We start from the raw sequence: 286532 nt of genomic DNA on the forward strand, positions 1-286532 counted from the left end.
CACAAGCAGATTTGTCAGATATCCTGGACCCCTATCCTATGACTTCACTTGCAGCACCACACACACCGAGAGGCTCAGCCAACAGTCAAAGGTTTTAAATGACAAGGAGGTAACCAAAATTCTTCCACACTTTTAACAATCTCAGATGGATAATAATGTAGGGTATTCTAAAGATGTCTAATATTTCCCATGTAGTCTTAAGACACTTCTTTGTTGCTAACGGGTATAAGTCATAAGATGAACATTGATAGAGCATTCCCCACCTTAAGACAATGGGATAAATGCTAGGGACACAAAGAAGGGTAAAAGTTGGTTCCTGCCCAATTGATGTCTCCTGAGAATGACACAGAATAAGAGAAGGTGGAGCTGGAGCTAAGTCTTCGGAGACAAGTAAGAATGAACTGGAGAAGAGGGTAAGGCCCCCAGAGGGAAGGAAACATGCATGGTGGCATGGAGGTATCAGAGTATGAGGGACACTCAGGAGCTGTGTGTAAGTCAGAACAGCTAGAGAGAAGAGAGTGTGTGGGATGTCACACATGGCAAGTCTGAAGAGTTACAGGGAGATCAGAACTGAAGGTTCGAGTTAGTCACACAAAGGGTCTTTAAATATATCTCCACAGCAGAGGGACGAGCCACTGAAGGACTTTAATTGGGGGAAATGAAACAATTATATCTAAATAAAATAATTTCACTGGTATACGGAGAATGTATTTGCTATGGTTGTATAGGGCAGGAGAAAGTGGATTGTGAGACCGTGACAGCATTTCTGAGAAATCCAGGCAAGAGATTATGACGGTCACGTCTTTCTCGAATCAGCCAAGAGTCCTGTTCTCTATGACCTTTGGTTTGGAGGTGTAAACAGGAGGCATTTATTTCCTCTATCTTTCTTTTTTAATGATGATTATTTAATGTAGGCTGTAACCTTTCCTGGAATGGTTCGCTAAGACCCCCGGAAAGAGGTAGCCATTAAAATTAAGCTGAGTGAGATGGAAAGTGGGGCTGTAAAAACCCTACCGCAGCCACCTGGAAGCAGAAAATGTTAGGTTTGTGAGTCCTGGCAGGCTTCATGGGAAGGAACCCTGCACTCCCAGGGAAAGAAAAGGGACCATGAGCTGCGTTCTTTTTATTTGGCATTTTCAATTTTAACCTTAAAGTGAGAGGAGTTAGGAGGGTATGGAAAGGGTCAACATCTGTCTTTCCTAATGTTAGGAATATAAACTTTGAAACTCCTTTCTGTTCAGTAAAGGCAATGAGTAGTAATGGAGCTGGGAAGAAATTTTCAAAGCTAATAGTATTAAAATATAATTTTTGACAAGTTAAAGTCATGACTCTCAGGCAAATATAAAATGAACATTTGTCAAAGATTTTATTTAACTTATTAGTTAATGGGGAAACCAGTAAGATCTTAAAATTGGTCATAAGCTTATTTGAGAAGCTGAGTACATAAAGGCAATTTAATAAAGTGATGGGTTAGGTGCAAAAGGGGTTAATGTCCAAAAGGTCTATAAATGTTTTGGTTACATGTTCTACCAGACTGTAATTATTTGCACCTCTACTTGGACAAAAATTTTCATGGTCACCTTTGCTCCTAATCTGTGTAAAATATACAATCAACAGAAAGTCACACCCAGCACTGCCCTGAAAGAACATCCTGTAATTGGAGACCTGTTTCCAATTTTTGGATATTTTTTCTGACCATAGATAGAGCTTTTGGTGAGAAAGGAACTTTACATCTAGCATGCAGGAAACTATGAAGGATAATATAGTCAAATCTCGATATCAAAAACAGCATGACACACCAGTAGAAAAATGGTTTAAGCATTTGAACTGACAAGTCAAAATAGAAGAAATAAAAATGATAAATAGACATACTGAAAATGTTTACTCTCACAAGGAGTTTAAGAAATGCTAGTTAAAATAATGTGTCAAATTCCACAAACAAGTTAATAAGACAGGTTTAAATGACAATATACAATGTTAGCAAAACTTAGGGAAATAAACATTTTCATAATCAGCAATAAACTGAGAGTAGCTCTCTGGCTCATATTCCATCCTTAGGGTTCTTGTTCATTGTAATTGTACTGCAAATCCCTGCTCAAGAGTAGAAAAATGGCAAGGATAGAACACAGGCAGTTTCCCCCCTTCTCCAAGAACATGCAACGTATACTAGGGCTACCATTGTATTATTACTCCCAAGAGGCCAAACACATAAGTGCTATATTTTCAGAAATATGAGGTACAGTTGAGGAATACAAAATTGAATTATTTTGTCCTTAGGGTGCTTTTCTTTTTGGTTTTCATGACCTGGCTGCCAGGTGTCTCAGGATAAAGGGGTTGCATTACTTTTATAGTATTTAAACAAATGCAAGTTTAATTTCTGTGATGATTTTATTCTTTTGTCTGCCTTATCCACCAAGCTCTAAAGGAGATTAGAGATGTTAGGATGCCAGAGATTCTTGTGGAGCAGGAGAAAAGGAATTTTGACTGGGATGCCGGAGTGGGCCAGAGAAAGAGAGCTTAGTTTCTGTATAAATCATCAAGGGGGAAAGAGAGGATCATCCATCCTGAATGATTTAGACATTCACTCGAATCTGATTTTCTCTCCAGATATACCCCAAGGTTTTCCCTCTGCAGTTCCAAGCCTCCTGTTGCCTGTTTGCTTTTCTCTCTCACTGTGGCAAAGCTTCATACCTTCTAGTTTTTTGCTCTTATTTCCACATCAAATGTGTTCCTCTACAAAGCTGAATAACCTCATACTTCACATTCACCAAAGTATTCCTCCCCCTTTTCATAATGCATAGTATCTCCCTGAAATTTCTCTTTCTTTGAATCTTCTGGGAGCTTGCCAGAAAATAAAAGCAAGGAGCATTGGCTTTTGCTCAGCTTAGTATCGTATGAATTCACCTCAATATAAAACAAAGTCACCGTGATAACTTATATTCTTCATTCTTTGCTTTCACACCTCCCTATGAAGAAGAGACCTTGTGTTCACATGTAGTAGAAAACCTTAGGCAACTCTGTATACTCAAGAAATGCAACTGATGAAGGTGACGATTATGAAATAGCTGATCAAAATCAATAAAATCGAAGCCCAACATCTCTTATCTACTACCATAGCATTTAGTATCACTTCCAAAAATCAAAAGTTTTACACTCAATGCCCTGTTTTCTGGAGTTAGAGAGGAAAATGCTCTCATTAACCAGATGCTCTGGTTAAAATAAACTGCATTGTACACTCTATGGATCTCACCAACTTTCAGGAAATTTGTGTATCGGGATGATGCTCTAACCAACTGAGCTACTCAGCTAGGGCCCACATCAAGATTTGAACAGGATTAAAAAAAATACACACCTAGACAGGTTGTAGTGAAACTTTAGAACGTTAAAACCCTCAAAAGCTATCCATGAGAAACAGTTTACTTACAAAGGAATGCAGCAGAATGACAGAAGGGTGCTCGTCAACACTAGCAGATGCCAGTTTAAAGTGGAATGAAAATCTTCAAAGGGCTTCAGGAAAGTCAGTCCACCAAGAATTCTATAAGCAGCTCAGACATCCTTGAAGAATGACAAAAATAACATTTGCAGATAAAAAAGACTGTATTTACTCCTCCAAGACCCATGTTAAGAGAATCATAAAAGGATATACTTTAGCAGAATGAAAATTCAATGTGGAAGGAAACAAAGAATAGAAAACAAGACGAATGAGTAGGTAAAGGAATTGGTACACATGCTGTTCAATCTAAATATTTGGTATCTATTTAAAAAATGGTAATGACCAGTGGGGATTGGGTTTAAGTCACTTTGGAACTAAAATTCTAGGCAATAATAACATGAAAGAGCAAAACTGTTCTAAAATCCTTCTGTTGTTTAGAAACAGATGAAGATATTGGTTAAATTTAACATGCAGGTAAAAATTGTAACGCCATGAATGTGCCAAAATATATGTATCCAATCTACCATTGTTAGACATTTAGGTGGTTTCCAGTTTGGAGCTATTACGAATAATATTGCTATGAACATTCTTGTACATTTCTTTGGGTACACATATTACACTATATGGCAGTGGAAATAAATAAAGCATATCAATTCACAACAGATTAATCTCATAAGTAAGGATATATGTCCTACGATCCCATTTTTTAAAAAGTGCTAAAACTAACAAAATTAGTGTACTGGTTTGTTGGAAGTTACAACATGCTTATGTTTGAGGAGGAAGGAAGAGGTAGTGACTCAGAGGGATTTCAAGAGGTAGTAAAGATAGTTACTAAAAGACAAAAGTTTTGCAGTCGATTTTAATAAGCTAGCTAAATGCTGTTTACAAGAGACACAGTTAAGATGCACAGATGGTTCAAAATGAAGGACGTGATAAGATACATATTTGCTTTCTATGGTTGCTGTAACAAGTTACTACACACTTAGTGGCTTACAGGAAACCAAATGTCTTTATCTAAAGGTTTTGTAGGTTAGAAGTCCAACATGGGTCTTCCTGAGCTAAAATCGAGGTGTGAGCAGGGCTCCCTTCCTTTTCTGAGGCTCCTTGCCTTTGCCAGCATCTAGACGCTGCCCAGCTTCCTTGGGCTGTGACCTCCTTTCCCACCTTCAAAGACGGCAGCATGGATTTAGCACTTCTCGGGTCACATCATTCCGACCTTACATACTTCTGTCATTACAGCTCTTTCAACTGCCTTCCTCGGCCGCCCCCTTGTACTTGTAAGGATCACTGTAATTATATTACCCAGGATAATCTCCCTATTTTAAGGTTATCTAGTTAGCAGCCTCAGTTGCATCTGCTACCCAATTTCCCTTTGCGGTGTAATATAACATATTCACAGGTCCTAGGGATTAGGACGTGGACATCTGTGGGAGATCACTGTTCTGCCTACCACGGATATATCTGGCAAATAATCACCACAGAAGGCTGGTGCAGAGATAGTACTATTTGGCATAATAGTATTTAGTCTAAATATATTAGTAGAGGAAAGGAGAAACTACATGATGATAAAATCTGCCAAGAAGACACAAATATGATCGGTCCAATAAGAACTAAAGCCAGGACTTGGGCCCAAGCTTCGTGTCTGCTGGTCCAGTGCTCCTGCTAACAAAACCCTCTAAAGAACAAACCAATAGAAGATTCTACTTGAAGCCTACTGTGCGAGTGCTGGGAAATTTCTTGCCCCAAATGAAAATAGTAATTACGACCTAGACCACAGGGCTGTTGTAAGAAATACCTTAGGTTTGAGGCACACTGCAGCCATCATATAAATGTAAAATAAAAATAATGTTTCCTGTGTCCTTACTAGGGTTGGGCAGATCCAGATGTATATTGTACTTTTCACATATTTCAAAATATTTTCAAATGTTTTGGTTTGGGTTCAATAAAAACCTCAAGTACATTTTGCCAAGTGCTTTTTCCATTAATTATTCAATCCATTTGTATTTCAAGGGAAATTCAGTCCACATGTTTCTAATTCATTTAGCACTAACTCATCAAAATATTGTTTCTCCCAGTGCTATTTTCTGTCCAAAAGGCTTTTCAAGCTCTCTCCTCCTTTTTTTATTTCTTAGAAACAGAAAGATAGAGCCTGCCAAAGGCAAACCCTAGTAAACCACCAGGAGGGTCACTAACACTGCATCTAGGATTCTTTGAGAGTCTGCTGTCAGTCTGACCCAGTCCATGTTGCCAATCTCAGCTATTCTCCACCTTCCTTGCCTTTTTTTCCCCCCTCTGACAGGTTTGCTTTGCTGACAGATTCAGGTTTTCTGTCACTAAGGTCCATAGGCCTGCAGACACCTTAATCCTCTTATCAAACCCCTCCCCATTAATAAAAGCCTTGCAAGGTCGGGGCCAGTAAAATAATGGATAGGTAATGTCTTCCAAAATACTCTCATGGGATCTGCGGCCAGCCTTAAAGATAAATACATTAAAAAATTCTGATCTTCCTAAGTGTGCTTGTGTGTGTGTGTGTGTGTGTGTGTGTGTGTGTGTGTGTGTGTGTGTGTGTGTGTGATGTCTTATGTGTGGTTAAAGTTGCCTTAACTCAAGAGTGCCTGGAGGTTGAGGAACTCAATAGTGTGTTCATTGTGAGTGCTCCAGAAACAGCACAAGCTGCGCTTAAGAGTGAATTCCCACATTGCTTAGGGAGCATTCTTGCCCAAAAGGTTTTAACCTGAATCTAATCATGAGGAGATTCTACAAGACAGCTTCTCTGGACCCTTCAAAAATGTCATTTTTTAAAAATTGATTTGAGAGAGAAAGAGAGAGATTTCTTGTATCACTTACTTATGCATCATTGGTTGCTTGTGGTAATGTGCCCTGGCTGGAGATTGAACCTGCAACCTTGGTGTATCGGGTGATACTTTAACCAACTGAACTACCCTGCCAGGGCCCCCAAAATGTCATTGTTATAAAAGACAAATAAAAGCCCTAGGGGAATTCTTCTAGAGTAAAGAAAATTAAAGAGACCTCTAAGAACTAAATGTAATGTTTTGCTTGATTGGATTCTGGAGTTTAGAAAAATATAAGAACATTATGAAACAATCGGAGAAATTTGAATATGTTACATTTATTGGGTATGATAATAATGTAGTTATATTGAAGTGTTCATATTTATATATACATAGATATGTGTATACACATGTGCACATTTTTGTATGTATATATATATATATGCAGAGGAAATACAGCAAATATTAATACTTGGTAAATCTACCTACACCTATCCACACACACATACACCCACACCCATGACTCTCTCTCTCTCTTTATATATATATGTACACAGACACACCCTCACACATATAACCATACACACCATATACCCACACTCACACTCACAAGTGATATGTAGGAGACTGCTCTCTGTAAATTTGTACAAATCCATTGCAAACCAGAAGTCAGTTTGCCTTTTAAAAAATATAATCACTTAGATCTTTGAGAGTAACTTTCACCACATGATGCCAAGTTTAATATGCAGAGATATTAGTTATTGATAATAATGTTGCAAATGAGTATCACTGCTGTGTGTATAAGTAGACATTGTAAAACAGGAATCCTCAATGGTTAATGGGTGGATGGGCTTTTGAAAATCTAAGGACCACCTGAAAATTGTGCATACATTTTGCCCAGTAGACACTACATAGTTTTCATCAGATGCACAAAAGAAGCTTTAAGAGATCTTCAAACCACCTTAAAAAGTATCTAATTGAGTATTTTGTTTATTAAGACAAACCTCTGATTTGTCATTGCTAATAATGCCTGTGGCACTTTATATGGAGAAAGTCACAGTAGCTAGTAAAAGTGAAGTCTTTTCATCAGTTACACACATTAGGAATCAACATGTGTAGAGACTGCTCCTTGAGAAACTCAACACACTGGTAAGATATTTAAATAATCACTGCATGAGCCAGAGAAAGGGAAGAAAGACAGGGGAAAGCTAGCTAGCCAGGCAGTGGCTGGGCTTATGCATTTTAAAGGTTGCAGCATGCAGCCCCCCAGAGTATGAAAGAAGAACTGACTGTGCCTCTAATTAGAGCAGAATTAACCTCAGCAGTGCGACTTTTGTTTTGGAAGGGGATTTGGGACATCACTGGTTTATGGGACACAATTGTACACCAGGTGGTCCTAGTTAGGTGAGAGATTTTGTGTAAAAATAATCCTTCTTTGGCTTTATTCAGCACAATAAAACCACTAAGACGTTTTCCCAGATGAAGTATTTCTACAGATACTTTCAAAATGTTAATCCCCATTTTTATATGCATTTTTCATGACTCCTAAGCAGTTTACCAGGTTGGGAAATTTGCAAAAATTGGTCCCTTGACAAAGTCATGGGATGCATTTCACCAAAACAGATTTGTTTTCATGTGAGCCCAAGGTACTTCCATAACATCCCTGACTTTGGATGTTGCAAATAGGATCAGATATTGCTATCTAACCTCACAAATGAAGGCGAGGGTCTCACAGTGACTTTTAAAGGCTATCAGATTCTGAGTTGGTATTGTGCCTTCATCCAGAATGTTATCTGTGCTGAAAAATCTTTGTAATGCAAATTTCTATTAATGAAACCAGTAGCAGGCAGTTTTATTTTACAAATACAAAATAAAACAATATATATTATACAGATAGATGTATATGTGAATACATCTGCAATACAATACTTGATATTTGGAGCAAGCATCCGAGGCCCCCAGCATTTCCGAAGTGTCCATAGAATCTTCACTGAAAGATGAAAGCGTGAGTTCAGGAGAGCTTTGCTCTTAAACAGCGTGGTCCAATAGAAAGAATTCAGACTTGGATTTGAATTCTGAAGTCCCCATTATTGTTTATGTGACCTTGAGAAAAGTTACTTTACCCGTTTCCTCGCCTGTGAGATGTTCTGCACTGTGACCTCATCGTGTTTTTAAGACATCTTTTGGTTGATCTCATTTAATTAAATTACTCAATTAATCCTTTTCCTAATATGCTTCGTAGTAGAGTTCACCTTCGTATCCTGGCCATTTAGAATAGAAATATATATTCTCTTCTCTAGTTCAAGTGCCAGTCATCCATATGAGTATATGCGGGTATTTTAGGTGTAGCCAAAAGAATGAAACTACAGCTTTTGTCCATGTCCTATACCACATTAGTAAAAGTGTCAGGAAACAGTACATATGATTAATGCTGCTGAAATAGGCAGGAAATTATTCAGGTGGATTCAATCAACCCAGCCAAACATATAGGTAGCTTATTAAAATTTAGACAAAAGTCTACAGGCACTTAATACATAACCATGACTCTAGACTGAAATTAAGAGCACTCCCCTCCCCCGAGCACCCCAGCCCCTACCACTTACTGCCTGGAAGCAACCACTCTTCTTACAGCTAGAATTATTGACCTGAATTTCAGCTTTTTTTTCCCCCTCTCTGAAAGTAAGACACGTGACCTTTCTAAGCCCCTAACCCAAGCCCTTGCTGAAACACTGTGCCATTGAGTTTGCCCTTGAGGCTGTCTCCGAGCAAAGCAAAGGCAATGCGAAACTGACGTGCTGCTTATTTTCAACGACACCGTCAGACCTCTGAGCTCCCGCATTGATGGAGGTTTCAAAGAAAAAGGGGCACAATGTGGATGTAATGGGGCTGGGAAAGGCAGTTTCCTAGACAAAGGATTGTGCACCTGGCTCACTGGGGGGTGAAACTACACCTTAGGTATTTAAAGCAGCCATTGGACATAACACAAGCTAAAGTGCTTTTCAAAGATAAACATATCTGGGTTGCTATTTTTACAGCAGGAGGTATGGCTTCTTTCCTTCCTGCTCCTTAGGATCGGGTCACCTAAATTTAGGAGAGACAGGTCTTCTTTAGAGGCCTGAAATTCCTTCTACCACGAATTTCATGCCTTAAAATCAGCCCAGAAAGACAGTGTAATGTGTCAGTAAAAGCTGTTTCAAGACCCAGATCTATGATTTCCCAGCCACAGGACCCTACTACTAATAAAAGAACCTGTCTGCATAAAGCATCTCCCATTCAAAGAGTAACAAGTATGTTTGCGGCACGTGTGTATGAGTGTGCACTCGTGTGATGACTAATGATCTTAGCTGGAAAATTAAACACAAGGCTAACAGTAGCAGTATTAACTGACACATCTGTGTAGACTCTGAGTAAGTGTGAGGGATAGACACAAGCTGGTGCCACAGGAAAATGCAAACAAGTTCTAGCCCCAGTTCTGCATTCACTAACCAGGTGCTCTTGGGCAAGTTATTAGACCTGCCTAGGTCTCCACTTTTCTCATCAGTAAAATGAGGATATCGAACTAGATCAGCGTTTCCCAGAGTGTGTTCCCGGGAGCAGTTCCTATGCTTTGCATCCCTACCCTTCTTACTACCTCCACAAAAATGATCAATCTGTGGTGAAATTCATTTGAAAAGTCTACTGTACCAACTTGTGAACATCCAAAAAGAGTATTTACTTAGCATTTCCCAAAATTACTGTCCCATAAAATTATCTTCTGAACCAGAAGGAAGAGAGCCTTTAAGCAGCTGCGCACTATATCTGCCTGGAGTGAGACTGTTTAAACTGAGTTTACTGTAGCATGCTGGTTGCCAGATTTACTGAGAGCAGAAAATGGGCAGTTTCAACCTACTGCATTAGTTATTTTCTCCTCAGTTAATAACAAGTTCTACCCTCCAAGCTGCCATTTGGCTTCAGAGGCCTTCCTGAGTCATTCACCAATTGTCTCAGTTAAAAATAGGGCCGTGTCATGTGGCCAGATCACCAACAACAGCAAGCATGACCTTACTTAACACTACACACTTGCCCCATAAGCTGCTTTCTCCTAGATGTCTTTGAAAAGCCCAGCCAGATCGAGAACTTAATCTGAGTAGTACAGAGATAACTCATCTTCAGGTATGGGAGGAAAAGACTTTCAAAAGGGAAAGAAAAGAAAACCACCTCTCCTGATACAAGGCTCATAGGAAACGGTGGGGAGGGGAATGCAGGTTGTCTGGGGAATTTTTTCTTGTTGATGTGTTTTGTTGTTGTTTTTAAACTCTGAAGGGGTTTATGTAGCAGAACCCAAATGCCAGTCTTTCATAAACTAGTGTGGTGGTCCCCGAGCGATGGAGGAAGGGGGATTGTAACCTGTTGGCATCTCTAGATTCTTGCCTCAGTTTCACTGATTCATTGAGTGACTATGATCACTCACCTACATTAGTGTGTGCTTGTGAGTATGTGTATATTTTACTTATTTATTTATTTATTTATTTATTTATTTATAAATATATCTTTATTGATTTCAGAGAGAGGAAGGGAAAGAGAGAGAGAAACATCAGTGATGACAGACCCATTGATCAGCTGCCTCCTGCACACCCCCTACTGGGAATCGAGCCCGCAACCTGGGCATGTGCCCTGACTGGGAATCGAACCTTGATCTCCTGGATCATAGGTCAATACTCAACCACTGAGCAACACCGGCTGGGCAGTATATTTTAATTTTAAAGTATAAAAGTATCACAAACTCACCCTATAAACTTTAGGAAAAAATAACATAATGCCACCATCTAAGCACTGGAATTATTTTTGTGCATGTTTCTTCAGTCAGCTATAAATATGTTTATTTATGTAGTTGTAATTCTAATGCATATGCATCAAAACTTTTCAATTAACGTATTTTATTTATATTATTTTATAAGCTTTTTCCAGGATGGTACCAAACCTCACTCATTTTTTAATGGCTAGCTAAAATTTCATCATTTTAATTACTTAACTATTCCTTTATTGCAGGAATAAACATCTTGGTGGAGTTGTCTTTTTTTTTTTTTTTGGATAATTTTAAGATATACTCATGGACAGGAAATCACTGAACTATTTAGGAATCTTGATATAAAACACAAAATTGTTCTCCGAAATGGTTGGGTCATTGTGTTCTCATCACAGTGTTAATAGCATTTAGTTGTTAACATTTAAAAAAAAGTGCTTTTACTAACTCAGAGGTATCTGTTTTTATTTGCACTTCTTTGATTATCAACTTTAGAAATCAGTCTCTAACCCTCTCACTGTAAAAATGGAGTTCTCTGATAATTTCTGCTTTCTCCCTAACAACATTTTAATAATTTGCAAGTTGGTAGACCCAATGCCTTGACCCTCAGGTCAAAGTCAGGCCTCAAGTTACAGGGCAATCAATCAAGGAAAGCTCGGCTCCAGGCTCTCAGCCCTGCCCCCTGCCTGAATAGAAACAGAAATTGTTCTGGGTTCCCAGCTACGCTTTACGCAGTTGCTATTTTCCTAAAGTTTGGTATCTTCCTCTGCACGTGTTATAACACTTTAGTTCTATGCGCTCAATATTCATGCAAACCTGTTTGAGACCAGATAAGGGGATAGGCCTTGTAGATTCAAAAATGAGTGAGACCTGGGCTTGCTGAGCAAGTTTAAATCTAGTACAGTGGTTCTCAAACCTGGCTCCTCATAGGATCACCTGGGGAGGTTTCCTGGACTCTCCTCAGACCCACCAGACCTAAAGTTTCAGGCTCCTGTATTTCTAACAAGCTACCCAAGGAGAGCCAGGTTCGGGAACCAGTGGCCTAGGGCCGGCTTCTTGGCAGTGTCCTCAGGACGACAAGTTATGAAGCAGGAATGGAAACAAGCAATTGTCTGCGGAAGGCTAAGTGCAGGGCAGGAGGGGGAAGCGAGCTTACCCTGCGAGGTGACTGGTCCCATCACAATAAAGAGCAAATTTCGTGAAGCCTGTTAACTGTTACCTTTGAAAAGTCCCTTTCAAGCCTGAGTATTCATCCAAAGGTGCACTTCTTCTTCTGTATTGGAAAGAGTCCTGTGCTTACCTTTTGCCTGGGTTACTGAAACCGACTGCCCTTAATGCCTTCCCTCCACCTACGATCTAGCCTCCTGAAGCCAGGTGGGCTCCCCATTGCCAACCATATAAACCCCACCTTCTTTACATGCCAGTCTAGGGCTCCATCAGCTCTCACCAGACTACCTTTCTATCTTACAATGACAAAATCAGTCAGAGTGTTATGGGATAAGTTTTTCTTTCCAAACTGCGTCCCCTACATTCCAGCCCCTCAGTCTAAGTCTCAGTTTCTAAAGGTGCCCAGCATGCTCTTACTCCTATCTACACCATTGCTAATGCCACCCTTGACACCTGGAATGCCACCTCACATCTCTCCAAAGCCAAGTATCTCTAGACCATCCCCCCTTTAACTTTCCCTACCACTGTTAGCTATCATTTATTGAGTATTTTCTCTGTGCTATGCACTCTACTTACATGTACAATTTTACAAACACACCATGAATTAGCTATGCCCATTTTTCAGAACAGGCAAATAAAGCTTAGAGAGATTAAATACAGTATGTAAGTTTACCTAGCTAATAAGGGACAGAGGATGGAACCAAACCCAAGTCTAACAAAGCCTGAGCTATAATAATATTTCTTCCTTGCCACCCCACCCCCCTTAGATGTCCCATTGCTTATTATTTATCTGAGACTCATCACATTCTCCCTTGTGTTACAGCTAATTCTAAATGAACTGGGCTCCATCTTTGGGGAGCATTTTCTCAAAGATAAAGATTCTCACAGGCAGCCAGTACTTAGTGTTCCCTAGAATGCTTAAGTTTTGCCTCTCAGTAAGTTTTTGGTGAATGTTTAAAAAACAAAATGAATATACTTGTAGTCTCATTGAGAACTTCTGCTATGAAACAGTAATTACTTTTCTATAGGATATCATTATTATATGTCTTGTCTATTATATTGACTCAAACATTCTCGGTATCTACCCTTAGGATATAACAGAGCCAAAAGGCAAAGTCTGAGACCAGAGCCAGCTTGCCAGTGGTTGTTAGTCTTGTCCCTCAACACCCACATTGTAAAAGGTCCCCCGGGATTGGCACTTAAAATGTCATACATTTAAAGTACCTGAATCATTTCTTAAAAAGGGCTTTGGTTATGATACCACATACATTATGATTAATCAATAGGAAATTAACTGTATAAACCACATGTGATATTCTCTACTACAAAAACTGCAATGAAATTCACAACAGAAATTACATTCTCTCTTCCAAAGTAAGGGCCCACATTTCACCTTCTGCAGGTCAGATGTGCCTTTGAAGGTGCAAGATGATAGAATCCCAGGGCATTTCAGGGCCATCCCCGGCTCAGAGTGGTCCCTTACTCTCTATTCTCCCAAGAGCAATGCTTTGAATGCTTTTAAATATTGTGTAGTGCATTTCTGAACCTTAAATATTACTTTTCTTTTGTAAGAAAATGATTAAGATGATCCATTAACAAATAAACAAACAACAAAAGTCAGACCTCAAAGGCAAAGGCAATTAAATCAATCCAAGGGTTTCTTACATAGGGAGTCCTGTTGGGGCCAAGAATGGGTTAACCCTGAGTCACTCTCCTCCCACCTCTCCCTGCAGCCTCCCAGATACCATACAGCTGCTGAAAAGTATCTGTCAACAAAACTATTACTGTCTTTCCTGGGATCAACACTATGTCCTGGACCCTCAAGGTCAGCAGGGCCGCCTTCAGAGCAAGGAGAGGCGACAGGCAGAAAGCTAGCAAGACCAGTGAAACCCAAGCGACGTTGGCAGGTGGAGGTCCTTCCCCAACTGCTGCAGATTCTAGAGGGAAAGGTAGGGCTCAGAGGGCGGAGGCTGCCCAACAAGATCAAGGCTCATTTCCCCACCCTAAAAGTTCCCTTCTGGAGCCTCAGTGCTTGCCTCCCTTCTTCCCTTCATGCCCCAACTCATACCTCCATACATAGTTAGGAAAACTAGTTTAGTTGGGAGCAGTAAATGGCTGGACTTCGTATGATAAACATATTAGTTAATGGCTACCAAACAGTTACTGTATGTCTGGTGCTGTGTTAAGCCCTTTCTATAAATCACCTTCATGCAAAAAAACAAAAAAGAAAACACTCTGTGAGGTAGATCCTGTGATTTTACAGATGAGGAAATCAGTTAGAAAGGTTAAGTAACTTGCTTAAAGTTGTTGCACTAATTAATAGACAGTGGAATCAGAGATTGAATCAAATTCTAACTCCTAAGTCCATGCATTTAGTGAGTGTGGTTTCTGCCTTTTAAAAATTCTCTTCTCCACTGGGGGAAGCTCTAACACAGGCAGCTTCAATCTCCTGGGATTTCTCACGTGGCAGATTTATATCACCAGAAAGTCGTGGTCAAGAGAGGACTTTCGAAGCCTTAGCATGACTGCTGGTGGATATAAATTATACTGTGTCTCTGAAAGGCCATCTCTCAGTAGTCCTCAGAATCTTGAAAAATGCAGCACCTTTTGACTTCACGATCTATCTAAATAAATTTAGGTGGAGATATTTATTGTGCTATTTATAATATCAAAAATTAGAGGGAAATCATCTTTTGTTAAAAAATCAGGCTATTGGTTCCATTATTAAATACATTGGAATACTATAAATTTATGAAAACCAAAATTATGGAAAAAATAGATTGACATGGAAATATACTCATGATCTATTGTGATTAAAAGGGTTTACAAATAGCATATAAATATGATTATAATTAAATGTATATTGCATCTTATATTTATATTATATATATGTACTAAGCTAATAACAAAAATGGGTGTGTGGAGAATTTATTACTATAGAACCACAAAACCTCCTGGTTGGAAGGGCCATTAGAAGTGTTGTGGCTCAGAAGCACCCATCCCAACATCCCTGAGAGATGAGACCCAGCACCTGATCCAGGGCTTTCACCTTCAGGGAGCTCATTAGCACCTCCTTCGCCCGGCTTCAGTGAATGTTTGTACAGCACATGTAGTTTACGGAATCTCCTGTCAACACAGCACAGGCTCATGTCACCAGTATTCAAAGAAAAAGGAGAGGGCAAATTTGATTCTTAGACATGGTTCACTCACTACTGAGAAGCCGATTTCTTCTATAACTTTTTCTTCAGGGGAAAGATGTCACATAAATACAAGCAAGTAAAGCTTATAAACTCATTTGAGCTGCATCCAGCCACTAACAAAATTCCAACATCTATGACCAGAACTGGAATCTGTAGCTGGTTCTGATAGCTGCCTCCAAAGAGTTTTATTTGGTCATATCAGTGGTGCATCTGGGAAATCCTGCCAATGAAAGTCAGGCTGCACAGGAGAGAGAGAAGGCAAAAGTGAGACACTCACTATACTGTGGAAAACCAGAGCTGAACGAGTTCTTTAGGGTGTGTTTGACTTTTCTAACTGTGCTCTTGCCTTACACTCTCTGCATCACCGAGCTGTGTGGCAGGGCTCTAGGCAAAGTCAAGAGGTTCTTCTAAAACTGATGAGACAGAATTTAATTTGAAATAGCAAGTTAGCCAAAGAAAGAGAAAGAGAGAAAGAGAGAGAGAGCGAGCGCATGTTTCGGGGGAGAGGGGGTCTCAGTGCATGTAATTCATTCATTCATTCATTCATCCATGTGCCAGACATTCGACTAGTTGCTAAACAATAGCACACGACAGCAGCAGTTGCTTTCTGCATGGAGGTCCCAATCCAGCATGAGGCCTATGATGGCAAAGGCCTGCAGGATGGAATGATGCATCCAGGATAACAGAAGGTGATGTGAGTATTCCAGGGGGAGGAAAGGTTGAGGTCAAAGATCAGTAACCTGGAGTAACAGCTGAATAGCCAGAAGTTCAGCTCTGCTGGGAGAGAGAAGCTAGCCAGCTAGGCAAAGATCAGATTATGAAAAATCTTTTAGGCCAAGCTTAACATCTGGATTTTATGTTTACGCAAGAAAAAATTAATTGGCTAAACAGTGTAGGATCATGGTTAAGAGCCTCAATTTTAAAGTCAGTTTCTGGGTTTGAAAACTCTCTCTGCTCTTATTGTTATCTTGAACCACATAAAATTGCCAGTATCCAACCACTTCTGACCCTCCATGTGGTGATTTTACATGGTTCAACCTAATAAAAAAACAGAAGAGTTGGTCCTTATCTCAGAAGAACTCAGCTGTTGCCTGCTGAGGTCCCATTCACTGCAGAAGGGAGTGAAGGAGCCCATCAGGAGTCTGGCCAAGGGCTGGGGTGGTCGGCTGACTCCTGGGAGAAGGTGGCACCTTAGCTGGCAGCATAGGGCAGGCTGTGCCCAGAGGAGTGAGCAGGGACCTTCAGCTTTCCCCCCGTGTCCTCAGGCCCACCTGCTGCAGTGCCTGGCCTGGCCGCTCCTTTCCCTGGTTTGGTCAGAAAATGTGCAACTCACAGGACCTGCTGCTTATGTCATCTCCCAGCCTTCTGATCTTGCAGGAGGAATTTCTGGCAAATGAGGCCCAGTGCACCGCAGGCCTCTCTCTTTCTTTCTCTTGCTCACCCGCTCCCTTTCCTTGGCTCAGGAATCTGCCGCTCTGGTAAGGCAGGGATGAGCTCTCTGAATTGTGTTTATTTGTTGGCGCTCTGGTGTGAAAGCACTCCCCGTCAACTGCATATTAATCTTGTCAGCAGTCTGTATCTATTTTCCTCTGCCTCCCTCCCCTGGCCTAATTTATGGCTTTCCTTTCCCTGCTTCCTGTTGTCACCGTGACAGGGAGAGCTCTGGTATGGGTGCTTAGGCCTCGGACGGGAGCAAGACCTGTCCTTCCTTACAAGATGAGTTGCAGAGTGATGCGAAATCCTGCAATTTGTGTGGCAGGCTAAAATTAGACTGGGCCTCCCCTTGTTATTGATGTCCTAGCGCATGCTACACGCTGCTCTCAGTGCTGTCGGCAAACAGAAGAGCCAGGAAAGCTGGTCCCTGAGTTCTAGTGGAGAAGGCACAGGGGATAGCAGGAAACGATGCGGCCAGCATTTATATTTTAATCGCTGAACCACAGATATTTATAGCAGGGACTTGAACTCAGACAAAATGGGTTTAAATTGCAGTTCTGTTACTTTCCATTTGTGTGAGTACTTGTGTGTCTGTATGTAACGAACATGTTACTTAGTCTTCTCTAAACCTAAGTTTCCTCATCTCTAAAATTAGTGAAAGGATATCTCCGATATCTCCTCCGTAGAGCAGTTATGTGAATTACATGATAGAGTGTGCCTTTGCTCTTGTTATAATATGTGGCAAATTCTATGCATTCAGTTTCTGTGATACGTTTTTATGTATTGTTATTTAAAAAGAGAAGGGAGGGAGGAGAGGAGGAAGGAAAAGAAACTCTTGAAATGGTGAACTTGTCTGGTTAGGAAAGAGTTCTTAATAACATTTTTGAAGCCCTGCCAATTAACCTTGAACCTTATGTTCCTATTGAGTTTCTTATACGGTGAGACCTTAGCAGCAGGGCGTGTGTTTGAAATCTTGATGAAACCTTAAGTGAGGCTGCCTCATCCCAACACTGCCTCTGGACCAAGACCAGGCTCAGACATGCAGTGTAAATCCTCAGGTCCTCTCCGTGAAGATTGTGTACCTGAACTGGAATTTTCTATGAAGTTAAGTGGCTAATATGAGCTGTCCTGAGCTAAATTTGATTCCACACCAGAATCATTGCCACTCTTATTGTCAAGGTCAGCCTGCGACAGAGGTGATCGTCACACCCTGAATTAGACTCAGCCTAAAATGCTGCGAGTGCTTTGGTTTTATTGCAGTGAAAGAGGAACCCAGTATGTTATAGAATAAAACTTCACCACACAGTCCCTCCCTCGATGGGCCCTAAGCCCCTTCCAGAAACCTGGTGTGCCATTTCCCCAGGTAGCAATTCCCAGCTGGGGTTTCTAATTCCTCTCTGGAATGTCCCTTTATCTCAGAGTTGCTGTGAAATTCTTAGAGACCATAGGAATCCTGGTATGCCTTGAATTCTGGTACTCCTTCATTTAGGAAGTTAAAAACAAGCCCAGAGGGCCCTCTGCCACACTCATGTTCAAGGTGGACAGAGGGAATGAGACAGATGCTAAGCTTTGCACAGCCTGCCTCCCTCTCTGGCCTTTCACAGGCTGCCCCCTCTTGCTGTTCACATTCGCCACCCCCTCTGGCTAATGTGAACTCATCCTTCAGGTCTCGTCTTAGATACATCTTGGATGAGGAAGGCTTTGCTGACCAAATCTGTCCTCCTGAGCACCCTCTGCTTTCCCTCATCAGATCACCGACTATACTATAGTATCTGAATTTCTCGACTGTCTCTTTCCCCAGCGATGGCAGGGACCATGCTTGTCACATTCATTGTTTACTGCTGCTCCAGCATGGTGCCCGGCTTCAGATGTATACTTAGGGAAGAAAGCAGGAGGGAGAGAGAAGGGTTCTATGTTACTGGATGCATAGTGGTCTGGCCTAGAAAAAAGCAAAGTCAACCACTTCTTCAGATCCTGGGCCTGGTATGCTGACACCAAGTGGCGGTGCCCTGCATGTAGGACAAGCACCAGGACCCAGGTCTAAGCTTGGACTCCACTGGATGAGAAGTGAGGGACTTTGACGGTTGTTTCTTCATCTGTTGTACCTTTAGGGTTAATCTTAGGCAGCTCCTAACTTGCATGGGAGCTTGTCTATCATCCTGAGACCAGAAGTCTCATTTTGATTTCTAGCCAAGATTTTAAGTTCAGAAGTTGTCTTTCTTTTTCAATCCAGTTTCCACTGTGGCTAGGACTTACTTTTGACACAGACAAATAAGAACTATGGTATATGATTTTTTTGGATGTTGTTGGAGAGGAACTTTTGAGAAATAAACCAGGGCCAGGAAATAGATGCAATTAAACATTCAAACTCAAAAGTCAATCAATTTCTCTCCCTCTCTCTCTCTCACATGCACACAACACACACACACACACACACACACACACAGTGGCAGTTGAAAGTCATCACAGGAAAGATGGAGAGAGGCAGACATCTAGTTTCAAACTTACTAATTTTATGCTTTTGGGCAAATTACTTGATCACCAGTGTCTCAATTCCATCATCTATAAATTTGGGGTAATAATGCCTATCTGAGAGGATTGTGAGAAGATTAAAAATAATATCTTTAAAGCACCTCACACACGTAGGCACTCAGTAAAAGACAATGATGATAACGATGTCTCTGAGACTCACGGGGAGGAAGGAGGGGACACCGTGTTCCCTGGCAAACCAAACCCCTCGCAGCTTAGAGGGAAATCCTGGGCTGGATGTGAGGTCAGTGAAAGATCTGGATCCTGGGGTGGTATTGTGCAAACACCGTGGGGACATCAGATTACGTGACTTAGCATTAATTTATGGAACTTGCAGGCTGTCCAGAACCCAAGGGCTATCTCTAGTCCAGGGCATAGCTGGCTGGGAGTGTTGGTGGAAGCCTCTCCACACAGTGACATCTCAGAAAGCAAATCAGCCCTGGATGCTCGTCCTTAAATGGTAATTCACACACTCCCAGGAGCTTCCCAAATACGCTGTTCTGCTCCATTTTGTCAATCTCTGTATTAAAAACTGGTGGCTTTTTCATCACACCTAGCCAAAGACACAGCAATACCGTCTCCTTCAAACTCTCAGCTCTGGGATCGCTGGCCCACCTAGGTCCCTGAGCTGTAGAGACAGACAGGCTGCCCTTTCCCTGCTCTCAGCTGAGGTTGCCAGAGCCCTTAGACAGGTGTGTCCTGTTTCTGAGATGTCTCCCAATTTCTTACGCCCTCTAGGAGAAATCTGTCAGGATCAGTCTATTTTCATTATCCTGCTGCATATCTGTCTATGGAAATATTTACAAAGTTGAAATTGGGGTGTATGTACAAATTTGAATCTTACTTTTTTAATTTAACACAGTTGACATCCTGCATCTTTAAAATGTTTTGGTAAATTTTATTTTCATGGTAGCATAATATTTCATCCCATGAAGGCTCAAAATCTCAGTGTTTCTCTGATGCAGAGTATCCAGGTTGTGCCCTTTCACTTTCTTCTAATACACTTAACAAAATAGCAAGTTCACCTGGGGAAAGGAGGAAAGCACGCAGGGCCCCACGTGTCTTTGAGGGGCTTGTCTGTGGCGAGGTGTGGGGTCTCACTGCTCCCAGTTTTCACAGACAGTTCTCTCAAAGAGTGCGTTCCCCAGATGTCTGATCACAGAAACAAATATGAGGATGGAAAGATACTGTGGTGTAGCATTTCTTTCTGCTTGGAGAGTCTGGTGAGAAAAGCAAAGGGAGTGTCTTTCATCTCAGTCTTTCAAGTGAAAGCACTAAGACTTCTCACCGAGGCCTGCAGTACTCACCCCAGGTTCTCACCAGGTCAGTCTTTACGCAGGGTGAGCACGTGCCATTCGTATCCCTACCTCTCCGTACCATACCTCAGTTTATGCTGTTCTCTGGCTGGAACGCCTTTCCCTCTGCTCTCTACCTATCCCTTCCTTAGGCTCCAACCTGCTTTTCATGTGACTCCTTGACTCTCTTTCTACTGAGTTAGGCCTCACCAAGATCTTACTTCTTCAAAATCTTATTAAAAGCAGAAAATCAAAATTTTGTACTCCGTTGTCCTATGCAGTCTTCATATAGGATTATCTTATCTCTCTACCTAGCTCACAAGCACCTTACAGTGAAGGAGGTTCACAGATATGGTGGTAGGATATCATAGCCGGGGATTCGATAGGAGCAAAGGGCAGGCGTACTGGTGGGCCTGAAGATGTGTGAGAGTAAGGATAGGTTGAGCCAGGGACGTACAAGTGGGAAACCAATTCCTAGAAGGTAAGGATATCTTCCTACTGGGAACTGTAGCCAACCACAGAAAAAAAAAAGGGAATTTCACAGATAGGAACATGCAAGCCAGCGTTTGGGATCGCCAAGAGAATCTAACCTTCTAAATACGGGCACTAAAATAATGTTGGCATTAACTGACTGGATTTGAGACACTCATGTCCAGCTCTGTCCTCCAGCCTGGTGTTTCTAACATGACCAGAAAGTCTCCGCAGAGATTGAGAGGGCCATGAAATAAACACAAATGTGTAAGAACCGAGCAGGAGAGGACCTCACAAGGAAGACAACTGATGTGAGAAAACCTCAGAGAGTAAGTCTTGAATACCCTATGTTTACCACCCCGCTGCAAGAACCAAGGGTCATGTGACGAACGGAAGCGACCCCGGCATTTAAATAATTAAATGAGACAAGCAAGCTCAGGCCACCTGGTGTGGTCTGCTGTGACTGGGGGTGTCCAAGTCAAACACTGTCCTAATGTCTGAAAACAAGGGGTCATTTAAAGACCATTCCTTGCATTCGTCTCAGGTCAAAAGAAGACAAAGATCAGAGTAATCAGGGCTGAAGCTTCAGAACATGATATGATTACGGTGACGTTCGCCCTGCCATGTGCAGCCTGCTCAGCTGGCACTGGGCGTTATGAAATTCCCTACCCAGGCATGTGGAACCTTCGCCGCAGGCGAGATTGATGAGGACATCCCCACAGCGTGACCTATTACTGTGTGTTCTCATAAAATCAGGATGCAGTTCAGTGGGGCCCTTCCCTCCCATCAGCAGAAAGAAAGTCTCATCCAGCCACCATGGGGCTGTGAGGCTGACCAGGGCAAAACAAGGTCTGGTGTGTGATTTAAAATAGCCTCCTTTGAAATCCCTCACACAGATTAGGAGTGGTTCTGGCCCAGATCTCTCTCTGCCAGGAGCAGTAGGGAGACAATAAAAAAAAATTAAGCCTGCTAATCCTACCCAGAACTGCGCAAGACTACTTTGGGCTGGGGACATACACGCTCAGCCTTCAGAGATGCATATGGGTGCATTTTGTTAATCCCCGTCACTGCGTGTCAGGGATAACTGATCTATGACTAAAAATAGTGTGAGGACAGCAGCACAGCCATTTGAGGCTGCACTGAGGACACGGTGGAAAACTTGACAACAGCACAGTAGAACCTCCTGGCCCAAGGCCACAGGCTCAAGGGCAAGAGCGCGGGAGGGTTCATTTGCGGGGGAAGCTTGATTGACAGGTTCAGCTCCCAAGGGTGAGTTTCAATGGCTGTAATCTTCTTACATTATTGGGCACCTTCTGAGAGCAGGGCAAAGCCCTGGGAATGGGGGGGGGGGTAATAGTATGAGACATGGTTCTTCTTTGAAAAAGCTTACAACTGAGTGCTGTTAAAGACGGGTGTGAGAAATAAAACCGATTCTGCTTCGCTGCACTGTCTTCGGTGTGAAACTGTCTCCAGCACCCACAGTAACAGAGAAGGAAATCGAAACTGTAAGAGCAGAGGTTCAAGTCCATTCTTAGCACTAGGGTGATTCTTTGGCTGGGAGGGGGAAAGAGAGAGGCAGAAAGAGGCCTTAAGGTCACATTTACCAACTTATTCCAACAGTTGCATGTAGTTAGTTTAGTGTTCTGTATACTGCTAATGCTCTCTGTATGCTCAGGAGATGTCTGCCATCAAACATTAACTTTTTAAATTATAGAATCAGTGAATCTCAGCATTTTTCTGCTACCTAATTATCACCTGCCTACTATAATCCTGATGCTGTGCAGTGAATCTTTTTAAAGACTGCCTCAAACACTTGTTACAATGATTTTGCCTAAGTGTATTTAGTAGAAAAGTCCTTCCGAGGAAAATTGCTAGGTATTCTCAAGAAAGCAACATGCTATATGCCATTGGAGCAGCAACTGCCAACCATAATACAAGGTTTGGTGGAGACACCCCCATTTCCTTCAGAGTCCCAGTCGTCATTGACAAGCCTGAGGCATTCCTTGCACTTCTTAGGCCACAAAGGCTGGCTTCTTGAACAAAGCCTTCAATGGAGCTTTCGCCTCTCCCTGGCTTCAGGCTGCAAGCCTCATAGAGCTCAACAAGAGCCTGCTTAAACAAATTCAAATTCAATTAAATGAAACAATGGCACATTTCGGTCTCCAGTCAAACGTCAGGGGTGAATGGTAATAAAGAGTGTGACTCCACTTTGTGATGTTGGATTGCTGACAGCTTTTAAGCCTCAGCCCCACCTCTATCTCTGGGTCCCACATCCGGGCACCTGGAGAAGAAAACCTGGGTGTTTTTTCCTTTGGCATCAGTGGGAGATTCCAGACATTACATGAACCCTTATCTGGACCCCATCCCACCACCACCTATCTTTGCCTATGAGAGCTTACCTATGAAAAGCACTTAAAACAGCCCAATTTTAAAATGAAAAAACCAAACATCAGAGGTTAAGAAACTTGCCTAAGGTGACACAGTAGACAAGTGAGGCCAAGAGAGGAAAGGAGTCTGAACTGGTGACAGGCCAGCTGGTACAGCCCTCTCTTTACTCAGCTCCAAAGCCTGTGCCCTTTCATTGCACTGTACCACCTCTTGTATGCATCACTCTCATTTTTAATGGGTTATAAACCATGAAGCATCTTCCATACATTTTGTTCCCCTAAATGTTTGTGTTTCCCAAGTTTCAATGCCTGGTTCATCCTAATTAGCCAACCTCCTTGACACTCTTGAACCGATGGTGCCCCAAGTCAAGCTCTTATTGGGACCTCTCATGACTAGACTGCATTTGCCAGGATGCTGCTCTGATTTTATCTTTCTAAAAAGAATGTTATCATTTAGGAGTTAGGTCACCATCTGGACCTGCTTCTTTTGACTTCTGACTTAACACTACCACATATTCCCAATCTTCCAGAATGAAAAATTTGGAATTACCTTAGGCTCATCTATTCATCTCATTGTTTAACCCCATGGTTGCCACAGGTGGTATATTTAACCCATTCTATCCAGAATGACACCCAGAGGTAAAAAAAAAGAAAAAAAGTTGAAAAAAATGGATAGAATATCAGTGATCTGTGGATCAACTTCAGATGGTGTCATATATATATCACTGAAAATTGCTGGAGTGATGGCTGTGTTTATGATGTGGATTGCAGTGACAGTTTCATGGTTATATACATATACCAAAACTTTAAAAATGGAACATTTTATTTATTTTATTTTATCTTTTAAATATGTTTTTATTGATTTCAGAGAGAGGAAAGGAGAAGGAGAGAGAGTAGAAACATCAATGATGAGAGTCACTGATCAGCTGCCTCCTGGGTATTGAGCCCACAACCCAGGCATGTGCCCTGACCCGGAATCGAACCAAGATCTCCTGGATCATAGGTTGATGCTCAACCGCTGAGCCATGCCAACTGGGCAAAATTGAACATTTTAAATATGTGCCATTATTATATAAATTATACTTCAATAAAGCTGACAAATGAAAAAATATTCAAGGATACCAACACGAGTCGCCCTGCCTTCTCCCTTCCCAGCCTCTAGCCTCTCCTGCAGGCGCCCTTCTCTGGGATTGGCCACGCAGCCGGAGCTGTGTGCTGGCTCTCTTCCCAGTCTGTTCCACTGCGGAGGGTCCCTTTAATGTGCTCTAGCCCCCTTCAGCTATAGCAGCAGGGACCCGGCCGGGGACAAACTGAACATTCCTCAGCACCTGCTATGAATACAAAATAAAAATCGATCAAAATACTGTCACGGAAATTTCCAAAAGCTGTTATGGATGACTTCGAACACTATAAATAGTTTTAAAAATTCAAGTAAATCTAGTTAGTTAGCAACTTTTAAATTAGCTGTTTGGCAAATTGGTTTCCAGGGAATTTTTTCTGGTAAATTAACATAGTGTTGCCTGATACCAGCGTCTTTCCTTTATTCAGAGAAACAGATGGGCCTAAGAGTACTGCTTTTGCGTAACTGAGACTAAAATGTGTGTGCCTTGGAGATAGACTCCACATTTGTGAAGGAGAGGATATAGAAATGTTTGCCTTGCTTAGAAACGAGGCTTTGTGATTTTTAAAGTTGCTACCATGAAAGTTGTGGCTGGAGAGCCAGACAAAGTACAGTACAGAAATTCACAATTCAATGGAATGGTATTAGGGTTATGGCCAGAGCTAAATGTAAATACATTAAGATGTCTTTAGAATTATGACCAGAACTGGTCAAGAAGATGAAAAGAATGCAGAATTCAAATATACATCAAATAAATGAATTAACTGAAAACAGTAAGGGTAGAGTTTTTAGAACTGTATCTCCCTAAATCAGGTAATAAACTTTGAGCCTAGTTACAGAACACCTAGGAAAAAGGCTGTGTTGAACTAGAATTACAGATATGAAGTCTGTTTTGTCCAAGGATATGTTCTTGGAGTCTCTGTTTGAGTTAGGGGCCCTAAGACAGGCCCAGCAGTCCATGGGTGCCTGTGGTAGTAGCATCTTCCACTTGTTAGTACAGAAGTCCTATGTCTTGGTTTCATTTCTGCATAAAAAGTAACTGTGACTTAGTCACATGCATATTCATCCAATCACTGTGAAATCTCCCAAGATGGTGAAATGGTGTTCTGTAGTTTGTTCATGATTGTCTGTGGCACCAGTAGAATTCTCCTAGATATGTAAAGCCCAAGCCCCATATTCTTATCTTGGATCTGACTCCAAATGAAACCTCAGCTTGCACAAGATAGAAAAGCTGTTCTTTATCATAGTCAAAGTGCCTTTTAAATCCTAGGAATGATTAGAATTTAATGCAGAAATGCTGAAGTTAATCAACACATACGATAGTATATTTTAAATTATGTTTAGGAATAATGTAATATATGTTTATTATTTAATATGTCTCTACTGTTCAAGAAAATCTGACATACTAGTCAAACAAAAATCTAGTTACACAATAAAGTAGTAACGCTTTTAATAATAACTGTCCACACTGCTATAGACAGTTGGCAAAAGCAAACACAAGTCTTGTTAAACTTTTCATAGAAGGGCAGATTAAAGATCAGTGAAGCTATGCTATTGCTTCATTACTCTGCCAGAGAGGTTTGGGACCCACACAGCTAACAGCAGTGGAAATCTAATTGAAGAAATAGTGGTAGATCAAGGAAATGTCATACAATTGTCACTGTAAAGGAAACAATCAGCCATTTAGGGGTCACAAGCATAAGATGTCTTATTCATATCCTTCAACAGGGTGTTCAGAAAAAATTACAGCAGTGTAATGTAACAAAACCACAGACTGACCCCAAAGACAGCGGGCCACTGTTATCGCCCCATTGATTTGATAAGTACCTTGAGATATAAAAAAATGCTGAAATAAAGCAAATCACAGCTAGTGATGTCACAAGTTAAAAAGGCTGTCGCTACAACAACAGCAAAAGCTCGAACTTTGAAATGTGTAAATGGCAATACTTGCAGAGCAGGCTTTAGCAAAAACAGAGGTTGCTTAAAGAAAGTCGTTTGCTGGAGCCTGCTGCAAACTAATCAGAGGAAGTGCCTTGAGAGTTCAGTATTTCTCTCATGAATCCTGAGGTAAAGAGCCTTCTGTGACTCAACTGTAGCTATGATTTCAACATTTGTGTGCGTGCAAGGAGAGCCAGTGTAGATGGACAGGCAGAAGTAATTTAGTTATCTTGGAATTCAGTTATGCTGCTCCGTTGCTGCATGCATAGATCCAAAGACAAAATCTGAAGCATTTTGGAAAAACAGTCAGTGACTGCAAAAGTATTAGAACTAGCCCCCGGCCCAGTGGTTCGGGTGACTGGAGCATCTCCCCTACACCAAAATGTGGGTTTGGTTCCCAGTCAGGGCCTGTGCTGGAGGCAGCCGATTGAGGTTTGCCAAAATGTGTATTTGGCACAGCTCTGCCCTTTATGGACCCTCTATTTGCCATCTCAACATCCATTTCTCCCACTCTCTTTACTTTATTCCTAAAAATAGTATCACTAGGTTGAGGATTTTCCCCTCGCTCATGCTGCTAGTAAGCCCCCGGGGAGGCGGCCCCCACCCTCAGCTTCAGCAGTGAGCCTGATGGGTCTTAGAGAAACCCCACCCCCTTGCCAGTGATTGATTCAGAAATTAAAATATTCCATAATTCCAGCCAATGAAATGTGAGGGAGGATTTGCTGAAAGTTTGTGGAAATTTTGTTCTTCTGCCTTAAAAGAAAGCCAATGGAGGTCTTTCTCCACCACTAGAAATGAAAAGGAAAGTAGACCCAACTGCTACCAACAGCATTCCATTGCCATGAAGGAAAACTAGACTTAAGATAAAACTGACATGACCAGTAATTCAGGAAAAGAGAATGCCCAGATTGTTGATGACAACATTGAGCCATTGGATGAACCAACTTGGAAATCTCTGTCATTTGTCTTCCATTTATGTGAGCTAATACGTTTTCTTAATACACAGATATTAATATTCTACAGCTGAACACATTCTAAATTGATTTAAATCCACTATTTTTTGTTGGTCAGAATGAAACTTTGGAATAAGTCCCTTCATTGATTCCCATACACTAAAAATAATTTGAAATTCCCAGCAAGACAAATCAAAAATTTATCTGATGCTTTCTCTGGTTTTGGCAAAATGAGATCTAGCAGACATCTGGATTGCTGAATTCTGCCATGAGTATTTTTATCTTGGCTCTGCCAATTAGATGATCTGATTCAATATAGCAAATTAGTCATTCAGGGTGATAGGCTAGGCCTGAACATGCTTTGAATTTGAGAAGCTGACTTTATCTTTACCTCAGTGGGACCATTGTTTGCACTCTGCCACGAGTTGTTGTGGCTCTGACTCCAGTGGTGTCTGTGTAACTTAAAAATAGTTGTATGAGGTGATGCTGACTTAATGAACTTTCAGATCCAAAATCACTATGTTTTTCCTTATAGTACATGCAAAATCAGCTTTTACTTTCTGGTTAAATCTGAAGCAAACATGTTTTTATGATTGAAACAATTTTTGGTTCCCTTGTTTCTTGTCCTGTGGTCTTTTTTTCTCTCTCTGGTCGTTTCCTAGAGCAAACAGTTACTGATTTTCAGCTATGTGTCAGACATTCACTGGGTGAAGGAAATTCAAAGATGACTAGAGCCCATAACCTGCCCTCAAAGCTCTCATGCCTGGAGGAGAGTGACATATGCCACGTGCAAAGCACAGTGAAAGGGTGCGAGCCACGTGCTGCAGAGGAGGGAGCAAGTCATTCTTCCTGACCCCTTGTAAATACACTTTCCATAGGTCCCTTAACTCCTGCTTTAAGATGCTTTAAACATTTTTTTGACTGAGGGTTTACTTCAATATTTTTCATCTTCTCACACAATTTTCATTAAACAGAGCTCAGTTTCTTTTAGACAGTCCCAAAAATGACACGAACACTTAATAAAGATTGTGACTGTCTGGGAAAAGAAGGCCTTCCGTGCTCTCTTTGGTCTTCTGGAGGCTGGAGGCTGGGGGCTGTGCGGGTGCTAACAGAGCAGAGCGTGGCCTGGGGCCTCCGAGACTCCGAATCCTCAGTGTTTCCTGAGTCGATCCCACAGAAATGTACCTCGCTGCTTCATGGACAGGCCCGTGCCCTTTTCGCTTTTCTCCTCTTGAATATGAAAACCGTGAGAGGCCAGGCCCCCCTCTCTCTTATCGCCTGACTTTCTTCTGCCCTATTTTAAAAGTTTCAACCACTGAAATACATATACAGCATCTCACTTTCTGCGTAGTATAAAAGTGCATGAAAGTAAATGACTCTTACCGGTATAGCCTCATTATTCTCACAGTCCTAGCGGAGAGATGGCTTTGGTTTGAAGACGGACGTGTATCTTGTCCTAGTAAATGCCCCGGCCTCCAGAATCCTTTGCGCGTTAACATGAACTCATTTTCACTTGCTATCAAGTGAGTGCTATGCTTTGCTGCTGCTGTGCGCCGGTCCTCAACTGCCGATACGTTTCTCTGTGTAAAGAAGGAGCAGCCTCCCCTGGGCATAAGCTGTCCTAGCAATGGGACCCACTGATGACTGCGGAAAGGCGTGACAACCTGGTGGCCAAGCACAGGCAAGCGTATGGGGAACAGGGAGGCGCGGCCGTGGCTTGCAGATTGCCCTGGTGGGTACGCAAGACCAGATTGATAAGGGCCTTTGGATGCTGGAGAGGGTGTCACTTTTAGCTTCCGACCTTCTGGGACTGAGATGACCTTCTGAACTGATCAGCGAAGCGTGAGTTCCCCTAAGTGCATAAGGGGTAAGAAAAAAATTTTTTTAAATAACACAGCTAACAGGAATAAATCCTGCGCTATGTGACAAGCAGAGCATTAGACGCTTTTGTGTGTTTTTAATCTTCAGGGGCTCTGAAATGCCTCCTAGCTAGTGACTGGCAGGTCTGGGAATCAGCTCAGAACCATCCGACACCAGACTTGCCTCCAAACTGGCCTCCGAACGAGCCGCTCCCTTTCCCGAACCTCCGGCAGCCGTGCTCCGGCCCTGCGAGTGTGAAACTGATGACGTGACCGTGCCGTGGTGTCCACGGGACTGTCACAGCAGGATTAGGCTGTTATCAACAAATCGGGGCCTCGTACAGTTTTATCAGCAGGGGAGTGTTTTCAATTAATTTGTAATTAAATAAAGGAAGCAATTTACTGGGTCTTGAAGGAGTCAGGGTTGAGGAAGGCTTATCTCATCGGTCTCAGCTGTGCATTCCTCCTGCACCGGCTCATTGTTTAGATCACAGCGGAGATATATGAGCTGACCTATAGGAGTAATTCAATAAAACATCAATATTTTCCTTCCTTTAACCCACGGTGTTTTGATGACTGGAGAAATCTGCCTGCAATGGCCTCCACCCGGAGCCCATCTAGAGAGATACCTCTGGCCTTGCTGTTCTCTCAGCTAGTCTGCCAAAGAGCCTGAGCATGTCAGGAGTGACCACACTGGTTTTGTCTAGGTGGAAGACAAGTGGCCTTCATGGATTCAAATGTGCTTTAAATGTCTCTGCATCTCGATTTTCTAGACACTATGTTGGTCTCTTTACCGCTATGGTCTTATATAGTCCCTTCCCAGTCATCTTGCAAAGTAGGCACTGTGATTCCCATTATGTTGGATGAGCAAATTTAGGTTAGTTGGTAGCTGAGCCAGGAACAGTACCAATGCCTGACTCATGGTGGGAAGCCAGTTAATGAATAAATGAGCCCAAGATGTCTGGAGACCTCCCTCTGCCAAAGAGGAGTTGAAAACTGATGGCATTTCTTAGCCGAGGTAGTCAAGCTACAGTGTTTCTCTCCTCCCAGCTGCTGGCTTATGCGGTCCTAAGTCCCCAGCTGGGGACAGCTGTGCCAGTTGGTACAAGCTGAGCATCTAGCTACATCCATAGAATGAAAACGCCTGGGCGGGGGTAGGGCTTATCTTAGTGACTACTAACTTTGCCCTCAGTGGTTCAACCCTGGGAAGTCTACCCGTATTTCTCAGGCTTCTGGGTGGGCTTCTGGGCATTAGTACCACTTGTTAGCTACAGTCTGCAGAAGAGCTTTGGTCTTGTTCCTTTGTTCCCTCAGTAAGGGAAGCCCTGCATTTCTAGGCCCTTGGATTTTTCTGGATTCTCTGGTTGGTGTTGTGCTGGGCATAGTGGGAACTCCTGTTATAGCAAAGAATTATTTCTTATTTATTTAAACTCTGCCCATTTCTTAAAGGATTTTAGGAAGATTACAAAAAGACATGTAGTACAAAGGTGTTTTTAAACGGAAAAAATTTTTGGAGAGGATATATATGTAGAACAACTAAGATGACTAATGTAGAAAATGATCGATCTAGAACATGAAGAACATGGCATCCTGTGTGTTTGCTGCAGATGTGCTGTGAATCTGACTCTGACCTTCCTAGAAACCAGAAAAAAATGAGGGCAAGGTCATCAATAACAGGAATCACACATCTGTATAAGAACAAACCAATTGCTCAAGAGGAGCCTCTCTCTAGGAAGATGCCCAAAGAAATTTTATTCTGTGCATTCTGTGAAGTATCCTGCACGATGCAGGCAACAACTTCCTTAAGAATGTAGAAACATAATAGCAGAGACTGGGCCTGATATGAATCTGATGGTGGGCAGAATCTCCACGTGGTAAGGGTATGTTGTAGAGACCAGCTGTTTCCTCCTGCCCCTTCCAACTTCAGTCCAACAAACATTTCTAGAGCTACTACTCAGTGTCTGCCAGGAGAAGAGTGATAAGTCCCTTAAAGTTATCCTGGGGACCCAGAACTACAGCCTCAACAATGCACTCTGGCCTTTGCTCTAGGCAGAGGTACATTCTATTCACATAGCAGAAAAGATGTCTTCTTGCTGTGGCAGAAATAAACTGACAGTGCTTGCTATTCTTTGAAACACATTCAGTAGTCTCCAAGTGGTAGGACCTAGCATAAAATTAGCAAAAGTGCTTATTAAAAGGAAATTATATTATGAATTATTACTTTCCCAGAGAGGAACTGATAGCTCTCTTTAATGATTATAAAAGTGGAGACCACCATGTAGAGAAAAAAATTAATAACATTATGTGAGTACTTAGTATGTGCTAGCACCTGTGCAAAGGGTGTCTTGTACAATCTTAAGAAATGCATAGGCCTGCAACCATGAGTGACAGGAAATAGACTTGGGCTTAGTACAAGGAGATTTTTAAAAATTGAAGCTGCCAAAGGGCTGCTTTAGAAGGAAGAGATCTCTGGGCAAAGGCTGGTCAACCACTTGTCAGGAAATCATGCATTGGTAAAAAAATCAGCCTGCATACCATTTAAGACCTTTCCAAGTATGACATGCAGTGATTCTATGAAAAGTATGATGCTTCTACCTAGTGGTCAAAGGGAAACTGGTTTCCATCTGTATTTTCTCTTCTTTAATGGAATGGGCCTGTGCTAATCCATTCATGTTCCCTTACTCTGACTTCTGGGGCCTGATGGACCCAGTGGAATGAAACCAGGAGGTGGGGTCCAGAGGACAGGACTGAAATAACTGATGTATGTGGGGATAGAGTCTATATGTATCAAGGGTGGACAGAATAAGGCAGTCTCTTTCTATAGCCAGAACATCATTATGTCCCCAGCAAACATTTACTGAGCTCTGTCTTACACATAAACCGGGTAACGGTGGACAAAAGAATTAGACGTGTATTAGTGTCAGAAATCTCATTCTGGCCGGGGCAGTGGAGAAACTCAGCCAAAGCCGTCAGGGCCATCCAGCTGGGTCTGGGGCAAGGCTTTGACTCGACAAAGCCTTTCTGTGGAGTCTCAGACACTCACATGACGCTCCATATACAAGAACCTCACTCATGTTAGCAAAACCCACTTCCTCTCTTCACAGAGAAGGAGGGAACAGGAAGCACAGGGGCCTGGCCTGGCCTTTATGGCTGGAGCAGAGGGAAGGAGGGAGAGTGGTAAGAAATGAGGCCAAGAGACAGCTGGGCCAGACCTCAAGGACCTTGCAGGACTTGCATTCTGAATGAGATCAGAAACCACTGGAGGGTTTTGAGCAGAGGAGAACTACCTAGACTGTACTACTGAAGGCTGCCTTGGTGGCATCTGAGGCTCCTGTTTTGTGTAGTCCCTATAAGGAGATAAGGACAGGAGCAGGGAGGGTGGTTAGTAATGATTTAGGATAGTTCTGATGAGACTTAAGACAGGTTAGGGTGGCCACACACACACACACACACACACACACACATATATTAAAAAAAGTCCATGATGTGAACTCTCTTCCCCACCACCTCCCCCAGTATGTCTTTACCATTATTACCTATTGGGTCTGTTTGGGGATTCAGTGATGTGCCAGGTTCTGCTGTGGTTGGCACAGGCCAAGAACAGAGGCTTTCCAGTTTGCACACCCATCAGCTCATTCGAGCTGACAGCAACGTCACAGGGGTTGCCAACTTTACCACCCAAGACTGTCTTGCTTGCCTCTGCGCTCTCTCCCACATGAATCCCCTGTGACTTTTACACAATCTGTGTGGTAATTTTATTTATTGTCTCGGTGTTTTCCAGGCAGAGAATCTGGAATTAGAGTGACCTTTTGCCCACAGCAGCTGCTGATTTATCACAGGATCTGTTAGAGTCTTGTCCAGATGTTGATGTTCCTGACATGAAACCATTTAATTTGAAATTGGCTCAGCTGGAAAATTAGGTTAAGAGCTTTTATAGTCACAGTACAAGGCAGAAATTTTACCCCCCCCCACCTTTTTTTTTAATAAACCCAAGGTGCTAGTTGTACAAACCACAGTTCAAAGAAATTTCAATTCTGGATGGGGTAGTGTTACACTGTACCTGGGGAAAAGCTAAAAGGTGGGAGGAAAATTCAGTTGTTCTTACCTGGGGAGTCACCCCTAAAGCCCCCAAAGAATGGCTGCCAGAAGTTGTAAAGAGACTACAGATGTGTGGGAGCCTCAGTGGAGCTCAGGTAAGAAAAGGGGGGCAGTCCCCCTGCACAAAGAGGGACCATATATATACATTTGCTGCTTGACTCTACCCTGAACACCGGGATCATGCTGCTAACAGCCTGGCAGCTCACACTTTCCATCACGAGGTGGTCTGGGCTACCTGTCAGAGTCCCTGACCTATTTAGTGCTGTGTAAAAGTTTCAGAGCCCTCACCTTGCCCTGGAGCCCTGCCAGCAGAAGGTGGGTGGTAGTGGCTGCTGCTGTGAGGAGCAGTTAACTGCTGGAAGGAGACATTACTCAAGTTTCTGCTCACCGCCAAGGAGTCAGGCCTCTGGAGTGACACAGAGACCACGGTGGAAGCCATCTCAGTGTGGCTGGTGAGGGCCCCCCCACCTTGGTGGTGCTGCCGGACTCCAGGCAGATCGGGGCTCAGCGGAGGGGAGCCTCGGGGAGACGCAGCCCTCCTTACGCTTAGTGCTGTAAGGGAAACACCGGCAAACTGGAACACTTTCGGGGACGAACCTCAGGCCCCATGAGAGGGTGCACAGAGGTGGCTGGAGAGGGAAGTCTTGGCTGAAATTCAGGACAAGTGGGTGGTGAGGGGTAAAGGATGTGATGAATTATTTCAAATACCAGTGATGTAAAAAGACAGCCTGATTTGTTCTGTGGGCCAAGGAAGAAGTCAGGGTTCAGTGAACGGAAGCCACAGAGAGGTAGAATCTTAGGATATTTAAAAATATATAATAATAAGGCCATTCCCTGTCTCTAGAACTGCCTGGGTAACCCCTCAGCAAATGTGCCAAATCGGGAGCAGTTTCAAGCATTGGATGGGATTTTTTTTTTTTAAAAAAAAGACCTTTAAAGTCCCTTAAATCTATAACCCTAGACTCAGGTCTAGTCTTAGAATGTTGTCTATTTTTATGTGAAACTGCCCAAGTCTCACTCCAGTCACTTGATAAATTAAGAAAATAAAACTATTTCACTGGAATATTGAGAGAAAGAAAAAGGCACCATGTCCAATGTTTCAAATCTTTCAGGATGACAATTAATGTCTAAATGCAAAATTCACGTTTTCCATTTAATTACATTAAGGGAAAAGCTGGCAAGTGGTGCAAACGGAAAGAACTGGATGCTGGGGCTAGTTTGAAATATTTACCACAATTCTACAGCCAAGGAGAAGTCAAGTTCCTGGTTCTTTCTCCCTTGAATTTTTTGCATCTGGATTTATTTATGCTGGGATAGGTGCCTACTTCCTAAGCCACTGTTCTTCATGGTAACTGGCCCATAGCATGCACCCAGGACAGGCCACTTCATCCCAGCCTCGGTGAGACTGTGAGTCACCGGTTCCTTTCACACAAGGGTGACTCTACCAGAAGCTACCATTCTTTGTGGAGTGCACACAGGCCAGCTGCATGTTTATCAATTAAAGCACTAACATGAAAATGTTGACTGCAGGGGGAATGGCTCGTTTTCCAGAAGTATTGTCCACACTTGCCAAACATCTGGATTTGGTGGAGAAACATCTGGAGTGGTTCGACTGAATTTTTCTTCTTCATTTGGATGTTTTGGTATCATGTAGACCCAGATGTAGTCAAGATTTGGAGGGCAAACTCGGCATGAAAAAAATCAGAATGACTTAATGCTAGGTTAACTGTCTAGAAAGGATAAAGATTTTTTTCATTTATGATTGTCATGATGGGAGAAGACACTGGAAAAAACTTTTTAAATAAGCCAGTAAGTAATGACAAGGCATCAGAAAATAATGAACTAAACTTGCTGATCTCTTGCACAAATCAGGCAAAAGATCCATAAATTAGGAAGCCACAAAAATGGTTCACAGTAAGATGACTTGCAAATAAGTTTAGCAGGTATTTGGAAATCCTGAGTGCACAAAGATTAGCAGAAAACAATCAGCTACAATGTGAGGCATGAAACTAAAAAAAATGGAGGAAACCACTTATATTTTTGAAGGCTAATGAAGACTGGAGAAGAGTCCAGGAACCTGACTAAAAATAAATACTATTAGACCCAGCTGGGATAGGAGGAGAGGGGTTGTGACAATAGTCTCCATCAGAATTTGGCTCTTTAACTGTTGGGGGTGGATAAGCTCCACCCACCCTGTAGCCTCTTGGAGGCTCCTGAAAAGGGATGGGACATAGGCACAGCGCGGTGAATGCGTCTCGTGGCCAGTGAGACTCTTAGGGTTTGAGAAGTGAATTGGCACCACAGTTGTGCAGCTCTGCTCAGAGCAAGGAAATTTAACATTATTTCTTCTTCATTCCTCCCCCTCCCTTTGTGCTTCCTACACTACCTCCTTAGTGAGATTCTTCTTCTTTTTTAATTGATTTAGACAGAAGAAGGGAGAGAGAAAGAAACTTTGATGTGAGAGAGGAACATGGATTGGTTGTCTCTCACACACCCAGACCGGGGATCGAAACCACAACTTTTTGGTGTATGGGACAATGCTCCAAACAACTGAGGCCCAAGTGAGCCACCCACCAGGGCAGGAACATTAAAAAAAAAATTTTTTTTATTTTAGAGAGAAAGGAAAGGAGAGAGAGAGAGAGAGAGAGAGAGAAATGTTGATTTGTTCCACTTTTTTATGCATCATTGGTTGGTTCTTGTCTGTGCCCGGACCAGAGATTAAACCTGCAACCTTGACATATCAGATGGGTGCTCTGACCAACTAAGCTACCCAGCCTTAAAAATTTGGAATTTTTAAGTGGATTTCCAAATCGATGTTTCTGACTAAAAGGCAAGGGCCACCTAGGACCTGACAGCCATCGTTAGGACCAGGCTTTGTTCTGGGAGGTAATAGGCAAAGAGATATGGAGCAAAGTATTAGACCCAGTGTTCTTTAGAAAAGATTAATGGAATATGCAGATGGTACCAGACTAGGAGAAGCAGACCCCAGTGTGGGCAGGCAGTGAACACATGAATGATATTAAGAGATTATAGAAATATGGGTGGAAAATAATGAAATGGGATTCAACTTTGAAAAATGCAAAGTAATGCATTTGGGAGCAAGTAACCAGAAACACATGAGTTTGCAATGTTTTGTGGCAAGAGAATTAGCTGGAGACAGAATCACCGTGCCAGTGAGTAGAAGATGGATGATCTCCGTACCCTGGGGGAGGCCACACTTGGAATTCTGAGTTTAAATCTCCTCCTTTGAAAGTAAGGAATGAGAAAGAAAAATGCAGAAGAGGTCAGGAAAGTGCAACTCTAATAATTAGGTGATTAAAGGTGGTTGATTTAAGGTGAGGATTTTGCAATTCCATAGACTGGGCTGGCTGGTATTTTGCTGTGATAGGAACATAGAACATTGTGAGTTCCCATTTATAAACTGTCATGGAGTCAGAGAAATGAGAGCAAAGTGTCTTAGAACCCTACTTCATCCCTCCCCCATTTAAAAAATGAAGCCAAGACTCAAATAGTTAAAAAAAAAAAGTGTAATTTATTAAAGGAATGTCCCAAGCAGTAGGAGTAAATATGAAACCTCAGAGCCTCTTGGCATCACAGTTGAAGTCTTCTTGTCTTTGAACAAAACATTCTGGCACTTTTCTCTCAGGTCGCTGCCCGTCATCTCCCTTTCTCTGAGTACCTGCCCCCAGCCCGGCCCACATCTCCACTTGCACTGTGTACCCCTCCTTCACCTCACAGGGGAGCTGTGGGAGGAAGTCACCTTCACCTTCAGAAGCCTCTCCCCTTTGATCAGAATTCATTTCCCCTCCTCTCTGTTCTCCTGGGCCTTTTAATTTTAAGATATACTATGGCACCGATCCCACTGCATGGCAAGGCCATACCACTACATCGGAGGGGAGAGCAGTTTCTCAGTAATCTTTGTGTGCCCATTGCTTGTCAAAGGCCTGACAGAAACGAATAGCTTTTCCATGAATGGTAAATGAATGAGATGTCCTATATTCTCTCCATCACTCATTTCCTAAACCTGGTATGTTTTGAGGCAGAGAGATTTGGGGAAGTGATGTGCATGGTGTCTTCACACTATCAGTGTTGGTGTTAAAATAAGGCATCACTTGCTCCCCTGAGACACTTGACACTTTCTCAGAGCAGAAGTCCTTTGCAGAAATCAAATTAGCCAACCCATCCAAATGTAGCCCCTGTCACACCAGCACAGCTGATCGGCCAATTCTCTCAATCAGCTTTTGCTCAAGTGTGTTTTGTGTAACACTGTATTTCACAATAGGTTTCTCTACAGAAGGAGAATTCCATGGTGAAATAAATGGGAACTGTGAGTTAAATGAAAGTAGCTTGCATTCTTTTACTGTCCTGTGTATCGTGAATCTCAAGGCTGGGATCAACAATTTGATTTCAGAACTCTTTGCTCCTGTGGCATCTTCAGGGAGTCATGTTTTGTGGAAAACACTAAGATATGTTGAGCTTCCTGGCAAGTGACCCTGCCTTGGCTTCTTGTAGTGATAGAAACACCAGTGCTTATGGTGTGTCAGACACTGTTGCAATTCTTTATATGTGTTAACACATTTAATTCTCACAACTGCATTAGACATAGCTATTATCCCCACTTTACAGATGAGAGAATTGAGGTAAAGAGAGCTAAGAAATTTGCCTGCCATCAGATAGCTAATAAGTGGCAGAAGCAGAATTCAGTCCCAAGCCTTCTGATTCCAGTGCTCTGTCCATCAAGCTAAAATCCCACTGTCTGTAACTGTCATCCCACATTGACCCCTGGGTGCAACGGAATGAGTCCAAGCCCTTACAGAATGCAAACCCTTAAACACCAACATTCCTCTGAGGCCTCTCTTCTCTGAATCTTCCAATTTTTCAACCCTTCTTCAGATGACAAGGCCCAAGATTCTTTGACCTTCCTGATGTGTGGCCTCTGTACCACCTTTGTGATTTTATGTCCTCAATAAGTTCAAGTCTCAGAAGTTACCCAGCTACCCTGATGTGGTTTGACCAGCACTAAGAATAACAAGCTCTCACCCCTCTCTAGATTTTGGGAGGTTTCCTTCTGTGTTTGTTTGAGGTATCCAGACGGAGCCATTGGCCCATGTTTAGCTCATGATAATGATGATCATTAAAATCCAGGCTCTGCGAGCATGGACTTGAGGAGTATTTCATGAGATCCTTTTATAAGTGACAAGAACAATGAATAAGCAAAGACCCCCCCCTCAGCTAAAAATGTGCCCACTTTGGCCAATCTGCCAGGGCATTTCCTCCCTCCCATTTTCACAGTTCCGACCCTTCAGTGACCCACTGGCAGCTGCACTGCCTTTTCAGGAGGAAAGCGTGAGGAGGTCCCGGGGACGGCCTAGGAAGCTTGCTTTAGTCAGAACAACTTCTCTTAACGATGTTCTCATTGACTTAGCATTAGAAGCAGCATGGGAGAGAAGATGAGAGAAGGAAGAAGTGTTTTTTAAGGACTTATACAGAGAGGCATGCATGGACACTCGGAAACATAGCTCCTTGGCTCCATTAGAGCCACTTATTCAGAAGAAAGGGCCACGCGTGGTCCACCACCTGGATGGAGCAGCCGGGCCCCTGCCTGAGTGGGAATTTCCTCACTGGACAGATGGGGACTGAGTGTCTGTTAGCTAACATTTTTCCTCTAATTACTAATTACACCAGAGAAAGGGGCTTTATGGCCAGAGTCCTGGAAATGTGAAATTTGATCAGTAGAGATTTGCAGTAAAGATGGAAGATTGATGTGTGACGTCAGACAGCTGGCAAAGAGGCCCATCGGGCCGGAGGCCAGCAGCTGCTCACAGTGGATTTGAGAGGGTGGGGGGAGGACCCAGGAAGGTGGGGGATCAGAAAAGGATCTGGGAGAAGAGAGATAAGGAGAACCATGTTAACAATTCTGCTTCCCCCTCCTCCTCTTTCTTTCATTTCAGATAAGAACATATTAATCCCCCGGGTTTGAGGCCAGAGCCAACAGGTGGCAAGGCCTCTCCCTGCCTAGAAGGCAGCTGCTGGGAGTGGGAAAGGGTGCCAGGAAGAGGGAGCTTCAGGTGGGAATCTGCACAGAGCGATTAACCTTCACCCTGAAACACACCCCACTCCACTGCCACCACTCACAAAGGAGACCACAACCCTGAGGGTCACGCACTCAGAACATTCCCTAGAGCAGCAATGCTAAAAGGGTTGTCAAGGACCAGCTGCAGCATTATCCCCTGGCCTTCTGGTTGACAGTGCGGATTCCTGGGCCCGCCCCAGGCCTCTGAATCTCTGCCAGTGGGGTAACCCACCTCCCTAGTCTCTTTCTCTCACATCAGCCCGTTTACTTTCTTCTTTGCACATAAAGCTATACCTGAAATTATATTACCTATTTGTTTTCTGTCTTACCTATGCTGGTATATGTTCCAAAGCAGCAGGAACTAACTGCTCAGAACAGTACCTTACACATAGAAGGGGCTAAATAAATATTGGATGAAAGAGTAGGCGAATCAGAGAGAGATAAGGAGATTTAGAATGCCCGCCCTGGGAGAGTAACTAAGCCAAGCTGAGCACTGTGCTCTGGGGCCCACAGGCAGTATGAGTCAGGGTGCAGCCAAGAGAGAGGGAGGTTGCTCCCCATTGGGGTTAAAACAACAACGATGAAAGACTGAGGTTGTTCTATAAGCAGTGAGCCCTTAATGCACAAACACAGAACAGTCTCATGCCGGGAAGCATCTTGCCTCAGCCAAACGTTGTTAGACTCAGCAGCACCAGGCAGAAAGCATGGACCACCCCTTTGTGCCTTCTAACTCAGAAAAGCCTTTAATGCACACCTGTCATTATTCTTAAATTGTCCCTAAGACATCAACATGAGGCCAGCACTCACACCCCTAACTTGAGGGGTACAGAAATTAAGGTCCTAAAAGTAATGAGAACATGCTCTAGGTCACAAAAGTCAGAAAGGGCTGGAAAAGGCTGACACCTGGCCCTGCTGCCTCATAAGCCAGCAGTATCTCCCAACCTCAACTGCTTCCTGCATGTTCTCTGTTGCTGACTCTTGAAGCCACAGTGCTTTTCTCATGGGCAAGGAGGGGAGACATTAACATGGCACTATTTTGAGTTACTCACATTTTCATATTGTATTTCTTCTCCCTGTGAGTCTTTTTACTGCTTTTATACAAGGAAGTTGATATTGATAATGCAGTCTGTGAAGACAACTAGAGTACTCACAAAGCAGCGTATTCAGTGAAATGCCTTCTTAGAACCACATTCTATTAAATCAGTCTTTAAAATCCCCACTCCCATGTAATAAATGCTGTCCTGGTTTGAGAGTCTCAAGTACATGGTGAGGTTAGAGAATTACAGGCTGATGGATCTAGCTCTGAAGAACCATGTAACCTAAGTTTTCCTCTCCCTTTCATGTCATAAGGAGACAGAGGCCCAGGGATTTCACATGGCCCCGGACACAGCGTGGTCAGCATCCCATTTCTTGCTGGCAAGGCTCTTCCTCCATGGGAACCCTAGTTCGTGCCATAGCCTTGAGCACCGTGGCAGGGCCTAGCTGGCGTTACTGACCATTGTCCTTTTCACTAGGGACTGATTTGACACTAATCTCTCTAACCCTGAGGCCTTGGGCTGCCTTAGAAATGTCTACATTTTGCTACTACCTGTGTGCCCTGGACCTCAGGGCAGCTGATCCATGCAGAGGCAACGAGTGTCAGGGCACTCAAGGGAACCCTCACTGGGAACAGCGTTTAGAGCTAGTGGAGCAGCTGAGCTCACTTCTCCTGAAAGCTGTGCAGGAAAGGCCCCCCCCTGTAACGGTGGGAGGAGGTCCCCGGCCTCACTCCTGGGGGTGATGCGCTCTCCTTTGGTGCTGCCCCAGGTCTCCCCCATGGCAGCTGAGAGCCATCGTGGACGGAGCTTTGTCAGTTCCAGCATCAGGTTGATAAAGAAGCCGGCCGTGAGTGGGTCTTCTCCTCCCATTAGCCAAGGGAAAGGAGATTAGCAAGCATTCCCTGGCGCCGAGCGGAGAGGCCATCCCAAATTCTGAGACTGATGTGGCATCGCTTTTCTGGTGGGGCTTGAGGGCTTTGGCATTTGTGGAGGCGCTGGACTCCCAGGTCTACTGTTGTGTGTATCTGTTCTCAGTGTATTTCCGAGAGGTAAGTAGAATCAAAGATTACAGAACAACTCTGAACGTCTCTTCCCCTTCCACACAGGGCATTCTTCATTCCTCAGCAGTCAGCTCGTTAATAAGTACTGCTAGGATGCCTTGTCTAATTCCCCTACATAGTGTCCCAGAAGCAATGAGTCTCCTTCCTTTGTGCTCCTGTAGCACCCTGCACACCCCTTAGTGACAGTCCTGTCCTGTGGGGTTCTTGTTATTTACTTTAAAAGTCTGTTTCTTCAGTAGGCTGTTCTCCCCTCCAGAACAGGGGGCAGGGGTGTTTTAGGTTTTTATCTTTGTAGCTCCTTCTGCTCCCCCATTCATTTACTCTCTACCCCACCCCAAGTCCAGTTTTAAAGACTGGCACATCAAAGATACTGAAAGAACAGAAAAAAAAGGAGGAAAGTTAAGTGGCTTGCCCAGAGTTCTGACATTTAGCGCAGTGCTCAATTCTAAACTAGGCTGTCATCATGCTTATTTCATTGTCCACAAAGAGTGACACATATTTCTAAGAATGATTTTACTACTAAAGAAATAAAGAACACACAGCCCAGGCCAGATAATTCTTAAGTATGATTAGACGATGGCTTATGGGCTCCATCTACGCTTTAAATCAGGATCATTTTCAGGTCTAATGGAAATTACATGGTGGCTTTGGCTTCACAAGGAAGGAACTATGAGCTAATCAGCCTTGGGAATGCCACCATCCGAGATGCCAAGGCAAAAACAAAAGAATGCAATCGATTAAGAGTCTCCCTTCCAGAACGTTCCAAGGGCTGGGAGGCTGCTGAGATGAGATGGGACTGGAATCCCAGCCACAGGCTTAATTGCATTGGAAGAGGCCGCAGCTGTTGCTGTTGGAAGAGCAGGGTAAAATCCTTCTCCTTACTTTTAACTTTCCGCTGACCTTGTTTCCGAGCTGCCTGGTATCCATGCCTATCCCAAATGGTTTTCCTTTAGTGTCCTGTGTCTTCCTTTGCTTTTCACTGTATCCCCAGCACTTAAGGTAGAGTCTAAAATATCGTACATACTCAATAAATATCTGTTTGATTAATTGATTAATTAAGCCACCAAAGTAGAGCCTAGATAGGAAATGATAGTTTTCTGGCGCACAGGAGAGATGCTCTTTCACTTTTTCAACTAAGGTTTCCTTTGGCCCTTACACTAGAGTATAGGAAGGTGAAGACAGGAGAAACAGTGTGAAAAACATCTTAGTTTTGTCCAACCTATGACTATGTCTACGCACATTTTCCCATTCATATTCCATGACCAAAGCAACTTTTGCGGGGAGGAGGCCTGTTTTATTTTGGTTTTGCTGCTATAATGGCAACCAATTCCTGAATAATTAATGACTTGCCACACATTGCAACCTCTGGCCTTTGGAATAGCTAAAATGACCTAAGGTCTAGCGGAAGAGTGGCACCAATGGACTTTGCCAGAAGTTGGGCCCTGGGGTAAGAACTAGAGAGTTATTGGCTTAAGTGGTGTTAAGCAGCGCATAAGAGTGGAAAATGAAAGGAAATAGAATCCCCTCAGAGAATCAAATATAGCTAGACCTCGTCCTAAAATAAATAGGCCAAACAAGCATGGGTGGCAATGGCTTAATCCTCAAACCTGTTCTCCCCTTCGATTTCACTTGGGTTTCCAAACATTTATTTCTACCTTCTAGCTGTAACCTTAGACCCAAACATGTTTTAAGACTTTAAGCAATGTGGATTTGTTCACTTTCTTTATCTTAGAAAATAAATGAGCATTCTGTATGAATTTCATAAACATTAAGGATGGAAAAGCCCAGTGAGTTAACCCCATGACTAACCACCGTGAGTCCTTCTTATGTCTCCCAAATTAGAATTTCTTTTAGTGACCACTTATTTTTCAGAGTCAACACCTTAGGGCTGCACATTTTTGTTAACACTTACTTACTACAGCCAAGGGGTTACTTTATTCCTAGGAATATATTTAGGTTCTTTCCATGCTCTTCACATTGTTTCTCCTTTGTTTGTAAACCTTGGGTTGTTAGAAACTTACAGTGTTTCTAGACGTATTGATAGTTAACTCATAGGTGACTCAATAAGTACCAATTGATGTCCACCAAACAATTTAATATATCTTATTAAGTGCGATTTGTCTTTTTCCGTGGGTATGCAAAACAGAATACCAGAAGGTTTGAAATTCAAAACGCATGACATCTGAGTGGGTTTCTGCAGAAAATTTCTCTCCTGCTCCTCCTACTCTTCCTCCACACTGGCAGCAGGAACTTAGAATCATGTTTATTTTATCCCATCTGCCCCAAGTTAAAAAAGGGTGTGATATTTTAGTCTTAAAACTACCATTCAGAACATAGAGCGAAGACTACTAGGGGGGTATCTACCAGGTGTTCTGAAAAAATGCATCTGCTCGTTGCCTAGGGCCAGTGTCTTTCACAGCAACGAGAAAAGTGCTGGTTCCACAAAACAGTCCAGGGAAGTGAGGTTGAAGCTGATTGAAGTAAATTACTCCTAGAGCCTTGAATCTCCCCTCCTTTGAAGGCAGGAGTAAGTTTGGTTTTCTGCATCCAGGTGGTCCTCAGATGTTCTAAATTAAAACACAGTGAGAATGGGTTTTTCATAACTCTGCCCTGACCAATCTACCAGGGTCTTAGACCCTGCGCTGTGTTTCTGCTCAATCCACCCAATGGAACTACAGAGCCAAGCAGGCAATGGGGAAGCACAATTTCTTTCTCCTTGTTGGAAATAGGCCAAGATTGTGAATGTTAATCACCCAATTCTTGTAAAAGGTACCTCGGGGCCTTTAATAAGCATGAATGGCTGGAGTCTCAGTTTTACACTTCATCTGTGAGACTTTGTCAGAGGGAGGTGGCAGCTCTAAACGAGTGTTTACGCAATATCCCAAACCAGAAGCAGAACGTCAAAGCCTGCAGTTGTTGATCTCAGAGACTTGAAACTTGATGAAAGACGGGCTTTGAGCAATGGTTTTCCATGGCTTTTGAGCCTAAGTCTAAAAATCAAAGATTTCAGGGAGCAAATCCCTGTCTTTAAATATCTTCCCTGCCCAGCTCCACGTCTTTACCCTCATGCGTTTGCTACCCTCAGATCTGGAGTTCCCGTCTGAGCTACTGTCTCAGGAATGCCAGCTTCCTTTCCTTCCACTTCCTGCCCACCTTGAACACACTGATGGCAACACCAGCTTGGGTCTTGTATCTCCTTAAGTAAATTTATCAGAGGTGGGGAAATTATAGGGGTACAACCTCTACAGATAAACACAATAAGTATGGATTTTAACTTTGTTCTGCTTAGTTGTGTATCTCAAACAAGTAGGTTAAACTTGCGGAACTTAAATTTTGTCAGCTATAAAATGTATCTAAACAATACATCATATAATTATTACAAGGATCAGTTGACAAAAACTTAGTGGTGACCTTCGTAAATTTTAAAGTATTATATGAATGTAAGTTATTATTATTGCTGTTTATTATTATTGTTTATTTTGCAGAGGCATTGGGGGTTAGTACACCAACATATGAATTTTTGAGGGACACTATCCAACCAACCCATAGCAGGTGCTCTTGGGTTGGGAAGAGGGGATGAACTCAAGTGCCTAAGTAAAAGGTTAGCACATTCATAGCAAGAGGATGGAAGGGAGAAAATATGGTAACAGAGTGCATGGCTTCGTAGGTGTAGTGTTTTCTTCATGAAATATGAAGCAGATCAGCCTGGCCGGCCTGGCTCAGCGGTTGAGCGTCGACCTAGGATCCAGATCGCGGTTCAATTCCTGGTCAGGGCACATGCTCGGGTTGCGGGCTTGATCCCCAGTCGGGGGCGTGCAGAAGGCAGCCAATCAATGACTCTCATCATTGATATTTCTGTCTCTCTTTCTTTCCCTCTCCCTTCCTCTCTCTGAAATCAATAAAGATATATTTAAAAAAAAAGAAGAAGCAGATCAGTGACCGACAGGGAATTTGGAGGAGATGTTGGAGGTTTGAGAAGAAAGGAAAAGAGGCGAAGAGTCACCTGGGAGTGGGGGAGAGTGATTGGTAAAGGGAAGTAGAGTAGACGTCCTGGGCAGCGCTAGGGCCCACCTGGAGTGCATGGCCACGGCTTTAATGTGAGATCAATCTATAAGGTCACGTGGTTTTTCTATTTGGTTCAGCTGCTTGAGAATGATACAGAGGAGAACAGAGATTTGGGTTTAATTAGAGTTATGGTTTTGCTAGATGTATATGGTGGAGGGAGATGTATATGGTTGAGTATGTTTTCAAGGTCTTGATTATAATGATAAACCACGGAATCGAAGGCAGTAGGGAAAAAGGAGATGAGGTAAGATGCCTGAGAGTGAAAATGGAGTAGGGTCAATAGACTGTAACTTCTTGTGGAATTGGGAAACAGATGGAGGCAGGAGACTAGATAGAGTGCGTTAAAAGATATGAAGTGCTGTTCACGGAAGGGACGCTGGAAATGAGACCTGGAGCAGCTGCAGTTACTGACAAGGACTAAACTGGGATAGCACTATGAGAACGAGTGGCTTATCCCTGGCCCAGTGGCTCAGTTGGTTGGAGTGTCAGCCCATACGTCAAAAGGTGGCTGATTCGATTCCCAGTGAGGCCACATACTCAAGTTGCAGGTTTGATCCCCGGTCAGGGCGCATGTGGGATCGATGTTTCTCTCTCTCCCCCTCCCTCCCTTCCTCTCAGATCAATTAAGAATAAAAAGAGTGGTTTAGTAAGAGTAGGAGTCAAAGAACAGCTTGCTTAGGGCATTAACTGCCCCTAAGAATTTGAAAATGTCATGAATTATTACAGGAATAGTTTTAAAGAGTGGAGGGGCATCAGCAAGGTGCTAACATAGTCAAGGGATGAAAGGAGTGAGTGACCTAGAGGTAACAAGAAAGGACCTTGGAGAGTAAAGCCTGAGCGCTCAGTGGGGAAGGGGGAGAAAGGGGAAAAGAGAAGGTTCTGGAAGAGCCAGTGAAGCTAATGAATGAAGAGTAAGGAACATCTCAGGCACCCTGGACATAGGGAAAAACAAAAACAAAGATACTGCCTTTGAAGGCTACAGAGAAAGCATCCCCTGGGAAGAGCCAGGTTCAGTTAAGATAAGAGAGTGAAGGGGTTGAGGAAAAGAGAATTTTTGCTGAATACAGACAGTGAGTTCCAGGGGCTACAGGAAACATGCCTGGCATTGAAGAGAGCTGGGCAAATGGGTGAGTTTTGGGGGAGAGAGTCTGGTAATGGCCTGGGAGTCTTGAACTTCCTGACTGAGGTACAGGAGTGTGGGGACGGAAGGGAGAAATCCTGACAGTCTCTGACACCCAGGTGGGGCGTGGCTGTGTTTGGGGTTGAAGGTGGGGGAATGCTTGACAAATACTTCTGGAATTTAATCCACTTTGAAATTCTTTCTGATTATCTCCCTAAAGAAAGGAGTATAAATCTACAGAGCCCAAAATGGCCCAAATCAAGAGTTAATTCCCCCCAAACCCTTGGCTCCCATAGATTCTAGAATCTGCTGTTATTCAACTATGGCTATTCAGCATACCCTGTGGGGGTTTCAGAAACACTAATGAATCTCTTTTGCTTTCAATGAGTTTATATTTTAGGATATCTAAGAACACAAAGTAAGCATCTAAATACTTGCATATCCCCCCTTTTGAGGGGACAGGGTGACAGGTACTAGAGAGGTTTGCAGGATGTAGCCTTGAGTGGTAGTCGAGCCATGGACAGTTAAGAGAATTGTAGGTGTGTATTCAAAATGCAGATATTTGAATGATGTTTATATATTTTCCCAAGTGTGTATGTTTAATAATGTACACACATACAAATACACAATGAATGTGTATGCTTTTTGTGCCCTCAAACCCTGGGAAGGAGACTGTTGTGACATGATCACTCACCTGGGGTCACTTTGTGGGCACAAACCCCTGCACTTCTCTAGAACTCACTGAAGATATCTGAAAGCATCAGAGTTGAGACGGTTTGGAGCCTTGACTATTTAGCCACCAATAAAGACGGCCCATCTCTGCCCACACTCACCCTACCCCAAGCCGTGTCCCTGGAAGGTACTGTGTACTTCATGTCCATGTCAGCGGCTCTTTGTGGACACCTTTGTCTGTCTGAGCAAGGGGCAGGAATTCTACTCTCTCCCTCTGAACAGTCTGACCCTCTCCCTCATCACAACTGGTATGGGGCTGCCCCCTGGAGGTCTCAGACAGCCTGTTCCTTAAATGCAAGCCAGAGGATCTAACTAGACTAACCGCATTTTGAGATGTTGAAGCTGGAATAGATCATCTGACCATCTAGTCCAGACCCCTCACCAATGAGGATATTGAGGCTTGAACCCAGGGAATCAATTTGCAAAGACACAATCATTTTCAGAGATGCCATGCAGCAATGCGAGACGGTACGAAACATAATAAATTCCTCATCAGGGAACTTGCTTCAGCTTTTGAAACTGGGATAAAGTAACTTTATCTATTTCATACCAGATTGTTCAGGAGGATCATTCATTTCTTGATGGCACTTACTGAACATCTACTGCAGATGAGACAGTGGACTTGGCATTATCCATTAACTGCTCGCTTCCTGACCACAGTAACTAACCTGAATTCTGGAAATAAGTTACCCAGAGTAGCTTCTCAACTTTCTAGTGCAGTAACAATGATTATGTTTATAACAGTAATCCTCTGACCTCTCTGCTATTAGGTGAATGCTGCTGTCACCAAGTAACAGACTGTGCATTCTATGTCTATACATGAACAATTTCAGTTTATTACCACTGGTTCCCCCAGACTACACACAGCAGGGCCAAGCGGTGCATGATCCTGGCCGGGCACCGGCTGAGTATTTCGGAATGAGTGTGCAGGCAGAGAGAGCAAATAAAAATATGTGTCTACGCCTAGAAAAGCCATTATGTTGGAATAGTAGTGATTTTTCTCTGGCTGGTAGGATAATGATTGATTTTTATTTTCTCCAAGAAAATCAATTCAGAATAAGAAAATAAAAAGGAAATACAAGACTATTGGGATCCTAGGAGGCAGATTCCAGTTCTTCTCAATGGGTGAATCTGAAATAAAAACAAGCATTAAAGCAAAGAAAAAAAGAGGCACTGGCCTGTAACTGGTGCATGTAAGATTCTTGCTTCCCTGCAGAGAGAAAAAAAATGATGAAAAATTTGTTATCGTTTCTCTTCTAAGCAACAGGCATATTCTTGAAACAGTTTTGAAATACCTAAAATTTTATTTGTTTTTTAAGATGTAAGTTCCTGGACTCAATTTCATGTTGACTAAGCTGAAAGTTGTCCAAACTCCTTTGAATTCGAGATTTAAGAATGAGGGCCATACCACTTTCGGAGGGAGGTTTTTCTTCTCAGTGGAGCTAAACGGTATTTCCAAAATATCTGGCTGGATCTTAAAAGTCACTCGTGACAGGTGATAATTGATTGCATATTGAGTTTTGCCAGAAACTTTAATGTCATTGGCATATAGAGACACAGCGTTACCACAGTGTGTATGTGCAGAGGACTGGAACACAAATAGAGGGCTTCATAAATTAAATTTAATGTTTCATAACTCTTTTTAACCAAACAAAGTAGGTGTGGAAATTATTTTAAGTTAAAATTTATTTCTGTGCAAAATAAAAACCAGTCTCTGGGTGTATAAATGGGACAAGAAAGCAGAATTTAAGATCATGTGTAGCCCTAATTGAACTTTAAAAGAAAGAAAAGATATTTTCATATCAAAAGGGAAAACTTAAACATTGGAATTTTAAATATTTTCAAGCGTGGGCTACATACAAAGTTATAATGACCCAATGACAACAACAGTTACACACACTGTGGAACAGGACACTTATCAGTGGGTAGCTTTTAATTGGATAAATTGATCTGTGTGTCTCATTTTCAACTTAATATATTTCTATTTCATTTCTATTTTATTAAAAGGTCAGATTCTTTCTATCACTGTTAATATGACTGAAGAGAGAAGAAACTGAAAGTAAATGAGGAAACTCATTGACTTAGAGTGAAATGAAACCCTCACATTTCATACAATTGCAATTTGTTTAAAATGTCATTTTCAGTCTATACTCTAGAGCGTAAGTGACAAAGCAACTGATCCTGGGTCAAATAAAGCCCAAACTAGCTTTATTTGGCCTACACTATACATTTTGTTTTATTTTGTATTTGTTTCGCTGTGGGAATTGTTGTTCCTATTTTTAGACTTTTTAAATGTCCTTCAGGAGTCTATCAATTTATTCGCGGGCTAGGTATTGTCATTTCCAGGCAAATGCATACACTTATAGTAACTGTTTGGCTTCTATGTGCATTTTCATTTGTTTGTTTCATTTCGTTTTTGTTTTGATCTCTACTCCAGAGCCGTTTATTTCTTAAACTGACAGTCTACATTCATTAGAGGCCGTGAAATCGATTGAGTGGGCCTGGGATCAGCCTTGTTTTCCACGAACTAGAATAGAGTAGAAATTATCAGGGCCTCACAAGTATAAAGATAAGCTTACTTTATAAAGTTTTCACCTTGTGTGCATACGTGTGTGAGCATGTATGCATGCATGTGCACACATAGGCTATACGTACAAATTAAAAATGCATTTCTTACTGTGATGGTAGTCCAAAAAGTCCGGAAAACACTGCTGTAGAGGGTATCTCAGGAGGATTAGTATCTTTATTAAGATTACATTCAAATTACACATTTCACAAACATTCATTTATTCCACAAATTATATTCCACAAATGTAGATTATATTTATTCCACAAATATTTATTTTCTACTAATGTATGCCCAAGCATTTTTCAAATTATTCTGCCTTCAAGAGCTTGCATTTGTAATGTTTAGGATACACTCTTAAAAGATTTGATTACCTACAATATCCAAAAGTGCTTTTGTTTTACCCAATTCAAGTTCGACCCACTTCCTGTTCACCTTCCCTATCAATTTTTTTTTTATCACCCGGGCTGAAAGTGAAGAATTCCTTCTCTTACTGCCTGCCTCAGTCACCCATTTAGCAGTTGTTGTATATGGCTTTGTGGCATTTCTTCTGTTGTTTTAATAAATGACATTTTAATGTTGTTGATGAGCACACAGAAGCCCTAAGTATTCACAATATTTTCCTACCCTTACCTGCCAAGGAGGATCCTTTGTCACATTGATATATTGTTGATCCCTTAATGTGCTGAGGACAGACACAAGCCAAGATGCAGAACTTAAAAAGCAGAGAGAATGCTATAGGTTATGCTGTGTAAGAAAGTACATTACTACATCCTGAGAATACAAGAAAACACTCAGAAAGTGGGAAAAAGAGGGTGAGAAAGAGGGACTTAAATAGGAGAGCCAGTTGGTCTAGAGTTTGGTAGAGAGAAATAAGAAAAGGAGAGTTTAAGAAGTTTTCTGAATTTTAAAAAAATCTCTCCTTTGCTACCTGCTCAAGAGACCTTCAGTAAAAGTCTTGTTATATTTCAGTGCTTTATGGAGTCGGCTGTGGGGCTTGGGGGTCTGCCCTGTGCCTCTAAGCACCCCGAATTACTGGGATGACAGTTACATGATTTAATACTGGCTAGAACAGCACTAGCCTTCCTAGTCAGGTTGTGACTTTTGAAGAAAGGGTTTCAGAGTCTTTTTACTAACCCATTGTACTCAGCTTGCAGAATTCACACTGAAGGGCTTTTTCCCCTCTACAGTGAAGGTAATTCTCAAGCTACCGAAACTTCAGGGTTTGAACTTTCTGTCACCTTTAAAATCATTAGAAGAAAGACATCACACCTGTGTACCTGTTGCATAACTTGCCTATAAGGGTTTCAGAAAGAATCTATAAAAGTTATCAACAAGATATAGAGAAATTTCTTGCAGCAGCAGGCCTGCCACCCTTTCCTATCTCGCAGTATGTCAAAGGAAATGAATACATTTGGACTTATGATCAATAAATCTAAAGTCCTGTTACTATTCTGTTCAATTCTCTGACCTCAGACTTGAAGGTCTATAACTACATCTTCCATGACATCAGGCAGGATCATTCTGGGAATCAGGCCATCCCACTGCTCCCTGCATTAAAAAGTGGCACGTCCCATGATCATTCTAACTCTGCAGTTCTATGGACACAAAGATGAGTGTATACAACAGCATTAAACGTGTCAACTAATCACCACATGTAACCTATCAGCTCAGGAACAGTAATCTATCCAGCATGTGCAATGCTATGTGAGAAAATCTCAGAGAGATGCTCCTCTCTCCACATCTAAGGAAACCAGTCTCCAGCAAACAGAACCAAACACTTGGTATTTCTGTCTTAAAGATCCTTCTATTGACACCCTTGATCAGTACGAGCGTTAGCAATATACACTATAATTATTTATTGTTTAAATAACATTTCTTTCTTTCAAGATATCTTTTTATATGAACTGACACCTCTGGACAATTAATTTCCATTCCTATAAGTTGTTTTTATTATGCAGCATTAGCCAGTCACCAAGATAATAATGGTCTTTCCTTTGATGTACCTCAGTCTGCACATGTGCTTCTGCTCCTCTACCAGATGTTAGTATTTATTTATATTCCTTGCTTAAGTTTGAGATACTTCTGCTCTGGGGATAGACATATTAGTACAATAAACTATATTATACAGAATGTCAAAATAATTACTCTGTTCGTGAGAATTAAACATAACCACCTCAACCAACAAAAACCAAGATGATTCTAGAATTTTCTTAAATGCATACTTATGGTGAGCTCTTAAATCTTTCCTTAATTCATATTTTAGGTCTCACAGCCCCTCTCCTTCACATTAAACATTGGCCACAGCTGTGTGTGCTTGGCCTGCTTTGCTCATTCCACCTGCCTTATGTGGCAGAGCCCCTCCAGCAATGACCCTGACTAAGCATTTCACACCCCGGGCAGTTGGCCATGGTCATTTGGTCACAGCCAATGATTTTTCTGGGTGATTCCTGAAGAAGGCTGAGATGTGTGCCTAGTGGCACTCTCTACAGTCTGAGAGGGACTCGTGTTTGGAGAAAGAAGTTTTCATGGAGGGAAGGGATGCTGTTTGTATTCCCTCCTTCTCAACTGATGACTGTCCTTTCAGGATGTAGTGACTTCTATTTGTGAGAGAGATTTATTACTCACTTCCTGGAGAAAGCAATTTTCTCTCATGTGTGAACATTTAGATAGGAGCATCCAAAAAAGTCACTGATTTTTGGCTTTGGTAACTTCGAGAGGAAGAGAAATTACCATCTGCCCACTTTCCCCCTCTGCTCAGAAATGAGCAGTGATGTGCTCTCCAAAACCAGAAGGCGGAGAGGGGCCCTCTGCTCTTCTTTGCAATGAGAGTAAAAAGTCACCAGCTTCAGCAACTGCCTCTCTAACGACAAACTAACACACATTCTTTAGTGACTGGAAATCCGTTGCAGCAAAAGCACAAGACAATGCTTACATATCTGACCCTCCATCACATCTCAACGATGGCTCCCAAGATGTGCTTTTATTTTGTCATGGTTTACTGAAGAGGACTCAGGAGCCCCTAGGACTTCTTTTCTCAGTCAACTTCCTTCCGGGGCAATTCATCCATCCCGCTGATCTCCTTATCATTCATTGGTGGATGACTGATCAATCCATATCCATGCCCGTGTCTCTGTGCTGAGCACCAGCCCATGCAGCAACCACATGGAAGACCTGAGATTTCAAACTTCACCAGTCAAGGCCTGAGCTCATCTTCTTTCCTCCCCACACTGTTCACTCTGGTGTGCTCCGAATTTCAGTGACCAGCACCATTCTCCACCCACTTTCTCAGACCAGAAACCCTGAGCGTCCTGTTGCTCTCTCTCTCAACACTCAACTTACTCAGTTAGTCCTCAGTTCCAGGTGGTTCAGACTCTTAAACACTTCTCGAAGCTGTCTGGTTTCTGTCTCTTCATGCCCACCTCCACCAGCAGCCTACAGGCCTGGCCATCTTTTCCCCGTCTGATTCCCTACCCTGTTGTCACGCTGCTGCCAGAGGGAATATTCTAAAATCACATCTAGTCATACTACTCCCTTAGAAACAACAACAACAAAACAAAACAAGAACACTTCCCTGATGTTTCTCCCTCAGGGGAAAGCTCAAATACCATGTTTTATAAAGCACTTCATGAGCTGGCCATTTACCTTCCATCTTTCACATCTGGAACCTTAATTCTACTCCCAAATGCAAAATACTAAGGCGTTTACATTTCCTAAAGTTCTGTCTCTTGCCCTGAAGCCTTTGCATATACTGTTCCCCTTGCCTGGGACAGTTTCCATCACCTTTCTTACGGCTAAACTGAAGCATGTGTTACATACTTAGGGCCCGGGACTAGGGTGAGTGCCCTTGCATGACCCTGAAAGAAAACACTTGCTCAAAATTTGCCCTCTCGGTGCCTCTCTTGCCTCACCTTAGTTCCAGCCCTCCGTACACTTAATATCACTCTCATCCTCATTCCTGTTACCTCCCTCCCTCAAAGTGAACATATCCCGTGTCCTTCCCTTCTATCCATTATTCCCTCTACTGTGGCATTTATTCTGTTGTATGGTAATGGGCTTCCTACAGCTTTTTCTTCTCTATTAAACTATAATTTCTTTGAGGGCAGGAATCTTTTATTAACTGTCCTTGTCATAGTGTTGATATCTAGTAGGCAATTCATTGGTATTGCAGAAATGAATACACTTTCACCTCTGCGCATGTCAGATAGGGTGACACACCTGTACAATCAGAGAGTTTGCCTTGGGAGGGACCCCATAAGTCATCATGTCAAACCCCTCATTTTAAAAATGAGATCAAGAAGGTTAGGGCAAGGCTGTTCCTCGGACTGACCTAAGCTGGAAAAGCATCCTCGTACCTTATTTTTAGCAGATATCAGTTGCCAGTGCAATGAAACATGAGCTACTCACCAGTGATATTTAATATTCAAGCCAAATAATGTAATATGTCAATCAAAATGATTTTATAACTCCTTATAAAATAAAAGAAATCAAGTTTTATGAGATATTTTTCTTAAGTTGGTATGTAAGTACCCACCACTACCACCACCACCAGACCACCCACATTTCACAGTTGAAATAACTCGGAAAGTGCCAGAAAGAATTAGTAGAAATGCAACTAGAAAGAAGAGTGTTGATTAATTTGTGATACTACCTAGCTAAGCAAGACCTTTCCCTCAGCTTCTGGAGAGCAAGGGACAGATGGCATTGCCAGTCTCTTGGTCACTTCTCCTCTGTACAGTTCTTAGAGCTAGGACTACTGTAAGGAGTGGGGATGGTCATGAGTGTGCAAAGTAAGGAGATTCTTATCAGTAGTACTTATGTATATATTTGCAAATATAGGTATTATATTAAGAATTAAATCTTTCATGTTTGGAGCCCTCAAGCAAATATGTTAAATATCATTTAATAAAATTATAATTCATTAGGCTTTGACATTTACCAAACTCTCAACAAAATCAAATTTAAATCTATTCAGTTTGTATTTCTGAAAAAAGGATAGTGGTAAGAATAAGGAAAGAAATACATGGAAACTATTTTCTTAAAAATAAAACAGAATGCTGGGAGGGGAGAAAGAATGCTGAATTGAGTACCTAAAAGTAAAATATGGCTGACATTCTTTCTTGTGCAAAGGCAACCACTGAAATAAAATGAGCTTAGAATTCTGATGTTGAGGCTATGCTGGCAAAAACATTACTTTGACTGCCACTTATATGATTTGGAAGAAACCTATCTAACAGGGCATCTCTCTACCAAATTTCCACCTTACAGAAAGATGTAACAATTAAGGACTTTAAGGGATTTTTATTTACTGAAGACTCTCCTGTCCCATTTCCCACTCTGACCTTACATCTGTCTGCAGAGACTTGAATATTTAACAAATATTTAACAACCAGTTTTCCAAGGGGGAAAAATGCCATGGCTTGTAGCATTTGCCCATTTCTGTGGTGTAAATACTCCCCTCAGGCTAATTACAAGTTACCAAGGTGACGTCACTGAATGCAGTTAGGAAAGACGTGCAGAATCACCTGTTCAAAGCCGGTATGAGCCAGCTCCGGCACACCGCTGCTTGACACCTTGAGACTCCTTGATCTAAAGAGAATTCTTCAGTGTAGCTCCTGCCAGAGCAGCTCTTCAGACTTTCCTTGCTTCTTACCCAAATTCTTCTGCATTAGTCTTGATTAGCTAGGTTATGCTACATAACAAATTAGCCCTGAAATATCGGTGGCTTTAAAACAGCAAAAGTTTATATTTCATTCATAACATATGTCCAGCCTGGGTTCACGAGGGAGGGCACTCCGCTTACCAACGTGACTCAGGTCCCAGTCTGATGAGAGCCTCACCATCTGGAAAGTGCTGGCAGCTGTGAGGCAGAGCCTGGAGATTTGCACGTGATTTTTTCACCATCTCAGCTCACATTTCATTAGTCAGGACTAGTCTCATGGTCTTGCCTAAAAGCAAGGGATTTGGCAAGTGTGAGGGAGCAGAAGGAATGTTTAGTGAGGAGTCTCATCTACCTTGATGACTTCAGCAGGCATCCGCGTCTCTTGACGGTTCAGGGAACGAAGTAGGGTTAAGGAGAGATAAAGGACCCGACTCAGAATGCCTTGGGGAAATCAGCAGCTCAGCAAGAATCTTCAAACGACATTTTTTATAACTCATAATAAATATTAGTGTGCCAAACCAATCATTCCTCTTTGACTTGGAAGGAGACTTACAGCTCAACAAAAATCCCAGCAAGGCTTTGCTCCGGTCCTCTTGGCCACACCTGGGACATGTGGCAAGTTGTTATGAACTTGCTTGTCTAAACAGTAAACGAGCAATTTGAGGTTATCTGCCTGAGTCTGCAGCCCAGGGCCCACTTCCAGGAGCACAGCACATTCCAGAGAGGCACAACCCCTCAGAGTCCAAGTGCCTTTGAGACAGGGGAAGTCCAAGACTGGACGGACTGTGGGTTCCCAGGGACTCTTGCCTAAAACCACAGCATTTCAGTTCAGTTCAACAGATGTGTACTTTGTGCCCAGTGATGACCAGGTATGGAGGCCTCCTGAAGGGCTTCCACAGAGGAAAGGGCATCTGGTTCCTCCAGTTCTCCCACTGCTTCCTGTATCTCTTAGCTGATAAGACACAACATCACTTTAAACCTCTCTATTCCGAGAGCAAATACCTCTGAGCCTAGGGCTAGGAAAATGCACTGAGATAGGTTGTAGAATATGACTGGAACCTTAACTCATCCCCGAATTAATTACGGGCATGTGGACAACTCCCTCAATCTCAGCATCTCCATTTCCTCATTTGCAAACTGAAGGAGTCGGACTAGAGTTTCCACGCTTCCTCTGTGAAGCCTTTAAGGGTCGGTTTGCCCAAGAGGAGAGCAGCTAGTGGGCAAGGATCCAGGACCCCATTCTAACTTCTAGCCAGAGCAGATACATTTTTTATGTGTGAGATTTTAAAGTAGATCTGTGTTTTTGTTTTCCAGAGGGATGCCATTGCCTCATGAGTTGTTCTTAAGAAAGGGTTTCTAATACTTTTTTGGTTTTAATCCTCACCTGAGGATGTTTTTTCCATTATTTTTTAGAGAGAGTGGAAGAGAGAGAGGGAGGGGGAAAGAGAGAGTGAGAGAGAAACACTGATGCGAAAGAGACACATGGATTGGTTGCCTCCTGCATGCACCCCGGCCAGGGCCAGGAATTGAACCTGCAACCCAGGTATGTGCCCTTGACCCTCTGGCCTGCGGGCCGATGCTCTAACCACTGAGCGCGCCAACCGGGGCTAATACTTTGTTTTTTTAAGTTGAAAAACCACTGGACTAATCTGACTACCTGAGCGAGGTGGAGAAAATAATGTGAACTGATGACACCTCTGTCCTAGCAAGTAAGGCTGCCCTATGGCTGGTGTGGCCCCTCTAGGACGCTGTCCTTGCTCGTGGACACTTCCCGGCGGCCAGGCCTTCCGCCCCGCCCCGGCTCCGCCCTCGCGCCCGCCCGCCTGGCCGCCGCCCCGCCAGCCCGTCACACAGGCGCTCAGGCTGCACCCGAGCCTCCCTGCAGCTGCGCAGGGCCCCGTCCGCCCGGGGAGCGTGTGGCTTGGAATATTTCCACGGAATATTAAATCGTACAGGAATTTTCACTCATCTTCATCGTGGAGGTCACAACATGACTTTCCTCTAATGAATTCTTTACCTTGGCAGCGCCTCTGTTTTCCCCTTCCTCCGCCGGGCCTCATTTCCACCTCTGCCCCGCCCGCCTCGCTGGGGCCCGCGCCTTCGTCCCTGCGCGGGAACATGTGGGAGCACTTTGCCGTGATTAGGCCTTGCGTTTGGCGACGCCTGGGCAGGCCTTCAAGGACCTGCTCAGCGGGCGTGGCGGCGAGGCCGTGCCGAGCGCTCCGTGGGCGCACTTGCTCAGGCCCCTTGCAGGCTCCCCCGCCTCGCCCCCGCCTCGCCCCCGCCTCGCCCCCGCCTCGCCCCGCCTCGCCCCCGCCTCGCCCCGCCTCGCCCCCGCCTCGCCCCGCCTCGCCCCGGCCTCGCCCCCGCCTCGCCCCCGCCTCCCCCCAGCCTCCCCCCAGCCTCCCCCCAGCGCCCGGGGCCCCAGGCGTGGCTCCAGTGCACAGGCTGGCTGACTGTTCAAGGTTCCTGGGTGCATTTTTCAGAATGCGCTGTCCCACCCAGGATGTACCTCTTCTTCACCCAGCAGAGGGTTCATTTCATCTCCCAAAGCCTGCAGCCTCGAAAGGGAAAAAACAGACACAGAAAGGCAGGAAGAGCAAGAGAGAAATCAGAAGAAAGAAATAGGAGAGGTTTCTGTCTAATATAGCAGACGAACCAGAAGCATTAGGTGGCCAGAATAAAATAATAGGGATCACAGCGATGGTGTTTTGTATGTGTGAGCTGGTGTTTAGCAGAGACTGTCAGCTCAAGTTACTGATAACCTATACTTACTAGGCCAATAATAATAATAATGAAGTGAAAACAATAATGGCCACCATTTATTGATGTTTGGATGTGTTGAGCACTAAGGTAATGTTGGTTCTATGGAAGCTTCTTACACTCTATTGTTGGTGCCATGGAGTACGTGATATTTTTCAGAGTATATGTGGGAAAAATTGCAGAAGCAAGAATCAGTAATTTTGACTACTTTTTTTTTTGGTGTCTGGTACCCCTCTGCCAACTCCCAAAACAGTCTCTTCATTTTAACTCCCAACCTTAATCAGAATTTTTATTTTAAGCAGAATCATGTGACTACATGCAATGCATTGGGAGGGATGATACACACGTGGTTTCAGAGCCACACATTTTGGATTGGATATTTTAGCTGAGTATAAGTATTCGGAAGGTCTGCAAAGCAAAGTTGCAGCACGCATACTTATTTCAGCTTGAATTCCAACAGTAAAGTTTAAGTTGTGTAAAGTACATGTCATCTGCGGATCTTAAGGTCCAATGAGAATGACAAAGGTAAGTAAAGTAAACGGCAAATTCTATTTTACATAAAACTGGGAACATTCTGGATTTTAACTTAGGAGGTTTGGAAAATATCTATCCCTTATCCTTTCCTGGGCTGCTGAATAGAATTTAATAAGTATAAAACTATTCTTATTACACTTGCGGTTTTCAAGTAGATTATTTTCAGAAGGGATCTTTTTACATCAGCCTTTCACTGGGCATTGGAAATGCAGCCCATTGAGAACAGTCAGATATTTTTCGGTTGAGGAAGTTTGACAGGAAGTTGAATATAAAGATCTTCCATCATTCCATATTGTCACTGGATACAAACGTGGGGAGGAGGGGGGCTGCAATTATAAAGGGGCTCTGAATCAAGCCAAAATTGACTTCCCTTATTAAATCAAAGAAAATCCAAACGAGCTCCCAGACGTCTTTCCATCTGGTTGCCACAACTAGTCTCTGTTCTGGAAAGTCTAAACCCGGGACCCTCCTCCTCTGGCTCTTCATGCTCTGCTCTTTTGCTTTCTCCCACTTCAAGATGCTCAGGACATGCAGTGCACAGGGTCGTCGTTCTGCCAGGAGCCCACTCCATCTGTCACTATCCACCAAATGCCACCTCAGTACTTCTTAGTGCTTCGTTCACTTCCCAAAGGCAGCGTAGGGCCCCGTGCGGCAGGAAAGGGAGTAAACCCAGAGTGTGGTTCCATTCAGATCTGCATTTTATGTCTATGCTGTTCCCCCAGTAAGTGATTTTCTGCAGTTCGTTGCCTATTAGCGTATGACCTTTGACTGGAGGATTTCCTATGTTCTGCATGTGTGCTCAGTATTCCTCTCATGTGGTAGATACTGTCTTTGATGGCAATGACATTGATTCTATGCTTGGAAGATGTATTTCATCTCCCTTGGAAGATCCTTCTGTTGCATTTTTGGCTTACACTATTTTTCAAATTCTTTGGGGCATCATCACCTTTGGCTCTTCCTGAGGATATTCCTATGGTCATATGTTTTAGAGAGTAACAGAGATGGGAGGGGCGAGGGAGGGGGCTGCAAGAGATTAGCCAAAGAACGTCTATGCATAGCCCGTGGACACAGACAACAATGTGTTGAAGGCCAGGGCAGGGCGAATGGGTGGAGGGGGAAATGGGAGACATCTGCAATAATATCAACAATAAAAAAATAGTGGGGAAAAACTAATTCACATAGAAAAATGATTCTTCCTGAACGATATAAACACACATGAAGCTGCATATGGTAAAACAATGACCAGACGTCCACCAACTGACCAGATAGGATATCTTAAGTGTGGGGTTAATCAGTTTAAAAGGAAAGAGGTTACATGTTGCACCATCATCTTTTTGTTTCTTCTTTATTTTTACTTTTAGTTTTGACACTGTTACAAATGTCCTCTTCCCAGCCTCTGTTTCATAAAGAAACTGAAGCAACGGGGTTAAGTAATCTGCTTGAGGTTGTCACACAGCCTGCAAGGCTGGGGCAAGGAATTGAACCCCAGAGAGAGAATTTTGTCTTCTTAGTATAAGATGATCTCTGAAAGTGCCTCTCAGCACTCAGATTTGATTCTCTGGTTTTTAATAAGTCTCTGTTGTGTTGAGGAATGAGCATGTGGCAAGTTAAAAGGCTAATATTGTGGAGTTCGGGAAACTGTGATAACAAATAGATTAATAGTGTTTCAAACTCCTACCTGAGTCAAGGGTGCGGGGGAGAAGAGATTATGAGTACAACTGTGAGTAACTTAAGCTTTATAAAAACAATTTTAATAAAACAAGGAATTTATTTAGTGGGATAAATTGGCAATGACTATTACCCAGAAGTATAGTACAGAAAAATGGCCACTCTCTACAGGATTATGACAGCTGGCTCAGGTGAAGCGCATACTGTTACTCAAAAATAATCATAAAAGTTTTAAAACGTGAAAGATTGATGAATTGTATAACTTGATTGTGAACAGAAATAGAAGCCTAGAGACTATAGCCAGCCTACGGGGCATAAGGAAAATTGCAGGAGAATTTGAAGGCACTGCTTTGCACAAAAGAAAAATCGAAACCCAACAATCAAATCATAGACAAAGAATGAAGTTTGGGTTTGTTTAATATAGTAGAGAGCTGAAATATGAGAAAGAGTCAATGAAGCCATTATTTTGGTAGGTGAAGTCAGAAGCAGTTGGCTCCTGCAAAGGAAATGGTGGAAGACCTGAATAGATTCATTCAGAAATGGAACAAGGCAGAGAAAGCAGCCTCATGCGTGACCTCTAAAAGCAGCATTTGTTCTGCTGATTGACTTGTGTATTGGCTGAAATTATTTTAATTTTGAATAGGTTTTTATAATCTTCCTTTTCTTCCTCATGTCTGACTCCAAGTGTGTGGGGTTTTTTTGTTGTTTTTACCTTATATTATTTGCTTATATTTGTTTATATCAGCCATAATGTGGAGCTTTCATTGGAAGTTTTCTGAGAATGTGCATTCAGCAGGGGACAGAAATGGAGTACGGGACCTATTCCTTAATATTACAGAATCACTGCTCCTTTTTCAGACTTACATCTTCACAAAACATAGTTAAAGTATTCTGTTATATTCTTACTAGAAAGAATCTTTAGGTTTCAATAAAATCCTTTCTTAAACTTTGTAAAAACATAAAAGATGCCAGTGTCGTAAAGATTTTTATACTTCACGTAGAGGCCAATGCTTGTTGATATCTAAAAAAAGATAGCAAAAAAAATGCATAAATTCTTGTTGAAAATTCTTTTTCAAAGAATTTACTGCATATTAAACTACTAGAAAATGTAATTAAAAAAAATCTTTTACTTTTAAAGATTAATGTGTTGGGGTTCTCCAGAGAAAAAGAACTGATAGGATATATAGATATATAGAAAGATTTATTATGAGAGATTGGCTCACGAGATTATAGAGGCTGAGAAGTCCTACACTCTGCTGTCTGCAAGCTGGGGGTTCAGGAAAGCCAGTGGAGTGGTTCCAGTCAAAACCCCAAGGCCTGAGAACCAAGGGAGCCAATTGTGTAAGTCCCAGTCTGAGTCCAAAGGACTGAGAACCAGGAGCTCTGATGTCCAAGAGGAGAAGAAGATGGATGTCCCAGATCAGGCAAAGGACATTTGAAGGGCAGAAGAAACTTAAGAAAGCATATTTAAAAGTTAATGGATTATTTTCAGAGTGTAAGTCTTTCTCCTCTCTGATTAAATTTATTCCTAGGTGTTTTATTCTTTCTGATGTAATTACAAATAGAATTGTTTTCTTAATTTCTCTTTCTGTTACTTCATTACTAACATATAGAAATGTAGCACATTTGTGTTACATTTGTGTTCTGCAACTTTACTGAATTCATTTATTAGCTCTAATAGTTTTTTAGTTGTTAGGATTTTCTACATATAGTATCATGTCATCTGAAAGTAATGACAGTTTTACTTCTACCTTTCCAATTTAGATGTCTTTTATTTCTTTTCTCTTACCTAACTGCTGTGGCTGGAACTTCCAATACTATATTGAATAAAAGTGGAGAGAGTGGACATCCGTGTCTTGTTACTTATCTTAGAGGAAAAGCTTGCAGCTTTTCACCATTGAATGTGATGTTAGCTGTGGGATTGTCACATATGGCCTTTGCTGTATTGAAGTATGTTTCCTCTATACCAACTTTGTTGAAAGTTTTTATTTTAGATGGATGGTGAAATTTTTTCAAATGCTTTTTCTGTGTCTATTGAGATGATCATGTGATTCTGTCCTTTATTTTGTTATGTGGTATATCACATTGCTTGATTTGCAGATGTTGAACCATCCTTGCATCCCTGGGCTAAACACCACTGTATCATGGTGTAGGATAATTTCTAATGTATTGTTGAATTTGGTTTGCTAATATTTTGTTGAGGATTTTTGCATCTGTGTTCATTCGTGATATTGGCCTATAATTTTTGTCTTCTTTATTTATTTTTTTGTAGTGTCTTTGGTTTTGGTATCAGAGTAATGCTGGCCTCATAAAATGAGTGTGGAAGCATACATTCCTCTTCAATTTTTTTTTTGAATAATTTGAGAAGGATAGGTATGAACTCTTTTTTAAATGTTGGGTAAAATTCAGCTTTGAAGCTGTCTGGTCCCAGACTTTTGTTGGGAGGTTTTTGATTACTGATTCAATTTAATTGCTAGTAATTGATATATTCAGATTTCTGTTTCTTCTAAATTGTTTTAGAAGTTTGAACTTTTTTTAGCAATTTATCCATTTCTTCTAGGTTGTCCAATTTGTTGGTGTATAATTGTTCATGGTAGTCTCTAATGATTCTTTGTATTTCTGTGGTATCAGTTGTAACTTCTCCTTTCCTCTTTCAGTTATGATTTTATTTATTTGGGCCTTCTATTGTTTTTTCTTGATGAATGTGGCTAAGGGATTATCAATTTTATTTGTCTTTTCAATGAACCAGTTCTTAGTTTAATTGATCTTTTTTCCTACTATTTTTGTCTCTATTTCATTTATTCTGCTCTTATCTTTATTATTTTATTTCTTAGACTAACTTTGGCCTTCTATTGACTTTTTTTTCTAGTTCCTTTGTGTGTAAAATTCAATTATTTATCTGAGATTTTCCTTGTTTCTTGAGGTTGGCTTGTATCACTATGAATGTCCCTCTTAGGATTTGCTTTTGCTGCATCTCAGAGATTTTGGAACATTGTGTCTTCATTTTCATTTGTCTCAAGGTATTTTTTAATTTCCTCTTTGATTTCTTTGTTGACCCACTGGTTGTTTAATAGCATGTTGTTTAGTCTCCACATGTTTGTGTGTGTGTGTGTGTTTCCCAGTTTTTTTCTTGTAGTTTTATACTGTTGTGATCAGAAAAGATGCTTGATATGATTTCAGTCTTCTTAAATTTGTTTTGTGACCTAATATGTGGTCTATCCTATAAAATATTCCATGTGCATTTGAAAATAATATATACTCTGCTGATTTGGGGTGGAATTTCTGCAAATATCCATTAAACCATCTGATCTAATGTGTCATTTAAAGCCACTGTTTCCTTGTTGACTTTCTGTCTGGATAATCTATTTATTGATGTAAGTGGGGTATAAAAATCCCCTACTATTATTGTATTGCTGTCAGTTTCTCTTTTTATGTCTGATAATATTTGCTTTATATACTTAGGTGTTCCTATTTGGGGTGCATAAATGTTTACAAATGTTATATACTCTTGTTGACTTGGATAAACAAATAATCTATGAGTTTGAAATGTAAGAGGAAATGAAGTAGATTAGTTCCACTGAATAATACCCCTTTTCAGAAAGTGGAACAGTATAGAATCCTACAGATAGTCTTAATTTGGGCTCATTTAACACCAGAATATTTCATAAAAATTGGAAGCCAGCAAAAGCAAAATTAATTCACGGAAACATGGATTGGCATACATACAATAGAAAAGGTAACTATTTATAACTGCATTTAATATTTACAAGATTATAGTCAGAGATTGACTTCCTTGGAAGTCATTCAGACATCTTCCTAGTCATGCCCTGTATTTTTAAAGGAATTTTGATGGTCAGAGAAGGTCAGGCTGGGAAAGAGAAAGAGAGAAGTTGAGGGAGGAGTAAGAAAAGTAGCAGATGCCATTCTTTGTTTAAACCATTATACATAAGGCTACCAGTTTCTCAAGGCCCCGTTACCTATCATCTTTTCTCCCCTGAAGATCGCTCCATGGTCTGGCATAATATGCTTTGGTGCAGGTTCACCTCAACAATAGCTTTTGAACCTGGTATACAGTAAAAAGAAAGTTACTATTTCACATAGCACAATTCTGAAATCACAGACATCTGATAAAACATTAAGAAATCAAACACTTAGCTAAGCATTTAGAGAAATGCCTTACCATGAGTTATGGATTTCGAAATAGTCCCCAAAGTATTTATGGCAAATCCCTTTACTGAAAGTATTTAAAATTAGATTCGAAGAAAAACTTGAGTGGGAGAATACTGGAGTGAAGACTCCCACACTAACAAATATGAAACAGATGAATTTCAGCTTTTTCTATTTTTAATATACACAACTGTTATTTTTCTGATTCATTAAAAGGTAGATTTGGTATTCTAAACTCTTGGCCACAAATAACACAAAAATAACATAAAAATTAAATCAACAGCACTTAATAATAGTTCCAGAAACCTACAGACATATGACAGGACATTCAAGGCCAAAACTATAAACTCCAATTATTGCTTTTATCATTGACAGAAAGAGGAATCTCAGGGAAGTTCTTCTTTAGAGAGCGATATACTCCCAGGCTCCCCACAGTTCACTGGGGATTAGGAACTGCAAGTACTGCAGCTGATTTTAATTGCCATGATGATGCATAGGGAGAGACGTGATATCTGGAGTAACTGGCTTCTAAACAATGAGGGGCTTTAAAGATTAAAGTCAACACTTTAAATTGCACTCACAACTGAATAGGAAGCTAATGCTGAGCGTAAAATGCAGGTGTAATACCCTCCATATGTTTTGGACCTTGTAGCTGAAAGAGATCAAGCCTTCTGCATCACACACAATAAAAACTCAAGGATGGCGCATTATAACATTCTACTTTGAAGGTTATAAACACAAAGATCGTGACGGTAAATAACACAAACAAACAGTGAGAGGCGTTCTTAGATGTAGTGAGCATCTGTGAAGCTTTCCTAGCCAGAGGCAAGCGGATTGCTGCAGCTAAGTGTACTTTGAGTACCTGGAATCTTGGCCTGGGAGTGAGTTGGTCCGTAGCTCCTGATCCCTGATAGCAGTAGAAATCTGGATGCATCAATAGCTGGCTAGACCTTTTCAAGTATGAGAAATAATGCCTCAGACATCACACCTGAGTAGGAGTTTACCGAATACTGTAAGATTAAAGTATAAACCTGGAAAAAAACTTTATTCAGCAATCATAGTATCCTAAAAAAGCAGCACGTCCTCAAGAGTAGACAATCATTGGTAAGCTAAACAATATTAAATGCAAAATCTGACTGGAAAAGCAAAATTGAACAAACCAGGAATAAGCCTGCCAATGTGAAAGAAAATTCTCCAAATAGTATAGTTTTGTTTTAGCCACTGACATATGGGAAAATTTATGTAGTAAAGTATATGCTTATAAAGTTTCAACTTATATTTAGTGGGGGAAACAATTTATTATACCAAAAAAGCATAAATGTCTGACAGATGGTAATGCTTTTTTTTTCTATTCTTGGCAGGGTCCCTTTTTAGCTGAATGGCTCTCGCTTCTTAAAACTATGAATATTGTCATTCACACCTATTCTCTGAAATTAAACAGACCAATTCTATGATGAAACCCCCTATAAATTTGGTTGCTGAATAATGTCTTCCCGTTTTGTGTCATAAATTACCAAGAGTACCACTTACCCTAGAATAATGAAAAAGGCCAAAACTAGGCAAAAAACATTCTGTAATAAAACCCTTATTTTAAATTATCTAAATCAACCCTGGCCAGTGTGGCTCAGTTGATTGGAGCTTTGTCCTATGCACCAAAGGTTCAGGGGTTCGATTCCGGTTAGGGCACACACAGAGGTTGTGGGTTCAATCCCCAGCAGATCCCCTGTCAGGGAGCATACCAGAGGTGACTGATGAATGTTCCTCTCTCACATTGACACTGCTCTCTCTCCCTCTCCTCCCCTCCTCTCTCTCTAAAATCAATAAAAACATATCCTCAGGTGAGTAATAAAAAATTATCTAAATCAATTTTTGAAAACCTTCTATGTTTAAATTTATTCTGGTAGGACCTTACAAAGAAAAGTATAAAAGATTATATGGGAAATACACTCTTCCTGATTTTTGGCTTTTAAAATATGTTCTATTCCTTTCAATCGTTTGCTAAATTATAATTTATATATATAGATGTCTAGGCAATGGATCTTGTTTTCATCTGAAAAATGGGCAAAATTTTTTATGTTTGTGACATCAGCAGACTAGTTTATTGTATTACTTTAATATGAAAACCACTTCTTCCAGTAAGAAATTTACTTGATAAAAAAGTTCAAGAATGTACTGTATAAACAGAAGGCCAGGTAAGGGGTGCAATCGGGTGGGTAATACCTCCCTAAAGGCAGGGATTAGATCCATGTGCTTCTCACAGTAGGAATTAGCGTTGAGTCCTGCCTACTGGAAAGTGACAAGGTTGTTTTATGAGATGTATTAAGCTGATTCTCATATGAAAGTGATCAAAAATGTTAGATTATTTAGGGTAACTGACTGTATAACAAATCCCAGTATTTCAGCAGCTTAAGAATATTAAGATGTATTTCTCATCCAATTAACAGACCCAAGCAAATGCCTTTGGTGGAGGGCAGGATGACGGTCGGGGAAAGTGCTCTCTGCCACAGCAGCTTTCACTGTCGCCCCAGTATCTGGGCAGATGGGGGAAGAGCGTGAACAAGGCTTGGGGGCTGTTCTCATGGGCCAGCCGTGCCTGTGGCAGTTACAGCATTGTGCTCATGTCCACCGACTGCAACTCAGTCACATTCTCACACCTAAGGACAGGGAAGGTTGAAAAGCATTGACTCTCACAGTAGTAGGAAAGAAAACCAAATGTTTATTGAACAGCTTTAGTTTTTGCCACAATAAATGTCACAAACATTTTATTGCTACCAAAATTGGGGTTGGAGAGCTGTCGCTTGGAAGACATAATTAGTGGCACTGTTTCTACAATTTAAAATAATACTTAATTTACATGTTTCTCCTATTTTTTCTTCTTTGTTTCTCTTTCTTATCTGCAGCCTATTTTATTAATCATCTGCTGGTGGTGTGGCTGAATGACTGTACATATGTTTATTTTTAAACATGCATTTACATTCAAGAAGAAAATTAGTAACATAGCATGACATACATAAACATTGTTAAATTTTCTGTAGAACATAACTGGAAGGCCAACAGTTTTCTTTACTGCTTTTCTAATAAAAGTGCAGGACTTCTTTCCCAAGCTGTTTAAACCTATGAGAGTAATTATGATCAAAATTCAGAATGATGTAATCATTTATTATTTTTGTCTGCAACAGATTAATCTTTATGTCCAAGCCATAATCCAAAGACAGTTTTCATCTTAAAAAGAAACATTTAGTGAAGAACAAAAATTTGGAGAAAACTCCATGATAATGAATTAGTGGCAGTCCCGGTGGTTGCTGTGGAGACGCTCAGGAAAACCTCTTTCTGGCATCATCCCTCTGGCATCATCAGAAATTTTACTCTTAAATTCGTCTCATTGCAATAAAAAATAAAGTAAGTCTAGGCCCAGAAGGGGACATCTGTTCTTTCTGGAAGGCCTGAAACAGTGTAGGTGGTAGTGCAGAGGGTGACCACACTGGGTCTGGGACTCAGATAATAGCTACATTCTAATCCTGGTGCCCTCAGTCACGCCCCATGGGGCTTGAAATAAGGTGGTTGTAAGAACTAAATGATACAACTGTGCTGTACAGGATATAACCAGTGTTCAAGACACAAGAGCTGTGCTATTAGCATTATTGTTACTTTATTACTATTTGGGGGACCCAGTCTGACCAGGATGTCTTAGTATTTGAAAGACACTGCTGACGGTGCAGGACAGCTGAAGGAACTGGGTCTGCTCAGGCAAAGGAGGAGATTCAGAAAGAGACCGGCCCCTCTACAGTTCCACGGAGGCCCTCGCGGAGGAATTACTGGACCCCTGGGAAGGGCCCTGCCTGGGAGGCAGGACCGAGATGAAAGCAGAGGCTGGGGGCACATGTGGCTTCACAAAAGGAAGCATGTGGACAGGTGCGAGCGGAGGCGAAACCCGGCTTGGGTCGCCTCCTGCGGGGTCAGTTCTCCATCCTGGGTTACCCCCGATGGAAGAAGTCCTGGCGGGAGGTCGTGGCCCGGATTCCAGGGGCTGAGTTTCTAGACAACGCCGCGGGCCAGAGAAGGCTCCATCCAAGTAGGAGCAGAGGGTCCAAGGTGGTGAAGAAAGGAAAGCGGCCTGGTCGGCCCTCGCCGTCTCCTCCGCGGCCCGGGTCTCCTGCGGCGAAGCCCTGCGCTTTCACCCGCGGGCCAGGAGCTCGGTTGCTATGGCGACGGAAGCCGTTGACCGGAAGCCCGGCGCCTGGGGCGCAGGCGGGCCGCGGGCGTTGGGAAACCGGCCGTTAGGGAACCCGCGTGGCTTCGGTTGCCAGGGCAACAGGGACGCTTAGTCCCGGCCGGCTCCTAATTCAGAGGCCAGCTCTCCTCCGGCCTTCGCATGGCCCCCAAGAAAGAGAAAGGAGGTTCGGCCACCATCAACTCGAAGGCGTGGGAGCCGTCGCTCATCGCCGCGCACTTCAATCAGGTGAGCCTGGGCCCGGCGCACCCCGGCCGCGCCCCGCCCCGCCCCGCCCCGCCCCGCCCGCGGGCGCTGCAGCTGCCCGCTCCCCAAAGCCGCCCTCGGTACCTTCCCCCAGGCCTGGGGGTGCCCCTCGCAGGGAGCCTCCGCTGGACAGGGAGCCTTAAGGCAAAAGGAAGGGGAGTCGGTGCGCGGCGGGGGACCCAGGGGTGCCGCCGGCACTTGAGGACCCTTCAGTGACGCCGGCCCGACGGCACCCCACAATTGTCTGGAGTTGCCTCCCTCCCGACCTGTGGAGAACAGACATTCCGTGAAATGACCTGTGGCCTGGCCTATGGGAAGGTTGTAGTGAGTGCGGGGGCGGGGCGGGGGCGAGCAGACGGGGCGCAGGTAGCAGCGGGCTCTCCGTCCGGGAGCTTCCGCCCCGGGGGTGCCTGGCGCCGCAGCGCCCCGGTGCCGCCAGCCGGCGCTGTGGTGCGTCGTGAAGGCCCCGCAGGCGGTCAGCGAGCAGGGCTTGGCTGCCGTGACCCCGGGGCGCCCCAGGGGCGCCAGGCAGTGGGTGACCCCGCGGCGGAGCCGCCCGCCGCCCGTCAGCTGGGCTCGTCACCTGCCCCTGGAAATCCGCTTCAACGCGAAGTTGTCTCTGAGTCCAAGATAACACTTGGAAGGAGGAAGGTTGATTTGCGAGAAAACATATTTTTTCCAATTGGAAAAAATATATTTTTATTTTGCACGTGTGTGTGCAGTGCACTACAGAGCTAGCGCTTAAAGGGGAAATGTACCTAAAGACGTAGGATGGCTCTTAGGAGAAATTTCTACCTATTTGTCCTTATTTTCCGCTATAATTGTTTTTTTCTTGATGAATAGTAATTCTGTCTGATACATACTTCCACCTGGTGAAGACTGTCAGGAAAGTGGTTAAGATGCTGCTGATGCTGACGTGACATCATGTAATTTTTAGTTATTTCTGTAACTTTAGGAATGAAGGGTGTCGACTCAGTAATTCCCCTTTATAGTCTCAAATCCTCAAAGATATTTTCCAAAATACTCTGTAAAAGCACCCTCTCTTTTGCTTTTATAAGTCAACACTAGCCAGAATAATTTTTCCGCATTTTTCTTTGCGATTGTATAGGCCAAGTTCGGGCTTGGAGGGAACACTCTGCGTGAGTTATAAACTGCTGCGCAACGGGGTGTGATGGAGGTGCTGACACTGCATTAGCTTCAGTGTTGCAAATATGCAGCCGTAATTTTCCTAGTTTGAATGGAAAACCTAAAGGAACTATTTTCCCTGATGGCTTGAAAACCTGAAATAATATTCCACCTTCTTGCTCCTGCTCAAACAATGTAATTTCAATAAATCTTATATATTAATAGAAAGAATTTGAACTCAAAGTAATGTGCAGTTTCAACTACAAAGAGTGAACTTCTTCAGTTTGGTGGAATACATGGTTTTTATTGCAGGAGGATGACAGCTGCCCTCCTCCTCAGCTCATATTTTTTTCTCATCTTGGTTTCATGTCTGACCCAAGAGGAAAATTCCCAGATTAACCCAGCAGGCCGATGCTCGGAGGCGCGCCCTAACCACCAATGTAATGGACTGTAATAGACTCTGAATCTGGGTTAAAGATGACTGTAGATGTGTGAATTCCTTACCCCCAGGGCTCAGCAAAATGGGTGCTCAAAAAATGTTATTGCTTCAGTTCCCAGGGAGTTTCTCTTACATAGTTTGCTACTCATGTATAAATTTGTGCTCCAGTGTGTGTGGTTGAGTATGTGTGTGCTACAGAGTATGTGTGTGTGTGTGTGTGTGTGTGTGTGTGTGTGTGTGTGTGTGTGTTGGGGGTGGAAGAGACAGGTCCTACCTCCCAGTCTTCCATAAGCCAGTTTTTAGAACTGACTGATTGAATAATTTGAGTGAATAGTCATTTTGAACTGATGTTCATATCGAGTTGCACTAGACTTTGACAAGAATCAACAAGTTCACAATTTGGTTTTAGTAAATTTACCTTGTATAACTATTTTGGGCCGTCCTTTCTGGTGGGAATAATTGTCAATTTTTTAGTACATTTTAGTTGGTTCTAAAACATAAAATGATAGCAAATAATACAAGGCAGTCTTTTACTGAGCACCAAATTAGATAGAGACTAGAGGTTAGGAAGATGACTATGGGCTGGGATAGTTAGGAAATGCTTTGTAAAATACTTGCCTTTAGCTGGGTCCTAAAGAATGGGTAAAATTTGAGCAGGTAGAATGAAGGGGGGATGATTATTTTAGGTAAGGAGACTGATATGTGCTTTAAATAAATGTGGCACATTTAAATTGAGAGACAAAAAAATCTAAATTAGACTACTTCTGGGTGTACGTTGCGCCTAAATTAATTCTGTCAATGAAATGGTCATATACTAACTTTGCTATCATGTACCAAAACATTGAGCTTATTAATAGGTGTGAAATATCACACCTCCAACTAGATAAAAAGAAAATATTTCGGTACTTTGACAGTAAGATGATCAAAATACATCTTAGTGTGGGATTGTATGTGACATGAACATTATATTGATGATTTGCAGCAGCATTAGCAAGTTAAAGATACTTAGGTGTCATGAAAATTAAAATCTTTTTATGCAACTTTCAAGGTGTCCTCTATTGGCCACAGTAATAATATTTGCATCAAAGACATGAACTGATACTATACATAGGAGGGCATTCCTTCACAATGCTCAGTGGTGGAGATTCCCAGGGCATCTCGGCTCACCGGCCCCCTTGTATAAAACCAAGGATTCAAACATTTCAAGGTCTGTCCCAAAGACATGTAGTGATTTAGCACCTGAGGGACCAAATCTTAGATTTTTCTCACTAATCTTTCCTCCTTAACAAAATGATTAAGTTATGATATGGCAATTATAGCATTTTATATAAACCTTGCAATAAAACAAAATGGTACATATTTGATTTTATGTCAATCCCCATATAGTGTTATGAGGTAGGTATTATTAGAGTAGAACAAGTTATTTAAGAAATGTCTATTGAAAAGTTATTTGATTAGTACTTAAATTTGAGATCAAAGTGTTGCTTGACACCAATAAATTAAAATGGAAAGGGTACTTATTTTACCCGAAATTAGACATTATCCTTATATTTGCCATCCTCTGACTCTTAGACATTTAGGAGAGACACAGGCTGTAGCATTTTCTTTTTATATTCAACTCTTTGGCTTCTTTCTGAGATCATTTAAGCAGGACAAATAGAAATATGAGTGTTCTGATTAGGAAAAAAATTATTTTTCTATTTCCAAGAATAGTTCAGAAAAGTGACTTCTCCTGCTATCTGGAAGTATGCTGCATTTTCTGGCCAATCCTGCCAAAAGTTGGCTCATAAAAATCTGAGACCACCTCTGTCTTTCAACTTTCCAGATGTCAATGGCACTGTAATTCTCACAGTCACTAAAGCTCATCTGTGAGTCAAAGAGCATCTATGAATCATCCAGTCTGCCTTCTAAGTCCTCTTGACTTGTTTTTTTATCATTTTCTCACTTCAATCTCTTCTCTGTTCCGATGCCTTCATTCCACCCCAAGCCTTCATTTTTTGATCACTGAAATTTTACATGGGTCCTGTGCCTATACTCACTCTAGGATCATCCGTTCCTGTGTATCAAACCAACAACCAACTTCTCTTTCCTAACCATTGCTCCCTCCATGCTCACTCCCAGCTCACGAACTATCAATCACCATCTGTAGCCTCAAACCTAATCATCGTGGCTTCTTTAATCTGGTCCCATCGAGCATCAGATTGCATTGCTGCAGGCAAACAGTCTCCTCCCTGCAGCACAGACATGGGAAGAAGGCGAGGAGCTCCTAGAGAAAGTGCAGTGCTGGGACCTGGCAGGCCTAGATACTGAGCTCTGGTCCTGAAGTGGATGACGGGTGACCTAGAGCAACTGTCTGACCTTCTCTGAGCCTTCTTTTCCTTCGGCCGGATGGAGATAATAATACCCACCTGGGAGGCTCGCTATGAAGAGGAAAAGCACCCCGGCAGATACGGAGGCTGACTGTGCAGGGCCCTGGAGAGAACCATGCAGAGACATTCCACTTCGCAGAGACACTTCAGCTGCCAAGCAGGAGGCACTCACGTGAAAGATTTTAACATAGTGGTTTCTCCTTATACTTCAGCTGAGGGATAATATTTTTGTTATTAAATGTAGCTTAGTGACCATAGCTGAGTTGTGCACACTTGAAATGGAGTTTCCTTGGAGTTCTTGAACAAAGCTTGTAAGTCTTATAAAGGCTTGGAAATTGGATGAGCCTTCAAGATAGGTGTTGCTGAAATGTTAATATCCCAACCCTTTTAAATCTATAAAGTTACAGAATATATAGATTCTAGGATGATGATGAACTGAGTCTAAGTAGGTTTTCGTGGAAAAAAAATGTTCAATTGAATTGAAGTGCTTGCACCATTATAAATGTAGTTTATCAAAAAGGGAAATACATTTTATTGGACAGAACCCTTGAACAATTTTTGAGAGGCAGTGAAGGATTTTTCAGCTTTTTTGATCTTAAACAGTAAGCTATTTCTCATGTTAATGTGTATTTAAGACTTACTGGAAATACTTATAATACGAGCTGAAGACTGATGTCTGGCAGCCAGCGTATTTCTGAAATTGGGTTGGTTTTTATTACTGTGTTTTCTGAAATATGCTTTCATTGATATTTACAAAACAAATTGCCAGTTCACACAAAGGTTGTTTTAATAAAAGCCAATGAAAACAACTGAGTTGCTAGGAAGAATGTTAAGAGGGAAATGGACTTTTCATAACCTCACATTATAATTTCTCTTTTTGGACAAAAGTGTATTATTTGAATGAGTTTGGAACCAAAGGGTATTAGTATGTCAAAATATCTACCTAGATGTTATATGTGATCATTTTTATTGAAAATGAAAAATATTAAATATAAGTAAAATGTAAGTGTTGCCAATGTAAGTTTGGCAACATCTGAGGAAAATATTAGGTAAGGAAGGGTGAATGTTAACCATGTTTCAGCTCTAGCTATAGAAACCATCACTGACTCCCAGTTACCCAAAGACAGAATCCAAGATGTTCTGCCTGGCTCTCATGGCCCTGTCTAATTTGGCCTTTTTCTGTGCTCGATCTTGACTCACTCTGTTCCAATTGAAAGGTCTCTGTGGTATCCCAAAACACACAGTGCCCATACCCACGCCGTTTCCTGGCCTGAAGATCTCCCACCTCTATCCAACTCCTCCTCATTAACGCCCCCATATCTTCCAAAGTAGAGCTCGAGTCCCACTGTTCTGACCCTCACTGACTTTTCTCCTTCCTGAACTACTTCAGTGATTGCTGTCTGTAACACCACCTTTGAGCTGTGGTTCAACAATTTCAGTGTTATCTACTGTATCTCTGCAAATTCCTGGAGGGTAGCAAAAGGTTAATGTTTTTAATTCTCTCCCTCCTGGTCACAGCACCTAACAGTGATAGGCACATTGTGGCCTGCTGAATTAAATTCATTGACTGTATTTTACTATCGCAGCCTCCTGGCCTGTTTTCTCTCTTGAGCTCCAGAATTCGTCCCAACCCATTGGTCCTCAGAACTTACACTGAAGAAAATCTCAAAGCCTTAGTTTTTGTATCCATAGGACAGGGACAGTGGTCATACCTCCCTGACAGCTATTTAAGAGATTGTTGAGAGGATTTAAAGGCATCTAATACATAGTATCTCAGACTTAACACATCCAGACCCAACCCCGGGATTTTTCCCTTCATGCCTGCTCTTCCCGAAGCCTTCATCTTCTCATTGAATGGTGACACCATTCACCCAGCGAGCCACTAGGACCGAAAACATTGCAGACATTGCTTTCTTCTTTTCTGAGCCCCATAATGAATTTTTAGTAAATCCTCTTGGTTCTATCTAAAATCTGTGTTTTTGGCACTACCCCTACTGCTACATCCTAATCCAAGCTACAAGTAGCCCAAGAAGTTCAGAGTTTAGTCTCTTCCTCCCATTCTTGCTGCCCTGGGGGAACTGAAGGGACATCGTGGTGAGAGAGGTCAAAGGAAAGTGGGTCATTTCCTCTAGCACAAAAGGGAAGGGATCAGAGTCTCCTCCTCAGCCCAAGAAAAAGGAGCCGGTTAAGACTGGTGAAGATGTATCGAGATGAAGATGTGGAGAGGGAGGAAGCCTGAGCAAGAAGCGAAGCCACTGTGTAGACAGAAACTGGCCATGGAGGAGGCGGACAGAGGCCTCCTCCCACAGTCACCCAGCTGGCGTCTGTCGCGGGACTCCTGAGGCCCGGGAGAGATGCCGCACGCCTGTCACCTGCATTGTGACTCTTCGTGCATCCCTTCCCCTCCTAGACTCTGTGCCTTTTGAGAGCAGAGACTTCTTTCCAGTACTCTCTAAATGCAGAAAGCAGAGATAATATAATCACATTTGTGCCATCATGAAAAATTGGAAGTTGCTCTGTCTTTAAATACACACTAAAGTTAAAGAACACTTTGTTCCTACCCCCGTTCTGTGTTCCATTCTTTTCTCTCCCTCCCCAGAAGCAGACTTCATGAATTTCACATGTACCTGTTCATCTCTGTCCATGAATAATACATAGTGTTGTTTACTGTGTGATTTCTAAAATTTACACAAATGGTTCCCTGATTACACTTATTCTGCAGTTTGTCTTTTTTCCTTCAGACTTGTTTGGAGGTCTGTCCCTGGGGAACTCTGCAGATTTGGTTCATTTCCTTCAGTTGCTCTTCTCTCACTCGTCTTTGCAGTCTCCATTTGTAGGGTACCACATACAACACAGGCGCCCACATGGGAAACACTGATTATTAGTGAATAAATTAAGGCCGACAATATAATAACAAAACTGGAGACGTTGCTTTATAGCTATGAAACACTGTAACCTACAATCTGTTTTCACCTTTATTTATTTATTTCCTCCCCCAAGCTGCTGCTGTTTGATAGTGATTATGCCTTATGCCTCTGCATCCTATTGCTAAGCCCCTTTCAATGTTCGGAACATACTGACCCCTCGGTAAATATTGGTCGAATGAACAAATGACACTCTGCAGTATTATTTTGCTAAGGACCAGATTCTGAGTACTTGAGTGTTTTTCCCAAGACCATGTGGTTGGAATCCAGACTAATAATCAGGTTTTCTGATACTAAATCCAGTGGTCTGTTCATTGCACCATTGAAAGCGCTGTTGTAAGGACTATGTTAGGGAATCAGCAGGAGAAGAAGAATTATAATGAATTACTGCCCTGATATAACCAATAAATAGACCCCATGTACCTGTGTAACTAGAAAAATTAATAACAGTGACCTGATCTAGGGCTTCAAATTTATCATAATCATTAACTTGGAATATTTTGTCACACGGTTCTCAAATGAAGTTCGTATTGTACAGGAGATATGTGAATTATGAGGGTGTATAGGATTGTAGGAGTGGAAGGATGAGCAGGAAGCAGTTTCACTCCGATGGAACTGCTCTGCTAAGATCACTGGTGACCTTCCAATTGCTTTTGACGACATACACCACTCCTCCCCTAGCTACAGAGACACCTCCCTCCATCCCTTCCCTCCCCTGGCTCTCCTCCATCTCACCTTCTTTCTGCCTCCTGAGAAACCCATCCCTCTGAGTGTCAGTTCAAAGGAAGTCTGAAGAAAATTACAAGCACCCTAGGAAAAACATCCCAGGAACTGCCTCATCCACCACCCACACTCTAGTCTGCCCTCCTGCTAGGATTGCTTGGCATAGATCAATACTTTTTACCCTTCACTTGTCCATTTGGGGGTCTTCTCCCAACTTCCTCATCAGAGACGGGTCTCACCGCCTCTTGCCTTCTTGGAACAGCCTCTGGGTCCTGAGCAGCTGGAAAAGTCAGGGTTGCTGAGCGAACCTGCTCTGGAGGTGCCGTATCCCAGCCCCCTCGATGGGCTGGTCAGAGTGACTGATATTGAGTAGCCTGCACAGGAAGAGGTGTTTTAAGGCTCTTAGTTGGAAGTAAGTTTGCTTACTTTCAAACTCCTTAGTCATTTTTGTGTATCCTTTACCGACTGTTAATCATAGTAATTTAATAAGTGCTTGTTGGGTTAAAGCGCTTCTCTTGTTGTTGAACTGAGGCCAGGCACAGGTTTCCTGCGACACTTCTTGCTCTACACACACTCTCGGGGTTCTTCTGAGACATCCCAGGGAGTGCTTGGATAGGCCCCGCCACCCTCTACTTGCATGATCCAGACTCGGGGATCTAGAAGATCTGACACTGCCCCAGGATCATCCTTGGGCACCCGTTCTTTCCCACGCCTAATTTGGAGACCATAGTTTTAGACCTAAAAACCAGAACAGGTTGTCAGACAGAGCATTTTTGCCCTGCTTCGAGGTATTAGAGACAGTATAGGGGATGTGATTTGGTTACCAAAATATTGGCATGTCTTGGACATTTTATTTAATTTTGGGTAGAATAGGATAGAGTACTTGTAATCAGGACAGTCTTCTATATTGTGGCTGTCAGAAGTGTCCTTGCATATTCTGCGCTCACACAAGATGGATGCTGAAGTTAAACTCTACCAGTGGCCTTGTAGTAAACAAATAAGTGAGGACACTTGTGTTAATTGCAAGAAAATGAGTTGTCCATAAGACATAAACCAAGCAATAGCTATGAGGATGGATGGCTCATTAGAAAGAGTACTGGTTGGTTATTTCGTTTCCTCTGGGTAGGCCTAGTGCCAAAGCTGTACAAATTCATGGACTACACCACAATGCTTAGTGGATAAATAACATTTAAATTAGAGAAAGGGAGGTAGAGAAAATGCTAAAATAGGCTAACTAATGAGGTAATATTGGGTCTTGAAAATATATCTTAATTTTAGTGTGGAAGATAGTAACTCAACACTTGGAGACTTGAGGAAGGCACAAGAGGGTCTCATGTCTGAGGAAGGAGTTGATGAAAGTTTGTAGCCTTTAATATCTGATGATGAAAAGAGATCTTTCTTTGGGGTGAGTCCCTGATTCCAATTTTACATTTGTGGGGCAATTAGCAGGACTCCTCTTGGCTCTGCTTGATCTTCTCTGTTCGAAGAATGCCTCTGATATGTAATATTTGTTTGAAAACCCAAAGAAGCTTGTTTCCTTTTGAGGTTTGCCTTACTTTTTATGTTCTGAAGTTCATTTTGGACCTCAGATTTTGCTGCGAGCAATAAAACTGGTTGGATTGCACTAACATAATGGAGCCCATAATTTTAGCCAACTCGTGGGGGTGGGGAGATAGTTAAGGTGTGTCGTGGTTTCTGTGGTTTCTCTGTGGAGTAGAATTCCCTACAAAGCTTTTCCATGTGGTGTTTTAATAGCTGTCTTAAAACTCTCTGATGCATGGAGCAAGACAGAATTAGGCTCATGTGCTGGGTTGGTGGGATGGGCCAAGGACTCTGAAAAATGAAAGAAAAACAAATAGCCTAAGCTCAGAGGTTAACCTGTCCAAAGAAGATCCTCGGGATATATCCAAATTCAAAATTACAGAAGTAATCACCTCTTTTAACCCATTTTGCAGAATTTGCTAAGGGAAATTAGAATATTTTTGCATATATTAATATTTTGTCTTTGCATAGAGTTTCCATTTACAAAATGAATCTAGATATATTTGTTCATTGGAGCTTTGCAACCACCTTTGGATGGTTGTATTATTACCTCTACTTCTATAAATGAGAAACTGAGTCACAAAGATAAACTACAGAGGAAGAATGTGATATCACTTCAGAGTTCTCCGTCTTTACACCAGAACTTCAATAATTTTAATTAGTGGTCACGTTCAGTATTTATGAACACAGGGACAACCAGCCAGGTAGTGCGTACATGCACAGTAGAGATGCTTCTAGATGGCTGCATTCTCATCAGCGAAAGTAAGACATTGTTGTCAAAGCATCTGAGGAATACATTCTTTCTTTCATTCAAACACTCAGTGATTCAGAGACATGTTTCCTTCCAAGGTTCTGAGTGTAGCTGATAAAATGCCACATACTTAGTTGGCGTTCCCCTACTAAACACGTGCAAAAATTCTCTTTAGTGTGTGGTTTTGGCTGCTAAATTCAAGAAACATTTATTGGATGCTACTGCATGCCAGGAACATGGGGAAAGTAGGAAGTTGTCTGGATGGTATGAGTCCAGGGGAGCCTTTTCCACTGGCCCAGCCCACTGCCTGAAATACCGTCACAGATCATCCCTTTGACTTAGTCCAGGAGTCACTGGGTCCCTTTTAGAAAATGCAGGTAGCTTGGAGAGAAATAATACTTTTAAAAGTTTTTATTTTTTTTAGCTTCACTAAAACTTTGGGGTATTTTATTTATCCAGTTACCAAAATCAGCTAAGGCCCTGAGCCGAATAGGAGGGGATGAGGGTAAGCTGTGTTCTCCCCAGGAGACGGGGATGGTGGATTCTGGAAGGTCCTGTAATGGGGCCTGCGGGGAGCCAGAACGGAGTGGGCAGCAGGCCAGGGAGCCCATCTTACCTGGAGAGAGGGGTGCACTAAGGTGCTCCATCAGAAATGAACTTCATCACCTTGCTTTTGTTTGTAAGAACTAGCCCTACCTGACATGTGTATTTTAGATCTAGATCCATAAAATTAACCAGATTAGTATTCACAGTCCAAATACCAAACATCTGATCCACTTCTCTATATTTTGAAGCCAAGTAAATAGGTCCCCATTTCTAATGAAAATTCGTATGGTGCCCAGTCCTCTGGCTGCCTCAGAGCTCACCGTCTCCTGAGTCAGCTCTGTGCTTCTCCTTTGGCTCTCACCCATGTGCTTTCACATGGGTGATGGGTTGATTTCTCTGACAGACCTGCACCACGTGCCACACTCTCATATTCTCGCCCAGAGCTCTGCAAATTAGATGTCTGTAGAATTTTAAATAAAAATCCTGTGTTCATGATTTTTGCCCCTCTTCCAAGGACCTAAAATATTTTAGAAGCATATCAGTTGACAAGTTTATTGATATCAAAGAGAAAACTATTTTACAAATTGAGTCTGGAAGAGCTGCCTCCTTCCATTGGCATCTGGTGGCTTGTCTGAGTCACTCTAGGAAACTTGCCTTAGCAGACAAACGGGTGCAGGGCCTAACTGCCCAGATCCTTGTTACTGATGCCTGGTACGAGCCATGTCAGATCAGACACAGTGTGTTCTCCTCCTGAGGGACTTCAGGGCTGTAGCCTGTATACCCGGCGCAGGTTTCTGACATGCTGCATTTTAGCATTTTACCATTCCCAGGGTCAGAATCCTTAGTGTCCAAGCACATTCTCTGTTGCTTTTAGATATTGATCAACAGACAGTTTTACAGATAGAGCCCTGCTCTGTTTTCCATTTACCACTGGGCACCATAAGGTGCAAAAGCATATAAAACATAATTTCTGACCTAAAGAGCTTACGATCCAGTTAAGAAAATGTGACAGCATGTGAACCAGTTCCTAAATAATTAGTACTTATCACAGCATGATGGTAACATGTCAAACTACAATGGTCTCCCCTTATCAGCAGTTTTGTTTTCTGTGGTTTCAGTTACCTACGGTCAACTATGGTCCAGAAATATTAAATAGAAAATTCCAGAAATAAACAATTCATAAGTTCTAAATTGTGCGCCGTCCTGAGTAGCATGATGAGATCTTGTGCCGTCCCACTCTGTACCAGCGGGGACGCAAACCAGCCCTTTGTCCGTGTACCATGCTGTGGACACCACCTGCCCATGAGTCCCTTAGAAGCTGTCTAGGTTCACATCGACTCTCTCAGTATCTCGGTGCCTGTGTTCAATCACCCTTATTTAATTTAACAATGGCCCCAAAGCCATTCATATAACTTTTATTATATTGCTATAATTGTTCTATTTTATTGTTGTTGTTGGTAATGTCTTACTCTCCCTAATTTATGAATTAAACTTTATCATAGGTATGTATGCACAGGAAAAAACAGTGCACACAGGGATCGGTACTATGTGCAATTTCAGACATCCACTGGGAGTCTTGGAAACATATCCCCCATGGACAAGTAGGGTCTAGTGTTTAATCTTTCTAATAAACTGTGATGAACCTATAATTAGAGAAGACTCTATAATAAGAACTTGTTTAGTAAAGACAGTAAAAGGAGTTAAATAACGGCATATCCTGGTCATTTGTATTGCTCTTGTTTATTATATAACAATGTGTACCCATTTTTTAACCTGTATTTCCAACTTACTTTACAGTTAGAATTCCTTTTTAACAAATGCAATTATAGCAGCAGCCAGTTCTAGGTAATAAAAATATTTCTTCTGCTGGCCAACAGCCCATACTAACACTCCTTTGCTGATGGAGATCCAAGACCCCTTTTGAAGGAAAAACCCAGTATGAGAAAGACACTCACAAATCCCTGTCCATTTGGCAGCAAATCTACTTAACAAAAAGGCTATCCTTTCAGCAGAGTATTGACACAAAGTACAGGTTTGCGTATCTGTGCAGTGTTAAATAACTCTTAACTAAACATGACTTTTCCAATGCATTGATCTGACTTGGGGCTTTTATATACCTTCTCCAAATAAAGGTGCTGACCACTGTCGGTCAGCTCAGCAGGCTCAGGTCAGCCCTGAGTAGAGGACCATGGGACTCTCACCTCAGGTTTTTCAGGGCCAAGGCGCAGAGGACGGCATCCCTGTCCTGCCATTGCCTTCCCCGTACCAGCTGATACTGGTGCTGATAGAAGGAAGCAATCTCTATCCCGTCACCCAAAAGCTACTTTTCACTTGCTTTTGAAAGGGTCTTTGTAATCATAATACAGTATAGGAATGCCTAAATAAAACTGGGAGAATTTGCAATCTATGGAAGAAAAATAGTTATCAATCTCCCCTGTGTCTGTGGGACAGCAGGCTTAGATGAGACGGCCAGGTTGTCTGCATTTACATGAATACTTTCTTGCCTTGGGAGACTAGTATGTAAGTGTTTGGGTTAAGACGCCCTCCTGCCAGGCTTCAAATTAGGTGAGACTGGTAAAGTAAATAAAAGGTAATGGATTGTGTCCATACATGACTTCATTCCATCCTTTGAATGACTTTATCAATAACTACTCGAGGGCAAGACTCAGCAACAACATGTACAGTAGATGCCTCCTGGCAGCGGAGAGCCGGCTCTGCTTCCTGAGGCGTCTGAGGTGCCAGACTAAAACCCTCTTCCTTCACCCCTGGATACATCCAGGGTAGTTTTCCTAAAATGATTAATGTTTTCTTTCTCTGGGCTTATGCTACTAATTACACCCAACCTTCCTGAACTTTCTTAAACAAATTCACCCAAAGGCAGGAGCACTGCGGGACTCGGTGTGATGAATCAGGTTGTCCACACCCCGCTTTCCTTTCTCCCCCACGGCTGGCCTTGGTTTTTTTCTGTTCTAAATGCCTCTTGTTGCCCGGTGAACTCAGGTGTAAGGACTTGGTTTAACTGCGTGCAGATGGCATACGAGTGGAGGGGTGTTTTTAATAGTGTTTTGCCAAATCTACTTTGTGTTCGATTTTTCCCAAATTTTTTCTTATTTCTAAAACTCCTTCCAGTTAGTAGAGATTTGGAGTCTACATTTATCCTAAACTACTAAGAGAAAGATTTGGAGATTATATTTGCAGAGCATCATTTAATTAGACACAGGAAACAACTCACCCATTATTCGAATGCTGCACTTTTCCTGGCGTCTCGCTGCCCCCTAGTGCAGCTCGCCAGGGAGTGCACCCTTCTCTGCAGACTATGGGTTTGCATCATGTCTGTCTGGTCAGTCGGTCCATTCTGGCTATGTGGTTAGACACTAATTCAGGACTCCAACAAAGCCCTCCAGGGGTCCCGTTTTGCCAAATAGACCTGACTTCTGAAGCAGGAGTTTGGTGGACTAGAGAGTGCAGATGGGAAACTGAGCCTCAGCAGACTCTTCAGATCCCTTCCACTGGAAAGATGTGGCCTAGTTCCCCAGCAGGGCTCAGAGGGAGCTCTGAACCTCAACAAACTAGGCCTGCTCTAGCCCAGGTGAGCTGCCTTAAGGTGATCGCAGGATCCCAGAAGTTTCAGTCCAGCACCACGAATCAGAGAAGCAGGCCTTGTGTTCAAGTGTGTTCTAGAGCAAAGCAACAAGACCACGGGGCTTTGAAAGAAGGAACCTTGGGAAATTTCCTTAACCTCTTAGAATCTCTGTAAAACTGTCATTTATAAAAAAGCAATCTTATGGTGTTTTAAGGATTTAATACATAATCTATTTTTAAAGGTTTTATGTTCTTTGGTATGTGATATAAATCTTCATCTATTAGGTTGCTGTGGCTGAAGTAGCCATTAGGTGCAATTTGAGGATTATGGGAAGGCATTCTGACCCCAAAGGCTTCCTTTCAAAATTGTTCTGAAATGATCACAAAACTGCAAGCCAGTATGTGGTCTCCATGCGGTTTTTGCCAAAATGACCTTTAACAAGATTTTTCACTTCGTAGGGCCTCTATTTTTCCATCTATAAAGTATTAATGCACCTATTTAAAGAGATTACTTGGGGATTTAATGAGATAACATATGCCTGGCACATGGCATTTTTCAATAATTGTTAGTTCCTTCCCCCTCCCTTCTTTTTTCTGGTCTGAAATAGTGAACACCTGCCTTTAACACCAGATACCGAGGGCAGATGCTGAACTACAATGCCCTTTCCTGAATTGTCTCCAAAAGAGCCTAGAGGCAGCCCTTCCTTGTCACCATTGACTTTCAAATATTGGCAAGGAAATGTGCAGTAGGGAGAGGGGTCAGGGATAGTAGTGGTCATTAAAATCTCTAGTGTTGGACAGTGTGACTGACAGGAAATTCAAGGTATTGCTCTTTGTAGGTAAATATACATTTGTGTGTCTTTATGTGTGGTTTTTATTTTAGTGGTAGCTTTGAAAATTGGTTGGGTTTTGTTAGGTTGTTAGGCAGTTTCCATGGAGAAAAGTAAGAGAGTTTAGTGATAGTAACTTTCTGATGGTTAGGAAGGATTTGCACTAAGACCTTCTACCTATACCCTAGCTCTGTCATTACTCAGATAATACAGTGGACAGAAGCCAGAGAGAACCACATAAATTATGCATTTCATTAGATTTGTGTAAAACTTTTTCAGATCACTTAGACATTGTTTTGGAATCCACCAAGGGGGAGTTAGACTGTGTTTGAATCAAATGTCTAGAGTGGAGCTAAAGGGAAGCGAATATTGCCCAGTCCAAACCCTTCATTGTACAAGTGAGGAAACTAAGGCCTCGAGAGCTGAGGCTAGAGTGCCCCCCTTGTGGTTCTCTCTTTCCTGATGCCTTATCCTGTTTGCTTGGCCCATCTCCCCACGGTTAGAGTTCAGAAGCTCTAGGCCTGATTCCCATGTTGGTTCCTCCCTCAGGTGATTCAGGAAATTCCTTTCTTAATCTCCTCCAGAGAACTGCTTCTCCCCAACGGAAATTGTAATTATAATAGAGAGAAGGGGATTACTGAATAAGAAAATTGTCTTTAGTAACATTTCTTTCAATCATTTCACGCAAAATTTCATGTCCCAGTTTAATATTTTAGCCTGCTTTGGGGGAGTGGGAAGAACTCGTTTGTGAATTAACAGTGAGATTCTCGTGTTACATCAGGAGGAAAAGATGTGTTCTAGTTCTGTGTTTTACAAAAAAGTCAGAGGTTGTATTTTTACCTCATATAAAAGCCCATTTGGCAACCAGTTCAATATCATGCGACATTCAACAAATATTTTTGGAGCTCCTACTATGTTCCTGGCACTATTTAGAATCTTAGGATGTATCAGGGAACAAGACAAAGTTTTTGGCATTTGCGGTTATCTTAATGTATATTTTGTAACACATGAATGAACTATAGCTTTCCAACACCAAATTATTCTTGGATAGCATTCTAGTGAAAGTGTGTCGTTTTTAAAAATTGTCTTCCTTAAAATAAAAGGCCTACTTTTCTCAAGAAAATTGCTTTTTGGTCAAGCTGCATGAAATTTGGCACAATACTGCCGCCTGGCGGCTACTTGAGTCAGGAACCCACATAGACAGGCTACACACAAGGTCAACTCTGTGCTCAAGGCAAGGTTTACGGGGAAAGTATTGTTTTCCAGTTGAAGCCCTGACCCACGATTACCTAGCCAGGAGTACTGAGGGTCTAATTCCTTCTGGGTTTGTAACAGAACGACTGGAAGGGCTCCATCGCTTTTGTTGTTGGAAACCAGATTGAGGACGATCTTCTGATCCGAGCGCTCACCCTCGCCGTCCAGGTCCCTCAGCGCAGGCTCTTCAGCATAGTGTCATGGCACGACATTCTCCAGCAGGTACCTGTCCCCACTCCCAAGCCCCTGAAGAGGTTTTTTTCTTAAAATAGTAGGGTAAATTAATAAGATAAATAGAACTATCATATTCTCGGGCTATTTGGTAACTTTTGGCAGATTATTTTAAACACTTAGCTAGAATAATTTGAATCATTTAATCTGAAAGAATTCTTTTTTGTCCGTGAATGTTGCTCATTCAACTTTCATTCATTCACCAAAAATTTCTGAGGCCATACCAGGCTCCATGCTAGGTTCTATGAGGAATTATTTAATGAAAGATGCAATAAAATAAAAAATGAAACTATTTAATGTTCCAGAGAAGTGTAAAGAGGAAGGTGACATCTATAGAGACTCATAGCTGTCAGAGGTCGGAGGGGCCCGATGGCATAGCTGAGTCCTGTCAGATGGCACAGACTGGGACAGTCGCTGAGCGCTGGCCACAGTGACTATAAGTACTTCACCTTGTCAATGAGTAGCTCCTCCTCGAGAGGTTCCCAACCCCTCAAGTCACCTAGGTATTTAAAAGTCACATATATCTAGGTGTTCTTTATGTATGCCTCTCTTTCTCATCGTAGATGGATTTAATTTCCTTACAGGTCAATGAAGCAAATGCATTATTTGGAAACGCACCTAAAAAGGCAAAGCAACACGTGAGCATGAGCAGCAGCGTTCCCTTATACTATGAGGTAGGTGGACGTGGGTGTTGAAGGGACTTTTGTTGCAGAAAATGAGAATTGAAATAATCTTTTGGTCACTTTTTAAAAAATTAATTCATTCTTTGAAAGCAAATTCCAATTTCTCGTTGGAGCTGTTTGGTTCTGGTGATGGGTGCTTAAAAAAATTCCTCTCCAGGAATAAAATTGTCCTATGTTGTCTGCACCATCACTATGTCCAACTGAAGAACATAAAGCAGAAATTTTATATGGTCATACTTTTTCATGGTAATTATTGAGTATATGATAGTATTAAAGGGGGTCATATTATTAGTGTATTAAAAAGTATTAGTTTCACCAAAGAAATAATGTAAAAATGCCCCCCCAAGAAAATGTTTCCTGGACAAGACAGAGCCACCTGGAATGATTTTCTATCAGTTTGTGAACGTCGTGCACATTCTACGTTCTACTTTAATCCATGTGAAAATGACAATAACCTTCTGATTAACGGTCCATTCCATTTCTAGCAAGTGCTTAACACCAAGACCTGGCTTGGCTGACCTGTGGGTCTGTGCAGAGGACTTAGAACTCGCTCAGTGCAGAATTTCCTCTCACCCTGCCTTGTTAATATCTAGCTTACAGCTCACATGAAACTATAAAAATCCAGTGATTAATTAGACTATTGCTTAAAATTTGTCAGGCACTGTTTTATGGCTCTGCAGACCAAAAAAAAAACATAAGGATTTTTGGATCTTTATAAGACAAACTTGTTTGCAGTTTATTTTGGTAATGACTAGTAAAGTTTTTATGTGTTGCGGGTCTTGGATGACTTCATAATGGCCTCTTAGCATAGCCTGAGTGCTATCTGAACAAGTTTCATTGGATTTATTTACGCCTGACAATACTGTGGATTTTATAGCATTGACTCTTGCTACACTATCATGGGAGACTTCTTCTGTGCAGTTAGAGTTAAATAACATACCTACTATGTTTGTTATGATGTTCTGAGTGTGTGTGCTCTAGCTGGAACATTAGGTGATACCTGGGTTTAAATGATTGGAAGTTTTCTTCTGAAGTAGCGATAGAAACCCATGTCCAATTCTCAGGCCTGGGATCGATCAGCCCCCCAAAGGACCTTCCTTCTTCAGAAATGCTCAGTAAAAATCAGAGACAATAACAATAATCTGGACAGGCATTTTGACTTGGCTGTGGGGTAGCACAGTGTTACAAATCCAGGGTTCGGTTAAAATGCCTTTCTCTCCAGTGTGCCGTGATTCTTGGTTGTGCACCCTTCGCTCAGGGGAGGTCCACTTCACAGCTGGCTCAACCACCCCCTTCGGTGGAGCTTCTGGGCAGTGAGCCTCCCAACCCTCTCACACACCCATCTTTGAATGGTTGCAGAAGAAAAGGGACGCAGGATGAGCAGCACCACAGAGATTGGAGCTTGGGTGCAACAGACACGCATTAATATCAATCACCACAGCAAAAATGGGTAAAGAACAAAAACCAAATTCAGGCTCTGTCACTTCAGCCAAGGACAGGATGCACATCTGGAGAAGACAGGCCCATTTCCACTCTCAGTTCCTCCACACTTAGGACCTGGTGAGGACTCTGTCGCCTGGTGCCTCATCTCAAGTGCATTGAAAAGCTGTGGGCAATGCCACGGACAGCCCGAGGTAGTTGTGAGTGGTGATCATGAAAGAAGCCCAGAGCCTAAACTTTCCTGAAATCTCTGGATTTTCAAGGCATGCGGACAGTCTGCTTGTCTCTTTCTGCTGAAAGTCGTGCATGGTCCGTTGCATCTGGTACATGTGCCACAGGTGAACTCCTCAGGAGCCTGGTTAGGAAGCCTTGCATTTTCTTTCTCAAAGGAAGCTGCAATGGGAAAGAAAAGCTACTCTAACAAAGTGGCTTATGTGACATGGGAAATTCATAGCATTGTTTCCTTTTAGACCTGCATTTTGGAGAGAGATACAGATACTATAAAACCCTGCACTTGCATTCACTCTATTTGCAGGACACTCTCATTAGCCTTAAATCAGAGCCTAGTCGTTCTTATTTTAAACACAGCTCTAACCAGTTTGGCTTTCTGGTTTCCTAGCCTGCGGTCAATTAGGAGGAGTAGCAAATTAAAGTGACGCTTCATTATGGTGCAGTTCATCCACAGGTAGTAAAATAGTGTCAGAACCACATTACATATTTCCAATAACGCCTGGAAATGTCCGGGCCAGCAAAGACCACATTCCTAACTAATTTGCTCAGGTTTCGTTTGGATGGCTTGATGTTGTGTACACACTGCGTCATTTTTGAAACTGTGTAATTTCCCCCTGAAACTTTAGAATTTCATCTAGCCATGATATTGTATATATGAGAGTCTTTATTTATAAATCACAGCTTTTTGAAAACTTGCTTAGATTTGTGCTAATGTAATTCCACAGAGACATACATAGCTGAGCCCATTTGTTCATTCATCTCTTTTTGGAAATCGTGCTTTGCTCTTGTAAGAACTACTCCAAGGACTCCTGTGGGAACAGGTAGAGAATTATCTTCTTTAGTCTGAGAAATGTTAGCTATTTCTTTATTATATAATTATTATTTAGTAATGAAGATGATCTCATGCACTGGCATCACACATAAGTACAACTTCTAGCATGTAACCCCTTTTGAGGATGTGGGCACATATGAAAATGGATACAGATATTGCCTGTACTATTAGATAGTGACCAGTTTTACCCAATAGTAGTATTATACCAAATACAAAACAAATATATTATTGTTCAAGCACTAGTGTCAAACACTACCTGGATAATGGAGGGGGGATATGAGTATTATAGAGACTCTAACCTCAAGAAGCTTACAGACTAGTTAAGAAGAAATAAAAGGAAAAAATATAAGCATGACACACAATAGGTATTCAGCAAGTGTTTGTTAAATGAGTGGATAGCCCAGTGCAGAAGATAGTCAGCGACTATGGCTTTCCAAGGAAGGTGAGATTGCTGTTAGCCAGGGTGGGGAGAGCTTCATGGAGAAGGTGCTATTTGGAGGGTAAGGAAGGGGGTCCTTTTAGATATATTATCCCGATTGACCTATATCACAATTCTAAAAGGATATATAAATATCCTCATTTTACATATAGGGAAATGGAAGCAAGGAGAAAGAAGAAAGTCTACTAATTAGAAAATCGAAGAACTTGGGTTTAGCGATCGTTAAATACATCGCCCTAAGGTTTTCCACTTTCCCAAACCCAATACTCTATCACTGGGCTCAGAGCTGTTGGCCCGTGGATGGGGAGGGCTTGACATCTGAATGTGGAAGAGGGCATTCTAAGAAAAGGGAACAACTGAAGCTAAGACAGAGGAGTGGGAGAAGGCTGATGAATACGTACTAAACTCGGAGTTACATGGTACGATATATATTAACTAGGAAATAGGAAAGGTAAATCCCGTGCCTATTTTAATTATAACTTTAAAATCCTAAAGATGGGAATCTATGAGAAAACATTTCAAACACTGGGAAAAATCCATGCTTTAAGATTCATGCCTGGAACTTAATTTGCTAAGTATTCACAAATATTTGTCTGTCTGTGTGTGTTTTATGGCCCACATAGAGAACCTGACCTGTTCACTTACAGGTATACTCATTCCTGAGCAAAAATGAAAAAGAGAATATTAACAATCATTCAAGGCCAACTGAAAAGTGCCCTATGAGACATGTCTGGGCGAACTACACACGCACAGATTCCCCTGCTTGTGATTAAACCTGATACATAGTGAATGAGCATTACAAGAGAGATGCACAGACTTTGGACTTTGACATTGTGGTTTTGATAAATTAGAAGAAAAAAAACTCCCAACTGGGCAGGGATTTACTTATCCCATGTCTTTGAAATCAAAGTCAACTTTCTTAAAAGTTTTAGATTCTAGGCCACGGTTTCTTCCATTGCGTGATGGGGATCATTGCACCTTTCAACCTGGAAAGCCTCCATCCACACTTGGGCTGTGGTCTGCGTGCCTGTCTGTGACTTATTCTGAAAAGACAAATTAGGTCACCACAGAAACAAAAAACCAAAAGCCTGCTGAAACAAAAATGGTCTATAAAAATAAAGGTTTTTATGCCCTAGTTGGTGGCTCACTTACTTTAAAAAAAATAGTCAATTCTGTATAACAAAGGGCTTGGACAGTCCTAAAGATTATGTGATATAATGCAATTTTACAAATGCAAATAATAATTAATTTTCCTCTTTAGGCCTATCAGTAAAAAAATAAAACCTTAGTTTTTAACTGATATATTTTAATTAGAACATTTCTATGGGTCTTTCTATTGGGAGATCATTAAGTGTGAAAGAGTTTTCTTTTGTTAGATTTGAGAATAATGAACCAAATGCAGTTAAAAAATATATAGGGTGCAAATTTTACATGGTCAGATCCAATGAGTCTCACCACATTTTGAAGATACTTTGCTAGTACATTGGATTAGTAATAATAATCCCATGTTTGGTTCCTCTCCATGGGTGTGTAGACCTATTTCTCAGCTCTTTCCCAAACATATATTCATAATAACTCACAAGAACACATAATCGATTACAATCTGGTTGCCACCCTTTTCCAGATTCCTAATATAAAACTTAATTCTTAAACAGTGCCTCAAATTAATAGTCTGTTCGATAAAATTATAAGCCCTTATTTTGGGGGGTGGCCCTTGTCAAAATGAAAAATGGGAAACTCATACTTCAGAGATAGGAACAAATAATATGTGAAAACATTTAAGAGGTTTAAAGTTATTAAAATGGCAGATCTACTGGGACCAGAAGGAGCAGTATGTCATGGAAGAAATGAAGGGAAAGGGAGACAGGAAGCATTCTCTGGCCTTTTCAATCCTGCTTTTTAAAACAAAACAAAACAAAATTCAGGAAGAGTTGGAAGGTAGCCAACCTAATGCCGTTATTTCATAGAGCTCAGGGACACACCAGGAAATTACAGGCCAGTTAGTTTAACTTCACTTGTGGGGAAAGTATTAAAAACTGCTGCAGGAGATCAAGTAAAAGGATGCTTAGGAAAGCACAGCTTGATTAAGGCAAGCCCGGCCAACGTGGTTTTCGGAAAGGGAAGGTCATGTCTTGGGAACTTGTTGAAATTCTTTGAAGCTATTATGGCCAGTACAGTCTTCAAAGAAGACAGCGAGGCCCAGGATCTGTGTATCTTTCTCGTTCCACACCAGCCCTTCAGGGATGCTTGCAGAACAGGGCCCACACCGGGGCCCTGGTGCTCCAGGATTAGAAACCACTATCAAAATAGCAGAAAATAACCTCTGAAGGAACATTTTTAAAGCTGGAACCAATTAATACAACCTGATATTTATAAATGTAAAATAATGACTTGGAACAAAATTTAGGAATATTGAGCTATTACAAAGAAGTACTACGTTGGGACTATAAAAACAATCTGGGAGTTATTGTGCCAAGATCTGGGCTTCGGGGGCATTTCTCACCCAAAGAAGGGAAGATGAGAAATCTGAAGGGTAGAAGCAGTTATAGAGTAAAGGGCTATGAAGGACGGCAACAGAATAAATTTTGTCAAGATGGGGAAAAGAGCAGACCAGTGTGTTAACGCCCTGGGCCCCCCGGTGCTGGAGGAGGAAGGGCAGCCCAGCAGAGAAGGTCAAGTCCAGGCCGGTAACTGACGAGCAGGTCAGGGCTCCACTGCTTTAGGAATCGGCTCCCAGGGCTCGGGGCTCCAATATGGTTGCCTCTCGGATCTAAAACTAGGAGTTCTGTTTTGAAAGAAAAGCACAACTGAGACAGAGGCATTCAAAGACACCCCAATACCACCCCCAGCTGTTTTCTACCCCGGGGCACAGGCAGCTGCCCAGGAGGAGGGAGCTAGTCACGGGAGGAGTGGTACCCCAAGCTGAGGCGCCTGGGATTCAGGGGTGCTGACTAGGACACTGGGTCAATGGGGGGGACTGCTGGGCGAGCAGGAAGCTAGTCAAAAATTCTAGGGCACAGGTGCCAGCGGAGGGGCAGAGACAGAAACGAAGCGAGGTTCAGCTAACGAACAGCAGCCACTGGGTCGGAAGCCAGTGGTGAGATGCACTGATGCGAGCCAGACGGCCCGGGCTCTTGCCCTGGCTCCCCTGCGTCCTCGCTGCGGGACAGCAGCCAGCTTCCGTAACTTCCTTACATGAGCTTGCTCTCCGGGAAGGCAGCATTGCTGCTAGTGCCTACCGCATTAAGCTGCAGCGACGACCAATCGAGAGAGTAAATACAAAATCCATGCTTAGCCTACTCCCTGGCATAGGGTGAGTGTCCAATTAAGTTTAACCATTATTATATTATTATTTAAAAATTAATATTGAAATACTCTTATTATTTTAAAAATTCCACTCAGTCATGGTGAATGTTGCTGTTTTTTCATGGAAGCATGAAAGAACTAGGAACATCTATGACCAGGATTTTTTATTTGCTAATTATTCTTGTGGTAAAACACATACATAAAATTTACCATCTTAACTCTTTCTAAGTAGACAGTTAGTAGTGTTAGATATATTCACATTGTTGGGCAACCAACCAGTTTCCACAACTTTTTCATCTTACAAAACTGAAATTCTATAGTCAGATAAACAAGTCCCCATTCTCCCTGCCCCCCAGCCCCTGACATCCATCAGTATACTTTGTTTGTGTGAATTGGACAATTCTAGATACCTCATTTAAGTGGAATCATACAATATTGTCTTTTTTGGCTGGCTTTTTTCACTTAGCATGTCTTCAAGTTTCATCCATATTGTAGCCTTTGTCAGAATTTCCTCCCTTTTCAAGGCTGAGTCAGACTTCATCGTGTGTCTAGACCACATTTTGTTTATCCAGTCAGCCATCAGTGGACACTTGGGTTGCTTCTGTATCTTGACTATTGAGGATAATGCTGCCATAAATACGGCAGTGCCGATTATGAGCAGGGTTTTTACTAAGTGAAATATAATTAATGAAAGATACACGGACAGTTAAGTAAGGGAAGAAGGAAAGAAAAATCAGTAGTCATGGCCACGTGGAGCCTAATATACATTCTTTTTTGTCATGTCATGTAATGAATAAGCATGGCTAATACCCAAAGGAATTAACAGCAGCAGTGACCATTTCTAAAATAAGTGATGATGATAATAAAGCCTCACATGTACGGAAAAAGATGGATTTCACAACCAGTTTTTCATTACATCTTCATGTGCTCTGGGCAGAATAGCGGGTCATATCTCTGTAGTGTAAACGAGGAAAGGGAAACCTAGCAACTGCAAACCTGTTCACCGCCTAGAGCAGTCAGTGTCAGCGTTCCTAACAGTCCAGGGCTTGCTCCACACCTCAGAAGGCGGGCCTCCTTCATTAAAAAGCCAGTCTGACTCATTCAGGATTTCTCACAAGATAACTTCAGATGCTTTAAGGATAAAAAATTTATTTCATTAAATATATATTTATTTAATGAGCATGAAAAATAAAATTGGAATACTAACTTGCAATCTCCCTAACTTTGTGGCTAAATTACTTTTTAAAACCTTGTTTGCAGTCAGTTTAGAGAAAAACATTAGGCTCGCAGTACAGGTGGTGCACAACTTTGGCGAAAACATCAAATGACACAACCTCTAAGGCTTAGGAAATGCTTTATTTCTATGCATCCCACAAGTATCTGAGTGTCTACTATGCACCAAGTCTGTGGCTAAGTCTATATTGGTGAATAAAACAGATTCCCCGCCGTCACAGAATGTATATTTGAACGGGGAAGGCAGGCATTAAGCAAAAAAATATAAAATTATGAATTGGGATAATTGTTTCAAATCAGAGAAAATTATAGGGGAAAATGCTTTAGGCTAAAGTAAAAGAGACGAAAAGAGCCAACTGAGTTTCTTATCAGACACTGGCTAATGGGCACAAGACTGAGTTGGACCTGGTGGCCTCTGCCCTCAAGAGCTCATAGTGGATGATTTTATAAACAATATGTTTGCTTCCTGCTATTTCATGACATTTTAATACCTTGTAGCAAGTCTGATGTGGAAATTGTACATTTAATTCCCGGTTATAATTGAGTCTGTTAGTTGAGCCCCGTGTCGGCCAAAAGGGCAAAGTCCCCAGACAGGGTTTGCTGGAAAGAGGGGAATGGGAGGGGCAGGACACTCACCAAAACAGTGGGGGATGCAGCAAAGCTGTGGGAGGCCTTGTTTCCTTAGAGGAGAGAAAGCCTAGCTGAAGCTGGAATATGGCAACAATTTTCATGCTGCTTCAGGTTTTTAATGTGATCTCTATTTCTGAAATTCTAACTCCTCAATCTTGGGTTGCAAGGAGAGGAAGAAGAAAAACCAAACTAAGGCTGGGAGAATTGACTGTTAGAAATTTGTTTATATTTACTGAAGAGCTACTGTACATATTGAATACTTAGTAAATATTAATTTGAATGAATTTTAGATAGAGGTTTATGTACTAAAATCCTTCCATTCTTCTATTTCACAAACATGATTGACAAAATAAAAGCCCTCAAACCTTAGTAGCATGATAATGTAAGTTAACTTCAGTTATATGGTCTCTATGTCAATTCAAGAAATAGATAAAAAAATATAATTACAAGGTTAGTAGCTTGAAAGACTGGAAACCTATCCTACAAAAATTATTACCCAGAAAAAGTGAAATTGTTCAGTAGACCCCTTCCTTAAAATTTTGTATTTCAGCTTCATACTTAATTTGGATTACAATGCTCATAACCATTTGAAGTCCACAGAACTCCGAGGGTGAGCAAGGCCCGCAGGGTGCTCTGCAGAGCGCCCTGTGCTACACCAAACGCTCCACGACTGGCAAGTGTTTCATTAGCCTAACTTGCCTTTGTCAAGAATTTTTATGAAAAAACAAACTCGTTTCAGCTCACTCATCAGGGAGTGTTAATGAGATTACATTTACCAGAAGGAACTTCTAATTATTTTAGTTATGCTCAAGTCTTGTACTCTCACCCTTTTGTTTATCGCTGGAGCTGCAGACAGGCTGAGCAAAGTCTAAGGACATGGGACACAGTCAGGGGCCCCCGGCGGTTCTGGTCCTTCGCAGAAGCTAGTCTCGCGCTGCTTCGCGAGGAGTCGTTTTAGGAATAGGACTGAGAGAAGAAAAAGGAAGGATGGATCCTATGTGAATGTAGTGCGAGGGACAAATATATTACTTTTTGTAACTAACAAAATTTCAGGGATGACAGCAAATTTCTTACTTGCTTTTCCTCCAGTAAAATGTCTGCTTTGAATTACCCAGAAAAAATTCTTCTTCCTGCCAACTTGTTGCAGTTCCTGTGCAAAACCATCTACAGAACGTTGTCAGGGTTCCCTACAGAGGCGCGTTCAGATTTCTCATTGAAGGAATGCGCGCACGCGCACATACCCTACCCACGCGCCCTACGCACGTGCTCACCCTACCCACGCGCCCACACCCTACCCGCGCGCCCTACGCACGTGCTCACTCTACCCACGCGCCCTACGCACGTGCACACACCCTACCCACGTGCCCTACGCACGCGCCCACACCCTACCCACGCGCCCTACGCACGCGCACATACCCTACCCGCGTGCCCTACGCAGGTGCTCACCCTACCCACGCGCACACACCCTACCCACGTGCTCACCCTACCCACGCACACACACCCTACCCACGTGCCCTACGCACGTGCTCACCCTACCCACGCGCACGTGCACGCGACCACACCCTACCCACGCGCCGTAGGCACGTGCTCACCCTACCCACGCGCCCGACGCACGAGCACACCCGCGGGCACACACACGCCCCTTTTCGGAGCAGGCGGAGGACAGCGTACTGGACGGGTAAGGTGTGTGTATGGCGCTCGCCCTGTCTGTCCTGAGAGCAGAGACAAGTATGAGTCATCAGATGGGGAAAGACGCCCGGGTCTCTCCGGGCCGGTGTCCGGTTTTATGGATGCGGCCCGCCCAGTGTGTAGGTGGAGCCGCCAATAGCCCGTGATGTGATTTAAGAGGTGCTGGAAATCCTGCCTGTCCAAAAATAGCCCCCGCACCCGCCTATTGAGTTCGGGCTTAGTGTCCATAAAACCCTGGTTTAAGTGAAATGAAACTGCATTTTTCAGAATGTTAACCCGTTGTGTCTGCTGTCCTCCCAGCGTGCACCTACATCGGAGACAAAGCCGGGCCTGGAAGTCGGGGAGAGTGGGGTGGGGTTAGCAAGGTCCAAGGCTTAAGGTAACGATGCAAGTCCCAGAGGGAGTTCTGCACAACCAGGGTGCGTTTGTTGACACTAAAACACTTCCATATTCAGTCAGTCAGACAGCTTTTTTTTGAATCAATATTTGATGGAACATGAGATCATCTCACACAGGCAATACTCTTTGCGGGGACCCTTAAAGAGAACAAGATTAGTAACAACAGCTTACATTTAGAAGGTGCTTTTAGGAGTGCAAGTCACTTTCACACGCAATGTCAGGTTTGGTCCCAACAACAGCCTGGTGAGGCTGATTTCCATCTTACTATTTTCATGGAGCAAAAGGGCAGAGTCTTGAAGGGGTTAACTGCTTGCCCACCGCCCGCAGCTAATAACGGCAGAGCCCACGTTAAAACCCAGGCATTCCAACTCCAAAGTCAAGTTCAGGCTCTTTGAGACACAGTCCCTATGGTCAAGGAGCTAAAGGTTAACCTACTTAGCAGTTTATCTAAACCAAAGAGCACAGCTCCGGGAGTTTTCTCTACTGGTGTTCCCTAGAGGAATTGTTTCCCCTCGTCTTAAAGTTTCTGAAAAAACTGTTCCAAACACTGGCTTCTGCCGGCACACATTTATTTGGCACTGTTAGAGACAGCTCACTGCTGTATAGCATTTCTATTATAAAAATAATATATGTCAATTGTAGAAAATTTTGGAAATACAGAAAGAGCACAGGCCATATATTAATAGGTACTTAAGAAGTATCTCTAAAATATTCCACCATTCAGAGATGTTTCTTTTTAAATATAAGAATTGTATTATATGCGCTTTCTATCATATCATTTCCACCTATTATGGTGTTAACCTTTTCTAAATCTATATTCAGTGTTTATATAATAGAAAGCTTTTCTCTATTCAGTAGTTCAGCTAACCACTCCCCCTTTGCTAAATTTAGACTGTTTACCAATAGTTATAACCCTGATTGTTTCCTCATGAAAATTTTCAAGAAATGGAATTACTGAGTCAAAGCATATAAATCTTTTTAAAGCTCTTGACACATTTTGTCAAAATGCATTCAAGACAATTTGTGTCAATTTGTATCCCTTCTAATAGTTCCAATTTAACCACACCCTCTTCAACTGTGTATTTTTTATTTTAGTCAATCTTATAAGCAAAAATTGTAAGGTTGGTCCCTGTATGGCTCAGTTGGTTGGATGTTGTCTGGTGCACCAAAAGGTTGCCAGTTCAATTCCCAGTCAGGGCACATGCCTGGGTTGTGGGCTGGATCACCGGTCAGGGTGCATGCAGGAGGCAGCCAATGATCTTTTGCTCTCACATTGATGTTTTCCCCTCTCTCTCCCTCTCCCTTCTTCTCTCTAAAAAAATCAAGTAAAAAAACCATATTTCAAAAAAAATTGTTAAGGTTGGATATTTAACCATATTTTTATTGGCTGTGTTTTGCGAGTATGGAATTGATTAACGTGAAATGATTAGGTAATTTTGTTTTCAGATTTCTCCTGATAATGGGAGGGGGCCCTTTATTGTCTACATTCAGAATGGGGAATATTTGCTTTAAGTGAATTCAAACAGATTTTATGTGCTGTGAGGCAATACAAAAAGGAAGATGCCATCACCGACCCTGCACAAACTCAAGGTGGACTGCAGGCGAAGGGCACACGTGCAAGACTGCTCATAAAGGCACACCTCTCAGCCTGCAGAGGGGCCTCGAAGGAAACTGAGTGAGCCCCAGGCAGTGGGACCCAGAAAGAGTGACCCCAGATAGGAAGTCTGGGAAGGGTTGATGCAGAAGGCTCTTTGCTGTGAGCCCTTCCAATGTCTAACCTCTTCTTGGCTCCTTGTGTAGTGGCCCTCAAAGTGGCACACCTCACATCACCTGCAGAGCTCACTAAAACTACCAGCTCCGATCCCAGCCATGGTGATGGGGACCAGGGTGTCTTCAGGGAGCCCAGGAACACACCTGAGCAAGCACCCAGGTACTTCTGAGCCTGCACTTGGAGAAACACAGCCAGACAATTTGTGTGTTACGAGAATCTACTCCTGCTTGCAATCTACCCCCAGAGCTTTGTAACTGTGGCTATAAACATTTGAGGACACCTTCAGCCAAACAATCAGTAAGCCCAAAGATACCATTCTAATGTTTACTGAATGGGTGAATATACTGTGTATTTACATATGCCAGGGATTCTGCGAGGGAATTTAAAAAAAGAATCAGATAAGGATCTGAACTTCCTAGCTCCTAAGGGATGCAAACCGTGTGCAACATATAATTCCAATATGAGAATTAAATCCCTAAGGACAGATTTTAAAAGTTGTCGGGCTGTTCAGTTGTAGCGCTCACTACAAGCTGAAAGAACTAAGAATGACTTCAGGCAGGTGGGAAAATCTTGGGACTAAGGAACAGATCTGATCTAAGAAAAAAGATTGTGAGAAAAAAGACTGCCAGGGTAAGAGCTGTGTGTTGCTCGTTAATACAGAGCTAACGCGCGCACCTGAACGGCCCGCGGAACTCCTCCACGTGTTAGGCATTGCGCTGTGTGCCTTTATGTGTTCTTCAGCTACACAAGAACCAAAACGCTACCCAGTGAACACGAGAAGCTTTGCTCTTTCCATCTTTGGAAGAAGAATCCCAACAAATGTTTCTCAAATAGAGGCCTGAGCTGTTGAACATAGGCGTGCTAGATGCTCAAAAGGCTCTCCTTGGGGAAATTCATCACATTTCAAATTACACACGTCTGTCAAAGCAGAGATCAGCTCTACCTTCCACGTATTTGTTATTGTTGCTTCTGAAACTTCCGTACAGCCCCAAAGAGGTCTTAATCCCTGTCAAATGTTATTATGTTACCAACTTTTATGTAGTCTTGAAAGGGGCTGTTTATTTAGTTTCAGTGACTCCTTGTTACTGCCAAATATTATTTCATTTCAGCACAGATGTAAGAGGTCCAATGACTGGAATTATTTTACAGCCCTGACACTGCGGAGAGATGGATCCCGGTTTAATTACGGACAGCTGAAAACGATCTCGGCGTCACCTGCCCTGGGCATTCATCATCCTTGCGAACTTCTCAGCAAGCGGCGGCCTGAGCACGCTCATAGCCCCGCTCCTTAGCCTGACAGCGTGAGCGTGCGGGGCCGGCACCGCCAGTCGCCTGTACGTTCACGTACCAACAGCTTCATGCCGCTTGATTATTTCCTTTTCCTTCGTGCGAAGTGAGAAAATATGTCCCAGTCATCCGCGTTCCTTTTCTTTCCTGCTTTCTGTCTCCGTGGCCGCCCCTCACTGCTGCCCCGTCTCCCAGCTGTTTTCCCAATTATGCCTCCTTAGGATTATTCATTACTTAGGGAATGTGACTCGCATAGACGAGCCGTGTAGGGTAGGGGATCAAGTAATGCAAAGGCTGCAATATAGTTGGCACTCAGCACATGCAGAAGGAGTGGAGGGACGGGTGGGGGGACAGGAAAGGGGGGTGGAGGGCAGGGCACCCCGCGTTTTGGAAATGACGAATGGCGAACTTCCTCCCCCCGCCCTCCCATCATGCTCTGCACCGGACAAAATGCTTTTCCACACTTTCTCTTTTCCTCTGCGTTTGCCAAATGGGTCCTGACCTGGCCTTGTTAGAGTGGAGAAAGGGTTAAGTGAAGGCGAAGCCGTGGTTACACCAGCTGATGGTAAATTGGGGCCGCACTGTGTTGCCTGCCCAGGTGCACTGCCCTCCGCGCCTTTTCTCTCTGCTCCGACTGTCCTGGGTGTAGAGCCGCTTTAGGGAGGGCCTGCGGTGCGTGCAATATTCACCAGGCTAAGTCTTTTCACACGTTATTTCATTCAGTTCCCAAGACACTGTCACCAGATCAGCACAGTTCATGTTCTCTTTCTTTAGATCAGCGGTTCTCACCCAGGGGCGGTCTTGTTCCCCAGGAACATTTGGCAATGTCTGGAGATACCTTTGGGGTACAGAGCTGTAGGAGCCAGGGGTGCACCAAACATCCCGTGACGCACAGGAAAACCTCCTACGACAGAGAACTGCCTGTCAACAGTGCCGCCGCTGGGAAACCCTGCTGCCGATGGAAAGCTGAGGTTGAAAGGCAGTGCACAACCTGCCCGGGCCACCCAGTGGCACTTGTGAAGCCTGGACTACAAACGCAACCGCGCTTCTGGGTGATGCTGCACAGGAGCAGTCGTGGCTTCAGAGCTGCTTCGTTATCCCTGAGCCAAAGGAGCTAAAGTTCCCAGCACGAATCTCCCTATGTGAGGCCTCTCCATGCAAGTGGTCCTTTCAGTCATGGGCAAATCCAGCCTTTTCATCAGATGTGCAGAATGAGGCTCATCCAACTCAGCCCATTCACTCTGAACATTGGAAACTGTATAAACACACACGGGGGCAATGGTTCCTCTGATTCTTTAATGTTATGAGCAGATACAACTTATATAACAGCAGACTGCGTAACTAATGATGCTGCCTAAGCAACGGACTTTAAAGATGACACATACAAGTTACGCAGTTTACTTTGATGAATAAATTATACAGATTAAATCTTACAGGTGTTTAATGACAAACATAATACCTTGTGTTCTGCAGGATAATTAGGGAGAAATGGTAAACAGAATGACTTTTAAGGTGCCGATCAAAAATGCTAGTATTCTTCCTCTCTTTTTATTAATTCTTCAGGATCCATAAGCTCAGTTTTGATGGTGTTTTTAGATACTGAGTACCCTTTATAATCATCATCCCCAAAGGCGGCTGCACACATAAACACACATACTCTGGTGCACACATACACACACACACAGGTGTGTACAGGTGTGGGTATGCACACACAGTCACACACCTGTATGTCAAAGAACTTTTTGCTCAGCCCTATGCTAGTCTGGACTGAGCAAGATTATGGATTCTGCTTCTTGTTTGCTGAGGTCTTTCCATCTCTAAACCAACCCTAAGTCATGGACCCAAGGATAGTGGGTTAAATATGAACTCATATTTTGTGCACTAATACAGCTCCTGTACAATCACCATGGACACTGCCCTCCCAAAAGGAGGGCCCTGAAGCCAACAAATTATTTTTAGGAGCACTGGTGGCTATTTGGAGCTTCTGGAGAGAAAGCCTTCCTTCAGCTCATCACTCTCCATCACCCCTCCCTTCTCTGCCCCACACAACCACACCTTTCCTCCTCCATCATCTCCTTCCCATGACCTGTTCCAAACAAGAGGAACGCAGATCCAGAGTATACTCTTGCTCAGAACTCACCTGGATCAAACATGCAGCAAATTAAGCAACAAGTCAAGGTGTTCCTGTGCCTCCTTGTGATCACACCAGGGAAACCAGGCAGAGAGCTCATGGAAGCTCGATCCATCCATTCATCTATCCTGTATATACACATACATATGTATGTATGTACGCACATGTGTTTGTATGTATATATGTGTGTTTATATGTATATATGTATACACACACTTGCACACATATACTCATTTGGTTTCTAATCTGTGGAGCAATTCTAATGTTTGTCCAGGCAGATGCTGAGCTTACTGCTAATGTGCGGAGGAACCACAGGGAGGAGGGATGGATGAGGGGAGGGGAGGGCTCTAATGTCTGTGGGTGGGCCTGACACCCAGGCAAGGAAAGAATTGGCTCATTTGGTATATTTTTGTTGGATCAGATCATTAGATAGTAAATATGGCCTAAGTCTTTGAGCCAAGTAAGTGATAAAGAGGGGGGGAATGTTTTTATTTCTTAGTGTGCTCAAAATCACACACTAATAGAAAAAGAACATCCACCCTCAAAATAGGATCTTCATACAGCACAGCTTCCACAGCACTCTTTGAGCTAAATTTCCTCCTACAACAGCCCTTTCCGGTGTCTTCGCTCCGGAAGCTCGGCCTGGACCTCTATCCAGCCCTGGTGGGCCCCCAGCTCAGCCTGAGCGGGTCCGGGAGACGCATGCAGGCCCTGCCTGGCAACAGTTCTCTGTTTTAATGAGTCCCATTTGCCCACAAGACTCTTTTTTTTTTAAGTTTCTGACTCATGCCAGGCTCATTTATTTGGTTTTTTGGCTCAATGAATACCTTGGTTTTAACCCACTTAGGACTGGTTTTCTGCCTGATTCTAAAACTTGGGGTTTTGTCTGATCTGATTGTCCCCAGCCCCTGACGGGCTCACTGCTCCCATTTTCTCTTGCAGCCTTTGTCCCCCCAACACCTACAGTCACACACATACACACGCACATGTGCACACACTCAGACACCCAGATACATACATGCAGATACACAAAAGAAACACATATGCATTGACAAGATACCAGCCAAGTCGCCCTTACAGTGCTGGAGGCCGAAGGTTTGATGATTATTTCAGTTAATCCAAGAAAGGTAAAGGAGACGAAACCTTTCTGAAATGTTGCATGAGAAGTATTTCCTCTTAAATTCCGTCTCTCCTGTAGTTTTGTTTTCTCCCCTCAAAGACTTAGGCTTCAAAACAAAGGTCCTCTAAGGATTTGTTTCTCATCTGAGATCAAACTACTGGCTCCTGATTGAGTGGAATTGTGAATTATGGAGTGTGAGAAGAAAGAATTTTCAGGAGAAATTAATTCATTTTCCTGCCTCTCCTGGGATGACCTAAATACCATAAACATTTTCAGTCTCAGATTTTAAGTTCAGCAGAGACTTTCATTTTCATTAATTAACCCAAGGATTCACACTGTCGTCCCCCTTGGGGGGAGCCCAGAGAGAAAAGACGTGTGGGAATCACATCTCCTCTGAGCAACCCTGGGGAGGGACAATGTGCCCAGTGTCTGCCATTGTTGATGGTGCCATGGAGATGCCCTGCCTTCCTCCGGGGTGTCAGGGCCTGGAGCCTGCCTCCACCGGGCCACCCAGGGCTGTTCGGGCAGGAGGGGCCGTCCACAGTCCCTCCGCAGTGCTCCCTAGTGCTTCCCCTGCCCTTGCTCCATGGCCCTGTGTCATGAGAACATGGTGCCCAGCTCTTCAGTGGCCCTCCTCCTCACTCATGTCCCCATTTCACAGTCGGCATCACTGTTATTTTGATGCCATACCGGATTTTTGTTTAAACCCAGTTCTCTACAAACAGCTTTAGATGAACCACAGAAAACGTTTATAGCCAGCAAAATACCTTTCTCTTGGGACGTTTTGTTGTGCTTTGAGTACATTTTAACACAGTGAGGTAACACTCATGGACTCAGAGACACGGGGAGAGAAAGCAGCTCCAGAGACATCCCATCCATCACCATGACGCCAGGCAGGCTTCACCTAAACCACCCCAGACGTAGGTAAATATCCTGTTTTCACAGGTCATCAGGAAGAGAGACTCCACCGTGCTCGGGTAGCCCATTCCAGCGCTGCCTTCCCTTCAAGGCTGTCATTACAGTTGTATTGCAGGGAAATGCCCCCTGCTAGACTGCCATGAGCTTTAAAATCCCAAATTTGTATATTTTGAACCAGATGTCACAAGCAGCCTGATTGTCAGCACACTGTTTAGCTGGTATTGAAAAATGTCATTTTAAACCAAGTACATCTACCCCTGCGGTTGGGCCCAGCCGGACAGTTTTCATTTACTGTAAACGCGTGACCGTTCATTCCCTGAGGTTTCTCTTCCCTCCTGAGTCTGGTCATCACTAAACGTGAGGTTCTGCAGGAGTGTGTACCTTTGTTTTCCTGCTCCCAGAAATCACGGCCATCGTGTCCCTTTCCCTAAACAGTGTTAGCAGAACTGTGATAAAAAGAGCTTTGCCTCATGGAGGGTGTTTGCTTAGACACACACAAAGCTTTCTGACACTCAGTTTGTTCTTTGGTTTTCAGAACAGCAGCTTTAAAGGGTCCTTTCCCTGGCTTTCCTCGTCTGCGATGAATGCAGGAAAGCCTCATATGGTCTCTAAGAAGTCCAGTTACATTTCGGCCTCTGATAATCCACAGAGCCTTCTGCAGTTAGAAGCAAAATAGCCATCTCCCTTTCTTTCAGCTGTTTCACTTGGCAAAGTGGGAAGTCGCAGGAACGGGATTGGTCAGGAAAGGCCCGAGCAAGGCTGCTGGGACCTCAGACAGGACGCAGCCGATGGGCTGCAGTGCCGCCGTCATTGTCTGGGACGGGTCTGAAATTGACACCATATGCGCAGGAGGAGTAATTGCTCCGAGGGGGGAGAAAGGCAACATGTCAGGACATTTTAGTAACACCTAATTCATCCTGGGCTTATAAATAAGTCTGATGCTTGCTTAAAAACAAAGTCAAGAAATACTTTGACTAGACTACGTTCGTGACAGTGCTTCCGCTAGAGGTGAGCTTTATTAGGGAGACAAGACGAATGAAGAGAAACGCGTAGCAGCTTTTTATGGTTTATTTTACGTGATTTTATTTTTTTGCAGTAAATAAAGTGGTTATAGGGCTCCAAGGAAAAGGGCCCAGATGTTAGAGAGTTGTGTGACATTTAGGGGAAACAAGCTGTAAAAAGTGGAGTCATAAAACAGGCTGTCAGTGCCACACATCTGGACAATACAGCTGTATGTTCCTAGTGGCTGTCGTCACCCAAAGAAAACTCAATAACCTTATTTCACCCCAATTAGGCTGCATACCAATAGGATCAACATTAAATTGCAAGGGGGGAGGGGCGCAACATTCGCATGGCGCCTCTGAGTCAGTCATCTTTTATCTTTCTTTCGAATTTGGTCACTAAGAAATAAATGACTGCTAACGGAGTCGTTTCCATTATTATAAAACGCTGTTTAATTTATAACGTTCTAATAAGTCAGCCTGACAGTCTGGACTGTTTGGTATGCCAAACAACAGACTTTCTGTAGCATGAACTTGACCTCTCAGGCACCCCCATCGTGGGCCCGGCCTACCTTTCCACTCCCCACTCAAGAGTTTGAGTCTAGCACCCTGTGGGAAGCACCCCTTGCCTTATGGGCAAAAGAAGTTAATTTTCAGACACCCCAATTTATTTAGAGTAAAGGATAAATGCCCCTCTCCATGGCGTCAGGGCATTTCCCCCCCTACTATTTTTGGCCAGTAATGAGGCACCATTGCAGTAAGGCAAATATTACAAAACCAAAATACCATTTCATCTTTTCATCACCAACAGCCTGTGCCAAAGGTTATAAAATGCCACCTTTCCTAATAATTGTGTTTCTTCATAGGTGTTAACAGCAGCAAAAGCAATCATGGACAGTGGAGAGAAATTAACCTTACCACTGATAGGGAAACTCTTGAAATTTCAACTTCTCCAGATTAAATTTAAGGACCAACAGCGACGGGAAAACGAAAAGAAGGTACTGTACCCTGGCGGGTTTTCTAAAGAGAGTGAGCAGCGAGTGACACTGGCAGGTTCCTCCAGGGACACGTCCTCGCATCACAAGCCAGCCATTAAGTGTCCCCTAGCACATTTAGCTGTTTATCTCAACTTCTAAGGGAACAGGCTACACAAGGCTCTATCGGAGAAATTATATTTACACAACGGCAAACCCGTTAAAAGTAAGTTCCCTTATGCAGAAATATGACAATCTTCAGGGCTTGTGCCTGAGGTTATTTGTATAGCAGTCTATTTACATACTAATAACAAAGAAGGGAACCAAGGAGAGAGAGACAGGAGAATATAGAGAGCTGAAAAAACCACAAAGTCAGGGTCCTACCTAAAATATTTTATGTGACTTTCAACAGGAGGTCCTATTAAAATAATCGACTGCATCTGCACTTTCATAATAATCTGAATATTCCAGCAGCAATCCATCACTTCTATTTCCATATTATACGTCTGATTATTTCTTCACGTGTAGACTTCATTTAATTAGCCTGCGGAAATCAATCTGTGTGTTTTCCAAAGATTCATATTTTCATCTGAAAAAAATATTAGAAAATACTTTTAGCACAGTGATGCCAGGTTCAAATCCATTTGCTATTGTCATTACTCAGAATAAGACATGTTTTTCTTTTCCAATCATGCTGAAATATTTAGGGAAAATCACATGCTCCTGTATGTACATGTGTAACATGTGCCTGTGGGCACATGTATGTTTGAAATGGATTTACATGTTAGTTGTGCCCCTAAGTGGAAGAGGTAAAATCAGTTCATGAAAGGAGACAGAGAAAAGTGAACATTTGTCAATAATACCTTCTTCACCTTGGTAGGACCCCCAGATCTGGATCTCCTACTTAAATTGTTCTCTTGACAGGATAGTTGTAGAACAAAATAATAGTGCCACCATGTATTTATAATATTGGGCTTTATGTTTTTCAAAGAGATTTCTCATGTAGCATCTTATTAACGTGGCACATACTGTCCTCAGGAAAATTCTCCTCACGTGAGCACAGGCGATGGGATAGTTTTCCACCCATTGAAACACTTTCCATCGTGTACAGGAGACTTGTACCTTAAATACTCAGAGACGTTAAGACTTGGCAGAGGAAAACTTGGAAAATTTGAAACTATAGAAACATCTTTTCTTGCCTTTTTAAATTCCAGTGTCACAGGGAATCTGAATTAGAAAAAGTAGACTGTGAGTTCTGGAAAATTCCTGCACCTTCTGTCTGCTGTGTGCTTTTTCACGGCACCTACAAATACACCTAGCAGGCTAAAGAGTGTCAGTTTACTTATTTGTTTGCTGCCTGTTTTAAGTCAGTAATTGTTTGTAATAGGAATAGATTTTAGATTTAAGTTAACAGATTTTAAGTAACAAGAAATAGAATATCCTGGGAGCTCAAGAAACTGTTTTAAAGTGAGCAACGATATAAAAACATTTCTGCACTCTTATTTTGCTCGGCATTTCTTTGAAATGTGAACTGTGATAATATAGTTATGAGGTTCTGAAGATATGGAGATAATCTTAATTTGTTGAAAATTCAAGAGTCCTAAGGAATTGGGTCTTAAATTTAAATTTATTTATATATTATGTATAAGTAATAGATGCTTAAGAGAGCTCTGTGCAATTAAGAGCCAACAATTACACAATCTAGCTTGATGTCTTCATTAGGTCTGGTTCCCAAAACACCAGCCCCAAATCCCCGTGTTGCAACCATATGAGTAAGTGATGAAACCTGATTGGAATGGAGTACATTCCAGAAAATACTCTCGGTAAAGGCAATGTTAAGGGAGTTGTTTGAGGGATGATATAATCTATGTTCATTTCAACAATACTGCCCAACAGGTCAGTCGGAACAATTGAGGTTAATGTTTGTCAGCCAGGGAGTTTGGCAGGAAGCAAAATAAATATAAAGTATGTGAAACTGACACCATGCTGTGGATTAGAAATTGAAAAAAAGAAAAGAGGACTTTACCCGATTTCCTTTCCTTTCCGAAACTCAGGGTAAGACTATGAAATTCCTATAAGGGATTGGCTGTCTCTTCAGCTTTTTAACATCAACACAAAATCTATGTAGATGTTTCTTTCAAATGCTAATTATATTGCTTACATCTGTACATATTCCAAATTTTAGTTTTAAAAATGAATGCTCAAAAAATATCCATAACAGTAATTATAGAAAATCCTAGGGAGAAGCTATGGACAAAAATTAATATAATTCAGATCCTGTTCTTTTTCCCCAAAGAAACAAATATAATGTATCACTATATATTTGATCCTGTTTTATTAAAACTTTTCTTGAAAGTAAATGGTAAATAATAGAGTTTCAATTGCCAACTACAGTGAAAATACCATTTTTTAGATTCCACTAATTTTAATAATTTATAACTTTAGTCTGGGCTGTGCTTAATATGGCATTTGCTTTGACCATGAAGGAAGTTTGTTGGCTAATGAATATTATAAACAATAGTACGAGGGAAGATATTTCTTAGAAGGACAGTTTTGAAGCCTTTAGCACATGAATTTCTGGGAGGCAATGCCTGCCTCTAACTACAAATAAGTTGAATATATTTGAAAACTTTATCTATTTGGAACTACTTTATTGATTACTTCCAAATATGCATACCATGAAGGAAATATACTGTATTTCTTTAAATATACTTTAGCATTTCAGAACTTCTGAATATGACTCTTTAACAATTAATCTCAAATTAGATTTCTATCTATCTTAAAATTAGAGTAAGAGAGTGTTTTGTTTAGAAATGAATTTTCCTATACACGCATCATCTAAACATTTTTCGTACTTCATTATCAGTCTGTTGTTAATTAACAAACATTTATTGAAACAGACATTTAGAGAAACAATGTAGCAGGCACATATATTTTCAGAATGTTCATTATAATTTTAAAATAAATTACTTGGCTTCTATCCTGATCTCTGTTTTCATTTAGGCATTATCCGAATATTATAGTATCATTCCCACTTTACTTCTTTTTAACTCTAACTTTTCTGTTTTATATTAAATACAAACACTTATTAAAACCAAAATACTTCATTGTGAATCAAAATATTTAAACTGTATTAAGAATTCAACTAAATCAAAACATTTAATCATCAAAAATAGATGAAAATGGCTGTAACACAAAAAAATTAACAATTTAAGTAATCAGTCAAACTAAATCTAGTTTTTTGTGCCTGAGTTGAGTCAAGTTCAGAATATTTGAATAGAGTTTTGGAAAAGATGCAAATATATTCTAGTTGTGCTTTTAATTTGTGAATTCAAATAACCAGTCCGCATTTTCTTGGATATTTTTAGCATCTTTTTTATATAAAAGCAGAACGGTTCTTTCTGGCTTAAGTACTTAGTACAAGTTGCCTTATTTTCCGACGTACTAGGATGAAGAGAAAGGATACACATTAAAGAGCTGCTCAGGTAAACTTTTCTTAAAACAACTCAGAGCGGAAAGCCCGTGGATTTGTAAGACACCGGCCGCGGCGGCGGAGCGAGGTCACCTTCACGCATCGCCCGCTCCCGGCTGAAACCCGAGCGCTGGACGCCGGCCAGCCTAATGCCATTTTGCGTGTGTGTTTTTGTTTGAAAAGAAAGGCCATAGGGACATACCAGGAAATTACAGGCTGGTTAGTTGTGCTTCAGTGTGGCTCAGATCTTCAGAAACGATTTCAAGAAACCAAGCAGAGGAAGAGCAGGGCCTTGGCCTACAGGGGTGCGGAGGCTTCAGGCAGGAACAACCCTCGCGCCTGGGGGGGTTCTCCAAGGCTGGGGCCCGACTGTCCAAGGGGGGCCCTACCAGCAAGGCCGGGACCTGAGGAGCTGCAAGTCCAGCCACGCGGGTTAAGTGATGAGCGACTCCCTGTCTGGCAGATGTGTGAGATAAAATAGTGCTTTCCTAACTGGGGTGCTTTTAATTAATAAAAGCTTTTATAGACTTCATGAAAAATGTGCAGAAACACACATACTTAAAATCGAGCAGTATTTTTAAATAAAATAACTACAGTTATAGCAGCTAATAACAATGATTAGCTACCTTTGTTGACTGTTTGGCACTATATACTGAGCTCTTCACACATGCTATATATAGCATTGAATTTTTTTAATGACTTTTTGATGAGGTACATAGGATTATTCCCAATTTGCAGATGGGGAAACTGAGGTTGTAAAAAGTTAGTTAACTTTCCCAAGGCCGAACAGCTACTCAGAGGTGGAGCTGGAATTCAAATTCAAATTCGAAACTGTCAGAGTCTAAAGACCCTGTTCTTAATCACTGTACATGCCCTTCCCCAGTGTGCCTCGATATTTGTGCAAAATGGCACTCTTGGCTCAAAACCAGCAGAGTGCCTGCCCAGAGATGTTTCCCTGTGAGAGCGAAGGCTTTGCTCAGTGATCTGCCAACCGCCAGCTGGTGCACTAATTGCATGCATACAACACCCCGAGGTTAAGTGCAGAGACAGGTCAGGGGAAGTAACAGAGCTCACCAAAGACAAAGAGCGCTGAGATAAGCAGCCACCAATTCCCAAGGAAATCCTGACTTCATTTCCAGTCCTGCTCCCGGCCCTCCACCCCCTTACACCCAGAAATGACCTGGTCTCTGGGGGAATCTCTTAGACAGACTTCTGAGATTATTCCAGACATTCTTGCCCCTTCTCTCTGCCCTTCTGGATGTTGGTGTAGAGCAGCGATTTTCAACCAGCGTGCAGCAAGAATGTTTAAAACGTGCAATACCTGACTGTGAGTCAGGGGCACTGACCTCTTTCCCCTTAGATTGCCAAATAAAAAAATGACGACAGCCAATACAACAATAGCTGTCCAGAGTGAATGACAAAATTATACCTATTTTTTTTTGTGAGATTGGCAAAAAATATATATTTTTTTGGTGTGCCACAGAGCCTTAGTAATTAGTTTATGTGTGACATGAGAAAAAGGTTGAAAATCACTGAGGTGTAGAATAAATAACATTGGCTGATCTGGTGCTGTCCCCTCTGAATCTCAGGAAACTGCAGGACGCAGACATCAGACATCAGAGCCACCGCCTCACCACACATGGCGGGTTCTGTTCTGTGGGTTAGGGTTGCACCCTGGGGACTGGGATCTGGGCCTCGGGACATGCTGCAGGACATGCAATCTAAAGACTGCATCCTCTGGTCAAGTGAACCCAGTACACTCCTAGGCTTGTGTTTTCTACGCCACAGCAGTTCTCTAGAAAAGCGAGCTCCTAACTAAATCCCACCCATGATATTTTCTGTTTGTCAGGGAAGTGGAAGGAGAGCAGAGGGCAAAGAATAAATATAAAATATAGAAAAAGAAAAACAAAATGTTCGACCTATCAACAACTGCTGTATTCCCTGTTCCTTTCTGTGGATCTGTTTCTTTACATAGCTGCAATCATTGTAAAACTTTTTATTCAGCTTTTTTTAAATTAAGATAATTTTTACTCTTTACCACAGCATTTACATCTATTGATTTATTGGTTATAGGATATTCTACTGACTACCATAATTTTATTAACCATTCCTCTATTGTTGAGCATTTCAGCTATTTCCATATTTTTTTCATAAAAACGTTATGATGAACAACTTTATTGTACAGAATTCTTCATATTTTGGATAATTTCCTTAGAATAGGTTTCTAGAAATTGATTAATTGGGCCCCCAAATGTCCCCATAACCTTGTGTATCCGAAGTAGTTTCTAGAACCATTTAGACTCTGTTCTCCATCTGAAAGAAATATAGCCCACTGGTCAAACGAACTTGGAAATCACTGTGTTAAGTCTTAGAGATTTAATAGCACATTAGCTTATTACAGGTGGGGGGTTTCAGGAAAATAAGTCTCTTCAGCCTGCTGCCTTTCAAACTCATCTGACACAATATATTTCTTTCCGCCCATCTCTTGTCCTCTCACCTGTGCCCAGTAGAATAGATTGTCTCTGGAACACAGTGCTGTCCTGAAAGAGAGCCAGAGTGGCACTCAGGAGACAGACCTCGCTCCTCATAAGCCACATAATAATGGAATGGCTTAGTCTCGTGACCTCCATGAGCATGCTTTTTACCTATATCCTTAATAATATTTTCTAGAAAGCTTATGATAGAACATATAAAGCACAGAATTATACACAAACACCAAGAGCACTGTTAACTAAAATAAGATGAAGTAGAGCCCTTTACCCTGCGTTCCACTGCCTTCTGCCCCCCACCCATTGTGAGGCTTAGCAGGGCAAAGACATCAAGGAGTTACTTAGAAACAAAATACAATCTCAAATATTTGATGTATCAAACAACTGCAATACTCTGTCTCAGACCGGGGGAATTTGTATTTTCCCCTTAAAAAAGTGAGAATAACAAGATTAAGGATTCTGAATAGGTGTCACTTGATAACTCACCTGAGGGCATGAAATGCTAATACTTTTTTTGGTAGTCGCTGGGACAAGAGCCCCGTCTGCTATGTCGCTTAACTGGCTAGGAAAGCTCTATGCCTGTCCAGGCCTTCTCGCAGTAGGAGGCATCCAGATGCTTTTTGTACACAGTGCATTTTAAATGAAATGTGCTCTGTAATGAACTCGACTCTCCCTTCACATGCTGGGGAACATGTGTTCCCTAAGCATGGTGGGAAGCGGGGCCTTTTGGGTACACCCCTCCTAAATTTTTGTCTTGAATTGGCCAGAGTTGCCTCTGAGTTCTTTAAGTTGTGAGCAGATCACCATAGAGTCAATAAGAACCCACATGCTACGTTATCCAGAAGCTAAAACGGTCAAAGAAGTTGGGGTCAACACATTTTAGTTTATGATTTAGGAGGGGCCAGCTTTTTGAACACTCAGATGCTACCATACAGCGCATATATAGTTGCTCTACCTGGGAAATTTTTACATGGTAATACCTCTTGAAATCCTACCAACTGAAGACGCATCATTGTTTAATGGAAAATCATAACACTAAGTTGTCTAGAGAGAACAGTAACAGTTATGTAAAACTGATGCATAAACAAAATTTGAAAGAATGCATTAAATATCATCTCCCACTCATCATCTCTGGATGGTGGAATTATGGTGATTTTTGTAAGTTCTCTTTATTTTTCTCCAAATTTTCCAGCATGATTATTTTTATAATTTAAAAAATCATTTAAAGAAGTGAATCAACATTTATAGGTATTTTTAAAATACTTTTGTGAAAGGAGGGAGGGAAGACAGATGGGGGAGAGAGGGGGAGTAGAGAATGGAGGGAGGGAGAGGGAAGAGGGAAGGAGGGAAAGAGAGGGAGGGAAGAGGGAGAGAGAGAGAGGGAGGGAAGCACTGTGGTGAAGCTAAAGAGCTTCCAGCCAGTATCCTTCAGCTGCTGGAAAGACAGAGCAGGGGGAGGGCAGACAGGCATGGAAAGGAGGTGAGGGGACATCAGGGACTGAGACCAACCAGAGAACCACAGAAATAAAACGCGCTTAGGGTTTGCATCAAGCCAGCCTGTGTCTCGACCACAGCTGTGTCTGAGCACAAACTGTGTCTTAATTGACACGATGGGAATGCAATTAGCATTGTAGGTTCCTTCGAGAGAACAAATTAAAGATGGAAAGCATATTCCATTGCCAGTTCTCTGCTAATACTGCTCATTTTGAAATTTTGATTGTGGTCAGCCCTGCCTTCTCCAGGATCCCAAGAAGAGGAGGGAAAAGCTCTTTCCCCTCCTGTGATCCATTCTGTTCCCTTCTGTTCCCTGGGGGCCAAAGCGACATGTCTCCCCCGTGTCTCTGACGTCTTAGAACAGAGGCTTTCAAATTTGATGTCATGACCTAGGGAAAATGCAGAGCCCACCTGTATTGTTGTTATAATAATTTGTTCAGTTATTTTTGTGTCCAATTTTGTTGAATGTGGAAAACATAAATAATATAGGCATATTCTGGACCTTACGTATGGCCCCCTTATGATCAGTTCCACAGCATCCTTTCAGGGAGCGCAACTTATTTGTACTCATAACACATGCACTGAAAGCATGAATGCAGTATGATATGAAATAATGTGCGAAGGTTTCAGCAGTTGTTTGAGAAAAGTGGTGGGAAGATGGGGCCTTCGCATGGCGCTTGGCAGGCTCGGCTGCCTCCACACAGCGTGCAGGGAGCCAGTATTGCCAACTGATGTTTCGCTTTCCCTCCTTCGAGAGTGTCAAATCGCAACCACCGATTATGTCTACACATTTTTAAGCAGCAGTATCATAAAAAGAACTTGTTAGTGCTGGGTTCCCAAAAGAATCTTTTAATCTTTCAATGTAGTCTCTACATTACTTAAACTATGAAAACTTTATCAAGGAGATTTTAGAGAAACTGCTGTTTTTTCCTTCGCATTTTGTTTTGTTAATAACCCCACCTGCCTCGGGGACTCAGCGACTCCGCCAGGTTAGGCTTGTGATTAACCGAAGTGCCTGCCTCCACAGTGTCCTCGGCGCCCGGCGCTTTGCTAGGCCCTGCCTGACTCAACCCTTCAGATGAATGCCCTGCCCCAGGCCCCAAGGCCCAAGGCCCAAGGCCGTGTGCACCCTCCACCCCTTGTGCCTAGGTGGGCCCCTGGCCTCTCGGGCTCAGCCCGGGATGTCCACTGTCCTGGCCTGAGGGTTGGACACGTGAGTGAACAAGCGACCGAGTGAGACGCACGGTGACGCCCGGCAGTGAAGCCGCTGCCCGCTCGCGCGGTTGGGCCGCAAGCTGTGCTCTCTTGCAGGTGGCAGAGGAGAGGTTTAAGGCCGAGAAGGATGAAGGGAAGGCCAAGTCCCCCAAGGAGAAGAAGGCGGACGCCAAGGCGGCCAAAGGGAAGGGGAAGGATCAGCCCGAGGCGAGCGTGGCCGCGAAGAAGATAACGCAGCTGAAGCGGCGGGGAGAGGACGCGGACGCCAAGGTTTACATGGGTCAGTGCGGCTCCTCGCCCCGGCTTCCTTGCCCTCCGCCTCGCCGCGAGGTAACTCGGAGCACCGTCCCAGGAGCTCGGCTCGGCTCCCCGGCCTTCCCCTCCCTCAACCCCTCTGTCACATGCTGCCCGCGACTCCCCGGTAGAAAGCAGTTCTGTTCGCACTTCACTCGTGTTTTCAGCAAGTGTCTGTTTAGCTCCTGTCTTGCTCTGGGCATGTTTACGCACAGCACGTAAAGGCTGAAATATGGGCTGATTGTGGCACCAGGCAGCTTGCTATCTTGTTGGGAACATTTTTAAAAGTCATGTAATTATAAGGCAAAGTAAGAAGTGGTTATTGTCACGAGTGAAACACAGCGGTAGCAAAATCAGACCAGTTACTGTGGGGCTCGTGCAGAGCACAGAGCTTCCTGACCTCCACTTCTCCCACTCCCAGCTTCCGTAGAGCAACTGAGATTTCTCCCGTTTGGGATGGTTGATATAAAAAGGATTTCCGCTAGACAGCTGTGAGTAATCCATTGCTGCCTTCCCACGAATCCAAACGGACGTACCTGTTATTATTTGCATCTGATTTAAATGAGGGGGCGGCCCTCACATCCTTCACCAGCCTCCCTCCCCTGTACGTCCTGCTCTAAATGCACTTGGCTTAGAAGCAGTGCCATCATGGGTTCCAGGGCAGCACCAGTGCTGGTTTGCTTAGTGATGAGTAAAAATCATCACTTGAGAATTAAAAGTGTATGCATCTGTTGCGTTCTTTTAAAATTGATCGTAGTGGGCTATTGTGGGATACAGTGTTTTGAGGGACCCTCTACTCTCGACAGTTGCATAACCCACACTCAGCATTCACACCTGTTGACATAAATACACAGAATACTTTGGTGGGGAGCATGTCCATATTCAATATTTCCCTCTCCTGTAAACACCTCTCCTTATAAAATACCACAAAGCTGCAGCTACTCGTAATTCAGGAGTAAATCCAGATGTTGCTCAAAAGAGATTAGAAGAAGAAAAAAAAAATCACAGCCTAAACTTAAAAGAAAAAAAGAAAAAAATCCCAAGCACACATTTTCCATGACCACAGGCCCCATGTATGCTTGTCTTTCTATTGCGCCCATGTCTCATTTGCAAAAGTGATTTAATATTTTGTAAAATGGCCACAGCCTTCTTACTGGAAGGGCGGTAATGAGAACCAGTCAACAGGACTGCATTCCAGCCAACGGGGCTGCTCTTGGCAAGCCCGGGGATTGGAAACGCACGCGTAATGTACGCGGCCAGGGAGCTGGCGGGGGCAACCTGTTCTCTCTCACAGCGACGCCCCCTGTGCTTTCTGGTATTTTGAACAGATGACGAGCCAGATGATGGTGCCCAGCATTACATTATAGTTGTGGGCTTCAGTCACCCTCAGCTATTAGCCATCATGACGGAGCTCGGCGTTCCCATCAGCAGCGTGATTAAAATATCTGCGGAGAACTACGAGCCTCTGCAGACACACCTGGCAGCAGCCAGCCAGCAGCAGGAAGGCTTCCTCCAGCCAGAAGGTACGCAGCCTGCTGCACAGCTCGCCGCATCCGACCGTAGCCCCACTGTCCTTAAAGGCCAAATACGAGCTCCTGTCCAAAACACGGTCAGATGACACACACGTTATTAAATCCTTCCAAGGCTTTGATCGCTTTCTGTTCTGCTTCACTAGCCAGGGGCTGTAAATTTCGCAAATTAAAATCATGTTCTGTGTTTATATTGCTGTGTAGCCACGGAGAACATAGGCTGCGGGGCAGAAGGCTCGGTCGTCCAACTCATCCCTCAGGAACACTTGACCTGTAACATTTGCCTAAAGCATGGGGTGGATAGGTGGACTGCAGAGAATCCACTCTCCCAGAAGCCACAGCCACCAAGTGGCCCAGGGGATCCTGGCGCTGGATGCTCGCTCTGCTTTGCTCCTGGTCTGTTGTGATGAGTCAGAAAGGGAGCCTTCTCTTCCAGGCCTTAAAGTAGCATGCTGTGGGGTGAAACCGCCACCACACTACCGTTCAGCTGTTGGAGCCTAGAGGTCCTCATCTGAGGGCATTGTGCTCAACTACCTGTGCGGGCAGGGAACCAAGTACTGCTGCGTATTTAAGGCTGTAGAACGGGGCTTTGGTGGGCAGTTCTGCATGACCTAGAAGTCCAAGCTCTTCCTGCTGTCTGCTGTTACTTTTATTGTTATTTATTAATAATATCATTTGCACAGTGTTTTGTAACTTACGCAGCCACATCCCTATTTCTATAACACTACATTTTTTAAATTCCTGTTCCAAGTAAGAAATTGCTACCACTGATAATAATAATAGCTATCATTTATTAGACACATGCAATGGTTCCTATAGTCTTCACAACCACCCTCAGAAATGTGTGTTGCTTCCATTTTACCAAAAAGGACTCTCAACCTGGAGGCAGCTATTAAGTAAGAGGAGAGATTCAAACCCAGATACTTCTGTTTCAAAGATAGTTGTGACATTAAATAACTCATTATTGTAGCCAGTGGGGAAAAAGGCTGTGAAAACTTCAGTCTCTCTATACAAAGTATTTAATTTATAAAAGTAAATAATAGAAAAATAACCTTTACAGTAGACTAATGAGATCTTGGTAGTAGAAACCTATTTAGCTATGGATGTAATAAACACAAATATTTCAAATTTTCAAGTATAACTTTTTGGAAAACTATTATTATTTTATAGTAAGATCCCAACTGCCCAGAGAGGCCAGTAGCTCTTTTAATATGACCAAGAGTTAACTGGAGCATAAATCCGTGACCCAGGTTGTTTTTAGCCATGTGGGAAAGGACAACCAAATCATTTGCATTTCCAACCAGGTTTGCGGCAAGTAGACACTAACGTGGTCAAAACGTGATTGGACAGAAAACCTCTTCTATACAAATGCATCTAAGAGTGAAGAAAATATTGAACATCTCAGCTCCGAAAATATGTACTCTTATCATAACCTTTCTGGGCCTCAACTATAGGATGAAGGGGGTGGGATAAGCTCATATTTAATACCAATTTCAGAAGTAAAATCCTTTGATTTCATAATCGTATAGTCCATAATCGTAAAGTCTTCTCAAAATTACATTTTTTTATTTGCTTTTCCTGATACTGTAAAGACATCTTGCAAAGCATAGGACTTGCCATGTTCACTTAAAGCGGGAAGAAATTCAGCACTCTCACTTTGTACTATAAACATGTTGCCATTATTAGATATAGAAGCTGAAAAATTGAAGAAAGAGAATGCCATCAAAGAGCTTGCTATTTTCTGGAAGTACTTGGAACCAATCCTGAATAATGAGAAACCTGAAACGAATCTCTTTGATGTTGCTCAGTTTAAATACACGGTCAAGGCAGATGACTTTCCTGCCGACTGGTCGGACAGCGAGAAGATGGTCAGTACCCGCAGTGAATGAGTGAGTGACGTGACCTGTGACGCTGGGCTCCCATTACCCCGTTCATCCACTCATTCCACAGATATTTATTGACCACTGATTATAGATAAGGTTTTCTCCTTTCTCTTCAAGACGGTGATAACACTGAGTGACCAATAATGGCTACAGCCTGATTCTATAGTTTTTAGTGTGTAAATTAAGGACCAAGAGTGAGATGTAGGTGATGAGTCTGGCCGGGTGACTCAGCTGGTTACAGTGTTGTCCTGAACACCAAGGTTATGGGGTTGGTCCCTGTCAGGGCACATACAAGAAGCAACCAATGATGCCTAAATAAGTGGAACAGCAAATCGATGTTTCTCTCTCTCCCCTCTCTCTCTCCCTCCCCCCCATTTCTCTAAAAATCAATTTATAAAAACAGCTACTTCCAGTAGAAGTAGACTGGATACACGGTACTGATACGTGGTGTCGTACTCTTGGCTGTGTCTGTAAGTTGACAATGGCCTCATATCAAGGCAGGAGCCAGCCACGGCGGCATCTTCTCTCTGGAAGAAGGGAAGCATTAGTACCTTTGGCTGCACACAGGCAGGCTGTATTTCTGCTCAACCAAGGGAACGAAAGCTTTATATCAAATAAGTGCCCATCAAGAAGTGCTAACTGCTTAAGTAAGACATCTGTAACATCTCAAGTTAAGACCTTGGTTGCTGAAATAATTTTCTGCCTTTTAGCATATGAATTGCTGTTTGATTTAAAAATAAATTAACTAGTTAGGCTAAGGGATTATTGGGCAGAAGTTTTACTACATTTCTTAAAATACAAACAAACAAAAACATATTGCCAGACTTCGGGCAAAGAATACCAGGTTGAAGCCTAACTGTAGAATACTCAATATTAGGGTAGGCACACGAAGCCCAGACTGACAGCTGTGCTATGAAGATGGGCAGAGCTAGGCACTGCCCTGGACTCTAGTCAGACTGCAATTCATGGGCCCCACTAGAACCTATCTCACTGTACCTTACCTCTATCTCACTCTGCTGTACCTCTAACCTCAGACATAGGATGTTCCTATTTATTTCCCCTTTGCTTTCAAGCAGACAGACTGGCAGTAACTGTGACTTTCTAATTCTGGAAATGAGAGCCCAGATAATAGAAGTATTTGATTTATAACTTACCTGCCAGATCATAAACTTGTGGGTATTATAGGAGCAGTAGTCTTTAGGGATTTCTTTGGTTTTTTTCCCCTTAAGGTAGCACAGGTGAAAGAAGAGAGGGGCAGGGAGGAAAGGAAGGAGTGTTGATTGCACTTACACTTTAGCACACTCGCAGGGATGGTGTCAAAGCTGAGCGGGTGTTTCCTAGTGTGCTGCTTGCCCAGCCGAGCAAGAGTCAGCCATAGCTTGTCTTGGGCTAAGGACATCGAAATTACCTAATGTGTTGTTCTAGGAACTGAGATACCTAGAAAATAAGCCATGCTGCTGAAACTAATGAATAGAGTGCTTTTCACTTAGTTCAGGCATAATTAGGCTTTTACAATATTAGGCCCTCCAAGGGGAGGGGACAAGAAGAGCAAGAAGGGTTCAATGAGTGAAGACCTAGTCATCGTGGCTGGGATTCTGTGGTTGGGGACAGTCCTTTCCTGTGAAAAGTGATAGATTTAACAGTGGGATATCACCTCAACCTGTCAGAATGGCTGTCATCAGTAAATCAAATAGTGAGACATGGGAACCTTCAAGCACTGTTGGTGGGAATGCAGATTGGTGCAGCCACTATGGAAAACAGTGTGGAGGGTCTCCCCAAAATTAAAAATGGAACTGCCTTTTGACCCAGTGATGGGACTTCTGGGCATATATCTGAAGAATCCCAACACACTAATTAGGAAAAATACACGTACCCCTGTATTCACTGCAGCATTATTTACAATAGCCAATATTTGGAAGCAACCCAAGTGGCCATCAATAGATGAGTGGATAAAAAGTTGTAGTACATTTACACAATGGAGTACTAAGCCATAAAAAAGAATGAAATCTTACCATTTGTAACAGCATAGTTGGACCTAGAGGGTATTGTGCTAAGTGAAATAAGTCAGTCACAGAAAGACAAATACCTCATGATTTCACTTATATGTAGAAACTAAGGAACAAAGTAAACGAACAAAACAAACAGAAACAGGCTCACAGATGCAATGAGCAGACTGATGATTGCCAGAGGGGTGGGGGATTGAGGTCAGGGTGGAAAAGGTGAAGCAATTAAAAAGTACATATTGGTAGTTACAAAATAGTCATGGGAATGTAAAGTACAGCATAGAGAATATAGTCAATAATACAGTGCCAGGTGAGTAATGGAAATATGAGCGGGAGCACTTTGTAGAGTGTATGATTGTCTAACCACTGTGCTATACACGTGAAACTAATACAAAATAATATTTGATGTAAACTGTAATTGAAAAATTAAAAAAAAATTTTAAGGGTTAGGTTTAGCTGTTAGGGTCTATACACACAATACATCTGATTCCAACAATATGAAACTAATAACTAATTTTCATTAATTCTGTCACCTGTAGCTGGAATTGGGCACCATTATTTTTGAAAGCATCGCCTGTTTGATGTACGACACCCTGGACTGGAAACGGCAGCACCAGCACTATTTGGCAAGCATGCAGCTGATTAATGTCCCGCAGGTGGTTAGTGAGAAACCGGTCTTAGAAGCCACGCTGATTCCTGAGGTAGGCACGTGCTCGAGTGTCTTGAGCAGACTGAATAATTAACTGAACAACTTAATTTTCAGGCTTATAAAACATATGAAGAAAACATCATATAAATACTTGTAGCAAGGTCATTCTGCCTGCTGGGATTTAACAGGTGAGGATGGGAAGAAGGAAAGGCCCGCAGGGGCAGTAGGAAAGGGCACCCGTGTCCCCAGCCACCTGCCACACGCAGAGGTGCCGCACCGTTTCCGGCCCGTGGCACAGTGAGTGGTATCTGGAACAAGGAGCGCTGTCAATAAGTTGTCACGATGTCTGTGTAGCACTTAGCATGCAGCAGCGAGCAAGACTCATCCCGTCCTCACGGAGGCTAACGCTTAAAGGGGATGGCAGCCAAGTGAAGGGCAGTTTCCACAGCACAATGGGTGCTGCGAGGTCAGCCCAGAAGCAGAAGCTATTAAACGTGGCGTCCTCCCTGACCTGGGGGGCAGGAGGGAGCGAGCAACCAGCAAAACCTTACCAGGCGGGGCCAGTGGCCTGGCGAAGGCTGGGGATGCGGGGATGTGTCGCCTGGGGAAACCTGGTGAGGGAAAGGGACAGACTGCTATTCCCAGAAAGGGGCAAAGATGTCTGAAGACACGGAGGCCAGAGAAGAGAATATTAGGGCACGGCCCAGGACTGCGGTTGCGGGGCAGGTCAGCGCCCCGGCCGTCCAGGCAAAGTGGACAGAGCGTGGCCTGAAGCTGGCCGGGCGGGAGCCGGAAAGCCCACTGGCGCTGTGGTGGAGCCTGAGTCCCATCCTGGGGTGATGGGGACCGCTGACGGCCTCCCAGAGGGAGAATGGCAGTGTTCTGGGTCACCCAGGGAAGAAAACCCTCTTGATTCTCAGTGCCCCATCTCCCCATCACATCCCAGCCGGTGCTCGGCAGGCTCCATCAGGAAAACGGAGAAGTGTCTGCGCCCATTACTGCTTGCTTTGGTTTGAGCCCAACACCAGCAAATGATTTTGTGCTGCCAACATGGTCCTACAACCTCAGGATCCTGTCAGATCGCATCAGAGCAGCATCTGATGGGAGCATCTCCCAGCTGGGCATCTCAGTTGTTTCTTTTTAATTCTTCCTTCAGGCTCCGCAACCTGTTGCTCCGACCCCTGGGAAGAAGAAAGCACAAAACGAGGAACCGCAAGCACCCCCAGCAGGCACGTGCGAGACGTGTTGTTGCAGGATCGAGGCGGGGCGGGGCTGTAGGGAACAGCGGGAGGGGGCTCCGCAGTGCTTCAGCACCCCCTTCCACACCCTCCACTTGCCAGGGCAGGGTCACGGTCTCATTGGTGGCCAAGGTGTTGATGGGAGACATGGAGAGTGCATCTTGACTGAGCGATGACGTTCTGTCTGCTTTCCAGTGGCTTCCGTCATCACGCCGGAAGTAGACATGAGATATTACAATGATCTGCTGAATCCCATTCCTGAAGAATTCATTTCTGTGGCCCTGATACTGCACTGTATGCTGGAACAGGTAGGCGGGTGACTCCAGTCAGTCACTGCATCTCTCCTGGCTTCCGTTTTTTAAAAACGATTTAAAAATTGTATACGTAATACCTGAGTGCCTCCTCCTGTACAAAGATCAGAACCTCTTAAATAAAACTAAGGTTTGCTGTCATCATCAGCTTCAGTCCCCTTTCTTCTGCTCTGCCCTGGAATACTTTATATAACATTCCCCACAGGAAGAGAAGAGCGGTAAGTTAGGTGCCTATCTTGATGGTATTTCAACTTCTTTTGTTTACCAGGTAAAACTGTACAAGGCACGAATCTTCCTAGATCTCACCTTCTCCTCCTGCAGGAAACTGTCACCCTTTACTGACCTTGCGTCTAGAACTTTTCTATCCTGGAGAAAGAGTGGGGACTTGGCCTGACCCCTGCTCCTCCCAGGCAGGAGCCTCGGGCCCGAGCCAGTCCCCTAACTACTCGCCCTGGTTTCTTTCTCTGTGAAATGGAAACAGCATCTCCTGCGCCCACAGCACTGCTGTGGGGCTTCGGTGAGCCGCGCAAGGGAAGGTGCACCGCGCGGCGCTCAGTAAATGTTCCTAAGTCAAGGCGTGTAAGCCCGCTTTTACTTTCAGAGAAAGAGTAAATTACTAAGAGAAAATTAAATTGTTCTTTCAATTTCTATCATGGTAAATTTTCTTGTTTACCACTCGTATTTTGTTGCCTGTTCTAATACATGTATTAAAGCGACACCTACTCCTTCGCATGGACTGTGAACATTTCCCCCTCTGCTTGGTAGTCACTGGTAGTCACACACGGCCACCTTGTGTGAACACTGGACTTTCTTGGTGGAAACTGCCTTGCTTTTACTAAGAGCAGTGGAGATGCGCAAGTATCAATAAAGAGCTGGCCATTAAACCCATTCCTCCCGACCCTTTATCTCCACAGGTGGAGGCAACAGAGAAAGACCTCGTGCCACCCAGCCTGGTGGAGCTGCGGCCCAGAGCGGACGGGCTGGACCGCAGAATCGCGGCGCACATCCTGTCCATCCTGCCCTCCCTCTGCCTCACCGAGCGGGAGAGAAAGGTCGGTGGCCTGAGACAGAGTGCTTGTGTGCTTTGAAAAGAATCCATTCTCTCTTTAAATCAATATTATTTCCATTTGAATAGAACCTCCATAAAATATTTTTACCTGAAGAAGACAGTGAAAGCAAAGCTGTGCCCAAAGGCCCTCTGCTGCTGAACTACCACGACGCATTAGCCCACAAGGAGTACGCACTGAAGGTACCGATGACCGGCCCCCCGGAGGGCTACTGGCGCGGGAAGGCCCGTCTGTAACTCTTCAGTTAAAGAAATCTTAATGTGATGGCTTTACCAGTGCTAATTACACATACTATACAAAATGAATGCCTATTTGCAAAGTGAGGTCTCAGAAAATGGAGACTGGTCAGGGAGAAATTATGCCAGCAAGGAAAACTTGCCTGATGATAGTGGTCCAATTAACCATTCAGTTCATTGTGACTACACCAAATTTGCATTAAAACTTTAGAGCTATTTGCTTTAAATATCTGCTAATATGAAAAACTAGTGGAGGCCAGAAAAGACTCTCAGAAGGGAGAGATGAGTACATGTGAGACTTTGGCAGTTTGTTACTGTGGATGAAGAATCTGTCATTTCTATGCGCCAGGAACCTCTGGCAAAGTGAGAACTAGCTTTTTTGACCCTCAGCAAAATACCAATAGTTTGTCTTCCCCAATTACCAGTGATTTCCCCTGTTCCCAAATAATGAGAGGGGAGGTATTATGTTTTGCTTTCTCCATATGCATGAGGCGCTTGGCAGCTTACTCTAATGTCTTCTGTCATGCTGCTCTTTGTCATCAGGACCAAAAGGATATCGACCCGGTTCGAATAGAGCGGGAGATGCAGTCCAAGTTGCCACTGTGGGAATTCCTCGAATTCCCTCTGCCCCCACCATGGAACAGCACAAGACGTCTAGCTGCAATTCACGAGCTCATGCACTTTTGTACAAATGGTGAGTACATTGCTTTGTCTTAGCTTAAACTCGTTCCTTTAGGGTCATCTGTGCCTCTTAAGATTATGCCCAAAAGCACTTTGATTGTTGAAAGGCCTGTTAGAGGCTGAGGGTGGGGATTTAGATTGACTACAATTTTCTCATCTTGAATCATGTTGTTAGCAATGCGATGCTTAACCTTCTTCAATTTGCTGCACCAGGTTTTCTCTCTACTGTGTTTCTATAACAAGAATGATCTTCTTCTTTTCTCCTGCTCCCTGCCCCCAACGCCATATCCACTCACTGACGTCACTGGAGATGGTGTGGTAATCCCTGTCCTAGCTGGGAGGATAGCTGGGTGAGAGAGCCTCCTGTCTCTGTGGTGCTGAGAGTGTTGATTCCAGTGAACCTCCTCTCATGACAGGAAGGGCCATTTTATGCTCTTAGAGGACAGTGGAAAAGAGGGCTCATTAAGAATACCTAAAATCTGCCCTGGCTGATGTGGCTCAGTTAGTTGGGCACTGTCCTCTGCACCAAAAGGTTGCCGGTTTGATTCCCTGTCAGGGCACATGCCTAGGTTGTGGACTCGATCCCCAGTAGGGGGCTATAGTGCAGGAGGCAGCCGATCCATGTGTCTTTCCCTCTCCCTTCCTCTCTCTCTAAAAAAATCAATAAAAATATGAAGAAAAAGAATACCTAAAATCAGCTTCCCATTGCAGAGTTTGCTGGAATTCTTTGTTATAGACAGTCATGCCCCAAAACAAATTCCGCTTCCACTAAGGCAGTGTGCAGATATAGCCCTCCTGGTGAGAAGGGGTAGGAAATTACCTAGCAATCCCTGTGTGACAAGAAAAGAGAATAGCATGTGCAGATCCTCCCTTCTCTAACTCTACACAAATTACGAAATATTTTTATATAGATTTACATGATTAGGTGTTAATACCTACCTCCCACCTTAGATTTCTGAAGTGCAAGAACCAAATCTTTTCTTTGAGTCTCAGGCACCTATGAGAAAGCCTAATACATAGAAAACAAGAATGAATGAGCGAACGAGTGAGTGGCTGGATAGATACCCTTGTGTGTAAGAGAATAAATATGCAAATGAACAGAGCCCACTGAAAGCTGATGGCCTTTGAAGTGCATTAGGGAAAGGGCAGCACCTGCTCAGGTGCCTGGAAGGAGGCCTCTTCTGAATCGCCGTGAAGAAGAAATCCTGCTGGATGTAACAGCATGTTAGACACAAGGGAGTGAATTTTCAATTACAATGGCAGCAAGGGTGCTTTTGCTTAAAACGGTGAATTTTAAGCATATTCAACCAATACAGTACCCTGGAAAGTCCGTGTGAATTAATCTGGACACCTAATATTTATTAAGCTCTGAGGCAATTGGGGAGAGTCATCTTGATAAACTGTATGCTGATTATGCGGCTTTCATATCATTAGGTACCTTCGATGTTGGTTGTAGAATTGTGAGCCCGTGTTAGATAGGTCAACACCCTTCATGGTGTGACTCTCTTGTTACTCTGGTGAACAGATCCCCTGGCTGTCCCTCTGTCTGCCATGTACCATATGGTAATAAGAGCATTCCTAACAGCATATGGCCTGCTTTCTTACAGAACCTTTGAGCTGGAATGAAGTAGAAAGAGCCTTCAAAGTGTTTACTTTTGAGAGCCTAAAACTCTCTGAGGTTGATGAAGAAGGGAAATTAATGCATTCTGGGAAAATGTATGGGACAGATTCTGAGGTGTTCAACATACCATGGGACAACCCTGCCAGATTTGCTAAACAAATAAGGCAACAGCACATCGCAAAAATGAGCACCCAAGAGGCCAAACACGAAGCAGGTACATTGCATGGAGGGAATGAAAGACATTCTTGGCATTTTGTGGTTGTTAGTTTTTGTACTATAGTAGCTCATGAATCCTCTTTACACTGATTAGATGCTGAAACCAAAGACAGAGTTTTATTTATTAATCAGAATTGGCCAACATCTGTGCAAGATAGTGAGACCAATAAAGAACCTTCAGATCCTAGTCAACCTGATGCTGACAATATGAAGCATTCTGATCCAAATAATGAGAAACTCTTAGGCCCTGAGAGCAGAGAGCTGTCAGAGCAGGAGACCAGCTTGGAGACTCAGCAACAATCTGAATCTTTGGGTAAGTAAGCGTGTGTGTAGACACTATTAAGGATGTATAAGCCAAAAAAGTGATTCAAGATGCATTATTTAAATTCCTCTCTATTTCAGTTGAAAAACTGTTTAATATCTAAATTATTTGGGTAATTAAACTGTTACTGAGTGTTGTCATTCAGGAAATCCTCTTTATTTCAACCCTTGGTTTTCAAAATATCCTAAAGCCTCTTAGTCCATTCTTACCTTAGTAGATAATAGTGCATTTTTAATTACTTAAAAAGGTAATTATGAGTTATATTATTATAACTTAATTTTAAATATAATCAGAACTAATATATATTATCCTAGCTCACAAAAAATTAAGCCAAATAGGTTAACAAGTGGTGTTATAGCATTAGTGCATATTATGGGAAAAGACACGGATGACAGATAAGTCACTTTGAATTAATATGGAGCCAGAAGAAGCCAGGAGCGATGTAAGACCTGAGGATTTTCCTTTGTTTTTTGTTTTGTTTTGCTTTTGCCTTTTTTCCTTTGGAGAGACTGATACACGGTTTTTCCTCAGGCAACTTTTGCCACCTGGTGGTCAAACCACATACATTGGCACTCTGGGTCCTGGTGGAAAGTAGATAGTTATGGCAACTTCCTAAATGATCAGGGCTGAAAATTACCAGCGTCTCCTGGAGGCTGAGCAGTCCTGAGAGCTAAAGCCATGACTTGGAAGGGATTCTGCATGGCCTGTGTTGGCCCACCTCAAGGAGGTGTTCCGTTTGAATGGGGGAGAGCAGTGGAAGCCCAGTGCCTCACTGTGGCTATTGTGTATGAGAGGAGTTTTTTGTTGTGATTTTGCATTTTCCCCTTAACTATGAACTACACTTCTAAAACAGCCACTTTCAATCTTTTCAAACAAAGCAGAAATTGTTCATGTATTTCTTGCACAGCCATCTTAGCATCAAATACATATAAAAGCCTTCTCCTGGACATGAAGGTCTGAATATTTGTGCTTTTCCTAACCAAACACTGGATTTCCATCTGAGACTGTTTTTGAACTTGACAGGGCCTATTGGATATTTATGAAAAACTGAGAGTTGATAACCGTGAGGCTATAGGTTTAGATGTGCCCTTTATGCTTGTTGGGTGTTTTTTTAATAAAGTAACTGCTTTGCAGAGGGATCTTGTTATCTCTAAAGTAAAACAGATTAGGAAAGCTGTTTTTCAAAGGCATGAGAACGCATCCATTTCCAGATGTGTCAAAAACTACTGAATCACACTGTCAAAGGGTTACGTGGTTGAAGGCAGAAATCAGAAAGAAAGAAAAAATGGTATTTGCTCTGCTGTTAAATACAGAGTTCAGATTAGTTTGTGGATGTTCGTTCCTTTGACAAAATAACTGATGCACAAGTTTTTAGAACATATTTTCTAAACTGGAGACTTTTTCTGCTGGATCCTTAAACACAGAAGGGAGTATCAAATCTCCCGGAAATCTGGCAGACCACAGAATAGAATAATTTTTATTCCACAGATTTCATATCAATTGCTTCAAGGACACATGGGACATCATGGTCTATTTAGAGTTATAGTTGGCCTGACTTTTCTCTTGAGTGGATGTATTTAAATAAATACTGAATTGACTTTATAGTTTTACTCTAAATCAAAATGGAACATTCATGCTGTCACCTGCAGCAGCCCAAGGCAAAATGGAACTAGAAGTGAAAATGTAAGCAGTTATTCTCCTAAAAGAAAGAAGAACATTGTCCCTTTCTTGTTAGACATGATTAACTGCTCCCCTGGAAGCCCAGGGATGGTTCTCTTTGCCACAAATCTTATGCTTACCCCAAAATAAACTTTTTTGTAGGGTTTCTTCCACATTTCTGCTCTTTCTACATACATTCCCAGTTTCAAAATATGATGAAAATTCCCCCTTCAATTACATACACACACACACACACACACACATATTTACTAAGTTCCTACCATATGCTGGTGCTCGGGGTACAGTGAGGGGAATGTGACAAAGCTGTCCTCCAGGAATTCATGCTGGGGATGGAGAGACAGACATAAACAAATAGTATCAGGCAGCGATAAATCCCATGATTAAAATTAAAGCAGAGTATGAGGCAGAAGGCTTTTGAGGAGGTAACAATATGAATGAAGTAAGAGTTTGAAACACATGAATATTTCAGAGCGAAGCATGTGAGATGGAGAAAAACAAGGGCAAAGCCTCAAGACACAGCGAGCAGGCTGGTGAGTCTGGAGTGGGATGAGCAGGGGAGAGTGCAGGGAGGTGCATTTGGGGAGAGAGGCTGGAGCCCTTTCGTATATTACTTTATAGGTATTAATTTTCTATTCTAAGGGTGATAAAAAGGCAGGTTGGCTCGTGATTCAGCAGCACCACAAGTATCTTCCAAGATTCATCCCCTACTCCATTACTTTGGTCAGATTTGGAATATGCTATATACTGTATCTATTTCTCTATTAGAGATACACAATCACAAGAGCATATTGCAAATTCTGAGGTGTTCTCAGTAAAGATGCTTGTTTATCCATGTTAAACTAATTGATCATGGACCTCCTCTTTCTATGTAACATTGTTAACTTTAGGAATTATGAAAGCCTGGTGATGCAAAATCAGCAACGTGAATCTGTTCTCTCTCTGCATTCACATGGCTGTTTGCTCCACAGCCAAGGATCATAGTGTGCCTGACTCATGTTGGTCCGTGGTATGGTTCCGTGGAGTCCAGCTACCCATTCATTTAACTAACTTTTGTTAAACTCTATACATCTACAGATGCTCCTTAAATGCTTTTAGATTAATAAATGACTAATGAATGGAAGAAGAGCATTGCAGGATGGTGAAACCATACCATTTTCTCACCAGAGTGCATTTATCTGGTTGTTCTCTTTTCCATACATCCCCTGCCCCTGACCTAGTCTGTTACTCCCGAGATATGACCCACAGAATTTTGAAAAGGCTTTGTGATCCTTTTGATCTTTTGTGATCCTCTGGCAGCATGACAAGACAGACAGTGTGTACTAAACAGTTGATACCATTTAATTAATAAACATTTGCAACTCGTCAAGGTAAAGGTACATAGTTGTGAGTGGTGCAGTCTGAAGTCAGCATCTCTGATATGATTTAGGAATGTATATATAGGAAACTGGGTTCTTTTCAAAGGGATTAGTATCACTTTTCTAGATAGACACTGATTTAGAGTTATTGACACAAACACCTTTTTGGAGGCATGAAACATGCCTTTCAGGAATTACCTTTTCAGCACAGAAACATACATCATCTGGGCAACAAAAAGGCACAGCACTGACAAGGCAAGAACAAAGCCCAAACCCAACTGGATGTTGGTGTCTTTGATTTACAGAGCAGACCACGAACAGTGAGATCAAAGATGAAGCAGTCACAAAGCCCGACTCTCTTGAAAAGGTAAGAAATTGCTTTCCTAAAAGTGTAGAGACAAGTAAGATCATCGAAGAAAAACGTGACCCAGAATAAAAAACATTTAAAAAAAAAAGATGCTTGGCAAGAGAATGCAGATGCCAGAGAAGGAGGAAGATTATTCAGAAACCCCCAGACCAGCTCCAGCCGGAGAGAAAGGAGTTAATTTCACTCGTCCGATTAAGCAAAACTTCCAAGCTCCATGCTCCTCTCTAGACAATGTGGCTTGGCAACCTCACAAACACCTGCTGGCCATACAGCCCTGTAGAACCAATACTGTCTTGAAGTGAGTTCAGAAAACCTGCCTGTAATTGCTAACAGGACTCAGAAGAGTATAACCTAACAATAAAAATATTTAGATTATGTTGCCTATAAAAAAAAAGTCAAAGGCATACTCTTTCTGGCAGCAGGTCTCCTAAAATGTTGCCATATGGATTTATGCATATGCAGATTTCCCCAATTAGATGAAGTTCATGCCAGTTAGCTGATGAAGTCCAAAAGGGCTCCATTTGGACTTACACGTAGTAAAGTTGAAATTGTATTGTGTGATTTTTCAGAAACCCAAGAAGATGACTGTGGAAGCCGAGTTAGAGGACATACAGAAAACACAGCAGCGCAGCCTAACGGACTGGAGTTTTACTGAGCATTTTAAACCAAAAGTTGTGCTGCAGGTATTAATGGGCTGTGAGTTGGAGAGGTCGTGGTGTGATTCAGAACAGTTCACTCCTAAGTCACTCTCAGGCCTAGTGTGGATCAATATTCCCATTTACTTCAGCTATAAAATGAGTTATCCTCACATCAAGCTACACATGCCCAGAGAATCTCCAAAATAGTTTAAAATGTACTTTCCAAAAGGATGTTTTCATAAAATCTTTTAAGAAAAAGAGAAATGTATGTGACTGCTGCACATATTTTCTTAAAAAAATGTAAGGTGTTATTGGGAAGCAACCTCGTTTTTCCCCCCATATTGCCTGTCAGTTTTGTTCAGTTTTTGTAAAATGTCAGACTATTTTCTGATGCAGTTAAGCCAATGGAACCAGCCATAACTAACACTTATTGGGCACCTACCATATGCTAGACAATGGTTAATATGTATTTTAGTTCATTTAAGCCTCTCAATAATTCTATGAAGTAGAAACTGTGTAAATGGTAGGAAGCTGAGGCAGCTTGACCAGTAGTAACTTGTCCAAGGTCACATGGCTGGTAAGTGAGAGAAGCAGGGTATGGACCCAAGAAATCAGGCCCTTGCACTTGTGCCCTTAACCTCTATATTAACAAGTAATCCTAAAACGAACTCCTTTTGTTGCTTTTACATTTTGTGCAAAAAACTGTACTCTTTGTTGTTTTGTTTTTTAATTTCAATTTTACTTTTCTCAAAGTTTTATACCCACATGTTTAAAGCCAGAAAGTTCTATAAAGAGTCCTATGAAAAATAGCAGCTCCCTCCCACCTCCATATCTACATTCCTAGATGTAAAAACCTTCAAGCTATTTACCTTTTTCTTTTGTTACTTAAATTCAGTTATCTCTAAATAACAAGTATATTTTGTTTAGTTTTAGGCATTACCACCAACTGACTCCTTGTTGAGAAAACAGCTCTGCCCACCCTCATCCAACACACACACACACACACCACTCACACCAGCACTTCTCCTTGTCATTCTCTGACACTGTTAACTATAATTTTGGTTTGGGTCTATATTCAATATTTACTTTATTTCAATTGTATAATTGTTACTCATATGTAGTGTTGTATGATTACATTTCCTTTTCTGACACAATTTCTATTTTTCCTGGAGTTCATTCCCCATTTGTTTCATTTGTGTGTTTATTATACGTTTATCACTACTCATCCCCAAGCCCTCTACCAAAGAGTAAACCTCCTTTTAATACATTAAAAGCCTAACAAGTGTTCTATCAATTTTATCATCTAAGCAATATCTCTGCCATATGCCCTGAACTCCCGCTTGCCCTCTGGGCCTGCTGCACAGCTGTGGTCTGGGGAGCTCCCTTTACTGGATCATCCCGGCCCTCCTTTGCCTCTCTTTCCAGTTAGATACTCTGTTTCCTGAATCCTAAGTCGTCTTCTCTCTTGACTTACTCTCCTTTTGTAGGGGACCACCTCTTCCGGTGGCTTCTTGAATTAAGATAGATAGCAGGTAAATTATTGAGGCGTTGGATGTTTGAAGACATCTTAATTCTACCCTTACATTTGACTGACAGTTTAGCTTTATGTAAAATGCTAAGTTAAAAAGCATTTTCCCTCAAAAACTTTGAAGGCATTCCTCAATGGTCTTCCAGCTACCTGGGTTCTCCTTGAAAACAATCAGTGAAATTCTGAGTCCTGATCAGTTGTTTCAGGCCACCTGTTCCTGGCCTGGAGGGTCTAAGACCGTCTCTCTGTCCCAGTGGCCTGGACTTGCTGCTGATGCTGCTCCGAGTGCTTCTAGTCCGAGCATTGCACTGATGAGCCCAGTGCAGTCTGGACACTCCTGTCTTTATATTCTGGAAGGTGTGCTATAAACATTTCTTTGACAATCTTTTCCCTTCATTTTTTCTATCCTTTCTTCCTCTGACTACTATAATTCTGGTGTTGGACTTCCTAGACTGAACTTCCAATTTCATGAGCTTTTCCCTCCTGCTTTCCAGCACTTTGTCTTTTTGTTCTGGGCATATGGCTCAGCTTTCATTCAGTTCTTCCACTGAGTCTTCTAGCTCTGGTATCATCATTTTAATTTTCTAAAGTTCTATTTATAATTTTATATTACCTTTTTATAGTATCCTGTTCACGTTCCCTAAAACCATATCTTCTCTTATCTCCATAAGGATATTAAAGCCCTTTGAAGTCTTAGTGTTTTCTCCCTGCAGTGTCTCTTTTTTCTCAAGTTCTTTTGGGGAGTTATTTTTGGTCTCCATTTTTCATATTAGAGAGCAATATCTACTGATATCTGCCTCTTTGTTCATATTAATAACCAGACACTAAAATATGACAGGAAGTGCTGCATGAGGTCAGGGGTGAGGAGTTGTCAATAACTGAGCTTCATCACTGGTGACTTGGCTGGGTGGTTTTCTTGAGAGACCCATCAGTGTTGGTATGTTAGATCTGTTCTCTTGGGCCATTTAGATTCTCTAGGAAAAAAATCTAATTTCCTGTCTGAAAGACATAACTTGCCTGTCAGGGTTTTGGGAGCTGAGTAATGGGGGGAAGGCAGTTCGTCTTCTTACCAAGTCAGTCTCTAGATCTGCATTGCCCAATGTGGTCCCCACTAGTCACATGTAGCTTCTGATACTTGAAATGTAGCAAGTTCAAATGGAGATGTGTTATAAGTATGCTATGTATGATATATCTATATATAACTATATAAATGCTATGCACACCAGATTTCAAAGACAATATAAAAAAGTAATAGATCTCATTAACAGTTTTTATATTGACTATGTATTGAAATGATAATATTTTAAAATATAGCTACTTTAAAATTACATGTGGCTCACATTTGTGGCTCATCTTATTTTCTATTGAACAATGCCAAATTAGACTTTTATACAATTCCTTTTTTTTATGCGATACACTTGAAACAAGTACAAAAAAATAATGAAAGTAAACTTTAATTGAAAAATTAAACCTAAAACACACAGATAAATAAAGAAATAAACTCTCAAGCTCCACACTAGCATAACCGCCTCCAAATTCCACTGGAACTTCTGAAAGCATCTCAAAGTCGCCGTCCCACATGAAGCTCAGAATTTTCCCACCTAAGCATGTTTCTGCCCTCACCCGTCTCAGAAAAGGTCACCATCAAAGCAAAAGGCTAGGAGTCATCCTTTATTTCAGCTCTTCCTTTATCCCACGTGCGATGCAGCAGGTTGTGGGGGGTATTCCTCAAAATATGCCTGCGAGGCCCTCGCCAGCCCACGGCTGCCACGCCAGCCGGCCACCAGCGTCCGCTCCGCGGCGGGCCCGCCATCCTCTGCTCGTCAGCTGTCCCCCCGACTCCACCCAGAACAGCTCGGAACTGCAGAATGACCCAGAAAACTCATCAGATGTTAGAGGACGATCTTATGTGTCTTGTTCATTTTTGTTTCCCTAGAACCTGCACAGTGCCTGGCATACAGTAGGTGTTCATTTTTATGAAAGAAATTAACTAAATTAGTTAACGAGACCAACAGTATTAATCAGAATAATAGGTAAGAGCCCAGATGTGAAAAAAGAGAGGAAAGAAATGAAAACAAAACATTATAAAATGAAAACAAACATTGATTGAGAGGAACTGTAGCTCAGAAACTTAGTCCTGTGTATCCCAGCAGCCAAAGTGAGAGTGAAAACATAGGTCGTAGAGCTCTTTAATAGAAGGAAGGTTACATGTCAATCAGAAATAGACGTATTATTTGTTTGAGGGGGTTAAAGTCAAAAGAATTTGCCTTTCAAAAAAAGTTAAGTAATAAATAGTGCCCTGCATTAAAATTAATGCAAATATGTTCACTACATGTGTATTTTTTATAAAGGCTCTCAGAGAGCAGATGTAAAAGTTTGAATGCTGCTCCATAAAGGCACTCCGCGAGGGACGAGATTGGAGAAGTCAGTGTATTACTTCGGCTGTGCTCCCCGTGTAAAATTGACGGCAAAAGTGAAACAGTTCTCTCCCAACATAATATGCAATTCCATGCCCTTATGTCATCCAGGCAGCAGAGAGCTGAAAGCTGCCTACACCAGATTGGCATTGACGATGAAAGCAGAAAACAAAACCCCACTGCTGTCTATTTTCCTGTGGGCATCATTCCCAGGTTGATTGGCATGAAAAGGAGACAGGACAACAAGCTGCCTGCTGTGCCCCTCTCCTGGGGCTGTGATCGCAGCGCGTGCTGTGGGTAGAACGCTTTGGAAAAGGCCAGGGTGGGAGTGAGGCAGAAACAGTATGTGTCAGAAAGACTGCTCTCCTCCTTTCTCTGTACACAGCCTGGCGCAGCAGAGAGCACTCTGTGGGGTGGACACGGTGACACTGAGAGCCAAAAGAGCTGGGAGCCCAGCCACCGGGATTTACGAACTCTGTGTCCTTGGACACATCTCTTATCTTCTCTCAGCCCCAATTTATTCTTAAAAAAACAAGGATTTAAAAAGATGATAATACCTATTTATCTGGGGTTTTTAACAGTAATAAAATGAGATGATCTATGTGAAAGCATGGAAAACGTTAAATTAATAACTGCTCAGCCTTAATGGAAAACACTTGAGCAAATGCCTCTATGTTTGGAGCCTAGTACTTGTTTTTCTTTAAGAACTCCTGAAATGCTCCAAAAAATATCTACCACTGATGCTCTCACCCTGACTAACGGTGTGGAGACAAGGGGAAAGAGAGTAGGGGACAGAGAGATGCTCTAGCAGGAGACCCTTCCCTTGGAAAAAAATGACACAACAATGCAATTATTTTTATTTTCAGGTTCTTCAAGAAGCCAGTCAGCAATACAAGTGCATAGATTCTTATTACCACACCCAAGACAACTCCTTACTTTTAGTCTTTCATAACCCAATGAGCAGGCAACGTCTGCACTGTGAACACTGGAATGTTGCTCTTCACTCCAACGTTGGATTCAGGTAACCAACTTCCCTGGTCTACTTAGCCACCTTAGTTTAGTTAGCTTGTTAGTTACTTACTTAGATTTTATTTCCTTAGCCTAAGCTAGGTGGTCCAGCTCAATGAATGCATTTGTGTGGTAGTGTAGATTCAGTTCAGCTCACTGAGTTGAGTATCTGAAGTGTGCCAGCCTCTGTGATAAGCGCTGAAAGAAGACATCACTCCTGGCCTCCTTAAGTCCAGTGGAAATGTTACTACCTTACATTTGACTTCTTTAGACTCCAATAAAACTGCCTCTGAAAGATTCCAGGTAGGAACTACAAAACATGACATTCTGCATGCTGGTTTGAGGTAACTCCATTTGACTTGGGAAAGACTCACAGGTAGGGCAACTGAGTGACATATCAACACAGCGGTCAGGCTCCCAGCGAACTGAGACCTCTAGGAATCACTGATTTTTTTCTTCCAAGCTCCTTAGTTATTTCTTTACTATCTTGAAACTTTGCTCTGTCTTTTCATTAATAACAAGGGCATTTCATTATATTTTTAATACTGTTTAATCTATACCCAGTATTTATTATTTGTATAGCAGTGTCTTAGTCAGAAGGGCTACAGAAAGACATAGAGAATGGGCATAGAGAATAGCTAGGGAAACAGGTGGTGTGTACACATACACAAGAACATACCTTCTGAAGTCATAAAATTATTTTTTCACTAAGGCACATAGTAGGTGGACCAAGCTAGTATCTTGAACTATTAATCTGAGTCTTTTTTTCTATGCTTTGTTTTTTATTGCCAATAATAATACTTTTCTAATCTTTTTTTGCTGACTGGGACTTCCAATGTAATTTTGAGAAGGGATCCTTGTGTTGTTCCAGGTTTTTAATATTTAACTGTTAAATATATACTTTTGCTGTAGGATTTATGTTAGCGTCGTCCCCCTCCCCCCCCCGCTACTACTTATGTGAGTTCTTAATCACAAATTGTAAGTCATATCAAATGATTTTTTGTATCAATTTAGGTATTAAGATTTTTTTCCTTTAATCTATGAACATGCTAAATTTCATTAATAGGTATTCTAGTGTTCAACCAACCCTGTATTCCCATGAGCAGTGTAGTTTGTTCTTTATGTTATCTGTTTAATAAATTGCTGTGTCTGCTTTGCTAATGTATTGTTTAGAACATTTGCATCTGTATTTGTGGGCAAGATTATGCTATAATCTTCCCTTCTTCAAATGTTCTTGTCTGGTCTGGGGATTGAGATTATCTTAGCCTTATAAATTATCTGGGGGGAGTTCTCCCTTTTTATCTCTATTTTTTGATTTTCTGAAAGAGTTTGTGCAAGACTGTGATATACGTTCCTTTGGTGTTTGGTAGAACTTGCAGATAAAAATATCTGACCCTAGGGCCCTGGGACTGGGTAGCTCCATTGGTGAGAGCATAGTCCCAATATGCCAAGGTCGTGGGTTCGTTCTCTGGTCAGGGCACGTATGAGAGGCAACGAATGAGTCCATAAATAAGAGAAACAACAAATCATTGTCTCTCTCTCTCTCTCTCTGCCTTCCTCTCTATCTCTCTAAAAACAACCCATCAATAGAAAAAAGTATGCATAGCACTTAGTTAAAAATAATCAGTATAAATAGGATGAATGGATTTGGGAACACATGTGGCCAACTCCTGGTAAGTAACAGCTCTCTGATGTGAGCACAGATGCAGGAGCAGCTTAGGGCATAGTATTGAGGATGTGAGTATTCAGAGGGCCAGTAAATTTGATAGCTAGACTGGAGTGTTTCAGTTAATCCAGTAATCAGTTAGCTGACGGTCAATTAAAAGTTTCCATAGTTCTATAAAATTTCCCTAATATGAGATTGTACCATAAAATTCACCAGCTCATGGTGTTGAGAGAGACTTTTTCTCCAAACTGTCATCAGCTCTTGGTATTATCAAACTTGTTAATCCTTGACTTGGTGGAGATATCTCATTTTTAAAATTTACATGTCTTTAATTGTGAATGAAGTTGGGAATTTTTCATATTCTGTGTATTTGCATTTGACTCCTTTGTACAAAACACATCCAAGGTGTTTCCAAGTCTGTTACATGGGCAATTTAGCATCAATTCATCTTGAAAAGTTCCCTTGCTCAGTCAGTGTCTTAAGTAGTTATTGACTTTAATAATCACTCAGCTGCCATCTGCTCTTCTTTACCTTTTTAAGGAATTTTTTGGAACTGGTTGCAAAATCCATCCAAGATTGGATCATAAAAGAAGAAGCTATGTATCAGGAATCTAAAATGGCTGAGGAGCTCTCTAAGAGCAAGGCCGAGATGGAACTGAGATCTTCCTTTGGTGGCAAAGTTGTTCCTCCTAACAAAATGTTTGCTCCTAAAAAATCCAATAGTAAGTAAGCTGTTGAACATGAACATGAAGTGCAAAGACATTCTCTTATTTCTTAGTGTAACCAAAACTGAATATTTTAGGATTAAAAAGAGTTGCCTGCAAAATTGCTGTGCCTCTTCGCCTTCTCTAGAAACTAGAATAACTGCATTTCAAGTGTGATGAGGTCACACCCGAGTGGAATAGGGACCCCATGTCCTGCTAGGGCTGGGAGCTTCTGTCTATTGTACAGAGCAGGTGTGATGTTAGACTTGCTGACTATATCTCAGGTAAATTCAGAGTCAGTGTGTCTCCATTAGAATAATTATAGATTCCAAAAGTGAGGTAAAAACAAGATCTTCCTTAGAAGAGCAAACAGAAGAGTCCCAAGATGAGCCCGGGGTAGGAATCTAAAATTAAATGGGAAAGGGACTCTTGGGGGCCTGTGGCAGGGACTTGACAGGACGTTGGATCACTATCTTTGTTTCTATTGTTGGTCATTTCCATGGCTTTGATGCTGTCAGGAGAAGGGAGAAGAAGGTGACAAAGAGGAAAGAACCTCGATTTAAAAAGTGAAGCACTGAGGAAATTCATCTGGGAAGTAAGGGAACTTCACCGGGTCTGCTCAAAGAGAGTGGGCTCCAAGTTAATGAAACTCATTATTGCTAACAGCCCAAGTTGACAGGTTTCTTATCAAGAAGCAAAGCTATATAATTTCCAGCGTTTCTGCAACCTCATTAATTACCAGAGGAATTTGTGCTTGGTTTGATTCTAAAATAAAACTTAGCAAACCAAGCTGATGATGAATCACTCACGGTCCCCCAAAATGGTTCTCCAATATAACCCATCCGTCAGCTGGGCCTTCCTCCTGATGGGGGCTCAGCAGGAGAACACTAAGTGTAATAGCAGGGTAATGGATGGCACTATATAAAAAAGAAATGTAGGGCCACCCCCTCTGGGTGCCTAAGGAAATCCAGAAAGTGGCCAGTTTGGGGTTGGAAACATCTGGTAGGTACTGCATTCGGGCAGAGCCCTCTCAAGTCGGGAAAGATGTAAACCTTCCAAACAGAATGACTGCAGATGGCAAGAGGAGGCTTCAGTATGGAGAGAAATTTAGATTTGTCCTGTGCGGTCCTAGGATTAACCGGTTAAAGCTCTGGGGGGAGAGAGTCCATTTCAATAAAAGCTTTAAATTCTCAACATTCTGCGCTGGAATTGGCCGCCTCCTGGTCGGCGAGCTCCGCAGGCCATGGGGAGCCCGCGCGGAGGGGGCGAGGGAATTCGGGGTGAGTGAGCAGGGGTGACTTGGTAGCCTTTGCTCGCCCCTGCAGCCTGGACATTCGGCCCTTCTCTGAAACTTTACTTTAGGGAATTACTAAGAAGTTGAATTTTCTCTGGTCATAGGAATGAGCAAAACAGAGCTAACAGATCAAGAAAAAGACAAAGAAAAGGAACAGGAGAAAGAGAAAGACAAAGAGAAGGACAAGATGCCTTTCGTCTTAGAAGGTTCTCTGAAGGTACAAGGACAGAAAAAAATGACACTGGGTCGTCACAGATCCAGAAAGTTGTGACAGCTTGTGTGGCCTAAGAGGAAGTGATCTGCTCAACATTCAGAAATAATCGAACCTGTAACGAAAGGACAGCCTGCCTACCGGCTGCCTCCCCTGCCAGACCATGAGCCTGGAAGGGAAGCTTGTCCTTCATTGTCATGTAAACAGAACCCAGGGCAGCGCCTTGTTCAGATGTGTCACACTCTCTGCTTCTGTGGCAGCTGTCTGTTTTGTTTGCATATTTTCAATTGGAATTTTTAGTTATAAAAGTAATATATGCTTTTTACAATAAAGCAAAGCTATCCTGGCTCTCCTAGACCCCAGAAATAGGAAAGATTAACGACTTTGTGTTTTCTGTGCTCGTACAGCTGCATGCACAGGTAGAAAGAGGGTTTTCATTTGCTGGGTTTGGGTTTAGATTTGGTATGGTTTTTCACTCTGCTATATGCTTTCTTGTTCTTAGTAACATATCATGAATATTACTTTCAGGCAATATGTAGAGAGATCTTATTTTCATAGCAATATGTTAGTCTATAATTTAGATGTACTTGAATTTATGAAATAATTCCCTTATTAGTAAGTACCATTTATGTTTCTATATAGAACTATATAACTTTTATGTAGTCAAATCAATCATTTTGGGCCAAAATTTAACAGACACAATAACACATTTTGGCAAACACATGCAGTAACGTGAATTCTCACGCAGCGCTGGGCGAGAGAAAGGGAATCGAGGGTGACCCCAAGGTTTCTCGTTCAGCACTTAGCTTTGTCAGATGCCACCTAGGAAAACCATATTGTGCGTTCTCCCAAGTGGACCTGAATGGGGTACAATTGCTTTTAAAATCCTGCTGCAATTTCTGATGGTTCACAGGCCTGGAAAGAAGAGCAAGATCGGTTAGCAGAAGAGGAGCGCTTGAAGGAAGAGAAGAAAGCAGAAAAGAAGAGCAAGGACGGCGGCAGGAAGAAAGGCAAAGAGAAGGCAGAGAAAGAAGAGAGCAGGGTCTTAAAGAAGAAATCCGTTTTCAAGGAGAAATCCAAAGAGCAGATAAAGCTCCTTGATATTCCAGAGACGGCAACCCTTCCAGAGCCAGAGCCTGAGCCTGAGATCATTTACCCGGTAAAGGCAATTTTCTGATAAGCTTTATTGGGTCATTAAGAATCACTTGGTGGGGAAAATGCAGCTTCTGCGGCAACAGGAGGCTCCCAGTCTTTACTACCCCTGCAAAGGCCTTGAGCTGCTTCTAGTGCGTGACCTCAGACCCGCAGTCCACCCTGATACCTGGGACCTCCTTTGTAGTCTCCAGGATAGGACACCCTCTGGCCAGTTTTTCTTGAGTGCCATGAAGCTAGGTTACTAAGGACAGTAAAGATGGAAATTTGACACAAAAGCACTTTTAGGTTTCTGTAAATGAGCAACTGACGGGTCAGAGGTTGGCCTTATCTAGATGACAGGACTTGACCTTTGGTTGCCTCTCTGTAGGCACCATGTTTTTTGCTCATTAGTTTTTATAAAACCTCCCTTTGCCAATCTGTCCCTCAAGCAGTTTTAGGAGTAAAAGTCATTGGGGGGGGGGGATGGGAGTGGGAGGGGAGATGGAAAGAGATATAAGCAGCCCTTGTCCTTTCTAGCTAACAGTGACTTGGCACTGAGTTAGCAACACTTAGTCAAAACTGTCTTTAATATTTTCATGTGTTAAAGTGGAAATACCACCCAATGAATCAGTTAGTTCACTTTAAACAGAAAACTCACAGCCAATGAAAGAGAAATTGATTTCTTCTTGCACCGCCCTGGCGATGCAATGGTTTGATTTTCACTGGGTTATGAGAGTGCTCCAGTGAACAGAATTTAAAATCATGGACCACCTTTAATTCTGCCTGTCATTGTAACATGACAGGAGGTGCTAAAGGTCATGTGGGTGCTGGCCTCTGAGTCTACAGTGACAGACAAATCATTCAGCACAAATTAAGTGTATAGCAACTTTCATTGGTTCAGCTGTTGAGTTCATTTTTGTCGATAGCAGTTCCACACTCAGAGCATGATGTTTTCTCTTTTAGTTCCGTGGATACAATATGGGAGATATACCCATCCAGGTCTCGGGAACAGATTATTACCTGTATCCTTCAGATGGAGGACAGATTGAAGTAGAAAAGACAACATTTGAAAAAGGTACATTTTGAAAGCAGCTGGTTAATGGCTGGGAAGCTGTTGGCCTGTTTCAGGTCAGCTTGGTCCCTGTGCTCCTGAGCGTGATAAGTGAGAGTGGTCATGTGCCCAGGCCATTCAGCATTTCCAGACTCACGTTCTTCTGTTGTAACTGACTGTGAGGCACAAGCCGCCTGAGAGGTTAGCTGGCACACACAAGTAGAAAGTTCCAGTTAAAATATTTAAATACTTCTATGCCATTGGGAAATAGTATAGTAGTAACTGCAGTAAACAAATAGTTAATAATATTAATTACAACACAGTGTTATCCCGGAAGCCAAGCACATACTGTTAGTTTAGAGCACATTTCTTCCTTCCCTCCTTCCCTCCTTCCCTCCTTCCCTCCTTCCCTCTTTCCCTCCTTCCCTCCTTCCCTCCTTCCCTCCCTCCTTCCCTCCTTCCCTCCTTCCCTCCTTCCCTCCTTCCCTCCCTCCCTTCCTTCCTTCCTTCCGCCTAGTGACTATCGATTTAAGGAGGAGATCATTGCACACGTTAGATGCGATTCCCTACGTGAAATCGTGACACGAGTGGAAGCATCATTAGAGAGTAGCTGCCACTATCGAATAAAGGATCACACCAATGACTGTTAAACCGAGAAGGCCTGTCCTGACCTGGTGGCTCATTTGGTTAGAGCGTCCTCCTGTGCAACAGAAGGTTGTGGGTCGATCCCCGGCCCGGGCACATACCTGGGCTGCGGGTCGATCCCTGGCCCAGGCACACACAGGAGGCAGCGAGCGGGGCTCCTCTCTCCCTCCAATAAAGCCGCGCCCCCGGAGCTTCCCGGGCATCACCAGCCCACCTCCCATCTCCTCGCCCCTCCCCAGGCTCCACTTTCATCAAAGTGAAGGTGAGAAAGGACAAGCACAACTTCATAATTCACTTAAGAGACCCGAAGAAAACTGCAAACAAGGAGAAAGCAGCGGCCTCCTCCTCCTCTTCAGAAGACGAGGGAGGGGACAGCGCGCGCTGGCCCTCGGCCAAGCCAGGTGAGCGGAGTCCCCGTGGGACAGGGCCTGTCGCCCTGGCCGCACTCGGTCCCTAAGGCGATGCAGCGCCGACTCACCGGCCCACTGCGGGCTGCTCGCTCGCCTGCGCTCTGGGCGCCAGCTTTTGGTGGCAGTTGTCGCACAGCCTTCCTCGCCCGGCACCCTTATCTAGAAACACTGAGCTGCGGCGCCCGCTCTGCCTGAGTCTTGGGCGCGCTTGTCTCGGGCCCTCACTAACGGCCCGTGGGGCCTCTCTCAGTGTTCTCTGCAGATGAGGGCCCCCTGTGCTTTGTTACCTCGCTCTCCCAGCCGTGTCAAATTTCCCAGGCTGCAGGGACAAGAGAAAAATCCTAAGTTTGGCCATGAGAGCCTCTCCCTGCCTGTAGGCGAGGCTTCCAAGTGGATGGCCATTGACTGTACACCACGACTCTCGCTGAAAATACCCTTTAACCTCTCCAGGCAGCACCCGATGGGGACAGTCACTGCTTCTTGTCCAACGTGATGTGGGTTGTACCTGAAAAAGGAGATGAGTTCATTAATAAAATATTTTGGACTCAAGTTAGTAATAAGAACCATAACTAAATCTTGCTAATAAATTTAGTTATGGTCACAGTATTTTTTCAAACTCAAGAACACAATGTTTGACAGGTTAGAATGTACCCAGGAATTTAAAACACAAAGTTTTAAATTGTTTTTATTGATATAAAATATATGGTTTATTATAAAATATTAGGAAATATAGGACTATTTAAAGAAGATAACAGTGGCCAGTAACTCTCCCACACCAGCAGTAACCACTATTCATAGTGCGTTTCTTTACCTTATCATGAGCATTTTCTTATTCATTAAATACTCTTTGAAAACAAGCTTTTTAAATGATTTCCTATTAAATCATTGGTATATATATCATAAGTTACTTGGTTGTATTCATGTTTTTGCATATTTAGCTGACTTTCACTGCGTTTTGCTTACATTTCTTTTTAATAGAAGGGAAATGTCCTTGACTCACTTTTGTCTTTCAGAAGACTCAAATGCACAGAGTAAAGCTGTCAGCAAGTTTGGGTCTTTTTCTGCCACTTTGGAAAATGGAATCTGCCTCTCAATAAGTTACTACGGATCTAGTGGGAACGTGCCAGGTGAAACAGATACAGCAGAAAGGATGAGTGTCCCCTGACCAAGGGCGTCCTCCCATCCTCAGTCCGCTCACTAGTTGATAAACACGTTCTGGTTTAATGCCCTCGTTTCCTGAAGGGTGGGAGTATGTGTGTGTGTGTGTGTGTGTGTGTTCAGATATGTGTGTGTATGTACAGTACACACATATACATATGTGATCTTTCGCACATAGAAAATAATGGTATATTGAAACAGCATTTATCATAGAGAATCTTATAATCAATGGACATATAAGATCATATATACACACGTATATATCCCAGTTATCTTTGTTAACTAGCCTGTGAAGATAAGTCTGTTGGTGCCAAAGGAAGCATGATTTGCCAAGGAATCCTCTTGATTTTCTACAGGATAATATTTTTATGAACCCTGCGATTATAGAACTCCTCAGTGTGCTTCAGAACACTAGTCTTAAAGGAGCCATTCATTGGACATCCTGAAGGATTTCTTTACCCTACTTTTAATAAACAGATTCTCCAACTGGAAGCTATTTCCTTACAAACCACAAAATAATATGTCACTTTACCAAGAACTAATTAGGAAATCTTGTGGGTTCCCATGCATTTTACAGGGATCTAACCACAACAGAATTTTCAAAAGCTTTACAAAATCAAAAGGTAATCCCTATGCTATGTAGCCCTAAAACTGTGTGGATCGTGGTGAGTTAATGACCTGCTTTACTCTGGGCTTCCATTTATGCAGAGACACATTCCCATGGATGTTTATAACCCAGTGTCTAACCTTATGCCAAATATTGTAATATCTAGTGAGTTAGAGAGCCCATTAAATGTGTTAGTATTTTTGTTTTGTTTGGGGTTATGTTTTTGAATTTTGTATTTGATTTCTTTGTAAACTGACACTTGGAGAAGTCATTTGGTGCCTAACATTATGTATAAATTCATTATCACCCACAGTCTCTAAAAAATCCTATCCCCTCTGAACATAGGTTATCGTTATTCTAGGTTAAAGCATTTACATTCTACTCTCTATCAACTATGTTGCTGCTGTTTCCTGGTTTTCTTTTATTTATTTATGTATCTTTATTGTTCAAAGTATTAGAGGTGTCCCCTTTTTCCTTACTGACTCCTCCATCCGGCACCTGCCCTCCCAGGCCTTCACTGCACTATTGTCTGTGCCCGTGGGTTGTGCATAGATGCATAGAAGTTCTTTGGTTAATCTTGATTTACTCTTTAAGTTAATAGGTAATTATTCCATTTAAAACAAATGTTGCTAATTTCAGGTTATAGGTACTGCATTTGAAAATATTTATAGTATGAGTAATAAGTAATGTTTTACTCCCTGTGCAGTAAAAAAAGTTGAAGGCATTTGTTTTTGTAAAAAATATATTATAAATTCTGTAAGGATGCATATAATACTGATATTTGAGAACTTTTACCTGCTAATGGCTAAACAAATTTTCAGTTCAATTCCTCCCCTTAATTGGTAGGTACAGTTCTCCAGAGCCTGCCCATCTTACCTAACTGAGAGTTTATGCCATTGATCAGTAATCCCCCGTTTACGGCTCCCCCCAACCCCTGGCCACCCCCACTGCACTCTGATGGAATTGGGCTATTTTAGATGCCACATAAGTAGGATCATGCAATATTTGTGTTTCTCTGACTGGTTTATTTCACTCAGCGTAGCGTCCTCAAGGATCATCCGTGTTGCCACATATTGTGGAATTGTCTTCTTTTTAAAAACTGAACCCTATGTATATACCACATTTTATTTACCCAGTCATCTGTCGATGGACATTTAGGTGGTCTTCACATCTTGGCTGCCCTGTTCTTTTTGTGCCTGTTAGTTCCTCGAATGACCTCTGCTTTCTCTCACCTATCACACACCAGTGCATGCTGTGCCGCTTGCTCAGAACACTTTCTCCTGCTACATACACCGCCACTTTCAACAATCAAACTCCCTCCCACGCTTCAGGTCTCAGCGAACAGGGTACTTGCTCTGAGAAGTGCTGCATAGATCAAGCAGCAGGAGCAGGCGGACTGGGTTTTTGGAGGTGAGTGAGAGTTGCATGGGCAGAGAATCAAAGGCAGGGAATTCTAGAAGCCAGGAATGGTGTGTACGAAGCTCGGTGGGATAAGAGCACGACACCTTCATGGAAAGGCTGGCTATGCAGCACAGCCAAGTGTAGGCTGGATGGAGGCGTTTGTGTTAGATCACCTGCTTCTGGGTTCCCATGGTGCTGTACTTCTCCTGATGCAGACTTAACTCTCGACACTGTACCCAAGGGTTTCTTCACCTGAACTGCTCATTGCAAGTTCCTGATAGTTTCATTCATTGTTGGCTACCCAACTTTTGGTACATAGTACTCGGTACTCAGTAAATATTTACCCAGACAAAGCAACAAGGAAAGGAATCCTAGACAGAACCATTTGTGTGAATACTCAGTTGTGTAAACACTTGGCATCTCTACAGAACAGTGAAAAGCCGAGTGTGGCTGGAGTGGAGGGAGGTGAGCATTGTATGCTGGATGAGTCGTGAGGCAGAGGTCTTTAAGTAAATGGATGGAAGTCACATGATCAGATTTTATTTCAGGGACATAATTTTAGTGACAGTTTGGAAAGCACACTGAAGTGGTGGTATTGGAGGTGCCATGATGCCAGTTAGAAATCTACTGCAAAAAATTAAGCAGAAGAAAATGAGAATCTGAGCTAAGGTGCTAGGGTTAGATAGGAGAGGCATGATTTGAGAGGAATTTCTGAGGGCTTGGTGACCATGGATGTATAGGGTGAGTCAAAAGAAGAAAATGCGAATAATCTCAGTGTCTAACTTGGGAAATAAGGTGTGTTATTGGTCATGGCATTGACTGAGAGTGAGAAATTAAGAGGGATGCCCAGCTTGGGAGAGGAGAGTTTGAAATGTGTCCAGGGGGAGATGTCTAAAAGCAGTTGGATATAAGGATCTGGGGCTAAGAAAAGAAAGGTCATGTCTTGAGATGTAAACGTTGGAGTCATCAGCATGTAGATGACAGTTGGAGCCCCAGTCCTGAAGAAGATCACTCAGACCTAATTTATCTCATAAAGGTACTCACTCCAGGCTGAGCATTACAACCACATGGGATGTTTCACAGATATAAATGCCTGGGCCTCATTCCCGGAGAGTCTGATCCAGTAGGTCAAAGTGGGGACCTGAGCACTGGCTGTTATGTTTTGTTCCATGAGTAATTATCGCAGGCAGCCAGAGGTGGGGACATCTGTTGTGTAAGGGTAAGGACAGAACCCCTAGACGGAGCAACATTTAACAGATTGGCAAGAGGAAGAACCAGTAGACTAAGGAAGAAACTGACCAGAGAGGGAAAGGAGGTCCGGGGGAGTGTCAGCCTGGAACCCAGACGATAGAGGTCAAGGTGTGGAGAGGGCTCGGGGGCTCCCGGCGTCACTGCCCCGCAGATCAGCTCTCCCTTCAGAATCTGACAGTTCTTTAACCTCAAATAAAATCAGTGTTCTGCAAGAAAACTTGTTTTATCATCTCAGCTAGAAATTGTCTTTTCTGAATTTCCTTGTTTGGATCCCTTATTATGTTCCTATTTAATATGTCCTTGTGTTGAAGCTTTTGGAGTACACATCTTTATTTTGACTATTTTGGCTTTGTAAGGTCTTTTGTATTTTTTATTATTTCCCACTGCTCCAAATATTTTGTATATAAGACTCTCTCATTAAATATGTCTCAATTAAATGGAGAGATGGTTACTACTCTATCATTAGGAGTTTACAGTATAGATGGGAAAGCAAGAACATGTGAAATAATGACTCCATCAAATATATCGTTGTATTAAGGACCTCAAATATTTATCTACAATCCTGATTTTCAAATCAACTATGTTATGCCTGAAATCTATCCAACTGATAAATCATATTTGGCAAGGTAAAACTTGTTGCCAACTTGTATAAATGCACGAGATGTGAATTTTATTTAACAAACATCGAGCATGAGTGTCTAATGTCCTCGTTTTCCCCTGCAGAGGAGAAGGACCCTAAGTTGGAAGCGATGTTGAATATCCCCTCAGCGCTGCTTCCAACAGTAATTCCTGTTATAGTGCCTGTTCCTCAGGCCAAAGGAAAGGGGAAAGCCAAAGGCAAAGAGAAACCCAAAGAGTCTCTTAAGGAAGAGGAGCACCCGAAAGAAGAGGAAAAAAAGGTGAGGGCCTGGCCACGATTCTAACGTGTGCTCTGCCCCGGCGTCAGCACTTTAAAAATCATGCGCTCCGTCAGCAGTGCTATCTTGGGGCGCACCTTCTATTGTGCAGACGCATTAACACCCTGGGAGTTTCCATTTTGAATGGACAAGAGGAGGTTTGCACAGAGGAGTTGAATCCCCATGAGGAGACATGGTGTCATGCACAGACTGTCTCAGGCCACTCATTCTACACTCGGAAGACGAGTTCAACCTGATTCTTGGGTGTCTTTTGCTTTCGGTTGGTCAAGTTCTACCATTTCTTATTTTAAATAATTTATTTAGCTCTATTAAGATAAATAATTGGAAGAGGAGAATGTTTAAATAGTGGAAACATTTCCATTTCCATTCATCAGCCTTGGACTTAGGTATTGATGTGCCACACACGCACATGCGCACGCACACACACACACTCTTTACCTCTAACCACTTTCCTAGTAGGAAAATATGGGTAAAAAGAGGTTCCAGAAAAGGGAAAGGAGGAAATCACTGATCAAATCTTCACTCTCTGGTATTTACTACTCCAGTTGTGTGGTTTATACAATGTGCAAATACCAAGCTTATTAGAGGAAGGAAATGTGTTAAAAGGTGATCGGGGACCTGGATTTCCGACCCTGGCCCTTTAAAAGGCATGCAGTCCGAATGGTACTTAGCCTCTTCTCCATGCTCACATAGCTATACTAGGTGAGTCTTCTCAAGCTAGGGCATGTGACGCTTGGTAGGTAAAATGTGCAAGTGTTAAACAGAATAACCCCAGGTGATTCATTAATTTGGCTGAAAGCAATTTGGTAATAAACCAATTGGTTCACCAGACATTTTTTAAATTGACAGTAATAGAAGGGTGGGGATAGTGATGGTTTTGGGTGTGGTGATAAGTTCCTCATGGCAGGTTCCTATCGGGGAGCATTGTTGTTCATTTTACAGAATTTTTAAGGTTTTCCCTCTTAATTTTGCTTTGTGTTTTCAATTGATTTCCAGCTAACTATTCAGATTTTATTCTGTGTTAGTAACAAAGACAGAACAACCTAAATGACCAATAATAAAAGACTAGTTAGAATAAACTGAAGGCCCAGCAATGGGAGGCCAGTTGGAATGATTTCAGTGGCTAACGAAAGAGAGCCAAGTAGAAAGACTGAAATGGTTACCATTAGGGATTGGATGTGTGCTCCCGAATAGCTTTCATTCTGAGGCTCACATAACTAGATGAGGTGTTCAGGCGTAGCTGGCATCAAATTAATTAGTATTTTTAAGTAGACACACCAAACCCCTCATTAATTTAGAAATAATCTTGTAATTATGTGTTATTTTATTTTATTTTTACTTAATACAAAAGCAGTGTATGAACCTTATGGAAAAATAAGGGCACATATCCTAACAGCATAATGTCTCCAGCATTCAACAGTATGAACAGCACAGAGAAGGCAGTGGGGGTGTTGGGCAGACACAGGCACCCTTCAAGGCCTAACTCAAGCCCCAGCTCCTCCATGATTTTTTTCCTAACTGTTGTCATTAACTTTGATAACTCCCTTTTCTGAGGGAAGACGCACCAACCATTTGGTACTGTTATTTAACTTTCGCATATCTGTGTGCCATCCAATAAGCATAGCGGGTGGGGACTCATTACCTTATAGGCTCCATTGCAGGGCCCACTAGTCCTGAGCAAGTCATATCCTAAGCACTCAGCAAGTTCTCACTTGGTTATAATAAATAACTCATTTATAAAATGATGAACAGTTATTCACATGTTAAATTATTTACAGGAAGAAGTAGAACCAGAACCTGTTTTACAAGAGACTGTTTTTGTTCCCACCTTCCCAAGCCTAAATGTATCTTGCCCCAATGGGCTCCTAGTGACCTTCATTGGGCAAGAGCCAACAGGTGAGTGCTAACTAGGGTGGGCCTAGAACACATAATCTTTTGAAAGTCTTTCATATATTTTAAATATTCTAATTCAAGCCTGAACATAACTGCAACATAAATGCCAAAGTAGCAATACCTTCATCAGGGTCAGCCTTGGACATAGGGAGGTGAGGCCACATGAGTGACTTCCCCTGGGGCTCCAGGCAACCAGGGCACATCAGGGAAGCATTGTGGGCATCCAGAGGTGCGACCTTACTCACAGGGGACAGAAAGGGGGACATCTAAGTCAGCATACTTCTGCTTCTTTCCTGATTTTGCCCTGAGATGACCTGGACTTCATTAGAGAGAATGGCTTCTATACAGAGAAGGTACCTGTTAAGTACTTACAGATAACCTTACTTACCACATTTGACAAAGGCAGCAGAGAGCCAGTACCCTGAGCATCTGTCAGATGGAAACTGCCCTGTGACTTATATGGAGACAAAAGAATGGGGAAAAGCTGAGCGAGAAGATAAAATCCCAGCTACATGGCATTGCCCGGTTCACAATAAGCCTTTTTTCTTTAAGATAAACGTGTTGCGGATGAGGAACCCACTTGGGACATCATGGTCCGACAGAGCTACCCCCAGAGGGTGAAGCACTATGAGTTCTACAAAATGGCGATGTCTGCAGTGGAGCAGGAGGCATCGAGAGTCGTCACCAGTCAAGGCACTGTGGTCAAGTACATGCTGGATGGATCCACACAGGTAAGAGAATGTGTGAGGTAAACGACTCTTTCCTGCTGCAAAGTAAAATACAAGCAAGCTATGGATAAGGACCAGTATTGTGACATGAAGAGGAACAACTCATTTGAAAATGGAATGACACTTGAAAGTGACAAATAAAAAATAGTATAGTTAGAAGAAAACACTATCTGTGCCATGCACCACACAAATAAACTTATTCTACATATGATCCAAGATTATAACCTGAACACAGTGTATACCTCCTCTCCCTCTCAAAGCACCCTAAAATAATAGAAAAATACTTGTAAATAATAAATTCATAACAGTACTAGAGAACAACAAAATGTGTCATCAGTGGATCAGAAGGTTGTAGAATTCCTAGAAAATTCAAGTTAGATGAAATCTGACTGATGGAGAAACAAACCTGCAGTGAAATTTAAAAATGAGAGTTTTAACACAGATGGTTCACAAATGGAGCTCTGGGCTCAGAAATCAGGGCAGTGCCCCCGGTAACTCACTACTACCTGGAGGGTGGAAACCAGAAACCGTAATACCCAGAAGCCATATGCCCTGCTCCATCCCTCCCCAGTGATCACAGGGAAGGGGCTCCTCTGACCAGACAGTGCACCAAGTGAAAAGGGATTCTCGATGAGAAATATGACCACGTGCCCAAGATCATCAACTTTGGAGAAAAACAAGCCAGTGAAAGTAAAGCACAAAATTTAATAAATTAACAAATGACATCTTAAAAATAAGAGTAAACAGTTAAACTAAAAGAACTTGAAAGTGAGTAAAAGTAATCTAGGCAGACACTTGAGAGGTTCCAATCCATAAAAATAACAATTCTTAAAAGTTGCTAAGTTGCTAAGGGCCCTGGCCAGGTAGCTCAGTTGACTGGAGTGCTGTGCCAGTGCGGCAAAGTTGTGGGTTTGATCCCTAGTCAGGGCACATACAGGAGTCAACCAGTGATGCATAAATAAGCAGAACAACAGATCAGTCTCTCTCTCTCTCTTCCCCCCCTTCCCCCCCTCCGTTCTCTCGAAAGTCAATCAATAAAAATTGCTATGAAAAAAGTCACGAGTTCTTAGATATTAAAAATAACTATTGTAAAAGATGGGGGTGTGGATTATGAAGGACAGGGAAGTTAAAAGACATTGAAAAGGAATCTATAGGATAGGATTTCCAAAAGAAGAAAATAGTGACAATGAAGGGAAAACTAATGAAAGAAATAATATAGTAAATTTTCCAGAGCTTCAAAAAATACTTCAGATCAAACAGGACAACCAAGTGCCCATCAGGATTGATATTCATTATTAAAAGATTATTTAGATATGTCATGGCTCAGTTTTAGGACTGCATAGGTAGACAATCCCAAAAGCTGCCTGAGGAAACCAGTTACCTATAAAGAATTAAGATGGACTTTTTATTAGCAAAACTGACAGTTCTTGTCATGTTAATTGGGAGGCTATAAAAATACTGACACTGGATAGATTATGATACCATAGTGCTCTGGATACTATATATATGAGACAGATTCTGATAGAAACTAAACATTTAAATATGTGATAGAATTTTAAATGTAGTCATTGGAAATACTGAAACAGTGGATAATTTCCCAATTACATAGGGGAAGGGTAAATAGGAGAAAAACATAAAAAAATTCAATCTAATAAAAGACAGGACGTGAAAAGAAAACAGCATAGAAGGTAAGTGGAAAACAAAGAGGCATTTTTGTGCTGATTATTAAGCTGCTGTCTCTGAGCTCCGAGTCGACCTCGTCACGCGGTCTGTGTGCGGAGCCAGCGGGTGTGCGGGTGGTTTTTGCCCCGTCCAGTTTCACCGTGTAGATTGGTGACCAGCCTCCTCCTGGCTTCCGGAGCGCTGGACTCTTGCTTTCTCTCCAGGTTCTCTTTGCAGATGGCACTGTGGTCAGTAGTCCCGACTCAGGGCCTGTTTGTCCCCCTGCCGAAACGTCACCAAGTCCTCACAGTGGAGACTTGATGGACTTGGTTTCTCAGCAGAAATCGGAATCAGCACCATCGGAGTTTGTCATAGCAAAGAAAGGTAATAGCCAAACCTCTCTTAATGGATTTAATAGGTCTTTAAAATACAGGAGGGGCAAAAGTAGGTTACAGTTGTTCGTGTAGAAACTAATACAATAATTAATAAAGAATAATACAAGAATAAACTTTGTTTCCCATGGGCACAACTGTAAACCTACTTTTGCCCCACCCTGTATTAAATCAGTTAATTCTCATGTCAACCCTGTGAAGTACACATTTTAATAACCCCAATTTACTGATGAGGAAATTGAGACAGAGAAGTAACTTCCTTGAGGTCTCTTAGCTAGTAAGTGGTCGAGCTGGGATTTGCATCAGAGCAGAAATTATTTGAGAAATAATATAATCGATGACTACTACTTAGAATTCTGTGCCACAGTGTCCTTACACTGAATCAAACAACGAAAGAGTTATAGAATTGATACTATAGTTATATTGTTGTGTTTGATTTTACTTGAACTTCCACAGGAAAAAGTCACAAAACTCTGTCAACATTGTTACACAAGAGTGAAACCCATGACCCTCCCACAGAAACGGCTCACACAGTGACTCCTCTGGAGGTTCACGTGGGCACCTGGTTTACAACCACACCCGAAGGACATCGGATTGGCACTAAAGGGTCAGAAAGAATAGCTGTGGCTCCACTTTTATCCTTTCGGGCCACAGATCCTGTCACTGGAACGGTACGGCAATTTCCTAAATCACCAGAATTCTGAGCAACACGCAGAATTATTGCCTGGCAAATAATAAATTTTCAATAACAATTTTTAAGAAGTAAATAGTGAGCGGGTGAGTGGGTACGTGGGTGGGGGATGGATGGATGGATGGATGGATGGATGGATGGATGGATGGATGGATGGATTTATCTCCTGAAATCTGAAAGCATTTTGTCATTTATTTGACCAGCATAGAACATCATGATTTAATTTTCAAATTTATTTCAGATATCCTAATTTTTGAAATGAGAGACAGCTCATGAATTTTGTATACCACTTTAAGACATACATGACTAATGATGTCATATAGTTCCTTAAGCTGAATGCATTTGTGTCTGTCTTACCTTCTAGAAATAAGGACCTATGCCTTATTCCTACTTCTTTGTGTGCACTTGATGTGAGTGGTAGAAATTTGTTCATGATCCTTGACTTCAAAGAACTTACAGTATATTAAGGGAAATTCTTGCATTCAAAAACTCAAGAACACCACAGAGCAACTGTACAAAATATTTCATTTGTAGCAGAAAAATAGGTGCCAGATGAGTGATATAGAAAATAATGGTTTTGTTTAGGATGTGAAATGGAAACTCTGGATGAATATAGCGCCTTCTCTGTGCCGGACTTTCTGTTATGGGCTTTTCATCAGTGTCTCCTCAGGCCTCACACCAGTGGCTGGTATTACACAGATAGGAAACTAGGTCTCGGCAAGTTACGCGCTGTGGTCAGGAGCGAGCATCCAGGAGGTGTGGGAGCTGGGGCTAGAGCCGGTTGTTGGTGACTGAGCACTGGGCTCCTTTCCGCAGCTAGTCCTCTGCCATCTTATGTGGAGCTTTGCAACACCCCCTGAGTCTAGACAAGATGAAGAATTTCCTAGGTGCCTTCGCTCTGGTCTCTGTATGTCCTACCCGTTTACAACCACGTGCTTCTGGTCAAAAGCAAAATGTCTCCTTGCTGTTGAGATGAATTACGTTATCTAACCAAGTGTGTTTTCCTTTCTTCTTCAGTCTATTTCTGAAATAATTTCAAAATCTCTTGCCTTGTTTGCTAGTTATCTTTTCTGTGAGGTTCAAAGTACATATCATCTCAGGAAGGCTTCTAGGTCACCCCAGCCCATTTTAATTCAGCCCCTGATGTAGATTGTTTGGGTCAAGATGCAAATTTTATTAATATTTCTTAATTAATAATGCTTGATTTATCTTATTGATACCTATTGCAATTATAGAGGCATGAGCCAGCATCCAAGAGCCTGGATTCAGGCATGAATTAAACATCAGACATCTAGCAGAGTAATAATAATAATAACAATAATATTTACTGAGCACTCCCTCAGCTTTAGGGAAGGACATAAGACAGGAAGTCGGCCTGGTCAGTGTGGCACCTCATCCAGCTGGGAGGCTCAGCAGTGACCCACAGGCACCGTCAGGCCCACATGGGTCATGTGGGCAGCCACACACAGGAGCATATGCGTGTGCAGATTAACCTGTCTCAGAGAAGCCACAGCCTCTGTTCCCCTCCAATCCTCACGTTCTGTTCTGATGACATGAGGCAGAAACCTGCTTGCCAACTGCATAATATACACGCAGCCTCTGCATGCCACCCTCACCCTAAACCTCTGGTTTCCAAGGAAGCAAGAGCTGGGGCCATTTTCCCAGGCAGACTAGGATCAGGCCCATCCCGACATTACCTTTTTACTCACAAATATGTGGCAATGGAAGGAGCGCTAGTTCTGAAGTCAGACGGCCTTAGTCCAACGCCAGCCCTGGCACTGCCGAATGACATGGAGCAAGTTTCTTAACTTCTCTAAGCCTAGATCTCCTCACCGACAAAATGGGATGCCATTGCCTGCCTCCCAGGGCGGTTGTAAAGGTTAGACCAAGCAGGTGAGCTGAACTTGCAGCTGTAAGTAACTAACGAGGCGCTGATGGCACTCCATGGGGCGCACAAGCAAATGCACTGGGGTTCACCACCTGACCTAGTGCGCGTGCCCCGCCTTTGTGCGCTCAGGTCATGGTGACTCGAGAAGACAAAGTGGTCATTGTGGAAAAGAAGGACGGGACCCGCATAGTGGATCACGCTGACGGAACCAGAATCACAACCTTCCATCAAGCCTACGAGGATCATATTATTCCTCCAGACGGTCAGGAACTAAGTGAGTTTTGCCTTTCAGGTGTATGACAGCATCTGATGTCTTTAGAGTAAGGCAGGTGGCGAGGATCGCAGCGCTCGTTGGCCACGGGCAGCGGCAGCGGCTTTTCCGCTCGCTTCACGGAAAACCCACAGGCCGCGTCGCTGCGCCGGGGGCAACTAAGAGTCAGTAATCCCGGCTCAGCTGTGCTGGACACTAGCTCTCAGAGGCGTTTTCTTTGGTCCTTAAGGAGCCAGGTCTGCATAAGTAGGTGACCTCAGACAGGCCCCCTTCTATTTTGAGAGTGCCTCTCGGTTAGAAAGGTGGCCTGAGAGAGAGGCCTGCTGCGGCGGCTAAGTAACTGGCACCTGTTCAAAGAGTCTAAAAGCGTACCGGCCTCCCCACCCTAAATCTGAACAAGACTTTCAGAGAAAAATGACTCCCTGACTCTCCTTTCTTTAATTCCAGGGTTATTTGTGTAGTGCATTAAATGCTTCATTGCCAAATTAAGTGCTACAAAAGTGGCGAGTGGGAAAAGAGGAACTTTCATTCCTCATTAGACAGAGTGGTAATTAGGAGTCACTTGGGAGGCCAATTTTAAAATATCGAGGAAATTGAAAAGGTGCCTATCATATGAGCACTAACTGTACTTCTGGGTATATACAGAAAGACACTCATGCATTTGTTCGAGGAAATAGGTTCAGAGGCACAAAGGAATATTATATAGCAGTCAAAAGGAAAGAGGAGCACACAGGCACATGTACGCACACATATGTATGTCAAGACGGCTAAAGGTCTCAAAACGAGGCTGAGAAAAGCAGGTATAGAGTGCTACAGAGTAATATATGACTTATGCCAATTTAAAGCATGCAAAATATTATGCATTGTTTTTGATAACACATTTATATAAAAGTATACAAATGGATTGCAAGAGAAGGAAGCAATCTGAGAATAAATTCTTATATGCATATTAACAGTGTTGAAGCAAATGTAGCAGATATAACAAGTATAAATTTTGATATGAGTAGTTAAATTACACTTTACGCTTTTCTGGATATTTTTAATTTCTCAAAGAAAAGTAGTGAGGAGGAGACACACACTACACTAAGTGAGAAAGGTCCGCCGGGGGGATTGCTCTGCGTGGGCAGGAGGGCAGGCCCGAGCGAGCTCTCAGCGCTCAGCCTGCAGCCTGGTCCGGGCGCCCGGGAGGCAGCAGCAAAACCGGCGGGCAGCGTGCTCCCACTGCGTGCGTCCTCTCAGATCTGCGTGCCCTCATTTGCCCGCAGCCAAAGGTCCTCAGACTGTCACCAGGCAGGTGAAGTGCATGCGGATAGAAAGCGCACACTATGCCACTGTCATCACCAACTGCGAGGACAGTCGCTGCTGTGCCACCTTTGGGGATGGGACGTCTGTCATTGCAAAGCCACAGGGAACGTACCAGGTAGGTCTGGGGGAGGCGGGGGGGAGGAGGAAGCCGAAGGTAAGTGTCCAGCCGGCTAGGAAAACCCGCTCCTCTGGCGCAGGGAACATGGCTGCCTGTGGACGGCTCTTGTTCTCTTGTCTCGTCTCAAAACACGCCTCTCAGTCTCTTTTTATTTATTCACCGTTTTACAGCCCATCCCAGAAGAGCACTGTGCGGCCTGTCCTAGAGTGCTTTGGTACTTTCAGATCAAGGTCATCACCCAGAGTGCACTTGGTGGGGATCCTTTACGCAGCAGGCGGTGGGCACTGTGGGAGTTAGAAGCGCTCAGGCAGTGTGGCCTGTGCCCACCAACCAGCTTCACCTCCTGCCTCCTCTACCCTTACTGTCCCTCTCCTGTCCTTCCCGCCTCCAGTCCATCCCGCTCTACCCACTGTCCCCACAGGAGGGGAGGGAGTGTGTGGTCCTGGGAGGGCAGCCTGCCCAGCTGAAGGAAGGCTTCGTCCCCAGAGGGCTGGAGAGAACCGTTAGCAACTCCACCTCCCTGTATCAAACACAACCACCTGGTGTCAGCCTACAGTCCCTTTAGCCTTAGAAGGATTTGTCTTCCACATGCTAGAGAAGGGACACAAGTGCCAAGATATCGTATACCATCCCGGGATGCAGAGCGCTCACAGAGGACGGAGGGCAAAGGCCTCAGTGACAAGCATTTGTTCCTGCAGAAGCTGCTGAAGCCCGTTTATCCCTCCCATCTCCCCCGACGACATTGTCCTACCCAGTCTTCCCCCAGCGCAGGTTGTTATGGGGCCGGGAAGGCGCTGACAGCAAGAACGACTGTGCAATGTTGCGTTGGAGGAAGGGGATGCCATCTTTCTTAGAACTCAGAATGTTCATTTCTAGGCAGGTTGGCAGCGTCATGTTCCAGTGCCATGTGTCCTACCAGATGTCATGAGCAGCTCCTAAGATTCTGTGATGAGGCCAGCTTTTACCTTACCTTTATCATAGCCCCAGACTCGAATGATTACAACTGTCAGGGCCAAGGAATTTTAGTACCAATGACAGTTACCACTGAAGGAAGAGACACAAACAGAAAAGAGCTCCAACTTGGAGACATTCCGTGTCTGCCTCTTCCTCCTCCCGGGTTTGCCAGTCTCCTAAAACAGCCCAAGGAAAGATTGGAAGGTCGATCGCTCCTGGTTGAGAAACACACAGACTTAGTTCCCAACTGAAGGAAAAAAGAACCCTCACAATAAGCTTACCAATGCCCATTTTATAATCCTGTGGTCTTGCAGAGCTGAAAAGTGGCATTCGAAAGGACCTCCGCCATCCTCTGTTGGGGGGTCTTGGCCTGGGCAGTCTGATGAGTGAGGCTGGATTTTAGGCAGCATATAAAAAAAGAGGTGGAACTTGGTCCTGGCCACTCTGTACCTTGGCAGCACTAGAAATATTAATCCAGCATCAAAGAGGAGGTGGGAACAGCTGTCATTCTCTGTGATTATAATGTGTCGCAAGCAGGGTGCCGCCACAGCAGTGAGAACAAACAGAAGCTTCTGGAAGCATTTGTCCAAGAGCTTTATGATTCCTGCCCAAGAACAAGAGGATCCCAAACATTTTAAATAGGGCCAAGCGTGTTTGCTTTACTTAAAGTATGTTTTATTATTTTATATTAAATATCTGAAATAAGAAGGCACGAGGCAACTACTTGAAAGAAATAAAGTGAGTAGATAAAATATGAGGACATGGAGCCAGTTGTATGCTAATTATTCAGTGTATGTCCTTATCGGGTCCTCCTTTCCGAACCTTAAGTCTTCTCTTGGGCTTTCTTCCTGGAAGTAGAGTTTGTGGCAGAGATCAGGGGATAATTTTTTTCCTAAAATGATTTTCCAAATTCCTCAACTTGAAGAAGAAATTTTAAATAATTTCTCTCTTTCTGATACCTTTCCAGGTGTTACCTCCAAACACAGGCTGTCTTCATATTGATAGGGATTGTTCGGCTATATATTGCCACGAATCAAGCAGTGATATATACCATCCTTTCCAAAACCGTGAGCAGCTGAGAGCTAGCATGTATATCATGAAGCACACCTCAGAGGTCATCTGTGAGGTCCTGGATCCGGAGGGAAACATCTTTCAGGTAAAGTGTATCATCACTGTGGAGACACAGGCCATGGCTCTGCTTTTCAGATATTTCGCTCGAGAGAGCCTCCATGTAGCTTTTTACTTTAGCTGCTTTGGGGTGGGTTATCTACTTTCTGCCAACACTTTGGGCAAGCAGTAATGAAGGTCAGTTTCTTTCATTCTCAAGTGTCCTTCCATAAGGGATAGCAAGCCCAGCAATTGGGGTGGTAGAAATGCTAAAGCCAAATAATTAATTAGAACAGAAGGGAAGAAACAGTGCTAAACATCTATAAATGATGCTGACACAAAGCAGTGATGTGAGAATGGTCTGTGTCCAGGTTAGAGTAAGAGCCAGAATATAGGACAGCAGGCAGGTGTGCTTGACTAGGCGAGAATCCACGGTGAGCATTTCAGGTGGTGAGGGTTCTGGTGGGGTTGGAGATGGGGAGGCAGGAAGCCTGGAGGAACAGAGCTTACCTTCTGGTTCTCTGTCCCTCAAAACCACAACTACCCTCTTACCTCTAGGCCAGGCATTGGCAAACCATGGCCATTTGTTTACATAGGTGCATGAGCTAAAAATGGTTTTTACGTTTTTAAATGGTTGAAGAAAATCAAAAGAAGACTATTTCATGACACATAGAAAATGCTGGGAAATGCAGAATTCAGTGTTGTTATATGTAGTCTTATTGGAACACAGCCATGTGCACTTGTGGCACATTGTCCATGGCTGCTGGGCGTGTAAGCGCAGAGTTGAGTAGTTACAACAGATACTGTATGGCCCACAAACCCTAAAATACTTTCTATCTGCCCTGAAAACAAGGTTGGCTAACCCCTCCTCTAGGCCCTTATCTTTTTGTGGTTTTTTTTCACTCCTCACTCAACAGTGGAGTTTTGTGCGTCAGCTAGCGGGTGGTGAATTATTTTTAGATTGGAACCATACCGCGGAGCCCCCAGCTTTGTTTTGGTGTGCAGGCAGGCAATCCCTGATCCAGCATATTTTTTCTGTACTAAGTAAATAAAGCTCTTCACAGCACAAGTTCAGGCTGCTAACACATTTCAGTTTACAATGAATTGAAACGGAAATGGGAAGCCCCACCCCTCTAGGTTGGAACACGGGGTCATCCAGGCCAAGCGTTCTTCTAGGCGTTGGTGTGCCTCTGGGCCATCCTCTCCAGGGGTCGTTAGCCCGGGCCCACTGCTTCCTGGCGAAACCGTGCCATAGCTACACAGCAGCAAGGGCTGGCACATTTCCTCTCAGACCGATACCCAAGCTGTTTCCCTAAGTATTCTATCCACGAGTCCTAATTCTGTGCTTAGAGTTGCAGAATATAAACCTCTTCCATGCTAATGCTCTTTCAGCATTTCAAGACAGCTGTCACTTGACCAACCTTTCCTCCAACCTTCCCAGTTCTTTGAAGTGATCCTCAGAAGATAAGGTTTGGAGTCCCCGCCATCCTCCTCACCTTCCTCTGGGCATTCTGGTTTCGCTTCCAGTTCGTGTTCACAGTCTAGGTGTGGTTTGTGGGTGGACGTATGCTACTAAGGTTTCACTTTTATGTAATCTATATTTAGTGAGCAATGCCTTACAAATAAAAAAATATCCCTGAGTTTCTGAGAATACCAAAAATCACCTGCTTTCTCAGATGGGATCAGCAGAAATGTAAGCTTTATGGCCTTTTTTTTTTTTTTTTTTTGTCTTTTAGTTGCTTATATACTTTGTCCCTTAGGTCATGGCTGATGGTAGCATATCAACTATGCTACCTGAAAGCAATCTGGAAGATGATTTCTGTGCAAGTCCCGAAGGTTATGATAGCTTGTCATCCGCTCACCTCCATAAGAATCACCTGCAAATCTACGGCGAGCATGTCCCCAGGTGATGTGATCAAAATAATACCAGGACGTCTATTTTTAGTTCAAAGTTCAAGGAGCACTTTAACTGACTACATCAGGTGATCAGAGTTTTATTTCTTAAGTAGGTTTTTTGTGATCTATGCCGATGGATCAGGAGTGGAGCTTCTTCGAGACAGCGACATAGAAGAATACCTGTCCCTGGCGTACGGAGAGCCGAGTGCGGTCGTGCTGCAAGAGCCGGTGCAGGAGCAGCCAGGTAGGGACTCTGTGCCCTCGCCAACGCCCATTCTCACCCAGGCCGCGCTGGGCCGCCTCCGCTTCTTGCCCTTGGCTCACTTTTCAGTTCCACTTTCCACCCGGCCAGGCCAACCGGTTTATACAGGTACTTTGTTCCTACCAAGCTTCATCTGAGCGGCAACCTGTGTAAACTGAGGATGCGTCCCTCTCCTACGCACAAGCAGATTTGTATCTGTGTTTAAGTATGTTAGGTATGTACCTAGGCTCCTATTCATGTGTTTGTTTAATCTTGGTAGGGAAAAAAAAACACAGAAAAGTGGGCTATCTCTTATAAGTTCATTTTTTGTCATTTTGAAGGTGTTACCTTAAAGAATTTAATAGAATAAGATGAGAAAGTAGATTTGATGTGTCAGCTAGAAAGCCAACCTGAAATATGTAAGTTTTATGATGTATTCATTGGGCATTTATACTATTCTCACCAATTTCAAAGGAGTCTGTGGGCGACTAAAGGTTAGAGACACGTGTTGCGTTAAGTGAGAACCACCAGTGTGTGTGATGCGTGTATTTAAACATAGATATAAACTTGCATATCGTCTGTGAACCAAACTAGTGTGCTAGGTCTAAGTTTATGGGGGGATTAACCTTTGTCCCTGGTTGGTAGGATGTATTTGGTGCTCATCCATGAGTGTGCCTGCATCTCTGTGCACTTGCTCTTTTAGTGTATCAGTGCGCATGTGCATGCTCTAAAAACCTTGCTCTTGGCCTGTGACTATGGAGAGTGCATGTGTGGAACTGGATGAGAATACGAATTTGAGCTGCATTTAACTAGCATCTACTTGCTAAGCCACCATGGGCCAAACACTGGCTGGGTATTAGGGACACAGTGGCAAGCCTAGAGAGCATGGCCCCTACTTTCATAGAGCTTAAAGTTTAATGAGAGAGATAGGCATTAATTATATAACTGTGTGATTATAAATTGGGATACGGTCTATGAAGGAAAGGAACTTGGTTCTATGAGAGCATCTGACGGAGGAGCCTGACGTAGTGTAGAAGGCTTCCCTGGAGACGCTGGAGCCAGCAGCTGGTGGGTGTGCAGGAGTTACTTAAGGCAGGAGAGAGAACTTTCTTGGAAGAGAGAATGCAGAGCAGGGAGCGTAAAACACTGGAATAGCGGGGGAGCGGAGGCCATAGTACCTGAGGCACAGAAGGGAGAAGGGCACAGGCTGAGGCAGGGGTGAGAAAATGTTAAGGACTCAGTTTTATCCTGTGAGCAATGGGAAGTCAACGAAGAGTTGAAATCATGGTTTAACATAATCAGTCACCCCGGCTGCTGGGGAGGTTCACTCAGTGTGGAAATGGGTAGAAAAGCTAGTCCTTGCTGCGATCCAGACGGGATCTGTCCGAGGGAATGATCTAAGGTGGGCACAGTGGAGAGGGAAGGGTGATGAACTACAGAAATGTTCAGTGGTGGGATGGACAGGACGTGGGTGTGGTTTTTGAAGGACAATGAGGCATCAATGAATGCTTTCAGGTGATCTGAATCCAGTCCGTAGGGGTTACAGTGAGGAGAAATCTCACCTTTCTTTCTAGATCTTAAGGTCCTTAAGCATAATTGCTGTGTCTCACTTACCAAAAAGTGTTTGTTGAACTTAGTGAATGCCCGTTGAAATTTTCAGAATATTTTTGATAGAGAAACGACCCTCTGATGACTCTCTTTGGACCAGGCGCCCTCAGCATCACTGTCCTTCGCCCTTTCTGTGAAGCGTCACCATGGTTAATGAAGAAAGAACTGGACACAATCATTCCTCCTAATCTTCAGTCCAGGACGTGGGAGACGTTTCCCCCAGTTGAGGTACAACTTTTCTTGCTGAAAAGTCACAGTATTTGCATATGCATCCATTGAACCGGAGTCTCAGATCTTCTCCCATATATTCATACATTTTCATTCTTATGTCAGTTGTGAGTGGGTTTAAGGAATTCTATAAGTGAAGATGTTAACCTTGTAGATTTTAGATACAGCGGACTCGCTAATCTGTTTTATTTCTTTTATCCTACATTGCAGGCTTGGACATCTTCTTATGATATAACAATATCCACTCTGAGTAACCCACAGTACAGCCCTGCTGTCACGGAATTACTGATATTATGCAAAACAGAAATCTTCCCTTCCCTTGTTCCTTATTTGTTAATTTTAACACACAACTTTAAGGCTTTCACCCTCCCTTTTTTCTTAATGTTTTAATTTACGAATTAAGTTTATGAGAATAACATGAGGATTATACACAGGGATTTGCAACTATATAAGCATTGTAATTAGGTCCCAGTAGAGCAGCCCCACCTTAAGTTTTTTAGAGAATGAAAGAAAATACCTTGAGCAAGAAACCTGAGGCCCTGAATCTCGCAAGATTTGCCATCTCATTTTGCAGTTTATGCAACATGCTCAGCACATTGTCAGGTGTTAAATTACTAACCCAGTAAAGGCATTGCTGAGATGGTCAGAAAGAGGTACTGGTGTTCAGTGAGGACGGTAATGTTTTCAGTTATCATGATTTTTGCTTTCCTACACAATTTTGTAATCTCAGGGGCGCAGATAATGAACACTTAAGGTAACAAAGATCTCCTAGCCCTATATTTCAATTTAGTGACTATAATCAACACGGTGAATGAAGATGCTCTGAATTCTAGTCCTGACTCTACCGATTATTAATGTGGGATTTGGGACAAGTTACACTGGACCTCTGCTTCCTTGCCTAAAAACTAAAAAGTCCACACTAAATGGCTCACTCAGGCTATGTATCCAAGTCTATAGTACTGCATTCTGACAAATAATGTGCCCATCTGAGATTCATGAAGGAAGTTCCGTCTCTACCTCTGCAACTCCTGAAGCTATGACCATGCCCAGTGGGAGTGGCCCGCCCCAGCAAGACGCTGAGCTGTTATCACTGACCAGGCAGTGGACACTGAATGACAATGAAAAATGAAGCACATCGGACACACTGCAGGACGTAGGGCATCATCCACACCACTCTTGGAAACGGTAACCTAGAGGTGGGGGTCCGCTCTGACCAGACAGTTCTGCTCAAGAGGTCCTGGAAGACTCCAAGGTGTGCTTAATCCCCAGTGAGCTCGAAGACCACTCGGATCTGTGGACGATTCCTCCCATTAAGTCAAAATATGCATGGAACCGGAAAGTTAAAGACTGTTTAGATCCCAATGTTTTAGGCTGCCTGTGGACATTAAAGGGGTAGTCACATGCGTTTGGTCTACGCTAGGCCGCAGCCGCATTGCCACAGCACTGCTTAGCACTCGCCTAAATGCCATCCAGTGGAATGGCAACAGGATTTTAAAATACCCAACTCTCGGTAACACATATAAAGAGAAAAGCTTGCTTAGTTCTGTTACTGAGTTTTCTTATATTTAAGAAACTTTTTGAGAGCAGGGATAATTTATTTTTTTTCGCCAATATATTCCCTAACAAGTGGTTCCTAGCATAGTGTCTACACAATAAGTACTCAGTTAAAAAAAAAAAATGCTGATTTCTTGGGTGGTTGTTTTTGCTTTGTTTCAATAACAGAAGAAAACTCCAGGACCTCCGTTCGGCACCCATCTTTGGAAGGGCCTCAACATTGAGACCAAACAGCTAGTGAGTGCCCCAACCCCTATAGTCAGGAACCCCAATGTGCTGCAGATACGCCAGTTCATCCAGCATGAGGTCATTAAGGCTGAGGTGAAGCTGAAGCTACAGATTTCCCTTAAGGTAATGGAATCCCGGTAACCTGACCCAAAAGAATCGGGAACAGGGCAATTGTCCCTCCTGGTTTCCCTAGGAGCCTGAATTAGGTAATTCTACCAATATATATCTGTAACGCACAGGTGTCAGTCTTCCAGAGGGTAGGAAGGTGAGAGGTAGAAAATACTAAGTGAGTCCCATAAGGTATGGGAAGTGTTGAGACCCCGAAGACTTTGGGAAGGTAAGTAACTATAAATGATAGAGTCCCCCTTTCTCATTTTATGGAAAACTAGCCTAGTGACTTCTGGTAAAAGGCAGAACTGCATATTAATCTGAAACTTGTCCATGGAAGAAAAGTATTGTTTGGTTTTTGGAAATGGCCCAAGAATTTGTAAATATTTAGTTAATTGTAAGCATATTTGTAATATCTCACTGTCTAGTATGTTAAATCTCAGAACAGGGATAATGTGTGTTTTGATTGTGGGTATCAGCACCTGGCATAGAGCAGGGGACCATTATTAAATATTTATGGAAAAGTAACGTATGTTCCTCTTGGAAGCAAAGGCATGCCTAAGCAACTTGCATTCAAAGACAGGATCATCAAGACTATGCCTGGAAACTCTAGAAACCATCTAGCCACCTCTGTCCATGTTATTGATGGGAACACTGAAGTCCTCATACAGTTCTGATATCCTGTGGCCCTTAAGGCTTTGCTTCTGAATTTGTCAGGTCTTTGCTTACTAACAGAGTAAAGAAAGGGCTTTCCAGATCGCTTGACCAGTAACTGTGGAGGTTGGCCACTGTGAACTTACAAAATCTTAATCTTTTTGTGATAGTCCAAGTTGATGTTGACTATTTGGCATCTTCCTCTATCTTATTTCTGGTTTTATTGATTTACTTTATTCTGCTGATTTAGGATTATATAAACCATATCCTAAAGAAAGAAGATGAGCTGCAGGACATGACAGTTAAAGATTCCAGAACAGAGGAGGAGAGAGGCAATGCTGCAGATCTCCTCAAGCTAGTCATGGTGAGACAGGTTTCACATACCAGGCCTTTACTCTTGTTTCAATTCTAGAGGCTCCGAGACAAAATACTAGACGTAAGAGCCATCTCTGCCACTTCTGTGAAGCATCTTCTCCCTCCTCATAATTTCTTATTTCTGTGGAAATCTGATTCCCTATACATTGGATTTTCCAAATGCTTTTTAGGCTCTTTTTTTTTTCTTTTTTTTTTTGAAATATATCTTTATTGATTTCAAAGAGAGGAAAGGAGAAGGAGAGAGAGAGATAGAAACATCAATGATGAGAGAGTCATTGATCGAGCCCACAACCCGGGCATGTGCCTTGACCAGGAATCAAACCTGATCGCCTGGATCCCAGGTTGACGCTCAACCGCTGAGCCACGCCCAGCCAGGCTAGGCTCTTTCTTAAATCATAAATAACTCGGAAGCCTCTTAAATAAAAGTGTTTATTCCCTTAAGAGAAATGGACATGCTTTAAAATGTTGAATGAATTAGTGGATGAAATAGGAAGGAGGAAGAAAAAGGAATTTCTGCAACTTAAAATGATTTCTCTTTTCAGAAATTTGTTAAATGAAAGGAATGACTAAAAAATCAGATAAGATTTGTATTAGCATTAAAAAGAATTCATTTTATAGTAATTTTCATAAAAGATCAAGTTGATCACATAAAGAATGCTTGTAAACAAAGTGAATTCTGTGTGTAATATGATCATCAGCATTAAGGAATTTTATCTTTATTTCAGTCTTTCCCTAAGATGGAAGAAACTATAAAAAGTCATGATACTGAAAGTAAGTATGTTTAATATGTTTTTGCAAAACATTTACAGACTTCAAAGGAACAATCTTAAATATACTTCTCAGTCGTTCTTGCATCTGAAAGCAAAGTACTGTCTGTGTATTTCTGTTGTTGGGTTGGCCATGTTGTATTGTAATTATTTATTCAAGTTTTTTTCTGCCTGAATTATGAAATTGTTGAAAACTGTGACTGCCTCTAATTCATCTTTAACTTTCGTCTTTTGCATTAAAAAAGTTAGCATTTGGCTTTTATGTTAACCTTAACTTGTATGTAGAAAACAGGAAGGAAACAACCAACCAGCATGCACTCTCCCCACAGCGCGCGCGCGCACACACGCACACACGCACACACACGCACACACACGCGCGCACACACGCGCACACACGCACACACGCACGCGCACACACGCACGCACACTCACGCACACACACGCACACGCGCACACACGCACACACACGCACACACACACACACACGCACAGAGGGGAACTTGAGGCAACTGCAGGCGTCACCCCGCCCCCGCCCTGTTTTACACTGTGTCTCCTCTTGGGAAATACCCTCATTCAAAGCAGGTCTATTTTGGAGCATGTACGGCTCCAACAAAATTGGTTTTATGGTTTCACAGTTCATGGCAGACAAGCAACAGAGAGAACTTGGTAATTTGGGTTTGTTTGGGTTTTGGCCACATGACAAAGGTCAGAAACTGGTAGCCATGGGCTTCAGTCAGCCCACAGATGTGTCTTGTGTGTCCCCACAGTGTTGGTTTGCAGCTGTTTTGTTTATCTGAATTTTTCTTTTCTTGAAATGTCGCCTCACCACATAGTGACGCGCGGCCCGAGACGGTGAGCCGCTGCCCCCGCAGAACGAGCATGAACGGAAGGACCCGTCACAGCCACGCCTCCCTGTCCTTATGCTCTGCTGTCACCCGCACCTGGGAGCCCCTTATATTAATAAGGTTGCCAGATTTAGCAAATAAAAATAGAGAAGGCCCATTTACATTTGAATTTCAGATAAACAACAAATAATTTTTTAACGTAAGTATTGGGACCCACTTATACTAAAAAAATTATTTGTTTATCTGAAATTCAGATTGAATTAGATGCCCTGTACTTTATCTGGCAACCCTACCTTGTGGCGCTTGAATTTGTAACCTCTGGCAAGAGGGAACAGTCTCCAGAGAGGTAAATGGGTAGGTTGCCCAAAAGTGAAGAACAAATTCAATATATTTTTCAAACATACAAACTAACAAACAGAGGCAGGAAACACACAGGGTCCTGCACTCTTACAGCTGCCCCGACATATCTTAGTGGTGGTCCTCAGTCAAGGCTCCCACAGGATTTCCTAAAACACTCGTCTCTGGGTCGGCTCCCCCCGAAATGAGCTGTGTGATAAAATAAGTTTGGATAATGCTGCATATTGCCTTATGTTCTTAGAGAGCCGTAAGGGGTGGAGGGTGCAGAGAAGTCCCGCAGCAATGAAACGTAGTTCACCTGTGTGAGCCCGTGTTTCCCAAGCTCAACGAGCCATGAAACCTTGTATCTTTTAATCTCCTATTAACATCCCACCAAGACCATGATCTGTGCAATAAACTCTGAGTCACTTCCCAAATTATCAAAAACCCGTGCATTATGTTCATACCCTTAGATTCAGAGCCTTGGTGGTTTTTTCCTTTTTGGGAAAAAAAAACAATTTCAATAAAGTGGGTAAATTTTTTTTTTTCATTTTGGTGCTTCGCATATGAAGAAATTCAGTCAGGTAGACGCTGACTCTCCTAATGATGTGTCACTACCTTTCCCATTTTGTCCTCAAGTAAGATACTGTGTTAGTGTTTCCGCAGTAAACATCTGTGTGTTGCAGCTTCATCACAGGCATTGTAGTAACCACTTGATGGGCTAAACAGAGGCTCTCAGCGAGCATCTCCAGTGAGTCACTGGGTGTTGCTTGTGTGCTGTGCTGCAAAGCTAAATGCATCTGTTTTTAAAGTTGCAGCCCACCTGATCGATTTGTACAAGCAGTCTTTCACCGCTGCTCCGGAATGCCTGCCGGACCCCCTGGATACAGTCGTATCTGAGAAGTGGAGGTGAGCTGATCCAGTAATGTGTCCCCGTTAGCAGGAAGCACGCAGCGACTGAGGAATGGAGAGATGCGGGTGTCAGAGCTGTGGGTGACCACATCCAGCAGGCCTCGGCCTTCCGTCTGCCGCGCTAACAATTTATCACACAGGGGCAGTTTTCCTTTGATCGTTTGCCAGCCGAGAGCATTGCCCCCTTTATCTGGAAGCACGTGCATTTGTTTACTCACCACTGATACAAATGAACATTTACGGCAGCTGGTTAGGTTATGGGAACAGCCTCCTGCCAGGAGCTGGCCAGAGAGGGTGCTGAGTAACACAGCTTGGCCAGTGCCGTGCTGGAGCTTGTCGGGGAGCATCGGAAACAGCCCCTTAACGTCAACACGTGGGCAGCTCATGACAGACTGGGAGAAATGCCAGGGAGGGTATACGTGGGGCACCAGAAGGAAAAATGACAGCGGGGCCCTACTTTATGACTTCAAAAATAGGGCAGCTGGGGAGGGGGCATCTTTTAAAGAAAAGGGGAAATCCGGTTTTAGACATGTCAAAGTATCACATGGACTTATACCAGGGGTAGCGGATATCTGGGAGGGCCTGGGGGTGCCAGTTAGGCTCCTTCCCTGGGGACTACGTAACCTAAGATACTGCCAGTTAAGATAACAGAGAAAGAGCCAACTGTGTGGAAAGTTGGCAATGCACCAGTATCACACTTTTGGTCATACTTGTTTTTCCTTCCACATAGGCACTCGGTGACAGTAAAGCGCTGGAAAGAAAAGATAGCCCAGAGGAGGTAATTCTGTCCTGAAGCGCATTTTGTAAGCATATGAAAAAGCCCAGCTTTGTGGAGTCATAGAATCTTAGAGGGATGGTTGGAAGGTCCTGCATCCAGGTTCCCTGCTGCTGTCCGAATCTCTTCAGCGTTTCTGCCAAGTGTCATTCAGTTTTTGTATGACGATGCCCTCATCTCTGGAGGATGCCCATTTGAGGTGGTCAGCAAATGTCTGATGCTGTGGAAGAGTCAGAAAGGAGACTGAAAAGAGGAATTTGGGTTTATCAGTTGGAAGGTTTATTGACTTCTTTTGTAAGGCAGTTTTAAGAGAATGGTAGGCAATAGGCAGACTGCCATCAATTGATAAATGAATCCAGTGGGGCATAGAGATGTTAATGAGAAATTAAAGTTGCTTAAATAAAATAATATTTTGATTCCTCCAGTATTTCCAGAAAAGCCATCCAATGTAAGAAAGAGCACTGGTTTCAGGGCCAGCAGCCTTAGAGCCTGTTCCAATTTGATTGCTTACAAACTGTGTGATGCTGGTTGTTTTAGTTTAGTGAAATTTACTTCAGGAATCAGTTTGCTTATCTATAAAATGAGGATGGCTGGACCCCCAGCTGTCTCAGGTCAGCTCAACCACTGGGCGACCAAGTGCTGATTAGCACGTGTACTTATCAAGATCATGGGCTTGGAGGCAGGCAGCCTGGGTTTTAATTCAGACTTCACCTTTTACTAGTTAGTGACTCAGGTAGGTTACATAACTTCTCTAGCCTTGGTTTTTTGACCAATACAATGGGAATAATAGTAATTCAGAATTATTGTAAGATGAAACGTAAAGTACTTTGCAAAGTGTCTGGCATGCAGTGAGCACTTAAAATCAAAAACTATTTCAGATAGGATTAGGTTCAGCTACACTTAACAGACAACCCTCAAACCAGTGCTTTTATAAAAAAGAAGTAGGCCGCGCCACATCATCAGGTCCCTTTTTTTAATCCATTCCATTGTTATTAGCATGAGTTCCATCCTCAAGGTTGCTTTGTGGGTGCAGACTGGCTGCTGCTCCTCCAGCCATTTCACCCATATTTCAGGGAGCAGGAAAAGAGATGAGGCAAGGACACAGGGAAAGCTTCCCAGCCCAGTTAGCTCCCTTCAAAGCACCTAGAGTCTTCCCCAGTGACTTTAGTTTACTTCTCATTGGCCGTCCCCGCATATAAAGGGGCTGAGAAGTGTAGCTTTTAGCTGGTATGTTTTCTCCCCAGTGTAGGGTTCTGATATTGGAAGGACATCTGGCAGGATTATCATGACTGCTTTTATTTCACTTTATAATCACAGATCACATTATTCATAAGCCTTTGCTTAGATTTTAGTTTTTGATTTTGAACCACTGCTACTGAAATTACGCAGATTAGTAGAATCCAGCTGGCTTTTAAACCATGTGGTTCTTTGTCTTTTGAGGACAACTGTAAAACCAACCACCTGGCATCATCATTTCCTATCTTTCAATGAAAGTCTGATTTCTAAGTAGCAAAAATGACTGATTCTAGAAGCAGCAGAAAATAGACCAAAACAAATTGACCAAAAAATGTCTGATGAGTTGATTCTTATCAGTTTTACTGTTGGTGATCCCATTTTCTGTGGGATTTAGAGCTAAAACACAAGCAAATAACATTTTGAAATATGTTCTGTCTTCTCTTGCATCATTATGGAAATATCAACCAGGAAGGAAATTGAAAAGACAAACAATTATTTAATGAAAATTAGGAACAAAGTAATATCACCTTACTTCAAATCTGAATTGAGCATGACACACCTGTCTCAGGTAACTGAATGTAATTAACAGCTATTGAATAAGAGCCCTTTTAAAGTCCATACAGTGCATATGTTACTACGTGCATATATGTACCTTTCCTGACGTCGTTTCTTTCCTACATCCAATCCACTAGCTAACTTTGCCCTTCAAACCCACGTCTTCACGAGCATAGGAGAGAAGCCTACTTTCAGGTCTTACATCCAAGTAGAAGTTCTCTGCCAATGTCTCACTACCCCTCCATCTCCCTGCCTTGCCTTATCACTATTAATTGCCTTATTCTATCTATTTTAAGCCCCTTTCTTGTCAACTTCCCTATCTCAGCTGCTGAGATAGCACTAAGATGTTATGAGTTCAGAACTCCCTGTGTTTCCAGGAAAACTCCAAACACTATTATTAACTAGAGGCTGCCTGAGAAGAAATTACAGGAAACTAATTAACAAAATCTAGAATTGAGTTAATGAGTCTCTTGAAAAAAAGGTTTAGTTGGCAAAACTTTATTTCCACGACCTTAAAAAAGAGACTTGGATCATTGCCCATCAATTTAACCTGACTGTGGCAGTTGCCTTTGGGTCGTGTGTAAGTCTGAAATGATTCTTTTGCTTTCTCCTTATCTGGACACCCTTTCCAAAAACGTGCCTCCTTTCACAAAGAAAGGTGATGATGAAGGCAGATCAGCCAAGAAGAGTGCACCCAATCTTCACCCAGGTAATGTGCTCGGGCAGCTCTTACCCCGGTAATGTCCTAAATGCAGAATACGCATAGTGGCCTCTTAGGCCATAACTGGTTCCCAGCACCCTAGTCACTGTCAAGGGCGTGACCTGCTGGGACCTGTATATTAGTCCCGTGTGACTCATGGGAGGAAACCAAGATGTACCTACAATTTAGCTGTCATCCCCTATGCTTAAAATTTACCTAAAAGCATTAAGATCTGGCTAATTTAAAAAATAATGAAATAATGCAAGGGTTTTGGAGAACAGGTTGTTCACAGGGTCCCAGAGCATCACCTCACGGATTACCTGCTAATTCTAAGGAGGCAGATGTACCTTTACAATGGAGAGAAATGGCATTGTCCACTTTAACAAGTGATCAAACTTCTGCCAGTTGTGAGACAACCTAGCGCTGGGTGCGCTCTCATACAGCGCAGTCTGGAGTGTAGGATGTGAGGTATATGAAGGAGAATGCTTGCCAAAAATCCACAACCTGAACTTAATAAACAGGAAACAAATCCAGAATGTAGGTAAATTTTTTAAGACAACAGGCCTGGACTCTTCAGAAAAATCAGTATTATTAAAAGAAAAAGACTTGGTAATTGTTCTATAGTAAAAGAGACTAAGGAGGCAGGAGGCAGGGAAACGACATGTGATACATGAACTTTAGATGTGGGTGGAGAAAACAGCTATAAAAGATGTTGTGGGGCAACTGCCGAGTTTGATTGGGGGGTTCTGTGAGCGGCATGTGGCATTACTGTATGTTTTCTTGGGTGTGATGATTGAGCTGTGGATATGTTCTTGGGAGAATGTCTTTATTTTAAGAGATGCCCATTGAAGAACTTAGTGATTCTCTTTGATACCCTGGGTAATTAAAATACCCAGATCGAGGAATTTTCTCCTGGTCAATACAAAACCAGAAATTCAGCTTCCTGAAATGAGTGTAGCCAAAGAAAACATCTAATAAATACAGAGTTCACAAAGCAGAGATGAAGGCAGGAACAAGGGCCTCAGTGCGATGGGGAGAGACCAGGGGTGAAGGTTGGCGGTGCTTGTGCTTCACCCTGCACCCTGGACAGACATCACTAATCCATCAGGCCCACTCTCCTCTGGAAAGGGGGCGGGGCCTGTCTTCAACACAGTCCTCTAGGCAGCCACCACCATTCATTCAACCAGGGTTGGCCCACACAAGTTGGCCCTTGATATATTTATTTAAAATTTGTCTCCTATTGCACTGATTCCTCAGAGAGACACATCTTAATAAAAAAATACATGTTCAGCCCTGGCTGAGTGGCTCAGTTGGTTGAAGCATCATCCCGTGCACCATAAAGTCAGGACACATACCAAGATTTTGGGTTTGATCCCTGTTTGATCCTCGGTCATCAATGTTTCTCTCTCTCCCTCTCTCTTTCCCTCCCTCCCTAATATCAATAAAAACATACCCTCGGGTGAAGATTTAAAAAAAAAAAAAAAGAATTACATGTTCCCAGTATTGAATACATTTAAGATTGGAAGCTTTTTAAAAAAAAATCACATCTTTCCCTGGCCGGTTTGGTTCAGAGGTTAGAGTGTCAGCCCCTGCACCGGAGGGTCCAGGGTTCAATTTCCAGTCAAGTGCACACACCTGGGGTTGCAGGCTCAATGCCTGGCCCAGGTAGGGGTGCCTGCCTGAGGCAACCAAGCAATGTGTCTCTCTCACATCAATGTTTCTCTCCCCCTCTCCCTCCCTCCCGTCCACTCTCTAAAAATCAACCGAAAAATATCCTCGGGTGAGTATTAACAACAACAACATTTTTTTAGTCACATCTCAAGTTACTCCTGCCAGATAAAAGTAGGCCAAATTACTTGGTTTCTGTTTCATAACCCAACAAGATAACTACTACTATGTACTCATAAGGCCTGGAGAGAACCAGCTAGCTCCCAGGGAGTGTGGGCCCTGCTAATGGCAAACATTGCACCATACAGGAAGAACTGTTGCCTTCTAATACCTTTCCTATATTTAGTCTTTCTCAAGGAGGGGAGGGAGGAGCCCCTTGTTCACTGTAAAGAAGAACACAGACATTAGTAGTCATTGTACCCTTGTCCAGAATATCACTTTATAATATTCGTTGTAGGTTTTCTAGATCCCCAGCCAAAAGAAGTTTTAAAACAGGAATCCTCCGATATGTCTCATCTTCTAAAATTAGACGGTTTTGTGGATATCAGGGAGTCCACTAACCTGAAGCAAACTGAAAATTTAACAAAGTCTCCCACAGGTATGACAGTTATTTGCTTTATCTCATTGTTTCTCGAAACTGAACATCATGTCTTTTGGAGCATGGGAGATGGTCCTGGGTGCTAAAGGTGTGGTTGGTGGTTACAGAAAAGTTCTGGAGTGTCATGGGTCCTAGAGCTATGGAGCTTTGAAAGGCTCCTAGTACAATATAGATATGTTGGTAGGTTGGTTAATACGTGGGGTTTGGGAAGATGAGCAAGTCTGATTGCCAAGGAGTGGATGCCGTGATGGGATATATAATCCACTCCAGACAAAGAGGAAAGCAAGACAAGAAGGAAGTGACTGGTTATTTAAGGTGAGAGGGTCAGTTCATTAGAGGTCTCACTGAGGTCGAATAATTGCTTGTTAGCCCTGGGCGGTGTTTCAGTGGTTAGAGCATCGGCCCGCACACAAAGGGTCATGGGTTCCATTCTGGGTTGCAGGTTCGATCCCCAGCCCTGGCTGGGGGGTGCGCAGGAGGCAACCAATCCATGTGTCTCTCTAACATCACTGTTTCTCTCCCTCTCCCTCCCTCCCTCCCGTCCACTCTCCCTAAAAGTCAATAGGGGGGAAATATCCTCGGATGAGGAGTTCCAAGAAAATAATAATAATAATAATAATTGCTTGTTAAATATGATAGAGTAATAAGCTAGAAGAATAGAAGGTGGTAATCCAGAGAGGAAAGCTTGAATCGAGAGTTTGAAAGTGGTAAAATTATTGGTGTTGGCAAAGTCAAAGGTATGAGCATGGGAGCTTAGGTGGAGAGAGGGAAAGATGAAGAAACGTGTGATGGAGAATCAGGGAGGACAGGGTGATGTCACCAAGAGGGATGGAGAAGTGCAGACAGCCGCGGGAGTGTGGGCTGTCACTCGCCAAATGTAGTGGCCTGGGGATTTAATTCCCGGCCTTAATTGACCTATAATTACTGCCACCTTTTAGAATTATAAATATAGTAGTTGAACCAAAGAGATTCTCAGGATTTTGCCCTCGTTAGTTTTAAGAAATCTTTCAGAATCACTATTTCCTTGTATAGCACCTCGTTGATTCAATGGCAAGAACCCTGAAGATCTCGGAAAAAATTCAGTTTGTCAAAGGCAAGTCACTTAGCTTCATAGAATCTGCTTTTTCTCATTTATTTAGAAAAGGTGATGCTAATAGTGCCTGCCCTGCCCATCTCATGGAGTTGGTGTGAGGACCAACACTGGGTAAAATCTCTTTGTAAAATGTACAGATAGAACACTAGAATTAATAAAAGCCTTTGTTCCTTTAAATAAGCTCTTGAAAAAGGAAAGAAGAAAACTTCCGGAGTTAGTGTTCTTCATATGCTGGGATGACCTCGAATGTCTCTGGATAAAATGTCCATGTGGTAATTTCAACTTTCTAACAGAACCAGACTGGTGTGTGCCCGTGAAAATCCCGACCCAGTCGCTGCTGCAGGATGTTGCAGGACAAGCAAGGAAGGAGAGAGTGAAGTTACCTCACTATTTGCTGAGTTCCAAGCCCAAGTCTCTACCGCTCACAAAGGTAAAACAGACATGGGGACAGATTTCCAAGAGCCAAGCAGCGTTTTATGTAAACCTGACTCAGTGGAGTGATTGATGGCCAGCCACTGTCTATTGCTATTTCCTGTACGTACCGTCTCACCATGGGGCCTTCAGGTCACACAGAGATGAATTAAGTCATGCAGGCTCACTGGGGGAAGTTTGTGAGCCAGCTGTTAAACCACTGGTAGCTTGAAATCAGCCCCGCCGGGAGTTCTTACACCGTGGAAATCGTCAAATGCTGTTAATCAAGGTGCTTTCCGGAGAGACGGTCTTGCCAGCATACTGGCTAAGGGGGTCATTGGCCACCCTTCTCATGACTTTTAGGATAAAATCCAGATGCCTTAGCATGACCACAAGCATGGCCCAGTCTGCTTCTTGGCTCACCTTGCCCCAAAGTCACTGTACTTCAGCCATTGTGAGTTTTTAGTCCCTTAATTCTTAGTTCCATCCAGCTTCTCCCTTCTCAGAGCCTCAAAGATCAAGATTCTTTTTCAGCTCTGCTGGGAAACCTTCCTTGAGCCCAACAGACCAGCTTTGGTGTTCTCCTTTGACACTTCCCTGGCACCTTGTGCCCACTGCCATCACCAAATTTGTTGCAATGTAACTGACGTGATAGGAGCGCTCCTCAGACTTTAACGTGCAGGCGAATTACCCAATGATCTTGTTAAAATGCGGACTCTGACTCCCGGGCTCTGGTGCGGGCCTGAGACTGCAGTTCTGGCAGCTCCCAGGTGAGGTCAGCGCCGTGGTCTGAGGCTACCTAGGGCACAGGGCAGAGGTTCCCGAGGTGGGATCACCTGGCCCAGCAGCGCTGGCAACACCTGAGACCTGGTAGAAATGCAAAGGCACGGACCCCATCCCAGGTTTGCTGATCTAGAGACTCGGGGTGGAGGGAACAGCTGGAGTCTCAGCGAGTCCTCCAGAGGATTCTGATGGGGATGAGGTTTGATCATCACTGGCAGAGAGGAAAGAGCACAGACCTTAGATCCAGGCAGACTTGCCACTTACCACTTGAGCAAATGATCTGTCTTTCAGTTCTCTAAACTTGAGCTGCTTTAGCCTCAAAACAAAACAATACTTCCTTACAATGGTGCGTACGGATTACATGAGACGGTAAATATTCATTTCCTCCCCGAGACAAGCAGTTGTTTTCTTCTGGAGACAGAGCCTTTTTCTCATCTTGGGAACTCAAAATATAACCATTTTATTTCATGTTCTTACTTTTTCCTAAATACAAAGGCACAAGATTTTACTGGAGGAAGAGTGAAAACATCCTCGGTTGCATCGGCTGCCATTAATAACCCACATTCATCCCCTTTTGGATTCCACCTCCTCCCTCCATCGGTGAATTTTGGGGTGCTCAAGGAGGGGCACATCTATGAAACCACCGTCAAGCTCAAGAACATTGGAGTGGACTTCTGCAGGTGAGGCCGAGACCCCCGCGCCTGCTCAGGTCACCTCCTCCTCCCCTGTGGCTTGTCTTGACGACCTACGTCAGTGAATGCTTACTGAGTTGAACTGGAATTACACTCTGACTCTCGGATTTTCACACCCTTCACGCATTTACTCACTAATTCTTCAGTTCACTGACTCATTCATTCTTCAACAAATCACTGTTTATCGAGCTGCAGCTAGTAGTAGGTCCTACTTTGCCTTTCCATTAGTCATTATTCAGACTTAGGTAGAAGCAACTCCAGGCCTGATGCTTTAGCAAAAAAAAAAAAAAAAAAAAAGGTTGTACAAGTGTTAACAATAATTAATACATAAAACCAAATTACTTCTCAAATCTTCCACCAACCAGGATATCAACTGACATGTTTTTACTTTATGATCTAAGATTGATTTTAATTACATTTGTCTGCATAATTGAAGCAAAAAGGAAAAAAAATTTAACCAGAATCATTAGGGTCATTTTGGCTCTGAAGTTCTGACTTGGAATTGATAACAAATATCTTAACTCCTAGTCTGTACTCTCAGTTGAAAATACACTGTATCTGGCATTCAGTGACAAGAGTCAGTCCCTCGTTTCCAGGTCAAGACCAATAGAATTATAGAGCTTGTAGAGACTACTACAAAGGAAGAAACTGAGTAACTTGTGTTTTTTTCATAACTGCATTTATTGGGGTGACATGGGTTCATAAAACCACCCAGGTTTCAAGGGCACAACAAGAAAACCACCTGCACGCTGCATCGTGCGCCCGTTGCCCCGAGCAGTCTCTTTCATAACTTGCGTTAGGGTCTTGCAGGCGAGAGAGCAAGGCGAGGCCTCCGTCCCGAGTACCGACTAGCTCATTGCAGGCAACTCATTCTGTCAACACGGCTGCTGTCACTGCTTCGTGTGGGAGTTCAGTCCCTCCCACTGGGTCAGGACACCAGGTGTCTACACCAAGACAGCTCCCAATTACAAAATCACCTCTGTTCCATTCTGATTTAAACTTAAGCATAACGTGGGGGTCTCCCCGCGTAAAAATGGAATAAATGTTTGTTTCACTTGCAGAATTATTCTCAGTCCCTCAAGAATGGTTGTGATTCTGGACTCAGGTCTGGAGATACATGGAGCAAAGCTACAGGAGTATCCGATTTCAAAGATCTCCGTCCCGTTAGAGTTGAGGCCGACCCCCACTTCAGGAATTACCTTTGCTTCCTTAGAAACAGCCTAGTGAGGAACCCAGGCCACCAGATCAGATATTATTGGTTTTTCAGGTTGTTGCCGACAAGTGGGCGGGGAGGAAGAGGGAGCCACCCTCAGACTGGTAAAACTCATCTGTGGACAGGGACCAGTAGGCACCACGTGTGGGTGCGGGGCTTTCCGAGCGCTCCAGCTTTGCGGGGACCCCTCTCCCAGACACGCAGCTGCAGCCCGAGGCTGGCTCTCCGCTGCGCTTCCTCCTCAGCTAACGACCCGCAGGCAGGCCCCCCGCAGTGACACGCAGCCACACGTTGCCAGCACGCCGCCCACAGCCCCTAACAGAGGGCTGGACGCGCGTGGGGTCTGCTCGGCGCTGATGAAAGCTGTGGGAAGGCAGCTGTGAACCCCGCGGGCCCGGAGCCTCCTCCCCGCTGAATATGAGGTGGTTTTTCTAATGGTGTAGACCTCCTGCTCCTGTGGCTTGAATATTAACACCGTCCTGATTTTATAATATCTTGGTTCATTCGTTGTCTGTGGTTTTCATTATGGCATAAATTTGATTCCCCTCTCTCTGCCCGGTAGGTTCAGGGTAAAGCAGCCGCCACCCAGCACAGGACTGAAAGTGACCTACAGGCCTGGGCCCGTAAGTCCTGTGTGTTGCCTGTCATGTGTGTCCGTGTGTCCGCGCAAAGTGGGCCCTCAAGTCATTCTCCCCATTCTGTTTAAACCATGTAGAAGCCTAACTTTTTAGTATCGTAAGAAGATTCCTGGCATTGGTGCAGCATGGGGCTTGATGTCACTTACTTCATGTAGTAACCGCGAGTCAGAGCCTGTGTGTAAACAAGATGTTATCTGTTGACACAGAAAGGTTGGCTTGGTTTAGTGCCGTCACCTGGCTCCTTGTCGTGACTGTGCGACTAAGCAGCTCGGTGGTGCCAGTTAATTAACCTGCACACCTTGTTTGCCTCAGCTGTAGGAGCTCAGAACAGATCATCTCTCAGCCCTCTTCCAGCTCTAATACGTTATGATCTATGAGATAGTATGCAGGCCGCAGTTCCAAACAGAAATACACTTTGGGATTAGATTCACTAAGTCATGAGTCTCTCTCCCAAACAATTTATTATTGTACTGTGTCAAGATTTCACAACATAAAGCAAAAACAAAAACCAAAGCAAGCTCTTCTCCCACTGCTCTGGAGAGTCAGCAAATCTTTTTCACTTAAAGTAGGGATTATGCCAAATGCCAACATGACTATCGGATTCACCTTTATAGGAATTAAAACCCCAGCACGTATTCTTTGAAGCTCAATCTATACTGTTAGTTTTTTTCAGGTGTTTTTTCCTTTTTGACGGTAGGTTTTGGCTCTGGCAAATAATCTATAGACTTCTCCATGTGTAAATCTGGCCCCTGTTCAGCTTGGTTGGTTGCCAACACTGAATGAATGTGCTCAAAGCCTGGGTAAACCTGTGGTGGCTGCAGTCCAGCTCTCCTCACGCAGAGTGTCCCCGTTCCCAGCCCTGCTGATTGTTCGGCTTGGAGGGCCGAGGCCCCGATTCTCAGAAACAGAGCTCTTGGATCCCCTCCAGTACGCACGCTCACAAGCACATTGTTGAAAAAACGAAAACATTTTTCACTTCTATTATTTTTAAAACTAGACGCAAGAAAAAATTATTTGTATCTAATTGCTTTCCGTGTGGTAGTTTCTGACTTAGTTTTTCCAGATAACTGTTGTCAAGTCTGCTTTTTAGCCCACCCCCTGGAGAGGCAGCTTAGAAACACAAACAACTGTCTGTTTCCTGGCTAGTATGCTTTTCAAGGAACAAGGCGAGGAGCCCATTCCCCCCTGTGTTTCTTCCTTATGTATCAGGTTTCTTCTTTGTTGGTACAAGCCTCTTCCATGTAGCTCTCAGACCCAGGCTTTTCGGCATTTAAACTAATTCTGTCTCCCTCTACTGGCTTTGTCGCGTCACAGGTCCTACCTAAGGAACATTAGAAACCAAGGGGCAGCGGTGGTGGGATTCACCCAGTCTCCTAGATTAAATTACATTTGTCTTAGATTCACTGTGTCTTTATCTGCAAGGATGCCAACATAGAAACTCCCTACTGACATTCAGGAACTAGCACAGTTATGAGTACTATAAAAGTTTGCCTCTGGCGTCACCTTCAATACCCTGGCATTTAGTTTCCTTATGCCTTGTCCTAAATAACACCTGATTTCCTTCTTCCACAACTTATCCTGGGTCCCATTTACTCAATGGAATTCTGCCTCACTAACCTATGAAGTAATTCTTCTAAATGCTGTAACAGTGATCATTCATTTGTGCCTAATTTATAGATGAGGAAACCAGATTGGTGTTTTAGTAACTTGCCCAACTTGGTGTGAAAACCAGGATTTGAACTCAGGTTTGTCTGATTCTCAAGCTCCATGGTGTCTCACAGGTGGCAGCTGGTTTGCAGGTAGAACTGAAAGTGGAGCTCTTTGCCATGGTTGTGGGCGAGGACAGCGCCAAGGGATCAACACACGTCTCTCAAAATATTGAGATCATGACTGAGCATGACGTCCTGTTCTTACCTGTGGAAGCAAATATCCTTTAAAGTTCAGTTTGAGTCGTCACATGCCGTGCAAAAATTACGTTTGGGCCAGGAGAACACGGAAGTCAGAATGTTGTTTTCTAACCTCCTCACACCTGCAGTGCATTATTTCTATGTAGCTTCATTAATTCTATTTTTAAAGGCATAGCGTCTTCACTCATCTAGCAAAGTGCCTGACACAGAACCTGAGCCGTCACTACAGCTGAATTAAGGCCAATGTTATTGGCTGTCTATGGAGTATTAGACAATCAGATTTTTTTGATTTTTTTATTTTTTAAAAAGCAAGTCTTTGTCATCAGGAAAACTTGTAGTTTTGTTGAGGGACAGGAGGTACCTTCTTATTATAAAGGTTGAATGGATAGTCACTGAATTATGCATACATACCTCATATTGTAGTCTTGCGTGTAGATATCATATATTGAGTACCTTTTACATGTCAGGTACTATATGAAATATTTTGTCATATATAAAAATGAAAATTGGACTCTATCTTGAAAGACTTATATAACCTTGTAGCAAAAAATCTTCACACTTGATTCCTATATTATTTTGTACTCCAGTGTATATGACATGAATCATATATTACTTTGTGCTATAGTTATATATATCTATTTGATATTTGAGTCTTACAGGCTGCAAAAGCTTTTGATGAAAGGAGAATTTAACTAGAAAGATAGGGGAGAGAAGTTTTATTAGATCTTTTCTCTAGGTCGAATGACAGTGATGGTTCATAGCCCATCTATGCCCCGCTGTACCAAAAACCTTAAAATCTGTAGGATGATATGTTTTGGGGGCCTGGTTATGGTGTTGGCTGGCTCCTCTAGGGGGGCAGAGAAACATACACTAGGGAAGACAGAAGAAATTCTAAGAGATAAATATCCATCCTTCATTTCCTAAGCCTGAGCATGTAACATTTGCATTACACAGAGAAGTACCTAAAATGATACTAGAGGAGAGGTTCGAATCCAAATGTTAGGAGTTTGTGTATACAGATCATTTGGTCATGAAAATCATAGTCCTTAACAAGTATTGTACCAGTTTTAACTAGCAGCAATTATGATAAGAGACCAAAAGATTTTCCCCAGGGAAAAGAAGATCCCGTGGTCCAGAGAACATCTATGGTTCCTTCCTCTGATCTTGGCATCTTCGTGTCCCGTAAAGTCGCTCCAGAGTAGGCCCAGTAAGTACTAAATGGGAACCTGATTTTCAACCGTTCATATCTGGGGCCTTCGACCTAGTGCTTGTTCTCTTCTTGCGGCCAGAAACCAGTGAGCCACTTAGCCTGGTGGGATGAAAATCCTGGCTTTTAATAACTATAGTAGCCACTCCTTTATATGCATTATCATATCTAATCCTCATACCACCTATAAGATAGATACTATTTTCCCCACCTTACAGATAAGGAAACGGATGCCCAAAAGTTATTAAGGATCCCAAAGAGCTTCTCTTTATGTGCCATATTTATCACATTTACCAAATTAGAATTAAAACTGGGAAAATACTTAAATTTATGTAAAAATAATAAACCTAGTATATTAACAAATTGATTTTTAATGAAAAACAAAAATCTTTTTTGCAAATCTCTTATCTATTGTATATTCAATTTGTCACCATATCACACATCCTACAGCCTCTGGGAAACCACTTTATGCTCATGAGGGGAAAACGCAAGTGGCATCTTTGCTATTTCTTTGCATTGGCTGCTTTAACAAACCTGCTTAGGTTCTTAGGGCTGCCACAACAAAGATTTCCATGTAAAGGTGTTCACGGAAGCAACATTAATAATAGCAAAACATCCAACAGTGATCCTTTGTATAATGGAATTTTTGGAATTAATTCAGTGATGTGTTTTTGAAGAATAATATTAGTAATAGCTCAAGAAACGTTCTGTGAAAAAGGCCAGGCTCCAAAATTGTACACAAGACGATTCCAACTATGCATGTGCACAGAAAGCAGGCCAAAGGAAGTGTGTTACCCGCTGCTACTTCCAACTGAACAGAAATGATTTTCTTACCTACAATATAAAGTAGCACAACCCTTCATTTGTCCTTAAAAGTAGAGCCTTCTAGCTCTACTTCATAAAGAACATTATAATGAATTATTTTCCATCCGAATTTTGACAGTTAAACCTGTAAGGATAACTGTCCATTATAACTCCCCCTGTCCCATATTGAGATACGCACTCAGTAAATGTGGTTAGCCGGCCAATGATGACAACTGTGCACTGAGACTCACCTTGACTTGATTCCTTTAAAAATCTCCAACACGTACGCTGAAGGCTACAAAGGAAGGACAAGAGCATAAGTGACACTCTTGACTGGAGTCCACTGAACTCTCTAATTTCCATCTCCTAAAACCAGGGTCCCCCTCTCCTACGAGATGCAGTGTCCTAAGGTGGGATGACATGCGCAGACCCAGTGCTAGTCAGCCTGGGCTCACGGTGCAGCTCTGCCATTACCAACCACGAAACCTTCTGGCTCTGGGGCCAGTTTCCTGTCTCTACAATGAAGAGACCCTGCCTCGCATGACTATTGTGACCAACGAGACATGCAAGTAAATCCTAAGGAACTGGAGGTTGCTGAGAGCACACGCTGTCCCACTGCTCTCCCTCTCTCCCCTTTATCTGACTGACTTACGCCAATTTTTCCTCCCATACCTTCAATTTCAAAGTTCGTTTAGGAACAGAATCCTCAGAGGGCTTTAGACACGGACACGAGTAAGCGCCAGGAAACAGAAGAAGGCCGGGCCAGCCCCGTCTAAAAGGGTGACCTGGAAGTCACACTGAAATGGTGCTTCTGAAATTCAGAACATTCTAGAGGACACCACCCTTCCTCCTCTCTGCCCCTGAGAGTGACCTCTGGCTGACCAAGGGGAAGCTGTTAGACATTCTACTCACAGAGATATTCCCATAAGCCATCAGGATGGGGTTGGTGGGAAGAAGGACCTATGAAGAAATGATTAAATCCAGTCATTAAAAGACAAGACTTTGACAGTGGTTGTCACAGGCAGGGCAATACTAGTATCTTACATTTTGAAAAGAGAAAAGACTGGGCCCCAAACTGAAAGAGAGTGTAAAAGAATTATCGGGCCTTTCAGTGTCGATAGTGCTTATGAGCGAGTTTGGGCAACAGGTTTCATCCAGAAATCGACATGGTCACCCAGCCTCCGAACCAGAGCAGGAGCGTGAGCATCCGCTCAATACCACCATCACCTCAATCCGCTCTCTCCTGCTCTCCCCGTTTTACTAAGACCAAGCTTCCTTCTCCCACACTCAAGTCCCTCTTTCTAATGTCTGAAATAGAAAGAATTCTATTCCATTCTCTCACTTCCTGATCTGAGTTACTAAGTCCTGAAATGATGGTTTTCTGCTCAGGAATTGTCTATTTATAAACGTCTCCCAGAGCGCAGCTTGATGGGCTCTCTTACCTCCTTCCCTGCAGCTTTACAGATGGCTTTGTGCTCTCTCATTTTTGCAGTTTCCTCTCGGTACAGTTCAACAGCCTCCATGATCCTCTCAGCCTATACAGATGACAAAGGACAGAAGTCATCACAACACATGCCTTCCTCCCAGAACACTGCACCCGGAGGGCCTGATTGGAAAACCACCAAACAGCTGACACAGTTTAATAAAGATGCGCCAATAGAACAGCAAACTGCATGCAAAGACATCTTTGGTTTTTCGTTTATTTTCTTTCTAATTTTCAGGGAGGAGACTATGTTCTGGATTCAGGTAAAAATGGGTGCAGAAACCCAGGGTAGGGCAGCTCCCAGGAACATCTGAAAGGTGCTGCTTTCCGGAGATGGAGCTTTCCTTCCAGAGGGCAGCACTGGACAGATTCAGCACCACCCTGTCCTTGGCCACAAAGAAGGAAAACAGGTTTTGATCCCCATCTAAAAATTCAGTCAACATTTTGCCACAGAAGAACTATTTGGTTGATAAAGACTTTTACCAAAGTTTGGATCCTGTGAAGAAAAAAAAGCTATATTCATTGAGGACTTAGTAAGGGCCAAACACTATGTTAAGTACTTTACACGTATCATAAGAATATCTTCCTCTACAAATGTTTAAAAATAACTCCCAGTTTCTCAATTTTTTTCTGATTTTTATTTTTGTTCTATAGTCTCCTTGAAAAAACAAAAAAAGCCAGAATGACAGTCATTGAATACCAAATTTGGTCAATCATTTGTCCCATAAAATCAGGATATATATAGTTGAATAAATAGGACTACTCAGATTCTTTCCCACATCAGTTGGTGATGACCTAGGCATCTGGCCCCAATGCTAATTCCATCAGAAATTCCTGACACTGCAGTAAATTCCAATGAGATAATTACAGGGCACAATCCCAGGATCCCAAAAGATGTACTTACTGCTGGTTGGTCTTCTTTGGCCACACTCCTCATATTCTGCTTCCCTTTGCTGCCAAGAGACAGATAGAAATTAATTTGAAAGAAAAACCATGGTCTCTACCATGTGAAATGAGAATGAGACAGTGAGGAGCTGCTTTCAAAATACAATCCCCTGTGGCATCTGTCCCTGCCTGGCTGCTGAAACGGTGACAGTCATCATGGAAGCATCAGAGGTCCTTGGACTTGCGCTGAGGGGTGACTGCACTAGACAGAAAACTTCGGCTGGGACAGCATGTCAGACCCCACCGGCACATCTGTCAGCAGGCCCAGAGTCCTTACCATCTCCCTCTCTTCCTCGAGAATGAGCCGCTCCCGTGTCCTCTCCCACAGTCTCAGGGACTTGTCATGGGACGATGACACCACATAGTCTCCACTGGGGCTCACAGCCAAGCACCATACTTGCTGGTGGTGCCCCTGGAGAGAGAAACCCCACCCGGAGCAGGAGTGTCACTCGCAGGCCGCCCGGGCTCACGCTGGTGGAGACCCGCGCTCAGGCCTCTGGGCACCAAGGGGCCGCGGGGCGGGGGCTACCTCCAGGGTCTGGATGTGCTCCCACTTGTCCGCGTCCCACTGCTTCATCTTGCGGTCCTTCCCGGCGGTGAAGAAGTGAGACTTGGGCACAAACTGCAGGGACATCACACTGGAAAGGAGGAAAGTAGTCAAATGTCCTTCAATGCCACGTTATCAAAGAGTCTTACACACACAAGCAGCTTCTGAACAGCCAATTCTAGTGTCTTATTTACACTTTGGAATTTAAATGTATGACTGTCTGAGACGCTAAATGACAGACACAGGTGCTCAAGGGAAACGATGCAGGTGACTCAAAGGGAGGTCTCTGAAGAGACTGCACCCACCTGTCGTGTGCAAAGAGAGACTTGTGGCAGTCCCCAAAGTCCAAGCCCCAGATCTTCACATTCCTGTCGGCAGAGCCGGTTGCTATCAGTGCTCCGTCCTGAGGAAGAGAAGGGACACATCACTTTACTTGATTATCGGAAACTGTAAAGTAGATAAAGAAAAGCTACCAGGACATTTAACCCATTTCCCTCCAGAACATTAAAATCGATGCCAAAAAAGTGATTCCATTTCTCTACCAAATGCACCTGCTTCTCTGTTTTTACCCACAGATCTACCTAAAAGCTTGTTGAGTGGCCAGGCATTTCCCTGGTGAGCTGTGTCATCTTGAGCAGGCACTTCACCACCCTAACAGGAGGCTTTTACCCCATCTATGTACACACACACACACACCCCACACAGTTTCTTGTGAGGACTCAATGAAAGATGCACGTGGAACACAACACAGCCCCAAGACACAGCAAGTCCCCAACGATGTTTGCTCCTTTAAACCCCTTTTTACTCGCTTTGTCCCTCCACTTTAACCGGGCAGCTGGCTGGGCAAACCCAGAGGACCCAGAATAAGTTTAGAAACCAATCTGGGCTGAGATTCACTTTTATGATATTTTCAGAGAACATGAAATTATTTTCTCTGTGATTCTTTCGCCTACAGAATGTTTTTCATATTCTCAATCCTGAAAGGATTTGGGACAATTGTAGTAATTCTACAGTTACCACTAGAGGACAGAAGAGAGCCAGGCAACATCTGAGAAAAAATATTCAGGGACCAGTTGTCCTTGATTCTAGGGTAGACTTTCCTACTATGGGAAACTCAGACACCAGAGCCTCAGAATTGTTTTGATTAAGCTCATTATTTTAAGTTAAATAATAGATTAGAAATCTTGCCCAAAGATTTGTGGGTTTTTTTGCCTTTCAAAGGTAGAAAGGGGAGTTTTCATTTTATCATTTTGTATTTATACTTCTATTTTGGTTCTCATGTAATTCTGCATTATATAATTTTTATTTGTTTCCATGCTTGGCATCAACCACCATTATATGTAAAACTTTTGAAGGCTGATGTCGTGTCTCACTCGGGCACTTCTTTTGCTTAGTAGATGCTAGGGATTCAATTTCAACATTCATGTTATCATCATGGTAGAGGGAGGCAACAACAAGATATTCTCAGATGAATGATTAGGGAGCAGAGATACAGATAAGGGGCATGCACATTCCTCCATACATTTGACGGGCTCACATGGGCTGACACCCAAGATCAATGCCAGAAAAATCAGTGAGTGCGCTCTTAGAATGTATTTTCTTGATAAAGAAAAATTGCTAAGGAAATATTTATTCAATGTACAATATGTGTTAGTGTCACATGGTCTGACATGCATTATTTCCTTTATTTCCCTCAGTCTGTTAGATTCCTTTCATTTTACAAGCAAGAGGTGCAGAGAAAGGAAGGATTTCGCCTTCTGGAAGGGGCAGGGGGACCCGCGGGTGGACTCGAACCGCCAACCGCGCGCCCCGCGGAGCCGGGGCCCAAGCGCACCGAGCCAGTCGCGCCACAGAGCGGGGGCCGGGCCGCTCCAGCCAGAGCAGAGCAAGCGCTCGGCCCGCGCTGGTCTCGCCGCCGGTCGGAGCCACCCGCCCGCCGCCGCGCGTCCTGCGGGCTCGGACCTCGGAACCCGCAGCGGAGGGTGCGCGCCGCGGGCTGGCTGCGGGGAAACCCGTGCGCCGGGCGATTCCGAAAACAGCGGGGCGGCCGAAGGGCCTCCGGGCCTTGCTCCGCGCCCCCTTCAGATGCCAGCGCCCCGGAGGCCCCCGGGTGGGGTCCGGGGGGAGCTGAACGCCCGGGGGCTCCCGCGATTGCTCTTCCCGTTCGCTCCCGCTGCGCCCGACCTCCTGCGCCGCCGGCGCGCCCCTCGCCCCACCCGGCAGGACGGGGCGGGGCCTGAAAGACTGGACGGGGCGGGCGGGGGCGTTCAAAGGGGCGGGGGGGGGGGACGGACGGGCGGCCTTTCCAGGGGCGGGGCGGAGGCTCGGCCGTGTCTGGGGAGATGAGAACTGCCGGGGGTCGTTTTGTTTTATCATCAGGATTGAGAGGAAGGGAGAGGAAAACAGCAGCAGGAGAGAAGAGCACCTGCGGCTGTTTGGGAAACGAGGCGCGGGGAGCGCAGGGGTGACGGGAGCCTCGCACCCGGGGCCTGGGGCGTGGTGCGCTGTGGTCGCGTAGCGGTCAGTACTCTGCGCTGTGGCCACAGCAAGGTCCCCTGCGCTGCCCAGAGCTCCCGTCTTCTTGTGCTCGATGCACTTACTACTATTTCAGCGATCCGGTGCTTTCACTTTTGCTATTTTGAAACTTCTGACGGCGCCTCAACATTTTCAGGTTAGAGGAGCTCATTGTACATGTAATTACAGGGCCTTTGGTCAGATATGTCTTGTGAACGTTTTCTGTCTGTGGCTTGACTTTTCACCTTCTTAGTGGCGTCTCTGGAAGAGAAGGTATGGTTAGTGCTGATGAAGTCCAACTTATCACGTCTTTCTTTTGTACATATTTTCCCTGGGCTCTCTTTAGAAAGTCTTTGCCAAACATCAAGTCACAAAGCGTCTTCAAAATGCTTTACACCTTTAACTTTTATGTCTTGGTCCATGGTGCACCTCAAATGGACTCTTGTGTGCAGTGTGAAGGAGAAATAAAGCTGTTCCATCCCGCCCCACATCCCAATAGTGAACCTATTTTCTCTCCTCACGGAACTGCTTTCATTGAAAACTAATTCACCCATTGAGCTGTGGATCAGCTGCAAGTCTTTCAATTCAGTCCATTTATCAGTTTGTGTCTCATGATGCCACTTGCACGTTGCCTGGTCTGTAGGGGCTCATGGTACCTCCTAAAGTCAGGAAGCGCAAGTCCCCCGGTTCTGTTCTACTTCACACAGTGCAAACATTTTGAAGCCTATAATAGTTCCTGCAACCACCACACAGCTCAAGACATGCCTGCTCTTCAACCCTCTCATACATGTTTACCCCTTGTGGCCAAAGATCCTCCACTGTAGCCTCTCGAGAGAATAAATCTCCAGCTGTCCACTGGGCAGGTGAACACGCGAAATGACTACAAAACAGAGTCTGGGTTTTCTAATGGGGGTGGTGGTGGCTGGAGTTAGCTCACTTTTCAGGCCTTGGATCTCAGAAAAAGTTTCCTCTAAGTATTTCTAACCATGATGTGAAAACTTTGTGCTATTTACAATTCCCTCTCTTTCTAGGGAGATAGAGTCCCATGGAGGGCCCCCAATTTGCTGCACTGATCGTTGAGTGCAATGGTGCAGATGGGAGGCTGAGGGAGAGCTTATTTTTCCTGCCTGTGGAAGCAGATGAGGGAGAGGGGGGGCAGAGGGAGGGGGGACACAGGGAAGGGGGGACACAGGGAAGGGGGGACACAGGGAGGGGGGACACAGGGAAGGGGGGACACAGGGAGGGGAGACACAGGGAAGGGGGGACACAGGGAGGGGAGAGCAGGCTGGAACCAGAAAACTGACATAAGGCACTGATGTCAGCTACGGAGAAAGAAGACACTGGTGAGCGTTTCCAGGGAAGAGAAACTTGGGTAGAAACATGTTTATATAATGTGACAGTCTCGACAATAGTTGCTTTTTTAAAAAAGTAGTAGTTTTGGTAAATACTTCACACCAGACTAATCCCTTCTCTCCCATAAGAGCAGCTGGGAACATAAAATGTATTCAGTGGAACCAGGAGGACCTCGGCTGGGAAGTCCAAGTACTACCCCTGGGAGCCCGGGGGTCGCCTGCTCGCCGGCAGCCGGCGTGGTTTTCTGCTTCGTCCGTTTGGCAAACTGGAGGCCCGGGCTCCACTCGCTGTGACTCTAGGCCTCGTCTGTAGATAGTTTTGATGGTCGTGACTGGGGGGCAGGGGGCGGGAGAGTTTCCCCCGGCATCTGTCAGCAGAGGCCCGTGTCACTCAGTGCCCCGCGGCCCACGGGGGCCTCCCCGCAGAACTGATCGGATCCCCGCGCGCACTCTGCCCAGGTGGAGAACCCCCGGTGCACCCACGTCCGCACACCTGGCGGACGAGAGGACACGGGGTCCTGCCTCCTCGGATGTGGGCAACTCCGGCGACGAGCGAACTCCGCGTGTTTTTGGCCAGAGCGTCCGAAAGGGCGGCGCTTCGGTCACTGAGGCTGGGAAACGCGGGCGCGGCAGGTGCAGGAGGAGCCCGCATCCAGGTCAGGACCCGGAGCCCCGCTCGCGAGCGCGTTCCGTCCCCGCCTTCTCGGTCCCGCTCCCCTGAGCGTCCCTCCTGAGGTTGGGGGTCCCGGGGTCTCACCCTGGGCGCCTCCCCTCTCGCCTCCCCCAGCCGCTCGGTCCACTGCCCCGCCCTGGAGACCTTCTCTCCACACGCTACCGCCTCGCAAAGCCGCGTCTCCGGGGCGGTTCTGCGGGTGGCGGGGGCAGGACCACTCGCTCCGGGACGCGGGGTCGAGGCGGGCTGCGCGGGCGCGCGGCGGGTTGTCTGCGGGCTCCTTTGGCGGAGGAGGCGGGGAGAGGGCTCGGCCTTGGGAGCGCGGTCCTGGGAGGACGCGCGACCTGCCCTCTCCCCCTCGAGCCCTTCGTGAAGCCCCTGAGTGCAGGAGAAATGTCACTGTCTCTGAATCGCAGAGGCCACCAGGGAGCCCCCAGGCTTCCGAGTCCCTGGTGGTCTAGTGGCTAGGATTCGGCGCTTTCACCGCCGCGGCCCGGGTTCGATTCCCGGTCAGGGAATCCGTTTTGTGCCGTCTGACGTCTGTCCTCTCGCAGGAACCTGCCTCTCGACGCCGCAAATGTGGTGTCGCGCGCTCCTGGAACGGAGCCTTCAACTCCCGCAGAACTGACGGGCGGGCGCACCGGCCTTGCTTTTCTCCACGGCAGCCACCCTCCCGCACGAGGGACTTCAGGGGCTCCCCGGGGCCGCTCAGGTTTACCCGGCCGCGCGACGTCACACCTCGGGGGCTGCCCCCGGCCGGAGCTGGTGGCCGCTGCAGGGCCGCGGAGCGGGCTCCGTCGGAGGCGCGTGGGCGGGTGCGCGCCCTGGAGACGCGCCGCGAGCCCGGGCCTGCGCTCCACGGCCCTTCCCCCGCCGGGTCCGCAGGAGGCTCCCCTTCCAGGAGCGACGAGGCCGAGCCTGCCTTTCCCGGAGGCTCTCGGCTCCCGGCTCTCCCCAGGCGCCCTTTCCCTGCCCGGGGTCGCCAGCTGCTTCTGCTCTCGCCCGGCTTCCCCTTCTGCCTCCGCCTCTTCCCGCCCGGCTGTGTTCTTGGGACAGAAACACACACACACACACACGCGCGCGCGCGCGCGCTCCCCAGCTATGGGATGTGATCCAGACGCCTCCGGTGTTCGAGACGGGAGTCGGATCAACCTTTCCTAAGGACAGGAGGAGAGAACCGGCGGCGGCAAGAGGACAGACCAACACCTGTCGACACACGTGGCCAGGTGCACAGGGTCCTTTCAGGGACACCGATGGGCCCAAGCCACTCGCGGAGGCCACGGTGTTTAACATAAAGCTCAGGGTGTCTGGTGTGGACCCCAGGGCCTTTTGCCAGGTCTCTGCACCTTCCCCGAGCTCTCTCTTCTGATCTCTCCATGGAGTGACCTGGGCCAATTGTCAGGCAATAAAAGTGAGCTCCGCAGGATGCATTGGCCGGGAATCGAACCCGGGTCTCCCGCGTGGGAGGCGAGAATTCTACCACTGAACCACCAATGCCCCCTGCTACGCGTTGGTTCTTTAGGAAAAAAAAAATCTCTATGGCAGCCGAGAACAACTTTCCAAATAAGATTACTCAGTCGTCTTTGGAAGCTGGAGCTCGAAAACCGACAGACATGCTGGGCAGAGGCTTGCAGCTGAGACATCAGAAGACATCGCAAAGTGGGGACATTCAGATTCAAGTGTCAAAGTGTCTGTTTTGCCAGCTCGCACCTCAGCTCTGACACAGGCCCTTTCCAGCCGCGTGACCGGCCCCTGCAGGAAAACGCCCGAAATCCACCCAGATCCCTCGTTTATGACCCGGAGCGGACGGGAATAGCGACCGCGGGAGCCCGCGGGCCGGCCCGGCCGGGCAGCTTCCCCGCGCCCCGCTCAGCTCGGGCCCGGGGGTCGCGGCCCCGGGCGTCTCCGGGGCGCTGGCCTCCGAGGCGGGGGTGGGGCAGGCCGGGCGAGGTCCCCGGCGGCCGCGTCGCCTCCGGAATCGCCCGGCGCGCGGGTTTCCGAGGCGACGGACGCGCAGCGCAGACCCCGCCTCCCGGGCTTTCCGGGGCCGTGCAGTCCGCGCGGCCGTCCGTCCCGCGGCGCCCCGAAGGCTCCACCGAGCGGCGAGTGAGCGCCGGCTCTCGGCCGCCTCGAGAGCTCGGCCGGCGCGCGTCTCTGTGGCGCAATCGGTTAGCGCGTTCGGCTGTTAACCGAAAGGTTGGTGGTTCGAGCCCACCCAGGGACGCCTTTGTTATTCTTAAAAAGCCAAAACCAGACCCGTGCAATTCTCCCTTCTTCTCACACTCTCTCCACCGTCACCTCTGTCTTCTGCGGCTCCTGCACAGCAGGAAGACCTCGGCCAGGTTCTTAAGATCAGGAGCAGAAAGCAGGTCAGGGGGAACCCCGAAATCGTTGTTTGTACCAGTGCTTTTTGAATGCTTTTTAAATTAAATCGTTTCTGTCATTGTGGGGTTACAATTATGCTGTATTCATCATTCTTGTACACATATCTGGGCACGTGTTCACTTTGGGGGGGCAGAGTCCAGAGAAGCAATGGCCCTCCCGCAGTGTTTACATGCTTTCTGTAGGATTCCATGACTCTCCTTTTGCTGACTTACTACACACCGCCCTTCCCTTGTTATTTCAGAGGCTGCTTTGGGCTCTGTGGCACACACCTGTCCCCACAGTCGGCCTTCCCGGGGTAGAGCACCTCTTCCCATTCCCCCCCGCCTGCCCTTAGGCTGCCCTTGACAAATGCCGTAAACCCTGCAATCCCCCTTATGACTGTTGTTTCATCTGTCCCACCTTTTTAAAGAGAGGTAAGTAACAAGAAAGACGTCTTACATCTTATATATTCTCCCATGCAGGTGCCATTTCTGTCCTGTACACTCAGATTTCCACCTGGTACCAGTGTCCTTCCTGGGGGACTCCTTTCACATTGCTTGTAGTGTGGGGTCTGCTGGTGATGAAGCCTTTCGGCATTTTCGTGTCTGTCAATGTCATCATTCACCTTCATTTCGGAAAGACTGGGGGAGGGAGGAGGCACAGAATTCCACTTTGACCCCCCCCCCCAGTCTGCTCCACCATCTTCTCACTTGCACTGTTTCTGATGGGAAACCTGACAGAATCTTTATTTTTGTTTTCTGCATGTACCATGTCTCTCTCCTCTGGCAGCTTTGGAGATTTCTGCTCTTTCAATAGATTTGAGCAATTTAAGTACGTGATTAGATGTGGTTTTCTTTATGTTTCTTGTGCTCGTTCATTTGGCTCCTTGGATTGGTGGGTTTATAATTTTTATCATGATCGGAAAATTTTCTGTCACTGCTTCTTCAAAAACTGTCTCTTCTCCCCCAGTCTTTTCAGGGACTCCAGTTACTCAGATATTAAGCCTTTGAAAGTTGCCCTATCGCTCACTGATGTCAGTGTGTCTATGTCATTTATTTAAATCTTTGATGGTATGAATGATGATTATGCTGTTAAAAATGATGAAATGCTTTTTTTCCCTATAAAATGGAGTAATTTATGCCCCTGCTTGAGAATATTTTCTAATTTTAGGTGTAAAAGCATCTCTTAGCAACATGTTCTGGGCACTTTTCATGCACACTGACCATCCACCAGTGAGACAGACTATGCTGGGCCCAGACTTGAGTCGCAGTCGGGTTTCATCATTTACTGACTCTAAGACCTTGGTCAAGTTTTGTCCTTGAGCCTCATCTTTCTCATCTGTAAAATGGGGATTATACCTTCTTGACTCAGGGATTGTTACAGTTAAAAGTGAAGTAAGGTCCCCAGAAATGCACATAACCGGTGTCCTGAAACATGTGTTCCGCCTGCCATTGTTATTCCACTAGGTTTGAGAGCATGATGAAGAAATCAAAAGGCGGCCTCCCTCTCCCCGTATGCCTCTCCCAGTCTAGGAGGGGAGCAAAAGGCTCACCCAGTAAACACCTGTATGAACTGTTTCTAAGACAAATCATCAAATGGGACCAATAATCCCTCCAATCCTACTATGTAGTATGATTTTTTTTTCTTTTAATTGCAACAGAAGGTACTAATGTTACAATCCCTGGCTGGATCCTTCCCTCTAAGAGATTCACAAGTGCTCCCTGAGCAGAATGAACTGGGCCCTTTTCAGGATCCTGCCCAGTCGTAAAAGGATTCTTACTTAAAACTACTTTTATAGTTGTTCAATTCTAGTAGAATATAATAATTAATTGAAAGCCTGTTAGGTTCTATAATCTCCAAAATAGTATGTATTGCTTCTTACTCGATCCCATAACAGTTTTTAATCACTATTTTCCAACTCTCACATTGTTCTGAAACTATTTATGGGTTCTTCCCCCAACTGAGCAAGGAACTGCCTGAGGACCAGGACAGGACTTGACATGATGGCCCTAATCCTGGCACATGACCGATCTCACTGGTTGGTTGGATGAAAAAATAAATTGCAAGAAGATGCGGTTAGAATTGAACAACCTGTCCCAGGGTCAGGAGCTGTGAGCTACAGTGCCAGCTCCACCTTGGCTCTCAGTGTGACTCAGGGGACAGACTGGTTTCATCGTGTCTCTGTTTTCCTGAGTGTCGAACAGGAATGAGAATCATTGCCCAGGGGAAACTCAAGATGATCACATGAGATAATGTTGTAAGTGAACTCATGAAATGTAACAAGGGGATGTTATTCGTGAGATATGTAAAGATGAGGAAAGGAATGGAAGTCAGCCCAGCAGTTTCCATGGACTGGAACCAGCACGAGTGCTCACTGGGAACCGGCACCTGCACTGCAGTCACCACTGTGTCACTAACCGCCTTCAGAGTGCTGAGCAAGTCCGTTTTTCAGGACTCGGTTGTGTTACTATAAGTTCTAGGTTGGGAATAGGTTGTCTCCGAGGAGCCATCTGGCTCTAAGGATGTGACATTCTTGAGACTCAAGACAGTGGGACTCTGGTTGAATTGACCGACGTGCATTGGCCCGGGGATGCTTCATATCAGGGCAAATCCACATTTCATTTGACTTCATCTCTGACCAGCACATGGGCAAAGCATGGTCCTAAGGCCCCCCTGGCTTCCATTTCGCAGAATGTTGACAAACAACAAATAGTTCCTGAACGCTGACTCTGCCTCCTGCACCTGGGACAGAAACTCCACCATGCTCCACTCACACTGACCTCCTTCCTGAGCATCTCCTCTGTTTACCCAGGGCACCGAAGAGGGGAGAGGGACCGTCCCCGGTCCCGGTTCATACTCGTCTCTTCCACAGGCACCACTGCCAGGCCACCTCTGGTGGCAGAGCCGCTCTCAGCCCTGAGCACTCGTTCACCAGGGGCTTTTTCCTGAGGCTCTTTTGTCTCACCAGAGTCCAATGGCAATTTCTTCTCCGCCCTAAAGCTGAACAAGGCTGTGGATGTGGCCTGGCTCCTCCCTTTACATCAGTCCTCTTCAGGGCTCTAAACCACCCTGGAGAGAACAGGTTAGCACCTGCTACAGCACCGTGCCATGGCCCAAGCTACAATGTCTCAGGACATCTGATCCCTGCCCTCAAGGAGATCACCTCTCTGGGTTGACATGGGTATTAAAAAAATTCTAATAGAGTGTGGTGCATCCTACAGTTGATATGATTACATTGAGCACATGAGCCCACCTCAGGGTCGTACACAAGGCTCTTTTTCGGATGTGATTCATAAACCGGACCAGAAGGTGAGTAAGTATTTCTCTACCCACTTCATCCTGACCTTTAATGTACCATGACAACGGAGGGAAGCATTGTAAGATTAGACAAAGGTTGGAGAGATAAAGAGAGGGCAGCAGGTATAGCTGAGAGGCCATGAGCTGGTCCCTAGACCTGCACACACTAGCGATGGGTTTGGAGGCGCAGCTACACGCCTTGCATTGACCGTCTGTTACTTTGGGAGATCAGGACTGTGAGCTCAGTAGGAGCTGTTTACTATTTCAAATGACACTTTTGAACCTGGCCCCACTTTGCAGAGATTGCCTGGTCTCCAGGACTAGCTTGAGCTCCTCATAACCTGGAACACCCATCACCACATGGGTTTCCCTAGACACCCAGCCCCCAGCATTTAGCAAACGATTGTGAGCGTCAGCTCAGAAGACAGGGTGGCTCTCTCACCTCCACAGGGACACCCACACAGGCTAAACACACACAGATACACAGGCACAGGACACAGCCCAGGAGCCCAGGACACAGGACAAGAGATCCAGTCCTTTGGGCACTGCTGTGTGTCCCGTTCACAGGGACAAGTGCCCACATCTCCCCAATGCCCTACAAAGAATGCCTATTTCAGTGGTGCCACCTCCCCCACGCCCTCGGGGTCATTGAGAATCCACAATTATATTCAAGAAGGGGCAGTTTTGACACCACAAGAAGCCAAAGAAAAGCAGGAAATAGGCCATATTGGTGAAGGAGACACTTTATTTTTCTTGGGGTTTCAGGTGGCCTCGGGCTGGACGGGCTCACTGCCTTCCCCCGGAGCAGGGTGGCGCTCCGTGGCTCTGCTCGTGGTAGTCGTTGGCAATGCCGCCCATCACGGACAGAAACTCGGAGAACTGGATCTTCTTATCTGCATTTTTGTCCGAATCCTCAAAGATGGAGGACAAGTAATTTTTGCCCTTTACTTCCTGTGGGAAAGACACAGAAAAAGACAAATTCAGTCTCAAAAGTGTTGTGGGTGGAACAGGAGGAGGGGGCCGAGGGGGAGAGAAGCCCCTGGGGCCCCACAGGAGCAGCCAGGGTGCGTCAGTGCAGGGGCCGTGGGGTGGTGGGGACGTTTGCATTACCCTGCACTTCACTGAGGGACAGTCCTTGGCCCAGTTGTTGGCATGAATGAGAGACCTGGCGAGCAGGCTCTGCCCGGAGCCCCACTGATCAAGGAGCCGGTGGGGTGGGGGGTCTCTAGACCCAGATGCGCTCCCTCCACCCACTTCAAGGACCCGACCTGCCTAAGTTCTACCCAGAAACTCAAAATGGGCCCACCCCTTGTCCTCTCCATTCCTAACCCTCCTCTCCTACCTTCTATTGGCTTCCTGAATCTTCCATGCTCAGTGCCCTCTATTGCTCACCTACTCTCTGGGTCACCTAGTAACCTCTCCTTTAGTAACCAGTTCAGTACATTCTAATTGTCAGATTGAATCAGGTCTACAAGTGAGCTTTTTCATTCTAAAGGAAGGTGTTAAATTTTATCAGCAATAGAATTTCTATCACCTCAGAGAATCTAATAGGCTTCTAGAGGCAGGGCCTGAGCATATATGGGCTTCAGTCTCCTGGATGAAGTGTGACAAGTGGGAGGGGACCCATCCTTTACTCTCCTGAGGGACCACCTAAGAACTACCCTTGATCTCCATACATCTTTACGCTTTGCCACACAGATCATCTCTTACATCCTGATAATAACCCAGGATATAAAGTCCTCCTAGGCCTTTTTCAGATGAGGGTATTGAGGATGAGGGAATGGCAGTGACTTGTCCAAGGTCCCACAGCACAGTGTCCTCCTCCATCCCAAGGCCCAAGCAACCTTGAGAAGCCACCACAACTCACACAGGCCTTGAGGAAGTTGGGGAAATTCTCCTTCAGCATCTTCAGCAGGCCTGGCTTGTCAATCTTGTCATCGGGTTTGGTGTATTTGTGGAACAGGACGACCATGTCCATCAAGGACTTCTCAGCTGGAGTGGGGCTCATCTTGGTTTTCAAAGAAGCTGCCAGAGGGAAAGACAGTGACCTTTGTCATCCCTCCACCCAGGTGAGGGTCTCTAAGTCAGGACAATGGGGTGGGAACTGAGGAGGCAGTGAAGTGAGGCTCAGGTGGAGCAGAAGGAACTCTTTCACCCTAGGAGGTGGGATGAGATGGTCACAAGGAGGAGGGTGTGACCAAGGCTGGGACCTGGGCCCATGCAGGTCATGGTCCAGAGGAGATGGAGGGGAACACAGAAGCCCGCTGTGGACAGGACCGCAGGAGGCAGAAGCAGAGGGGGTAGGGGCCAACCACAGGGAAATGACTGAAGTCTTAGTTGGGACCCGAGCCAAACACAGCATTTGAATAGCTCCACTCTTCAAAGAGCATCAAAACCATCTACTCCAGTACTTCCCTGCTTTCTGGAACCCCAAGGCTAGACCACATTTAAGTAAAGAGGTCTGACTTCCCAGAGCTGGTACCTCCACCAACAGTCTGAACACCAAGCAGAGAAATAGGACAGTGCAGCCCTCACATCCCAGAGTTTCCAAGCTCCCAAGAAATGTGCATGGCTCACATCTATTGGCAATTAACACAAAATACCACTGCCTCCTGATCTGGGAGAAAGATCCTTGCTATTATGTCGCTAAGTGAAACCACCCAAGACCTTCTTTCAACTTAACCAAGGCTGACCTGAGACCTGTGCACAGAAGGTCACTAGTCATCCTCTAAGCTGGGAAGGAGGTCTGAAACCTTTGGTTGATGGGTCCCTGATCCAGGTAGTGGCAGGTCTTCTCACCAGGGCAAGGTGAGTGGGCATTCCAGGCCTGTGTTTAGAAGAACCTTCAAGATGGTAGGGCCACCCACTCCCCCTCGAGATTGGGATGCACAGTGGGTCAACAACCCATGGCTAGACAGTCAGGTGAGTCCAGAGGGAAAAGAAGACAAGAAGGATGGGGAGTGTGGTGTGCTCAGTTCCCACCAAGAATGTTCCCACAGAGTTGTCGCCGAGAAGTCAACAGAGCAATGGGAGCATCGGTACAGTCATCTTGTTGTAGATGAGGATCTTGGGACCCCAGTGGCATGAAGCCACACAGCCCCATTACAGGCAGAGCCTGATTACATCTGGACCCAGGATCCCAAATCCTCTCCCATCGCTGCTTTCCCCACTCTGCAGACGGCAGAACACACTGAACACTGAGCAGTCCCCCTGGCAAAGAGTCAGGTACAGACTTACCTGAGCTGAGATGTCACTGAAGAGAAGAAAGAGGGTGCTGTGTATCTGGGCAAAGACTGGTCCCTTTTATAAGGCTCAGCCTGGTTCCTCCCAGAAGCTGGGAACTCTGGGGTCATGTTTTCTAGCTGCTTCATGGACCATTGCCCCACTCAGGTGGGCAGGACACACCTAGGAGTGTGTGTTCAGCATTTCCCAATATAATTCCAGGCAACTCTCAAGGGACAACACCTAGAGTCTTCTTCTTTCCCTTACTGGACCTGGAGCTGGGGTGGGGAAGACAGTGGGATGTGTCACAACAGGACAGGAAATTTGGTAGAGAAAACTAGGTTTCTGAACATAAAGATGATGGGACTTTGAAAGGCAGCATGGTCCTTGCTCACTCATGACCCAGGCCATCCACAAGTTTGTTTTGATAGCTAACAAAAACTCTCCAGTGGTTAATAAGTGCTTAACTGTGCCAGGCATCACCATACCTGCCGTATTGACATTCCTCCTGAACCTTCATAACCTTATGAGATGGTGCTGTTACCCGCATGTTGAGGACAGGGGACTGAGGGATTAAGAGATAAGCAAAGTTCCCATGTGTTCGAGGCTAACAGACAGAAACGTCAAGATAGGACCCCAGAAATGCCTGACTCAAAACCTCACTCCTAACCCCACTGCTAAACATCTGGGGTCACTGCAGGGCCTGTGACCTCAAAGTCCAGGGGAGGGAAGCAGGGTCACCTCACTCCTATCTTCATGTTGGGTCCTCACTGGAGGGCCAGGAGGGAAAGAGGTGTCATAACCCACAGTAACAGACCAGGGGACACAGAGAGAGTAGTGGCTCAGCATGTCACCTGCAGGTGAGGGAAGACACGAGGTCAGAGCTCTGAGTCCTGACGTTAGCCCCACACTCTTGAACTTCACTTTGCAGCTCCAGGGGCTGCCTGGGCCCACCAAGGAAGCCACTGTTCAGATTCAGGGATGGTGACCGCCATGAAATGAGCCAGCAGGAGATTGGGCAAAATTGCCTCCCCACCCACAATGATGACTTGCTATAAATTCTTCAATGATGTTCCTGCTTCCCTTATGCAAAACAGTCTGCTTAAGAGTGAGTGGCCATGCCCTGGGGTCCGCTGTGTCCCAACCTGCTGTGGAAAATCTAGTTCATGTGCGGGAAACAGGAGCTTGGAGGTCAGGATGAGGTCTGGGCACCTCTGGGTAACTGCCCTGCTGACTCACTGAGTTCTTGTTCCTGCTCTCTGCTCCCTTTAGTTCCTCCCATGGGGCGAGGGAGCTGCTCAGACACGGGGCACCCTGGGCCCAGGCCCCCCGCTGAGCCCAGGTCAGCCCTCCCAATGCATTGGGCCTGCACCCTGCAGCCTGGCCTTTCTGTCCCCAGTTACGTCTATGTTTGCACCAGCACCAGACCTCTCTGATTCACTCATTTAATTTATTCTCACCCTCAATAAAATCCTGCTGGAAAGGATACACAGGAAACCTGGACGGGGCGCCTTCCGGCAGGGGAGCAGAAACCTCACTCCCACTTAAGTCCTAGTGTAGCTTTTGAATTTTGAACAATGGCAAAGTTCTTAAAATTAGTTTTTAATTTTTATATTTAAGTTTTCCCTTGTTGAAGCTCAGCCTTAGTTTCAGAGTCTGAGCTTTATAATCCTCAGCTTCAGGAGTCTAGGTATCATCACTCTGTTGCAAGGTCTCTCTCTTATTTTGTTTATTTCTTATCTTCCTTTCACCTCCACTACCGTTCAACTCCCCAAAGAAAGAAATGTATTATTTCTGTTTATTTTTATGCATGCTCGCCAATGTAAAGAGTTATTTTGGCCCATGTCCTATCTATGATCTTTATTTGATACAGATCAATCATGCAGAAAAGTAAAACAAACAACGGTGTACAGGGGAATGAATTCTAACCCCTGTGACTGCCACCCAGGCCAATGAATAAAGCATTGCCACCACCCCCACCAGACACTGCCCCCTTTCTCTCTTCTCCATAACCAGCATTTGACTTTTATGAAAGTTCCTCTTTGTTTCATTTGTATTTGACACCTAAGCACACATTCCTGAACACTGCACTTTTGCTGGCTTTCAAATTTTACTTGAGGGGGAACATATTCTATATATTCTTCTGTGCCTGCCTTCTTTTGCTGAGCATTACGTGCGTAACTATCTCCATCATGTACTGTGCTTGTTCATGGTTGTATAGTATTCCTTTGTATGGACGTGGCATCACTTGCTATAATGCTTCTTCAGATATCACATGTACTTCATTTTCTTGTCTTCCTTTCGGATAGTTTCCAGATCTGGTGACCAGGGATTTTAGCCATGTGTTCATCATAAAGCACAATGAGTGGTGCAGAGTGGTTCTCCTTAAATTTTGTACATTGAACAAATGGTCCAGGCCTCAGCTCAAAACAGCCAAGGAGAGCTGGGGTCTAGAGTCCATTGGGATGAATGAAAGAGTGGCTCAGGAGAAATAGTAAATGCTTGAGAGATGGTTCCAACTGATGGACCTGGATGTGTAGCCCAAGTTGCCAGGGGACTTTTGGCTCAGGGATTGGAAGATTCTATAGCCTTTTTGGAGCTGGCAAGTGACAAGGGAGATGCTGGGGTGTGACCTGGCTTTTAGTCACAATAGTTGCAAACACTAATGTCCCTGCCAACAAACAGGGCTGTTTTGAAGTTGGTCCCTGTGCCCTGGGCTCATCCACTTCTCATTCCTTAAACACTCAGAACTTACACAACCAGGGCCTGCCCTGGACCCTTTCCACATACCTCACCAGACAGGGCGGCTGATCCCCAGGAGAACATGAGGTCAGAAGTCAAAATTTCAGGTCACCTGAGCTGGAAACCACCCAAATGGAAGGCAGGAAAATGAAGCGCATGTGGTATCTGAAGCAGAATTATAGCAAGTGATGCCACGTCCATACAAAGGAATACTATACAACCATGAACAAGCACAGTACATGATGGAGATAGCTATGCACGTAATGCTCAGCAAAAGAAGGCAGGCACAGAAGAATATATAGAATATGTTCCCCCTCAAGTAAAATTTGAAAGCCAGCAAAAGTGCAGTGTTCAGGAATGTGTGCTTAGGTGGTCAAATACAAATGAAACAAAGAGGAACTTTCATAAAAGTCAGGTGCTGGTTATGGAGAAGAGAGAAAGGGGGCAGTGTCTGGTGGGGGTGGTGGCAATGCTTTATTCATTGACCTGGGTGGCAGTCACAGGGGTTAGAATTCATTCCCCTGTACACCGTTGTTTGTTTTACTTTTCTGCATGATTGATCTGTATCAAATAAAGATCATAGATAGGACATAGGCCAAAATAACTCTTTACATTGGTGAGCATGCATAAAAATAAATGGGAAAAATATATTACTTTTGCCCTAGCTGGTTTGGCTCAGTTGTTAGAGCAACAGCTGGCAGACTGAAGAGTCCCAGGTTAATTCCAGCCAAGGGAAGATACCTTGGTTGTGGCTCCATTCCTGGCCTCTGTTGGGGTACGTGCAAGAGGCAACCAATCTGTGTTTCTTTCATGTCGATGTTTCTCTCTCTCTCTCTCCCTTCCACTCTCTCTGAAAAGCAATGGAAAAAATATCCTCCGGTGAAATTAAAAAATACATACACACACACACATAAAATATATATACTTATATACATATTTTTGTATATGTAATGTAAATATATATACATTTGTACATATGTATATGTGTGTGTGTGTGTGTATATATATATATATACACACACACACACATATATATATTCTGGGATCCTATCTTGACCTTTCTGTCTGTTAGCCTTGTACACATGGGGACTTTGCTTACCTCTTAATCCCTCAGTTCCCCGTCCTCAACATGCGGGTAACAGCACCATCTCATAAGGTTATGAAGGTTTAGGAAGAATGTCAATACAGCAGGTATGGTGAGTTTTTGTTAGATATCAGAACAAACTTGTGGACGGCCTGGGTCATGAGTGAGCAAGGACCACGCTGCCTTTCAAAGTCCCATTGTCTTTATGTTCAGAAACCCAGTGTTGTCTACCAAATTTCCTGTCCTGTTGTGACACATCCCACTGTCTTCCCCACCCCGGCCCCAGGTCCAGTGAGGGAAAGAAGACTCTAGGTGCTGTCCCTTGGGAGTTGCCTGGGATTTTACCGGGAAGTGCTGAGCACACACTCCTAGGTGTGTCCCGCCCACCTGAGTGGGGCAATGCTCCATGATGCAGACAGAAAACATGACCCCAGGGCTCCCAGTCCCTGGGAGGAGCCAGACTGAGCGTTATAAAAGGACCAGTCTTTGCCCAGATGCACAGCACCCTCTTTCTTCTCTTCAGTGACACCCTGTCAGCTCTGGTAAGTCTCTACTTTACTCATTGCTGGGGGGTGGTGCTCAGGGCCCAGAGTGTTCTGCTGTCTGCAGAGTAGGGAAAGCAGCGATGGGAGAGGAATTGGGATCCTGGGTCCAGATGTAATGGGGCTCTGCCTGTAATGGGACTATGTGGCTTCATCCCACTGGGGTCCCCAGGTCCTCATCTACAACAAGATGACTGAACCAATGCTCCCTTTGCTCTTGGTTCCTCTGTGACAAGACTGTAGAAACGTCCCTGGTGTGAGCTGAGGACACAACCCTTGCTCTCCTTGTCTTCTTTTCTCTCTGGACTCTCCTGCCTATCAGTCTCTGGGTTGGTGAGGACCCACTGTGCACTTTAACCTTGGAGGAGAGTGGGTCTCCCTAGAAAAATCTTGAAGGTTCTCTTAAATCAGGCCTGGTATGTCCACTCACCTTGACCTGGTGAAAAGACCTGCTACTGCAGGAATCAGGGACCTGTCAACCAAAGGTTTCAAACCTCCTCCCCACCAGAGGGAATGTCTGGTCACCTTCTGTGGACAGGGTTCAACTCTGGCCTTGGCCAAGTTGACAGAAGGCCTTCGGTGGTTTCACTTAGCAAGATAACTGCTAAGATCTTTCTCCCAGATCAGGAGGCAATGGTAATTTGTTAGATGCCCACATGTGTGGGCCATGCACATTTCTTGGGAGCTTGGAAACTCTGGGATGTGAGGGCTGCACTGTCCTATTTCTCTGCTTGGTGTTCAGACTGTTGGTGGAGGTACCAGCTCTGGGAAGTCAGACCTCTTTACTTAAATGTGGTCTAGCCTTGGGGTTCCAGAAAGCAGGGAAGTACTGGAGTAGATGGTTTTGATGCTCTTTGAAGAGTGGAGCTATTCAAATGCTGTGTTTGGCTCGGGTCCCAACTAAGACTTCAGTCATTTCCCTGTGGTTGGCCCCTACCCCCTCTGCTTCTGCCTCCTGCGGTCCTGTCCACAGCGGGCTTCTGTGTTCCCCTCCATCTCCTCTGGACCATGACCTGCATGGGCCCAGGTCCCAGCCTTGGTCACACCCTCCTCCTTGTGACCATCTCATCCCACCTCCTAGGGTGAAAGAGTTCCTTCTGCTCCACCTGAGCCTCACTTCACTGCCTCCTCAGTTCCCACCCCATTGTCCTGACTTAGAGACCCTCACCTGGGTGGAGGGATGACAAAGGTCACTGTCTTTCCCTCTGGCAGCTTCTTTGAAAACCAAGATGAGCCCCACTCCAGCTGAGAAGTCCTTGATGGACATGGTCGTCCTGTTCCACAAATACACCAAACCCGATGACAAGATTGACAAGCCAGGCCTGCTGAAGATGCTGAAGGAGAATTTCCCCAACTTCCTCAAGGCCTGTGTGAGTTGTGGTGGCTTCTCAAGGTTGCTTGGGCCTTGGGATGGAGGAGGACACTGTGCTGTGGGACCTTGGACAAGTCACTGCCATTCCCTCATCCTCAATACCCTCATCTGAAAAAGGCCTAGGAGGACTTTATATCCTGGGTTATTATCAGGATGTAAGAGATGATCTGTGTGGCAAAGCGTAAAGATGTATGGAGATCAAGGGTAGTTCTTAGGTGGTCCCTCAGGAGAGTAAAGGATGGGTCCCCTCCCACTTGTCACACTTCATCCAGGAGACTGAAGCCCATATATGCTCAGGCCCTGCCTCTAGAAGCCTATTAGATTCTCTGAGGTGATAGAAATTCTATTGCTGATAAAATTTAACACCTTCCTTTAGAATGAAAAAGCTCACTTGTAGACCTGATTCAATCTGACAATTAGAATGTACTGAACTGGTTACTAAAGGAGAGGTTACTAGGTGACCCAGAGAGTAGGTGAGCAATAGAGGGCACTGAGCATGGAAGATTCAGGAAGCCAATAGAAGGTAGGAGAGGAGGGTTAGGAATGGAGAGGACAAGGGGTGGGCCCATTTTGAGTTTCTGGGTAGAACTTAGGCATGTCGGGTCCTGAAGTGGGTGGAGGGAGCGCATCTGGGTCTAGAGACCCCCCACCCCACCGGCTCCTTGATCAGTGGGGCTCCGGGCAGAGCCTGCTCGCCAGGTCTCTCATTCATGCCAACAACTGGGCCAAGGACTGTCCCTCAGTGAAGTGCAGGGTAATGCAAACGTCCCCACCACCCCACGGCCCCTGCACTGACGCACCCTGGCTGCTCCTGTGGGGCCCCAGGGGCTTCTCTCCCCCTTGGCCCCCTCCTCCTGTTCCACCCACAACACTTTTGAGACTGAATTTGTCTTTTTCTGTGTCTTTCCCACAGGAAGAGAAGGGCAAAAATTACTTGTCCTCTATCTTTGAGGATTCGGACAAAAATGCAGATAAGAAGATCCAGTTCTCCGAGTTTCTGTCCGTGATGGGCGGCATTGCCAACGACTACCACGAGCAGAGCCACGGAGCGCCACCCTGCTCCGGGGGAAGGCAGTGAGCCCATCCAGCCCGAGGCCACCTGAAACCCCAAGAAAAATAAAGTGTCTCCTTCACCAATATGGCCTATTTCCTGCTTTTCTTTGGCTTCTTGTGGTGTCAAAACTGCCTCTTCTTGGTGAATGTAATTGTGGATGCTCCATGGGGGGGATTTACCCAGGAATGTGCCAGGAGGGTGCCCTCCCTCTGGCCTCCAGCATGACTGACCACCTCTCTCAGTGGGACCTCTGTCGTCCTCTAGCCCTGCTCCTTAGTGCAGCCAATATGCCAGGTCCCAGGGGTGGGCATACGAAGCATTCTGCTGGGCCCAGCCATGCTTTTCCTTCTCAAGCCTGGATCCGCATCTGGGGATCAAGGATCTGCAGGGAGCAGGAGCCGAGGTGTTGACACAGGGCCTCATGCCTACCTGCTCCTGCCCAGCATGATCCCGAGGGCATGGGGGAGATGGCAACACTGAAATAGGCATTCCTTGGGGGCACTGGGGACATGTGGGCACTTGTCACTGTGAACGGGACACTCAGCAGTGCCCAGAGGACCGGATCCAATGTCCTGTGTCCTGGGCTCCTGAGCTGTTTCCTGTCCTTGTGCATCTGTGTGTGTTTAGCCTATGTGGGTGTCCCTGTGGAGATGAGAGAGCCACCCTGTCTTCTGAGCTGATGCTCACAATAGTTTGCTAAATGCCAGGAGCTGGGTGTCTGGGGAAACTCACATGGTGATGGGTGTTCCAGGTACGAGGAGCTCAAGCTAGTCCTGGAGACCAGGCAACCTCTGGGTTCCCAGTGAGAAGACAGGCCCTTGTCAGAGCAGGGAGGAGAGGGCTCTAAGGGATGAGTGGAGAGCTCATGCTGAGTGTCATAAGTGACAGTCCACTCCATTAGCCATGGAAAGAGGTATGTCATTACCCACAGGACCTTTGAGACCAGACAAGGTGGTAGGGGCCGAGCATTTAGAAAGAAGCAAGGCACAGGGGCTGCCTGAGCAAGCGCCGGCTCTCCCTGCAGATAGGGGCTTCTCCATGATGCCAGGAGGCTGGTCAGCACTCGCCTGTATATCCAAGGCCACCTCTAGACTTGTCCCTGCTGCTTCAGTAGAGCCCCTCCTTGAGAATCCCATCATCCGGCTGTGCCACTCCCTACCTCTAACCCAGCATTCTTTAGGGAGAAATTAGGCAACTGTCTCCAAAATCTCCTTCTGTCCCACCTGTAGGAAACTCGGCGGGTGAGTTATTTGTCCATGTGATGACTCCTCCCTCCACTCCCCAATACTCAGGTATATTTTTCCTGGCACTCGGCATAACAGTGCGGACACTTGGAGGCAGGTGTCTGGACAGAGAGGAGGTTAGAAAGAGGTGACTGTGGCTAGAGGGACACCTATTAGTGATCTATTGCTGCGTGCTGTTACCTCACAGTAGTGACAACCAAGAAACACTCCCGCACAGGTTCTTGGACGAGGAATCCAGCCTGGCCCAGCTGAGTCCTGCCAGCGACGCTCAGGAGGCTGGGGCTGCGGTCTCAGCTGAGGCGCGCCCTGCTTCGCTCAGGATCCGAGCTCACTCGGGGTCTCGCCAGGAGTCAGCTCGGCCTGAAGGCCTGACTTCCTCTGTTTCTCTCCCTCGGTGCTAGGCCACGTGGGTCTCTCCAGATAGCAACGCATAACACAGGCCGAGTCCCCGGAGTGAGGGAGCTGAGAGAGACAAGGCAGAGAGGGCGCAGGTCAGAGAGAGCAGGGGGCAGGCACTGACTTTTCATGGCCAAGTCTTGGAAGTGTCCTTGGATTACTTTGCTTGCCGGAGCCTGCCGGCAGTCGAGCAGTAACCTGATTGAGGGGGTGAGGATTGGAAAAGAAAGACAAGAGACAGGATGGGATCGGGAGGGCTTCGGTACGTGACTGAGCCCCGAGTTTATTTTTCAGCTTGTAATTATAGCGCATTCAGTAAGGCAGCGGTTTAATCAGTAACCTTTGTCCCATGTATGTTCCCCACCTAGCTCTTTGTTCTCATGCATACATCATTGGTAGTCCTGTTCCTTGTTCTGGTACATACATCATTGGTAGCTGGGACATGCTGCACTTCTAACCCGGCCACGGTTCCTGGATCAAGGTACGTCCCTATGCCAGCATTGTTAATCTTAAGCTTAGCCAAGTCCCTAAGGAGGGGGAGCGGGGGGAGCAGGGCGAGTGCTAGCACCGCTGCCCACCACTCGGGTCAATGCCTCAGAGATTTCTCTCTCGATGACACTAGGGCAAGCGGGCCTCCCGGGTCTTTTTCCCTGGGCAGCACCTCGCCCGGCGGGTCCTTCCCGGGGGGAGTCCCGCCGGCTTCCCACATTTGCTGTCTTCTATGGAGTCACTAATGGAGTCCACGCGTAAGGGAGGGGCACACATCCACACTACACGAGGATGTGTCCACCAGGAGGGGGGTGTCATGGGGGGCCACTGGGGGAGAAGAGGAAGGTTCTGAGAGGCCCATGCTTTGCCCAGTGGTCAGAATGCGGACGGAGCCAGGGATGACCCAGCTCTGTGTGCTCGCAGTTGGGGTCCTAGCTGCACCCAGGCTTTCTCAGGGGCTCTGGAAGAGGCTGCGCCAGTGTAACCATGTAGAGACGTGGACATGGCACAGGGGAGAGGGCGAGCATTTGGCAGCCTAGACGGGCATTTGGCCAGTCCTTGTCTGAGGAGAGGCCAGGTCAGAGAACATGGAGGGCACCCCTGCCCACAGCCACGCAGGGTGGAGGGGGCTGGGGACCCCTTTATGCAGAGCTCATGCTTATGCAGTTTTGAATCTCGCTCTAAATTGGAGGGAGAGGCAGGGACTGGCCAGGGTATGTGACAGGCAGAGTGCAGAGGTCAGGAGTATTCCAACCTTCCGGGCAAAGGCTCCAACCTGTCCCAGAGGGTTGGCTTGGGAATTAGAAATCCTGACAGATTGAAAGCTCTTGCCGATTCCTGCTTATGTGGGGCGATTTCTTCTCAGATCCAGTAGATGAGCATCAGCATGTGTGCCTGCTCTCACACACACTCTCACACACACACACACACACTCACACACTCACACACACTCTCTCTCTCACACACACACACTCACACACACACTCTCTCACACACACACACTCACACACACACACTCACACACACACTCTCACACACACACACTCACACACACACACACACTCACACACACACTCACACACACACACTCACACACACTCACACACACTCACACACACACTCACACACACTCTCTCTCACACACACACACACTCACACACACTCACACACACACACTCACACACACACTCTCTCACACACACACACACACACTCACACACACGATGTAATGACTAAGGGAGGGATACTAAGAGGAGGAGACACAGAGGAGGTGACGACAGAAAGCGAACACAGGTTGGAGGCACGGCCTCCACGTGACAGCACTCCTCCAGCTTTACAGCTATTGCCCCACATGTGCCTGAGCATCCCTGAGAAGTCCCTGCGCAAAAATCCACTGCGCGGGCAGGAGAGACGGGCCCTGACGGGCACAGTGGCTCAGCCAGGATCTAGAAGAGGAAAGACTGAGGAGCTGAGTCTGAGCCCAGGTCTGTCTCCTCAAATCTGGGGCCCTGGCTGCACCCAGGCCTTCTAGGGGGCTGTGGAGAGGGGCGTGTTGGTGCCACTGTGTACAGTATGGCATTCCATGGAGAAGGGGGTGAGCAGTTGGTGGCCCACAGGACTGTCTGTATAACTGTTATCAGAGGAGGGGGCTCAGGGAAGGGGATCCCAGGAAGTGAGGTCACTTCCCTAAAGAACTTGGAACCCCCGTAACCAGGCAACCACGTTCTTGAAACAGCCCAACAGCCAACTCACTTGGCAAGAGACATTTGACAGTTTAAGATGTTCTCTTGCTGTGTTCCCCCTTACCGGGGCTCTTGCTTCCGGAAACCCCACAGTGAGCGTTTTTCCAAACTCTGGAGACATTGGTTCAACCCTCACCCCCAGCGTCTCTGGTCATTCTCCAGGAGACACCCTCAGGAAACCCAAGGCAGCCTCGATCAGGCCTCCTCAGGCCAGGCCACCTCTGTGAGCCATCCCTGGGCAGCCCCCATCCCCTCCTCTTCATGTGGGGGGAAGAGGGACCTGAAGGGAGGACCCTGGGCAGGAACAGGTTGCTGGGTGGGAAATATCCCAGTGATCTCGTCCTGATCACAGCCCAGGACAGGGCAGGCTGGGTGGACAGGGCTTCCCCAGGGGCCTTTAATTTGTGTCAGTGAGAATCCTAGGCCCTCCGGCTGTCATGTCTTTTCCCTCCTGGGTGGAGGCCTGAGTAAATGTGGGGGGTGTGTGTTTGGAGTGGAAAGAATCGCAGGGTCTGAGAAGCAGCAGACAGGGCTCTGGGGTTTTCCGCCTGGTGACTGGGCACTGTCTTTACAGAGCTCCACACAGAACAAACAGGAGCTGACCGATGGGGCCCTCGACTCCACCCCCCTGCAGGGGGGACAGGTGTCCCACACTGCCAAGAGAGTGCAGTTCAGGCTGAAGGTGAGTGCGGGTGCCCAGGTGACCCGCCCTCCAGGACCACAGGGAGTCAAAGGGGCCAGGGTTCCAGAAGCCACCCTGCTACTCCCTCGAGCTCCTTCCAGAGTCCTGTTCCCAAAGGAATTGGGTTTCTATCTTCTCCCCAACCCGCCCTCACTGTGCAGCCCCTTCCTGGCCAGGTGCAGTCACTGTCCACATACTTGTAGTAATATCGCAAAGGAGACTTTTGTACCATTTCACCTCATGTTCAGTCAAGAGTATTTTTGTATTTTTCTACAGATTTTCCTGTTTTAATGCCCATCCCCAAGTGCCCATGTTGGCCTGACAATTCTTGCCCGCCTTCTCCCAGTCTTACACATCACTATGATTAGTAGGGATGCTTTCTCCAAAAAGACACGGGGCTCCTGATACCATGCCTGTTGCTCTGCCATTTTCTTTCCTGGAGGACCACATCCCCGGAGGCCCCCCTGGGTCAGGAGCTGGGGTCTCCCAGGGCTGTACATCCTGCCCTGAGGGGGACCGGTTACCATGGCAGTCCAGCCCTTCACTCCTGTCGGACCTGGATGCGATCCCCTCCTGTTGTCATTTCAGTGGTGCTGTCCTGAAATCTCATATGTCCTAATGTCCTGACCCCTCCCACCCCAGAAAAAGCCTCTGTGTTCTCATCTTAACATGGGATGTTTTGTCAGAAACCACAGGGATGACACTGTTAATACAGGGAGGTGCTGGCCATTGCCAGCTGACAAAATATGATCTAAGATACTAATGTGTTTCGTTGTTCCACACTTTTATTCTACTTTTTAAAAACTATGTTTTTATTAATTTTTAGAGAGAGAGGAAGAGAGAGAGAGAGAAACATTAATGAGAGACATACATCTATTGGCTGCCTCCTGCATGCCCCCTACTGGGGATCAAACACAAAACCTTGGCATGTGCCCTGACTGGGAATTGAACCTTCTCAGTGCCTGGGACGAAGCTCAACCAACTGAGCCACACCGGCCAGGGCTCCAATTCTACTTTTTGTGCCAAGAACCTTTTCTCTCCTGCGAGCACTGGTGTCCCCCTCCTTTCCACCAGTCACTGAGGGCTTGGGGCTTTGGTCTGAGATGCAGCTGCTAACCCCTCTGGTGGTCCATGATGCTGCCTTTGACTGCATGTCCCTCCTCTGTCCCACCGCAGGGACAAAAAGCACCAACTGGGAACACAAACAAGATCTGCATGGTGCAGACCACCCAGGCACACCGGCTGCACAAGCTGATTGATCGCCTGGTGCCCGCCTTCCTGGGCAGGGACCCCGCCTTCGTCCCCACCTTTCTCTGGACCTACAGAACTTTTGCCACCACCCAAGAGGTGTTGGACCGACTGTTTACCAGGTGAGCGCCCTGCCCCTCCGCAGCCCAGTGGTCATTCGGCCACCTGCTGGCTGTGTCTTCAGAAGGTCACTGCACCTCCCCGAGTTTGTGTGCTCCTCTGAACAGCGGGCAAACCCAGGACCAGCCTCATAGGATTATTGTAGAAACCCGGTGGGGCCCTCTCTGGAAAGTGCTCTCTGGGTGCCTGGACAGTGGAGGGGTCTGCGGGAGGGGCTGTGGTTGTGCTAATTGGTCATTTCTCTTCCTTATGACAAAGCCTCTGCCTCACCCATCATTTTCCTCGGGGTCTGGGGCTGAGCTGTTTTCTCATTTGGGAAGGAGATTGGAGGTTTCATTAGGGGTCTCGTCCCGGGTGAAGCCAGAGCAGAAATCCCAGGGGTGAGCAGCAGGCTGACTGAGATATCTGTGATGGGGCTGGCCTGGGCTCGTTCATTCAGCAAATGCATCGCAGCCCCACCAGGTACAGGCATGGTCTAGCACTGGCTGTACTCCAGGGCACAGAGCAGGCCCCAGCCCTGCTTTCCAGGGCTTCCTTCTAGTCGGGAATGCGACAGTCACACTAGGCTGCACAGGCAGGTGGTGTCCACGGGACAGCCGATATGACGTCCTCCTGGTCTCCTCTAGGTATGGCTGCATCTTCCCGTATGCTGAAGAGGACGGTGGGCCTGAGGACCAGCTGAAAAAGCGAGTGGGCTGTGGACGAGGACTGTGGGGGGGGACTGAGAATTGGAGGTGCTGGCAGAACCCCGCATCCCACACATCACACATTTCTGCAAGAGGGCCGAGGCCTGAGGACTTTGCCTAGAAAAAAGGGAAGGGGTCAGAGAGCTTTGGATGTGGATTTGGGTGGCGCGGGAGGGCGCCGGGAGGCTGGTGGACGGTCAGCCCCCCCCCCTCCCTCCCTCCGCTCCCCCAGGCTGCTCGCTAACTCCTAACTCGACAGAACCCCCACAGTGGGTGTGGGCTGGGGCTCCCCGCCCTGCCGGAGCTGAGTGTCAGTGGGAGGAGCAGCGGCACACAGGGCACCTGGTGAATTCATGCACGAAGGTGCAGGAGCTAAAGTGTGAGGTGCCAGGGCGTCCCTCGGGGCCAGGACTGGAGACAGGGTCCATTTGTTTGTTCATCAGTCAGATACTCATTTGGCACCTGCTGTGTGCCAAGGAGTGCAATGAACAGAGCAGATACCACCCTTCCCTGCCCTCATGGAGTTGACATTCCGGTGGGAAGGGGGCAGGGACACTGTCAGGCTTTTCTGAAGAAGGGGACAGGTGGTCATCTCATTGATCAAGAGCTCTCAGTTACGGAGGCTTCGGCCAGCCCCTCCTTGGTGGCAGGAGCATCTCTGCCAGGACTGCCAGCTGAAGGTGGGCAAGGAGTAGGACTGGCTTCCGGGTGGGCAGGAGCAGGAGGCACAGGACCCCAGGCTCCCACGGGAGTACCCTGGAGCTTAGTGTGGAAGGCAAGGCCGGGCCTCAGACTCTGCTGCCTACATGTCTCTCTCCAGGGCCATCTCCTCCATCCTGGACATGTGGCTGGAACTGTATCCTGAAGATTTTTTCCAGCCCCCAGAATTTCCCTGCCTGACGATGCTGTTGGCCTACCTAGAGCTCAACTTTCCAGGCTCGGCCCTGGAGCATCAGGCCCAGCTTCTGCTTCGAGAGTTGGAGCACCTAGAGCCCACAGAGGCAGAGATGGAGGGTGAGGATTCGGGTGAGTGATGTGGGTGTGTGGGGAGGAGGTGGAGCCCGGCAACACAGAGAAGAGTTTTAGAGGCTGGGGTTAGGCCAAGAGTAAAGAGTGGGCTCAGATCACTATCCCCATGGCCTGCAGTCTGGGAAGACTTCCTGGAGGTGGTTTTTTGAACTGTGACTTCTTCGATGGCTATGAGAGATTTTCTGTCTTTAGAAGGTACATAAAAGACAGTCATGGTGATAATATGTTCTGTTCTTGGATCTACAGAATCAGCTCCAGAACAAGATCAAGAAAGACCTCAAGAGGCAACACCAACCTAGTTGCCTCTCCAGAGCCAGAGCAGGCTCCAGGCTCAGCTTTCATTGAACTTCAAGAGACAGAAGAACCACCTGCAAAATGTGAGCAACTCACCCCAGCTCCTGCAAGGCCTGTGGTCCCAGGTCCTGAGCCACAGTGTGTCAGCTGCCACGGCAGAGAGGGCTCCTGCCCTTTAAATGCAGTTTTTAAATTTTTGTGTTTGTCTTACAAATGATAAAGTGTAACTGTATTTTTCTTATACTATTTAGTTAAAATAACATGCATTTTAAATGAAATCTAATAAATGTTAATAAAATAAAATTTAATTTAAATAAAATATAATTTAACTCTATGATCTTTCAAAATGTACATTCCAGGGGCATTAAGTACATTCACAATTTTTCACAACCATCACATCACATCACAACCACTCCCTAGTTCCAGAACCTCTTCCTGTGGTTGTGGGAGGTGTTGGCAGCTTTAGTTTAGCTGGGGGTTGGGGGCCGGCAGTGCACAGCTGTGGCTCAGGCAGGGGAGGTGATGTAAATTCATTTCTATCCTTCCCCCCAGCACACAGTGCACATGGCAAAATTTGGAAGAAATGTCAATGTGAAAAAGAGTTGATATTTAATTGTATGGACCTAAAGTAATTTAAATGGCTACTAGTAATGGATTAAAGAACAAATTTTGATATATGCAAATAAATGACACTGTGCACTCATTAAAAAGCAGGCTAACATTGACTTAGTGTGTGCGCAGATGTCCACAGCATAGTATTAATGAAAAGACCAGTTACAACACAGTCACGGAAGGAGGTCATCGCTGTATTGGGACAGTGTGTGGGGGGTTGTTTTTGTCCCAGATCAAGAAAAAGGCAGGGTGAAGGGGGGGTGCAATATGAACCCCTCCCCCAACAAGCTCTGCATCAAAAACGGATTTTTTCTGAGTGACAGGTTATTATCTAGCAATTGTCCAAGGTCATATTGGCACACCAAATTCCTTAACTAGGTGGTTTCTAGGTTTTTATTTTTATTTGGCTTTGGATATTGCTGTGGTAAACACCTACTTATTGCTTTCTAACCAGACTTATTGCTGTTTAATTACTTCCTTGGGATAAATTCCCAGGGGGGATTTAAGGCAAAGGCAGAAGGGCTGGCTGACAGGACAGCTTAGATGGGGGAAGGCAGTTCACCTGCCACCCAGAGGCCCAGGTGGTGCCTGTGTGGAGCCAAGCCCACACGTCTGGCTTCTTTTAGAGTGGGGTCGTTTCCACATTGCAGGCGATTATTTCCCAATAATACAGCAGCTCCTACCACTTGTCTCTCACCTCCCACCTATCACCTAAACCATTTAAAACCCTGTGCACAGGAGAAAGTCGCAGCTGTAGCTTGGCACACAGGGCCCTTCGCACTTGTCTCCATCTTTCCCCCCAGCTCTGTTTCTCCTGTGCAAATGACTGGGGGGGGTGGGGTGTCATTTAAGGGACTAGACTTGGCTCTCTCCCAACTGGGTCTGTAAGCCACAGAAGGGCAGCAGCCCCCTGTGGGCTGAGAGGGGGTCATTTTCTCTGGTCAGTCAAACGCTGAAGTGGGATTTAGCCCTGCTGCTCCCTGGCGGGACCCCCACTGCCATGCCCCCCCTGCTTGCCCGTCTACCAACACTCGCCTTTGGGGACTCAGCTGGGCCCCACCCTTTCCCCCCTGGACCCTGCTGCCCTCCACAGGGCCTGAAGTCCCCTGTGGAGGTGCGTGTCCCGCTGCCCCACAGTGGGGCTGCTGTGTGTGTCTTCCATCAAGCCAGGGACCATGTCTTACCATCTCCCTGTGCTCCCGCCGGGCCCAGGGGCAGCACAGTGGTGGTCAGCCGGGTTGGAGGAAAGAAAACAGGAACCTGACTGGAGTCCCCGTGGGCCTCTTCCTCATGGCCACAGACCAGGCCACCCCTCCCCGGCTCACCTGAACCCAGCTGGGTTTCACAGGCCTTTGGGCCCGAAGCCCAGTTCTCCTCACCTTCCTCTTGCCCCTTCTTGGGGGGATTTCTTCACAGCCCTGCCTGCGCCGTCCTGATTTTGTCAGCCTAGGCAAGGCCTGCTTGGATCTGTTGGGACATACACAGGACAGGACGGAGCTCTTTCCTGTAAACAGGGCCAGGTTCCGCTCCCCCAGGTTGCCCCACGTCCCACAGTCTGATTACAGGCTCTGCCTCCTGTCTCGTCCCGCCCCCCAACATGCTTACCCAATTCCCGACATCCTCTTCTGCTAGGGCAACCCAGCCTGGCTCCCCCTCTCCCCGAACCTCCCACAGCTGTCTGTCTAGAGGAGCATCCCTGGGGGTGACAGTTCATGGCCTTGCAGGTCAGCCTGCTCCCCTGACGAGCATGCGATCCTGGGAGGAGGTCACGGCTCCTGTCTGCCTTGAGTCTCACTCACTGGATCTAGAGACTGTTTTTTTTTAATCTCTGGATGAACAAAGCTGTCCCTACAGGGGATGTACCCATAAGAAGGAGCTTGAGTAACTCCCCGTGCCTCAGTTTCCTCATCTGTCACATAGGAATCATTGTATCTGTAACACTCACTTTACAGGGTTATCCAGTGAACCAGTGGACGTAAGAACACTTTGAAAACATGACGTGCTGTTTGGGGTGAGGTGTTATTGTGCCAGGTCATACAGGAGAAGGTCTGGTGAGTAAGAGCCAAGTGCTAAGTGCTCAAGAGAGCCTTGGTCGAAAACGTGTCGTATGTCAGAGACAGTCCCATTTTCCCGTGAAGAGGTTGACTCGTCTCCTGCCAAGGAAGCCAGACTGCATTGGTTGGTGGATTTATATCCTGCCTTGTTCCAAAAATGACTTAAGGTGGCTGGGGTGTGATAAAGGGAACTTCTGCGTTGGATAAGGCATGGATCAAGCATTCAATTCTGCATTCATTTAGACCCCCAGTAAGTATTAGCTGAGCACCTAGTGTGTACCAGGTCCTGGGGCTGTGAAGTGGTTTCTGCTCTATAAACCGGCCCCTGGTCTCAAAGACAAGACAGACAAGAAACAGATGAATCATAATATAGCAGGATGAATGCTGTGAGGCGTGGGGTTTGGGCAGCACGGAGAAGAGGATTAACTCAGTGTCGATAGGGGAGGGGAAGGAGGCTCAGGGATGGACAGGGGTGGCCGGCAGATGGTGCCTGGGCTGGGTCAGGAAGGACGAGGGGGACTTTACGGTGAAGAGGTGCCCAGGCAGGGGCAGGAAGTAGACGATGTCACACACGTCATAAGTAACCTGAATCATTTGATGCACTGAATGTTGTATCTCTCTGAGGGCCTCAGTTTCCTCATCTGTAAAATGGGAATTATGCTAGTACACACCGCATAGGATTATTGTGAGAATTAAATGGGTCAATGTAAGTAAAGCACTTACACCACCAAGTGGCACAGCAAAAGCCCAATGAATATTAGCTATGATTTTGCTGTTCCTTGTTCTTGTTATCGATCACCGTTCTATTACTGTGTGTGCCAGGCACTGCGCTGGGTCCTGGGAGGCAGAGGCGCACGATCCCGTCTGAGCCCTCGAGGGTTCACAGTCCGGCTGTGGTGTGAGGCTCGCTCACGGCGCAGCAATGGTGCCACACCCTCCAGCGGTGCTTGCTTGCTGTACGCGGCTCTAAGCGCCTTACACAATGTTTGTGCAAACTTTTTATTAAAATGTTATACATATTAAAAAAGTCTACAGCCCAGCCGGGCGTGGCTCAGCAGTTGAGCATTGACCTAGGATCCAGGCGACCGGGGTTCGATTCCCGGTCAGGGCACATGCCCGGGTTGCGGGCTCGATCAATGACTCTCTCATCGTTGATGTTTCTATCTTTGTCTCTCCCTCTCCTTTCCTCTCTCTGAAATCAATAAAGATATATTTTTTAAAAATAAAAATTAAAAAATTTAAAAAAATAAAATGTCTACAAATCATAAATATTTAACATCTATTATTAATCTTTACAATAACTCTCTAAGGTAGGTTCTATTTCTTTTTAGGTGGAAGCCTTTAACATCTTATTTTTAACTGTGGCAAAATACAGAGAACATACAATTTACCACCTTGCCCATTTTTAGTGTGCAGTTCAGCTGTAAGCACATTCACATTCAGTCTCCAGAGCTGTTATCACCCTGCAAGTAGAGCTCTGTCCTCCACGGCCAACTCTCCATCGCCGCCTTACTCCAGCCTGGAGCCACCTTTACGCTCGCTGTCCCTAGGAATGTGCCCACACTGGGTACCTCACAGGGGTGGAATCACAGAGCATTTGTCTTCCTGTGACCGGCTTGTTTCACTCAGCATGATGTCTTCAGGGTCCATGGTGCTGTGGCACGTGTCAGAATTCCCTTCCTGTTTAAAGGCTGAATGACACTCCATTGTACACATGCACCACATTTTATTTATCCGCCCATCTGAGGACGGACACTTGAGTCGCTTCCACACTTTGCCTACTGTGAGTAACGCTGCTGTGAACGTGGGTGTATAAACATCTTTTTGAAACCCTGCTTTCAATTATTTTGGATACATACCTAGAAGTGAAATTGCTGGATTGTACGACAATTCTGTTTTTAATTTTTCAAGGAACCACTGTACTGTTTTCCACAGTGGCAGCCTCATTGCCCATCCCCGTGATCACGCAGGAGGGTTTCGGTCTCTTCACATCCCCCAATACCGGTTACTTTCTGTTTATGTTGATAGAAGCCGTTCTAATAGGTGTGAGGTGCTGTCTTACTCGTTTCCCTAATGATTAGTGATGTGGAGTGTCTTTGCATGGGCTTAATGACCATTTGTACATCTCTGGAGAAGTGTCCATTCAAGTCCCTTGCCCATCTTTCAATCAAATTTTTGTTGTTGTTAAGTGGTAGACATCCTTTAGATACTCTGGATATTAACTCCTGTCAGATATATGATTTGTAAAGATTTTCTCCTATTATAGTCTACTTGAAGGTAGACTCTATTTTTAATCTCTACTTAATAATTGAGCTAACTAAGGCACAAATAGGGGAAGTAATGGGCCCAGGGTTACACAGCAGTAAAGCTACGGATATAATGAGGCTAATCCCAGCTACTTCCCCCAGGAGGCGGTGGTGGCCCAGGCCCCGGAGCAGCGCAGGGTAAATAAACATCTGTTGGCTGCGTGAAGGAAGGAGAGGAGAGGGGTTTTCCCTGCAGTCAAGTTCCTGTCGGGTCAGGCCCCTGGATCTGGTCTGGCCGCTGACATGTCCATCCGTCCTGGGAAACTCAGGTGAACCGCCTCGCCTTTCTGCTCTCAGCTTCCTTGTCTGTAGTGGGTGAGTTCTGCACCCCACCTTCCTGGCAAGTGTGTTCTGAGGCTCTAAATAGATTATACCAATGTGAAGTGATTTGTAGCAAGAGAAATATGCGCAACAAATCTTCAGCATCAGAAGCTAGTTAACCTGAGTGGCATTTTGTTGGGTTAGGGAGCAGCTTACTCCTCCTGAAATCCTGGAATCTCCCTCTTCTCCTCTTGGGCAGGAAGCACTCTGGCTTTACAAAGTACCCCTCCTCCATCCCACCCTCAGAGTGGGTTCCTCTTCAGCCCAGGCTCCTGGGGTCAAGGCGCACAGCCGTCCCAGAGGGGGATGAAGGGGCCCTGGGGTGCTTATGCAAAGGCTCAGAGCCTCCTGCGCACAGAGGGACCCCAGGCCAGCTTTTGCCTCCCAGGCACAGTGCACCCCCAGCTTCACGGGCAGGAGAGGGGGGAAGGGGCATGGGCAGCAGGAGAGAAACTGGCTCTTAGCACCATGTCCCTGCAAAGTCCAACCACCCACAAAACAACAAACAATCATGGAATTACTGCACCTTTCATTACTAAAGTCCAGCAGCAGGACAGGTGTTCTTAACCTTTTAGGGGTCTTTGGACCCTCTTGAGAATCTGCTGGAAGCCACGGAGGATTGTGCTTATGTGCCCACTCTAAATAATGCACTCACTTCAGTTGCATTTAGAGATGCACAGACAGGCCACAATGTAGATTAGCAACAGTGGGGACTCAGGAGGGGGTGTCCTGGTCACCAAGCTGGGAGATGCCAGCAGCCCAGAGAAGGAGTCCTCACCATCTCTCTTCCTGGTTTCTCCTGCTGGGCACCGCTGCCCGGAAAAAGCCTTCCTCTTCCCCGCCACACCCCACGCCCCATCAGAAATGTTCATTCTGCTGTGATTGCCCCATTCACCTGGTTAGGAAACCTGAGGCTGTAGCAACCCTGGAAGGGAGCAGCTGCCTCTGAATGGCCCGAGGCCTCGGCAGCTGGCCAAGTGCAGCCGCTATAAAAGGGAGCGCCACTCAGCCCTGGTATCCTGTCAACTCTGTCAACTGTCAGCTCGGTTTCAGGAAGACCTGGTGAGTGGGACTGCCCTGGCCTGCCCCAAGCTTCTGGCTTCCCCAGGGGAGGGCTGGGGACTCGGCAGCCTTCTCCGAGAGAGGGGAGAGAAAGCTCAGGGAGGTCTGGACCAAGGTCCGGGCCTCCTGGGGGAGTGGAGTGACAGGGACAACGAAGAAGTCAGTCCTCTAGCATTTATGGGTGAGGGCACACTCATCTCCTAAGCTGGGCTTCTCTTGGGCAGAGGGTGAGGGCATGGAGAGAGTTGGCAGGCACTGTGTGTGTGTGTGTGTGTGCCTACCCCCTCCCACACTCTTATCCATGTCACCCCACCCCGTCTCATCATGGCTATAGCCATCCTCTGGGTTTGGTTATTTGGATGGCACAGGCCAGGACAAAGCCATTACTCGGCTTATGAGCCTTCTGAGTGTCCCCTTAGTCTTCACTCAGCTGTGGGCAGAGGCGTCATCCCCACCCATGTGCTCCCCCTTCCAGGTGAGACAAATCCTCGGGCACCATGCTAACGGAAATGGAAAACACCTTGAACAACTTCATTGAAATCTACCACAAGTACTCCCTGGCGCAAGGGAGCCCCCACGCCCTCTACAGGGATGACTTGAAGAAGCTGCTAGAGGCTGAGTGCCCTCAGTACATGAAGGTGAGGGGTCTGGGCGTGGTCCAGCTCTCTCTGCCTGGCTCTGATGACGTCCCGGGGCCATTGGTCCCCCTGCTGCCCCAGGTAAATGGCCATTCTTCAGCTTTCACTGAGATCCTGCCCCTCTGCTTCTCTCTCCCCAATCTGCACAGAAAAAAGATGCCAACACCTGGTTCAGGGAGCTGGATATCAATAAAGATAATGCGATCAACTTCGAGGAGTTCCTGATAATGGTGATCAAGATGGGCGTGGAGGCCCACGAAGACATCCACAAGGAGTAGCAGGGCTGCTGGCCCGGGGCTGGGCCCCGAACAGTAATAAATTGGTTGATACCTCAGACCTCTCTTGTCTCTTGCTTTCCTCCGACAGAATGAGGTTCCTGGGGGTGGAGGGGGGGTTGGAAAACCCACAGGAAAAAAACAATCCTCTGTTGTCCCCCACTCCCTATGCCCTACGAACTTTCGGTTCTTACCATTTTTCTGGTTTCCTCTCGGCCCCCCCTTATCACTCATCCGTGTTCCTCCTAAACTGTTTCTGAGTCTCTTCTAGTGGGGCCCTGAGTCACTGGCTGTAGGACTTAAGGATTCTAAAAAGTCCATGACACTACAGGGTGATGGAAGGGAAACCACTGTTCTCAAAACTAAATTTTATTTTCCAGCTAAATGTCTTAGATGAGACTCTTGGGAAATGAGGGAGATACCTGGGTAGGTGTGTGAGAGGGGAGAAAGAAACGGATTCTGTGTGGTGTGACAGGAGGTGGGTGTTAAGAATCTCACCGTAAGTAACACGAATAGCCTCAGGCCCAGATTTTGGGAATTTTCTTTTTCTCTTGACTTCCAATCTCCCAACTCAATTAAAAAATAAAGGAAGGGGCAGACAGGCCAGTACATTAAAACTCAACTCAACAAACAGGCTGCTCAAATGCTGCCCTGTGGGGCGAACGCTCTGGTGATCAAGGAGACATCAAAGGGCTTGGTGAATGGGAATTTCAGAACACAGCCGGAGCTGGGTTTCTTGCTGTACCTTGGGAAATGTTCTGTTGTCCCCACTGGGTGATGAGGCTGAGGTGTTGGTGATGGAGAAGGGGGTAGGGAGCTGTCACCAGAATCTCTAAACCAGGGTTTTCAACTTAGTCTACTACACATCTCTAAATGGAACTGAAGCGAGTGCATAATTTTGTGTGGGGGGGGGGGAGTGAGATGTGGGAGGGGGAGATTTAGCATTATCAATTCCATTTGCCAATGAGTCTGCTGGGAGGGGCAGACTCATCACTCGGAGGGGCTATGGGAAGGGGACCCAGAGGGCCCTTTGGAGTTTCCCTGTAAGAGATGGGCACTGGCTGTGAAGAATTACATTACCTTGAGCTCTCGACAGTTGACACCTGAGCTCATGAAGAAGCCAGAAGTGCTTCCTGTCCAAGAGGAGAAGAGGAGGGTGGCTGACTCCCCAGGATTTCAGGAGGAGTAAGCTGCTCCCTAACCCAACAACATGCCACTCAGATTAACTGGCTTCCAGCCCTGAAGATTACTCAACCCTGGTTACTGGGATTGTTACTCGTAGTAGACTTAAATCAAATGAGATGCAAATGAGCAGGGAAAGGTAGCAGCGGACACCTTTATTCACCACCCAAGGCTTTAATTACCAGCCAGTCTTATTAGCTAACAAGTTAGTGACAGCGGTTGGCAGCCCGCGGAGAACTAAGACTGGGACCTGAGATGAGGGGGTCTAGTTATCAAACAGGAAGGGGGCTCCTGCTGGGCAAGGGGGAGGCTCAGGGCTAAAATCGCTTCCCTCTCAGTTCTCCTGAAGGAGAGCTTTATCCACCCCCCAAAGCGAGGCTGCCACCTAAGTCAGGAGTGTGGGTGCGCCCTCTGATCGCAGAAAGGGGTGTCACGCAGGCCTGAGAGGGGCCTGAAAGGTGAGTTGCTGCCCAGATGTGGCCCAGTCAAAAAAAGACCAGAAACGCCTGCGGGGCTCACCAGGCCTCACTCAACCTTTAGAAAGTATGATGAAGAATGCACAAAGGCAGAGCAACCTCTGTTGTCCACACTGGTGAGGGAAGTGTGTGCGTGAACGTGTGTGTGTGTGTGTGTGTGTGTGTGTCGGAGTGGGCCCGGGGGCCACAAATCCCAGTGCCTTTGATTGCCCTTGAAATGCTCTATTGGACTTGCTGTCAATGGATTCCTCAGGGGAGATTTACCATTATTGGTTCTGTGTGCCGACGAGTCTGCTGACCTTGAGCCCACTCAGAGACCGTGGGGGAGGTGACCCATAGGGTCCTCTGGGGTTTCCCTGTAAGTGATGGGCACTGGTTGTAGAAGAATTGCATTGACCTCGAGCTCTCAACTGTTGATACCCGAGCTCGTGGTTGGGCAGGGCAGGTGACCCCACCGTCACTGGCTGCCTGGACAAAGAGGTGGAGGCGAGGGGGGCATCACCGGAAGGTCCATGGAGGAGGCAGCTTGGAGACTCTGGTTGACAAACAGGACTGTGCTCATCGCAGGAACCCCTGTGCAGAGTCAACAGGCTGGTGGCCCAGGGCAGGTTGATTTGGTTTCCTGTTTCCCCAGCTACAAATGAGAACAAGTTGAGAAATATGTTGTTTAGCAGGAAACTTCATGCAACGTTTGGGCCCACAAAGGAGACCTTGGCAGATTGAGGCAGATCCGGCCACTGAGATTTCCGGGGCCCTTGAGGATGACCTGTCCGAAATCCTGCTTGTTCACCCTGGTTCTCCACCCAAGGCCCCTGACTTCAGCCAGGATCCTCACAGTGGTGACAAAAACCCTAAAGACATGGAGAAGCTCTGGAATTGGGCAATTGGTGTCTAGCAGTTGAACAAATGAGCTTATTCCTGTGGAAAGGACTTTCCCATACATTCCTCCACCTGGGAGCCAGACCATTCTGTTGGGGTCCAGATACCAGCCTATCTCCCGGCCTCCTGACCTGGGGAATTCAGTCTAAATTCAAATGGGCTAAAGAGGGGACCGAAAGCTACCAACACTTACTGGGTGTTGGTGTGAAAGGAAAAGATCATCTCAGACCTGGAAAAAGACAAAATGGTGATTGCTTACACCTTCGACCTCATGCTAGAGTCAGTCTGAATAGAAGCAAGTTCAGCTACTTGTTGATCTTTCATCATTGGACACTTTTGGGACATGTCAAAGGTCAGCACAGTATATTGGACTAACAAGGCCCGATGGATAAAGTCAGTTTATGTGCTTGATGGAGTAATATGATTGAGTAAGCTGGCAGAGATGGTAAATCCCTAACTGTCAGGGTTTTTATCACTCTGTTTAAAGATAAGAGATTCTTATATCTCACTTAGGAGTCTTACTTAGGCATTCCTTTTCTGGCTGTCTTTATATATTCTCAAATATTCTTCAAACCAGCTTTTAAAACAAACTTCTTTGCCATTAATGAATTAAAATAAGAATTTTGGGCCCATCATATTTGTTGATAATTGTGCTTCTCAGCACTAGATTTTGTGACAGTTTACCTCATTTATTTTTTGTAACAACCCTAAAAGAGGTCATTACTATTTCTGTTTTGTATATGAAGAGATTCGGAAAGGTTAAGATAAAATTGACTAAGCTGGCAAATGGCAGAGGGAAGGTCAGATCCCCAGCTGTCTCCAGGCAAGAAACCTAGGTTAAGGCGGGACACTAAAGCCCTCTTTTGTAGCCGGCTTCCATCCTGTGTGTGCACGGAGGCCCTTCCTCTGCTGGCCTTGTAGTCCTCACCTCCTGCATGGTCTCAGCCATCCAAGCGTATAAAGCAAAGCACAACAGGTGCCAGAATGAGTTTCTCTCTTGGGCCTCTCTCACCAGGCACAGCCCAGGGCCTGAACTGCTGTTTTTGGGTTTTTTTCCTGGTGTGAGCAATCCTCTAGACAATAGAACAAGATTGACATTTGATTTCCTTAACCTCTTAGGTGCTGTTCCAGTAATAACTTCCTCTCCCTTCTCGGCTGGGGAGGCTTCCTTTTGGTCTTAGGAGCTCTAGAAGTTTTCATGTAAACAATTCTCTGATTTGCAAAATCACGGTCTGAGCTGGCTGCTAAGGCCAGGACATAGACATTTAGCAACTCTTTCACACCTTCTGACCCAAACCTCTTTCAGGGGACAGTAGCCTCGGCCTCTTGCTGCTGAACAGGCCTAGTTAGCAGCAGAAAGCATGGAACTGTCCTGCAGCCAAAGCCCACCCAGAGGCTCCTCATCAGCCCAGCCCAGCCCAGCCCAGCCCAACAAGGGCTCCATCCAGTTCAGCTTGTTCAGCATCTTCCTTTGCTCTAGCACATTTCCCCCCTGTGCTCTCTAGAGCAAAGTATTTAACGAAAATAGGATACTCTGGATTTCTTTCCTACTTTTGTCCTAGACCATTCATGAGGTGTATCTGTTAAGATTTAACCGTAAATATCACACTTAATGAAGAAAAGGTAGACATTTCTCTGTAATGACAGGAAGAAGACAGGGTGCTCCCATTACCACTTCTATTTAATATTTGTGTTGGAGGCCCTAACCAATGTTATAAGACCAGAATAAATAAATGAGAAGTAATGGGAGCTTTGGGGGCTCTGGCCACATGAAGTAAATGGAAACCCTGCAGGGCATTCCCAGTTCTGTATTTCATTGCCTCCTTCATTTCTCCCTTGTGAATAACAGCTATTCTTCCTGATATTTTAGAAATGCGCCCCAGCCAAATTGGACTTGGTTCTTCCCATGAGGATACTAATGTCATTACTTAAAAACACACTGACTTGTTGGTATCTCTTATTTTTCTCTGTGGGCTGAATGGCCTTTTCATAGCCTGCACCTGGATACCAGGCTTGGAGCAGGAACGATGCTGCCATAATCTCAGATGTGGAGAAATCAGCTACTTGGAGACCTGTCCTCTAAGAAAAGGTTCAGAAATTTAGAAATTCACAGTCTGAAGTAGGGACCTCAAAAAATCATTTCTCCTGCACTTGCCTTTTCTGATATATATTCTGGGTCTCACAGAGAGTTAACTTTTCAACAAATTCAAAAAGTGCTTTATTTGCCTTCTTTTTCTTCCAGAATATTCTGCCAACCACTCTGCACTATCCAAAGGTTTGGGGGTATCATGTAGGACTCCTTCAAGTCCAGTCCACCCCAGCACTGACATTGGATAGTCAACACATCCATCTCCATAAACCAAACTTTTGACAAAATTACAGCTACTGCCTCAAAGCAACTGGCTCCAGTTCCAGGGAAATCAACTGATCTGTGAGACAGATGGGAATCTTCCAAGAAGCCCTCAGATGCAATAGGTATGACTTGATTAGTCAGTTACAGTCTTGTGTTTTTTATGTTCCTCATTAGTTGCTCATGCTCCCACATCACCGAGTAGGAGGAAGCCTGGCATACCCTTCCTGAGCCAAGGGCTCACTCAGGCCAGTGAGGGTCTGGGGATCAGTTCTGCTCTCCTGAACTGGGGGGCAGACAACAGCAGCCTCTTTGGTGGTGGCTTCTATTTGCTCTAGGAGCCGATGTTGAGGCTGGTCTGCACAATTCCGTGGATGATGCTTCTCCATCAAGCTGCTAGGGCCCCTCTATGAAGCCAAGCCCAGAGCTCTCTGTGCAGGGAAACAAGTTCTGCTCTTCTGAGTTCCTGTCCTGATGATCACACATCACTCCCCAAAACACACGGGGAGGCTGCGTTTGGGAGTTTCCATCAGCACATCTTACTGTCCCTGAGGCTTCTTTGTCACTGGTATGGTCTCCCCTTTCCTTATGGTAATTTGACTTCAAGAGATGTTTCCTACCTATAAATCTGGGAGGAACCAATACGTGTCTCTTACCTCATATCTCCAGGTGATTTCTTTGCCCCAACTTGGCCAACAGTACTGCTGACTAACTACACACGGGGGTCAGGGGACAGGCCTCTCAGTACCATTGCCCAACAGAGCAAAACAGAACTGCTTCACCCTAGCTCTCTGCCTTGCTGTTCTGAAAACATGGGGCAGCTCTCTCAGCAAGAAAATCATTCCCAGCTGGTCAGTAGGGGGTCTCTGTTATAAACCCTCCAGGCCTCAAAATCAATGGAAGAAATATCCTTGGGCGAGGAATAACAAAAAACAAACAAAACAAACAAAAAATAGTTTTACTGAGATATATAGTTCACATACCACCCCAATTCACCCATTGGAAGTGTTATACTTTTAAGAAGATAGTCAACGCTTTGCAAAATCCATTCTGCGAGAGCAAGGAACTGTGTGCCGTACTGGAAAGCATTTCACTGTGAGGAGGGAGTTTCCTGGGGCACCCCAGGAGTCCCGCAGGGGGACCTGAGTAAAGAGTAGATCTCCTTCAGGGTGAGAATTGCTCACTTTAATACACAAAGCCCAGCAAGTGGCTGAGGTCCCACTCGATCTGCTGGAATCTCGGGTGGGCCTAGCCTCCCTGGTGGTGAACAGCGCCTATTTTAAGCTATAAGCCAGTAGAGTGGTCATTTGGATTTGGACACAGTGTGGACTGATCCCCAGACCAAATCTTCGCCCACACCTTTCTCATTAGCAGGGTCATGGGCTTCCCCAGTTCTGGGGCTCCCGCAGGTTGGGAAGGGGTGGCCCTTGCTCCCCACTGAGGATACCCTCTCTTTTCCTCTCCTTGTGCCCTGCAGTGGGATGCTGGCTGGGGGAGCAGAGACCTCCACCCACTTCTTTTTGGGTGGCCATGGAGAGGTGTTTGGCCGTCTCTCTCCTCCCAGCTGAGTTTTTATCACCTTCCCCCAGTGTTGGGAGCAGGAGGAGGCCCTTACGTTAACTAAGCTGCATCTTTGGGAGCTGGGGAGCTGCACAGTGTCCTCTCCTGTGCACATTAGCCTCAGTCTGTGTAATAATAAAGCCAGGTCCACAGAATGGGCTCAGGTCCCCAGGAAATGACCCCCTGCTCCACAGGTAAAGTGAAAGGATGGCCATTTTAATTTTTTTGAGGTCCTTGGAGCTTGTCTTAGAGGCATCCCTCCCCAGACCTTCGGAGCTTCAGAAGTTCTGGATTGGATTGATGTTCCGAAGGGACTCGCAGTCCCAGCCAGGTGCCGAGGCCTGTACAGGGCCCTCAGCCATTTTCTCCGATGAGGTGTGTGTGTGTCTCTCCTTTCCCTCCTGCTGTAGACAAGAGCCTTTTCCTTCCCTTCTGGAACTATCCTCAGTGACGCCAATGAATCCGAAGCCTCAGCACCAAGCCCTCCTGGAAGAGCGGCCCTGCCGTGAGTGGGCCGGGCCAAGTGCCCGCGCCGTGGGCTCCGGCTCGCTCTCCCGTGGCTCCCGGGGCACAGGGTCTAGCAGCACTGACGTCTTCCCAAGTTTCCAGGGAATGCCCCTGGGGCCACATAACTCTCCCTAGCTCTAGCACGCTGTGTGGCCTCTGTCCTCACCACGGCCATGGAGCTTTCCCTCCACGAAGCCCACGAGGATCTCGAGGGGTGTCTCCTGACCTCCTCACCCCTCCTTTCTCCGATGTCTGCCACCTACAGTTCTCAGCCAAGTCCTGGTCCTCCCGGGAATGCCTGCTCCTGAGGCCGTAATGTCAACTCCTGTCAACCGTACTGTCCCCCGGCACCTCACTGGCCCCGCTACGTGCCCTGGAGGTTGGCTCAGAGCCACAGGGTGACCTCATTCCCACACCCTTGGACCCAGGCACTGTGGGTCAGAGCCCCCTTTTCTGGGAAGAGGGTCAGTGTGTTTAGAAACTCAGGGTATGAGGCAGAGATGCTAAAACAACCTTTCCTGGAGCGCTCCTGACTACTCGGCTAGCTTGTCTAGGGGCTCTCAAAGAACTGAATTTTTCAGCAAACAAAAACTTCTTTATTTTCCTTCTTTGCTCCCCGAGTGTTTTGTCAATCACCTGGTGCCTGTCTAGGGACTAAACACATCCTGTACATTCACAGGTGTTTGCTGTTTTATTTCATCTTACAATGAACTGATATGCTACATATAGTCGGTGTATGTCGCAAAAAATATATGGGATATGCCCTGGTTGGTGTGGCTCAGTTGGCTGAGCATCCCGTGCACCGAAAGGTCAGCGGTTCGATTTCCAGTTAGGGCACATGCCTGGGTTTGGGGCTTGATCCCCAGTAGGGGTGTGTAGAAGGCACCAGATTGATGTTTCTCTCTCACACCCACGTTTCTCTCTCTTCCTCTCCCTTCCTCTCTCTCTAAAATCAATAAGAACACATTATTTTTTAAAAGATATGGAATGTAATAGTAAAGGGAGGGAAAAAACACATAAAAAGTAAGCATCTGCAGGAGCTCTTCAAGCAACCTCTTTCCTCTGACTGGTCCCTCTGACTGGTGAAGTGGTGACTCTCATGGTTCAGTGGGTGCAAAGCTCCAGTTGTACAAGATGAAGACATTCTAGAGACCTACTGGTCAGCACGGTTCACTTAACAATATGGGTGTGTGCACGTAAACATTTGGTAAAAGGGTGGATGTCATACTAAGTGTTCTTACCACAAACAATAGAAACAAAGGGACTCGGGGTAGCTTTGGGAGGTGAGACCTCTGTTTATTGTGGTGATGGTATCACGGGTACACACAGATGTCCAAACTCATCAAATCCTACGCGTTAAGTATGTGTAGTTTTTTATGTATGTTTATTATACATGAATAAAGCTGTAAAAGGAGTTGTTTTCTCCTGAGAGGGAAAAAAGGAAGGAAGCAGTGATTTGGACAGTCTCTGCCACACCTGGTTTCCTAATAGGATTACGGCCTTGCTCAACAGCAGTCAACATTTGTTCAACATTAGCTCTAGGGGAACGGAGCAGGCCGTGGTGCTGAGTAAGCTGGATTGGATTCCAGACTGACTGTGACAGGATGAAACCCATTACTCGGATCTTATTTTCCCCATCGGCTGCTCATGCTCCCATCTGCCCAGTTCCTCCTCTTGGGGCCTCCCCATCCCTGAATGTTCTAACACCCCCGGGGCTTCCTTACGGCACTGCTGGGACTGTTCCACTTCTATATGCCGAAGGGGCAGGCAGCCGGGGGCTCACTTGTCCCTCTAGAGCTGTTGCATCTCATGGCTGGACAGTGTGGCCACTGAAGCCTGGAGGTGCAGTTTTAGGGACAAACCTAGCCCACTGCTGCAGGGACGCACTGCACAGGGGTCTGAGTCCATGTCTAGGCCTCCATGGTACCCTGTGTGGGGCCCTGGGGTCCTGGGGCCCTGGAACTCCGCTTCTTATAGTCCACTTTGCCATGGCAACTGTGCTAATGAAGCATGCAGGGAAGTCTGTGGTATTGCATGCAGGCCTGTGGTATTGAAGCCTGGTCCCCAGGCTAGACTTAAAATATGTTTATTTCAGAGGCCTTGATAACCTCTCCGACCTTGGCCCTTTGGTGGTGATCATTTTTGTCCACATTGGCAGCTCTTTCTCACTGCCAAGTTCGGGGATTGTGGTGGGAAAGTGGGGGAAGGCACAGAGGGATTGGTGTCTCACTTCCTGAGAGCCCTGGGGTCCTTCTTGAAAATCTATCCAGTGACTGGCTTTGCATCCCAGAACGACTTAGGGAGAGGACTCCCTCCTGTACCTCTCTCCTCCCCAGAGACACAAAAGACAGTCATTAAGTTGGTCTTCTGGGCTTGTCAGAACTCACCCCCACCCCCTCTGTGGCCTGCAAAGCAGCCTGTATAAGCCTCTATCCTAGTGTGGGTTTGGGGTTGCTGGTCTTGGCCTGACCCCCACTCAGTACTCCTCACCTGGATCCTCGGAGGTCAATTCTCCGTGTTATAATTTAGGAAGATGTCTGAAACAAAATTCCAAGAGTGCAGCCATGGAATTTGTGCTTCTCTGTCCCTGAGCCTAGCACAGGACTTTTCACTTGGGGTGGGAGTATGGCAAGGAAATAATTTTTTTAAGTCTAATCAAGAATTGACTGCATTGGAGAAAAAATCTGGAAGAAAAAAATCGGGCCTGATAAGAGCATCTGCATCTACCCAAAATTATGTTTTTTACAAAAATCATGAGCATGTATTTTTTTCTTTTAAAATAAAGAACTATTCTTATTTTAGGGGGAGAATGACAACAGTGGCAAAGGTTTTGAAAACAGACAAATCAGGGTTTGGTACTTAAAAAAGTGACTTGACCTCTGCACACTCATCTTCACCTGCAGAATGGGCATACGGTGGGCACGCGCCCCACAGAGCTGGCTGCGGAAGTAAGTGAAGGTTCTATCGAGCAGTGTCTGGCATGTCCTAAGTGCTCAGTACATGCCCGCTTCCAACAACACAGAGACATTGTTTTTAGAAGAGTTTTAGATTTAGGCAAAACTAAGAAGATAGTATAAGCAGCCCCCCTGTTCACATTTGTCTGGTACATTTGTCACAATGAATGAGCCCCTCTTGATAATCATTACAAACTTAATTCCATGCTTTTTTCAGATTTCCTTAGTTTTAAACCAGCGCTCCTCTTCTGTTTCAAGATTGCACGTTCACTTTGTTTTTATCATCAGCATTATTTTGGGTAATCGACACTCAGCCAGTGCCTCTCCCAAACCTTCCTTTCCAGGTAGGAGCCATCCTGGCGGTGGAACTTGCTCCCCTCGCCTTTTAGGAGGAAGTGGAGGACTGAACTAGAGCTGAGAAATGTGCGGGGCTTCTGTGTGTGGGTGGGGTGGGGTTGGGGCTTCTGTTTCAGGTTGAGCAGAGGGTGCAATGGGTGCAACTTGACCTTCTTTTGTTGCAGTCAAAGCCACAAGTTTGAAGCTTCTATTGAGCAACAGCATGTGTACCAGCAGTTGCCTCAAGGTGAGTGAATCAGAGAAGTTTCCTCACTCAAGGTCAAAGGTGAGGCCTGAGTGCCTTATAAAAACCTTCCTGGCTCAGTGCTCCTCACCAGTGCTGACTTCTTGCTAGAGCTCCACACTCCTCTGCATTGAGGGTAAGTGTTGTTTCCTTGACTGGGCTCTCGGGGGTCCTTAGAGTAGTGATTGCAGGTGGCCACGCTGCAGGCTATTGGAAACTACAATGCCCCACTTGCTGGAGCTCCTCTGGGCTGACTGCATTTTTTTTAAAATTTTAAATATAAATTTTATTTTTCAATTACAGTTAACATACAATATTAGTTTCAGGTGCACAACATAGAGCTAAGACACTTATATACCTTATGAAGTGAAGGGCTGATTGCATTTTGGACCCAAGGAGAAGAGCTCTTGCTATGCTAGGTAGACCCAGCCTGAGGACTTAGGGGTGGCAAAGGTGGGTGGGCTGGTGAATGTCTGTAAGGGACCTGTGTGGTCTTTCACTTGGGGAGAAGGAACAGCCTGGAGAAACACAGAACCCTTCCCAGCTGAGCTTGAGCGAGCAATACTCTCTGATTATACTCTCCAGGAGATGTGGGGACATGGAACACTGCCTCAGGCAGCTGAGGTTCATTCTTTTCAACGTTAGATGGTGTTAACATTGCCTCCAATCCACAAATGAAGAGCAGAGAGAACACGAAGCCTATGCAGGGGAGGTCATCAGGTGTTTAAATGTTGGACGCAAAAAGAGAGGAGAGAGGGGATATGGGGGGTGGGGAGGAACTGTCTGAGACCTGCCTTGTCTCCCAAAGGTGAACGTGAGGTTGAGAAGATGACTAAGCTGGAAGACCATCTGGAGGGAATCATCAATGTCTACCACCAGTACTCAGCTCGCTTGGGGGATTTTGACACCCTCACCAAGCGTGAGCTGAAGCAGCTGATCTCAAAGGAACTTGTCAACACCATCAAGGTAGGTGACACCCCTGTCAAGGTGAACTTGCCTAGCCTCCTGTGTTGAGGGCAGTGGCAAGGACTGAAGGTTGATGGAGGAGCAAGGACTTGGGTGGCTTCAGCCCCAATTTCAGCACCCAAGGAAGTTCTCCCCCTGCTGTGGGAAAAGGGCCTATCTCTGTCTCTTGGTTGACTTCCTCTGTTACCCCAGGCTGTACTGTCTTTCTCTCTCTGGACTTGTTTCCACATTGCTGAAGTGGAGAAAGGCAGTGTGGGGAAAGGGGGTGGGTTAGTGAACTACAGAGAACCTCCCAGGTCAAGACTTCTGTGCTTCTAGGATGGCTTATGACAGTGGCTTCTCTCCATCTTCTGTTTTGTCATGCTAGATTCTCCAACACAGTTTTGGCCAATGAATTAATGTTCTTGGGACTCCCTAGGCTAAGCTCTGGGGGATAAGAAAGAGGGAGGGAAGCCTGAGCTCACTGTGTCTGCTGTCCCTTTCTCCTAGAATACCAAAGATCAAGCCACCATTGACAAAATATTCCAAGATCTGGATGCTAATGGAGACGGACAGGTCAACTTTAATGAGTTCATAGTCCTGGTGTCCAGGGTGCTGTTGACTGCCCATGAGAATATCCACAAAGAGTAGGAAGCTCTGAGTGGCTTTTCTCCAGCAATGTCTGCAAGAAGAACTGAAGGAAGTGAAAGTTAATAAATGTATCTTGAAAAGTTCTTAAAAGTGTGTGTGTGCTTCTTTTCTTTCCATGCCTGTGGTTTCCAAACTTGATCACAACTGCCCCCTGCTATTCTGACAGGCCTCCTTTGGGCCCCTGAGACCTTGTTCTCTCTTTGTTCATTTGTTTACCACCTATTTATTAAATGTTTATTACTTATGCATTTATTCATTCATTCCACAAATATTCACCGACCATCTATGATAGCCACAGACCAAAGACACAAAGTTTATGTCCTCTTGGGGCTTGCATTCTATTGGGGAGGGGATAGAAAATAGACAAACAAATAGAAATATATCTTATGGCACACCAGTAGGTAATAATAGGTGATATGAAGAAAGCTAAAGTAGGGAAGCAGGGCTGGGGGAGGGAGGGTGCTCATTTAGAGAGGTTGATTAAGAATGCACGTGAGCAGAAACCTGAAAGACAGGAAGGAGAGCAGTGTGCAGATACCTGGGGTCTAAGAGTTCCTGGCACAGAGAAGCTAGGGCACCCGAGGGACACCTCCTTGACTTGCTCTAAGAGCAGCACAGGAGGCAACGTGCAGGAGCTGAGATGGGGGTGGCAGGAGGTGTGCGCCTACAGGGAACAGGAGGCAGGTCCTACTTACAGATGATGGGAGCACTTTGGACTTTTATTTTTAGTGGACTCAGGAGCCATTGGGGGCTTTTGAGGAAGGGGGCAAGATGATTTCACTTATGCTTCCAGAGGTTGCCCTTGTGGAGAAGAGACAGCCAGAGCAGGCAAGGCACAAGCAGGGAGACCAGCTAAGGAGGGGTTTCCCAGAGAAACGTCATGGGGCCACATTTGTCATTGTAAATATAGTTGTAGCCATATTATTTGAAGCCATAATTTGAGGAAATTAACATGGATGGACCTTGAGAATATTACATTAAGCAAAATAAGTCAGTCAGATAAAGCTAAGAACCATATGATGTCACTCATATGTGGGTTATAAAACTGAAACTCATAGACACAGACAACAGTGTGGTGGTTACAGAGGGAAGGGGGTGGGGAGGTAGGAAAGGGGTCCAGATACATGGCGACGGCAGATGACTTGACTTTGGGTGGTGGGCACACAATACAACACAGAGATCATGTATCATAGCGATGTACACTTGAAACCTATATGACCCTATTGGCCAGTGTTACCCCAATAAATTTAATTTAAAAAAGAAGAAGAAAAAACAAACAGCAGCCAGGCACAGCCTTGAACTCTGGCAAACCCTCCAGCAGCTGCTCCCCCGGCTCCTCTTCAGCTAGAGGCACAGGCCAGAAAGGCAGAGTTTGTGACAAAATTTCAGAAAAATTAGGTAACTTGCTGGAGCCCAGGTGTGACATATTTGAGGAAAAGTGAGAGGAAGGGGAGCTTAATATTGTGGGTGGGGGTGAGTTTGTCTTTCCATTTATTCAGTGCAAAGCTCTGTGGAGATGTGAAGGAAGCTGGGAATCAGGCCCGAGGCTAGGAAGTGACTGGTCTTAACCCTTGAGGCCTGGGGCTAGAGGTTGCTGGACCACACACCTGAGGGACTGCACCTCTGGGACTAGGACCTGAGGCAGCACTGAGGCAGGAGGGGAGTGTGGAAAGTACAGCAGGAGCCTGGAGGTTACCCCTTTGCTGGGGATGGGGCAGGGAGGGGAGGCTGAAAATGGGGGGGTGAAGTGGGATTGGCAGAAGACAGAGGAATTTGGACCCAGAGAAGGTGACCTTGGACTGGCCCAGGCTTGGAAGGCCTCTGTCACCAAGGGAGGACAGGGGAGCACTTGGGGAAAGCCCTCACTTGCTGAGCAACCTTGGGCAAATCACATTGCCTCTCTGGGTCTCTGCTTTCTTCACCTTTGAAGAATTTAAAGGAACTCAAATTCACTCAGGTGTCACCCAGTTTTAATGTTCTGAGATACTTCGATGGGAAGGGGGAGAAACCAAGTGGGATCTAGAAGGGATATAGTATTAGAATCTGGTAAAAAGACAACCAACGGACAAGAAAAATATGCAGTGTATTTGCTATTTTGAAAACATTCACCAACCATGATTTTGTTTCAAAGTAACCAAGTGAACCACAAATTGTACTTAAAATCCTATTTTTAAAATTTTTAAGGGCCCCCAAGCTTGGTGAAAAATCATCAGAGGCACCTGAGAGCAATGAAAAAAGCCCTCAACCTAGAATCAAATGTGCTTGATTAGCCTTCAAGCTCAACTACTTCTTGGCTCTGAGTTTGTGCAAGTGACCTCCCTTCTCTGGACCTCAGTCTTTTCATCTCTAAAGTGCAATGCTTGGACAAGGTGACCGCTAATCCCTCCATGAAAATGCATAGCTAGTCCTCTGACCATGGCAGGTACCACGAAACAAGCCAATGGACATGAGGATTGTTATAGCCACAGGACCACAGAGACTGGACCTATCCCTCAAGCACCTCACTGTCAACTTCCTGTCAACCAACATGAGCCCTGGTCTCCAGCCATTCCAGAACATTCTCCAGCTACCCCATGAACTGTCAGACTTCTCAGATTTGTCCTGTTGTTCTGTCCATCTAGGTGTCTTCTCTTCCCTTCACTAACAGACATTGTCAAGTGTCTGCTCTGTGCTAGGGCCAGGCTGCTGGCCCTTCTTTAGCTCTGGAACTCCTGCTTGTGTATCGGCCTTTGGAAGTCAGGATTCAGTGGGATGGCTACTGGAACCCCTGGAGCAAGAACAGCTGGGACACAGCATTTTAACGTGGCCAATAAACATCTTCAAAGTTGAAAGAAAGCAAACTAGACTGTAAAAACCCAACTTCCTGTGTGTCTCTGATTTCTTTCGTTACCTAACACAGCGCTGGGCATGCAGAGGTTCAAGTTCTGCCCTTTCTAATCTCACCTTGGCATCAATCTGAGGAAGCTTTCCTCCCCCTTTCCTCATCTCCCCTGCCTCCACTCAAGCCAAGAAGACATCAAAGCAACACCTCCCCTGTGCTCCCAGGGTGTCTACTCATCACTCACCTTCACTTTTCTGTCTCCAATATAATATTGAAAATACCTACTTGGGTCTCTGTTGCCCCCGTGGGACTGAGGGCTCCTTGAGGATGCAAAGATAAGATTCAGTCAGTCCCACAGCAGCCGTCTGACTGGTCCCCATGCTCCTACTCTAGGTCCCCCATCCGTCCTTCACACAGAACCAGATGACCTCCTCCAGCTGTCAATCATATCAATCATCCCCCCTCCGCACAGAGCCAGAATGCCCTCCTCTAGTTGTCAATTAAACCAATCACCCCTCCTCCCCACAGAGCCAGAATGACCTCCTCCAGCTGTCAATTAAACCAATCACCCCTCCTCCCCACAGAGCCAGAATGACCTCCTCCAGCTGTCAAATAAACCAATCACCCCTCCTCCCCACAGAGCCAGAATGACCTCCTCCAGCTGTCAATCACTTGCCTGATTAAGACCCTCTAGGAGCTTTCCAGTGCTTGTCATTCAGATCTCATTTTTATTGTTACCTCCCAGAGAGGTTCCTACGGGTCCCCACCTCAGCCCTGCAGTCGCAGTAGCTTTAACATGTCACTCATATTTTCTTGCTGGAACTCATCGCCATCTGAATTGGCCTATTCTCTATTCCTCGTCTGACTCTCCCCTGGAAGTGAGCTCAGGGGAGCAGCGCGTCTGACAGGGCGCTGCAGGCAGGAGCTCCTCCGGGACTGTGCCGGGTGAGTGAATGCCTGCTCGGTGTTGGTGGGGTTGAACACAGTTACTGTTCTCTACCTGAGGGAGTGAACAGGTGACTAAAATGCAAGTGAGACGCCTGTGGTGGTGGAGGGGGTGGGAGAGGACCCCGTGGGCAGCAAATGGGTTTGGAGGCCTTGCTGTGGAGTGGACCCCTCTGCCCAGACCTTGGCAAGATTTGAAGGCAGTTGTCTTGACCCCCCTGCTTCTCCTTTCTGGGTTCAATGTCTTCAGCCCTTGGACCATTTTCCCTTGTGATTTTTCCTTCTATTATTAACCATCTTGTTTTGGAGAAGTCGCTCCTGGTTAGGTGTGACCCCGAGTTACTTCTCTAAGGCATCGCCTCCCTGGGAGCAGCCCAGCTACTTGGGACTGCACCTCACCACCGAGACCAGGAGGCCAGCGAGGAAGAGACTCACAGAGAGAATGTCAGAGGGTAGAGAGACAAAAGAGGGGCAAGCAAGAGGGGCAGGGGGAGGCATGGAGCGGCGAGGGAGGGAACTGGCTCGGCCGGGGTGCCAGAGTCGAGGGTCAGAAGCCTGTGCCCCTGTTGCGCCTGCTGCCGCCACCTCTTTACTCCTGGCTCAGGTCTGGGCACCCACCCCCTTCCTCGCTGTAAGGCTACCTGGGCACAGGGGGGTGTGCTCGGCAGGCCGGCGGCCTTTCCTTCCGTAGCCCCCATTCCCCAGTTCCCGTGGACGGAGGGGTCTGTGATGCCGGGGGCTGGGGTACAATCTGCTGGGAGCTGACAGGAGACTTGGGGTACAGGGACTGTTTCAGGGTGAGCCCCAAGAGGCAACAGGACTTGCGCAACCAGTTGTTTCAGTCCTGTTGTCACTTTGGTCATTGGCATGTCAAAACCCATGACATGGGCTTTTTAAAACCCAAGTTTTCAGCAACTGCTGGGAGGCAGGGCAGGGCACAGAGGTTGCTTCTGGAGCTTCTTTCGGAGCAGGGCTTGAGTCAGGGTTGTGTAAGATTGCCTCACGGGCTGGCGAAAGCTGACAGCCGAGGAACAGTCTTGGGAAACAGCAGAGAATTGTCTTCTTTATCCTATGGGGTTGCAGGGCATGCCCACCTAGGTGAGATGGGGCCTGGGGTATTCGAGATCCTGGCTGAATTCGTCTTCTCTGAGAAGTGCCCCCCGGATGATGGTGGCAGCCTCCTCTTGTGCCAGGGGAGAGTCTCACTCCCACCCCAAATCCTCATTCCCTCCATAAAACCTCTGCTGCTCCCACCCTCTGTTCTTCTGCTGAAAATGTGAGCTCTGTGGCCTAGCAGCTGCCCTGCTTTCCTCTCTATTTCCCACCTCCCCTCGAACCCAGGGCTCCACAATCCTGCCCAGAGCCCACCTCTGCCCACTTTCAGGCCTGTGCGCATACCTTCTCCTCTGTCTCAAGCACCTGTATGTTTCTAGGGGGACACCCACTGCTGCCAGGCTTGAAGCCACGCTAACCTTTGCCTTCCACAGTGACAGCCAGCTAAGGGACAGCCTGCCCCCTCAAAGTCCTAGGGAACTTTTCATCTCTCTGGCCTTTCCTCTTCCGTGTCAGACTCATTGGAGGTGCTGTCTCGTCTGCCTGCAGGCCTGGGAGTGCCTGAATGACAGGCGAGGCCCCTCCGAGTGCCTGACTTACAGTGAGTCCACGATTAGTGTCAGCTGAGTGAATGAGTGGGCCAACAAGTGAGTGATGAGGTCATCCATCTGTCCCCCTAGTTCCGGGAGCATCTTGCGTCGCCCAGGCCCCGGAGCACAGTGAGAGTATTGTTCAGCATCTGGGCCAGGTCAACAGCTTAGGCCGCCACTGCTCCTTCCTTATTCCTCCCGAAAGCCACCCAGAATACGAGTTCCACAGCTAAGGAGAGCAGGTCCCTCTCCTGGGACTGAGGGGTGGCCTCTGATGACAGGTGCTCTGTTCTTCAGTAACTGTGATGCCGGGGAAACCCCAAAGTTCTTATTTCCCAAAGGATGCGTTAAAAATCCTAGAGGGAGTCACCGATTCTCACCTGGGGGTGGGGGGAGGGAATCTTAACCTTGACACTCTGGGTTCCCTAGCTTAGGGAAGAAGCCAGCTCTCCTCTACTCAGCAGAACCAGTTTTTTTCTTGGAATAGAAGGGGCTGATGGGATGGAAGGGCCTGACTCACCTTGACCAGCTCTCTTAAATATGTTTAAAGAGAATTCCCCAGGGTTGTGTAAAGTGGCTCACTGCCAGGCCTCCCCCTGGGTCTAGAACAATCTCCCGCTCTCATAACGAACTAGCAGAGCAACAGGGCAAAGGGAGAACTCGGCTTCCAGAAGCTGTCCCCTGCATCCTGCTGCTCCACCCTCTCTCAGCCTTTAGGTTGTACCTGGACATGCCCCTGATGCCCAAAGCTGTCCCATCTCACCCTCCAGCTCCATCAGGGCCTAGGACTACTCCACCTTCACCTTCCAGTCATCTGGAAGGCTGCTGACAGCTTGCTCCTTGCTGGCACCTGGGGACATGCAGTGAACCTGCCCCAGTCTTTGCCTTCAGGGCCCCATGAGACTTGCTGGTACAGGAAGCGCAAGGGTAGAAGTTTCAGAGAGTTCGATGGGCCTGGCAGAGGAAGCCTCTATATGCTGGAGAAAGGCGGGTGGTCAGGAAAGTCTTCATGGGGGCAGTGTCACAGAGACCCCAGGGTGGGAAGGACATTCTTGATGCAAAGGCACAGAGGCCAGAGAAAGCCCGATGCCGTTTAGGGAAGTGTCTTGAAGAAGTGGACAGGTGTCTGTATGGATGGAAGGGGTTAGATTTTTTTCTGTGTCGGTGGATGTGGAGAGAAACTCGCGTTAATGTTCAGAGGGCACCAGGAGACAGGTACTGGCTCGGTGTGAGGAGAGGCTCTAAGCGCCAGTGCCAAAGGAGGAAGCTCCCTCCCCTGCAGCAGCGCGGGCAGGGCCCTGTCAACCGCTTGTTAAAGCTGTTGGGGAGACACTCCAGCACGGGGTGGGGCAGGCTGGGTTAAATCAACAATTCACAAGCTTTTTCTCAAGACAAATCCCTTTCTTCAAATGGAAGCTTCTAGGTAAAGGCTGGTATGACTGAATAAAGCTGGGAAGGGGCTTCAGGCTCCACCACCTGCTTCCCCCTGCCTGCCAGTGTGAGCTTCCACCACGACACCCAGGAGCCTCCCATCTGCTGAATTCAATTCCACCCTCCTTTCTCCACACCTTTTCCCAGAAGAGAGCATGGAACAAGTGAGAAAACAGAACATCTGCACAGTCAGTATTTGTTGAGAACTACTACGTATCAGCCGTTACTCTAGGTGCTGGAAATAAAACAGAGTAAGACCAATGGCAGGAACTTGGCGCTCAAGGAGTTCGCAGTCCAGTGGGAGAGAGAGTCACAGACATATTCACGGCACCCTCCCCTCCCCTCCTGTCCCTCCCTTCCTCTCCTCTCTTTTCCCCTTCTCTCCTGTCCCCTACCTTACCCGACCCTACCCTACCCCCCTACTCTAACCTCCCCTTCCCTTTCTTAACCTACCCTAACCCACCCTTCCCTCCCCTCTCCTCCCCTACCTTACCCGGCCCTACCTTACTTTACCCTGACCCTAACCCTACTCTACCCTACATTTTTCCCTTCTCTCTTCCCCTCTCCTCTCTTACTCTCCCCTTCCCTCCCCTACTTTACCCGAAGCATGGAGTCCAGGCAAAGCCACTGGTGGAAACCAGGCCTCCCAGCTCCCAGACTGCCTCTCTTTCCCCTACTAAGATGCAGGCAGAAGGGGTGACCCTTTTGGGAACAGGAGAGTGGTTGAACAAGGCTGTCAGAAGGTGTCTCCAGCTGTCAGTTCCCCAAGTCAGGCAGAGAAGGACCTGGGGGCTTCCAGACTCTGTTCCACGAGCTCACAGCCTGGAGCAGTTCCTCGAATCACCAGCTGCCCTGCAGTGGGAACCCTTAGATCTTTACACCCACGGCAGAGGCCCCTGGGCCCTTAGAGCAGGGGCCAGCATGGCCCGCTGCAGCCAGCGCGGGAGAGCTGAGACCTGCAGTCTGGCCCGGCAGCTCCTTTCTTCATGCCCAGCGCCTGGGGAAGGAGCTAGGAGATGCAGCCATGGAGAAGGTGGTCTCAAGGCCCTTTCTTCTCTGCACCGTCTTGGCTTACTCCTTCAATGTAAGGCTTGGGACTGGTCCCTTCCCCACTCTGTGCCTTGCTTTCTTCATTGGTAACATGGGGGAAAGACGGCTCAATCTTTCCCCAGCTCCCTCCAATCCTAATTATGTTGGTCTTTTCTCTGTGGAAGGACCGGGCAGGGAAGACACTGTGATTTGGGCTGTGGTCTTTGGAAGGCCGACACTAGTCTGGTGATAAACTGGGAAAGGCCATGGAGCTGGGGGAGTTGGCAGAGGAGTCACTGAGATGTCTCTGAAATGAGCTCCTGGGTCTGGAGGCTGCTTGAGGAGAGAAGCTGGGAGCCAGGCCCAGCTACAGGTTTTGCAGAGGGAAGCAAGTGTCCCTACTGACCTGAGCCATCAGGTACTGACCAGGGACTGACTTCAGGGAGGTCAGTTTACCCTCAGGCTTAGAACCAGAATCTTCAGGCCCCAAAGGCTCTCTGGATCGAGAGTCCAACCTCCTCATGGGGCTGCTGGGCATGGGTTGGACTCCCTGACTTTCACCCATGTGCACACCAGCCCCGCTGTCCATGGGGAGGGAGAAAGACCCTTCATTTAACAGACACCACCGCTCCCGTGGATTCAGAACTTCATTTGTGGGTAAACACACCCAATCGTCCTTGTTCCCAATGCCCAACCTCCAGATTTCCTCCTCAGACATGGCCTGTCTGGTGTGTGTCTGGAATCTTCTAGAGGAACCAGGTCCCATTAGAAGGGAGATGGCTGTGTGGACAGCATTGGGTAAAGAGGGGTTGTGGCTGGGTGGTGGGGGTGGCTGGCATGTCGAGGGAATGGGATACCCCTTTTTTGCTTTCTCTGGTGACAAGGGCCAATTTGACAGTTTGGACAGGGAAGTCCTGAGCTGGGCTGGGGTAACTAGGACCTGAGCAGTAGGGTCTGAGGTCTGAGGTAAGAAAATGGTCAGGGCAGTGAGCACAAGGGGCTCAGAACAGAACAACAACATTGGGGCTTCTCATCTCGTTGCTATGAATGAAGGGGCTCAGCCCCAGGGAAGGGGCCCAGGTGTCTAACCCAGGCCCCTGGGAGGGCCAGGTTGCCAGGGCGGAGGAAGCACACAGAGCACTGACTTGGGGCAACACTTTATTCATCTCAGCCCCAGCCTCGGCCATGTGGCACACGGCCCCGGGGCCCTAGTTGGGCAGGAACAGGGTGGCCTGGCCTCCTGATTAGTGGTTGTGGCTATGGCCATGGCTGTCGTGGCTGTGGCCGTGGCCGTGGCCGCCGCCGCCACCCCTCTGGGTATGGCAGGAGTTGGGGCCACTCGTTCCGAAGCCTGGCCCGTGGCTGTGGCCTTCCCCTTTGGGGGTGTTCTTGTGCATCTCCTCGTGGGAGGCGATCGTCAGCTTGGCCACCAGGATGATGAATTCCTCAAAGCTCAGATCCTTGTCCCCGTTCGTGTCCAGGTCCTCCATGATGTCGTTTATGGCTGCTTCATTCTTCTTTTCCTTCTGGAGGTTGGGAAGAAGGGTGGTCAGGGCAGAGGTGGCCAGGGCCAAGGACAGGGAGCACAGCCAAAGGCCCTGGGCAAAGGCACTGGGGCCCAGGCCTGGCTTCTGGGCCTCAATCCAAAACTTAAAAATGACCGTGGACGGGGTACCGTTTACCTTCCAGTTATTCCGCACACCACCCAGGTCTGGCTCAGAGCCAGTCCTGCCCCATCCCCTCCACTCCTGTCCACTTCGCCCCTCCCTCCCCTCTCCCGGTTCCAAATTAGTGCCACTCATTTCAACCTGTGTAACAGGAAGCACTTGAGGGTAACAAGAGGACTGGGATCTTGTGCAGGGACAGGAAGCAGTGTGGGTGCTCCATTGACCCCAAAGGGTGTAGTAAAGTGTGCAGGGACTGTAAGGGGAGGGTAGGATCCAGATGTGGCAGAAGAGAGCTCCAGTGGGGTCCAGCTGTGCCACTTGCTGGCCAGGGCACCTCAGCTAAGTCCCCTCTGGGACCTGAGGGTGCCCAGCTCATCTCCCAGGCCCTTCCCTCCTGCTAGGCTTCTGCATTATTGTCATCGCCCTGGGGAAGACCTGCCCCTCGTAAGCAGCCCATTGGCAAGGTCCTACCTTCCTCTCCCGGCCTGTCACTCTGCTTTGGGCAGAGGGGTTATGGGTGGAGATGGGGGAGGCACCGGCCTCCCACAGGGGAAGTCTCACCAGCACCACCCCCTGCTGTCTACCCCAATCCAGCATCCTGCTTGCTGAGGCCCCACCTGTGGGGACCAGTCAGCAACCCTGACCTCTTTACTGATGCAACTCTCCAACCCTCCAAGGTGGCGGCAGCTCCAGGGCTGGCTGGCCACATAGCCCAGGACATCCGCTCCTGGAGTGGAAATGAGACTGGTATCCAGGTGCACCACCCTTCCTAGTCCAGGTCTCTGCTGCCCAAAGTTTCCAAATGTGTGAAGAAACAAAATGGGCCCTCCTTTTTCCTAGAACTGCCTAATCCTTTTTAGATCAGTAAATAAAATATACGGTCCTGAGTGCTGTGTACAGGCCACTGCTGGGCGAGGCTTCCCACGTGCCCTTTGTTTCCTACTGGAGACCCTTCTGATCAGAAGAGTGCCCTCGGGCCTCCTCCGGGGCTTCTCTCCTCAACATTCAGGTCTCAGCTCACACATTCAGGTCTCAGCTCAGATGTCACCATCTCAGAGGGGCCCTTCTTGTCCACCTAACTAGTCATCTCTCCTCTGCCCAGCCCAACTGCCCCACAGCATCCCTCTTACTTTCTTTCAGGCACATATTGGCCAGGAGCCTGACCTTACCTTGAGGAAGTGGGGCAGCTCCTTTTGCACCATCTGCTTGAATTCTCTCTGGTTCAGCCTGTCCGGGTGGCCCAGGCGTGTGGAGTACTGGTGGAAAATGTTGATGATGGTCTCAATGCTGCATTCCATCAGAGACGACATTCTGTCTCCTGTCTTCCCGTTCTCTGATCTAAGGAGAAGCAAGGGGTCAGGTGCTTAGAAGAAAAAGGCTCTGGTGCTTCCTAGACACCTCCTACTGGCTGCTCACAGAAATGAAGGGGGGAAACACAGGGTAAAAAGAAAGCAGTTTACATTGAACTGGGATCTGGTCCTATCCCAGACATGGGAGAGATCATTTTTAGAATATCTGAAGGACATCAAAAGGCAGAGCACTTGAGAGCAGAAGGCTCCAGCAGAACGTGGCCTAACGAAATGAGAAGGAAGCTTTAAAGTGAGCGGGTTAATCAGGGAGGGCTTCCAGGAGGAGGGTTTGAAAGCAAGATAGGTAGCGGGTGTAAAGAAAGGCTTGGTAGGCAAGCTCCTGCCCAGGGAAGCTGGCAGCTTACTTACCTAAGCTGAGGAGTCACAGAGAGGGGTTTGACAGCGTCTTGTGGGCCCGGCATTTATAGGTGTCTCATGGCCAAGAGGCTGCTCAGCCCTCTAGATTGCTTCACAGGTGAGCAGTGTGGTAACCAGAGGAACTGGGCTGCCAGGAAGGGGGCTGGGGCGGAACAGGAAATGTTCACATAGATCATTCTGTATTTTTGTGAAATTCCCAGTCCCGGGCCTGGAGCTGGTTGGGGAGGAAGTTGCTTGTGTAGTTCACTTCCCCTCTGCCCCACCCCTCTGCCTCCTCTGAGCAAGCTGCCCCTCCTCTGGCACCCCTTCCTCCTCTTGGCCTTACCCCCCCCCCTTGTTGAGGTGGCGCCTTCCCACCTGTGATAGCTGGTGCTGGGTGGGCTGTGGTGGGCTGAGGACTCCTGGGGGAGCTGACCCACTCTGCCTCCCCCATGTGAGCAGCCCAACAAGGATGACCTAGCCTCCCCCTTCCTGGCTCTGTGATAAGTGCTCTTCCTGAAGGCAAGGGGTTCGAGTGGAGTTTTTAGGTGCACAGGGGGTGAATCTGGCTTACAGGGACCAGGGTTGGGGTGGGGTGATCAACCCCTTTGTATTGCAGATGAAACTGACACCCAGAGAGGTGTCAGAGCAAGGTCACATAGCTGGTTGCTGACATAGCAGGGACTAGGCCCAGACATCCTTGTTCCGGGCTAAGGGTGATTGGATTATACCTCCCCCTTGTAGTTTAAGGGAGAGATCCTCGGGGCTTAAATGCTTTTAGAGGCTGTCAGCATTACTCTTCTAAATCCCGCTCTCAACGTGGAACCACACCCTCGAAGCGCTTATAATAGCAAGACAACTGTTTTTATGTAGCCTCTTGGGCAAGACCTGCCCCTCTGGCTGCAAGGCTGCAAACCTCCTGTGGCTCCCATCTCCCAGGAGACAAAGATGAGCTGCTTAGCACAGCACACAAAGCGCTCAGGATGGCCCTGCCTGGCCTGCTCAGCCTTTCCTCCTGCCCCTTCTCCTGGGGCCCATGGTGTTCACTGAGACCTCTAGGCCTTTGTCTTTGGTTCTCTCACCCCAGGTGTGCCCTTCCCTCATGATAGATGCAGTCCTGATAAGGGTACAAGGGTAGAATAAAAATATGATTTTTAGCCTGGCTTGTGTGGCTCAGTGGTTGAGCAGCGACCTATGAACCAGTAGGTCACGATCTGATTCCCAGTCAGGTCACAATCCCAAGTTGCAGGCTCGATCCCCAGTAGGGGGCATGCAGGAGGCAGCCGATTAATGATTCTCTCTCATCACTGATGTTTCTATCTCTCTGTCCCTCTCCCTTCCTCTCTCTGAAGTCAATAAAAACATATTTTTAAAAAAGATGAATTCCCAAAAACATTAAAAGAAATACGATTTTTATTTTTTCCTGCTCTTCTCTTCCTCTCTTTTCCTTTCCCACCCTTTTATTAATAGAAGGCGTAACTGATTAATCAACTGTATGTTTAATCTTATGTTCTGGCTAAGATTTTGTTGTTGTTCTCAGTTGACCAGGCAAGAATAAAGAGACTTTTCACCCAACCCTAAACTTAACACGCCTGGCCACCAGGAATGTGGAGGCTAATCGATTAGTCTCAGAAACACCAGAAGGATGCACACCCGATCACCTCTTGGCCGGCTTCAGAATGCTGACCATCCTGTTCCAGGGCCCAGTAATGAAGAACTTCATCAAGACCCAAGACCCCCACAGGGACTCAAATTCCAGGACTATAAGTGACCAGAACCCCCTGTACTTCCTGCCCATGTTCCCTTTCTCTGATTCCTCGCTATAAGCTTCTCCTAACAAGCTTACAAGGAAGGTGAATGTTAGAGTTTTTGCCCATCACCTTCCTAGATTCCGACATCTGATATTATTAAACATGCACCTATAACCCAATCCCTCTCTCTGCTTTTTGGTTGGCAGGTAGTGACAGGTAGCACGAGCTCTGGACTCAGTTGACCTCCAATCCAGTCCTACCCACCCTGCAGGGCTCAGTTCAATGGTATGTCCAGGAAGCCTGCTCTGTTCTGCCCAATAGGAAACAGCCTCTTTCCTGGGACAATTACTTTCACAACACTTCCTTTCCTGGAGTGAAGTTATTTGCGTATTTTGCCTTTGTCTGATCATTGCCTGTAGACCCTCAGGCAAAGTTCTTATTCAGGTTCATGCCCTCCAGGGCCTGGCAAAGGGAGACCTCACATTTGCTGAAGGATCATGTGCTTACTGGTACCCTGCCCCTTGACCCAGGAAGCCTGTCTGGAGAACCTACTATAAGGACTTTCTCTAACTTCTTGCTTCCTCCGGCCTCTCCGCTTCCATCAGGGGAGTGTTCCCGTCCACCTCTAGCAGTCGTTTAGTCCAGTTGTCAGGAAGCCTTCCCTCGCTGCCCTGGCCCCTCCTGACCCGCACTGCTCTCTGAAAGCCCTTGAGCACCAGACATTAATGTTAGATGCTGGGGAACTTGGTGAGTGAGTCACAGATACATGGGGAAGGCATAATCTTATATCCCGAATCCCTAATCACATTTAAGCTCCAGAGAGCTAAGGACAAGGGCCTGGCACAGTGCCAAGCACCCAGCAAGTATTTAATCAATGCTTGCCAAATGCATGCTTGAATGACTGAGTAAATCATGTACGAATGAATGAGCCATGCAAGTCTGGCCCAGGAGCACAGGAATGGGAACTTCAGGGGCATTCCCTAGTGGGGCCGACCGTCTGTTGTTCGAGCTGATGGAGGAAGCCTGCAGTGCAGCAAGGAGCCTTCCCTCCTCAGGCCATTAGGAAATCTGCTGTTTCTGGCAATCAGGGCAGGTACCCGGGCGCTTCTCCTCTGTGGGCCCACAGCGCCCTCTGCTGCCTCTATTGAAGCACGTTTCACTCTGGACCAAGGATCTCAGCCTGTAGGAACTGGAGAGGCTGGCTGGGCCTGAGAATGTAAACAGCACCACCAATAGGGTGACTGTGGCAACTGATGTGGGGCCTCAGGGTTGGGACACTCACTTGGGAGTGGTGTCCAAAGGCCACAGCAGGCCCCATGGTTCCAGGCCAGCCCAAACTCGGGGGAGGCCAGGGCTGAGCAGTGGAGGTCCTGACCCAGGCAGGCTACTGTTGGCTCCATCAACAGGTGCCCCACCCCACCTAGCCTTCTCACTGCCCAGCAGGCTAGAGGTTGGATGGAATAAGGGGGGGTAGGAAGTGGGGTTTTCTCCTTGGGGAAACTCAGAGCCTCCTGCTAGGGCATAAATTGGAGCAATATTCCTGGTTCTGGACAGCGACTCTAGAGGCTGCCATTGGGAGGAAAGGGTATGGCTCCATTGGCTGTGTTAAAAACGAATCAGAGCACAAGTGAGCTGGCAGAGCTGCTGCAGCTCCAGCCCAGTCATTGTGCCCTTCCTCTCCCCATGTCCCAGCTGATGTCCTTCAGGGGATTTTGCCCCTTCTAAGTTGTCCATATTATACCAGGTGTTATAATGGGGTACAATGCTGAGCACACCCTGGGGCCTTCCCCAGGCTCTGCCTCCTCTAGCCTATGAGAGGGACAGTGGTTGAAAGCTTGCAGTGGATTGAGAGGCTGAGAGCTGGGTCCTAGTCCTAGCTTTGCCAGACTTGCTGGGTGGGCTTCTGAAGTTATTTCCACACCTGGGCCTCCATTTTCTTTCTTCTTCTTTTTTTAAAAAGTAAGCTTTTATTGATTTTTAGAGAGAGAGGAAGGTGAGGGGGAGAGACATATAGCAGCATTGATGAGAGAGAGAAACATAAACATAGATCGGCTGCCTCCTGCACGCCCCCTGCTGGGGATCGAGCCCACAACCCAGGCATGTGCCCTGAGCTGGAATTGAACCAGTGACCTCTTGGTGCATGGCTCTACAACCACTGCCCCACACAGGCCGGGTGGGGTCTCCATTTTCTTATCCCTTAAGTGAAGAGATGGGATTAGCTGGCCTTTAGGTACTACCTAGCGCAGACAGCAGTTTCGATGGAATCTTGGTGGGCTCCACAAATACAGCGAATCTCCTGGTTTACTTACTGCTCCCTCAGCTGGTGAAGTCAGGTTTCCTCTCCCCACAGAACAGCTGGAGCAGGGCCAGCCCCTTCCAGGCTGCACACAGCCTGCTGACTCTTCCTGCAACCCCTCCTTCCCTCCTTGCTGCCCTCCTTGCCTCCATCCCAGCTCAGGACTCCCACATGTTCTTCAATGAAAATTTCTGGATTTGGACTCCTGACCACAGGCCTGCTGACATGCCCCATGCCCCTACTGCTCATTCTGTGTCTCTGGTACATTAGAATGGCTCAGAGGAGTTATTCACGGTAACCTCAGACCACTGTCCTGCATCTTTGGGCTCAGTCCACACCAAGCCTTGGCTGACCCCTTGCATCCTCGTGGGCATTGCCGACCGGCCTAAGGTCCTGAGGCGCCCTGCTCACAGCAGCCCCATTCCCTGCTTCGGCGTCCACAGCGAGGCCCCTCCAGCAGGCTGGCTTCTTGGATCCTTCACCTGAAGCATTCCCAAGTTTGAACGCCTCCCCCTCACTCTACCTCGGCTGTCTTCTCATAACCTTTGTGATTTCTGGAAAACAAATAAAAAACATCTGGTGTTTCTTTTTCTCTTTCCTGGCTTCTGTTTTTCCCATTCTTCTCCTCCCCTATCTCTTGCAGAACCTAGTTTTTGTCTTCATTATGTCCCTGAGGTTTTAGATCCTTCCAGAAATTTCTGGCGAGTATCTCAGTACCTGCTGCTGGCTTCTTCTGCCTCTCAGGAATCCCTTTGAAGTATACAGCCCTTTATAGACAATGAAGGGCTCTCACATACATTACCATGTTGGCATCTTAATTACTGGCCTTTGGGTCAGTCTCAGATTAACTCCTTGAGAGTGGGTTTCTCGTATTTACTCAGCCTGGATAAGCTTTGCATACGAGAGACAACTGATAAAGGTCTGCAGATTGACATGATACTACTGGGTTACAATGGAACCTATGCTTAGCAGATTGTCACTTCCTATAATTAGGAAGTGGTGCAGCATGGGAGAGCAGAGAAGGAAGTGGGGGTGTGATGGGGACAGGGGAGCTTCTTGTGGGCGAAAGGCTGCTCTGCGATGATCAGAGTGTGTGCTGCACCCTTGTGGCCTCCACGCATCAGGACAGCCTGTGGCAATCCTTGGCCTGGGTTCCCAACCTTTCTGTTCTCAAGACTCTTTTGCACTTGAATAATTACTGAGTATCTCAAAGAGCTTTTGTTCCATGTAGGTTACATTGATTAATATTTACAATATTATAAATGTAAAAATTTTAAAATACTTATTAATTCACCTGACAGTATTAGTAAACCCATTGCATAGTAACATTTTTAATTTTTTAAATACAAAATAGTTATAGTTTTTTAAAAAGCTAGTGAGAAGAGTCTTTAATAGTCTTTAAATATCATCGTGGATATTATTTTTTAGTAATTCACCAAAACTCAACAAGTGGAGGTTTCTCACAGCTTAGTTGCAGTGTGGAATCTGAAACCATATCAATGAATCCTTTGTACGCTGTCAAATTAGAATCCGTTGGTCTATCACAAAATTTGAACGGGTCTTTTATCCAGGCATGACTTTGTAACTTCATGTATGGCCATTTGGGAAATAATGATTCGCTGAGTTAATCTCATCTTCCAAATGCTGACACATTTCACTCTCTAATAGATACATAAAATAACACTGATTAATATCACCATTTATCTCATCAGAAAAATCTTTGAGTATTGGGAAACTGTTGAACTCATGGTGGCAGGTGCAATATTCCAAAATTCTAACTTTTGCTGGAATGTTCCAAATTTATTATTCAAACAAACCCCGTTGGTTGTTTTCCTTGAAGTGCTATTTGTTCTTTCTTTCAAGTAAAAATGGTGTTCCAGGGGAAAAGTGACTAGTTTCGCTCACCACGCAATCGCACGAGGGCTTTAATAAAAGAAAATATCTAATAAGATGAATAATTTTACTGCTTCATCAAAAACATCCTCAAATGAAACTCTTTTTCTCTTGGAAAGAATACAGGGTGATCAATACACTGACTGCTAGTGCAGTTTGGTGCCACCTCTTGGTTCTGGCTGAGGCACTAGCAGTTTTACATCTTGTTGTTTTTGCATCATCAGTGTAAATATCAGTGCAGTGATATATTATTCTGGAAATAGTTTGGCCTCAAACTTGCTTTTCTTTCTCCTTTCTTCTTTCCACACTGTTCAAAAGCATGCTCTGCTGTGTCAGGCACCGGAAACGAGACAGACTTGGGGGTTTCCATCGTGGAGGTTTTATAAAGACATCCTAACCCTACATGATGCAGAAGAGGGGGTTTAGGCAGGACTGATGGCCACTATTCACACAGGCCTCTGGAAGAAGCCAGGCTGAAGTGAGCCTCGGGCCCAGGTGAGGGAGGGAGCCACCCAGCTGAGAGAGGTGAGAAGGGCTGGGGAGGGCATCAGCGCTGGTCATTCAGAACTTAGCAGGCCTGGGAGGATTTTATTCTAAGGGCACAGGCCACATAGCACTCTTCCTCCCTCCCAATGCCCTCACCCAGAACAGGTGTTTGCCTCAGGGAGCCCCTAGGCCTGTTAGTCCCCCAAGAATTTGCTAGTCTCCGACCGAACTCTGCTCTACCTGCTCTTTCTCTTCTCTTAGGCAGCCAGCACTCCTCGGGCTTCCTGGTCCCCCAGCCCATCTGCAGAGGAGAACCAGTCTCCTTAACTCCCTAATTCCATGCCTGGGGCGCGGGCGAGCCCACAGCCTTCTCATTGTAAGAGTTTTGATGGTAGTGAGGACTGGGAGACAGCAGAAGCGTGGACAGCCTCAGGTCACCAATGTTTGTGAAACTGTAGGGTCCCTGCAGCTTGGGCCCCAGGCTAGCTCTACTTCATCTCCTTCTCTGTCTCCAGCCTGTCCCCACAAGCACCCTTTCCCCAGGACGTATCCCCTGCTCTCCTGCACAGGTGCTCTCGGCTGTCTTCCCAGCCCGGGCCTGGGTGGACCCACTGGGGAGAACAGTGGGGGAGACCAGCGTGGGTTCAAAGGACGCCTCCCAGAGGGCTTTTCCCGGAACCCCGGGCCTGAGGGTGAGACTGCAGCTCTGAGAAGGGCGGCCTTTCTGGATGGGGGCACTCCCTCAGAAGGGTCCTGTCCACAGTCTCCGGAGGCTGTCCCTTCCCCTGCGAGGTGAGAGCACCCGCAGGTCCCCCTGGAGACTCATGTCCTATTGCACTCAGGGGAGTGCCATGTGGAGCTGTGAGAAGAGTCAAGGGCTCCAGGAGATCAGACTGTGCACTGTGGGGTGAGTTAGGTGGTGGCTATAATACGGCCTAGAGCTGGGGTGAGGGAGGGGCTGGAGAGTCTCCGTTTGTGGGAGGCTCCCTGGGTGGATGACAGTTGCTGCTGAGGATGGGGGTGTGGCAGAAGGGGGGGATGATGGGCATGGAGGCTACAGAGTCAGAACAGGGCATGGCTGCTGCCTCCTGGAATGCACCTTTCTATTTCTTTGCTGCTATCCTGGACACTGTCCCCCACCCCCAGTCCTTTGTGGGGCAGGGTGTTGGCAAGGAACCTCTACCCACAGCCTTCACACGCCCAGTGAAGATCTGTCTCCAGGCCAGGAAGTTCCCAGATGTGGGATGTGACCCCCCCAGGTCCCATGGGCACCCCCAGGTTGGCCGGGCTTCCTGAGGGCTGGGGTGAGGAAGGAGCTCAGGGAGCTTGGGCAATCTTGCCCTTTCCCAGGGAGGAGGCACCTGGGCTTATTCACAGGGCGGGCCCCTGCTCTCAACCCGCCTCCGGTTTCACCAGGCTCCTCTCAGTGCTGTGGAGGGAGCAGGCTCCAGCCTCAGACCTCTGCCCTTCTCCTCTCCAGCTTCTGTTAGGGACCCAGCTCTCCCCCTCTGAGGAGCCAGAGCCTGAGGCTCCATTCCCAGGAGGGGCGCCCTCTAGTGCAGGGAGGGTGAAGGGCAGAGGCCAAGTCTGAAAGGGGGAGCTGCCAGCCAATGAGGGGTGAGCCACCTGCACCCTGACCTGCCCGGGATCCCCAGGTATTTCTGAATGTGTGTGTGTGAGTGTTTTTTCTTGGGAAGGCCTCTCCCAGTGAAGGGACTGGATTCAGCCAGATGGAGAGTTAAGATCAGATTTCCTCGGCCTTAGAACTGGGGACGTCCCCCCCTCCCAACCCATCCCCAACTGGGAAGGTCTCAGTACTAGACCCACCCATGTGCATCTGGATTCTATGGCCCTACCCTCTGAGAATGGGGGTCAGCAATGCTACACTCAGGGTTAGTGTGAGGATTAGTAATATTGCAAGTGCGAGTGTCCACACAGGCCCTGTCCACAGAAGGCACTCAATGAAATGGACTTGCCCAGGCTAACAGGACGAGGGTGGTTACTGCTCCAGCGAGCAGCTTACCTGTACTGGGGACCCTGAGAAGTCTGGCCAGGAGCTGGCCCTCAGGAGGCCCACAGTTGGGCAGGAGGCAGATAGGGGGCATGCAGTGGGTGGGTGCCTGTTTGAGGAGTGCACATGGGGGGTCAGGTTAACTGTCTGTGCCTCTCCCAGGGCCAAGGTCCACAATGTCCTCGTCAGTGAACCAGGATCACATGAGGATGCTGCTGTGGCTTCTTCTCTTCCCTGTCCTAGGTCTCGGGGCCTGGGGTAAGTTTTCCATCATTGGATCAGAGGGTCTGAGAGTAACTAAAAGAATCATTTAAAGTCTCATTGCAGGAATTCTTTAATGCTAGCTCTCCCATAGGGAGAAAGAACAGCTTTGTATCAAGAGCCCAGAGCTTGGAGTCTGTAGGCCAAGGTTCAAATTCTTGTCCTGCATCTAGCAATGATTTTAAACAAGTTATTTAGCTCTTTAGACCTTAATTTTACCACCTGAAATTGAGCTGAGGTTATGGTCTCCTAAACTTACTGTGAGGATGAAAGGAGAAAATTCAGAAAGGACTTCACAGTGCTATTTGTTATTATGTGGACCAGAGGCTAGCCTGTAACCAGGGTTCACGTTTTTCAATAAGGGAAAGTTCCCTGGGGAGTTAGGATGCCCGTCTCCATGGTCCTTCACAGGAGCAGGGGCATCTCAAATGCCCCAAACCAGTCCCACAGGAACTGTCTTGATTATCACAGGCTATTCTAATCCCTCCTCCACTTACTCTCCCCATAGCTTCCACTAGGTAAGAGTCACACAGAGAGGACACTGTGAGTTTAAAGTGCCTGGGTACACTCCCAGCTTTTTTTTTTTTTCCCAGCTTTGTGTGTAGATGTAGCTCATGAGAGAAGGGTAATGTTTCCAACTCCCTGCCCTTGGCTATGTCACTAGCTTTCTGGGGGAGTGCCTGGAGTCAGTGCTGGAGAAAACCACACCATGTGCTTCTCTTGGAGGTGGTCCTCTGGTCAGCCCAGAGGGGCTCCTGGAGGGGCTCAGGGGTCTGGGGAGGCAGAGGGAGCCTGGAGGGAGAGGCAGTTCCTGGCCCGAGCTGTGTGCTGAGGTGGCTGGTACTGGGCTCTTTGAGGACTGAGGCAAAATGGAATGTTCTTTTGCAGGTGATTTCTCCTGGGATAAAACACAAACCAGACACTTGTCAGAGAGGCTCCGGTACCTGTTTGGCAACATTTCCCAGCTCACTGGAAAAGGCAGTCTGGGTCTGTATGGTGACGAGGCTTAAGGATGGCTGGGGTTGGGGATCCTCAGGTGACAGATATATCTGAGGTCAGCACAGCCACTCATTGCTGAGATGGGGGCAGTGGGTCTGAGACACAGAGAGGGGCAAGGCAAGCTGCCTGCATAGACTGCCTTGACCCCTGGGGATGGAGTGGTACCAGGAGGGACAGAAACCAGGAAGGGGGGAGGCCAGGTCTGCACTCTAGCTGAAGGATGGAGACCCACACCCTGCCAAACCAGGTCCTGCCTGGAGAGAGCCCCAGGCTGAGGAGGGACTGTAGCCCCCTCAGAGATGGCTCGGGAAGGACAAATAACTCAGGCAGAGTCACAGAGAAAACCCTTGGAGAGCACAGTGCATACAGAGGGCATTAGTGCCCAGGAGAGACCAAGAGGGGGTCTCAGGGCTTTCCCCAGGGTGAGTGGCAAGAGGGGGATGCTTCTTGGAGCAGGGGCCTGGGCAGACCTAATTGGTAGTCAAGGGCATGTGGCCTCTGACTTCTGCTAGTTGTGGGCAGGTTCTGTGCAAAGCATCCAGCTTCTCTGTGCAGGTATAGACTCTGCATTGGGATGAGTGGGGGCAAGATGGGGATGTGGAGGAGAGAAGAGGGTGCCTGCCACTGAAGGCCTTCTCCTAGGCTCCTCCACCAGCACCAGGCACACACAGCCCAGAATGGCACGCACTGCCCAGGGGCTAATGTGGCAATGATGGGGCAATGTGTGCTGAGTGACATCCCCCTCCCGGCGTTCCCCCCACAGATGTCTCCACCATGGTCTCTCGTAAGGAGTGGGGGGCGGGAGCTGTCGGCTGCAGCACCCCGCTGACTATGCCAGTGGACTTCCTTGTCATGCACCATGTTCCTGGGCTGGAGTGTGACAGTCAGCCTGCCTGCAGTCAGCGGCTGCGTGAGCTGCGGGCCTATCACATGCACAACAACAGCTGGTGTGACTTGGCCTACAAGTAAGCAATGGGGCTAGAGGCACAGGGTCAGAGCTGCTCCTTGGAACGCTCTTCCCCCCCTTCTCATCTGATTTCCTGACTTTCTGGGTTGAGGTTATATCGGGTTTATAATAAATAACATATTTTCAAAACCCTATAAAATTCCAAATCCTTTGGATTTTTCTGAGGCCCTTGACTCTGAGATCCCCTAAAAGGAAGCAGAGATGGTTAAGTTCTAGCTATACTTTCTAACCCCCTCCGAGCCTAGCTCACACAGCACATTGCAGGTTATGAATGACTCCACGCACTGGAGTGGGTTTGCTCCTGACAGTGGGTGAGGCTGGCTTCCCATGCTGAGGGTGCAGGGACCAAGACAAGGAGGTTGTTTGATTTTCTCAAAGCCACACAGCTGTGTGAGAGTTCTGGAGCCCAAACTGGCTCAAAACTGTCTCTACCCATTGTGTGTCCCACTACACCACACACACGGGGCTTCCCCCTGGTGAGGCAGCTGTTCGTCTCTTTTCCCATTGGCCACTCTAGCAGAGCCTCTTGGTGGTCAAGGGCATGTGGCCTCTGACTTCTGCTAGCTGTGGGCAGGTTCTGTGCACCGGAATGGTTTCCTGCCTCGGTGCCCACTGCCTCTCTCTCTTTTCTGCTCCAGGCTCTCACCCAAGTCCTGCGTGGTAATGAGGGGAGCAATGCCCTCCTGGGGGGGCAGGAGTGGTGGATCATTCCCTCAGCCCCCAGCCTTTCTGAGGGACAATTCTAAGCGGCATGGACATGGTTCCTTGTAAGGTCCTATGATGGGGGTGGAGGGGACTGAGCCCCCGGTGGCCAGTGTGAAGCCAGCCCAACTCCCCCACTTCCTCCAGTTCCTTCCTTCTGCCTCCCTCACTCCCTCGCTCTGGCTTCTGGGGTTGCTTCCCGAAGAGACAGCCTGCATCGCGTCCTTGTCAGAGGTGCTGCTTCCCCGGAGGTCTTTGCAAGGCAGAGCCCTGGTGGGCAGCCTGCATGGAGAACACACAGAAAGCATACATTTTGGAGGAAGGAGGAAAGGAAACATTTAAGGAAATGTGGGGGCTGAGAAGAGCCCTGACGTTGTGCGGTTGGGTCTGTGCTAACGCCAGGCCTTTTCTCCTTCCAAGTCTGAGAAAGCCCAGGCCTCTGAACGAGGAGCGGCTGGGGAGTGTGGGAATGGTCCCTCTTACTACTGAGGATGAGTATAAACGACGGCCAGCCGCGGCCTGGGACGCGTCCCTGCCCGTTTCCTCTAGTGGCCGTGGCTCGAGCCCTTCTCCTTTGGAGGCTCTGTAGGTGGCTCCTCTTGCGGGACCCAGCCACTGAGCCGCTGTTTCCCTGCCCGGCAGCTTCCTGGTTGGGGACGATGGCAGGGTGTACGAAGGTGTCGGCTGGGGCGTGCAAGGTGTGCACACCCAGGGCTACAGCAACGTCTCCCTGGGCTTCGCCTTCTTCGGCACCAAGGAAGGTAACGGGCATCCCAGCTCCCCTTCTCCAGAGTTCCCTAGCTCTTTCTCAGCACTCAGCTGTCTTCTCGCCCTTCACACACGTCCCCGGGTGGTTGGTTCCCTCTCTCCTGGAAGTCTCCTCCCCCTTGACTTCCCTGACAGGACAGCTGAGTCCTCCCCTGGCCTGGCTCTCTTCCCCACAGGAGGTTCCTCTTCTGGCCTCTCTCAGTGGGGGTGCTCTCCAGCCTTCTCTTCACAGCCTGTTCTCCTCCTGCTCCTGGAAGGACCTGGGCCTCGACTCTCACTTCGGTGTCAATGACAGTCACACCTTCCTCTCTGGCCCCGACACTCCTGTAACACCAGGCCATGCTTTTCTGTTCCCTGTCGACGCTTCCTCTTCCCAGCTCTCTTATCAGAGATTTTGCGTTTTTTAGAAATTTTTAGAAACCACCTTGAGGTTTCTAAATCCCTGAATCCCTGAATCCCTTCTACTTTCTCCTGTTCTTCTTGTTGTCTCCCAGCCCCCACATCCTCATGGACAAGTTCCAGGACCATTCCCTGGGGTCTGTGCGCCCTTGACTGTTAGCAAAGTTCTTGCACATCTAGTTTCTCACTGTCCCCTCTCAATGCCCTTATCAATAGTCTGGATAAGTCCCATGGTCACTATTATATAACATGCAACCCGTATTTCAGAGGTAAATGACCCAAGGTGACTCGGAAGGAGAGGAATCAGAACACAAGCCCCAGTCTTCCGTCTTCCTTTTCCAGCTCTGGGGTGGTGCCCAGCATGCCAGAGACTCTGGTGTTCAGCATGCTTTGTTTATGTGACCACTCGTTGTCACCTGGGTGTCACTTTGTTAGTTGTGGGATCTTGAGCCCATTACTTCTTGGGAAGCTCAAATTCCTCTTTATGAATAGTGGAGGTAATAACAGCAGCTACCTTTGAGGTTTGTGGTGGGGGGTTAATACAGTGAATGCTGGAAAAGAGGCTGGCACGTGCCCAGGTAGGCCCCTTCTGACGGGAAACCCTGACCCAGCCAGGTGGGCACTGCTGAGCATGGCTCTGCCTTCAGCTCTTCCAGGGACAGAGAGAGGATGAAAAAAGACTTAGCGCTCACTGGGGAAGGTCTTCCTCCTGGGGCACTGAGAGCTCTGTCCAGGCATACCCCTGACTTTCACACTTTCAACCTGGGGGTAGCCTATTTCCCTTTCTTCCGCTCTGACAGCCCTGCAGGGGGCCAGGGCATCCCGTCCTTCCCCCAGGGCCCCCAGACTCAGGCTGGACCGAGGTTTCCCACAGTTCATTCTCTTGCAGGCCACAGTCCCAGCCCAGCTGCCCTGTCAGCCATGGAGCGCCTGATGTCCTATGCTGTCCAGAAGGGCCACCTGTCACCCTTGTATGCTCAGCCATTTCTTGTGAAAGGCGAGAACTGCCTGGCTCCTCTGGAGAAGGCAGGTCCCAAGAAAGGTAAGACTTTCAACCCTCCTGAGCCTCAATCCCCCCAATTTCAAATCGCCACTGGGAGTGACCTTTTTGGTCAGGCTCTCATTGGAGTCCTGCTGATGGATAACTGGTCACCCAACTTGAAACCTTAGGGCAGGGAGACCTTGAGAGGGACCCTCCAGGTTACGTCTTTATCCCTCGGATTTCCAGAATGTGGGAGCCATGCACTGTGCCTGAGGTGATGCATGTGCATTCATGTCTTCAATCATTTTCAATCATTCAGCAGTTCTTTACCCAGCACCTGCTAGTCACTGAGGATACACCAGGCAATAAAACACACACAGTCTCAACTGTGTGAAGTTTCAACCTAGAAAGTAGAGAAAGCCAGGTAGCAAATAAACAAGAAACTATTTAGTACATTACTTGGTAAAAAGTGCTGTGGAGGGAAAATAAAACCACGGAGAAGGTTGGCATCTAACACAAACACGCAAGTACAAAAACTGGAACAGCACGAACAGGCTGGAGTGATTAAGTCTCCACTTACCCTGACTTTAGAGCAGGAGATTGACATCATTCAGGTAATAAAAGGTGGACAAAAGGTTGATTTTGGGTTTAATAAGCAGCAGCATCCAAACCAGTCAGCTATCGAGGGCCTGGTCTCCACAGTTAATAAGCACTTGCAGCCTTTTCTTGGACTTAATAAAGTTTTAAAGACTTTAGGTCTATTATATTAAAGCTCTGAGCAAATTTAATCTTAACCTTTGGGCTTATGCCATCTGTCGACATTAATAATTGCCTACATTGTTAGAGAGTTTTATAGATCACAAGTGACTCTCAGAGACATGCTTTCAAATAAAAATTCAGCTGCTTTCTCCAAAAGATCCTCATTACACATTCTCTCTCTTCCTCCCCAACACACTAGCCAACCATGCAGATAAATAAGTACGCTTTGCTCTTGGAATAAAGAGCACCCATGTCCCCTCAGAATCAGCAGTCCCACTGTCCTTTGGGTTCTGATTTTTGGATCAGAGCCTGTGGTTCTTTGGTTCTTGCCTCTGGAGTCCAACCCCTCTGTGCAGAGGTACCTGTTCCCAGGTGGGCCTCTGAGAGCTGCAGGGCTCTTCAAGCTCCAGTCGGGTTCAGGCCAAGATGCCCAGAGGGTGGTGGATGTTGGGGGATCTTGGGGATTACGTTGGTCAGCCTTCTCTAGTGAGGGGGTTGCCATGGATGGGCACAATGAATCCTCACATCCTTGCTTTTTGGCTCCACACAGCTTGCCCCGACATTGTATCTCGGTCTGCTTGGGGGGCCAGGGAGACCCACTGCCCCAAAATGACCCACCCAGCTAAGTACACCATCATCATCCACACTGCGGGGAGAGCCTGCAACACATCTGAGAAGTGCCGCCCGCTGGTCCAAACTATACAGTCCCTCGTCATGGACAGATTCAACTCATGTGACATCGGGTATAAGTAAGTGGACCTGAGGACACGTGGGCTTCTATCCCTTGGGAGCAGACACTGAAACTTTGAAAGGAGGGGAGAGGGAACTAATGTTTACTGAGTGCCCACTGCACAAGAGATGCCCCATGTGGAACCACAGGTTTCTCCTGCAACCCTGTGTGGGCCTTAGCACAGAACTAGGGGGTGCTCATTCCCCTAAGCATGTTCCCCAAATGTGTCCTTTTTCAAAGTCATATAATGACATGACGCAGGCCAGGGCTCTGCTGAAAAGGTAGTAGAAGAGTCATATGAGTGCAAGATTGTGCAATCTGTAGAAAGGGTAATCAAAGCCTGTTTCTCTCTCATAATCGCCTCACACTACTCAGCGGCTCAGGCTCTGCTCCCTGTTTGGCTGCAGCCTGTGGTTTGTCTCCCTAGTGTTGGACTCATGCTATTGCTCTGCAATTGGACACTGTCAGCCTCCTGGGGAGAGAATCTCTCCTGTCCAAAGGCAGGGGGATATAATACCTTCTGATTTCTCTAATCTCTTTAATAAAGAGCACTCTAACCTGGGGGAAAGCAGAGCTTCTTAAAGGATTCTCTCAGAGCTTGCAAAACTTGCAGATAAGGTTTCTGGAGGATTCCAGCAGGAGAGGTTGATGCTAACCTGAGACAGGAGGGATAGGTTTGGGCTGGCAGGGAGGAGACGCTAGGTGTTGGGCCAGGGTGAAGTGTGAAGATAGAGAGCCCAGCAGCCCTTGAGGGAAGTGGGAGGAGCCATCTAATGTCCTAACAGGAACAATCACACAAAATTTTGTTGTAGGCTGAGATACTGCTAGCCCAGAGGGCAGTGTTCTGCCTTAGATGAGTTACCATCACTTGCTATATGCTCCCAGCTGACTGCCTCTCCTCTCCCCTTCCCCATTTTAGTAGCAACCCATCCAGGATAGGAGAAAACTTTCCTCCAGCATCTTTCACCTATAAGGACCTACCCCGTGCTTTGCCATGTCCTGCCACGCAGGACCACTCACAACGTTGCTCTCTTTAATTAGAATGGATACTTGACAATTGACTATAAATTTGGAAAATGATAAGGGCTGAGGGAGGTCCTTTCCCTTTCCCCATTCAGGCTTCAGAGGGCAGCTACCTGTCCCTTGGCTCTTTGACCTTTCATTGTGTCCCCTGCACAGTAACTTCATGGTGCACTATTTCCTTATTTCCCTATTTTGAGACGGTCTGTGGTCAAGAGTACCACCTCCACACTTCCTACCAGTCTCAATGTGGCCTCCTCTTTATGTCCTTGGTCATAAGGGTTCTCTCTACCTAGTCTTCAGTTGGTTATTCAGGATGATTTTTCTATGTTTTAGTTGTAATTCCAGTTTGGTCCTGGGAGAGTGTCAGTGTAGCTTCCACTTAACCCACTGCCATCTTGGAATCTCCACTAGAGTAGTTTCCACTGGTGTCACTGTGGGGCAGCTACAGTTACACAAAAATACACGGCTCCACGTCAGAAAAGGAATACCTTATTCTCTGATGAGCTGATGCAATAGCAGGAGAGAGAGGGCTGAGGGCAGTGTCCTGAGGAAGCCCAATTGTGCACGAAAGATGAGCTGCAGAGGAGTTTGAGGGGGCGCAGCCAGAGAAGACAGCCAGGAGAGTGTGGTGTAATAGAGGCTAAGAGAAGAGGGTGCTTGAGAAGGTGGGAGGGGTCCTTAGTGTCAAATGCACAAGAGAGATCAGGAAAATGAAGGTCAGAGAAGCATAGTTTTTACTTAGTCTTAAGGAGGTCACAGATCACCTTGGGGGAAACAGCTCATTGGTGAGGTGTAAAAAGGCCAGGTGGTAGGGGTTGAAAGCTGTCACTCTTTTCTTTATAGACTGAGAGCTACCTGGGGCAGCAGTGATGTGCTGCAGCTACATGGGGTCATGAGAGTCAATTATTGGAGATTCAGGAATTTTACAAGCCAGTTGTTCAGTCATTGGTAGCCTGAATTGACTGAGGTGGAAGTTTTAACCACAGAAATCAAAGATAGAAATCAGGGCTTCCTGCTGTCTCCCTCCCCATCCCCATGATAGCCGGTTGGCCAGCAAGCCACTGTCAAGGACTTTCTTTTTTGTAACAGTGCTTAAAATTTAATAGCTAATCAATGGTTGGTGAGTTAAGGTATGAATGAATGAATGAATGAATGAATGAATGAATGAATGAATGAATGGAACAATCCCAGAGTGCCTCTCTTTCATGCTGATCTCTACCTCTCCTCTTGGTTTTCCAGCTTCCTCGTGGGCCAAGACGGTGTCATTTATGAAGGTGTGGGCTGGAATGTCCAAGGCTCCCACACTCATGGCTACAATGACATTGCCTTGGGCATCGCCTTCATAGGTACCTTCTCAGGTAAGTGGATGCTTTGGGCAGTAGTGGTCACTGCATGGTGTGTGAAGGAGAGTGTCTGACACAGGAGATAAGGGCCTCAGACTCAGGTGTCGTTTTAGCATTTGCTGGATTTACCCAGCTTCAAATTTGATGTTTTACTACCTTGAGTGTGACCAGAAGTGACCCCTGTGTAGAATGCCCACCCTAAATCTACTTCCTCCACACCCAACCAAATATCTCTTTTCCAATATCCAAGACACATGTAAGATGAGGGGGAAAGATTTTTGTGTATATTTTTTCTAAGTCACACCACAGCAACAATGTAGGGACACTTGCCTTATTAGTCACAGCCATGAACAAGGCCCTGCCTCTGCACCCAGAGTGCACACTGAGAATTGTAATTGCTCAGAGCTATTGACCAGAGTTTGTTTAGACTCAGGGGCCTTTGGCTGAACCTCTGGGAAGAGGAGACCAAGCCACTGGGGCTGGTTAAGCTGATATTAAAATGAGTGTTAGACAGGGGCAAGGGGTAACCAGGAATATACTTGGAGATGGAGATGGATAAGGGAAGGGTTCAGGAAGCACACCTGTGCCTACAACAAAGTTTCTTAACCTTGGCATGAGTGACCTCCAGGGTGAGATGATTCTCTGCTGTGGGGCTGTCCCATGGATTGCAGGACTTTTGGCAGCATTCCTGGCCTCGACCCACCAGATGCCTGAGACACCCTTCCTCTAGGTGTGACAATCATAAACATCTGCAGACATTGTTAAGTGTCCCCTGGAGAGCTAAATGTCCCTTGTTGGGAGCTACCAGGCTAAATTTTTGCAGTGGATAAAGGCTTTGTATATCCCAGGGTCATTGCATATGTTCTCCCAGCCTCTGTTGTTTTGAGTCTTTGGTGCTGAGGAATCTGAAGCCTTGACTTAATCTTCTGTCTGTCTGCATAGGGTGCCTGGCAACAGTGGGTATACTGGCTCGGTGGTGGGTGTGGGTTAGGGGGGCATGCAGGCACGTGTGCTGCCCTGGGCAGGGTGGCCTGGGATTCTATGACTGATGAGCTGTCTGTGTTCGGCAGGTACCCCACCCAATGCCGCAGCTCTGGAGGCAGCTCAGACCCTGATCCAGTGTGCGGTGGACAAGGGGTATTTGACTCCCAACTACCTGCTGGTGGGGCAGAGTGATGTTATCAACACCCTGTCTCCTGGGAAGGCTCTGTACGACATCATCAGCACCTGGCCGCACTTCAAACAGTGAGGGGGCTCTGGTTCCTTCTGAGACTTCTCTTCACCTCACGTCCCCTCCCTGCCAGGCCCATTGCGCTGCCCAGCCTGCTGAGTCTGGGCCCAGCCTTCCCTTCTCCTCACCCTCCTCTCCCCCAGGCACCCTCCTGCTGGGCATCCAACCCGAGCGAGAACCTAGAATCTTGGGGCTCTGCAGCCCTCCCTGCCTGGGCTCTTCAACTTGTTATTGGAAACACAGAAATGTTCTCTGTGGGGTTTTTTGTTTTTATTTTGGCTCTTGGTTTGGAAAAAAGGAGAGGAGAGAGGGGAAAACAGATGAGATCAATAAAAGGAAAACATTGTGTATGAACAGAGGTAGACTGGGAACAGAGCCGTTTAACTTCGCTTCTAACATCAAATGTCTGCTTCCCTGTCTTCAGGGATTTTACCACACTCTTCCCCTGAAAACCACCCCCCACCATTTCCTCCTATCCAAACACTCCCCTCTAAGTGAGCAGAGTTCTCAGCAGTGTATTTGTTTCTTGCTTTGCCTGGATTATATGATGTCTACTGTGGGCGATGACTAATGGTTTGGCCCCATGACCAAGGATTGGAGAGACTGAGATTGGACCATTGGAGCCTATCTGAGTGCTTATCAAGGGTGTTTGTTGCAGAGTAAAATAACAATAATCAGGTAGGTGAGATGATTTCAGTCAGTCTTTTTCCCTAACCACCTGGGTACTTGCTCAAGAGACTCAGGTAAAAAGTGGCAGAGATGTGGCGGAGATGAAGGCTATGCCTGCGCCCAACAACAATGTAGTTCCCCTCATCAAACCAAGCTGGCCACCGCTAGTGTGGGACGTTCCGCCTGCGCGTGGCGGAGGCCAACGACGAGCTCCCAACTGGCACTGTTCCCTGGGACATCCAGCTGCCACTGGCAGCGGGCTGAGCACCCTCTGGTAGGGTTAGTCACTGTCCTCCCTGGAACAGATGCTTGGTGTGGGTGTGCCACCTTGCACACAGTGCTTCTGGCACCACCAGCTGTGAACTTCTAGAACGCCGTATTCACGGCCATGGTGTCTCACACGGCGCTGTTCCGACAAAGGTACACATTTGACAGCAAAAGCATGGTGGGGGATGGTAGCACCGGCGTAAATGTTTAATCCCCCTCCCGAAAAGGAATAAAGCAACAAAGTTAGCAAAAGTAACAAAAATACACAGGCAAAGCCACACAACCAGGTGACAGTCTCCTCACAAACCCCCAATTCAAGCAGATGGGAATCAACTACCCCAAACCATAGATCTATACATTTCTGGCATCTGTGTAGGAGGAAACAGAGGGAGATAGCAGGGTGCCTGATGGACCTGAGACTTCAAATGACCAAGATGAACTTACCCCAAAGTTTAGAAAGCTCAGCAGCTAAAATCCAGAGGGGTTTACACACCCCAGCGGCGTGCAAACACAGAGTTCCATGGTGATGTCTATGGGACCTGGAGCAGTCTGGGTTCACGATTCTCAAAACTAGCCTGCCAAAGTTCCATCTCGAATAAAGTCCCACAGGGGAGAGCATCTGGGAAAAACTCTAACACAGGTCATGGATCAGAGATATCAAAGAGAAAAAAAAGTTCAGATAAGAGTTGGGGTGGGGAGTCAAGCTCTGAATAGAAGCCAGCACATCTTTGAACACTTGATTGACAAGAAGGATGAACAGGGAGCTCTAGAGTGATGGGATTAGAAAAGCTATCCAAAAACCCAGGCATCCCCCTTAAAAGGTCAGTAAAACTAATTTTATTAAAACAATTAAGCAGCAGACAAGAATTGAAGTTTAATATTATATAAAGTTATTATGAGACAAAAAGAAAGGAATAGATGAGGTCATAAGGGTGCCCCCCCCCCATAGGATTAGTGTTCTTATTGAAAGAGACATCAGAGACCTCTACTCATCCGAGGGAGGCAACCCTCCTAGTGCATAAATAGAGGCAACTGTCCGGAGGGGTTTTGGTGCTGGGCAGTCACTGGGAGGGAGCCGTTATTGTTTCTTTAGAAGGGCTGTTCCGACACAAAGCAGGACAAAGCAACAGCATTTGGTTCACAGCTGGATGCTGAGATTGGGGATATGTGTGAATGGGTCACTTGGCCACAGGGTCAGAATAACTTCTAGTGATGACACATTGCAAGCCGCTGGAATGTACCTTTCTATTTCTCCTCCCCCATCCTGCCCCTGCTGGTGACTCCCGTGGAAGAGCACAGGGTGGGGTGTCGGGGGTGTCGGTGAGGAACCTCTACCCACAGCCTTCACACGCCCAGTGAAGATCTGTCTCCAGGCCAGGAAGTTCCCAGATGTGGGATGTGACCCCCCCAGGTCCCATGGGCACCCCCAGGTTGGCCGGGCTTCCTGAGGGCTGGGGTGAGGAAGGAGCTCAGGGAGCTTGGGCAATCTTGCCCTTTCCCAGGGAGGAGGCACCTGGGCTTATTCACAGGGCGGGCCCCTGCTCTCAACCCGCCTCCGGTTTCACCAGGCTCCTCTCAGTGCTGTGGAGGGAGCAGGCTCCAGCCTCAGACCTCTGCCCTTCTCCTCTCCAGCTTCTGTTAGGGACCCAGCTCTCCCCCTCTGGGGAGCCAGAGCCTGAGGCTCCATTCCCAGGAGGGGCGCCCTCTAGTGCAGGGAGGGTGAAGGACAGAGGCCAAGTCTGAAAGGGGGAGCTGCCAGCCAATGAGGGGTGAGCCACCTGCACCCTGACCTGCCCGGGATCCCCAGGGATTTCTGAGTGAGTGCGAGTGTTTTTTCTTGGGAAGCCGTCTCTCATCAAAGGATCTGAACTCTATGAGGTTTAAATGCTAACATAGTGGAGAAGTCGCCCTGCTCTCCCCTCTTGAATTCTTTTTCCTAATAAGAAAATGTTCTCTATTGGCTGTGGGTCCTGCGTTTACCTCTACCCAATTTCTTCCCTTTCTCTCTAGCCCTGAGTCTTTATGTATTATGTCTCACTTGCTTCCTTCTCTGGTATTTCGTCTTTTTTAAGTTTACAGAATGCATAGCAATGTGAGCCTTGGTTCCAGCCTATCCTGCCAGCTCAGTGTTTGCAATTGGGGTGGCAGTGGGAGTGGGGGTGGGTGATACCCCTGCATGGTCAGAGGCTGGGCTCAAGCCTTGCAGTTTTAGCCATATGATGTGACACCTCAAGACAGCATTTGCCAAGGTAACAGTCATGGTTGAGATAGCACCATGGTCAAGTGACCAGGGTGCAAACCTCCTGTTGACCAGAATTGATTGCTGATTTCCAGGTAGCTTTGCAGGCGGCCAGCCTAGGGGCTTTTATCTTGGGCAAGTTAATCCTTGCCTCAGTTTGGCCCAGGAAGGAAGCTGAACACTGTCCCACATGTTTATGAGGTGCCTGCCCTCATCTGTGATGGGTGCATTTTGTCTGCAACGCAGTTTTCTTGAATGAATGAAATCTTGGGTGTTATTTGCCAAGAGATTGCTTGTTCTAATTTAGGAAGCTCTTACATGCTTAAGTCTGAGATAGTGGTTCTAAACATTTCCATCTGGGGATTACTGGTTATAAAATAAAAACACTGGAGGGCATGACCTCCCAATTTATCTCAAACCTCCCCCTTGTAGTTTCTGAGCAGGATAATTGGAAGACCCAATGTTTTGGCTGATAGCTCGGAGAATTGATATTTCATTTTGACAGAGCACAAGTAAAAATACATTTCTGCCTGACAGTAGAGAAGGTTCCTGTAGCTGGAAAGGACCACAGAGGCCCTGGGGTTTAACCTTTTGGGTCCACGTTGAGACTTCATCACCAAAAACTCAAGCAGGCTGTGGAGAAGTTTCAGGCAGAGGCTCTGGAGTCAGACAGACCTGAGTGTGACCCTGCTCTGCTCTTACTGGTTGCATAACTTTAGGGAAGTGACTTAGACTCTCTGAGGCCCAGTTTCCTGATGGTAAGAGTGGGACTCAGGACACTGTGAAGAAATTGAATGGGATATCTATGGAGTCCTTAGCAAATACCTGGAACATGGGAGGTGATCAGTAAGTGGTAACCGTTGCTGTTATTAGCATCTGTCAGGATTTTGGGGGTTAGAGGACCAAATTGGATGACCTAACACACCTCTGGCTCTTTTTAAAAAATATATGGTTTTATTGATTTTAGAGAGAGAGGAAGGGAAAGAAAGAGAGAGAGAGAAGCACCAATGGGAGGGAGTCAACCTCAATCAGCTGCCTCCCGCATGCGCCCTAGGGGGATCGAGCCTCCAACCCGGGCATGTGCCCTGACAGGGAATCGAATCCAGTGACCCCTTGGTGCTGGGTTGATGCTCAACCACCTACCACACCAGCCAGGCACACCTCTGACTCTTAAACAGTGCTGGGGATGAAGCCAGTGCCCCTACTTATAGTTTACTGCTACTGAGCCTCAGTGTGTTCACTTATAAAAGAGGGGTTAATAATATTTACAGGGATTTTTAAGGATTAAATATAAAATTATAGCACTAGATGTGAAAATATTTACACAGCTACTAAAGGGTTTTAGAAATTGTTATTGTCTATACTGGAAGGCCTAAGATAAGGCACCGTGCTCTTCCGAGGGACCAGGAGTAACAGGTGGTAGGTGAGGATGGTGGCCCTCACCTGCACTGAGCACCTGCCGGGGGTCAGGCCCCGTGTTGGGGACCGTGAGAAGCCTGGCCAGGGCTGGCTTGAGGAGGCCCACAGCTTGGCCGGAAGGCAGACGGGGCGCCATGCAGTGGGGAAGGCCTTTTGAAGAGGGAGCACGGCTGGATTAACTGTCAGTGTCTCTCCCAGGCTGCCGTCCACACTCTTCTCGTTGGTGTCCCGGGACCACGTGAGGATGCTGCTGTGGCTTCTTGTCTTCTCAGCTCTGGGCCTCGAGGCCTGGGGTAAGTTTTTTCATCGGGTCAGAAGTGCTTTCGGCATCAGCCCCAGCTGGTTTCACTTGCAGACGGTCCTCTCCAGGCTCGTCACTCCTCTCCCCCAGTCCTAATCCCCCTTCCAAGCCCGGCTCTGGCCCCTCCTCCCCGCTGAGATTGGCTCTAGTCCTCAGTTTCTCCAGCCTGCCCAGCACACCCCGTCCTCAGTGTCACGGTCATGGGTATGTTCCTGATGATTTTACATAGGGAAGGATCTCAGCCTTAGTGGAGACCCTTACTGACCTTGTCTTATAGACACAGAAACAGGCCACACTGTGGCAGTGGCAAGGTCATCTGTCCAACGTCACCCCACAAGGTCAGTTGCCGAAGGTTGTCTGACAACTTTGGGGAGGCCGCAGAGTGTAGGGGTTGTGAACATGGCTCCGGGGACAGACAGCTTGGGTGAGAGACCAAGTCCGTGGCTTAAAACCTGTATCATCTTAGACAAGTAACTTAACCTCTCTGAGCCTTTGTTTCTCATCTGCGTAGAGGGATTAGTTAATCTGCTTTGCTTATTTTATAAAGTTGTTTTAAGCCACAAATCTGATAGTGCCCTTGAAAATGCTTTGTCGCCTACAGAGCTGGCCTGTGGGAAGTGATGTTGGTGACATTGCTGGTTCTAGTGGTTATTGCTCCCATGACCTCAGGTGCTGGACAGGCAGAGGGGGGTGAGGCACGTCGTCTGTAATGACTAACCCTCGAGTAATCTTATTTAAAACATCCAGTGTGTGAGGGCAGTCACCATAGTTGGAAAATTTCTATATTTCAAGAAACTTGTCTGGATCAATAGGCACTTAATATATGTATATGTGTTAGCTCAAAATGATGATGACCATTTTGGCATGTGACATTCTGATCTATTAATAGGTAAGCAGGTGACCTGGGAAAAGCTGAGCTGCTCAGCTAAGGGGACAGAGAGACTTCAAAGCCCCTGGAATGGGGGAGGTGGGGGAGGGTGGGAACATGAAGGCCTCACTGGCACAGATGTGAGAGGCAGAGGGAGGGTGAGGCTTTGAGGAAGTCAGGGGACTTGTGGAGGCTGAGAGGCTGTGAACTGTGGGCAGGGATGTGGAGCCCTGCCTTGGGATGGTCCAGGTGCTCTCCCCGGACCCGCACCAAGCGCAATGTTCCCTCGCAGGGGATTCTCCGCAGTTCCCCTGGAATGAATCCCAAGCCAGAGAAGTGTCAGAGCACCTTGTGGACCTGTTTTATGGTGTCTCGCAGCTCATTCGCAAGGGTCGAAATGGTGAGCTGGTTTGGGGGTTGGCGGGGCTTCTTAGGTGGCCAGAATGTTTCTCAGGATTTCAATGCAGCTGGGTGGGTGGGGTGGGATGGAGCCCCAAGAGGGGCATTTGCCAAAGAGTGCGATGGATTGTCTTGGGTCCTCAGGCAAAGGTGAGGTCCAGGAAGGAGAGAAGACCCAGGGAGAAAAGACAAGCCCCTCTTCCCAGCTCTCAGTAGGAGGGTGGAGACATCCTGTCACCAGAGAGCTCCCAGGGGCCCCAAGATGGACACAGACAGGGAGCCTCAGGCAGCCTGGGGGTCTTGTGGGGCTCTCTCAGCCCTGCCCACAGTGACTTAATCTGAAAGAGAGAGACACATACCTGATGCTCATGGAACTCCCTGTGGGCTCTGGACCCATGGGTCCCTAGTTCTAGGAGAGTAACAGACTTTCCAGAGAGTCACCTTTGTGAGGGAGGGCCAGACAAAAGACACAATCAGAGACCTGAGGCAGTACCAGTGAGGACAGCGAATCCTAAGGTATCCACATGAGGTGCTTCAAGAGAAGGCAGTGCGCTGGGGGAAGCAGGTAAGAGCTGCCACATGCCATCCTTCCGTCCCCTTTGCAGGTGCCCCCACCATTGTCTCCCGCAAGGAGTGGGGGGCGAGATCGCTGACCTGCAGGGCCCAGCTGACCCCCCCTGTGGCCTATGTCATCATGGCCCAGCTCGGGGGGATGGAGTGCCAGGAGCAGAATGTTTGCAGCCAGAAGCTGCAGGACCTTCAGTCCCATTCTGTCTACAACAAAGGCTGGTGTGACGTGGCCTACAAGTAAGAGCCCACACTGCAGTTACCCTCCAAGGGGCCTCCCACCAGCCCTTCGCTATTTTCCCATCTTCCCACTTATGTTACTTTTAAAAAATAAGTACAAAATGTTAAAACAAGCAAACAAACAAAATCCAAAATCCTCCGGGGTCATTAGGAGGGAGGCCCTGAGCCATGGATTCAGATGTGGCCTTGGACTCTGGGAGCTCCTGGGATGAAGCACGGGAGGCCGTGCCGGGGCCACAGCAGCGCCCTTGCAGCTGGCAGAACATTACAGTGTGCGGGGGCTTCACGATGACCACTCCAGCAGCCCCTCCCAGCCGCTCGAGCAACGGGCAGGAGGCTGTTAAACTTAGGTCCTCAGGTCCTTGAGAGTCACACACTCAGATTCCACTTTGAGCTGCAGGAGTATTTGTGAAGTGAGGTTCTGGGGAACACACGTAAGCAAAGTCACAAGAAAATGTAAGGAAGTCTGGGGAGTGTAGACTGGGGACCCCCTCGCTCCCCCTGTTAGGTCACTGAAGCGCAGTACTTCTCCTGAGCCCCTAGAACCCTTCCCCTCTGAGGGCGGTGGCAGGGTTCCCGCTACCAGGATTTGACATTCAGTCCGCGTTTGCCTGCCCGCAGCTTCCTGGTTGGGGACGATGGCAGGGTGTACGAAGGTCTCGGCTGGAGCGCCCAAGGCCTGCACACCCAGGGCTACAGCAACGTCTCCCTGGGCTTCGCTTTCTTTGGCACCAAGGAAGGTAATGGCCAACCCCCAGACCCTCTGCTGAGAGCTGTCTATACGCTCCTTGTCTCACACGCCTCTCTCTTCTTTTTTCAATTTTTATAGAATTTATTTGAACCAAACTGACCGCATATGCTGGGGAGCAAGGCCTCCAATGCTCCCCACACTCCTCTCCCTTCAGTCTACATCACGCTCTCTCGAAGTTCTTTCCCCGCTTGAACGCTATGCCATGGCACCCTTCATGCCCTCTTCCTCTTCTCTGGCCTGCACTCCTGTGAGATTGCTGAAGCCACTGCCAGCGCCTGAGCTCACGGCTTTGCCATCGCCTCTGGCATCTGAGGCTGTGTGGCACTGAGCCCGCACCTGGCAGAGGCAGGAGAGCATGGCTTCTCTCTTCCTCCAGCATCCCTCATTGGAAGGACCCAGCCAGAAGCCGCCAGGCAAGGAAGCCCGAGAAATGTCCTTTGCAGGTTTTTTTAAAAAAAAATGTGTTCTTATGGATTTCAGAGAGAGGAAGGGAGAGGGGGAGAGAGAGAAACATCAGTGATGAGAGAGAGTCATTGATCAGCTGCCTCCTGCACGCCCCCGACTGGGGATCGAGCCTGTAACCTGAGCATGTGCCCTGGATGGGAATCGAACCGTGACCTCCTGGTTCATAGGTCGATGCTCAATCACTAAGCCACGCCATCCGGGCTGCTTTGCAGGTTTTTAGCCCCCTGCAAAACAGAGGAGAGCTAACAGGTAAATAACTGGCACCTGCCAGGATGCCCATCTGCTCATGGGGCTAGTCACAGCATGTACCTCAGAGGTTTTCTGTGGGAATTACATGAGTTAATGGGTGAAAAGAGCCCTTGCCACATGCCCAATTGTGGGAGGTACTAAGTAAGTATTGTCACCCTTCTCTCCATGCTGGGGCATCCCTGACTTGGTCAGGTGGGCCGCCCTTTGCATGTAGCTTTTATTGCCTCCCAGCTCTTCCACCCAGAGATGGAGTGGATAAAAGTAGTTTGGCACTTGAAAGAGGTCACCAACTTGGCTCCAAGAACTGTCCAAGTAGATCCTTGTCTCTTAGGCGCCCTGTCCTGGCTTCCTCTCTTCCTGGACCAGCTTCCTCTCTTCCTGTCCACCAGTTATTCAGGCTCAGGTGGTCACCTTATCTTCCCTCCAGGTCTAGACCAGGTTGGAGTTTCTTGCTGACAGTTTGACGGTCCATGTCCTCCTCTTTCAGGCAGCAGTCCCAGCCCCGCTGCCTTATCAGCTGCAGAGGACCTGATCTTCTACGCCATCCGGAAGGGTCACCTGTCACCCAGGTATATTCAGCCACTTCTCTTGAAAGGAGAGGCATGCCTGCCCCATCAGCAGCCAATGATGCCCAGGAAAGGTAAGGTCCTCAATCCCACCTCACCCTTCTCCCAGTGACACCCCAGCATTAGGGAAGGTTTTTTTCCTGTTGGTGTTCATTGGTTTCTTAGACCAAGAATACCTCATGCTGAGATTCCAAAAATTCTGAAAGGGTACCTTCCCGGCCTCCTCTCCTTCCTCTCCTTCCCCCTGGGATGATAGAGCCATGGGGCCATTCTTGACATAAGTAGGCGTGTACACACACTTTCACTCCATCAACAGATATTTATTGAATACTAAGCACTCTTCTAGGTACTGAGGATACAGCTGTGAATAAAACAGACAAAACTACACATTTCAGTGAAGAAAGAAAAAAATGAAATCAACAAGTAAAATACATATGATGTCAGATGGCAGGAAGGCTGTGGAGAAAAACCAAGCATGGTAATGGGGCAGTAGACACACAAACACACACACACACGCATGTATATGTATGTATGTATTAGTGTGTATTATGTGAGTACACACACACGCGCACACACACACAGGACAACCCTACAACCAACTGTAGCCACTCAGCCAGGGCAAGGATAATTTTTATTAACCTATCTAAAATTGTAAATCTCTAAATAAAGTTTGTCTGGCTTTCAGATCGGTGCCATCTTCAATCATGACAATCTTTTCACGTTGGTAGAGTGCTTTATAGATTTCAAATTACTTCCATATACATGTGATCGGTTCAGAGACGCTGATTTCTGCCTGTTGGTCCTATTACATAACAAGCACACACACCTGCACATATGCTCAAGGCATGTTCAAGCAGGTAGGCGCACTTTGCCTTTTGAATGAAACAACCACGACTCTGTACGATCAACAGTCCTTTCCCTTCTGCTCACACACTGGTCCCATAGCTGTAATCAGACCTGTAGAGTTTTGCCTCTGTCCCTTGGCTGCAGCCACGTGACCCAGACACCCCATCTGGCCTGTCCCAGAGCCCCACAGCGGAGTTCAGGCCGGGGAGGCTGGGGAGAAGCCAGCCTGCGCTGCGCGTTCCCAGGCCTTGGTTTCTCACCCCACCACAGCCTGTCCCAACATCATCACGCGGGCAGCTTGGGAAGCCAGAGAGACACACTGCCCTAAAATGAACCTCCCAGCCAAATACGTCATCATCATCCACACGGCTGGGACACCCTGTGACACGCCCATGGACTGCCAGACTCGCGTCCGAGACACACAGTCCTACCACATGGACAGACTGAACTTCTGCGACATTGGCTATCAGTAAGTGGGGGCGGTGGGAATGTGACTGTCCTCTTCTTCAGGGTCATGGGAGGGAAGGCTGAGGGGGGAGCCAGTGTTCCCTGAGCCGTTCCTTTGTGCCAGGTGCTTTACGTGAGACATTGTATTTTATTCGTGCAAAACTCTGGACTATCATTCAGACATAGCTAAGGGTCAGTTATCACTCCTGGGCCTCTTCTCCTCGAGGGAAGACTCTGAAAAGAAGACATTAGAAGCAACAGCAATAAAGCAAAACTGTGAGGCCCTTGTGGAGACCATTGAAGGACTGCGCCTTTTTTATGTAATCCCTTCCCGCCACTGAGAGTCACAGGTTCTCCCTCGGTCCGGCCCAATGCCAACTTGCTCCCTCTGCAATGTCTCTGGTGCTGTTGACTCCATTTTATATACACACACAGGAGCTTTTAACCTCTCTGGGCCCCTTTAGCTTCATCTCTACAATTGGGACAACAGTTCCATATCTACTTGAAGATATAGAGTGGAAAGGAATGTTCTTTTATGGTTCCTTTAATGCCAGGCCTATAACAAAGAAACACATTGAGCTAATGGAATGGCAGAAGCTAAACAGAAGACGCCTTGGAATTTCATAGGAGGGGTGCAGGGTTAAAGGATGATAAATTGCAATCATTCATCTGTGACTTTATCACAACAGCTTTTGCAAAAGTCTCAGGTGGGTTCGCTTTTGCATATGTGTCTTGTTCTGGATTAGCTGCCTGTCCCTCAACTCTCACGGTAAAAGTAGCCTTTGAAAGCCGGAGAAGCTGCTGCCGGCCTTTGCAGGACTGTCCACAGCCTTGCTATGGTTGCTCAGCACAGATAACAGGGATCAGACTGTACATCTGAAAATCCTAAATGGAAAATGCCTGAAGCTGAGGGATGTAGGTTTTCCTTTCTCATTCAGTCGTCAAGGACTCGATCCCTGTTCTTTGACTTTCAAAGCTTGTTGTGATGACCCACTCACCCTCCAGCCTCATGATGCATCTCCAATCCTGCTGTGGATTGTAATCAAGAAAAAGGACCCCCTCACTCACCGTTTTCTAACTTTTTAACCAATATTCATTGGGTATTTGCTGTGTGCCCAGTGCTCGGCAAGATAAATATGGTTCCTTCCCCCATGGAGGGGAGAGAGAAGATAGTAAACCAGTGAGGACAAGTCAGAGTTAGGCACTGTGATGGGTGGGGAACAGGACAGGACCAGGACAAATCATTACCAAGGCTTTGGGACGGTGAGTGTGTCAGGGAAGGGCTCCAGGTAAAGGGGCCTCCATGCTGGGACATGGATAAGGAGTGTGGGTTAGTCAGACAAAGGGGGGCAAGGAGTGACCCAGGTGAGGGGAGCAGCATGCTCTAGGGTGTGGGGCCCAGACAGAGTACATATCTTTGAACTGAAGAACTTTAACTCTTACATAAAAGTTGCTATCAGAGGGGAATGGTGAGAAGTGAGGCTGGAGATGCCAATAGGAGCCACATCACAAAGGCCCCTGAAGGGGGTCCTGACAGATTGACTCTATTTGAGAGCAACTAGAAGGTCATGCCCTATGATAAGATTCATATCTTAGCAAAACCACTCCAGGTGCTATTTCAATAATGGGTTGGAAGGAGGCAAACTCTGGGCAGAGAGCTATTGCAGTAATCCAGACAAAAGGTGGGGGTCACCTGGAGCAGCATAGTGGCCGTGGGCACAGAGAGAAGAGAGATCCAGTTGACAAGTCATGATTCATGATCAGATGGGGCTGGGGAAGGGAGAGGGAGGCTTTCAGGACAATGCCCAATTTTCTGGCTGAAGAAATTGCAGAAGAAGCTGAGTTCCTTTGGGCATGTTGGTTTCTGTAGATACTAACTGAAGCTATGGGACTGGATGGCTGTCCAGGAAGAACACACTGAGTAAGAAGAGAGAGGGGCTAGATCAGAATCCTGGGGAGCACCACCTTCCAGGAAAAGGAGCGGGATGGCAGAGGGACCTGAGGGGAAGCACCAGAGTAGGGGACAATCAGGAGGGTGTGGCTCATGGAAGCTCAGGACATTTCAAGAGGAGAGTGGTCAACAGGGTCAGTGTAACCCAGAAGAAAAATACATGTCCATGGTCCTGGTGTCACCTCGGAGGGGTCAGATTCTGTGGCATTGGGGGGGGGATGGCCATGTCATAGTGGACTGAAGTTGCTGTTATCACTGCTTGTCACTGTCTGACCTCACTTCTCGGGTTCAGAGTCTGTGATTGTCTTTTTGTTCTTGGTTCTCTGTTTTGTCTCTGTGCACATTGGCACCTAAGAGACGTTCAGTCAATATATGATACGCGAATGAAAGAATGAATGGACCATTCAAGGAGTAAACGAAGCCAATTCTTCTTCCGAAAGTGACTTCCCCATTTTCCTTTGCCCATTCCTAGCTTCCTGGTGGGCCAAGATGGGGGTGTGTATGAAGGAGTTGGCTGGCAGATCCAAGGCTCTCACACCTACGGGTACAACGATATTGCCCTAGGAATCGCCTTCATGGGCAACTTTGTAGGTAAGGAGTGGGCATGGGGCAGAGGGGGTGCGGGTGATGAAGCCGCATGTAAAATGTCTGGGGAACATGGGGGAAAGGCTACCTTGTGGTGCCTGACAGTGTCAGGGGTACATTTTAGCTTTCAGGGACTCAATACAGGGTGCAGGTCATCCAGGAGTCCCTCCCAGGCAGAAAATTTCCCCCAAATCCACCCATCCCCATACCCAGTTGCATCTATCTTTATAGCCACACCCAAGACAAGCATGGAGCAAGAGAGAACATAATCTTTTGCAAACTTAGTGCTTTTTAAAATATATATGTTTTTATTGATTTCAGAGAGAGGAAGGGAGAGGGAGAGAGAGATAAAAACATCAATGATGAGAATCATCAATGAGCTGCCTCCTGCATGCCCCCTACCGGGGATCGAGCCCACAACCCAGGCATGTGCCCTAAAGGGGAATTGAACCATGACCTTCAGATTCATGGGTTGACACTCAACCACTGAGCCATGCTGGCTGGGCAAACTTTGGTGCTTTTATGGCTCAGTCAGCAAATGCACCCGCTTCCTTGGTAACCATGGCAAAAGTGTTGAGGAGCATCACTGCCTGTTATGGCAGAGTGTGGACAGTCAGCGGTGCCCTGTTACCTCATGGCGCCTGCTCAGAAGTGGTGTGCTTGCTTCGCTTCTCATCCAGAGCAGTTCTGAACTTCCCAGAAGAAGCTTTGCAAAGGGGAATCAGGGAACACTGACCTTGTGTTATCTCTGTGCCTGGCTGCCACAGATGATGTGAATGTGTTGGCTATGGTGATGGGGTACAGGCACAGGGAGACTGGAACACAAGTGCTTGTCCCTGCCCTAAGCAAGTAACCTTGAGACTCTGATGACTGATGGGGTGCATGTGTTTTGCAGAAAAGCCACCCAATGCCGCAGCCCTGGAGGCAGCCCAGAGCCTGATCCAGTGTGCGGCGGACAAGGGGTACCTGACTCCCAACTACCTGCTGGTGGGGCACAGTGATGTCATCAATGCCCTGTCTCCTGGGAAGGCTCTGTACAACATCATCAGCACCTGGCCTCACTTCAAACAGCAAGGGGGCCCCAGGTCCTTCTGAGACTGCTCCCCGCCCCCACCCGGCTGCCGGGCCTCCCCTGTTCTCACCTGCCATCCTGGCTCAACCCCTCATGTCCCTTCCCTGCCACCCCATTCTGTCCCTCCTATATCAGGTTAGTATGATCCTCTCCTACTAGCATCCTCCAGTGGACCCTGGGTGGGCATAGAGGCATCCCAGCCCTCTGAGCCTGGCCCAGCCTTCCCTTCTCCTCACCTTCCTTTCCCCCGGGCGCCCACCTCCTCAGCCTGGTGACACAATGGCTGATCCCTGTTTGACTCCTTGCTCTGTGCCTGTGCCCCTCTGCATGCACACCTTCCCTGCCGTCTGCCCGGCAGCCCCGAGCCTCACACCAGACCTGGGTCAGTGCCCCTGCCCCTCCTCTCTGCTCACACACTGACTTGTCCACACCTGGATGCAGCCCTTATTCAGGACCTATTTCCAAATGAGTCTACTGTCTCTACAGACCTGGGAGATTGTCCGGTTTTACTTACCTCTGTGTCCTCAGTCCTTCAGTAGTGTCTGGAATCCAGTAGATGCTACAGTTATTTGTGGAAGAAATGGATGAATAAATGAATGAGTCCGTCCAAGTCCCTGCTCCCCTTTTAAATGTGCTCATCAGCCCCTTTGGGGAACCCTTCCTGGACAGTCCCGCATCTTGCCCGCATTCTCTGTTCCCCTTCCCTCCCAGTTTCAGGGCTGGCTCTGGTCACTTGTCTGTAACGGTTGCTGTGTCTCTAGGTTCCCCTGTCCCATCGTCCCAGAGCTCCCAAGGGCAGGGACTGTTCGCTCCTCCAGACCCAGGCCTGGGCTGAGTCCACGCAAGCCGCCCAGGGCCTACTGCCCGCCCCTGCCGGCCAGCCCAGCGCAGCATGGGGCTGAGCGAGGACCCCTCCGAGAGACCAGGCAGGGCTGAGCGAGGACCCCTCCGAGAGACCAGGCAGGCTAGCACTGCTCACTAGGAGCGAGGAGCTGCTCTGGTTTCTCCTGACCTGGAAACAGAAGGAGGGGGAAGGGGAAAGAGAAATAGAAGGAGCCAGAACCATGGACTCCCCGCCCCCACCATACCTTCAGTGTTTATACTGCGTCTTTGCTTCTAGAGTGTTTTCCACCTCTTACAGCAAGGCAGGTTTGAACAGTTAAACAAAGACTGTCCCTCGGATCCACTGGATTCCCTCTATCCTGTCCATTTGTCACTTGCCCTCAGGTCATCGGGAGGGTCAAGGAGGCCCTGGGGACTCAGTGCCCCTTGCTGATTCACACAGTCCGGGGGAGGGGCCCAGGAGGAGAAGCCCTGGAATCAGAAGTCACTCTACCAGAGGCTCTGGCCAGCCTGGTCCGCCCTGTTGGGTGCTGGCTGGGCACAAGCTTCCTCAGCCCCCACAGTGTGCCCCCTTCTCTTACAACACCGAGGGGGAGTTTAACAGCCTTTCATGCAGAAAGTAGCCGCGGGGTGGATGCGAGATGCTGAGAAACAGTCTCATGAGAAAAGCTGCCCTTCAGATTTCTTAGCTGCCTTTACCATGGTCTGCAACACAGGGCTCCTCCTCTTGATTCAAACCCCACTTTCAGGCCTCGGGGTCTCACTGCCCCACCCCCAGCTCCCGGCCCAGGCAGGCTTTGGACAAGGGAGCTGTGGGCTCCTCCGCTTCCATCGGCGCTCATCAAGGCCTCCTCAGACCAACAATACTGCAAGGTCTGCAATATGGTCATCTCAAAATTAAGTGCTTTTCATTGGCCTTAAAGACACAGTAAAAGTAAACTCAGGGCACGCAGCAGGCACGTGCTTTTTCAAGGAGACTCCTTGCGGTTGCCTCTTCTGCCTCCTTCATGTAAAGAGACCCTGCCCAGGTCCCCTTAATCATTTAAAGTGGGTTCATTCTAAACTCCCACCCCCACCCCAGAGGGTTGTTGAGAGAATGAAGTGAATTAAATGTGTTAGGGCCTTAGAATTTACAGTTTGTGCATAGTAATGGTTTCATTAAAGTCGGCAGGGGTATTGTTACCTTGTTGCTATTGTTGTGATTATTGCTACTACTCTCCTGCGTGACTGTGGCAGGAGGGATTTACCTTCTTGGGCACCAGTGTCAGCTGCCCTCCAGGGAGTTCGGCGCAAGCTGGTGAAATCAGGGTGAACCCAAACCTGGATCTGAGCAGGGAGGAGCCGGCTGGGCCGCAGGTGGGGCAGGTGTGAGGGAGCCCCTGGTGGAGGAGGGACATGTCTCCTTCAGGGCCCCTGTCAGGGCACACGTTTGCACACGTGCATGAGAGCATGCATGTGTGTGCATGTGTGTGCACGCACACATGTGTGTCTAGAGCCCGTCTTGTCAGTTGTTTTTCACAATCGTAAGCTTGAAAAAACAAATGACGCCAAATGAACTTTTCTTTGGTTTCAGAATAGAACACTAACCTGGTTAAGCGCCTCCCTCTTCCCCGTTTTACAGAATAGCCCACCCAAAGGTAATAGACGACCTGCTCAAGCCCATCAGTGAGTTAAGTAAAGAGAGAGACTCTCAAATTCTGAGCTCAGCACAGTTTCTACCACCCCCTCATCAAGATCATTTTATGGCCCCTCCTTTGCGGCAGAGTAAAGTAAACCATCTTAGCAGCATTTAGGGCTTTCCACAATCTCACTCCAACCTCCCCTTTTCTGCAGAATGAGCCCAGTGGCCAATTTACAGGCTCACCTCCTAGACTTGCTCATATTGGGGCCTTTGCACACACTGTCCCCGCTTCCCCTTGACCTCTCCAATTGCCCCAGGTTTTAAGACCAGCTCTTCCAGAAGGCTTCCTGCTTCTCCAGACTGGAAATGACACCCCCTCCCCTGGGTGCCCATGGACTTGGCCTGGGTTTCTGGTGGCTCATCCCTGCCCCCCTCCCTTTCTCCTCCTGACCTGGACCCCAGGGCTGTGCCTGCCCTCTTCTGGTCTCTGTATCCCCAGGGCCCACTGCAGGGCCTGGTGCACTGGGGAACACATACACGTCTGTAGAACGGAGGGTGAGATCCACCCAGGCAGGGCGGGGCGAGCAGAGACAGCTCTTCCCTGGCTGCTCTTGGGACACTTGTCACAGAGTGGAAAATCCCAGTGTCTTCATGCTACCTGAAACCCGCCCACTACTGCAGTATATCAGTGTCTCCAGGTTAATTCCACCTTAATTCCAGGCCATCATTGCTCCCGCTCTCTGGTGGCCCCTACTAAGGTGGGATTTGGGGGAAGACACTCTCCAGGACCCATGTTCCCCACCCCCATTAGAGGTTTCTGTGATCTTCTCACTGGAAGCCACAGCCTGGGGGAAGCAGTGGCCGGCTGGCCCATCAGGAAAGGTTTTCTCCCTGAGGCCCCTGCCCACCTTCTCCCTGTGCTCCCTGGCTCTTCCTCTGTCTTCCTGGCTTCTTTCTTCCCACATTTTGGTCTCTTTCTAATGCCTCTGTCTCCCCCCAAACCGAGCCCTACTTGTCCCAGGGCTGCCAGGAATGCTGGGGAGTGGACGGAGGGGGCAGAAGGCCAAGGGTGGGGTTGCTCTGGGGAAGGTACTGGGTGGCTCAGAGCCACCCAGAAGAGGGACAGGTGTGTTTCTGGTCCAGCAGGTTCTGCTGGGCAAGGCTGACTGAGGGCAGGGCCTCAATTAGAAGAGCCAGCTCTGAAAGAGGGAAGGTGTTATTACCTGGGAGGGGTGGTGGGCGGGGGTGGGAGCCCCTGGGAAGTATAGCAGGGATGCTGGGGGGACATTCCACAGTTGGCTGGAGTAAGAAGTGCTTACCTATGGTAGGGACCTGAGGATTCCCCTTCGGCATGGCCGAGAGCCCTTGGGTACCCAAGATTGATGCTGCCTGGCATTGGGAGGGGGGTATTTCTTACTCTTCCAGTGCTCAGCTCACATGTCCTCCTTTGAAGGGTCTGGCTCTTGAGGCTCCCAAATTAACATTTTCCTATTCTGTTCTTCTTTGGCACTTGTTCTTTGTAATTATTTCTCTCTCCCCCTCCCCTCCCCTCGGAGTCCCCTGACTCAGAGTTGATTGGAGTAAATACTTCCCTTGATTCAATTATATTCTTCAATGAACAAAAACTCATGTAAAAAAGCTCATGTAAGTGGCACAGTTCTGAATTTGTGTCATAATAATAATAACAGCAATGCAATTCGGGACTGCTGTACCTTTTGGTCACACCGTCAGCCCCACTGGCCCGGTGGGTCTTTCCATCACTACTGCTATTAACCCACCTCTCACCCCATGGCACCCTCGCCAGGCCCAATTTTCAACCTAAGTGCCAGACTCTGGTTTGTCTTGATTTAGAGTCATATGAGAAGTGTTTCCTCATAGTTTAAAATTTGTTGCAATCTTTTTGAATTTTGATTTTGTCATCCCATAGGAGCCATTGCTCACTTCTTCATCTTCAGCATTTTTATTCAAATCCTTTGGTATCATCCCTCAAGCATGTTGGGCAATGAACACCAGGTGCTCCTACATACATTGCCCCATCGACCCTCCCAGAGCCCATGAAGGGGCACTGTGGTCCCATTTCACAGATGGATGACTGAGGAGATGTGCTCCACAACCCAGACTGACTGCCCATTTCCCAGCACCACCATTGCCTGGTGTTGTTCTTCCAGAAATCTACCTCTAGGATCACAGTAACCCATTTGCCACAAGTCTCTGCTATGAGGTGCACCAGCCACCAATGCACTGAACGAATCTATCATTCAGTTCCTGCGATTCTGTGACTGCCAGGGGGAGAGGGGACTTGTGTAAAACGCGTTTGCGCTCACACAAGGGCTCACGTGGCACACAAACACCACTGTTTATTACCATCAATTCATCCATTTTTATTGTTGAACACCCACGGTCATCATTTCACTTATCACCAATATTCTTAGGAATTCTGGTCTGAAATTTTTATTCTTGTTTTTCACTAAAAGGCCAGTGCATCCTTTAACTCCATTCTTAATTACATACATGTAACGAGGTTTACATCTCAAGTGTGCATCTTCTGGGATTGTGGCCACCTGACCTGGATATGGGCCCTGGACCCTTCGAGTTAACTCTCACACACAAGCCAGTTGCTGAGCCAGGCACACAGGGAACGGTGCTGTACGCCTATAGTAAGCCAAATGCGACAAGGACAGGACTTTTCTGACTGGCTCTGCTCATGGAGGATGGCTGAGCTTCATGATCTATAGACTTCTGGTGTCTGAGGAAATCACCAGAAGCATGTTGTTGCTTAAAACCACAGACAACCTTGATTTACATTCTGGGTCCAGTGAAGCCAAGGATACTTGTTCAACCCTCTTGGTCCTATCTTCAGAGAGAAACCCATCACCTCCCGCACCCTCCCCTCCACCAGCCACATACTCATTCAGAAACTTGCCCTTTTCCAACATTGCACGATTTGGAGCTGTATCTTTAATTTGGTTATTTATTTTATATCTGTCTTCCTCACTAGACTATCAGATTTATGAGGGTAAGGACCTCCCCAGTGTATCTCTAGCTCCTGAGATGGTGTCAGGTACACTAGCATATAATGGTAGCCAGATAAATATTTGTGTAACAAATAAACGTCCTCAGTATCTACTCTGCAACAGTGGGGTTGAGGTGACCTTGGAAATTTCCAGGTCTGGAGTGCTTTGGGGTCTAAAGATCCGAGTGTGTGCTCCGACTCCTACAGTTGTTTAGGTGCAAGGTGGGTTAGGGAACCGCAGGGAACTAACTGGAGTCCTGCCCTGGCTTGGCCAGCAGGCGGTGCAGGCGAGCGTCCTAGGCCAGGGCCGGAGGCTGGGCAAGCCCCTGGGGGTGTGCCTGGACCTGCTGAGCGAGGAGGCGGGGTGCCCCTCTGGTGCAGGCACTGGAAAGAAGGGAAAATGGCTGGAGACGAAAACCTGCTGAGGCACTCGACATAAGGGTGTGCCAGGTGTTGCTTCTTGGTACTTCTGGTCACAAAACTGTTCTTGGCACATCAGGATCCAGGGGCCAGGTAGCCTGTCCTGAGATGTGGAGGTCAGAGAGGAGTCATGCCCACCTCCCAGATGAATCCCAGCGCTGCCTGAGGACAAATCTCCACTTGCTCTTGGTCAGCGCCTGCTCCCACCCTCCACAAATACTGCCACGTTTCGCTTCCTTCTCCAGGCTTCCATCCCAGCCCTCCTACTGTCAGAGAAAATTGACAGGACCTCTCTCTCAACTTCCCGCCACCTCACAGATGTTCCTGTGACCAAATGCCCAGAGCTTTCTTCACATCAGCCTCAGCAGGTGATGAGTCCCCTCTTCTGTAAGGTTCAACTTCTACTTCTTTCCCTGAGCTCCTCCTATTCACACCCCCTTAGGAATTTCCCCCTTGTTTTAAATCTTCACCCAAGGATATGATTGATTGATTGACTGATCTATTTATTATTTCTTAATCTTCACCCTAGGATATTTTCCCATAGATTTTTAGAGAGAGTGGAGGGGAGCAAGAAGGAGGAGAGAGAGAGAAACATCGATGTGAAAGACATTTATTGGTTGCCTCCCATGCAGTTCCCAACTGGGACGGAGGATCGAACCGGCAACCCAGGCGCACCTTGACCTGAATCAAACCCGAGATCCTTCAGCCTGCAGGCCGAAGCTCTAACCACTGAGAAACCCGGCCAGGGCAGACACACACTGTGATAGTGTTCTCAGTATGTCCCTGGGGGGGGGACTGTTTTGTCATTTGCAGGGTCTGTCCCTAAGTACAAAATAAAAGATCTTATGCAGGGGGAAATGTAAAAAGTGGCATTTCTGAGAGATCAGCCCTAGACGGGTGTAATTTCAGTATTTTCATCAAAATTTTACCTTGAGGGTAACAGAGAACCAGCAAGGGGCTGACAGGTCAGATGTGTTTTTGCTCATTTGATTGGTAGTTGGAACTGGAATCTGAAATCCAGATTTGCAGATTAGACCAAATTTTCCTTGGCAGAGAAAACCCAACTCAACAGAAACCACGGGGAGGGAGGGAACGTGCCGCTCCGGGCTTCCTCTCGCTCCTTGGCTACCTCTTATCACTCCTCCACAAGTGCTCTTCCTCCTCCTGCCTGGAATAGCAAACTCCCGAGCTCTGCCCTGTCCCTCTTTTCTTGCTCTCTACTCTTTCACAGGTTATCTCATCCACCGTCATAGCTTTAACTGCCCGCTTTGAGGTCCTTCTCTGACCTCCAGATTCTTATACGCAAGGGGCTGTGCAGTGGCCATCCCGGCTCTCACATGTCCCGCAGTGAATGTATCTCCTTTTTCCAAAAGCCTTTCCCAAGCTATAAAACTTCGTGTCACTCTTTCCTCCTTCACCCACTTCCAACGTGGGAGGCAGTATTGTTACTAGCTCGGTGTTTGTACTTTGGGGCTGGACGGAACTGGGAACAAATCTAAGTCTCTGTTTCCAGATCTGCAAAATGCAATGCACACGTACATAACTTAAAAGGCCACTGTGAAGATTGAGTGAGATAATGCAGATGAACTGCCTAATATCAACCAAGAGTATTACAGGCCTCAATAAATATTAACTATTATTTACAAGCTATTAGCTGCAAGTCTTATGGTTCTGGTCTCAGAAGTGGTTCCTGACTCTAGTCTCTTCCTTCGTTTCCCATGCTATGGCCTGAGTTAATGTTGCCATCATTTCTTATCCAAACAGGTCTCAATAAATGCCAATTAGGAGCCCAGAGTTTCCCATCTCATAAGGGCACGGAGCAGGGTCTGCAAACTCAAGCATGCCTAACTTCCAAGTCAGCGTAGTTCCCTCTAGTCTAATGTCCATAAGGGACACAGGGACACTCTGCCTCTCTCTTGCAGAAACTGTGATGGGGTTCAGAAAATAAGGATCACCCACAAGGCCACCTGTACAGCACTGAGACTGAGCGAGGCAAATGCTTGCTCACTCAGGAAACTTCAAACCTTTGGTCTGGAAAGGTGGGGAATGACATGGGTAAGGTGCAGTGCTGCTGCTGACCAGCAGGGGGCGAGCGAGCCTGCCCGTGCTCACCACCTGTGACATGCAGGCTGCATAGGTCACTTGAGTCAGGGACTCTCAGGTAGGTTGAGGTTATAAAACACAACAGTGGCTTCCTTCCATCCAGGCAGGGATTTTAGCTGGCAGTCCAAGGCGAGGATGTCAGCATGGTTGTGCTCTGGTGAGAGCTCTCTTCCTGGCTTGCAGACAGCTACCTTTCTGCCGTGTGCTCCCATGGCAGCGAGAGAGAGCACATTTCTTTTTCTGAGGTCATTAATCCCATCATGAGGGCCCCATTCTCACGATCTCTGCTAAACCTAATTATCGCCCAAAGACCCCATTTCCAAATACCATCACATTGGGGGGTAGGACTTCCATATATGAATTTATCAGGGGAACAAAATTCAGTCCATAACTTAAGTCCAGATGCCAGTTAGTATAAAGTTATATCTTGTGATATTATAATTTATATGAAAAATAAATTTCATCTTTGTTCCTGTTCCTGGCACAGAGCTCCTAAAACCCTTGGAATTTCCTTGATGAGCGCTACAAAGATGTCTTTTATAATGTTAATGAGGTGATTTCTTGGAAAGCACTTAAGGATGGGGGTTGGTTTCCAGGAGAACCAACCTTGAGATTAGAGAGGGTTGGAGTTTTCATCCCTACTTCCTACCTTCTATGTAAGAATGATATCTTCATTTTGTAAATGAAAAAGGCTTAGGGAAATTTATACCAATCTCAAACTGCATTTTGCTGTGTCTCATCACCTTAATCACCAAGTCCCAAAACACTGGAGCACTGACAGTCCTTTCCTGTGATGGTCAAATCATAGAGTCAGTCTTTTTCAGAGCTGGGGGCACTCTGAGATAAAATTTAACTCTTTTTCAGAGAATGCACCTTGGACTATCTGCATCAGGGATAGTGTAGGTAATCATAAAAGTGCAAATTCCTAGGTTTTCCTTCAGAGCTATTAGACTCTGTCAAGGTGAAATTTGGGAATCTGTATTTAATATGAACACTCCAGGTGATTTTATGTGCACACAAAGATTTAGAGAGACAGATCTAGCCTCAAAATTGATGAATCTCAAAAGCTTAATGTTGGGTGAAATAGGCATATAACAGAAGATAACATAAAGTATTAATCTATTTATATAAACAAAAGTGTGGTCAAAATAAATCACTGCATGATGTAGGCATCTATAGTTGTAAAACCTGAGATGATTATCATGGACTCAGGGTAAGATGAGATTGGAGGTTGTGACAGAAAAGGCACTCAATAAATAGGCTTCTAAATTACTGTTAATTATTTCTCAAGATGTGTATTGAGTACTGAAGTGTTGAGGTATGCATTT

The 286532-nt window shown here is 45.9% G+C and overlaps 8 protein-coding genes and 3 non-coding genes across 11 annotated transcripts; 8 read left to right on the forward strand and 3 right to left on the reverse strand.

Moving 5' to 3' along the window:
- The first annotated feature begins 69263 nt into the window (after nucleotides 1–69263).
- On the forward strand, nucleotides 69264–184582 carry SPAG17 (sperm associated antigen 17). The gene is made up of 50 exons (XM_087828160.1): nucleotides 69264–69366; nucleotides 85551–85691; nucleotides 86285–86374; nucleotides 105677–105808; nucleotides 114551–114734; nucleotides 116077–116271; nucleotides 117964–118145; nucleotides 120703–120864; nucleotides 121969–122041; nucleotides 122246–122358; nucleotides 123276–123413; nucleotides 123497–123610; nucleotides 124208–124358; nucleotides 125953–126180; nucleotides 126277–126495; nucleotides 129845–129906; nucleotides 130476–130589; nucleotides 135356–135510; nucleotides 137704–137889; nucleotides 139157–139161; nucleotides 139266–139378; nucleotides 140286–140531; nucleotides 141470–141581; nucleotides 142442–142603; nucleotides 143626–143739; nucleotides 147753–147928; nucleotides 148081–148083; nucleotides 149725–149848; nucleotides 150392–150570; nucleotides 152454–152613; nucleotides 153078–153292; nucleotides 155330–155474; nucleotides 156737–156891; nucleotides 158816–159004; nucleotides 160716–160861; nucleotides 160965–161095; nucleotides 162801–162928; nucleotides 164651–164833; nucleotides 165723–165836; nucleotides 166573–166618; nucleotides 168608–168704; nucleotides 169438–169485; nucleotides 171187–171296; nucleotides 174099–174239; nucleotides 175626–175762; nucleotides 177022–177206; nucleotides 178994–179054; nucleotides 180851–180995; nucleotides 182039–182183; nucleotides 184480–184582. The coding sequence occupies exons 1-49, from the start codon at nucleotides 69280–69282 to the stop codon at nucleotides 182176–182178; spliced, it is 6636 nt and encodes a 2211-aa protein (XP_087684286.1). The 5' UTR covers nucleotides 69264–69279; the 3' UTR covers nucleotides 182179–182183; nucleotides 184480–184582.
- A 6365-nt stretch (nucleotides 184583–190947) lies between these two features.
- TRNAE-UUC (transfer RNA glutamic acid (anticodon UUC)) lies at nucleotides 190948–191019 on the forward strand. Its single transcript has one exon. It is a non-coding gene; the product is annotated as a tRNA-Glu (tRNA).
- Nucleotides 191020–191927: 908 nt separating this feature from the next.
- On the reverse strand, nucleotides 191928–191998 carry TRNAG-CCC (transfer RNA glycine (anticodon CCC)). The gene has a single exon. It is a non-coding gene; the product is annotated as a tRNA-Gly (tRNA).
- Nucleotides 191999–192651: 653 nt separating this feature from the next.
- TRNAN-GUU (transfer RNA asparagine (anticodon GUU)) lies at nucleotides 192652–192725 on the forward strand. Its single transcript has one exon. It is a non-coding gene; the product is annotated as a tRNA-Asn (tRNA).
- Nucleotides 192726–196948: 4223 nt separating this feature from the next.
- LOC107542909 (protein S100-A7-like) lies at nucleotides 196949–198170 on the reverse strand. Its single transcript, XM_087827823.1, has 2 exons — nucleotides 198030–198170; nucleotides 196949–197113 (listed from the first exon to the last, which is right to left on the reverse strand). Exons 1-2 carry the CDS (start codon nucleotides 198168–198170, stop codon nucleotides 196949–196951), a joined length of 306 nt encoding a protein of 101 aa, XP_087683949.1.
- A 6811-nt stretch (nucleotides 198171–204981) lies between these two features.
- LOC148090857 (protein S100-A7-like) lies at nucleotides 204982–206202 on the forward strand. The gene is made up of 2 exons (XM_087827821.1): nucleotides 204982–205122; nucleotides 206038–206202. The coding sequence occupies exons 1-2, from the start codon at nucleotides 204982–204984 to the stop codon at nucleotides 206200–206202; spliced, it is 306 nt and encodes a 101-aa protein (XP_087683947.1).
- A 14749-nt stretch (nucleotides 206203–220951) lies between these two features.
- S100A8 (S100 calcium binding protein A8) lies at nucleotides 220952–221379 on the forward strand. The gene is made up of 2 exons (XM_016220131.2): nucleotides 220952–221101; nucleotides 221251–221379. Exons 1-2 carry the CDS (start codon nucleotides 220961–220963, stop codon nucleotides 221377–221379), a joined length of 270 nt encoding a protein of 89 aa, XP_016075617.1. The 5' UTR covers nucleotides 220952–220960.
- A 10581-nt stretch (nucleotides 221380–231960) lies between these two features.
- On the forward strand, nucleotides 231961–233460 carry S100A12 (S100 calcium binding protein A12). The gene is made up of 3 exons (XM_016220132.2): nucleotides 231961–232000; nucleotides 232673–232830; nucleotides 233320–233460. Exons 2-3 carry the CDS (start codon nucleotides 232693–232695, stop codon nucleotides 233458–233460), a joined length of 279 nt encoding a protein of 92 aa, XP_016075618.1. The 5' UTR covers nucleotides 231961–232000; nucleotides 232673–232692.
- Nucleotides 233461–242573: 9113 nt separating this feature from the next.
- Nucleotides 242574–244321, reverse strand: S100A9 (S100 calcium binding protein A9). Its single transcript, XM_016220121.2, has 2 exons — nucleotides 244166–244321; nucleotides 242574–242855 (listed from the first exon to the last, which is right to left on the reverse strand). The coding sequence occupies exons 1-2, from the start codon at nucleotides 244304–244306 to the stop codon at nucleotides 242574–242576; spliced, it is 423 nt and encodes a 140-aa protein (XP_016075607.2). The 5' UTR covers nucleotides 244307–244321.
- Nucleotides 244322–253348: 9027 nt separating this feature from the next.
- On the forward strand, nucleotides 253349–263321 carry PGLYRP4 (peptidoglycan recognition protein 4). The gene is made up of 8 exons (XM_087827795.1): nucleotides 253349–253397; nucleotides 254289–254396; nucleotides 255163–255364; nucleotides 256711–256829; nucleotides 258125–258277; nucleotides 259527–259725; nucleotides 261969–262087; nucleotides 263143–263321. Exons 1-8 carry the CDS (start codon nucleotides 253349–253351, stop codon nucleotides 263319–263321), a joined length of 1128 nt encoding a protein of 375 aa, XP_087683921.1.
- Nucleotides 263322–268141: 4820 nt separating this feature from the next.
- On the forward strand, nucleotides 268142–277227 carry LOC107542688 (peptidoglycan recognition protein 3-like). Its single transcript, XM_087828162.1, has 8 exons — nucleotides 268142–268190; nucleotides 269359–269466; nucleotides 270071–270272; nucleotides 270894–271012; nucleotides 272225–272377; nucleotides 273420–273618; nucleotides 276020–276138; nucleotides 277028–277227. Exons 1-8 carry the CDS (start codon nucleotides 268142–268144, stop codon nucleotides 277225–277227), a joined length of 1149 nt encoding a protein of 382 aa, XP_087684288.1.
- The last annotated feature ends 9305 nt before the right edge of the window (nucleotides 277228–286532 follow it).

Source organism: Miniopterus natalensis, chromosome 19, assembly GCF_054644295.1.
Source record: "Miniopterus natalensis isolate mMinNat1 chromosome 19, mMinNat1.hap1, whole genome shotgun sequence".
Taxonomy (NCBI): Eukaryota; Metazoa; Chordata; class Mammalia; order Chiroptera; family Miniopteridae; genus Miniopterus; species Miniopterus natalensis.

Excerpts from the sequence above, each read along its gene's own strand:
- SPAG17 (XM_087828160.1), top strand. The coding sequence starts at position 69,280 with ATGGCCCCCAAGAAAGAGAAAGGAGGTTCGGCCACCATCAACTCGAAG. Across the intron at positions 123,414-123,496 it reads TCACCGAGCGGGAGAGAAAG|AACCTCCATAAAATATTTTT; the intron begins GTCGGTGGCCTG and ends CCATTTGAATAG. Across the intron at positions 161,096-162,800 it reads GCCGGTGCAGGAGCAGCCAG|GCGCCCTCAGCATCACTGTC; the intron begins GTAGGGACTCTG and ends TCTTTGGACCAG.
- LOC107542909 (XM_087827823.1), bottom strand. The coding sequence starts at position 198,170 with ATGAGCCCCACTCCAGCTGAGAAGTCCTTGATGGACATGGTCGTCCTG. Across the intron at positions 197,114-198,029 it reads CCAACTTCCTCAAGGCCTGT|GAAGTAAAGGGCAAAAATTA; the intron begins GTGAGTTGTGGT and ends TCTTTCCCACAG.
- LOC148090857 (XM_087827821.1), top strand. The coding sequence starts at position 204,982 with ATGAGCCCCACTCCAGCTGAGAAGTCCTTGATGGACATGGTCGTCCTG. Across the intron at positions 205,123-206,037 it reads CCAACTTCCTCAAGGCCTGT|GAAGAGAAGGGCAAAAATTA; the intron begins GTGAGTTGTGGT and ends TCTTTCCCACAG.
- S100A8 (XM_016220131.2), top strand. The coding sequence starts at position 220,961 with ATGCTAACGGAAATGGAAAACACCTTGAACAACTTCATTGAAATCTAC. Across the intron at positions 221,102-221,250 it reads AGTGCCCTCAGTACATGAAG|AAAAAAGATGCCAACACCTG; the intron begins GTGAGGGGTCTG and ends CAATCTGCACAG.
- S100A12 (XM_016220132.2), top strand. The coding sequence starts at position 232,693 with ATGACTAAGCTGGAAGACCATCTGGAGGGAATCATCAATGTCTACCAC. Across the intron at positions 232,831-233,319 it reads AACTTGTCAACACCATCAAG|AATACCAAAGATCAAGCCAC; the intron begins GTAGGTGACACC and ends CCTTTCTCCTAG.
- S100A9 (XM_016220121.2), bottom strand. The coding sequence starts at position 244,306 with ATGTCGTCTCTGATGGAATGCAGCATTGAGACCATCATCAACATTTTC. Across the intron at positions 242,856-244,165 it reads AGCTGCCCCACTTCCTCAAG|AAGGAAAAGAAGAATGAAGC; the intron begins GTAAGGTCAGGC and ends CCCAACCTCCAG.
- PGLYRP4 (XM_087827795.1), top strand. The coding sequence starts at position 253,349 with ATGCTGCTGTGGCTTCTTCTCTTCCCTGTCCTAGGTCTCGGGGCCTGG. Across the intron at positions 254,397-255,162 it reads AGGCAGTCTGGGTCTGTATG|ATGTCTCCACCATGGTCTCT; the intron begins GTGACGAGGCTT and ends TTCCCCCCACAG. Across the intron at positions 262,088-263,142 it reads CTTCATAGGTACCTTCTCAG|GTACCCCACCCAATGCCGCA; the intron begins GTAAGTGGATGC and ends TGTGTTCGGCAG.
- LOC107542688 (XM_087828162.1), top strand. The coding sequence starts at position 268,142 with ATGCTGCTGTGGCTTCTTGTCTTCTCAGCTCTGGGCCTCGAGGCCTGG. Across the intron at positions 268,191-269,358 it reads TCTGGGCCTCGAGGCCTGGG|GGGATTCTCCGCAGTTCCCC; the intron begins GTAAGTTTTTTC and ends GTTCCCTCGCAG. Across the intron at positions 276,139-277,027 it reads CTTCATGGGCAACTTTGTAG|AAAAGCCACCCAATGCCGCA; the intron begins GTAAGGAGTGGG and ends TGTGTTTTGCAG.